The sequence below is a fragment of the Lacerta agilis genome, chromosome 3 (genome assembly GCF_009819535.1).
Source record: "Lacerta agilis isolate rLacAgi1 chromosome 3, rLacAgi1.pri, whole genome shotgun sequence".
Classification (NCBI taxonomy): Eukaryota; Metazoa; Chordata; class Lepidosauria; order Squamata; family Lacertidae; genus Lacerta; species Lacerta agilis.
Window position 1 is genome coordinate 103,045,189 of NC_046314.1, and position 216,053 is coordinate 103,261,241.

At 41.9% G+C, this 216,053-nt stretch overlaps 5 protein-coding genes across 24 annotated transcripts in view; 4 read left to right on the top strand and 1 right to left on the bottom strand.

Annotated features, from left to right (window-relative positions):
• The window catches only part of SLC8A1 (solute carrier family 8 member A1), a 304,578-nt gene extending 287,886 nt beyond the window's left edge, over nt 1–16,692 (top strand). For all 10 annotated transcript variants that reach the window (XM_033144997.1, XM_033144999.1, XM_033145005.1 and 7 more), the window contains 2 exons: nt 1–139; nt 16,266–16,692. The exon at nt 1–139 is cut by the window's left edge and continues 137 nt beyond it. In XM_033144997.1, coding sequence (XP_033000888.1) covers nt 1–139; nt 16,266–16,642 — 516 coding nt within the window. In that variant the 3' untranslated portion in view covers nt 16,643–16,692. The remainder of the gene's footprint in view (nt 140–16,265) is intronic.
• Nucleotides 16,693–65,331: 48,639 nt separating this feature from the next.
• THUMPD2 (THUMP domain containing 2) lies at nt 65,332–76,916 on the top strand. The gene is made up of 10 exons (XM_033145008.1): nt 65,332–65,505; nt 66,866–66,998; nt 68,084–68,493; nt 69,980–70,057; nt 71,655–71,707; nt 72,639–72,726; nt 73,669–73,740; nt 74,048–74,162; nt 74,382–74,499; nt 74,839–76,916. The coding sequence occupies exons 1-10, from the start codon at nt 65,365–65,367 to the stop codon at nt 75,185–75,187; spliced, it is 1,557 nt and encodes a 518-aa protein (XP_033000899.1). The 5' UTR covers nt 65,332–65,364; the 3' UTR covers nt 75,188–76,916.
• Nucleotides 76,844–100,295, bottom strand: TMEM178A (transmembrane protein 178A). Of its 3 annotated transcripts, none has more exons than XM_033145012.1 (4): nt 100,258–100,295; nt 80,046–80,159; nt 79,102–79,239; nt 76,844–77,468 (listed from the first exon to the last, which is right to left on the bottom strand). In XM_033145012.1, the coding sequence occupies exons 3-4, from the start codon at nt 79,205–79,207 to the stop codon at nt 77,227–77,229; spliced, it is 348 nt and encodes a 115-aa protein (XP_033000903.1). In that variant the 5' UTR covers nt 79,208–79,239; nt 80,046–80,159; nt 100,258–100,295; the 3' UTR covers nt 76,844–77,226. The 3 variants fall into 3 exon arrangements, with proteins under 3 accessions (XP_033000903.1, XP_033000900.1, XP_033000902.1); XM_033145009.1 differs by lacking the exon at nt 100,258–100,295 and adding an exon at nt 95,883–96,644; XM_033145011.1 differs by lacking the exon at nt 100,258–100,295 and adding an exon at nt 84,729–84,816.
• Nucleotides 100,296–100,615: 320 nt separating this feature from the next.
• MAP4K3 (mitogen-activated protein kinase kinase kinase kinase 3) lies at nt 100,616–166,229 on the top strand. Of its 8 annotated transcripts, XM_033145015.1 has the most exons (35): nt 100,616–100,838; nt 110,566–110,623; nt 113,039–113,129; nt 116,129–116,193; nt 120,184–120,239; nt 121,084–121,131; nt 122,595–122,637; nt 123,291–123,363; nt 124,001–124,132; nt 125,417–125,479; nt 125,566–125,647; nt 126,340–126,450; nt 128,557–128,632; nt 129,074–129,132; nt 133,436–133,498; nt 141,798–141,856; nt 143,210–143,248; nt 143,496–143,552; nt 144,943–145,041; nt 146,443–146,485; nt 147,904–148,066; nt 149,512–149,624; nt 150,741–150,782; nt 152,890–152,974; nt 154,763–154,842; nt 155,487–155,547; nt 155,626–155,743; nt 157,061–157,119; nt 158,498–158,601; nt 159,571–159,742; nt 160,307–160,375; nt 160,464–160,556; nt 162,082–162,152; nt 163,016–163,071; nt 164,113–166,229. In XM_033145015.1, the coding sequence occupies exons 1-35, from the start codon at nt 100,731–100,733 to the stop codon at nt 164,198–164,200; spliced, it is 2,799 nt and encodes a 932-aa protein (XP_033000906.1). In that variant the 5' UTR covers nt 100,616–100,730; the 3' UTR covers nt 164,201–166,229. The 8 variants fall into 8 exon arrangements, with proteins under 8 accessions (XP_033000906.1, XP_033000909.1, XP_033000907.1 ...); XM_033145018.1 differs by lacking the exon at nt 144,943–145,041; XM_033145016.1 differs by lacking the exon at nt 143,210–143,248.
• On the top strand, nt 164,592–210,103 carry SOS1 (SOS Ras/Rac guanine nucleotide exchange factor 1). Of its 2 annotated transcripts, XM_033145014.1 has the most exons (23): nt 164,592–164,724; nt 170,782–170,787; nt 179,982–180,101; nt 180,545–180,676; nt 182,107–182,271; nt 184,236–184,445; nt 185,507–185,650; nt 186,629–186,739; nt 186,823–186,921; nt 187,903–188,030; nt 188,714–189,369; nt 194,401–194,482; nt 195,789–195,911; nt 196,802–196,905; nt 198,081–198,303; nt 199,037–199,156; nt 200,372–200,534; nt 201,154–201,271; nt 203,572–203,744; nt 204,031–204,147; nt 204,308–204,563; nt 205,120–205,238; nt 208,399–209,998. In XM_033145014.1, exons 3-23 carry the CDS (start codon nt 179,982–179,984, stop codon nt 208,891–208,893), a joined length of 3,858 nt encoding a protein of 1,285 aa, XP_033000905.1. In that variant the 5' UTR covers nt 164,592–164,724; nt 170,782–170,787; the 3' UTR covers nt 208,894–209,998. The 2 variants fall into 2 exon arrangements, with proteins under 2 accessions (XP_033000905.1, XP_033000904.1); XM_033145013.1 differs by lacking the exons at nt 164,592–164,724; nt 170,782–170,787 and adding an exon at nt 169,530–169,717 and having other exon boundaries at nt 179,976–180,101; nt 208,399–210,103.
• Nucleotides 210,104–216,053: the final 5,950 nt, after the last annotated feature.

Consider the following 216,053-nt stretch of genomic DNA (forward strand, 5'->3'; position numbering starts at 1 on the left):
TGTTTTGTTGTGTCCATCTTAATGATCGGCCTTCTGACTGCGTTCATCGGGGACTTGGCGTCCCATTTTGGCTGCACCATTGGGCTGAAGGATTCTGTGACTGCAGTTGTGTTCGTTGCATTGGGGACTTCAGTGCCAGGTAAAGAGAAAAAAAGAAACAACACCAAAAAACATAAATGTAAATATAGTCACAATAATTTTGTGCCTTGACAATGTTTTTCATGTCATCGTACTCTGTTGTGCGGGGGGGGGGGGATCCCAAGAGATCTGGCAGCAGTCCAGGATTTTCCATCTGGACTGTGCGTCTATGCAATTTGTAACACAGATTGTAGGAGGAAGATTTAGTTAACAATTATCAACCCATTTATTTCCAAAACAATTATTTTAGAACCAAGCGGGTTATTCCAGAATATGTAATGGGCTGCTTGCAACCTTAGTCCATTTACTTCTAAGCAGTTAAATTGTAGTTAAATTGTAAGGAGCATGTTACTTGTTCTATGAGTCATTTTGTAAAAATGCACATAGCAGTAGGTTCTGGGGAGCCAAATCGGAAGGATAGTAAGGAGAGAATTAACCTTCCTGCCCCCTGGTACCAATAAGAGCTTCCCTCTGTGCACAGAGCAGCTTGGGGCAGCTTGGTTTTTGTCAGGATTGGGTGGAAGCTTAAACTGCTATTCCCTGCTCCCCACAGACCCAGTTCTGATAAGGGTGCCCAAATGCTGCCATTTGTATTTTTAAAGCCATTCATTAAACTACACATTTAGTGTCATGAGTCGTTTGGCCCATATACATACAAGAGACTCCTGGTGATTCAGATGAAGCTCAGTTAATCAATTGCAGAGGAGACCACTGAATGAACCTTATATATTGTTTGCACCCGCTTGTACCCCGGATTGGAGCACATTCGTCAAATTTTAGGCTGCGTATTAAAACCTTATACATGTAACCAGGGGGAATAATCGGGTCAGAGAACAATTAAAGGCATTAAACAAAAACAAAAAAAAATGTTCTTGAGCAAGAGACGTAAATATTTTCTGCCAACAAGATATTTACATATTAACCAAAGAATCTAATGGAAGAGTCCGCATAAGAGTTTGAAATAATTGCTGTGTTTTGTGTTGCTTTTCTCCAAATATATATTCGATGAGTGCATAACCAAAGACAGAGATGATGAGTCTGCGGCCCTCTAGTTGTTGCTGGACTCCAACTCCCATCAGCCATAGCCAGCATGGCCAATGGTCAGGGATGGAGGGAGCTGAAGATACGTTTATTGCCTTTTTGAAAACTTGCTCTTCAGGGTCAAATCAAATTCAAACTTTATTTGCGTAGCCGACTGGCCATAGCATCTAAAAGACAAACACCAACAAAAATACAACAAATATGGCTACCAATAAAACCTTATAACCTATTAAAACTCAGGATGATAGCTCCTTGGACCTTAACATAAATAGTAAAATGATAATAATAATGATAATAATAAAATCCTATGCTGGGAATCCGGATGTCTACACTGTTGTCGTTCAGATAGCAGCTCTCAATCTCATTGCTCTCTCGATAAATCTGGCAACCTTCTCTGTTATCGAGCTGTTCTGGTCGGCTAGAAGTGAAAACAATTTGGCTTCACAAGAGCGGCCCGGGATGGCAGATAGGAGCGGCGTGATGGTCTCATCCCTCAGGTCTTTATATAGGGGGCAGGACAAGAGTACGTGCGACACAGTCTCTACATAGCCGGATCCACAGGGGCATAGCCGGATCTCGATTGGAATTTTTTGGTATCTACCTTCAAGAACAGCTGAGGGTAACATATTTAGCCTGGCCAGTGTAAAGGCCCGCCTAAATTTTGGGATGGTTAGGTTGGACAAGTATGGTGCCCGAGATTCGAGGTGGGAGGGGGGCAGATAAGCGTACCAAGCACTAAATTTCTTGATAGAGGCCAGATTATTCTGCAGTTCAATATCCTTCAGGCGCTGGTCAATAAGGATTTTTGCCTTGGGAAGACCCATTTTAAGTAGGTGTTGTGCTTGGAGGCCACATGTGAGTAGTTTTTGATGCACTGCTTTGGACCACAGACTTCTGTGTGCATCTCGTGTGACTAGGGGCAATAGGCCGGATGGATTTAAATTTAAGCGAATCCAATAGTTGAATGTTCTTAACCAGGTCCTGGTTTCGACAGAGGGGGAGGCCGGTCTCCAATCGTAGGGCCGCGTTTGGTGCACATGGTGGGACGCCTAGGATCTGTCTTAAGAATCTAGACTGGACCGTTTCAAGTATGTTACAATGGTTTCCCGTCCAGATTTGGGCCCCATAGAGTAACTGCGCCAAGGGTTTTGCTTGAAAAACCTCCAGAGCTGCTGGAATATGCCTGCCTCCCTTTGTAAAGTAAAAGCCGAGACAATATTTTGGCGCTTTGGGATGCTTTTTCCCTGGCATATTATGATGGGCCTCCCAGGACCCTGTTGACTGGAAACTATTCCGAGATATTTAAAAATTTTGACCTGTTCTATTGGTTGATTGTCCATCTCCCATCTATATTGTCTGTGTCTCCTGGCAAAGACCATGACTTTGGTTTTTTTGGTGATTTACCACCAGTTGATCTCTCCTGCAGTAGGCTGAGAATTCTCTTAAAAGCCTTTTGAGGCCTACTTGGTTCGTGACAGAAGAACCGCGTCATCCGCGTAGAGGAGCGCTGAAATTGATTTTTCGGCCAGTTTGGGGGCATGAAACTCCGGGGATGTTAAATATTTGACCATGTCGTTTATGTATAGATTGAATAAGGCCGGGGCTAAATGCAGCCCTGTTTGACTCCTTGTTGGTTGGTACAGGGCCAATCAGCTGCCCATTAACTGAGGTTCTTACATATATTTTGGAGTCTTTGTATAGGCTTTTTATCAAGAATAGTAGTCTTTTATCAATGCTGGAGGTGTTTAATTTAGCCCAGAGTTTGACTCGTGAAATCGAGTCAAAGGCCGCCTTCAGGTCAATAAAGGCTGCGTATAGAATCCCACGTGTTTTATTGACATATTTATCTATGAGATGTGATAGTACAAAGCAGTGGTCTATTGTTGTTCTGCCCTGTCTGAAACCGGCTTGCTCCTCTGCCAGAACTGCCTCAGTTTCCATCCAGTCAATTAGTTTCGTGTGGAGGTGTTTGGCGTACAATTTGCTGGGAATAGGGAGGAGACTAATGGGTCTGTAGCTCGCTGGATCAGCCATTGGACCCTTTTTGTAGATTGGAATGATTACTGCCTCTGTCCAGCAACCAGGGATTTTGCCTGTTGAATCGATGTATGTAAATATTGACGCCATTATAGGGGCCCACCAACTAATATTGATCTTCATGAGCTCTGCGGGAATGTGGTCAATGCCTGGGGCTTTGTTGTTTTTCAGTTGGGCAATTAATTTCCCAACCTCCTCTATGGAAACAGGAGGCCAATATGGTAAGTTCTCGGAGTGAGCACTTAGATCATTGTGCTGGGCTTCGTCATCGTAGAACAGGGTTTGAAAATGTTTCGTCCACTTCTGGGGTTCTACAATACAAGTGGGACCAGTCCACTCCTGGCCCAGGAGGCCTGTGATGATACGCCAGAAGGAGGTTATGTCTTTCTCATTTGAGGCCCTCACTAGATTACACCAGGCCGATCTCTCAGCTTTTGTTTTTTTTACCTTTAATAGCTGTTTATAGTTTCGTCTTAAGTAGACGTAAGCCGGTATAGAGCGAGGGTGCTCGGTGTTCTGTAATTCCGATAGATTGATCTCAGATGTTCCTTGCTTGTCTGCATTCCAAGATCAAACCATCTCTCTTGGTCCTTTGCCCGCTTTGCCGCAGAGTTAAGTGTCTTAGTGTTAAGAAGGTCTTTAGTCTTGCTAATAACTCGTGAACGGAATCCATGGCCTTTTCTCCGATGTTAGCTGATACAATGGTTGAGTAGATGGTCTTCACGTCTTGCGAGTGGAGGAGATGAGTTAGCTCTATATTGAGCGTGGGAGTCCATTAATTCTTCTAGGGGCCGGTAATCCCGGGTTAACAGTGGGGGTGTAGTAAAGGTTAGCCGTGGGTTTGTTAAACGATGGACCATCGAGCTCTAAAATTAGTGGGAGGTGGTCACTTTCAGTGTTATGTCCCACTTGAAACTTTGACACGGAGTTGTAGGCGAATTTTGATATCAAAATATAGTCTATCACGCTTCCTCCCGCCTTTGAAAAATGGGTATACTCCCCAGGGCGATCCTCTTCCTTACTACCGTTTAATATCATCAGCTCCCTTCTTTTTGCGACCTGGGCTAGGCATAGCCCCGAGAAATTACATTTACTATCTTTAGAGAGTCTTGAGACACCTGCCTCAGTTGCACTTTCAAGGTCCTGAATCTGGTTATATTGGGTGTAAAGATTGTTATCATCAGTTCCCATACGTGCATTAAAATCCCCCCCGATTATAATCGGTGTGTAGAAGGATGGGAGGATTCTATGGACTCTAGGAATGTCTCTAACTCTGCCCCAGTTAGCTTTAACTCTAGATTTTTTTGACAGGGGGGCAGATAGACATTGACCAATACTAGTGCATCTCTCTTAAATTTAAGTAGGACGGCCGTGGCAAGGGAATTGCAGTTTGGGAGGGCTTTTAATGAATGTTCAAGCTCTGTGGAGATAAAACTGGCTAAACCTCCACTAGGCCTGCCTCCCCTTACCGATGGAGTAGCATATAGGGAGTGGCAAGTGTAGCCATTAAGCAGAGTGGGGTCACTATGCCAGGTCTCCTGCAGGAGGATGATGTTGAAGCGCTTGAAGAACGTTGCAAGTTGTTGATTGTTTTTCTTAGCGCGCCACCCTGCAATATTCCAGGACAGCAACTTTAAGTCTCTATCCCTCCATGATGTGAATTTGTTGACTCCACGATGTCCAGTAACCCCTTTACATCTAAAAAAAAACACTCCCATTAATTTTGTCAATAGGCATCTGCTGCATAAGGGGATGATTGTCCTTAGCTCTTGGAGACTTAAAGGGAGGGTTTGAACTTGGGGGAGTAGCTGTTTCATTTGGAGAAAGTTTTTGATAACTGAGCCAAGTCCTCGGGGATGTCACATTCTGGTTTAATTCTGCCTTACCATACACCAGCGGGGGCTGCAATTGGTGTTCCGAATCTACACATTTAAAGGAGCCTCCTGCCGTCCTCTTACCCACTAGGCACTTGGGAGATATAGGCCGTGTGTGTGGGCCTTCCGTGGTCTCAACATGGGCCTTCTTTTTGACCAGTCTGCTTCTCAGAGTGTCCAGTCTGTCCAGGATTTCCTTTTGGGCTGGCATCTGCAGTGACCAAAACCGATTTATTAGAGCAAGTTCTTCTACAGAGAAAGAGTCCTCTCTGTCGTTCGGATGTAGTTGTGTCTCAGGAGGGGCTAAGTCTTCCTGCTGGTACATTGATCTCTGGTTTTGTTGGTTTTGTTGCATGTGTACTCTGGCATTTTGTTCCTCTGTTCCTGATCTTGTTTCCCCCTTGGCCGCCAGTAGGGAGGTTGGCGTGGCTCTGTTTTCAAAGATTCTTAATAAATCTATTCCTTTCTTTGAAAATAGATTTCTTGTTCTAAAGATGAAATTGACCAGGTTATGATCTGTGAAAGTAATTAGTGCACGAACTGAATGTCCATCTTGATATAGATAGTCTATACTGACTATGTCGGTTGCTTTAACCGCCCCAGGTAAAATGCTGTTTATAATGGCCAGCAAATGCCTCACGCGGTCGATCCCTTTGCGTGGGCCCAATGGTTTTGGATAGTTTGTGAGTACAATCTTTTCCTGGCTTAGAACCAGGATCCATTTTTTCTTTGAGCAGGGGGCTTGAGATTCCCGCGAGTTCCCGTCTATGTTGGAAATCCCCAACTTACTTCTGTTTACAATCGCTACAGGGGCCCTAGGTGGGTTCAAGACAGAGGCATCCAAATGTGGTTTGGTTGCTTTCGTCAGTCTGGGCGAACACAAGGGAAGAACAGCTGTAGAGTGGTTTATTTCTTTGAATGTACTTGGGGAATCATTTTCACATATGGTGATGGGCTTGGTCTTTGGCGAGTCTTCCTTGTTGGTCTCTTTAGTGCCTTGGACTTTGATTTTTTTTGTGGTTATAAGAGGTGATGGTAATAAGTTGAAGAGTTTCTGCCACTGTTTTTTACTGATATGTTGGGTTCTTCTAGACGGCCTAAAGTTCTTGATGTTTTTGGTTTTCTTCGTCTTGGGTTCCAGTTTTCTTTTACGTGGCTTCTTTTTACATGGTATGTGGATTCTAGCATCTGAGTCCGGAGCCTGGTCTGTGACTCTTTTTGCCAGTTTGAAATTCTCCACAAGCGTCAGGAGTAGGCCATTTGTTACTGCTAGAAAGTTTGTTACATTATGGAGGTCTGTGCGTATCTGATCTATCTGGGCATGTAGCTGATCATCCCGCTCTTCCATGCTGTTGGCATTCGCTGTAGGCTGGGGGTCTTGCTGGTTTTTCCTGAGATTCTGAGATAATTTTTGAAGATCGAGGTCATTGGGGTTGGGGGAATTCCTCGTCAAGACGTTCTCAGCTAGGAACAGTTCCTGCGCCCGCTCTTCTATGCTGTTGGCATTCGCTGTAGGCTGGGGGTCTTGCTGGTTTTCCCTGAGATTCTGAGATAATTTTTGAAGATCGAGGTCATTGGGGTTAGGGGAATTACTCGTCAAGACGTTCTCAGCTAGAACAGTTCCTGCGCCCAGGTCCTGGATAATTTGGGCCTTCATGATCCGTTTGTAACTCTTTGCGTTGTATGGACCAATCCAGCACAGTAGGGGTGACTTCATTTAGGGTGCTCTCGCACTGTGGATTCTTATTCCCTTCTTTGTGGGGGAAATAATTGGTGATTTTACTTTGTTTCCTTCGAGGCTCCCCCTCCCCCTGGGGTGATATTGGCACAATTCCTAGGTCCATATAGTTCTTTCTTGTAAAGACCATCTTGAGTGTGGGAAAAGGTAACTGGGAGCAGTTTTACTAGAGTCTCTTGGTCCCAAGAGTTTTAATTTCACTTTACTCAATCACGGGCAGACGAGACGGATTATGTTTGTCTTCCAATTTCCCACCATCAAAAGGTGTGGAGGCTAGCAAGGTTTCATGCTTGTCCCTTAGCTTGGTAGGATATTGCTCCCAACTTCCCGTCTCGTCTCTTCTCTAGTTCTCAGCTTTAAGAGGGAGCTGTAGTCCGACAACAACTGGAGAGCCAAAGGTACTGAATCCTTGACTCTAAGGCAGAGCAGTCCAACAGTTCATTCCAAGTAGGCCACAATGCTACTTCGAAATGGAACCCACGGGCCGCACACAGCCTTGTCACACAGGGGAGAAGGAGCGAGGACAAAATTTGATGCCCCCAAAGCCAGATAAACAAGGCACCAGAGATTCTCCTATTAAAGCCCCATTTAAATGAGTAAAAGCAGTGCAATAGTGCTGCTGTCAGAACAGCTCTTATCCATCAGCCACGTGTGTTGAAATCCATCACATTCAAGGGAGCTATATGCAAAATACGTTAGCTACATGCTGGGGAAAAAAATCCCCAGGGGCCTAAGTCTTTTACGCTGGGCACCATTCATAGTGGCAGTGGTTCTTAAGCTGTCGCCCCATATGCTAAAGAGGTAACCCACTTCCCACTTTAAATCTAGGCTGAAGAGCAGTGTGCGTCTTTCAGTATGAGCTGAAGCTTGTCTCATTCCAGGTCCAAATACTTTGTTCATCTAACTAGAATTATCTGCATTGGCTGCTTGTTCTTTCGGACGCTCCAGGGTCTCAAGCAGAGAAAGGTCTTTCCCATTCACTGTTACCTGACCCTGTCAAGGGGAGGCCCTGTGTTTTGACCCTGGGACCACCTACCTTTGAAGCATGTGCTCTGCCGCTGAGCTATACTCCCTTTCTCAAGTGTTGCTTCCACCACCAGCAGCAAGTGCAGTAGGCACTTCAAACAAAACAACCTTCTTCCACCCTGTATGCGGTTCTCCATGCACTCATGCCACATATACCAGTGTGTCCTAGCAGTAAAGGGCAAATTCAGAGGCTGAGTTTTAATGCAAAAACTTTTGAAAGTCTTTTCCCATGTGGTGTCCATGAAGTCATGCAGTGATCTGCAAAGAGCAAGTAAACTAGAATAGTCGTTCTCAGTGCGGTAGAGATCAGTGCTGTCAAGTATCCCGTTTTCCCCGGGATTCTCCCTTATTTTAAGCAGTTTCCCGCTGCTCTCCCTTATTTTTTATTTCCCTTAAATTTCCCGTTTTTAATGGAAGCAGCTCCTCCCCTGCTGGCCAGGGACTGGGTGGGAAGACCTCGCCTACTTGGAGAGAAAAGCCTCAGCCCTCAAAGCAAGTGGGAGCCATTTCCTGTGCTTACAAGGGGGGTGTATTCCTCCCCCTGCATCAGCCCCTATCTGTTGCCGCCAAGCCCCTCAGCCGGCCAATAGGGTTAGCTGGCGGGCAGAGCCTGGGTGCCTTTGAGCAGCTGCTGCTTCCTGTCCTGTTTTGATGGGATCAGACAAGACGACGATGGGACTCCATTGCGCGGAGCACATGGCTGCCCTCCTCTTTGCTCCGCTACGAGCCAGAGCCCGCTTGGAGTTTACATTGCTGCTCCGCCCACCACTGACATGTGACTGTCCCCAGGATAGGTGAGACTGCTGATCCCTTATTTTCAAATCCGAAACTTGACAGCTATGGTAGAGATTTTAAGAAACATCTGCCCATTACTGGTTCCATCTGATATGAATTACCTCTGCCCACTGAGCTGCCAGCACTGCACCGATCTGTAACATCGTATGTCAAGGAAGGAGTCCAGCATGTAGTTAATTCCCAAGCCAGCTCTGTCCCTGTTCCAGTTAGCATGGCAATGGCTCCTCCCATGTAGTTTTGGGTTTAGTATTTTTTCAAGCAGTGTTGAAGGACACACACTGCAGCCCTTCGCTTGCCACTAAGGCATGCACCTCCAGGGGCTGATGGACTCCAATTCCCATCAGCCCCAGCCAGCTCAGGAACAATGTGAGTTGCAATTTCTGGAGGCTTTCAGGTAAAAGGGGGAAATACTGTGTGCTAAGCTACACACACTTTTGCGCTGTGAATGGCATAACAATACTGACCTCCATTGCAAGGACATTGTGAGGAGCACCAGGCTAATGCATGTGACCTGCTTTGAACACTTGGAAAGTGTTGTCGTAAGAGGAATGGACCTGCTCTGCAAAATCTGTGGGTTCTGGGGCTGTGCTAGGACAAAGAGGAGGTGGTGACTTTGTTAGCATTTCTCTAACCCTCCAATCCATCCTAGCTCTGACCTGTGGATCTATTATATAAAACTGTATTTGCATGAGAACTGAGAGGTCATTCAGTCTGAGGGAAAGGTTTCATGGCTGGGTTGTTTTCAGGAACAGTTCTTCCAAAAATATCTCATGCCATCTATCATGTATCTCTCAGATGCTGGAAGCAAGTGTGTGTGTGTGTGTGTGTGTGTGTGTGTGTGTGTGTTCCCCTAGCATCCCCAAACATGCAAAGCTTTTTTCCCCCACTTCAAAGCAGCTTCAGCCAACCTTTCATTTCTGAATATAACAGCCACTTTCTAGCATGTTCATACACAATTCCTGAAAACAGAGTGGCATTTAGCATCGGGGGCTGTCTTTTGCTGCAGAAACAGCTAATGAAACTCTGTTTTAATGACTATCGAAATAGAAAGCTCCCTTTTCTGTTGGTGCAACGTCGGTTCACGTTACTTTGAAAGAGCAAACTCGTTATGAAACTTGTCGCAGTCTCTAAAAATTACTTACACTTCTGTAAGCCTGTTAAGGGCTGAGGCGCTTACAGAAGGGAAGAGGGCCACTCTGCAGCGGGATGGTGACATTTAACTGCATTGCAAATGCGCAGCAGATCATCAAAATCAAGTAACTTGCAATAAAAAAGCTAAGCCAAGGGGATTTCCAGCCACCCCCCCGCCGTCAAGCAGTCATCACTTATCCTGAGAAAGTATGCAGATTATAAATGATCAGCCTGACAATAATCTTTTCTACAATGAAAATGACAGCTTAATCCTTGAACAGGCATCTATAACCATCCCCATTCTCTGTGAAGGCATACCATTAATAAATGACACTTTACTTATACTAAATTTGCAATGTAGCCTCATTTATTAATTGCTGCTTATTTCTGTAGCGTAAATTCGCACAGGAATAATGCCTGCATATTGATATAGCAATTTAAAATGTTCCAAGTGATTCAGTAAATATTATCTCTTTAATCCTTACAACAACAACCCTGGGTAACCTCACTGGGATAGGGAACCTGTGGCCCTCCAGATGCTGTTGGCTACAGTTCACATCCTATTTGGCCCCATGCAATGCTGGTTGGGGCTGATGGGAGATGGAATTCAACAGCTTCTGCGACATCACAGGCTCCCCATCCTTGATATACCACCACAGCTGCCTAAGTCCCATCTTCTCCAGATTTTCCCCCAAGCAACCGGAGACTGCGCCTGTGTGTCACCAATCTCTCCTCCACAATCTTCATACCTCTTCTGGTTCCGGGAAACAAGAGGGTAGGGGAACTTGTTGCAGCAGGAGGGGGAGACACTTGTGGCTCTTCAGCAGCTCGAATCATGTCTGCCTCTTGGCCTCCATCCTCTCCCTCACCTGATTCAGCTTCTGCATCTGATTCTCCTCCTCTTCCCAGTCTTCTTCCTCTTCATTGTCCCACCACCAATCCCCAGGCTCGTAGTCTTCTTCCCCTGGGGGGTTCCTCAGCTGGTTTCTCCCACCGTTCCTCCGCATCCAACTAGTTCATGACCCAAGGCGGTTTACAATATAAATATCCACTCCTTCTTCCTCTGTCTGCACCAGTTTGTAATTATACCATTACTTTTGTTTTACTGTCAGTAGAAAGGGACATTTAAAATCAACCAGAAACCATAAATGTTGCCATGTATAATCACCCCATAGCAAGAGAGCACCTGTTCAGGGTTCTAGCTAGGGAACCAGTCATCTGCTCCTCCAGGGCACTCTAGAAGGAGTGGAGTTCTGCTGTAAGTTGCAAGCACAGCACCAGTTGCATTGATGGCACCTAGTTTTTGGCAAACGAACTTATAGGCATCTCATCACATTGAAACAGCCATGCTGATCTTGGAGTGGAACACATTAATAAGCCAAGTAATTGAACTATCCCTATGAGTCATTCAAGTGCAACTGCAAAGTGAATATAATATATTATCAAGTTCCCGTTTGAGAGACTGGATTCCTTAGCAGATGGCAATAACACTTTATGACATAATTTAATTCCACTGACCTCAATGAATAATGAGGTGGTGCTTAAATCATGTGTAAATAATGTTTATTACCATTTTTTTAAAACAAAAAAACCCACTACTTTTAAAATATATTGAATATCCCATTAAAAGAAGAGCGCAGCAGCAGCAACTGACTACATAAAGTACATTACCCCATACTTGGGACTGGAGCGTTTGAGAGAATAAGGCCTGGATTTGGGGATATATGCTTCAGCGTATCTCCTTACTCACTGGGGTGAGGTGCCAACAGAGTGGCTAAATTCTACAGCAGATTTCTCTGGCAGATGCTTTGTCCTTTAAATTTTAAATGAATTTTCTTTTTCATCAGCTTTGCAACTCTACAATCTTGCATAAATGTTTATTACAGTTGAATCCATCCATGACACACAACTCAACTCCCCCATCCCATCACTTTTGTTACCTGTCCCGTTATGTCACTCTGAATGTGCAGAGATCTTTTTGTACCTGTGCGCATGCAGCTTAAAAAAAATAAATCACAAGAAATAGGCAAAAGAGCCAATTACTGGGCTCTAGCCAGCAAGCTTCAGTATGGGCGAAATAGTGGTTTGTGCTTACAACATCCATATCCATTTTGATTTGGGTTTGTTTTTGTTTTTTTAAAATTTAATACAGAAGTCCTGCACAAGACTTGATATGTAGCTATACTGACATTCTCTATTTATGTACTGCAGTGACAATCTCCAAGGTAATCCCCAACACATGTTGAGATCCTGAAAGAACTTGGTTGTTGACATTCTAACAGCATGCAGCAATTGGTGGAAATAGGTGTACAACATTTGGGTTGCCAGAAACAAAGGGTAGCCCTAGCATAATGTTAGACCTACTCGAGAGCTGACCCACTGAAATTGATGGTCATGGCTAACATGGGTGCATTAATTTCAAGGGGTCTGCTTTGAGTAGAACCTAAGATACAACCCAAAATGGCTAGGTTGCACTCAGGCGAGGAGCAAATAAAAGTAGGAATGTGGTGATGGAGACCCAAATATCACCACGCACATAACAACCCGCTCACCACAAAAAGAAATGTGCTAATGAACCTTCACACTAGCTGTGCTTATATATGGGTTGTTGTTTCTTAACGAAGGGGGCTTCCAAATCTGCCCTTTACTGTGTAATCACCTTATTCTTTTCAATTTTTTCAAGGCCTCAGTTGGTTAGAGCGTAGCGCTTATAACTCCAAGACTGCAGGTTCGATCCCTGTATGGGACAGCTGCATTGCAGGGGGTTGGACTAAATGATCCTCAGGGTCCCTTCCAAATCTACAATTCTATTATTCTAATTCTATGATGCCATTCAGCATTTGCTGGTATCTCAGGATCCCCCCCCCCACGTTTCGTGGTAAAGAGTAAAACTACATTGAACCACTTTATCATACCCTACCACCAAAAAAAAAAAAAAACTTGTGAGGGAGAGGCTGGAAAAAGACTGAGAGACCTTCAGTTGTCTGGAGAATAAGACCAACTGCTACTACTACAATAATAATTTATGACTTATACCCTGCCCATCTGATTGACTTACCGCAGCCACTCTGAGCGGCTTCCAACATAATATAAAAACACATGGAGACATCAAAATTCTGCTATCCCAATTTCATGGCAATCTGCCTAGGTACTGACCAGCATCTGCTTTGAGGCTCCCATTAGAAGTACACTAACCGATTTTCCACGTTAAAAAGAAATCTGGATTAAATAATTTTTTTAAAGGTACAGGGTGGCATTTTGATGACATCATATGGATTCTGATGACATCATATGGTGTTTTGATGGCATCGTATGGATAATGCAAGGGGGGGAGGTGCATGCCTAGAAGCACCCTAAGTGAGCCACAGCTGCACAACATCAGTTTTCAATGACTATCAGAAAGCAACTCTTTTGTAGCATTTTTCAAGTTGAAATGGCAAGGGCTGTTCTTGCCACCTACACCCTTTTTTTTACTAGAGGTCAAACGAAGCCCAACAGTGGGTGTCTTTCGTGAGCAATGCAAGAGGCGATTGCTCAGTTCAATGTGTTGTAAGTCCCAGGTGTATAGGAATGCAGGCTCAATCTTGTGTTTTTTGCAGGTGCATGAATGAGCCATAAAATCACCCTCTCCTGTGTCTGAAAAATAGCCCATGAGCAGTGGCCCTGACTCTGTGATGGAGTGTCTGTCAGAAACTCCTGTGGCTGCCACATCAATATCCACAGAGGAGCCGAGTAATTCTGACATCAATTATGAAGCATAATTATTAAGTTGTTGGGGTGCTGCTGAGACAAAAGTTTGGCGAGATTGCCTTTTTTTCTTTCCTACAGCAATTATAGAAATTTCCAGTGTGCTATTTTTATGGGTAAATGCAGCTTTTGAATTTCACTGTAAATTAACGTTCTTGCTATATTTATTTGGCCTTTTCTTTCCCTGGGAAAGAAGAGCTTAGCTGCCAGCTGGGATTTCATAATTCTGCATTCAAAACTCCATGGGAAGAACATGTTTCTAAAACTCCTTGTGCTGGCGGGGAGCAGTTTGAGGGCAGGGGGAGAAGGAACGAAATTTTAAACCATCACTATTTTTTTCATGAGCTATTCTTTATCTCCCTTTTACCCAGGTTGACCTGGGAGTGCTTAAGCGCATTAAGTAATCACTTCGTTGAACAGTTTGCTGCATCGTCTTTGATCACCCCAAAACCTTCCTAAAAATATTGACTTATGCATTTTGGGTGGGTTTTAAATGACACTTTTCCTCCTCCAATGAGAAGGATATTTATTTATTTGTTGTTGGAGTACCACAAAGTCAACAGATGACTCGGAAGCATAAAATAGTGAGATAGGTGGAAAATAACCAAGTGCAGAGAAGGAGTCTCAGTGCAGACTTAGTAGTAGTGGTAGTGGTAGTGGTGGTGGTGGTGGTGGTGGTGGTGGTAGCAGCAGTAGTAGTAACTAAAGGCAACTCAAAGCAATGTAATTCTGTGCCCCTGTAAACTATGGTTTGCAAAGTAGCAACCAGCCTCAGGAAAAAGTGCTTCCTTTGGCCAGCCCTTCTTCCCCCATTTGTAGAGTAACATCCCTCCTCTCTTCCTTTGCAGGTGTTAAATGTGGCTTCAGGTTACATGTGAGCTGGTGTGATGTAGCATCTAAGGACAGAGCTATGAATAAGAAAGTACCTAGTTGATTTAAATCTCTTCTCTGCCATGAGAGCTCAGGCTTTCTCTCAGGGTCAACCTATTCATCTGCAATAGAGAGGATAATGAGACTGACTTACAAGGCTGTTGGTAAAGACTGCAACCCAAGAATGAATGTAAAATGCTATGCAGGGGGTTATATTCCAGGGGCCCACACGTATAAGTAAAATCACATAAAGTAGGGAGCACTCTTTAAGCACCTCTTTTTACCTGGTCTCCATGCTCTTTTTCTTTTGTACAATACATTTGCTTCCAGATTTCCAGAAAGGACAGGGAACAGTGCGTCCAAACCCTCTGCAATACAGCTTCCTCCTGCCCAACAGCTATTGAGCGGGGTAGCGCAGCAGCAGTGAGAGCTCCCACATGCCATTTTGGAACCCATAAGGTTTTTTTTTAGAAAAAAAGCTTTAAAAACCTTTATTTGTGGACTTCTGGCTTACTAACATCCTCCTCCGGCTCTGGGGTTTGAATTGAATTATTTATTTTTTATATGGTGCCATGCGCATGAGTCGATCATGGGCAAGTGTGAGTTGCTTCTACAAATGTTAATGGTTATTATTACTGACAAAACTCACGTTAACCATGGGTCACTTGTGCTAGAAACCATGGCTTGGAGTTAATTTTGGAATCATGGCCCCATGGGAATTTCGTTGTGTTAACCATGGTTATCAGTATGTTTCCCAAGGCTAGCAACTGGTTTGTAAGGCATCATTTGCAGGGTACAATCCTTAACAGGCGCAGAGTAGAATCGATTGTTAGAAAAAGTGGGTGCCTACACCATGGGTCACACCTCGTAACCTATGAGGGGAAAACTTGCATGGAATAAATCTGTAAACCGAAGGTGCCATTTATCTTTTTCATATCCTTTCCTCTGGCTCTCCATCTCCTTTCCTCTGGCTATTATAAGAGAAGTGAGAAGCAAGAGTGCAGGTCACTTAAATATCTGTATATTGGTGCTTGCTTAAAACCAAACCCTCTCATAGACTCCTGTGGCTTTTGAAAGGCAAATCATCTTTGGATAGGATCTAGGAGGTGAGAGAGAACATGCAAATAAGAATGTATTCAAACTTTAAAGCAGCTTTCGGTGACTTATTCTCATGGGAAGCTACCACAGAATAGGGCTGTGCATATTCCATTTTCAGATAAGACCCCCTTATGCCTGAGCCTGGCTACTTTAGGCTTGCAGTCTGAGGTTCTTGCTCTGAGAGGATCTCAGTTTTTCAACTGAGACTGATTGCTTAGCAACTAAGCTTTCCTGCAGGTTGACTTTGGTTTCATGTTTAAATTGATCGCTGAGTTAAGCTGGTATGTGAATTAACCATGGGCATGCTGGAGGGCACTGGAGATATGCATGCAGTAAGACTGCTAGCACATTTGCAAAGCTAAGCAGGGTACAGGTGGTTTCAAATTGGATGGGGGACGGCGTGTTGAGATTCCTGCATTGCAGGGTGTTGGACTAGATGGGCCTCCAACTCTACAGTTCTATCATTCTATGTATATATGTTGTTAGTGAATTAACACTGTACTTGGTTGGGCGGTTGGGAAATTAAACAGCAAAGTAGAGGAGGCTGTATTCTGTGAAAATGAGGAGGAACAAATCTCAGAGTCTATTCTGGAAGCCTATCGGCGTATTCTTATGTGACAAGGCAAGTTGCAAAGACTGGTTCACACTGCAAATGACGTTGCATTGCTAAGCAAGATGCCTCCCACCTTGCCCTAAGATGCTGCCACCAAGCCCCTTGGAGTGGCAAACAGGTGCAAGATTTAACAACGGTGTTTCTTTTCACTCCGCAGACACGTTTGCCAGCAAGGTGGCAGCCACGCAGGATCAATACGCAGACGCTTCCATAGGCAACGTCACCGGGAGCAACGCAGTGAATGTTTTCCTGGGGATTGGCGTCGCCTGGTCCATCGCTGCCATCTACCACGCAGCCAACGGCAGGCCATTTGAAGTCCAACCAGGCACCCTGGCTTTCTCCGTCACCCTCTTCACTATATTTGCTTTTATCAGTGTTGGCGTGCTCCTCTACCGGCGGAGACCGGAGATTGGAGGTGAGCTGGGTGGGCCACGGACTGCCAAGATTCTGACCTCAAGCCTCTTTGTGCTCCTCTGGCTCTTGTACATATTATTCTCATCTCTGGAAGCCTACTGCCACATACAGGGCTTCTAAAAGAACTATTGGAGAGAGCATCTATATGTATCTATATATACAGAGAGAGAGAGAAAGAGAGAGATAGGTATATAGATATAGATCTAATATTATTGAACTGAGGAAGAAAAGACATTTTGCCATGTTCACTTATCTACTGATGGAATGTAGCTTTGCGGTAGGAGTTTGGAACCTGTTGGACTCTCCACCAGGGGCAGCGTCACAGAAACGGAGGCACAGATGCAGGGTCATCTTTGCAACTCAACCTACGAGATCACGATGGAGTTACTTTCTATTTCCCCCTTCTCCTCCCCTAGATGAGGATTGATCTGATTGCAGTTGGGGGGGGAGGGCCTTGATTGGAATGGCAAAAGGCCAGGTTCAGCTATATCGTATTGAGCAGATGACTTTCCAAGGGGAGTTCTTGACTTTCTTACTGATATCTTTGTTGCCTTCTTCATAACTCAAGAATGAGCCGAATCATCGCCCTCAAAGAAAACATGTGAGTGTGGAGTGACATACACGGTCCGGGGGGCTTTCTAGCCTCCATGCTGTTTTGGGGTGTGGTTGTTGCTGTTTCTTTTGTATTCTCTCCCCCCCCCTTTACTGTCCAGCTATTAAGAGTACCTTACGTTGAAAACAACCACACAAATCCCTTTTCCCGTTTCTTTTCTTTTGGAACTGTATTTATGATTGGGTGCATCCAGTCCCCCTTTAAAAGAAAAACGCTCTTCTTAGACAGCCTTTGACCAGCACTCCATTTGCTCCGAAACTGTGGAATTTACAGACACATGCCCAAAGCCCTAGTGTCCAACTCCTGCTTCGCTTTTTTGTTCTCGCTCTGACGTACCTTGTCAGATTTGTCTCACTTACCTCCTGTGCCCTTGCCCACCCTGCTGCCACTCTTTGCTGCTCTGCTCCTTCTCATGCTCCTCTTTGGGAATGCTTTCATGGTACTTGCTGTAACACTTTGCATGAAAGAAGCAAACCATAATCTGTAATATAGCGTTGAATAGCGGTGATAGTCTGCTCAGCGATGCCGATTGAACACTGAAGATGCAAGTATGTGGTGTTTGCTCTCTCTCTCTCTCTTTCTTTCCACACTTTTCCTTTCCTTTTTAACAAACAGGACGAGAGGCAGGAAATAGCTGGCAGTCCTTTGCTCTGCATAAGTGTCCTAAGAAGCAATAACCAAGAGATGTGTGGAAATGCGTGTGTTTTAAAAGGGGAAATTTGCGCAGAGTCTTAGGCCATTATAGAAAGGGATCTTACCTGCCAGCCAAGCTTAGGATGAACTTGAACATAGGAACCTGCTTATACAGAGTCAGGCCAATGGCCCATCTAGCACAGTACTGTCTACTCTGACTGGCAGTGACTCCCCAAGGTCTCTGGCAGAGGCATCTTCCAGCTACCTACCATTTTTAACTCAAGAGTTCATGGATTGAACCTGGGACTTTCGGCATACAAAGCATAGGCTCTACCACTGAGTTACAGGGGTGTAGAACCTGCTTTGCATCTAGTCTGTATGAACTAAGTGGGTCTTAGCATTGCTCACACAAAGTATGAGTAGCCATATCGAGCCCTAAATAAGCAGAATACCCTTGAGCTTTTTTCTTCAAGTGTCAGTTTTCCCACCCCCAATATATTTATGCTGTGTTTGTTTCTGTCTTTAAGTACCTGATGTGCCAACCCTTTGGCACCTTTGGCTTCAGCACTTTGAAAACCTGTACCCTGGTCCAGTCTTCATGAAGGGCACCTTGCAGACACAGTCAAATTTAGTCCCCTCCAATGGATGTTAAACATTCCACTACCCACCAATCTTCATTGTCCTAGCTAGGAAAAGTGGCAGATTTGCATTGTCCATCAGCTTTTTGTCCCTGGGAATTAGAAGTTGGACTCCTGCTATTTATTAGTTGTTCATTGTGAGCTATATACTCCGTCCTTGTACAATTGCACAGAGAGGTACTGAAACAGCTTTTGCTTTGGAAATGCCATCATCCAGCGCTCAGGTACAGAGGATGCTTGCTATGTTGCTGGGTTGTTGTTGTTGTTTTCCATCTCTCCCCGTCCACCTTTCTTCCCCCACACCTTTCTTCCCCCACACCTTTCTCATTTATCAGATCCCCACCCTGTCTCCAAGCTCTGGTGCTCATGGAAGGAACAAGCCATTAGAAAAGGATCAGAACAAGGGAAGTCAGCCAGTCTTAAGATACCACCAGGGTAGCATGGAAGGACCTTCAAGGCATGGCTAGAGGGAACCAAAACCCTGCAGTGATTGTAGGGAAGGATCAGATCTACAAATCAGGAGATCCAAAAATAGTCGTGGGCCACTGTTGCTTGCTCTGTAGATGAAGAAAATGCAGGAGTGGTGGAGATAGAGAATTCTGACCGTAGCAGCTTGGAACTACTTGAGTGGAGACGAAAATGGGTACCCAGGGCTGAGCGAGGAAGCAACTGAATTGACACAGCAGAAAAGGGGAGATTAGGGAGACAGGCTCTGCTGAAATAAGTCAGCTTTCCCACCCTAATAAAACAACAAGGTCCACTTGGTGGAGATGTGCAGGAGCTCATCACCAATGCTGCCCTCCTCTTAAGCAAAGTCTGTTTACAGGGAAACAGAAAAACAGTCAATCTTTTTGGCAGATAGTGAACACAGTGTGTGTACCTTCCCATGCCACATTAAAGCTAGTGGGTGTGCACTTCTGGAATTAAAAAAAAGACCCATGCAAACACTTCCTTAAGTGCAGTCCTGCATCTCAGTTGGGTGAGCATGCAGTCAGTGTGCCTTCCAGAGAGAGCTAGGAGGATGGTTTTCAGGGTGGCGAGCAGCTGCCAACTGGAGGGAAGGCAAATCCATTCACACTTTTTATCTCCTAAAACAGTGATTCATGCTTAGGAGTGAGGTTGTTAGTCCATCTAGCTCAGTTCTGTCTACTCCCAGTGGCAGTGTTTCTCTGATGTCTTGCATCAGACATGCCAGAGGCTGCAACCAGGACCTTATGTGCAAAGCATAACAGCTGTAGCTCTGGAGTGTGTGCATGGCCTTATGATTTGAATGATGTTGCTTGGGGACAAAAGGAAGGTGGTGGAATTTCCAAGCAATGCCCCAAAACTCAAGCCCTAGTATTTCTTCCGTTAGTACATCTAACGGCAGTAGCAGGGAGCGTCCTTAGAGCCACAGTATTTCCTCTATAGATTGACCTAAACAATTGCTCTTCTCTCACACCGTGACACATGGAGTGATTTCCCCCTAATACTAATAATAATAATAATCACATGCTGGGAGCAATATGGTTGTGTGTATCCATTCTAAGTAGCAGGGGGAGGCAGATAGCAATAGACCACCTCCATCTTGTAAAACAACAGGAAACTGTGTCCATGCACCTTAGCTGGACCAGATCGTCAGCTGCTATAGGATCATTTGTTAAACGGCAGAGGAAAATCTAATTGTATCATTAACCCTCTAATGTCTGAATAGATGTTGTAAGGAAAACGTTGCAGGGGGAGGTGGGTTCTCTCTTTGTATTAGCAGATTTCTTACTAGACTGTAGCCTCCAGATTCATTCAAATCCATGGTATTTTTGCCAATGTAATGAATGAGAGGTGTGGAACGGCCCAGAGCCATGCTCAAGAGTTTCCTTTTCATTTTAAGTGGGGGGGGGGGGGGAGAGAGAGAGAAAGGCAAGCTTTACATGCACATTTTGTTGTCTGTTGAAATGAAGGAGAAGCCCTGTGCACACAAAACACTTCCCTGCTCCTATCCTTCATTATTTGTGACTGCGGAAATAAACCACTGCTGGTCAAATCCTTAGTAGCTTCTTCTGGGCCAGTTGAAGTCTTGTGAATGAACTTTCCATCAGCATCACATGGTAAAAGGGACAGAGGTTAGCCTAGGCTTTTGCCCAGTCTGTTGAATGCTTGAGTTGTCCTGTTGTGAGTTTTTCTTTTTAAAATGGAGTGAATAATATTTCCCTCCCCAACCCCATAAAAAAAATTCCTTCACTTTTTGGGGATTTCTTTTTCCTGTTTGGTTTCATTTGATTTGTTTGTTGGGGTGGGTGGGGGAGGGGAGAAAATTAAGCAACGATTGGGGTTGTTCAGGGATTATAATAATAATAATTAATATTATTATGGCTGTGTTTGTGTAAAATTATTTCATTTCATCTTGTTTGTTTGTTTTCCTTCATTTTTATTTGCGTGTATTGTGCACAGTAACGGAGAGGCAGTGAGTACACTGATTGTGATCAATGGTACACTGAGGCACAGAAAAAAATAAAATTTATAATTGGTTCTGATTTGAACATTAGTACTGCTGCATTTTCCCTGTGCGTCTCATTTCTTCTTCCATTGACACCTCTCATTCACGTGTGTGTGTTTTTATTTGATATGTTCCTTCCATGGTCTTAAGTCCTTAGTGGGCTCCCGCAAAGCCTGGGTTTCAGATGCAAGATTCAGAAAGACAGTATCCATGTTTTTTTCCCCAGGCAGGTACAAAACATGATCAGAGAAATAGTCATATTGTTCTCCATTACACCACAATTCACACACTCTATTCAGTACCCACTAACACACACACACACACACACACACACACACACACACTACAACTGTTAAGGCCACAAGCAGAGCTGAAGTCAGAAGATACAAGGCAAAACCAGGAGCTGATGCTGAGGCAACATCCTCACACATTCCAAAGACAAGTTGCTCATGCAGAGTCACACCCCAAAGCTGGAGCTTTCTAGCACCTGGTGAGGAAGGACTGGCTCTTGGTATCAGCTGGCAATTATCAGGCAGGCTGGTGATTGAGCCTCAGTGGTGCCTTTGAGCCACAGAGCTCCATCTGCTGAAATTGCAGTGGAACCCAAATGCTGGGGGCAGAGGGGCTAAGGCTCCAGCGCCTGACTGCTGGAAGTCCTGCCTCTAGACCAACATCACTCTGGCACCTTATAGGATATGCATCTCCATCCTCCTTATGATTGAAGCCTGATATTCCATTACACTGGATTTGATGCCAATGGGGGTTCCCATTCCCATCTGGGGCCACTTATTGCTGCACCCAGCTGGGACAGGATCAGGGCAATATATATCTATATTGGACAAACAGGCCAAACCCTACGCCAAAGGATAAATGGACATAAATCTGATATCAGGAATCACAAGACAGAGAAACCAGTAGGAGAACACTTCAATCTCCCAGGACATTCTATAAAAGATCTCAAAGTAGCTGTCTTAATACAAAGAAATTTCAGAAATAGACTGGAAAGAGAAGTGGCTGAATTACAACTAATCACCAAACTTAAAACCACGGAGAAACCTGGTCTGAACAAAGACATTGGATTCTTATCTCATTATACATAACAAAGCTATCTTTAGCCATCTCACTACTTGCCTTTCCCTGCAAGACTAATTACAGCCGTTAAGAGTCGTCAACAGGTTTTCCACACCTATCAGCTGATCACCCATTCCCACCACCCTTCTGAGCAATACCCCTCCGCACTCCCTCACTATATTTAAGGATCTGGTGACTTCTGTTTCAGTGTATCTGAAGAAGTGTGCATGCACACGAAAGCTCATACCAGGAACAAACTCAGTTGGTCTCTAAGGTGCTACTAGAAAGAATTTTCGATTTTGTTTTGACTATGGCAGACCAACACGGCTACCCACCTGTAACTCAAACTCTAGATGTTGTGGAGGCAAACCTGCAGCACCAGTGCTGCCAGTAGAAAAAGCACTGAGTTCCGTGACAGCGGAGCAAGTTCCCTCAGAAGACTCTCCTTCCCCTTCCTTGGATGTTTTTAAGCAGAGATTGGATGGCCATTTGTCGCGGATGCTTTAGTTGAGATTCCTGCATTGCAAGGGGGTTGGACTAAATGACCCTCGGTGGGTCCCTTCCAACTCTAGGATTCCTGGACTGGGAAATGGGGGTGCCACCGACTATGAGATAGTCAGGTCTGCATTCCTGCGTGCTTCTCCCGAACCTTCACACCTGCTGCCCAACTGAGAATTCATAGGGCAGAATACAGCGTTGCACAAGCGGAAGTCCACTTGCAGAATTGAACTTCCTCTCCTCCCTCTTGCAGGCACCCCAAAGATCTCCAGAGGTTTCCCCCAGCCCTCTGGAGCAGATTTTTAAAGGTGCCCAAGGGACCATGGAGGAAGGGGAGGAAAGGAAGGTATTCACGTCTTCACCGTCTGTTCCACTTGCACACACACAGCATTGGATACAACTCATAATACTTAATTCCATCTCAGCAAGAAAAATAGCAATGATTTATCTGTTTATCATTTGCGCATCTTTGTTTTAAAACATCAGTGGTGCTTTGCAACCATGTAATGCATCTCATGCTGGGCCAACACACAACATTTGATGCCTCTGGAGAGGGAGGAGAGAAAGAGAGAGAGAGGGAGAGAGAGAGAGAGAATCCACCTGACAGTAAAAATATAATGCTGTAATAGTTTGCTGTGCTGTAATGATACTCCAAAATCTGCTGCCTAGATCATACCAAATCTCCTCATCTAACAGTACATCTAGCCTTGACTTTGTGCAGACTTTGTGAAGTCACTGGTATTCCCATTTTACAGATGGGAAACTGAGATTGGCAAAGGCCTGGTTGAGCTGTTAGTGTTAGTTATTTCACCCTAGCCAGATCCCACATCTCATCTGCAATATTTGATTTTAAGGATGCAGATGGAGCGTGCAGATCATGTGGGAAAGTAACCACACCAGTAAACTTTCCCCACACAATTCCATCCATGAAATACCTGCTTCAAAGTGTCTCAAGGTGACAGTCTTACAAATTAGGCAGTAATCTTTCATACAAACACCTGTTATCCTGCTCCCTCCCCCTCCTGTCAGGATTTAAAATAGATGCAATTTACTTTAAAAATTATCACAAACCTAAGAAGTTCTTTGTTCCACCAGCTAACTGAGCTTAGTGATGCAAAATAACTGCTGCCCACGGGCGTCATCTGAAAGGGCAGGGCATGTTAGCAAAGAGGGACTGCTGCTGCTGCTGTTTTTATTATCAGGGTTAAAAGACTTTGCAGTTTGATTATGTAATGTGCACGGCAGTCAGCCAAAATGTAATTTTAAAAGGGAATTGGAGATGGACAACATGAAATACACTGCATGCCAAAACCAGAGAGCTTTAGAGGGAAATGCAATTTTCTTGGGATTTTTTTTTGGGGGGGGTACCCATGGTCTCTATGCTAGTAGCTGCCAATGTGCTGCCCTCCAGATGTTGCTGGACTCCCATCAGCTGCTGCAACCAGGGACAATGGGCGTTGTAGTCCAACACTTATCTAGACTGTACCACATTGACTGTCCCTGCTCTGTAGTTTTGCACCCAGTACAAAAGTCCTCCTGTCCACTGAAGGAAGCTTCAATGTGGCTCCTAAATGAATGAAATGTGGTTCCTAAGCACTGGCAGCACACAAGATGGCATAAGCATGAAATGTGGCCACAAAACTGAAGCAAGAGCTACCATTAGCTCTAAACCCATTGTGTGGTGTTCAGCACAAGCAGCCAAGATGAGCTGAAAATACTAAAAGATTCCCAACCCTGATCAGCATTTCTTCATACTGATTCATACGAGCCCTGTAGTGAAAGGTGGGCTTCTCTTCCCTCACAAAAGGGTGTAACACTAAACCATGGTTTCTTGAGGACAGAAGGATCGATGTCATGGTGAACCTTAGGACTACATAGTATGTACAATGGCAGGAGATCTGAGAATTCCATTCCTGGTTTAGAAGAAGCTGTGGTTTGTTGTTCAGTCCGAACAATGGTTTGCTCAAACCCAAGCCAGTATTTCATACCAGAATTTGGTTTGGTGTAACCTGGTTTGTTAGCAAACAGTGGTTTGAACAAAACCACCATGTACTGAGTTCTGCCGAAACAACAAACTGTGAGTTCTTCTAAACCAGGAGTGGGTACTCTGAATCTCCCCCCCCCCTTGTGTAAAAGGGAGGGGGCAGCATATAGTTCCAAGGTTCATGGCAGCACATTCTCAAAACCAGAAACCATTGTTTTGTTGCATCTGCAATGGTCCTAAAACAGGCAGCAAGAATGTGAGAGAGCTTTCCCCCAACATCTCTGTCCATTGCCCAAGCTGGCTGAAACTGAGGAAGGATGGATTGAGCTGAGAAAAATAAAAGCAAGTAGACTGGGGAAAAGAGAAGCAGGGATGCATGGAAGCCGAGGAGGGGGGAGGAGAAAGAAGGAACTTTCACCAGGTCCAGAAAGTCACTTAAAACCAGCTCCAGGTCCCCCACTATTCAGATAGTAAAAGTCTGTCTGGAAAGGTTCCTGCATAATCCCGTTGAAATACATGAATCTGTTCATTTCATTGGATCCTGTTCAGCTCTTCCCAATATATCATGCCCAAGGCTTTTACAGATGGAAGAGAGGTGTAATATTTTAAAGAGAAATCAGTGTTTGTTTGAAACCCAGCTTTGCAGTTCACATGTCAGACAGATATACAAGCTTAATGCTGTCTGAGTCGTTAGTTTCCTCCACTTTAGACTGCTGCTTATGTGTCACATGTGCATTTCTCCATTTTATATGTTCATCCTTTGCCTTACTTAAAATAGAAATGAAATAGTTTTTAAAAGAGCGGCAAAACTACCTTGGAGTTTTGGGGGGTGTCTCAGAAGTCAGCTTTGGAGGCAAAGAGGCAGTTAACAGCAATGGGCATTTGCAAACAAAACAAAAGTTATGGAAACCTTCACTGTTGGCCATAATTCCCTAACATTTCCAAGATTCATTTATTTAGCTTGTTTGAGCTGTTTCCCCCCGCTTAAGTAGTCCAGGAGGCTGTGCAGATTAATTCACATGTATATATTTGAAAAGCAGCATTATTCTCCCTTTTAAAATGAATTGTTCTTTCTCTGAAGCCATTAATAAATCAGCTGAAACCCTGCTACCCTCTCAGCCAAACAAGCTGCAATTTTTTATTTTTTTTTTGCTTTATTTGAAGATCATCCTAGAGTGAATTACCATTTGCAAAGATATTGCAAACCTCTAAAATATGCATCTCTGACGCACAGCAAATAGGATTCTCTTCGCTGGGTTTTCCCCTTAACAACCCTTGAATTAGCACTAGCTCTTTTTGAAATAAACAATGATATTTTTGAGCATGAGAAGAGGCCAAGACAGTGTGGTTGTTTTCAGTAGTCTCAGCACCTCTGTAGATTTCCCTGTTTTGCCTTGAGTGGATAAAAACTACCGTTTACCATTCTGACTACATTGAACAAAATGAACTAAGATCAGCCGCACTCTTCCTTCCACGCTGCTCCAATAATGCCAAACAGAAAAGATATATAGGGCATGAATACACCACAAATTTGTACTGGTTTATGGACCAGTCCCTTTAGGGAGGTTTCCCCTTGACCAGCTGCAAAAAAATCCACCACCTGTGCAAATGGGGAGATGATCCAGGGGCTGCCATACAAATTGTCTCCTAGCAACTCTCGGCACCCTTAACAAACCACAGTTCCCATGGTTCTTTGGGGGGAAACCATGACCATTAAAGTGGCATAGGAGTGCTTCAAATATATCGTGTGAATGTGACCCAGAAATTTGTTTCGAGTGCCAGAGCTGAACAGATGTTCACAGGCTTTCTACACAAAAATCTACCCATAGCCAGTGCTTTTTGGGGGGAGAGGGGATGACGACACATGGGTACTCATACCCATAAACATTTTGTGAATCTTTGTACTTTTGTCCATTTGCTGTATTTATTTTTCCTGATTTGAACTATAAAATGGTGATTTTCTTGAGTCAAAATGAGAGTACCCCTAAACTTTTTTTTTTTTAGAAAAAAAGCACTGCCTTAAGCTTTATTCATTTCTGCAGCATAATTTAGGAAGGAGGGGACTGACTTCGTTGTTACTCTTGCTAAACAATTGGGAATCAGAAACCTTGGCCAATCTATTGAAAGTCACCTAGATTTCTACTAGTAGATCTCAAATGCCTGCCCCTGTGTACATGACTTTCTTCACCCTTCTCCCGGTTCTGGTCTGTAAATTTAGTGATGCCACAGCAGCTTCCAGGGAGTGGAAGATTCTTCCTTTGCTCCCTTTCTGTACTTATTTCTTCAGTGATCCTATTAGGTACACATCTTCAATGTGTCTTGGCTATGGGTGCTTTCTATAAATTAATCTGCCTCTTTCGGCTGCAGTCAAGGCTGGAAGAAAATGAGAGAGAGAGAGAGAGAGAGAGAGAGAGAGAGAGAGAGAGAGAGAGAGAGAATGCCTTCAAGTGTTATTGTTATTTCTATTTTTAAATACTGAGGCGCCGACGTGTGCAGCAAGGAATGCCATGGATGGGCTTAAATGAAGAGACAAACAAACCTCGCAGATTGTCAGAAGTGGCAAGCCTTGGCTGTAACTATGATCAGCTCATCTCTAAGCCTGAGTCTAGAGACCAAAGCTACCTTCTTGGAGCAGCTTGTTCCAAATAGAGAACTCCCAATGTAAGAATGCAAGAGCTGCTTTTCCGGGGCAGATGTAGGGTCTTGTCTAGCCCTGCCTGGTGCCTTTGTGAAACTTGCAACCAGGAGAGCCATCACCTCTCTCTGTTACTTGTCCTCAGCCTTTGATGTTGTTGTTCAGTCGTTCAGTCGTGTCCGACTCTTCGTGACCCCATGGACCAGAGCACGCCAGGCACGCCTATCCTTCACTGCCTCCAGCAGTTTGGCCAAACTCATGCTAGTCGCTTCGAGAACACTGTCCAACCATCTCATCCTCTGTCGTCCCCTTCTCTTTGTGCCCTCCATCTTTCCCAACATCAGGGTCTTTTCTAGGGAGTCTTCTCTTCTCATGAGGTGGCCAAAGGGGCAGCCTTTGATACTGCCCCTCTAATGAAAAAAAATACTGAAAAATTGCCCAACTCTTCTCTCTCTCTCTCTCTCTCTCTCTCTTTAAAGGGCCATCTAAGTTATCAGCTTCCAAATCCCATTTTGTGGCAGTGATTCCATAAGCACTGTGAAGGAATATGTTCCGTCCTGAACAGAAGATCTCCTCTTGAGTGTCCAAATCAGCTTCACTGGGTGACCCCAGATTCTAAAGAGTGAGATACCAATTCGTATCCACATCAGTTCCATGCCTTTCAGAAGTTTTATACACCTCTATCGTGTTCCCACCCACTTTGAATTATATTCCCCATAAGGGAAAAGCCCCCCCCCCAAGCCCAAATGTTTTAGACTTCCTTTGTATGGAAGGTGTCCCAAATTTCATCACCCAAAACCTCAGAGAGAATAAAAGGAACTGCATTGTATTGCATCAGACCATTTGGCACAAAGCCAGAGGGGTGCAGGTGGGCAACTCTGGCAAGAAAGAGAAAATGTGGGTAACAGGCTGACTGGTAAAAACAGAAGGAGTGTTAGAGAGACAGAGACAAGAGAAGGGAGTGGCAAAAATAAAAGGTACTGTGCCCCACCCACTTTTTGCTCCAGCCCTACACATCACCAACAGACTGTCCAACAGACTGTTGTTGTTGTTTATTCAATTTATATACCACCCTTTATCAAAAGATTCCAGGGTGATGTACAAAATTAGAAACACATTTAAAGACATCAAAATAATTATAATAATAAAAACGTAATAATAAGCATACTGACAGACAGCCTAAAAGTAAAATAATCACCATAATAGCAGTCCTCTCCCCCAAAGTTATACAGGCCACAGATTATTTAATACCCATAGGCCTGGGTAAAGGGGAATGTTTTTGCCTGCCGCCTAAGGACATGTAATGACGGTGCCAGGCGAGCCTCTCTGGGGAGAGCGTTCCACAATCGGGGAGCCCCATGGAAGCTTTTCCTTGTCAGAAAAATGGTTGCCCCTCCCCGCTCTGGGGTCTCCTGCGGAGAGACCTTCTCTTCCTGAGATCTACAGGAGCCTGGGGTTGAACTCAAAACCTATCACTGAGCTATGGTCCTTTGCAAGCCCCTTCTTTCTTTCCAGGCAAGACCCTGCGGCCAAGGTGACTTTTATCAACGTTGCATCGCTGGCACATGTGGGTTCGCCTTGGACGCGGCACTGCCCTGGATAGCGATGGCCCTAGTACAGTCCACATTGGCACTGTTTTGGCCTACACTTAACCCAGCCTTCTCACGGCCCAGGGTTTCCCAAAGGGCACATTCCCCTGGTGGGTGCAGGCGCCTTTGGAGAAATTAAAACAACCCCAAGCACTTTGTTTCAAGCTCTTGGTCTTCAGCAATCTCCCTAATGGAGATCTGCCACCACAAAAGCTTTTATCATCCGTCACTGTTGGCTGAAAACACAGGGGGGAGCTTGTGCATTGGATCCCCACCACACACACACACAGAGAGAGAGAGAGAGAGAGAGAGAGAGAGAGAGAGAGAGAGAGAGAGAGCGCTTCTCTTTTCCCAAGGAATGCCAGCCAAAGCTAATGCTGCTATTACTCAAAGTTGCCATTTGTAATTAAAAAGATAATTTAGTTCAATGTTCCATGGCAGTGCAAAACTCTGACTGTTAAAAATAAGAGAGGGGCATGTATCTGCTAAGAAGGCTGTAGTGTGCCCTAACAATAATTTACTTGGTGTATTATTATGCTCTCTGCTCAGCAAAAAAAGAAGGGGCAAGATAGCATCCCTTCAAAAAGGGATTAGAGCTTAATACTCTGATATTGCTAAAACAATGCCCCTGTTTGAATACAAATCCTGCTGTAGAAAGAAAGGCAGTCAGGGTGATCAGAAATCTTTTGGCATTGCCTTTAATAGATTTGAAAAATAACACAGGAAACGAAAGCTTAATTCCTTTGGTTTGGGGCAAGCATTAATTACAGGGGTGAAAGACTCCATTAATCTAAATGTTGGCTGCTAAGTAAGATCCTTCATACCTAAATAATTAGTCTGTATATATAACACAAGAGATGAGGGTCCTCAGTTTAGTCAGTGTTAACTAGACAGCCCTAAATAAAGATTAACGCTGTCATTTTCCTCCTGTTTTTAATCTAGAAAAAGTAGTTCCATTTAGATCCCACTGAAATCAAGGGGGCAAATTAGTCATTGTGGCAAACTTAAACTTAATCGATTTAATTTTAATGGGATTTAAGCTCAATGTAGATGGGGAGGGGGAGCTTCTATAAATTAGCACCCTCTAAACTGAAATAAGGTTCTCCATAATGCATATATGGATTTGCTTCCTACATTGAAATGAATGGAGAACAGACTTCCCATACTCACACCCAGAATAAATGAGTGGCCCGGAATACAAAATGGACCAGACTGGTCAGTACACATTGCCACTTTAACTTTTTTATATATATATTTGTTAAGCTATGCAATCATATGCTCTTTTCTCTGTTTTGGAACTTCAGTGCTATTTATTTGCTTCCACAAGGCATATTTATTTAATATATTATTTACTGCATTTTCCTCCAAGGGGCTCAAGATGGTGTACATGTTTCTTCCTTTCTTCATTTAATCCCACAACATTGCTGTGAGATAGGTTAGGCTGAGATGCACTGACTGGTCCATGATCACCCAGAGTTTCATGGCTGTGAGTGGGGATTTCATAGCATCATAGCAACATAGAGTTGGAAGGGACCACAAGGACCATCTAGTCCAACCCCCAGCAATGCAGGAAACGTTTGTCCAACATGGGGCTTGAACACACAACCCTGAGATTAAGAGGCTCATGCTCTACCGCCTGAGCTATATGAGCAGATGCTATTCTGGTCTCCCAGATCCTAGTCCGACACTCTAGCCACTAACCCTACAATGGCTCACATGGAGCTTCCACAGAGTTTTGATTATATATCCAGTCTTTATTGAGCATCCATTCTGATTTCTTTACATGGAGGTTATATGAAAATGAGCATTCATCCTGCATTGAACTCGGTTGGCTTACAGGGTTTTTATACATCTTCTCATTAATGATGGGTTCATTCCATGCTTTTCAATGCATTTCCCCATCACTTTCCAACCTGCAAAAAATCTTCTTCTTTTTTAAAATGCATTTGGTCCACTAGGGCAACAGAGTGCTTTAATCCACTTTAATTGCACAAACCTGCATTTCCTGGTATGTGTCTGAATCCCTCCCACAGAATACTGTGAGAATAGAAGCATACTTAGCTGCCCTGCCTTCTTTTTGGGTGGAAGAGACCCCTCTAAGAATACTCTAAGCTGGTATTCCTGCTTCTCCAGTCTTCTTGATAGTAGAGAGTTCATTGTGATAAAGCTGCTGCATGCTGTTTCTCAGTGCCTCAGCCACTTAGGAAAGACAGACCTAAGTGTTGCTTGGTGATCAGCAGCATGTGATATTGTTTATAACAATGTTCCATTGTGTCATTGAGGTGGATTCCATGCCCTCCTTTCCACTGATGTCATAAGACTCTTTTGGCTTGGAACAAACCCTGCAAAATGGACGGTAGCCACCATTTCCTATCTCCTTAGATTTGATTCATAAACTTTGAAAGCCACTTAGGTTTCGGAGAATGCCTGCCAAGCATATAACTCAGGAAGCCTCAGCAGCTATAACACATTTTCATTTTCATTTATTTGGCAACGTTTACATTTCTAACATACCTCTTCCACCAAAAAATCAAGGCAAGTAAGAATATGCTTTCATACTGTTCCATAAAAAAGCAATGAAACAGCAGTGCAAAGAAGTAGGATCCAAATCCCAAAACAACTTATAATATATGTAGGGCCTAAACACATAATATATGTAAAGAACTGAACAGTTAAACACAAATTTAGTTAAAATGGTTTGGCTTCTATCTTCCTCTAGTCTTTTGGAGAAAGAGGTTATCCTTTCCTGTAAGAAGTGCTGTGGTTGTAGTGTTACTATTTACACATGGTTTCTGACACTACATTATGTATAAACAAAATAAAATAAAAAATTCCTTCCAGTAGCACCTTAGAGACCAACTAAGTTTGTTCTTGGTATGAGCTTTTGTGTGCATGCACACTTCTTCAGATACATATAGATACGTTCTTCATTATGTATAGTTATTTTTGTAGGGATGTGTATAGATGCTAGGAGAGGATATATTTATTAGATATTATCTTTCCTTCCTCAAAGCAGAGTGCCATCCCTTTGCAACTTAAAAAGGAAGCTTAGATGGGCTAGTTTTAGCCTTTTAGTTTAAGTAATCCAGGATGCTTTAAGGAAGGCTGAATTCTCCCTTGTATTTCCCTCCCATTGTTTCCAACAGAAGGGGGAATCAGACTGGAAAAAAGACACAGAAGTGCAACCTCTTTTCCTTCTGCCCTGCTGCTGAGAGGCCAGATTAACTATTTTTGGATTCCCCTTTACATGCTGACACACACACCCCTTGCATTCACATTAACACACCTGGCTGGAACTGTGTAACTGTATGGGGCTGAACCACCTGTTCCAAAATACCATGTGGTCCCTTCTAGCCTGTACCACTTCACAGTGCAGGTTTCAGAATCACATTGATGAATGCTCCTCAAATTATGCGGAGGGAGGGGGACACCTCCCTCCCCAAGGACAACTACTAGCAAACAAAGCAGAAAAGCCCTAACCGAGCCTTCTCTGTTTCCGTGCTAGTTTTCTAGGTGCAGGGAGTTGGGTCTGTTTCGCAACACGGGAATCATTCGGATACCTGCTCCCTTACTTGCCGTGCGAGCAGGACAGGCCCCAGAAAGAGCTGTACCGCATTATGTTCCTCATCTTGCCATTCTGATCGTGCTGCTCCAGTCATGGATTCTTAACTCAGTGCCAGGAAACCTTAGCAGAGGTGGGAAAAGGGGACAACCACTCTCCTTGTTTTGGTTGGTTGAACCACGGTAGAATAATACCAGCTCCCCTTTAAATGGCACCACATCTCTGCTCTCTTAGAAGCATGGTGAGTGAAATTATGACCGGAGGATCTTTATCGTGGGAACAGAGGTATTTTGCTCTCCTTTGCCCTTTCTTCTTAAACTGTGTCTGATTTGCTGACTGGGCTAGCCTGCCAGTCAAAGGAACAGGGATCTGTGATTAAATGCCACGATAATCCTGTCAGCTTTATCCCCTGTGAGGGAAGGAGGCGGGTACAGGGAGAAGATGAAAACTGAAACAAGCACCAACATCGTTGCTGCTTCCATCCATTTGCTTCTGCTTGATTCTGCACATTTAATATCTTCCCAGCTCAAGTAATTCAAAGGACCAGATTGGGGAAGTCTAATACAGAGGGGTGGCTTGTCTTATGCTTAACTGGGACCCCTGTACTAGTTTTATCAGCCCAAGTCGACAACAAAAAGTTTGGTTTTAACCAGTGAGAGCGTTCAGTATGTCTTCCCCCTCCCCATCCTTGACTGCAGCTAAATTTCAGGCAACACTTGAGATTGTTTGGGGGCTATTTTTAACAGTACACAATGGACAGCATTAACAATAAGCAGTAGCCACCCTGGAAGATAAGCAAGAAGGAAAGAGAATCCTTTATAGCTGTGACAGACAGCAGGCTGTCTCAAGCTACTTTATATTTTTTCACAATTTCCGCATCTCCTTTCTTGTCCCCCCCCCCAAAGTGGCTGCATTGATGCGCAAACCATCAAACAAGCACAATAATAATAACAAGAAGAAACACTCCACGCAAATCTTAACAAAAGCTCTTCCAACACATCCAAGAATGGAAAGCAAAGTAGGACGGAAGCCAAAATAAATTACATTTAAGCTCCTGTCGCTTCTAAGTTCCATTTTAAAAATTAGGACCATCACAAAGTCTGAGTCATCCTTCCATTTGCGAATCCCATTAGTTTCAAATGGGGTTTACACAGGAGGCAGATCAGGCCCACTGACTTCAATAGGTTGCAGATTTTACTGTAATTGATTAATTGGTTCAATTGACTCATTCATTAGGCACAAATTGAAAATGCAAATAATTAATCAGAGCTTAACCCGATCCTCCATTAATGCTGATGGAGCTGTTTTCTACCATTTAGCATGCCTCTTGATTCGGGCCTTTTAAAAGGTTGTTTCTAAATAAACATTTTGCATCATTTGGTGGAAAGAACCTCAAAATATCACTGGTAGTTTGATGGCAATGTTTAGCTACACCCTGATAGTTTTGTAGCAGTAGCCAGATCATGTCAGGGGAGGAGAGGGAGGACAAAGGATTTGAAACTACAGGACAGAAACAAATGGTTAAACCACGAAACCTGGAGGGTCTATGACCAAATCTCCCAACAGTTTAATTTCAGATGAAAGAAGCTTTGGAGAGGGAAAACTTGGATTGGGGAAACTGCGTAGAGGGGAAAGGGATAAGTCCCAGCAACACTATTCAGATCTCATTTAGAAGGTCTCACAGCTTAAGTAAAAACAGAAACATCATTATTTGCTGTCAGGGTTCTCTCTGATATCTTACTGGTTTTGGCTCAAAACCAGTGACTCAAAGCTCTAGAGTTGTCATCCTGAGCTTGTCGAGTTCCCTAGAGCAAAAGAGCATTGTGGACAGTACAAGACTGGGAGAAAATAAATGACTTGAGATTCATCCAAGCATGAGTTAGGCAAGTTTGGGTTACTTGTACTTGGAATAGGGTGTCTAAAGTTGAGCTTCACTGTAATGCCTCATCACAATCCTGGATTTGCATGAAGTGAAGGCAGGTTGCAAAGCAGTAGCGGCCATAATGTGGGAGTGAGAAAGGAAGAACATTGAGAGGGAGAAAGTGGTTGTTTTAAACAAAGGCAGGTTTCAGTAAAGCAGGGAGAGAGTAACTTGAGAGGGAAATGGTGGTTTTAAGCAACAGCAGAGCTTTGAATAAAGCAGGGATGGAACTGAGAGAGGGAAAGTGGTGATTTTAAACAATGGCAAAGGTTTGAGTAGAGTGAGCAGGGGGTGACTTTGAGAGGGAGCGGCAACTTGAAACAGTGAAAAGGGAATTTGGAAAAGCTCTGTTGTGCTCCCTTTTTGATATTAGTTTCTGTGTTGTACTCACATGTTTCTTCTTGATAAAGGTGATTTGTTCCAGGGGGTTTGATTTTTTTAAAAAAAAACTTCAGTGCCCCTCCACCCCCAATTTACTCAGATTTCTACCACTGTTTGAGGACAGCAAGAATGGAAGAACACTGAAAAGAACAGGGAAATGGCTGTTTTACATGTCTGCCTCTTCCATTCCACAGCAGCCTCATGATAGCTCAAACAGCAGAGCATGAGATTCTTAATCTCAGGGTTGTAGGTTCGAGCCCCATGTTGCGCAGAAATTTCCTGCATTGCAGGGGGTTGGACTAAATGACCCTCATGGTCCCTTCCAAGTCTATGATTCTATGATGTGGAAGCCTCAAATATCACATAGTCCTTTCACACAATGTACTATGTATTTTGCTTGACATGAAATTCCAGATTCAATGCAGTAATTTATATATACAATATATACAACAGGCATCAACTGAACTTTACCTTCGCTATCTGAGAGGCTTGCTCTTAAGGTTCTATTCATCTTAAACATAGAGCAACATGTATCAGCATGAGATATGTGCACAGAGGGGGGCGCAGACTGCAAGACAGGAGGAGGCATGGAAATTGGAAAGGTCTGCATGCAAAGGAGAGTTGAGAAAATTAAGGAGAAAGTGGAGGGGGAAGGGAGTGAAGGTGCAAAGAGGGGCTGCAATAAGGAGAAAGTAGGAGGCACAGAAATGGTGGTGAATGTAACAGTAGAGACATGAAAGGGTATGAAGAACTAGAGAAGAAGGTGGCTTTTAATTTGGTAGAAGGTGAAAGGGGTGCTTAGTAGCTGCAGTATGTGGGAGGAGGAAGATCCAAGCAGTTTCCATGGGTGCTTTATGTGCAGTGGGGTTTAAACAAAAGGAGGGGGGAGGCATGAACATGAGGGTGATGGTGGAAACAGGGTTGCTGTTGAATAGTGACTTCAGAAATGGGGTTGAGGTCCAAAATAATTATTATTATTACTATTACTATTACTACTACTACTACTAATACTATTATTATTATTATTAAAAACATTACCAGTTTGGGTCCCACCAGCTCATATGTCCAAAATGGCAAAGGAAACTTAACAAATTTATATTCCAAACAGAAAGACCACACATTAAAACATCTTTCCTGTAACATAAGCCAACGGTTGGATTGTGGGGCCTCCCAAGCCTAAAGAGCTATTACAACGCATGTCAGCTCAGTAACATGACAGACCTAAAGTCTGTTCATAAGGGAGCTCCATGGAGTGCATAAGAGAACCTGAAAACAGATGGTGTCCTTGTAAAAGTCATACCTTCTTTTTTTAAAAAAATAATAATAATAGTTTACTCTCTTGACACTGGCTTACAAATCCATTCACACTTACAGCTTTCAAGATTTGGACAAAATGGGCAAAGGTTCTGGTCCCAGGCTTCTTGCCCATTATTCCATTACAGTTCTGCCCGGTTTTCAGAAATGAGATTGGGAAGGTGAAAAGCAAGCGTAGCAGAGTAGTTGCTGGGATTGGAAGGGGAATCTCTAGGGCAGAGTGGTCCAATGTGGGGCCTGAGGACTGCATGCAGCCCTCAAGGCCTGTTTTTGGTGGTCCTCAGCAATGTTATATGACCCCCCCCAGCCCCTTCCCAACTCCTTCCCAAAGCCGAGTTAGTGCTTTCCAGCTTGACTTCCGCTGTTGGAGTTGTGCAGGGGGATAGAGAAGAACAACAGACTAGGGGCGGTCAGGAGGTCAGTAGCCATTCCCGTCCATCACCTGTTCCATCTAGTGATAAAAGTGGACAGCCCCATGCATCCACTGCACAGCCAAATCAGACAGCATCTATTTAGTAAACATGGGCATATGCCTAGTTTGTTTCTAAGAGTGTCTGAGGAAACCTTATCTATACCATGCAGGTGCCTACTTCTTTGACCTTTGAGAAGACAAGGCAAGGAACTCTCTGGGAGGCTTAAGTGGTCATTAATCAACTACAGACCAAGACGATGCGCTCATAGCAAACCTGCCATTCTCCTTGAAATAACTCGTGACAACCTTATTTTCCAGGGCCCTTACATTTTACACAAGGGGATACTGTCCCAATATAGATCCAAGCCTGAGAGCAGCGGACACTATTAGAGAGGCTGAACAGGTCGGTGGAGAAGCCTATGAATGGAAAACACAGCGTCAGGCACACACTTGAACCTGAATCTCCATTGCTCTGATGAATGGAGCCAATGAATGTGCCTCCCTGCCAATGTGGCCAGCTGCTCTTGAAGGCTCATTTGAAACAACGACAAACCTTTCATTAGCCGGGGAGTGATTGCCAAATCATGACACAGCCTTTTCCCTGCTTTCCAACTGTGCCTGCCCATTGCAGCTGTTGGGTCTGCTTTTGCTTTGGACAGTGAGAACCGCAAGGCATTTTCTTGCCTTTTCTAAAAGCAGTCAGTAGGGACCATTACTAGCATCTGAGGGGTGGTCTCCCTCTTAACTCAGCTGCTGGGGCAAGACTCCAGAGCTGGCCCAAGGCACTTTGCCTGATGGCATCCCCCCAATTCTACATGCAGACGCCAGCCAAACAGGCACTTAGCTCTTTCTTCAACACTGGCAACAGGACAGCACCCTCCACTTCTCCAGGAGTTCCCCCAAACTGTGGTCCATGAGCTTCAGTCAGGTGGTGCGCAGCATGTCTGTAAAAATAGAATTAAAAACCATGCAGTATCTAGCATATTGCAATTGCTGCAACAGGCAGAAAAACCATTAAGTGGTCCACCAAGACACTCAGCAATTTCCAAGTGCTTCATTGGCAGAGATGTGAAAGCCTGGGAAAACTGGAATGGGAAATGGGGCCCTCCACAGTTTGCTGTGGGGGCGAGGTTATTCACAGGTCTTCATATTGATATTGGGGGGAAGCAGTTAGGAACCACTGCCCTCTGCTAAGGGCAGCAGGCTAGCTTAGGGGATGCAGATATCTTTCCCCTGTAAGATACTCTTAATTGTTTAAGGCAGTTCCTACCCCATTGTATCCCTCCACTAGAACGACTTCCAATGTGTCTGAGAACAGTCAATCATCAGTCTCATATCCTCCCACGTGCATCCTTTTTAAAACATCCATCCATCCATCATCTAATCATGAATATTTTTATGTTGCATATATGAATGCTCTCTGTTCTTGCCAGCTAATTATGAGACAACAAGAATAGTGTTCTGGTTTCTATAGGAATGAAATTGAAGATGCACACACACACACACGTACATAATTATTATTATTTATTGAATTTATATACCGCCCTATAATGGAAGTCTCAGGGCGGTTCACAGAACAAAATCAAAATATAAAACCACAAAATATATAATCAAAATAACAATAACCCCTTCCCCTCCCACAAAACCCCCACATTTTAAAAGGGCATAGGATGTCAATCAAATCAACCAAAGGCCTGGTTAAAGAGGAGCGTTTTTGCCTGGCGCCTAAAGGTGTATAATGAAGGCGCCAGGCAAACTTCCCTGGGGAGAGCATTCCACAGATGGGGAGCCACTGCAGAAAAGGCCCGTTCTCGTGTTGCCACCCTCCAAACCTCTTGAAGAGGAGGCATATGTAGAAGGGCCTCAGAAGATGATTTTGGGGTCCAGGTAGGTTCCTATAATCATGTTCCTATATAGAAGCAAAAGTACTGCTTCTGTTACCTCATAATTAACTGGCATCAGCACAGGAAGTTCAGCTCATTTCTTCTTCCAATCAGGACAGCTGCTGCCACTGAAAACCAAGATTACAGAAGTGTTTGAAGACTAGGAATCTCAAATGATTGAATAAGCACTTTAAAAAAAATGTAGATTTATTTAGAACTTTTGTATTCCGCTCTTCAGCCTGAAAAGGCTCCCAGAGCAGCTTACAAACAATCAGTTGAAACAAGACAGTCCCTCCTGCAGGCTTGCAACTGAAAAGACACAACACACAAAGGAACAGGAACAGGGAGGAGGGGGAACTCAGGTGCCAATTGTTGAAGTTCTTACAATGAGCAGCTGGAACCAGTTGAGGGACAGGAGGTGATTGATGGAGTTGACCTTTCAGATCAGTTGTCCCTACAGCTAACTTACAAGGCAAGATGTGTCTGGAGAGCAGACTGCTTCATATGGGCTAACCTGTGTGCTACTGTTGATGCCTTTCCCTTCCCAGCTGCTCAGTCTTTCTAATGTCTTTTATTCTCCTAAGTTCAGTGGTGCAATGCAATTACACTATTGAGAAAGCCATATTTGTTGGTAGAATGATTATTAGAAGGAAAGTGGGGAAACTCCCACATGTTGATTATAAATATTTGTTGATAAAAAGGAAGTCATAAGTGAGAAATATTTATTGGGAAATAACTGTGTAATACTGTATATTCTGTACAACCATGTATAAAGAGCTTCACATTTGATGTAATCAGTGATGTATGCTAAAAACAGAAGAAGATCATGGGTTAGATCTGTTATGGACAAAGCTCCTGCTTCCCCGACACCTTAGAATTGCACCTTTACAATAGTAATGGAAAATTATTTTGTGAGTAACACATTTCCCTAGAAAATCACTGTGAAAATGCATACAGTTTGTCAATTTCATCACCTGAGAGCCAAGTCACAAATTATGTGGCAGCCAGTTTGCACTAGCACCCTCCATTGTTTCCCCGAGCAAGCATCAAATGTTTCATGTGATTGGAGCTTTTTTAAAACAGAGGTTGGATGGCCATCTGTCAGGGATTCTTTAGCTGAGATTCCTGCATTGCAGAGGGTTGGACTAGATGACCCTTGGGGTCCCTTCCAACTCTACAATTGCCTGATTCTAGGAGCATCACCAGAGAATCAGAACTGGCTGCAGCCCCCTGTCACATGCCCATGGAGTGTTCAGGAATATGCATTTGCCCCTTGTACTTTGTGCATTTATTACTCCAGCGTAACCTGGCTGACACATAAGGCGTGAAACATCCTTACATTCTAGTGGTGATGCATAGAAGTGATTGGGAGAAGAACGGACTTGCTGAAAACCAATCAGAAGAAATCTGACCAGAGACGATTGTCTTGACAAAGAACCCAGAGCCTGCAAAGCATACCAAACAGTTTATCTATTTAATGTTTCAGTGAGCCCTAGAAGCTTTGGGCTTCTGCTTGTTCCCTCTGAGAAAAATCCACTATCTTGAAAGCACTGGAGATTCAAAGGAAAGGCTGGTTTTGTTAAAAACAGAATGTGCAGCAAAAGGTAGATTCCAAATATTTTGCTCGCTCTGCATATTTCAGTGCTTGCTCCACAGCTAAGGGTGCATTTACACCTACCTTCTCAAGCGGCAGAAATTAACCCGAGAGGCAACTTCAGCAGCAAAGTACAGCATTTCTGTGCTGTCCACACTGCCAACTCAGTGGTGAGTAAACTGCTACTTATTTTGGTGCATTCACACCTACTGGGATTAAGTACTTTCATGCTGAAGTGACTGGTGCTGTTTCAGAGGGTAAATGTTAATGGCCTTAGGAGGTGGAGGTCTTTCTGAATACACTGTTTTGTTTTTCCAAGAACAACTCTATGATCTTCTCAAGTGGCACCCACTGTGTGCATGGTGGTTTTTTTTTAAAAAAAAAAAAATCAACACAACAACCAGTTAATATTGTACATGGTATTAATCTGCAAATTTTTAAATCCCTGAGCAGAGTTGTGTTATCAAATGAAACTGTGCTAAACTCATATATTTTTTATATCTGTGCTGTTTTCCTATTAGTACAGAGTGGTGGACGAGTATCCTTGTAGCTGACTTGCAAGAGTGAAATATTCAGAGTAAATATGAACATGCAGAAAATATTTGTAATGTTAACCGTTCTGACAATTTATTGAAAATAGTCTGCCAAAGATCATTCTCTAAATATCTGTAATCTGTATTTTCTCTCTTTCATTATGGATCTCATTGTGGCTATGGCTACCTGATTACCTGCACACTTCCTTGAGATTCACTCCTTTGTATGATGAAGTGAAAATAGGGTCAGACATTTTTTTTTTTATGGCAGAGGGTAGCTTTTCATTGGCTAAGAGCCATTGAAAAGAAATGCATTATAATATGTGAACAGCATCTCAAAAAAGTAGGCTGGAAGGAATCTCAATGATTATTTAGTGGGAGGGTGCTCAGCACTGAGGCAGGATCAAGTAAACAAATGTTGCACAACTGCAGGCTCTGGCCCTAATACAGCAAAGGGTGACCCATGCACAAAGGGTTGTTTAAGGAGCACAACATCCTTCCCATTCAACAATCCAGTCTGCACATGCTAAGGAGATCCAGATCAAGAGGCCAACAAGCACAAGAGCAGGTGGCATGCCACTAATGTGCTCATTGACACCTAGCCTGGCCTTTTTCCTTACTGTGGAAGGAAAGCAGTTGGGTCACTCCCATCTATTAATCATTGGCTCCAGGAAGACAGGGAGCAGGGTCTGTGTGAGGGCTATTATGCTCATAAATCTATGGATCAGGGCATTTGGCTGCAACCTAGAATTTCAAGAGCCATGCCTATATCTGAGCTTTCATTGTCATTTCTGCTGCAGTGGTTCATACTGCTGAAGAGGATAGCAGCTGCTCAGTTTGAAAAGTGGCTTGTGTCTTCAGTTGTCACAACGTCTGGCTATGTGCACAGTTCTCTGCTGTGCAGGCAAATCACTTCTTTGCACTGTGGCCAGCTAATTTCGCTAATATATTTAACTGAGGCACCTCCCCACAAACACCTGTAATCCTGAAGGATCTGAAGACACCAGTTGTGACTTTGATCATAGAAACACTTGCATAGCTAGTTTATTTATTTTACATCCATAGCCTGGTTTTAGTGAAATAACAATGTATTTAAAGGGATACAATATCATCATTCTAATATTAAATTTAGAATCAATTTTTGATTGAAACCGAAAAATATGGCGTTGGCCCAGCCACCAAATCTAATAGAAAGATCTTGCAATGGTTGCATTTCCACATTATTAGTTAAATTAGATTCAAACCTAATTGTCATGGCTAAGAACCCCAGGAATTATAGCTCTCTGCAGGAGGTGGCAATCTCTAAGATTTTTCAGAAGCTTCAGAGAACTACAGTTCTTGGGATTCTGCAGGGGAGGAAAGCCATGGCAATTAATTCATATTGAAACCAGTTAGAATTCAGTCTTAGGCTTCAGTGGGATGTACCAGTAATTCCATAATTGTGGGACAGCCACCAAGAATGCCTGTCTATGCATCCTCCCTGTCTAAACATAATATATGGATGGGATAAATAGCTTTAAATCATTAGCTTGCTCCTTAAAGGTTTACAGCATTGCTGTCCTGGGCTGAGAAAACACCACAGTGCAGATCTGACACATTTTTAAAGTTGAATTACGACTTATATAGGTCAAGTTGGCAGGTTTGTCTAGGATAAGCTGTGCTGTCTATAGCAAGCACATTAAGGTGAACCCCTAGGGTCTGTATCTCCCAAGTGTTGCTCCTTTCCCCCAAATAGATGAGAATCCCCCAGAACCAAGAATTATATGTACACATAAGAATAAATGCAGAACTCTGGATTGGAGGAGAAGATGGAGATAATTCTCTCACCATGATATGTGCTTAAAAATACTGATGCAGATGTTGGGATGGAACCAGGTAGATCCCCTGAAATCAGTGGGACTTGAGTTAGTCATGACTACTCTAAGCATGGACTAGGGCTACAGTCCTATGCACAACTACCAGGAAGTTAAGTCCCAATGAACTCAATAGGACTGTAAATCAATATGCACTGTAAATCTGTGCATAGGATTGCACTACAAATGATATATTTGAAACATAAGGCTTATATTATATTATAGTACATTGTTTTAATAAAAGCTTATTACGGTTATAGTACAGAGAAAACCTGCCAGAACAAACATGCCAAATTAAACTCACACAACCCTGTGGTTCTGCAAGACAGAAAAGGAGGGAGAATTAATTCACAAAATTAATTTTCACTTAAGATAGCATCCATTGAAAGAAATGGACTTTTCTTATCCATTGTGATTGTTTTTAGGTTTATTTCTTCTTCAAGTAAGATAAACTCTGGTGTAATCTTTTCAAAAAGGGAACGTGTAAACATTTTGGGCTCAGGTATTTTATTTCTGAGCAGAGCCATAATTTCTTATTTAAAAATAATAAAGGAACTTTATAAGAATTCATTGGTTTAAGGGTACCGAATCCAACAAAGCACTTAAGGCGGTGCTTTAAGATGGACCAGGAGCCTACTAAATACCATAATGTATAAAGTGTATTTTCTAAGTTTTAATGTTTGTGTTTTGTGACTCGAGATGCCCAATCTGGTCAGTCTTTAAAAAAATAAATAAATAAAGAGTAAACCTAACATCGTGACTATATATGTCGAGAAGCTGGACATTAAATGAACTTGATGTTCGCATAGCATTGTTGTTATATCCATGTGATTTTAAAATGGTTAGCAATTTTTGTAACCATGGGAACTACATGAAGATGAATACCTAGTACTATGTACGATCATCTCTCTGTGTCCACCAGAACCCAACTGCGGTGTGGCGGGTCATTGAAAAAGATTCATGCAAGTTGGCTTGAAGAAGAAGAAGAAGAAAACGACAACCTGGGTTTATGATCACTGTGCATTTTGTTAACAAGTGAATTCAAATAGTTTTATTTTTACCAAAACTGATAATCTTTATTCCAGTGTAAATGAAATTGCTGATTTAAAAAGAAAAAAAGAAACAAACAAAATATATGTATATTATTTGGATGGTTTATATCATCTTTGTCTAAATACATTATAATGGAAATATGTTAAAAGGTGTGTCATACCACAGTACAAAAATAAATGACTTTTTTCCTGCATGCTTGCCTGAGGTATGTTGTGATTTGAATTGCCTTATAAGCCAAAAGAAACAAAAGACGGGGGGAAGGTTGTATGTTACTACATAACTCAGAAATGCTTGGACATTGTTTCATCACATTACATGTGTATTTGATGCTGTGTTATGTCAAAATTCAGACAAGTTGTCTGTCATTCTATGTATGTTGTGGGAGACCTTTTATCTTGTTAAGCTGTATTCTGTAAACCTCTCATTGCCTGAAATAGTCAGAGTTGTATAACTCAATGTCTCCAACTAACTGTTTCCTAAACTTAACACATTTCCTAACACTAAAATATAGATGTTTGTAAATTCTTCATTCATTTTGTCTCCTCTTATGTATTTCAAATCAGGCTTTTATCTCATGAGGGAAGCAACAACCTTCCATTGCATTTAACAAGTCTCCAGAACATTGTTGTCTCTTCACAATATATGTCAACTAAGTTTCATTCAGCAAACTCACCTAGAATTATGAAAATGTTTAGCTTGCTTCTGTGGTCCGATCTAACATGTTCTTGTACACTGTTTGTATTCCACTCCACTCCCTCCCTCCCCCTCATGCTTTCTGCGACATTTCCTTATTTAGGGCATGAAAACAATAGTTGTCATATAAGATAGTCTTTGCCAAGCCCTCCAGATGTTTTGGGCTACAACTCCCAGCAACCTTGGCGCTGGGGGGTCCAAAACATCTGGCGGGCACTCAGCTTGACAAAGACTGCTATAAAATAACACACTTCTTCCGCTGTGGGATTTATTTCATTTAAAAATTATATGTTGCTCGGTTGTATAAAACCTGAAAGCAGTTTACAAAAGCGATTAATTGGAGAAGCTTGCAAGGACTCCAGTGTCACAGGTAAGTGCTCAGTTTTAGATTTTGCAAGAACCACCAAAAACTGGCTTTCCAAACTTCACCTGAGAACAATACGGACCTCTGGCCTGGCTACCACCAAAACTCCGAGAGAGTAGGGTACAGAGAACATTTTGTCTGTTACACACATTCATGTAAATTGCATGCACAGGAACAATAGGGTCCCATGGGGTGCACGCGCCTCTTGCTGCACAAGAGGGTGAGGTTTGTTCTGAACTGTTGATGATGTATCCTAGGACTGTTATCTTTTCCTACTATGTCTTTAACCCAGAGAACAAGCATCCTTCGATACTTTTATGTGAAAGCAGGCTCCAACAGACTCATTAAAACAACGTAAGGAATATGGCCCTTAGCAAAGTGAATATGTAGGGAGTGGAGAGGCTGGTCAATGATATTTAGTATGAGAATGGCAGAAGAGACTCACCAGGTGCTGCTTCCCAGCAGAGGGAAGGGCTACACAGAAGAGAGGTCAGCGTGGTGCAAATTAACCAGCAAGACCAATCCAGTATGTTTGCACCACTGTAGCCTAAACCACTGAGCCTCTCGGGCTTGCCGATCAGAAGGTCGGCAGTTCGAATCCCCGCAACGGGGTGAACTGCCATTGCTCGGTCGCAGCTCCTGCCAACCTAGCAGTTCAAAAGCATGCAAAAGTGCAAGTAGATAAATAGGTACCGCTCCAGCGGGAAGGTAAACGGCGTTTCCGTGCGCTGCTCTGGTTTCGGTGTTCCGTTGTGCCAGAAGCGGCATAGTCATGCTGGCCACGTGACCCGGGAAAACTGCAGACAAACACCGGCTCCCTCGGCCTGTAAAGCGAGATGAGCACCGAAACCAGAGTCGTCCATGACTGGAGTTAACTGTCAGGGGTCCTTTACCTTTACCTTTAACCTCCCCACCACCTCACCCTTGCTTTCTCCCTCCCAGTAAGCAACAGTGAAACAGCTGCCAGAAAGGTAGGGTAGCAGCTGTGTCCCACTCAGCAAGTCACTTCCCAAATTCTTTGATAGCAAACACATCATATAGAGGAAATTTGTTTCTTTCTATTGTTTGGAAAGTTCTATTTGGGCAAGTAGTGTGTATTTAAAATAATAATTCACAAAGCATTTGTCATCTTCCTATATGCACCATAGCATTTCTATAAACAAAATACAAACACTGACATCACCACTGCTTTTTTAAGGATTTGGTGCCATTAGCATGCATTATCTGTAAATATGAACAATTCCACACACAGAACGTGGAACAAGGTTGTATGAGGGATGTGTACAAATCAATAGGATTATATTTTTAGTATGCCACATTTGTGGCACAACTAGAGTTTAAAAAAAATCCTAAGGAAAACATCACTAATCATATCCTATATAAATAATATAGAATGTATTTGTCATGGTAGGAAAACACACACGCATAGTCTCACAAATTTTATTAGTCCATTTCTGTGTTGATATATTTATTTACTTATTTACTTTTACATCTACCTGAGGATCTCGGGGTGGTATACATGATTTTCACCACCACAACTTTTGTCATCATCAACAACACTCTGTAAGCCAGAGCTTCCCAAACTTTTCATGTTGGTGACACACTTTTTAGACAAGCATCATTTTGCGACACAGTAATTCAGTTTTACTAGCAAACCGGAGGTTAAACTAAGCCCTTCTTTCCAGCCCCGGGAGGAGCATGGAGAGCGTTTGTGTGACACACCTGCACACTGCAGCTGACGCACAAACATGTCGTGACACACTGTTTGGAAAACTCTGCTCTAAGCTGCACAACACAGTAGTTCAAAACAGACACCATTTTGTAAACACTGACAGGCCCCTTTTGACATTAGCCCAATGGTATATGAGGTGCTGTCGCAGCACTGCACCAACAACACTGAGATAGCGTCGAAAAGCCTGAGCTCTTGTGAGTTTATTATCTATGGTTCTCAAGCTGTGAGGCATGCCCACACCAGGTGAGGAACAAAATACCTGGAAAGGTGCGTGCAAAGCTCCAGGGGTGGAGAGGCCTACAAGAAGCAAGGTGCGCAACACTTACCTGTCAGCAGGAGACGTTTCATACTGTAGCCGCCCAAATTGCTGTGGTAACTGCTGAGTGAAGTCTTGAAGGCTGCAGAGGCAGGCAGCATGTGACCACTTCCGACTACCTCAGCTCTACTCCTGCTTCCTTCCCTAATTCACTGATCTTATGAAAAAGTCTAAGGCACCCCTTTTCTAATGCCACTTCCAGACCCAGAAGTGTGCCATATTGGTTCATCCCCATCAACTTTGCGGCTGACAGTCTGTCTGTCATGTATAATATCAGTTACGTGGAGTTGGACACACACAGGCACCGTCAGACTGATATTTTGCCGCCTGCCAGGCAAAGGACAATATGGCCTCCACACCATGCCCTCCATTTTACATGCAGAAGCTGACTGGACTGAATCTCATTTTGGAACTGGCAATGGGGACAGCATCCTCCTGAGGACAGTAGAACAGCTTCAGGGGCACAGGGCAAGCTATCCTCAAAAATTTGCCACCACACCATAGCATCTAATGTCTGAGGCAGCTGCCTCACGCTGCCCAATGGTGGGGCTGGCTCTGCCTGCCAGCAGCCATCCCCTAGCACAGGTTATTATTTTTATAATGGTTTTTTTATTATGATATTTATTAGTTGCATTGCCTAACAAGTAACTCAAAGTGACTTACAGTAAACCAATAAAAACCTAAAAACACAGCAGCATAGGGTTGCCATGTGTTCCCCTTTTCCAGGACACATCCTCTTTTTCAAGGATAAAAATTCTGTCCAGGTGGATTTTTTTAATTTGCCAAAATGTCTCTGGATGAGACATAGACATAACCTGGTGGCTGAAGGCTTGCTTTCCTCTTCTCTTCTCCTGCCCCGATCGGCAATTTATCACAGCTTCTGTAGCCTACACATAGTAGGGGTATTTAAAATGAGAGTCATCATAGCGTCCTCTTTTTTTTGCTCTTCAAAATATGGCAACCCTGGTAACACAGCTAAACAAAAAGGCAGGACTAAAGGCCCCACCCCACTAAAAGAGGCCACCATTGAGGGCCAAAAGCCAAGGGGGGAAAGAAATGTGTCTGCCTGATGCCTAAAAGTGGATAAAGATGGTGCCAGGTGTCTCCTCACTAATTGTAAGTCTGGGAGGGGGAAAGGGGGGGGGTCTCCTAGCAACTCTCACTGTCCTAAACAAATAACGGTTTATTGTGTTTATACCTCCACCTTACCTCCAAGGAGCTCGAGATGGCATACATGATTCTTCCTCTCCCCATTTTATCTTTACAACACCCTTGTGAGGTAGCTGGCCTTTGGATGAAAACAACCAGCCTACTGTAACCAATGTAGGCCTATTCACTGTCCCATTTTCCACCCCACTGTACAATAAGCCCTGCATAAGTGTTTTTAGCAACTTAAAACGATATCAGATATTTACACAGCACAGTACTGTACATGCTTGCTGGGCCTGACTGCTAAAAGTCACTGCTGCTCCATGGGCTGTGGAGGAAAACATGGTGACATTTTGCTGTAACCATGGAAACCACCACAGTGGAAAGCAAATTCCCTGAGAAAGGATATGTATAGCTAAGTGCAATACAGCCCCCTCCTCTATGGCTCCATTCTGAATGCTGGAAATTCTTATTTCCAATAAAGAATGCTCCTGGCTTGAGGGTTTTAGTGAGGCAATTATAGAATCCCCACATCTCCCCAGATAAAACCCGGCCAATTTTGCCTGCCATGTCCTGTCGTCGTTCAGGCTGGAACACGAGGACAAGGGCCTCCCTTGACCCATCGTTTGCCTACCAGAATCACAAATGGAGCTTTCCCCTCCACACTATAAGTTCACAGAGTTCATTTCTTCCCCATCCCTGACTATATATACGAGTCCATACAAGTTTCAGGTTTTTAAATTTATGCATTTATTTATCTTAATTTTACACTTATATTCTGCCTTTCCCCTAAGGAGCTCCAGGTAACATGCATGGTTCTCTTCCTCCCTATTTTTTTTCCGTACAACAACCCTTGAGGTAGATTAGGCTGAGAGACAGCAACAGGCCTAAGGTCACCCAGCGTGCTTCATGACTGTATGGGGATTTGAACCCTGGCCTCCCAGGTCCTGGTCTGACACTCTAACCCAGGGGTTGTCAACCTAATGCCCATGGGCCACAAGCAGCCCATGGGGGTCGTTTAACTGGCCCATGGACCCCTGCCACCTGCTCGGGGACCCCCGCCACCCATTCAGTCGGCTCCCGTGCACCGCGCTAAACCAGCGCAGACCAGAGCAGGTACCGCCTTCCACGAGGCTGGCCGGCTTCCCATTGGCTGCATGAAGCTCCTGCAGCCAATGGGAAGCTGCACACACCTCCTCCACGCCGGAAGGAGCGCCAAAAATAGTGTTTGTGCATGTGTGCATGCACGCACGCACTCACTCTGGTCCACCGCGGCGTCTGCGGGACCGTGAACCGGCCCAAGCCACAAACACTTTGCCGACCCCGCTCTAACCACTACCCCACACTGGGGGTGCTTTTAATTTTGGGGTTAAGTCTTTCCCAGTGTGAATGCATCTCATCCTCTTCATGGCACGGCATAAAGATAAAGCTGTCATGCCTCCTGCCAAAGATATTATGGAAGGCTGAGTTTGCAGAAAGCAGAGTGACTTTAGCTGCACTCTGGGGAAAATATCCTGCCAAAAGCCAAGGAGCGGGAGGGAAGTAAATCTGGAAGCAGCAACCAAGAACCCCTCTCCTCACTGAATGATTTAGAGCTTTTCTTCAACATGCTTTGATGTACAATCTGCAGAGCAGTAATTGAAGAAAAGCTTGTAGGATATAAATCATAATTAAAGTGAAATGTCCCTGCCTTCCATCTTGGAGAGGAGGGACTTGGATGGGGCTTTCTTTAGAAGCCTAAATTGGAATCGCTGAAATATGTAGGGAGGTGGACTAATGATTATGGAAAGTAATCACAGCTTTGGAGGATTGGAGGAAGGAGTCATAGAATTAGCTAGCAGGACCAGTGGTCAGGGCTGATGGGAATTGTAGTCCAAAAACAGCTGGTGACCCAAGTTTGAGGAAACCCTGCTTTAAAGCATGGACCTGTACCTAGAAACATGGCATGAAAATAATCTGGATCAAGTCCATACTGTTTGTGGTAAACAAAAAAGGGGGGCAGGAGGCGGAGTGGAATGCATAGCTGTCAACTTTCGGATTTCAAAATAAGGGATCAGCAGCCTCACCTATGATAGTCACGTGGCAGTGGTGGGCGGAGCCAGAAGCAAAAGTGGGTGGAGCCAATGGGAAAATATGCCGAGGCTCCACTCTGGGCGCAGCAGACCACGGCCACCAGGACCGGAGCGGAGAAGACGCCGAAGATCCTGCCTCGTCCCAAGCCCCACATCCCTCCACTCCGGGCTCGCTTCCTGCCGCAGTAGCAGCAGCTGCCGCCGCAGCCACATGCAGTTCCGGCTGCCCGAGAGCCGCCGAGGAAGAGGCGGAACCGGCGACAGTCCCCTCGCCTGCCTCTCTCTCTCTCTCCTCCGACACTCCCCCCGCCCACCCCTCCCGCCCAGCACAGGAGGCTGAGGCGAAGCTCCTGAGGAGAGCGAGCGAGCGAGAGGCAGCTGAGGAGAACTGCTCCCCCAGCACCCACAGGAGGAGGAGGAAGAAGAAGAAAATACCGGCAGCGGCAGTGCCGCTCCCGCCTCAGCCAAGTCCCATGGAGCGCGTGGAGCCTGTGCGCAAAGAAAGAAGCAGGACGGAGTGAGGCTGCGAGTCCCTCCCCTCGGCGCTTACAAATCCTCCTCCTCCTCCTTTCCCCTCCTCCTCCTCCTCTCCCCCCCTCTGGCTGCTGCCTTTCTGCAGATAGTCTGGCTCTTAGTGACAGCAGGCAAAGAACGGGGGAGACGGGGAAGGAAGGGAATATACGGGAATATATGGGTTTTTGATTAACCCGGGATTGCAGCGGGAAACATGTTTAAAAACGGGGGAATCCCGGCAAATACGTGATACTTGACAGCTATGGTGGAATGGGGCATGGCTGATCGATCACCCTACACTGCAACCTTTTGTTATGGGTCCCACTTGCTACAAATATCACCAAAATAACGTCTACAGGAATGCAAAGCCATCAACCCAAGATTCCCCCCCAACAATAAATAATTATTAGAACTAATGCAAGCAATAATCTATTAACAAGCGTATATACAAAAACTATGCACCTTTCATTTCCGATGGCGATGTCTCTGGTCTCCATTTGGGTTGAAATTTGCTGGTGACATTATTTCAGGGATTTAATAAGGGAGAGAAGATGACTCCTGGAAATACACGTGGATAAATAACATGTCGCAGTTAATGTACCTGTGACCATCCCGAAAGAAGGCAATGGAAACGTTGCCTGAGAAAAGGGAGTAAAGGGATCAGACAGCTCCTTTACTGCAATCAGGAGAAAGGTCGCAAGCTTTAACTGTTAATCATCTCAAAATCCCAGCATGGTATTAATGCAGCTGCTTTCTATAGCTCCAGTATATTAACAGAGTCAAGTCAAGTTATATTAAACCAGGAACACAGACACAGGAAAGCTGGATCTGAAATCAGAATGATGCTTTCATGCAATTGTGAAATGGTGTGGAATATTGGTTGTGGTCCTTTTTGTTGTTGTTGTTGTTGTTGTTGTTGTTGTTGTCAACTGTAGTGGGTGAGATCCACTTCCATGCCTGCAAAATGGACCTTAAGTTGCCTGTTCATGTTATGGAAGTTCTCCCATATGAAATTATTCACTGCTATTGAGTTCAAAGAGATTGTTTTCATGGCTGCCAGCTCTTGACTGCATGGGACTATTTGCCTGAGGTAAAGTGAACTGAATCGGAATGCGAGTTTGTCTAGAACTCTTGAAATTCCACCAAACTATTACATAGTTAAAGAGGGTCTTCTTTTTTTCTACAGAAATATAGAGTTGGATCCAGCCTAAGTAGTGCTAAGTAGTCCATTGAAACCAATATGAAAAGTGAATCATGATCAAAGCAGATCTCATTGATTTCAATAGTACCTAAGGACTATAACTGAAGGACTGTACCCACTTATCTGGTGAGCCCCATTGAACACAATGAGATGTGCTTCTGGTGCAATTTTGCAATTTTGAAGTGGTGGAGCTCATCATGGCATCCTCAATAGCCACATGCACACACCGGGAGAATCTCAAAACTCATGGGCCAATGAGCACTTACTGTTCTCAACCCTAACCCTGCGGAAAGCCATCTAATTAGACTTTAATTTGATTTTGACCTGTTTTTAGAAGGTAATTTAATTGTTTGATTTTATACTAATGTTATATATCTGATGTTAGCTGCCCTGAGTCCGACTTCGGCCGGGGAGGGTGGGATATAAATAAAAAAAATTATTTATTTATTTATTTATTTATTTATTTATTTATTATCCAGTAATATACATGCAAACTTCCACACCAGAGAATGGCAACACAGAGCATACAGTAGTACCCTACAGTATTTATCAGACTCATTATGGCCACAGTCCTATGCAGTTTCCTGGAAGTAAGCTCTACTGGACTCAGTGGTGCTCACTTCTGCTTGCATAGTAGACTAAACTTGTGGAACACACTGAGAGCTTTAACAAAATATCTTCTGCCAGCTGAAATACAAATATTAGCTTTTAATCAGAAATGCAAACAATCTGGCAAAGTAGTGTTACCATTTAAACTACTTGTATGACGTAGGGACAGCATCAAAGAAAAGGAAAGAGGCCAGCCTCTGCTTATTTTCCTCATTTGCTGGCTTCCTTTAGCTAATGTTAAAAAACAAACTTGAAAGACTCATTATCACCTCATTCACTTGCCAGAGCACAGCGGATCTCTCAAATCTCCCAGGTACTCCAGCAGACCGGTCCTGCTGTGAAGAAAGTCCTGGAGCTCTACAGCTTTGCATCTCCCCACTACACCACTGGAGAGATATAGGATTGTGCTGCAACTTAGGCTGGATGTAAACCATAATCCAAATGTCCTGAATTGTTTTTTGCTTTGTTTTTTTTAGGAAGGTATGAAGGTTCACCATCCATTATACTTTCACAATGGATTAGAAAATCTGTGTGCATTCTGAGCACTGAAAATGCAATCTAAACTGGGGGAAGATATATAAAAAGGTGTGCAACCTTTGTTTAACAAAATGAAAAATATTATTGCACCGAATTTGGGTTTTATTAAGAAGAAGAAGAAGAAGAACTGGAGTTCCATATTTTCATTTTTATTTTAAATGATTTTTGTGTGGTGAGTGAAAGAGAAAGAAAGGGGAGGAAATGTAGCTTCTTATCCGATCTTGATTCTTTGTAAGCAACCTGATCATTATGCTGCATATTATCTTGGTTTGTTGTTGCTTAGCTCAGAGGCAAAAATGTAGCTTTTCGCATAAGTAACCCCTTACATCTTTTTATTTAGGTTATTACAAAAGAATCTCCAATTAAATAAATCAAATGGGTCTTTTTAGGTCTGTATCAGCCCTGTTTATGCAGACTGTCGGTGCGCATGTAATTACTGCAAACGGTGGACCTAGAGAGCAGATCAGGTTATATATTATACAGTACCTTCAAATACTCAGTGCAGTGCTGATCATGATTGCACTTATGATATTGCATACTGTGATATGCCTCTGAATTCAGTCCCTGCCAGTTTGCCTTTCCAAATATATTTGGCTACTTACTTGCACGCAATGGAAGTAGTAATCCATAATTGTCTCTTGTTAGGATTCACATTGATTTGAACCCTCCAAGATCTGTGTGTGCAGAAATACTCCCTTATCGAGGTTTGTCTACTTTCCACCTTTAAAAAAAATAGTGCATATGTACTGTCATTTCTCTTGTAAGATTTTTCTAAGCTGTGGTGAAATGTTTGCCCATCGTTTATAGCTCAGTTGTCAGAAAACGCAAGTAAAAAATGCAGGAAATGTGTAGCTATTTGTGAGATGGAATTTCAAATAGTATTGACAAATTCCCTCGCTCCTAACCACACCAGGCAGCTGAGCAGAAATTGATAAAAGTACCGTAATATGTTCTACAAGTCTTCATAGCTTGAGGAAAATACCAGTAAATGCATATGGCACAAGCATTTTCCAAACCAATATTACCTAGAAATAAGCTGCAAGTAGTCACAAATGCTTGATTTATGCCAATCAGCCTTTTTATTATTATTATTATTATTACAAGTGGTTAAACTCCAAGAGGAGGCATTCCATGGTGCTCGGTGAAGCCCAGTGGATGGTGAAGTGGAGATGGGAAGGAAAACAGGTTGCATAGTCTGGAAGCTTCAATTTGCAAATAAACCCAAATTATTAGACAAATATAAAAGGATGCAATGCATCATTTAGGTTTTTTCTCAGTCTTTCGAACCTTATTTCCCTGTCTATGAACCTAACAAAATGTGTATATCATGTGGGGGAAAACCTTCAAACCATTGCTCAGTATAGCATTAAGGAATGATTTCCATAATGTAATGTACACATTACATTTTGCTTGTAATGTTAATAATAATACTAATAATAATAATTTTATTTGTATCCCGCCCTCCCCGGCCAAAGCCAGGCTCAGAGCGGCTAACGTCATATAAATAAGATAATATGCATAATACAATATACAATATGCAAATAAAATAACATTCAACATTCATTGAAATAATATAGAATACAGTTAATATTAAATATCAGCATTTCAAAATGAAACAGAAATCCACTCTTAACAGTTACAATAAGTAATTTCTAAACTCCAATCAATAAAACACAGCAAACCACAGTGCACAACATAATACAATACAAAATGAGAAGCCGAGACTTGAGTGGGGAGCAAGGCAGGTGGAAGAAGGCCTTGCGGGATGGAGTCTCTCCCCTATAATGTATTATTACATGAAAATTTCAGGAGATTATAGAATTTAGAATTTGATTGAGAAATTTTTTAGATATAAATGACTTTAGATTTTAAATGTTTTAATTTCGAAGATTGAATGGTATTTATAAAAGATGTGATAAGGGTTAAATTCGGAAGTTACGTGAAATATTCTCGAGGGACGTAAATTAGGGGAAACAGGAGGAAGTCAGAAAAAGATGATAAGAAAATGGAATTTTTTTTAGTATAATGACACATTGTTTTTTGTTGTTATTTTTGGATGTTTTTTCTTTTAACTGTTTTGTATTTGGTTTTTCTTTTTTAGTTTGTTGTTGTTGTTTTTTGTTTAATTTGTTGTTGTTTTTGGAAAATACAATAAATATTATTTGAAATAATAATAATGTATTATTACAATGCGACACCATAGGGTGGTGCAGAGCAACCAAGACCTGGCAATAGGGAAGCTGCCTTTTTACCGGCAAAACAAGCTTGGAACATTTTTAATTTACCAATATGCCCAGTGACGTTTTAGAACGATACATCTAATATTGTTCTAATAACGTTTAGAATGTCAGTGTAGATTCAGCCTAGGAATCCAAATGGCCAGGTTCAAACCAGTCAGGCTAGGCATCAGCTTGGGGCATTTGCTTGGGCCCACAGACAGTACCAAGGCCTACCCAAATGTATCAGGCACCCACCTGCCAATCATCTGATGGCAATAATGGTATCAGGTAATTTGCAGGTGGTCAATCCTACCCGCCACTCAAAGTTCAAAGGAGCTCAAACTCTTTTTTTTTTTAAATATTTCATTATTTTCACATTAAACAACAGAAACACACACAAATACATATAAAGAAAACATAATAAACACATTAAACAGCAATAACAAAATATAAAAGAAAACTTATACATACCTACAAACACAGGAACAATAAACTATCATTATTTAATTCTAGTTTCTATCTTCTTTGAGGGGGGACTTCCCCCGTTCCCTCAACTGCGTTCAATATCAATATACTTTAGTAACTTTGTATCTATTTTTTAACATCCACCACTCTTCTTAATAGTCTTCAAGATATTAATTAATCAACTATAATTCCTTACTTAAACTGCATATCCTTAAACATCCCTAAACATTTAAATCGTTCATAACAATACTTCTTATATACTATTTTTGTCTAACATCAACTAGCTAAAGCCAATTCAACAAGCTAATTCTGCTCAGATATCCAATTTTTCACGATTTTTTAAATAGTCCTTAAATTTCTTCCAATCCTGTTGCACCTTCTCCTCCCTCTGGTCTCGGAGTCTCGCGGTCAGTTCAGCGAGTTCCATAAAGTCCATTAGTTTCATCTGCCATTATTCCACTGTCGGAATCTCTTCGCCTTTCCAGTTTCTTGCAAGTAAAATTCTAGCAGCTGTTGTGGCATACATAAAAAACACTCTATCCTGACTGGGTATCTCATGATTGGTCATGCTCAAAAGGCAGGCCTCTGGTTTCTTACTAAAAGTAATTTTCATTACCTTCTTGAGTTTGTTATAAATCTTCTCCCAGAAAGCCTTAACCCTTGGGCATGTCCACCACATATGATAAAAGGTACCTTCCGCAGTTTTACATTTCCAACACACATTACTTGTAACATGATATATCTTAGCTATCTTCACTGGTGTCAAATACCACCTATATATCATTTTCATAATATTTTCTCTTAATACATTACAAGCAGTAAATTTGATACCTTCCTTCCACAACCTCTCCCAGTCATCCATCATAATATTATGTCCCACATCTTTCGCCCAATCTATCATTGCAGATTTAACCAGTTCATCTTTCGTATGCCACTCTAGCAACAAATTATACATCCTGGAAAGGTTTTTAGAGTTCGGGTCGATTAACTCTGTTTCCAGCTTTGATTTTTCTATTTGAAAACCAATCTTTTTATCTAATCTAAAAATTTCAAAAATTTGATGATACTGCAGCCAGTCAGTGACTTCTTCTTTCATTTGATCATAACTTTTCAATTTAAACGTCTCACCTTCTTGCTGCAGTATATCTACATATCTTGGCCATTTTGCAGACATATTAGATCTTTTATAAGCCTTGGCCTCTACAGGTGAAATCCATCTGGGAGTCTTTCTCTCCAATAAATCTTTGTTTCTCATCCAAACCTGAAAAAGGGCTTTTCTAACTATATGATTCTTAAAGGCTTTGTGGGCCTTTACCTTGTCGTACCAAAGATATGCATGCCATCCAAACACATTATCAAAACCTTCCAAGTCTAACACATCAGTATTATCTAATTTAAACCAGTCCTTCAACCAGCAAAAGGCTGCTGCCTCAAAATAAATCCGTCAATCTGGCAGGGCAAAGCCTCCTCTTTCCTTTGAGGCCGTTAATATCTTAAATTTAATTCTTGGCTTCTTCCCCTGCCAGATAAACTTCGTCAAATCCTTTTGCCATATCTTAAAACAGTCTAGTTTATCTAAGATTGGAATCACTTGGAATAAAAACAGCATCCTTGGTAGATCAAACTCATCTAATTAGCAGTTACAGAAAGCCCCTTTGAAGTCCCTTTGCAGCTGTGATTTGGTTTGTAACCACAGCAAACAGGCAAAGTAGGGCTCACTGACAGCACCAATCAGCACTAACGGGGAGCCCTTTCCATGCTGTCAGCGAGCCCTGCTTGAAAGGAACTCATCAGGAGCTCAATATTAACTACTTATTTGTAGCAACATCCTTACCTGCCGCACAGCTGATGTCACACCAGGCGTTGGGCGCATGATATTTGACCTCACAGGCCAAATTTGGGACCCATGCGGGCCACAGGTTCCCCATCCCTGTCCTAGCCCGTTCATGCTTCACCACTGCAAGCAAGATGATGATGCTGGTGACTGCAGTGGTGCCACGGCCACCATGGGCTGCCCAAATGGCAGTAGGTGCAGGGAGGCCCACCTCTTCCCCTCAAAAGTCTGGAGTCAGGCCAAATCCTTGGCATCTCCAGTTAAATGGATCAGCCAAGATAGGGATGAGGAACTTGTGGACGTCCAAATGTTGTTGAACTCCACTCCTGCCAAGGCCAGTTATTAACTAACTAACTAACTAACTAACTAATAATACCCTGCCCACCTGGCTGTGTTTTCTCAAAAGACAGGGATGATAGTAGTTGTAGTCCAGCAACATCTGGAGTCCTATTCCTAAACTAACAGATGATGAGAACAATCTGTCTGAGACCCTGGAGAACTGCTGCTGCCAGTCAGTGAGATAATACTGGACTAGATGGACCAATGGTCTGACCTGATATAAAGGCTACTTCCTGCTCATAGCTGTCAACTTTTCACTTTTTTAAAGGGGAATTCCCTTATTCCGAATAGGATTCCTCGCAAGAAAAGAGAAAAGTTGACAGTTCCTGCTCTGTCCTAAGACTCGCTCAGCTCCAATTCCTTCACATTCCTCTGGTCCTGCAATGCAGCACGAGAGAGCCTAACAGAACGTGTTTCTATTATCCTTGGCAAATTCATCTCATCATACCTAGGAATTCATTTTCTCGCCCTTTCACCAAAAAAATATAAATAAATAAATAAAAGGTGAATTGCAATGAAATATGAAGGTCCCCAGTGCTTATGAAGCTGCATGAATTGCCTGAAGAAGAGACTGCCACTTAAAACTCTGAGATCCATCGGGGGACTTTGAAAGCTATATACTGCTGCTTTAATTAATCTAGTCAAGATAATATTGGGAGAGCCCCAGCTCCCAATTGTTTTGCACATCTCACAAGGGCTTAGGGAGGCATCTCTCACCTTGCCTGGGAAGAATGAAGCAGCTTGCATCATCTCTCCTGCTGTTCCTTGGCTTCTCAAAAATTAAAAGGAAATTTTAACCCCTTTCTCCTACTTCCTCTTCATACAACAGAAAGATTGAGGGGGAAAGTGTAATCTCTCCACTTTCAGACAAGACAGATCTTTCCTATTCTATGTATATAACATTAGAAGAGCCAACGGTTAAATGAAATTTTCAAGTCAGACAAAAAAAAATGGATTTGACACAAAGATACCATATTTAGAAAAAAGAACTTTTATTAAATAATAAAAAGATATTATCAAAAACATATAAATTACTATTGGATTGGAACCTTAAGGACGAGGAGGTGAAGGAAGTGATGGTGAAATGGTCACACAATTTTGGTTATCCATTTGAGATGGAAAAATGGGGAAAACTCTGGAAAACAGATTAAAAATTCACCACGTGCTATCTGATAAAAGAAAACTTTATGAAAATGATCCACAGATGGTACCTGACCCCAAGCAAATTAGCCAAAATAAATTAAAAATAACAGTAATAAGTGTTGGAGATGTAAAAAAAATGAAGGCACTCTATTCCACATGTGGTGGACATGTCCCCAAATAAAAATAAACTAAAATAAAAATGGGACATGGTTTATGAAGAACTAAAGAAAATGCTAAAACATACATTTTTAAAGAAACATGAAGCTTTCCTATTGGGCATTTTAACGATGAGCATCCCAAATGAATATAAAAGTGTTTCTTTTCTTTTTAATAACTTTTTATTAATTTTATCATTATTGAAACATATAAAACATAACTTCCATGACATAAAGAAATATATCTCATCACATATTACATATACAAAACATTCTTATATCTTCTTATTCTGTTTCATGACTTCCTCAGATCCCTCTTTGCTGATTTCATTGTATTACATGTTTAGCGATCTTCCAATACATTTTAAAAACCACTAGTTCTATTCCTCAATTATATATCTCATATCATTATCTGTCTTTTTCTAACTATTTTCTATTTATTTACCATTCTAAAACTAACCTAAGCCTCAATTTCTTCCAAAAGCTTTCCTCTTTAAGAAATATTACAATTTTTTTTTAATACACCTTAAAATTGCTCCAATCTTGATCTATCATCTCCTCCTCCTGGTCGTGGATTCGTTCAGTCATTTCGGCCAGTTCCATATATTCCATCATCTTCATTTGCCATTCTTCTATTTTAGGTAAGTCCTGTGTTTTCCAGTTTTTGGCGAGCAATATTCTAGCTGCTGTTGTGGCATACAGAAAGAATCTTCTATCTTTTTTGGGCAGTTCATCTCCTACTATTCCAAGTAAAAGGGCTTCTGGTTTTTTAATAAAGGTATTTTTAAATACCTTTTTCAACTCATTGTAAATCATATCCCAGAAGTCTTTCACCCTTGGGCAAGTCCACCACATATGATAAAACGTTCTTTCTACCTCTTTACATTTCCATCATTTGTTATCATGTGCATGATACATTTTTGCCAATTTCACAGGTGTCAAATACCATCTATACATCATTTTCATCATTAAAAGAGTGTTTCTTTATTTGACAACAGTGGCTAGAATATTAATAGCAAAATACTGGAAAAGTGAGCTAATACCAACAAAAGGCGAGTGTGAGTACCTCAAACTAGCCAAAATGACAGAACTAATAAGAAACCACACAGGCGACAAGGTAAAAAAAGGAATGGGTTTGCTTCAAAAACTATCTGACTAAATATCGTTCCAAAAATAATACTTGGTTGTGCTTAGATTAATTTCACAGATATAATGGAAAAAATGATTTGAATAAAGGAATACAGATTATTGGTAACTAATGAGAAGTGTTGAAGCTGCAAAGAGATAGAGGGAAGTCAATTAACATATCAGGGATTCAAAAAAGTCTGGTGGAACAGGAAGAAAATGATTGTAAGGAAAGAAAGAAAAGAAGAAATATTAATATAATTTCTTTCTTAGAGCCTTTTGTATAGAATATTCAAATTATGGTTTGTATCCTTTGAACAATTGTGTGTATCTTTTTAATTCTTTTTTTTCCTTTTTGTATTTTTCCTTTTATTCTTTTTCTCTCCTTTCCCCCCCCCCTTTTTTTCTTTTTTCTTTTTCTGTATTTGGGTGTAATTTTTAATTTACTTCTTTTCCTCTCTGTAATATTCAAAAATGCAATAAAAAAGAAGAAGAGCCAACGGCCTACCAGAAAACACTGGGAAACCCAAAAGCAGTACCTGAGCACAACGGCCCTCCTCACTTGTTATTCCCAGCAACTGGTTTTCAGAAACATACTGCCTCTGACAGCAAAGGTGGAACATAGCCATTGTGGCTAGAAGCTGACCAGACAGAAATCTTATGTCAGCACTGGCAAACAGCACAGCATCTTCCTCAGCACCTGAAGACAGCAGGGTGGCTTTGGGGGCACAGAGAAGGCCACACAGTGCACCTCGCTCTGTCCCCCAACATTTTGTTGCTTTTCGCTGTCCTTTAGTATCTGCCACCTGAAGCAACCGCCTCACTCTGGCTAAGGGTAGGGCTGGCTCTGCTTCCTTTGCAGCAGGCTCCCTGGAAACATCAAAAATAGTCCCTTTCTTGCCACTTCCAAGCTTCTTGAGAACTCAGCACAAAATAACGGCAGCTTAGTGAGCCTCAACTGTTCTAGCTGGGTCCCAGCTCAGTGGAAGTACATATATTTTGCCTACAAGAGGTTCCAGTCTCTGCCACTCTAGGGTCAATGGATGCACTATAAAGGTAAAGGTAAAGGTACCTCTGACCGTTAGGTCCAGTCGCAGACGACTCTGGGGATGCGGCACTCATCTTGCTCTATAGGCCAAGGGAGCTTCCAGGTCTATGTACAGCTTCCAGGTCATGTGGCCAGCATAACTAAGCCGCTTCTGGTGAACCAGAGCAGTGCACAGAAATGCCGTTTATCTTCCCGCCGGAGCAGTACCTATTTATCTACTTGCACTTTGACGTGCTTTCGAAATGCTAGGTTGGCAGGAGCAGGGACCGAGCAACGGGAGCTCACCCCATCGTGGGGATTCGAACTGCCGACCTTCTGATCGGCAAGCCCTAGGCTCAGTGGTTTAGACCAGCCTTTCTCAACCTTGGGTCCCCAGATGTTTTTGGCCTACAACTCCCACCACCCCTGGGTAGCAGGACCAGTGGTCAGGGATGGTGGGAGTTGTAGGCCAAAAACATCTGGGGACCCAAGGTTGAGAAAGGCTGGTTTACACCACAGCGCCACCCGCGTCCCCCACAGACAGTACCAAATTAGGTTAAGGGTATGTATTTGTATAAGACAACTTCCTGTGTCCCTAAATTTATTCAGCATGCCTAGTCTCTGCCAGCACACTAGGCTATGCAGAGTCATTTAAAGCCACTGCTGTGAGAACCTCTTAAAGAGTCAGATAAAGATCATGGGTTAAATTGATAAATAAAAACTCCCTTGTTTCTGTTGCAGAGTGCAGGCAACTCCTAACTCTCATCAAGGGCAGGCAACCTTTTTTTTTAATGTTTACTAACTGCTACCTGTCATGAGCTTTTGTTGTAAAGCAGATTACAAATTCAGAACAGGGATGTTTAGAAAGTAGTTTGAGATCTATTCCAACATCTCTGGCTGATTTACAGCAAATAAGGATTTCTGACTTTTTGTCGTTGAACAAAATCTACCCCACCCCAAATTAGGCTGCTGAAACAAAAAAAAAAGTGTATAGGGAAACTGGGACTGGATTTTTGTGTGTAAGAGGACTGTGAGCTCAGTTCTAGTACTGAAGACACTTACCTGGCTGAAGAGGTGTCCTGTTCTTTCATTTTATCTTCCACTTGGCTGCTATTAGAACCTTGGGGTTCTAGACAAAAGAAAAGCAGATCCCACAACCTTGAAGGCTACCCACCTCTGATCTAGAGTTTTTAAAATGTTCTAATTTCTAATTTCAGCAAGAAAGCAAGATCGCTTAAACTCCCTTGATAGAATTCGTATTTTTTTAGTTGCAGGCAATCCATACTGGTTCATAAACACAAGAGGCATTGGACTTTCGTTGCCATCTTTCTGAAAGGAAAGGAAATGAATTAGCAGTTAAAACAAAATCGAAAGGTCGGAGAGAATGAAAGTGCATTCTGGTAGTCAACCCAATCTAGGCCAGGAATCAGGACCTGAAGTGTTAAACAGAATATAAGCCTCATTCATCTGCTGATTTTATACAGATTTCATCCAGCTCTGTGAAAATCAGAAGATTGCTGTGGTGCCAAATTATTCAAACAGATAAGAAATCCTGATAGGGAATTATTGGGCATTTTTGCTCAAGTTCTGTCAACCAGCAGAGATAAATCCACCATTCAAATGCCAACACTGCCCTCTAGTGATTAGATGAAATGAAAATACATTGCTTATTCGTTTTCAATACCGACTCCTCAGTCCAGTGGTCTTGTGTTCCTATGTACTCAAAGTCCTCCAGCCTGGAGTGCCTTCCTCATTCTTCCAAGCAAAGGGAATGTAAGAACACAAGAAGAGCCTGCTGGATCAGGCCAATGGTCCATCTAGCCCAGCATCCTGTTCTCGCAGCAACCAGCCAGATTCCTGCTGGAAGCACACAAGCAGGAACTGAGAACGAGATCACTCTCCCCTCCTGCAGTTTCCAGAGCATTGCTATCATGGCTAGTAGCCACAGATAGCCTTATCTTCCATTAATTTATCTCAGGCATAGGCAAACTCAGCCCTCCAGATGTTTTGGGACTACAACTCCCATCATCCCTGACCACTGGTCCTGTTAGCTAGGGATGATGGGAGTTGTAGTCCCAAAACATCTGGAGGGCCGAGTTTGCCTATGCCTGATTTATCTCATTGTCTTTAAAACCATCCCATTTGGCGACCTATCATTGCTTCCTGTGGTGGTGAGTTCCACAGTTACACTATGCATTGAGTGAAGAAGCACTTTCTTTTCTGAATCTTCCAACATTCTGCCTCAAAGGGAGACTATACATTTCCACACTCCTGTGCTTGAATGGCTTTGATTTAATGGAGGTTCCCATGCACATGCATACTAGAACATTCACAGATATTTTCATAGCAGTTGCAAAAAGCTTTTGATTTGTGACACTTAGATGGGCAAGGTACTGATTAACCTGGAGTGGTTTGTAGGTTAATAGACACCCCCTCCCCACAAATAAATTCATCACCTGTTACAAGTATCCATCTTGCCAGAGGTCAATTTAGGTCTGTTTGTTAACTCTCTGTTGTCAACTGCCAAGAATTTTGAGCTTATGCTGTCTGTGACATCATTCATGACAGCAGAATGTTATGTTTGCCTTCAGCTCCGGTTGTCTCCATGCCAACAGCAAGGGGTCAGGAGTAAATCCCTCCAACTACAGAGCTATCAATGCAGGAATCTCCAGCAAATTTTATTTTTGCTCTCCTGCCCTATGCCTAATTAATAGCTGTGCGTAGCTGGAAGCCTGCTTGCAGAAGTTAGTTCTAATAGATCTCAATGAACAATTCCAATGAATGATCCAATGTTATTCAACAAATTCACCTCCAACCCCCCCAACTCCTTTCATCAGTTTATAGCATTTTTATAATTCAAACCCCTTTTGAAATGTTCAGTATCTCTGGATTATTCTTCAAGTTTCTTTGGCCTTTCCTATATAGAGGTTGTTGGTTCATCAATTAATTTTACTGGGCAGGGGACACTTCCCCCATGATAAAAGTCAATATAGCCCCAATATTTATTTATTACCTGCCATGTTGATCCACCTTGCCAGAGTTCAGTCATGGGCTGACTGTTAACTTAAGGTTACCAGACGTCCCAGTTTCCCGGGATTTACAAATCAGTCCCCATACAAAATCCATTGAAGTTGAAAAGTGTCCCCGGATTCATTGGAAAAAATCTGGTAACCTTATGCTAACTGCTTCTAACTCTACCAAGACTTTTGAGCATAACCTATTATGACATCATGTGTGACATCAGAATGTCCATGTTTGAATTCTGCCCAGGCTGTTGCCATGCCAACAGGGCCAGTAAACCTCTGCAACTAGAGAATCAATCAGCCTGACTATCCAATACCTGTGGGTTATTGTTTATGCTTCGTTGACCCTTCCTTTTTATTATTCAGGTAAAACTAGTCCTCCAAATAATTTTAATCAGTATGAATATTCAGATCTACAATTTCCAGAATTCCCTGGGAAGGGGGATTGACTGTTAAACCCCTCTTAAGAATTGTACTGGTAGCTCTGTGAGGGGAACAAAGTCTCGTAACAACTCTTGGCTCCCTTAATAAACTACATCTCCCAAGATCCTTTGGGGGAAGGCATTAATTTTAAGTGCAGCACAAAGCCTTTCTGAACCAGTACAGAGGCTAACCACCCCACCCCACCCCACCAGCTGGCAGTGTCTTTCAGTTCTGCATTAAACTCTATTGAATTCAGCGGGACTTCTGCATAGGCATGCATAGGATGGCAGCATGGCACAGTGGTTAGAGTGGACTATGACTAGGGTTCAAATCCTAACTGGGCTACAAAGCTCACTGGGTGACCTTGGGGGCCAGCTGCTGCCTCTCAGCCTAACCTACCTCACAGGTTTGGTGGGGGAGGATTAAATGAGGAAGGGGTTAAGAAAATGCTGCTTGGAGAAAAATGGTGGGATATACGGTAAATATAGCAAACACTTTCTAAAGCTCTTTTTAAAAAAATTAGCCCTACAGAAGCGAATAGTGGTGGGTATATAGATCAAGGGAAGTCATAGTCCCAATCTATTCTGCCTTGGTTAGACCACATCTGGAATATTGTGTCCTGTTCTGGGTAGCCCAAAATTAATAAGGCTATTGAAAAGCTGGAACATGTGCAGAGGAGGGCAACTGAGATGATCAAGGGTCTGGAAACCCAGCCTTATGAAAGAGCTTTCAAAAGAGGAGACTGCGATAAGATAGCTGTCTTCCAATACAGTATCTGAAGGGCTGTCCCCTGGAAGAGGGAACAAGCTTCTTTTCTCCTGCTCTGGAGGGTAGAACTCGAACTCATGGCTTCAAGTTACAAGAAAGGAGGTTCCGACTCAACATCTGGAAGGACTTTCTGACGGTAAGAGCTGTTCGATAGCGGAGCGGACTCCCTAGGGAGCTTGCGGACTCTCCTTCCTGGGGGGGGGGGTTTAAGGGACCCCTCTACAATTCAAAGTGAAGGGCGGCCAAGGCTCCTTACACCCCAGAGGGAAAAACATGCCGGAGCCACCGCCTCCTCTGGGAAGGAATGCGAAGGTCGACGCCTGAAGCCAAACAAGGCGGGGAGACTTACAGGTATACCCCCGCCCCCAAGGAAGCGAAGCGAAGCTGCGCGGCAAAGGAGAGCCCTGGCGGCCTTCCTCGCCTTTGGCCTGTAGGAGGCAAACGGCTCCCGAGTCCCGCCTCGGCGGAAGAAGGCGGGCTCTCGACGGGGCCGCGATGGCTGACGAGGGAGGGCAGCCTCCGCCGAAAGGGCCCTCCTGCCGTGCCGGCCTCCCCGCGCGATATTTCTGCACGGCGGGGCGCGGGATGGAGCCTTTCCTGCTGAGGGAGGTGCGGACTCGGCTGGACGCCGCGCAGGTGAGGCCCTCCGGCCGGGCTGCAAGGAAGGGAGGTCCGGCGAATCCCTTTGGACTTGAGAGCCTCGCTCGGCCTCCTTGCCGGCGGAGAGGAGGATGGGTGGCTAAACACTCTCCCTTTGTCACTTCGGAAAGGCGGTGCAGGCGAGCGATCTGTCCCGGGGTTAGGTTGCTTCGCCTGCACAGCCAGTGCCGGATTTACCTATAAGCTAAACAAGCTATAGCTTATGGCCCCACTCTCTTGGCCCCCCCCCCAAAAAAATGTAAAGGTAAAAAAAACTGGATGTACATTTCCAAAATATAAGATAAAAAACAAATAAAATAAAACCTACATCATTTTAAGTTAGAGCTTAATAATTATTTCACTATTAATATACTTCTTAATTGTATTTCAGTTCAACAATTACTTTTATCAAATAAATATTTTATTGTGTGCAAATGGCTTTAGATACCTATTAGGTCCATAAATTACCATATAGCATATTCAACACAAAAAAGCAACAATTTGTTGTTGACAAAGGACAGCTGGACATATAAAGGGACCCATTACCTTCAGTAGCTTAGGGCCTCATCAAATCCCACAAAACAGAGTTGAGGACGTTTAAACATCCTTCCTACACGCATTGAAAGCACATGGCTAGTTCTCCCCGCACCCCAAACCACAGAAGAATCCTGGGAACTGTAGTTTAAGGGTGCTGGGGATTCTAGCTCTGTGAGGGGCAACTGTGGATCCTGCTGTGATCCTTTGGGGACAGTTGTGTGCATTCTGGGTGTGCGTTAAGTGCTATTATTATTATTATTAATTATTATTTTATATACTGCCCTATACTTGGGGATCTCAGGACGGTTCACAGAATAAAATCAATATATAAACCCACAAAATACATATTAAAAATAAAAACAACAACCCAATAGCCCCCGCCCCCATTAAAAAACACATTTTAAAAGGCATAGGATGTCAATCAGATCAACCAAAGGCCTGGTTAAAAAGGACTGTTTTAGCCTGGCGCCTAAAGGTGTATAATGAAGGCACCAGGCAAACTTCCCTGGGAAAGTGTAAAGGTGCCAGTCCGCCCAATGTCTGCATCCTGGTCATAACTGGGACTGTGGCTTCATCCTAGCAGTGTAACAATAAAACGGCTGGCACATTTGCAAGGCTAAGCAAAGGTCCACGGTGGTTTCAAATCCCATTTTCAAATCTCGTGTGGTTTCAGCCCATTTTATTAGTGTTGTGAGCTGCTTTGAGGACTAAAGTAGAAGAGCAGGGTGTAAATCAACTAGCTAAATCATAATAAACAAATCATTTATGGGCAATGCCATTTTCAGACTTACTATATCATCAGTGTACATTCTCTGTCAAGGTGGAATATGTATCGGGAAAAGTCTTCTTCACCACCAGTGCAGAGCTAAGGATGCTGAAGGAGCTGAAGTCTGCGGAGCGGTTGTTTTTGCTGCTGAATAAATATCCTCCACTTTCCATCTCTAGAAATAAAGGTAATTTTTTTTTTTTTTACTGTAGTCTTGTGGGTTGCCTTGTGCGCAGGTCTTTCCCCTGTAACCTTCCACGGTGAGAAAGACTACCCTATAGCCTTCCTTCCTCTTGGTTAAAAGGAGTCAGTGCTGAGCAGCTTTGGGGTTCAGTGTGGTAAGCGGTCATTCAAATTCCTGCTCAGCTATTTATTTTTTATAGCTTGCATCTTGCCCTTCCCTTTATCTGTAGACCTTGGGGCAGGTTATAACCGAGAAAGTAAACACAACAAACAATACTAAAAACTGCTAAATCTGTCCATTCAGTGAATTTTGTGGACCAGGACTGTTTTTCATCTAAGGCCTGTCCAAAATAACGTTTTGGGTTATTCTGCTCTTCCATAATGCTGCTGCAGCTCTGCTTTCCCCTCTTCTTTAAACATACTTTCTACCACTGAATTGGACCACATGGCAAACCTGATTCAGTGGTAACCATGTGTCACACAGCTAAGGTTTTAGGGATTTGTTATGAAAACAGTGATTTGATGGCTTTCGATACTATTTGCTAAATTAAGAAGTAAGAAAGCCCTTATTATTTTAGTCAAAAGCAGGAATGAAAACATTCATTTCTTCTCTGAATAGCTAAAACGTAACCATAGGCTTCATACAAGTTTAACACCTACTTAAAAATAATAGCACAATCCTAGCTATATTTACCCCAAAGTAAGTCACACAGAATTTCAGTGGGACTTATTCCCGTGTATTTGGGTGTAGAATTGCAATCTAAGCTGGCTTGAATGTTTCTCTTGAACACAAGCTCTCCAGCTGATTAAGGCAGCTTAGTGGCTTTCTGGTTCTTAGGTTAGTTCCCAGCCATGCTAGCAAGTATGCCAGGCCCAGGAAGGAGGAAAGTGGCTTGCTAGGCAAAGTCTGGGGGATTAGATAAGATGGGGAGGAAGCATGGGTCTTGGGAGAGAAAAGTACTGCATTCCCTCACCCCCTAAGGAAACAGTCCTTGAAATATATTATAATACTTCAAAATATACAGTTTATTGTTATGTGGTATTTATGTGTTAAAGGTTACATGAGTTTAGATTCTTCTTTTCTTTTAGGAAGAGTAATTCATGACATTCAAAAACTTGTAAATGAGACTCCCAAGCATTGGCTGGATATGGTTACTCTTTGGAGAAGTCTTCATTGCCAGGAGGTGAAAGAAGAAAACAGGTGTGAGGAATGTCCAGACTCCCAGAAACGGAAACTGGAAGAGGAGGGCGGCATCCAAAACAAAAAACAGAAGAGAGAACTAATACCGGAGACAGTTTCTGATGAAACTCAAATAGAAAACCAACAGAGCTGTAACACCTCCGAGGTTCGTAACTGCAACGGCTTGTCTTCGGGCAGATCATTTCTGGAAAAGACTCCTGAACTTATTCAAGAGAAATCTGGCGAGAGCAGCAGTTGCTTCAACTTCAGAGTGTCTTGCCGCTGTAGTGGAACCCTTGCAAAAATATTTACTGCTCAGGTATGTGGGCATTTGTTTGGCCACTGTGAGAACAGGATGTGGAACTAGATGGGCCACTGGTCGGATCCAGCAGAGCTATTCTTATGTTCTTATCTACAAAAAAGATGCATGCAGCTGCTTTTAACACAATCCCAATATACAGCTACAGTTAGGTAGCCGTGTTGGTCTGCCATAGTCAAAACAATAAAATAAAATAAAATATATATAAAAAAAAATCCTTCCAGTAGCACCTTAGAGACCAACTAAGTTTGTTCTTGGTATGAGATAAGAATCCATTGTCTTTGTTCATACCAGGTCTCTCCTTGGTTTTAAGTTTTAAGTAATTGCCAAACTTAAAACCATGGAGAGACCTGGTCTGAACAAAGACATTGGATTCTTATCTCATTATACACGACAAAGCTATCTTTAGCCATCTCACCCCTTGCCTTTTCCTGTAAGACCAATTGCAGTTGTTAACAGTCGCCAACAGGTTTTCCACACCTATCAGCCAATCGCCCATTCCCACCACCCTTCTGAGTAATACCCCTCCCCACCCTCTCACTATATATAAGGGTCTGGTGATTTCTGTTTCAGTGTATCTGAAGAAGTGTGCATGCACACGAAAGCTCATACCAAGAACAAACATAGTTGGTCTCTAAGGTGCTACTGGAAGGAATTTTTTTATTTTTTATTTTGTTTTTCCAATATACAGCATCAGGCTGCTAATGAAATAGTTAAATGTTCTTGATTGTGTGCTGCCATCCCAGATTATTATGCAGGCGGCTGAGAAAGGGAGTTTATTTCTTCGTTATGCATAATCAGTAGTCATTAAATTTTCTGAATGGCAGATGCATAAGGAAAAAATAGCACTGCTTGAGTGGGCTGTATAGGAATCATTAGCATTCTGCATCCTAAATAATATTTTTAAAAGCAAGCTGAGCTTTACAGACTGTCTTCTGTACCATCTTTTGGAATTCCTATTAATTGGCAAAGGGGTGTGTGTGGAGTGCTGAATTAAGCTTGATTATCCATACTCGAGATAAATTTCAAGACTGCTATTCTGAAGGTTTGGTTTTCAAGCAAAAAATAGCGTCTTGTCTTGTAAAGCAGAACACTCTTAGTAGATGTTGATGAGAGCGTGGAAGAAGCAATTAATTCCGTTCTTTGAACTCTTTTTTCAAAAATGTCTTCCGTTTGGAAGAATATTCCATGAAATAATTGCTTCCTCCAAGTAATTCTGGATTGTGTCATTTCAAGATTTCAGTCCTTAATGTGGACTACACTACATAGAACTTATCAGGAGTTGCTTCAAAGAAAGCATGCGTAGGTTGAGACTGCAAGATCTTTTGGCCCCAGCCACCATGGTCAAGGGTGATGGGAACTGTTTCTAACATAACAAGATATGGAAGACACCAGGTTAGCTTCCACTGATCTAGGCCTAGCCCATCTTAGTTGATTTGTCGTGCCACGTGCTCAGGTATCTCTCACTGCTGATTTGTCTTTTCAGGAGATGGGGAGGATAATTGGAACAGCTCTTATGAAGAATTTTGGGTGGAAAGCAGATTTGAGAAATCCTGACATAGAGGTAACAAAATTAATACATTGAAATGTTGGGAGAAGGATAATCTCTGTGGATTCTTGCTCCTCAGATAAAGGATAATGGTCTTGATGTGACTGAGTTGAACTTCTTTGTACATTGAAGTTCCTCTCAAAATCCCTTTTGAGATTAGGCTTTGGGAATCAAACCAATGTGTTATTCTAACCCAGTATGCCGTCTCCAACAATGGAAAGATCCAGGTACCTTTTAAGAGGTTTTTAACACAGCAAGGTACTAATAGAGCACAGTGATACTGCAATAACCAGTCTCTGGATACTTAGTGTCTGAAGACCTCCAACCAGTTAGCAGTTATGAGATTCTCTGATTATGAACGGCAGCCCTGTCCAAATTTTATATTTTATAAATTCACTTAAAATATACTAGAGTTAATGCATAGATCTGTACCTGCAGCACCGCACTCTAAAAGGGGAAACTTTTACCACCTGGATGAGATTAACCCCTTTGATTCCTTTTAAAAGCAGAGATGTTACTGGACTATCATTGCCATCATCCCTAATAAATGTTTATGGTCAGCAACATCCAGAGTTGTTTTAAAATTAGTCTTATTCTGTAATTCACCTAACAATAAGCAAAGAGAAAAGAGCAAAGATAATGAATTTTTAAATAACTTCAAAGCAGGATAAAGAGCATGCTAGCTGGATATCTAAAAGGGGAGTTACATGGATAAAGGTCTGCAAAGGAGTAGTGAAATCTCATAGGCAAGTAGCACAAGGGAGTGGTGATTTAATCAGAATTTTAGTACTAAGGAGCCAAGAAGGAGAACTGAAAGAAAGCACAGAAATTAGATATGGAAGAGGGCAAATCTGTGAAGATGCTTTAATCTCAGAAGTTTAAACGAAATGCAACAATAAAGGAAGAGAATCAAGATTAAAGCAAAAAGAAAGAAAAATTAAATGAACAAAAAAAATTTAAAAAGAGAGAGAAGAGGCTTAAACCAGAAGAAACAGGATAAGCAGACATTTCAATTATCAACAAAGGACAGAATGAAAAACTGAATATGAACTGTAGTAGAATTGATAGATAAGGAAAGACAAATTTTAAACTATAAAACTGATACCTTGATAGTTCATGCTTGTGGCAGTGCTTTTTTTAATACATTTTTCATATATATTTTCCTTATAGAATTTATAGCCTAGCCCTACAGACTTCCTGTCAAAACCATGTGCTAAACTTCCATGGATGGTGTAGTGCTGTCAGACAGAAACAAATGAGGAGTTCAGCACTGCCTTGGGTTCTTCTCCACAATTCTTCCTCTTTTCTTCAATCCTCAGCACCAGTATAAATGCATGCAATAGCAGAGATGCACCATGGTGCAACCTCAGATCTACACAACTGCAACATCTGTGCAAATCTGAGGATTCCAGGGATTGCCTTTGTCCACGAGGTGTATATATTTGATACAGATAGTCCTCAGTATAACTTTTGTATGAGAATCGGATTGCTTTCTAGTTTAAATAAAATAAAAAATATCATTGAAAATATCATTATATATATATTTCAGTTCAAATCAGCTAAAGCTAAAAATGCAAGTAACTCTTCATTGTAAGATTCCATTGCCTTTCAGATCTTTGTACATCTAAATGACATTTACTCTGTGATTGGGATTCCTGTTTTCAGGTAAATACTGCATTAAAAACTACAGTTCATAGTCCAAAAGGACACTTTTAATTGAAGTAAATTTCTGAGGGCTTACTATGTTTCTCTGTTGTATATAATCAACAAAGACTCCCACGGCACCTTAAAAACTTGACATTTTAATTGTGGCATTAGGCTTTATGAATTACTGCCCCCTTAAATCAAATCTGTGGACTGTTATTCTCAGTTGTCTGATGGATTAAAATAATATACATACACATTGGGGCAGAGTGCGAAAATTCTAAGCAGTAGGACCAAACTGCCGTGAAAAGCAAGGAGTAACAGTGAGTTTGTTGCATTTCTCTGCAGAGCCCAGATTAGATGTATACAAGATAAGAACAGGCTGGTACAGCAGCAGTCACTGTGATGGAACTGTTGTGCTTGCTGACAATAAGAAGGGAGACAATTACTTTAGTGGAAAAGATCTTTCCAATTTCAATTCAAGACTTCAGAGGAGGCTTCTGAATTAAAGTGTGGTGACTTGTGAGGTCTGCTCCAGAATGTTCTGGGATGTTTAAATGTGACCAGTGACTGCTGTCTTTTGCATTTCATCATGGACTTTTGGTCCCGCTGTTTGCAAAGCTATTTTCCTTCCTCTGTACCCATGTGTGTGTATATCTGTTTATCTAGACAATTTTCCACTGGTTCTTCTGGGCTATCTCCCCATCTGTTCTAGGCCCAAGTACTTAACAACAATATATCTCATTGTCATTTGTCTCTGTATCTTAAACAAGATTTGCCACCAGCTTATTAACAAATTTGAAGATTCGGGGATAAAAACTTCTTATCTATTTGGAATAACAATAGCACATAGTTTTAGAGTTTCTTTGAGTATATTAGAATTCAGTGTGTGTGTGAGAGAGAGAGAGAGAGAGAGAGAGAGATACATTTTAATATGGTGTTTTGTTTGCAGACTTCCCTTGGCAAGCAGATCATATATCAGAACTGCTGGGTTGCGATCTACCGTTGCTTGGGCAATGGCATCCCTTGCTGAAATCAAGGTAATCAGCAAAGTAGAGTTTTAGTTGCTCTGTGGTTACCGAGCTATTCTCAGTAACCAGAATTTTGCCACTGGAAGTATTTTAAATGCGAGAGCTTGTGTAGTATCATGGAGTGGCTAAGGTGGCAGTCAGAGTCCTGTTTACTCGGGAGTAAGCCCCAATGAACTCAAGCAGACTTAATTTCTGACTGAACGCGCAAAAAATGGTGCTGTGTTTGGAGCCCCCAGGTGCATCATGGTAATCATAATGAATACCCTAAACCAGCAGCGGGGAACCCATGAGCCTCCAGATGTTTCTGGGCTCCCAACACCACCTTCCATCTCTGTTGGCCATGCTGATGGGAGTTGGGAACTGCAGTTTGCCAGCCCTGCCCTAAGCCGTTGTAAGGATTGCTGAAAAGGAACTATTAATGAACGAATGGAAAATAATTCATCAGTGCCCCACAGGCAATGAGATATAAGTATTATTGCGTCAGATATTTTTAGGCATGTTTGTACATGAGTTTACAGCATGCCTTTCAACTGCAATAGCTCCATTTTTAATAATTTCACACAGTGCCCCAACTATGCAAAATGCTTTGCCATTCCCTTGCTATTGGTCCTAGCAATATATGAGAATTGTAGAGCAATTTCACAGACGGGGCATGGGGGTTCAGATATAGTTAGTTGCCCAAGGTTACCCACTGATCCTGCAACTAAGGCAGGACTTCAATCCATGCTTCCTACATCTTTGTTTACACAACAGCATTCCATGTCTGTTCTTGTGGTTTATTCTAAACGACCACAGCCTTGACCAGAGCAGCCTAACCATGTAAAGCTCAGTCTTTGTTTCTTGCTTCCTTTAATTTGGTAGATAGGATCTTTGTACCAGAAGACAGATTTCCTAATGTCTTGACAGATGGAATAGTGTTGTGTTTGCTTTTCTTTCTTTTTTTCTCCACAGGCAGGTGCATTTGTACTGGATCCTACATGTGGGCTAGGAACAATACTCCTAGAAGCAGCAACCGAATGGCCTGTAAGCTCCGTCGTAACACCAAGTGGGATGACTGGCCACAGATGGCATTGCAGTCTCTTGTGGCCAAATGTGTAAATAATGAACCTCTAATATGCAGCAGCGGGGCTGAAAATTAGGTTCCAAAATTTCTCTCTAGAAAATATGTTGACTTTTAGCTTAGGCGTTCATGCTAATACAAACTACTGATTCCTTCTAGCTTGTGATTCTGCAGTTGGTGGTGTTCGTATGCCTAATTCTCACTGATTATTTTGATAATTTATGGGGATTTTAAACAAAAACTAATGTAAATGTTTGTTTTTCTCTTCAGAATGTGCATTATTTAGGGACTGACATAAGTGATTCACAGTTAGGAGGAGCCTACTCTAATATTAAAGCTGCAGGCCTAGTGGATAAAATCGGGTTACTGAAAGCTTCTGTGACAGGTAAGAGCTGGCAAGGGTATCTGCAGTACTATACAAATAAGATTTATTACTTTATATTTCCTGTATTGTAATTGAAGCATTGATGATTTGTGACTGCATCAAATACTTTGTGATGCCTTGTAGTCAGCTTTTAGTCCCTAATTAGAGTTGTTATTATTATATACAAAGGAGAATAATGGCTGTGCATTTCACATGCTTAAATGTCTAAATATCTCGTAGCGTTGCCATTTCAGTCGGAAAGCATTGATGTTGTTCTTGCGGACATCCCCTTTGGAAAGAAGTTCAAAATAACAAAAGACATGACCTTACTGCAAGACGTTTTTCAAGAAATCGAAAGGTATGTGCGTTCTGATATCTAAGGCACAAGAACTGCTACTGCAGATTTGGATCTGGCTAATGGTATTGCAGGCTAAACAAAGGAAAGGCACATTTCAACGTGGCCATGTTACCTACTAGATGAAGTTGATAATTTAAAGCAGAGAGATAAAAATCATGTTGCCAGTAGTCCTCGGTTAGTTTTAAAAGGCCATGAGTGATTTTACAATAAACATCTCTTAAGATTTGTCATGACTGCAGTACTGTTAGCCTCTATACACTGGAAAGTCTTCTGCTGAATTAATAAATATTGTAGCTGTACAAGGATATTAATAACTTTCCTCTGGTTGTTCCCTTTCAGGGTGCTTTGTGATGGAGGGATTGTTGTGCTGCTACTTAGTCAAGAGCTCTACAAGCGCCTCTCTGGTGACATTGCCAGCAGCCTAGGTACTGAGAACTGCAACCTTGCTGAGTCTATGAGTCCTTGCAAACAAAGGGCCATGATGCCAGTCAACAACACCAAAGGAAGAAGCATTGGCCCCACGACTGTTCCCCTATCAACTCAAGAGGCAGAGAGAGAAGACACCAGCGATAAAAGGACGACTTTTGGCTCACTGGTGCTGGTGGAATCCTTGGAAGTTAGCCTTGGCAAAACAGATGCATTCATATGCAAGTATAAGAAGGTAACAGGAGGTTTTGCAAGAAGTTAGCAGCATTCAGCAAGTGTGCATGAAGCAGTTTGGAGCTTCTGCTTCAAACCATATGGATCTGGAGCAGCTGAGCTTTGGTGAGCCCAGAGCTCAGGCATCAGAATTGCCTTAGCGTCTGTACCTCCAGTGGGCCCCAAAGGTATGTAGCAAGGGTCTCCAAATGTGAAGGCCCAAATGTGAAGGGATGTTTAATTCCTTTTCCAATCTAGATGGAAAAGAGAAGGTGTGGTTAGTGTAAACGGCTTGCTGGCAGGCAGCTTTATTAGGGATGTGGTGCGGTTCACCCCTAACCCTCTCAAAGCAGCCTTCTAGGAAAGCAAGTTGCCGACCAGGAGCCAATATAGCATGCCAGACAAAGGAGTTGGTGGCAGTCCTTGGTGCTTACATGGGACCATTTTGCCACAGTAGGGTGGGGATCAAGACAGGCTGTGGCATTGTGTGCTGCAGTGCTGATGTGGTAAATCACAGGGGTGCAAAAATGTCTGCCTTTTTTGAGAGCAGACGTGTGGCTTATATACCTGGCTGTGTCTCCTGTGTCTTTAACAAAATCTGGACATGGCTGTAGTCTGGCCGCATTTGACCACGAAACGGTAACTTCCATGCTTGATAGTGCATTATACATATCGCAAGCCAAGTGAGGGAGGAATTTAAGGTGACTGTTCCATCTCTCCCCCCCCCCGCCCCCCGCTCCTGATCACCCCTTGGAAGTGCACTGAGAAGGAGAGGGTGAAGCTCCGTTGCACAGGGCTTCTGCTGATTGGGCTCTTTGGGCTCCTACCCTTTATGCTTGCACTAATTTTAATTGCTTTGGAAGAAATGGCTTTCTTTTCTTTCTCTTGTTTCATAAGTAAACCAAAATAAACATGATTGGAAAATTCCAGTATGCTTTTCAGAATGGTGTAAAATTATAGTGATGTTATTCAGAAAGGTACAAAGTAGTACAGCCACATAACTGGAGACAGAGTTTTTAACTCATGGTTGTATTTTTGTCTTAAACTTACATGACGGTTTAAGAAGGACCCATTTCCAAGTCACTCACTCGGAAATTTTTACAAACACTTTCAACGGAAGTTCTACCACAAAACTTTTTTTAGACAAAGAGGCTGAGGTTGTACAACAGATGTTACTTCCAACAATATTAAATGTCATATAGTCGTTTTTGTACAATTAAACTCGTTTATACATGGCATTTGGCTTCGTATGAAATACAAAATGTATTTCAGAGAGATACATTAAAAGCAGGAATCTAGCTACCGCAGAATAGTCAAGTGAGTAGTTTAAAACTTTTTCTACTATAGGGACTGCTAGTGGCATTTTGGTTTACTGAAGAGGTCCCCCTCCCGCACTCTGCAAGTCATTCCCCTTCAGCTGCTTCCCTACATTACTGCTAAAACAAATTGCCCACCCACTTACAACATCAGAACTCTTCACAGTCTCTCACACAATACCATTCGGTAACCACTAAAGATACCTAAAGGAGAAGGTTTATTTCACTTAAAGTCTAAAGTATTTTACAGTGCAATCTTATACGTGTCAACTCAGAAGTAAGTCCTACTGAGTTCAATTGGGCTTACCCCCAAGCAAGTGGGTATAGGATTACAACCTAAGACTAGCCGAGGGTAATAGGGGAATAGAGTTGAGATTTGGGAAGTTCTGGTTTTTGTTGTTGTTGGTTGTTAATTACCTTATGTACAAACCTCTGCTAAATAAAACAGCCCTACATTGTCAACGCAGGTTTCTTATCAGAGTGAGAACAGCCCTGTCTCGCTTGCGATGTGTGCATATACACTGTGCTAAATTGCAGTCATCAGTTCCACAAGAACTCAGTCAGACGTCTGAATGTTTAATTTCAGCCACCCTGAAGGTAGAGAAGAAATCCTCTGTATTTCCTGGCTAGTAAGACACAATGTTTGGTATTTAAGGGACAGGGTTTTGTTTTCGTTTGTGCTTGGAATTATGAATTTAGCTCCCTTATAAATCCTTGAAGACTACTCTTCACCTGTTGCCTTTCAAGGGGAGGGATTATCCCCCATAAGCAGTCATACAGAAGAGTCTCTGGTAGACTTTAGATGGCTAATCTTTGTCCTGCTAATGAGTGGATAAGCGGTGCAAAGACATCCTGCTGCTACGATGAGTCCTAAGCTGCACCAAGCACAGAATATAGACCAGCTGTATCCATGTTCCACGTCATCAGGAAGACCATAGATAAATTTGGGTAAGCGGTTTAGGTCATAGGAGACACTTGCTGCATAAGTGCAGAGAGAAATAGTGCAAAAGATGCCTGCAAAGGAGACAAAATCACAATGTCATGGTTACCAAATGTGCACAATCGGCAATTACTAACACTTCAAAATAGCCCAAAATCAAGAGACACGCAAGGCAAATGAATGATAGACAATTTTGAAACCAGAAGTCAACAGGCATTGTGTTGTTACAAGAGTGAAGGTGAGCATGTTCCATGCACTCAGCCTGTCATCAGAATTTGAATAATTATTAAGCGCAATTATTAGGGTGACCAGATGACCTGCGGGGGTGGAGGGGTATAAATAATAAATTATTATATCAGGTCCAGCAGCTTAAAAAGGTTCCACAGCCCTGCTCTGTAAAGAGACATGGGCATAGTAGACAAAACAAACCTTTCTATGGTCTTTCCATTCTTTTGGCTTTCAGTAATTTGCAACGCTAAGAAGCTTCCACCCCCTCAAAATGTCATTTTAGATTCTGCCTGAATAAGATTTTTTTTTAAGTGGGAGGAGTGTGGGCAATGGATGAGAAATATTATGACTGTTTTTCAAGAAGGAAATGCTGGGAGATTTTGCTTTTTCCAGGCATCACAAGGTAAGCACAGCTTCCCATGTTGTTTAGAAGCACCAGCAATGTGTAAAAGAGGGTCCTACATTCCACCCCACAACTTCCAGAGGTGTAGAGGCATTAGTGTCTAGCAGCATGAAAACAAATGGCTTAGAGTACCTTCAAGGCTTCACAGATTTACCATAAGCAAAAGCTTGCAGCATAATCTGTGAATTCTTTAAAGGCAAATTCATGGCTGTGTTCTATCTCCACTGTCAGAAACAGTATGCTTTTGAGTACCAGTGTTTGGGAATCACAAGTCCTGCTGCACTCAGATCCTGATTGTGGGCTTTCCATGGGCACCTGGGCACCCACTGTGAGAACAAGATGCTGAACAAGATGGGCCCTTGGTCTGATCCAGCAGGGCTCTTCCTATGTTTTTAAGGCACCACAACCCTCTTTATTTTAGCTCTTCCACAGGAATTGTGCTTCCTGTTTAGATCTGTTTACAGAATAAGCCACACTGGTGTGTTCCTTTGGTCTTAGGTAACGTGTGGAGGGTCAGTCCCCACCACCACCACCTTGAATTAGGGAAGCTTCCTGAATACAGGTAAATAGTGGCGTGCACACAAACACACACACACACACAGCAACACCAAGGAGAGGAATGTGAAACTTCAAAATGTTGCAGGGAATTTACTGGAAAATACAACTGCTCAACACACACATGTGGGTATATGATTGCTAAAGTGTGTTTGTGTAGAAAAATACACTTCTTTTTTTACATTTAGTATTTTTAAAGGCAGTCTTTTATCTTTTCCAGTGCCCTGACCATTGTACCTTTTGGTTAATTTCTCTACTTCCAGCATCTTTCTGTGGTTTCACCTCTCCCCCAGTGCTACAAATTTGTATGGAAACCACAAATTCTATTAAAGATCCCTAGTTTCCCCAGTAGAATTAAGATTATCAGATAAGGAAGAGGGAAGCAATCAAACAAACCCATTTACATTTGCAGTGCTGACCTGCCCAAAATGTGAAAACTCATTGGCCAAATTATGTGGTACAACTCTTCAACAGATGGGAGTAAAACCTGACACACATAGCAGGCAGAGCTGAAATAGTACCTGACATAAGGAAAAGGAGGCCAGCAACGTGCTGTGTGAGGCTTTCCTCCCAAAAGAAACTGACTGTAGTTACGATGCACCCACAGAGAAGAACAGCTGCTGCCATCCCAAGAAATCCTGCTGTGATTCTTCTTAGATCTGTTTCCAGAAGTGAGAGAGGGCGAGGTTAAATATGCATCAGTAACACAATTTAAAATTCAGCCTTGACAAACCTGGTTTCCTCCATATTTAGACTACAACTCTTCATCAGTCTCAGCCAGCGACACTGATGGGAGCTGTAGCCCAAAAGCTCTGGAGGGCGTCGAGTAGGGAAACGCTGGTCTAATCATATGCGCGTTTCTGAGAACAAGCCCCTTGAACTCTGTTGGAATGGCTTCTGAATACAAAGAATTGCACTTTAAGATATCTGTACATACCCACCATCAACAAAAAGTGAGACACGTTTTTCTGCAGCATACCAAAGTGGTTTCCGTTAAGCATTAAAAAAAAATTGCCCTTGCATTGGGAACAATATTAATCTGGTCTTTTCTCCCCTTTGATCTACAGATCGCCATTTGTGACGTACAAGTAGTTATCATTGATCTCTCTTTACCACTGTTGCCCTAAAAAGTGTTAGTCCATCCTGCCTGTCCCTTGTCTTCTCCCACCCACTTTAAAAAAATAATACAATCAAAGTCAACACAATTCTGCAGTGATGCAGCAGTTCTAGAAGTAAAGAGGTTCTTTTCTTTGTGTAGGCTATTGGGTATGGGTCAGAGGAGAAATTTCCTGAGTCCTTTTCTATATCTGCTGGGCTTGATAACAAAAGCTGACTGGTTTTGCAAGATGATGTGCAGTTTCCTGACCTGGACTGCCATTTTTGCGGATGTTGTAATGAGTAAATCGCAATGTTTAGCATCATGTTAGGAAGCGAATTTGCACAACCTGAATACCTAACTACTTACGTAACAGGTGCCATTCGTCTTGTTGGATGGTCTTGGTTAAATTGAACGGGATGTTGCGTAAGCGTATTGGTGGAGCGAAGTGGTACTTGATTGCTGTACATCTCTGAGCGATACCTTTACGAAAGGGAAGGGCAGAAATGCTTAACAAATTCCATTTAACGAGGATGAATGAGTGAAGCTCTTCAGCAGGGAGGAATCTGCTGTTAATAATATGCAAGCAAAGGGCAAGCCACTTGGAAGAACTGGGTTCAAAGGAGGCCAATTCCTCACCTCGCCTCACAAAAATCCTTTTCCTTTTATTGGTGGAAGGGGAGGGTCTTGTGCAACAAAGAGGATCCTTTGTGGGAGGACTCAAGTCTTCAGAAGAGGCCAGTTAACACCTTTAATAAAAACAACTCTCTATAGAAAAGGACAGTTCTCTGTCTCTCTCATACTAGCACACTGATCCTTTCTGCAGTGAAGCAGTACATTATATTTCCCTTGGGTGCAAGATTTTTCTTTCACAGTGTAGGGGGGGTCCCAGTCCAAATCAGATTTCTGGAACGGATGGTCATTACTTTTTGCTGACAGGATACCCCTGCAGCCCTGGAAGCAGCTTACAAGATACCCCTTGCTGTGGCCCATGTCAATTTTGACTTGGGGCCAATGGTGTACCAAGCCGCTTGGGTGCCCAGGGTGGCGCCCGCACTCTGCATCCAGGGCGAGCCACACACAGTGGGGGAGCCGGGGCAGGACGCACTGCGTGGAGCCTCCAAGGGGCAGCTGAGGGAGAGGTGGCAGGCAGACACAAGCCCCACGTTGCCATTTCGGGCAGCACAAAGCTTGTATGTAGTCCACCTGCCACCTCCCCCTCTGTGCTGGGCCCGAGGGTGATCTGAGAAGCGAGGTCCAGGTCCGGTCTGGAGTTTGCAGAGTCAGTGCAAAAGAGTCAAGGCAGGAAACGGGGCAGGAAACCAGGCAAGGTCAGGTACAGGAACACAGGCTGGATCTGGCAAAGAGCAATGTTGCTCCCGCAACCTGGGGCGGGGTACGAGAGTCTTTTATCTCTGACGAGCCCGAGTCCCAGGCCATCACACCCTCAGCTGTAGGGCGGCTGAGGGGAAGGCGGTGGGCAGACACGAGCCCCACACTGCCGTTTCGGGCAGGAGAGATGCATGGCTAGGACGTACTGCAGGCCCCACAGTAAGTGCCTCCCCCCACGGTGTGGCACCCAGTGTGCCCGACACCCCTAGCTACTCCTCTGCTTAGGGCAGAGAGAAGTGGGATCATTCTGGCCCCCTGATCATCTAGACTCCCAGATACCCCTTACAGCACCCCACTTTACAGACTGAGGAAATCACAGTGAAATAGAACAGCGGTTCCCAGCCTCTTTGGTATGGTGGCCCACATGTCCAAATTCACTTGGTATGATTAATTTTATTGCCACTCGAATTTTGGATGTTAGATCTTCAGCAGCTGCCGGTTTCATGCATTTTAACTGCAAGTTTGCCTATTTTACTGGAGGCGCCCAGGCAAACATTTACTTAATGCCCATATTAAAATGGAATTTGCTTAAATATTTATAGTACTTACTAAGTTATTCACAGTTTTGTTTATGGGCATGCAAGAACACCATCTGATTGCAGGATATTGCTTCATAAGCTACAAAGATTTATTCTAAGAACATACGGTTTACACATGCAATGTTAGATAAAATGAACTATGAATATTTTAAATAGTTTTATTCATGATAGGTCGGTCCATTTTGGCAAGTATCAGTGTTAACTGAAGCACCATTTTGGCAAGTGATAACAGGAGATAAACTTGCATTTTGCCAACCAGTAGGTCAGTGAAGGATTTGATGGTTGGCAGACATAATTTCAGATCTTTATTGAGACATAGGGTAAAAATATTATTTCTTATTTTGACTGAGCGAACTTCAAATCATCCTTGACTGTTAACTAGCCCTAGAAGAAAATTTGGTAATACTTCACCACAGGGTGCTCATACAGGGAGTTTGGAGGCTGCTGCACATCAGACACAAGCTGCAATAGTCACTCAAAACAACTTTATAAGTACTTTGTGGCCAACTCTTACCAGATCCACTAACTAATTAATCCAGAGCCTCATGCTAGGGTGTTCTTGCAAACATGGGATTTGTTTGTTTGTTAAATTTATATATCCAAGGATAACAGTGCAGTTTACTGTATATAAACACAAAAATATATAACATAATGAATTAAACAAAAACAAAAACCCACACACATGCACAGTTTAAAAGGCTATAGATTGTTTAATTAGCCAAAGGCTTGGAAGGAGAGGAATGTTTTTGCCTTGAGTCTTCATTGCAAATATTTAGGTGCCAGGCAAGCCTCCCTCAGAGAGCATACCACCACAAATGGGGAGCCACCACAGAAAAGGCCCATTCTTGTGTTGCCGCCCTTCAGACCCCTTGTGGAAGCACACAAAGTAGGGCCTCAGATTATTATTGCAAGGTCCAGATTTGTGACATGTATATTGTGCAACACAAGTCATATAAGCTGCTTGCTACTTGCCGCATTGTTTCCAGCCCTATGCCCTTAAATTTTCAACCAGAGCTCTGCAACCATGAAAACTAAAAAGACCTATTGGCCCTGATTCAACTTACATTGCAGGCAACTATTGGCACTTCAGAATTTTAAAATATGAAATATGAGATTGTCAGGATTGTAGGGGTGAGGACAGACCCCACAGCTAATGCAGGAAAACCACCTACAAGTCTCTCCTTGACTTGTAAGCATTCAGCCAAACCTGAATGGGAAGACTATAGTGAAAAGGAGGAGACTGGAAGTATGACAATAAAATGGAGATGGGAGGAAGAACGGCCTAAATCAATAGCGTCAATTTTGTCCCTCAATAAAGTTCGGCAGGTTTTGTCACAACAACTCTAGGAAGGAGAGGGAAGAAAAAGACCAGCCCATTCAGGACTTTTTGGGTGCTTCCAGGCAGTCACTATTTTGGGGTGGGATTCAGTTACATACCAGAAAATGTGGGTTGTGCAATTGTAGTTATTTGGGATGCCCTGGGCAACAAACCCACTTCCCCCAAAAGGGGGAACTTTCTGTGATAAGGGAGGTGATGGGGAGATGGACAGGAAAGTGTGGGATAACATCATCTAACCTCATAAACAAATCAGAATGCATGCTTATTAAATAGCAAACATCATCTAATCTCCCTGCAAACAAATCAAGATGAATGCTCAATAAACAGGTCATCTGGAAACCCCCTTTTTTCCAAGTTTACTAGATCACATAATTTCATTACCTATTTATTCTACTTTTAAATGTTAATTCTGACAATGCCCAAAATATAGAGCTGGGCCTTGGGGGAGTTAGCTATTGTTCACCAAGAACAGGCTTTATACAGTATGCTGAAAGCACCATGATTAATTCCCGTTTTTTCCAGTGAAAAGGAATTCAGGTAGACAGCTGTGGAAAGATCCTTGCCTGAAGCCTTGGGAGAGCTGCTACCAGTCAGATGAGATGACAATATTCCATAAACAAGAAATAAAGAGTCAAGGACTGAGAAAATGTCAACACTATGCATTGAAAGCATTATTGTAACACTTTAATGCCATAGCTTCCCCCAAAGAACTGTAGTTTGATCATGGTGCTGAGATGAGACCCCTAGTCCTCTCACAGGGCTAATATATTCTGAGTGGCCAATCAGTCCCTCTTCCCAGGGAACTCTGGGAAAGATAGCTCTGTGAGGGGAATAGGGGTCTCCTAACAACTGTTAGCACCCTTTAAAAAACTACAGTTCCCAGGCTTATTTGGGGGAAGTCGCAATTGTTTAAAAGTGATATGGCTTTAAATGTAAGGTTCTAGATGTGGGAGCTGTAACACAGCAACATCTGGGAGGGTCATGGGTTCTCCACCTCTAATTTATGCCTTCAACAAGAATCAACATAAATAGGCAGTTGTAAGGTAGATATTTAGATAGGCAAGGTGTTGTGTATTGATTGGCCTAAACTTGTTGGTAGGTTAAGAACCAACAACCCAATCTACAAAACATTCCCAGACTCTTCCCCAATTAAAATTAATGAACAATTCTCCCTCCAATAAATTTATCACATGTTACAAAGATCCAGAATCTTGCCAGAGTTCAGATTTGGACTGTTAATTCACTCTCAACTGCCAAGAATTTTGAGCTAAACTGTTTGTGACATCATTCATGACAGCAGAATGTTATGTTTGCATTCAGCTCAAGCTATCTCCATGCCAACAGCGTTGGACAGTAATAAATCCCTGTTACTAGAGAACCATCAATGCAAAACTCTCAAAATTTATTTTTGCTTTCATGCCCTATGCCTGATTTAAGAGCTGTGTGTAGCTGGCCTGAAAACCTGTTTCCAGAAGTTTATAATCTAATTGATACAATATATCTAAAGTTATTTGATAACCTCTCTTATGAATAAACTCACCTCCAATCCCCACTTCCTTTCATCCATTTATAGCATTTTTATAATTCAGAATACCTTAAAATCCTTTTGAAGTGTCCAGTATGTCTAGACTGTGTTCCAGGCTTCTTTGCCATTTGCATGTAGAAGTTGTTGGCTCAGCAAATAATGTTACTTGGCAGGGGGGGGGGTGTCAAAAGGCCTCTTCATTCCCAAACACTTCCCCTATAATAAAAGTGAATATAGCCCTGATATATATTTATCACCTGCCATGATGATCCATCTTGCCAGAGTTCAGATGTGGGTTGACTGTTAACTGCCTCTCACTCTGCCAAGACTTTGGAGCATAACTTGTTTATGACATCATGTGTGACATCAGAATGTCCATATTTGCATTCTGCTCAGGCTCTCTCCATGCCAACAGGGGTTGCCAGTAAACCTCTGCAACTAGAGACCCATCAGCCTGACTATCAAATATCTGTGGGTTATTGTTTATACCTCCTTGTTGGCATTTGTCTGCCTCAGGAGACAATTGAAGAGTGCACCTTCCTTTTTATTAAACAGGAATAACTGGTCCCCCAAATCATTTTATTCAGTATGGGAGTTTGTTCAAGCAATCTCTTCAGTCTTGCTTGAAAAACATTCCAGGAAGAGTCTCAAAAAATGAGACTGAGTTTGGCAGTCACTGTCGGGGGTGGATCATTGGTCAGCCAGCTAGAATGAGCCCCAAATCTGTGGCAGCACTGAGCCATGGGGGTAGCCAAGTACATGAGACCTAAAGCACAAGTCGCACTGAGATCCTAATTGGAGACTGGATTGCCAGCTGGGTTTGAACTCTGAACTGGGGCGGGAGCAAGGAACAAGAGTTCATTGGGAAGAGGCATTGCCTGTTAAACCACTCTGGGAATTGTGGCTCTGTGAGAGGAGTATGGGGGGTCTCCTAACAACTCTCAGCACCGTTAATGAACAACAGTTCCCAGGCTGCTTTGTAGGAAGCCATAACTATTTAAAGTGGTATGATACTTACCTTTGGTAAAGTGAAGATGTGGACATAATGGGGGGGCGGGGGGAGAGAAATTGACAGGAAGCTATTTGGGTATGTTTTTACGCAAAGTTGTTACTTTTTATCATTCCAATTCTTTAAAAGGCTGTGCTTAATATTAGCCATATTCTACTATAGAAATCTGAAGGGGGGAGTAATATTTAAAATCTCTTTAAACTTACTTTGGGCTTGAAACTATTCAATTATCAATATTTTTCTTTGGAGCAGGGGGCTGTGCAGAAAAAATGTAGAAGCTGGAGAACAGTTTTCTTCAACCCTTCTATTTTCCCAGCTTTTCTTCTGGACTGGCAGATTTCTAACCCTGCCTGACAGTGCTTTCATCTGTGGACACACAACCTCCTGAAGGAACATGTTATGTACCTTGCTGCAGTGCATGGCACTTACAGTTCCTCTGGGCTCTCCCAGAGGCCTTGTGGTGGCAGCACATATGCCTTCTAGAGTTGCTCCTGGTATATGATATACCAATGCCTCACCATATCTGGATGGTGTTCTAAACACACACACTCCCCTGCAACGATTACACCGCTCTCTCCACTTTGCAAGATGATGAGGATCTGGTTCATTTGCACGATGTGTACTTTCCGTTCCACTATCGCACAGAAGCGTGTCCTTCAGACCAATTTTTGCATAAATGCTGAAAGCTCTCTGCGAAGTCTGCTGGAGCAAAGTGCTCAGTAACTAACTGGCACAACTGGGCCGTTACCAAGTAAGAAACTGGAACAAGCAGATTTGCATCCAAGGGATAAAACCTTGCAATTCTTTGTTACGTGCCAACTGTGGCATAACTCTCTTGGATGGAAAGAAAGAGCCCACTGAGTCAGAGAGGTGAAAGGTTAAATAATGCTGGAACATCTCAAAAAAAGACAAGCAAGCAAACCTGAGGTTCTGGACATCAATACAGAGCAAAAAGAGCTGTAGAGACTAGGGGTGAGGTGAAGAAGCTGAAGATGTTTCGGCTGTGCTTGTAAAACTAAGTAAGAGCAAGGGAAGAAATGTTCCAGTTACAGGTGGGTAGCCGTGTTGGTCTGCCATAGTCGAAACAAAATAGAAAATTCTTTCCAGTAGCACCTTAGAGACCAACTGAGTTTGTTCTTGGTATGAGCTTTCGTGTGCATGCACACTTCTTCAGATACCTGAAGAAGTGTATCTGAAGGTATCTGAAGAAGTGTGCATGCACACGAAAGCTCATACCAAGAACAAACTCAGTTGGTCTCTAAGGTGCTACTGGGAATAAATGTTGTTTGCAGAATTAAAAGAAAGGCATCACAAACACTTTTGATAGCTTCAGATCTTATGTTTAATTCGTGGTACCTAAATTTAGTGTTTTTTATGCATTTTACTGGACACTTTATTAGAAGCTTTTTGATACAACTTTGTTTTTGGAGAACTGCATCACAAAATTTTTGGTAGTACAGATTTTGAAGGATAGCTGTGTTTCCCTGATCCCTAGCTATAAGTCAAAGGGGAATCGTTCACTTTCCATCTGAGTTCATTGCTACAAGTATGAACATCAACAACAAAAAAATCCTTTGAATACATTAGTAGCAGTCCATTGAACCTATAAGTGGCAATGCACTAATTTATCTTCATTAGAACCAGCCAAGGGCCTGTCATGACTGACGATTAGTTACCAAATATAGCAACACATGTTGGCTACTAGTACCTGGGATGCATATCCCCATTGTCCAATAGAAAAACTAAGCCTGAAGAAATGCTGATTTGCATCAAGTAACATTCTGGGCATTCTTTGCTGTGAAGAGTAATTGCTACAACATGTGCGATATTTGGGGTATTATCAGAGACATGGAAGGATCATTAGTAGAAGCCCGAGAAACCCTAGCATCTATTGCAAAGAAGGTATTTTCTTTTGCTGTACGGTGTAGCTGGATATAAATATTAAATGTTCTCCCTAGAGAAACAAGCAATGAAATGTCATAATGATTCTGCCGATTATGATCATGAAAGCACTTAAAGCAACATCTATTTTTACACTTTGCTACTAATAGGGAAGTACATCCCTTGACTGAGGCTGACAAAAATTCCACCATTTCTGTTTGCACAGCACAATTAACACATTTTATAACCCAATTCTCAAGACAATCTAGTGAATGCATGTTTGCATTTTCAGAGCAACTGCACTGAAACATTTCATTAAGAAGATTGTTGTCTTGTGCCTCAGCTGCTATAACATGCCACATGTCATAGTAAAAGAAAGCATGCAACCATAATGATTTTATTTTGAAACCCAGCAACAAATCTCAGTGATACCTACAAGCTCATTTCTTAATTTTAGTACTGAATTTTTATTTAAAAATTCAGTATAAAAATTCATTTTTATTTTTTTAAAATGAGCATTATGGTTGCCGGCTGTTCCTCAGCATGATGTGAGAAGAACACTGGAAGAGGAAAAGTTGAACCCAAATGGAACCACCAAAGATCAGTCTCAAACTCTGATCTGGCCTTTGTGCTCCTAGGCTACATTGCCATCTATAATACCCTTGAGTTGAACTATCAACGGGGATCCCAGGAGAGCTCACTCCCATACCATTTAGGAATTACACAGTGTGTAGTTAAAACTATGGAATTCACTCCCACTATGGCCACCAACTTGGATGGCTCTAAGCAGAGGTTGGATGGCCATCTGTTGGAGATGCTCTAGCTGCGATTCCAGCATTGCAGGAGCTTGGACTAGATGGCCCTTGGTTTCCCTTCCAACTCAATTAATAATAATAATAATAATAATAATAATAATAATAATAATAATAATACATATGTACGTACATACATACATACATAATTTATTATTTATACCCTGCCCATCTGGCAGTTTCCCCAGCCACTCTGGGCGGCTTCCAGCAGGATATTAAAAACACAGTAAAAAATCAAACATTAAAAACTTCCCTAAACAAGGCTGCCTTCCATGAGTCTATGAGGAATAGATGAATTCATGGAGGTAAAAGCTATCACGGGCTACTAGCCACAATGGCTATGCTCTGACTCCACAGTCAGAGGCTTTATGTGTCTGAACTGCAGTTGCTGGAAATCACAGGAGAGAGTGCTCTTGCGCTTGGGGTCCTGCTTGCAAATTTCCCACAGGCATCTGGTTGGCCACTGTGAGAACAGGATGCTGGAGTAAATGGGTCTTTGTCCTGATCCAGCAGGATCTTCTTGTGTTCTTTCTGTAAGACTGTGTTGCACGTTGCTTAGCAGGGTATTTTACATTCTTTATGTATTTATACACCAGCCTCCCCCAAAGTAGAGCTCTCCAGAGGTTTTGGACTTAGTCACCTCAAGAGATTTTCCCACCCCACCCCACACTTCCCTCCTGGCACCCACTCTCCCAATTATTCTTCTCCACTCCTCCCTTCTTGTCGTCCCCCCTCATTTGCTGGCAGTTTTCTTTGCTGTCCCCTCCAATTCCTTCCTGCCTTGCTCTGAGGATTGGATGGACAGTGTCCTTCCTCAGAGTGAGCTATTCCAGGCAAAGAGTGCCAGCATTGCCACCACTACAGCTAAGACGTTCATTTAAACTTGGGAGAGGGGAGCTATTTTAAAGTTTTGTTGTTGTTTTTCAAAGTTTAAACAGGCTTTCTAGCTGCCCCAGCAAATCACAGGGACAGTAACCATTCTGCACATTTTTTTTAAATTTGGCTTGGCAGTTGTAGGGGAAGGGGAGAAGGAGGCAACACAAACACGTGAATTGGAGACCCTAGGGCAGGCATAGGCAACCTTCGGCTCTCCAGATGTTTTGGCCTACAACTCCCATGATCCCTAGCTAACAGGACCAGTGGTCAGGGATGATGGGAATTGTAGTCCGAAACATCTGGAGAGCCGAAGGTTGCTGACCCCTGCCCTAGGGTCTCCAATTGCTGATGCCTAGGCTAAAGCATTGAGCTGGATGCAGGGAATACTGATTTCAAGCCGTAGTCAGCTGTGAAGTTTAATGGGTAGCTATGAGTAAGCTCCTTAAATGAAACTGCATCAAACATGCCCCCACCTTTTTCACTTTTTTCAAAAAGTAATTGTGCTGTTCATAGAATTATCTTGCCCTTTTCTCACTCGCCTAGTGAGCTAGCAGTGCAGCCCACAACCTTAACTACTTAACCACCTTGTAAACCTCCATTTCCCAAACTTGACTGTCTTAGAGGGGCCTCATTTGCACTTGTAAGCAAAATGTCACACTCCAGAGTGGACAACCAGACGATGACATTAACGCCTACTGACTAGGCTTTCTATTTGTTCCCAGAGGGAGAAAGAGAGCACTATTAATGGGGGTACATGCATCTCTTTTAATATTGAAAACAGGAGTAGTAAAGGTAAAGAGACCCCTGACCACCAGGTCCAGTCGTGTCCGACTCTGGGGTTGCGGCGCTCATCTCGCTCTATAGGCCGAGGGAGCCGGCGTTTGTCCGCAGACAGCTTCCGGGTCATGTGGCCAGCATGACAAAGCTGCTTCTGGCGAACCAGAGCAGCGTATGGAAACGCCGTTTACCTTCCCACCAGAGCGGTCCCTATTTATCTACTTGCACTTTGACGTGCTTTCGAACTGCTAGGTGGGCAGGAGCTGGGACCGAGCAACGGGAGCTCACCCCGTGGCAGGGATTCGAACCGCCGACCTTCTGATCAGCAAGCCCTAAACTCTGTGGTTTAACCCACAGCGCCACCTGGAGTAATAGTGTTTATATTTGGCGATCACTCGTAGCAGAGTAAGATTGTCTTCCATGAAGAATAGTGGTTATACTAGACAACAAAGTATATATGAAGTAGCAAAAAAAGGGAAGCCTTAGAGCCTCAATATAGGATATCAGAACAGTTGTCCAGCTAGTGCAATGAAACTTTCTTTTCTTTTAGTTTTGTTACTTAATTCAAAAATAAGAGTACAACAACAGAACATTGGAGTCAGAAGATACAGCAACCCAGGAGAGATTGAAACTTCCTTCCAGTAGCACCTTAAGAGACCAACTAAGTTTGTTATTGGTATGAGCTTTCGTGTGCATACACACTTGTTCAGAAGAAGTGTATCTGAAGTGTGCATGCACACGAAAGCTCATACCAATAACAAACTTAGTTGGTCTCTTAAGGTGCCACTGGAAGGAATTTTTTTATTTTGTTTCGACTACAGCAGACCAACACAGCTACCTACTTGTAACTAGAACCAGGAGAGATTGTCTTTTTAGTGACATATGCTCTCAAGGTTTGTCTTAGTTATCTAGGACTAAGTGTGGTGTCACCTGTCCTTTAGAGTTTGGAGTGTGCCTCAATAAACATCAGGCAGGCATCTACAGTACTAAAACTCATTTTGAAACTCCCATCTTTTCACCCATGCTTCCCTGAGAGGTGATCCAGCTATGCTGATGTATTAATTTGATCTTCTGATTTGTGATGTATTTTGTACTTGTTTTATGAATGGAATTCTAATGTTCATTTTATGCTGTTAATTGTCATGATGTTTTCTTAAATCGTTAGTACGTTTTTGTTTTTTGCAAATAAATAAGTAAAAATACGCAACCCCCATAATCAGAATTTACTATCATTTAATTGTTTAGCTAATAAGATATCCAAGTGCTGTAAGATTTCTCATCTCACACCAGTAGGTTACTGCCAGGATTGTTTTTGCCAGGCTCTGGAAGGCTGAAAACTATACCATCAATGACAGAATATCACACAAAAGCTTTGGAGCGTGTGGAAATAGACAAACCGACTGATATTTCAAGGAGAAAAATGATGCTGATGGTACTTTATATCAGTATCATTGATGGATCTGTGGGCACCATTTTATTATTTACTAGAATAAACACTGTAACTATGTATATCAAAAGAAACTTGATTTTCCAAGAGGCTCAGTACAAAAATACAAATTATTTTGTCAAAAATAAATAAAAGAAAAATATACTCTTTTTTCAGATGGCCTTTCTTTATGTTGCTGACTCTGCTCCAGGAGTATTAATTTCCTGGGTCAACTTGACCCTTGTATCTCAATTGTATGCTTGATGTTTTCCTGACAGCAAGTCATTTTTGCTTTATTTTAGCATTTGAGCCAGCTTTTAGGCACCGCTGGGCTAGCAACAATGTCTCAGCCAATTCAAGGAATTGTGCTATGAAGTATCAGCCCCGGAGTTTGGATCCATTCTGCTTTCCTTCCCTGTATGCAGAAGCTTTGGAGGAGGCTATGCCATTTTCCTGGCAGATCTACTGCACGTAGGTGATTCTCCACAGCTGCAGGCATAATACCACTTTGTGGCTAGCTCCTGATCCCAAATGCTGCTGCACACTAGTGGAGCATTCTGGAAGGAAGGACTTCTTTACACAATACACACAGTTAAATCGTGGGGTTTTCTACCACGAGACACTGTGATTGCCACCCAGGGCCGTCTCGTCATAGATGCTGGGTGGTGCGGCGCGGCAGGGCACCTGGCCCCCCAGGGGCGCCCCCGCAAGCCCGCCGGCATACCAGGTGCCCCCTCCCCAACCTGCCCCCGCCCCCATGGGTGGGCGGGCAGGCACTCGTATACCGGTGGGCGAGCTGCAAGCCGGCCGCCCTCCGGAGCCCCAGCTGGAGCGCTGGGAAGGGCGCGCAAAGCCCCGCGCCGCTCCAGCGCCACGCTCCTCATCCCCCGCTCTCCCACCCCCCTCCCGAGGGGCGGCCAGTGCGGGAGGGAGGCGGGCGGAGAGGCGGCACGCCGGGGGCGCCGAGGGATCGTTGCACCACGGCGGCCGATCCCTTTAAGATGGCCCTGTTGCCACCAACCTAGGCCACGCTCACACCATACATTTAAAGTGCTATTACAGTATATCACTTTAAGCAGTCATGGCTTCCCTTGAAGAATTCAGGAAACTGTAGCCAGTAAAGAGTGCTGAGAGTTGTTAGGAGACCCCTATTCCCCGTACAGAGCTCCTATTCCAGAGTTCCCTGTGAAGAGGGATTGACTGTTAAACTACTATGATAATTGTATCTCTATAGGAAGCTGCCCTATATCAAGTCAGACCATTGACCCATCTAGCTAAGTATTATCTACACTAACTGCCAAGGGTTCTCCAGAGTTTCAGGCATGTGGGGAGGGGGAAAATCTTTTTCCTATCCCTACTTTGAGATGCCAGAGACTGAATCTGGGAATTTGTGCATGCAAAGCAGATGCTCTACCACTGACCTAAAGGTCTTACTCTTGCTACTACTCCTACCAAATTCACTCTGATTCTTTGTCCTTTTTCAAAAGAATGTTGCAGCCCCTGTCACATAAAGTATACTGTGGCAAGAATCATAGAATTGTAGAGTTGGAAAGGACCATGAGGGTCATCTAGTCCAACCCCCAAAAGGAATCTTTTGCCCAAGGTGGGGCTCAAACCCACAACCCTGAGGTCAACAGTCATGTGTTCTGAGCTATCCCAGAACATGACATCTTTTGTGCCTTTACGTTTCTTTCTCTCTTTAGAGTATGGGGGGGGGGGGTTTGACCCTCCAGAAGTTGTCATACTCCATCTAGCTCCCATCAGTTCTAGTCAGCATGGCCAATTTTTGGTTGTTATGGAAGTTGTAGTCTAGCAACATGCTGGGTTTCTCCAGCCTTAAAACACTTAGACACATGCAGAAAAAAAGCACAACAGGAAGTGGGTATGGAAAGAATAAGCCAGAGGAGGGTGTGCTTGACCCCTTCACTGTCCACCTCTTACCTACCTTTAACTAGCACAGCCCTCCCCGCACAAGCTTACTTTGCTCCCCAAGTGGTTCCAAACATGGGTTTGCATGAAACAGGTCATTCCTAAGAGGGAGTGTGCTGCAAGATATACTAATTAGAAACACTACTACTACATATCCATTAAGTACAGTCTGAAACTGGCAGTTTTGCAAAATTCAAACTTAATAAATGCAGAGCAGAGCATGCCACATACTAAATCAACATTTGCCAACCTGATGCCTCCCCCACCAAACATTTTGGACTACAACTCCCTTCAGACCAAATCAGCAGGCATTGTTGCCCAAAACAAGTGGTCACCAGGTTGGTAAAGGCTCTGCTAACAAATAAATGCAGCATGAAAACAGCACTTTCAAACAAATAAATATAGCAGGGGTGGTGAACTTCAGCCCCAGGGGCAAAAGCAGTCCTCTTGTCATTTCCATGTGACCCTTAGTACTCTCTCCAGACCACAGCCCCTTCTCAGCCATGCCCCCTCACCAGACCACACTCCTCACCAGTCCTACTGTGCATATTCATTGAGCATTTTTGCCTGTCTGGAATGTTTCCTTGAGCTCTGATAATGCCTCTTGCTTGCCTGTGTGAATACGTGTAAAACTAGCCAGTTGTATAAAGTCATTGCTCCACCCACTTTTGCTTATGGCCCCACCCACCACCAATATCATGTGGCACCCAGAAGGTTCCCATAAAGGAGATATGTTCCTTGGTCTGAAAAAGGTTCCCCTTCCCTGCAGTGTAGTGACAGAAAGATGTAAGATGATTCTCAAACTAACGTGACACTGGAACTTTTCACTTTTGGAACGCTAACTCACCAATATTTAAGATTTACACAGATCAGAACATCCCTCTCTTGCTCACATGGGCTTGTCATTTGGGGAGGAGGACAAAAGGCGGCTGGGATCAGCAAAACCTACACAGCAGCAGAGAAGAGGATAAGGAGGGATTATATTTCGGGTTTTAGCATAATTTGAAGGTGGGCAGTGAAGACAGTGAAGAAATCTCAGTGATTGTGCTGGTAGAACTAACATTTTGGCCGCATTTAAATACTCTTTTCTCTCCCCCACTCTCTTTTTTTACTGTTGTTAACAATAATTTACACCCAAAAATCAAAGCTCATAAAACTGAGGGGGGGGGGTTGGGGCAGCCTTTTGCAACCCAACACTATTAGGTGTCCAGTATCTGGGTGAATATCACACAATGAGTCTGCTAACACCTAACAGAAAGCAGATTTAAATTTTGCCTTCCGGAGGAAATAAGTAGGAGTACAAAAAGGTCAAAATGCTAGTTTCTTGGGCTAAGAGGCCTATCTAATACCTTGATAGAAAGGTGGTCTGTGGTTTGTGTGTGCTTGGTGGGGAAGTGAATGCTGCTTCTGCATGCCAGGACATTGAACAGTATCCATTTATTGTGAAGGGAAGGTCACAGTGCCTTTGTATTAAAGAGGAGAGTGCAGTGGCTGCAGAGCCTTTTCAGGAAGAAAAGGAGATTCACAGGGAGTGAGAAAGAACCTGCACGATGTGTAGAGATGCAATAAGATGAATGGTACCAATGGATGGCTGCTTGCATTTTGTGGGGAAAAGACACATGCTGCTACCATACATGCACTCAAGGTTTGATCTGTTGTTCTTTTGAACATAACGACAGAGAATGGGGCATGGAGACATAATAACTACGAGTCATGATATGGCAAATGGGGGCTTTGTAAGGGATTATCAATGGTTCTGTGCTAAGGAACACATGAAGCACTGGTGGAGGGCAAGAGAGAGCAATGTGTGAATGATAAGGAGGAACAGGGTCTGGAGTGCTACAGTGCATAGTGCCACTATCCTGGCACACAGGGAGATTGATGGAGAAGCACATTACAGATTAACCATGTGCTGTGGTTGTGTGGTTCATGCATTCCATTAACTGAGAAATGATGGAAGGATCAGGGCTACTTAAGGAAATGTACTCTCCAAGTCCACAGTCACTTGGCCATGCATTCCATCACCGATGCACACCACTGGTTCCCAATGAATCGAGCGGTTCTCCTGATGTCCTACTTGCTATGTACTCCACGAGAGAAAGAGGAGAAAGGGTAGGAAGCAGGAATATGCAAGAGAGTTACAGGACAGTATCGTGTGAGGAAGGTGCAGCGGAGAGAATAAAGCCAATAACCAGAAGTGAGGAGCACAAGGAATGACAGAAGACAATGCTAGAATGGGAGAGGAAGACTGGGGCTGGGCAATAACAAAGAGGCAATGCAGTATTAAGCGATGTTGCGCACCCAATAAGTGACTTTGCCTTGAGATGTTACTAGGGCTGTGTGCAAAACCAAGTGTTGGTGCATATCCTCAGGAACACGCTTGGTTCCTCCAAACTGGGGGAGCGAAGGGGTGCTCAAAATCAACGGCAAGGAGAGGATATTGGTGTATTAACTCTGCACGGAGGTCTTATAAAGGGGCACAGATGAAGTTTTGGGGGTGACAGGGCTAAAGGACGGCTTTGACTTGGGGGACAAAGAAGGTGTGTGCCAGAGGCAAGGGAACCCAGTAAAGAAACGATAAGGGGGTCGTGCATGGTGATACTGTGATGGGGGAAGGAGGATCGAGGAGGAAGCAGGTGCATTCAGTGTCGGGGAAAGTGGGGAGGGCGCGAGCTAGGGGCGACCCGCCTCTCCGCCTTACCTCTCTCCACCAAGCTGTCGAGGTCCCTGTCGACGCCCAGGAAGTAGCATCTCCTCCAAAGGCCGGCGTAAGTGGCGAAGAGCGGGCGGCCGCACGGCGACTGCAGCACCCCGAGCCCCACGAGGGCCCTCCAGTTCTCCAGCGGCGGGAGGTCGCCGGTGGGCGCGGGAGCCGGAGCTGCGCCGCCTCCTCCTCCTCCTCCGCCTCGAGGGAGCCGCCGCTTGGCGCCTCGCAAGGGCAAGTGCGGCAGCGGCAGGAGGCGGCGTCGCTGCTCGGGCGAGTGGGCGCTGCCGGCGCGGCTCTCGCAGCTCTCCCGGTGGCGACGGGGGTCGGTCTCGTACCAGTGGTCGGTGAAGATGGCCGTGACGAGCAGCGCCAAGGAGCACAGGCTGAGGCACAGGCTGAGAGCGCCCACCAGCCCTCGCCCCCTGCCGCCGCCGCCGCCGCCCATGGCTCGCTCCGGGGACGCCCCGCGCCCCACGCGCGGGCCCCCTTCAGAGGACGCCCCGCCTGGCGTCAGAGCTCCCGCACATCGCGGTGCCGGCAGCGGCAGCGCGGCCACCGGCGTGCGGACGGGAGCATCCCCGGAGCGCGCTCGCACAGCCCCGGCACGCGGCGGACTGGGCGGGTGGCGTCCGTCCCGCGCGTCTCGTCCACTCCCCGCGGGCGGGCGGGCCGAGCTGCACAAAGGACAGCGCGGGCACTTGCAGCTGCAGCCGGCGGGCGCCAGGGGGAGCAGCAGCAGCGCCGCCGCCGGAGCTTGGACTGGACGGCGACGAAGTGTGAGGAGACGCGCGAACGGGACGGCGGCGCTGCCGCCAACGGAGCCTGGAAAGGGCGCACCTCTCTCCACAGGGCAGGGGACTGGCCTCGTAGATTTAAATGCCCCATGGAGTGCGCATTTCCCAACTTCTTTCCAACTGCTTTCTGCCCGGCCTGCTGGTCTTCTAGATGGGCCATTGGCTTCATCCAGCTGGCTCTTCTTGTGTTCTTTTTTTAAAAAAAATAATTTTTATTGTTTTTATCTATAACAACTACAAAGAATAAGAAATAAATTCACATACATTCATCCATTTTGGCTATCATAGCCGTGACTTCCCTCAGACCTTCCAAGTGGCTTTCAGATTTCTATCTTAAATCTATACATCTTAAATCTATCATTGCTTAAAATATCATATGCATATTAATCACTGTAAAATTCATAATTACAATAATATTTCTACGTTTGTCTACAAAGCTTCCTGAAGTCCTATAAACGTATTCAATTGAGAATCATTTATCTCTCAAATAGTTCGTAAATTTACACCAGTCTTTGACGAATTTCTGGTCCCGCTGTTTTCGGATTCTTCCCGTCATTTTGTCCAGTTCTGCATATTCCATTAATTTCACTGTCCAAAAGCCAAAAGAAAAGCCAAAAGCCATAAAAGAGTTATAAGGAGCAACTAAAACAACAAGGAAACCTTAGAGCTGTGTACAGTACCTCAACATGGACCATGGTGGCTGGTGCAAATTGGGACTGTTATGGCAGAAGGCAGGGAGGCCAGCAGCAGGTGGCGCCAGAGCCAATGACAGACAGAGCCAACTAATCCTAGTTTTGTCCCCATTCTTCTCCTCCCTGCTGAGTTCTACAAGGGTAACAGTGGAGGAAGAAGCTGCCAGGCAAGGTCACCCTCTGGACTGGTAGGAGGCAGGCAGCTGGGTACTGACGAAAATTGTTTGAGCGGTGCCCCATTTGCCCTATTGGATAAACTTCCACTTTCACATTGTGAGAACTCCTGCCTAATAATAATAATAATTTATTATTTATACCCTGCCCATCTGGATGGGTTTCCCCAGCCACTCTGGGCAGCTCCCAACAGAATATTAAAAGCACAATAAAACACTGAACATTAAAAACCTCCCTATAATAATAGTTAATGTTAAAATGATAAACTATTATAAGCAACAGATTGTGAAGTAGATAAAAGCATGTGCTATAATGCAGCAATGTGGAGGACGGGTGGGAAGTCAACTTTTTTAATTGTATTAAATTTGAAGTAATTTGAATGAATCTGTTAAAAATTTTTGAAAATCAATAAAAATTAACTGGCCAAATCAAAAACAAAAAACAGCTCACCCAAGTCACCAAGGCAATAAGTGACATGCAGCAAATGCACAAATTACATCAAAAGACTATATTAAGCAGAGTAAAGTACATTCAGTAATATAGGCGGGACCAAATTATTGGATAGATACATAAAGAAGCATAGAAGCTTAAGTGCAGCAATGCAGCATTAATGGAGCAAAAATGCAGCTCCAGTATTTTTATTTTTTTCCATAGCAGGCGTGATGATGTTATCTACTGGAACAGTACTTGCCAGTGACAGTAAGATTGGGAAATTGGAGGACAGGTCTGATTTGGCACATGCTCCTCCTGCTGCATAGTTTAGGCTCAAACAGTGACTGGCCCAAAGTCACACAGTGAACTTCATGGCTGATTAGGTATATTAACCCAGGTCTCTCCAGGCAAAGCTCATAACGATAACCACTACATCAGCCTTCGCCAAAACATGATTGTATTATTATCAGCTGACTTGCTGCTCTTCAGGGATATATAATGAATCAACACAGCTTCCTTCATTTTTGAACTTTCCTTGGGAGTGTGTACATGGAAGCTATAATAATACTATAAATGCCTGCACTTCCAACATTTACCACTGCACCAACCTGGGAGCTGCAGTTTGAGATATATGGAGAACACCAGGTTAGTGCAGTGTTGCTTTGAGTTACAAAAAGTAACACAAACACACACACATACAAGGCCAGCTCAATACATTTTGGCACTTAAGGCAGACCCCAAGATGGTGTCCCCTCTCCGCTAAGGAAGAAGGGGGTGCCAGGTGAGGGAGGATCTGCATCAGGAACAAAGGTAAACAGCTAAAGGAAAAAAGCCAAATGACTGTCACATGTAGGATGGAGCAAACTTGTTTCCCCCCCTCCTGCTCCAAAGGGTAGGACCCAAACCAATGGCTTCAAGTAACAAGAAAGGAGATTCTGACTAAACACCAGAAATAATTTCCTGACAGTAAGAGTTATTTGACGGTGGAACAGTCAGACTCCCATTAGAGGTGGTGGACTCCCCTCCCTTGTTGGTTTTTAAGCAGAGGTTGAATGGCCATTTGTCATGTGTGAGGTGGCTGAGATTTCTACATTGCAGTGGGTTGGGCTAGATGGCCCTCAGGGTTCCTTCCAGCTTTATGATTCTATAAAAGATTGGCATCAGGATCTGCTGCACCCATGGATCTGGCTGCCTGAGACAGTTGCCTCACCTGCCTCATGAGTGGTCCGGCTCTGCATACACATACAGGGGGGCATTGGTTTGGTTCGGTTCTTGTTTTTATTATGTATTTTTATTCTCTATAAGAACTTACCTGGACCCTGAGATCATCCTCTGAGGCCCTTCTTCCTGTGCCTTCTCCAGGAGAAGTTCAGAGAGTGGCAACACGTGAACAGGCCTTTTCTTCATTGGCTCCCCATTTGTGGAATGCTCTCCTCAGGGAGGCTCGCCCAGTGCCTTCATTACTGGTACACACCTTTATCTGCCAGGCGAAAACGTCTTCAACCAGGCCTTGGGCTGATTTGACATCTGATGCCCTTTTAAATGTGCTGTGGGAGGGGGGAATTTATTGGTTTGCCGTTGTCTTATATTTCTTATGTAGGCCTATTTTGTCCATGGAGTTTTCTTGGCAGGGATACTGGAGTGGCTTGCCAGTTCCTACTCCAGGTGGATCACGTTTGGTCCAAACTCTCCACTATGACCTGTCCATCTTGACCTGTCCATAGTTTCCCTGAGTAATTCAAGCCCCTTCGCCACGACAAGGCAGTGATCCATGAAGGGGTGCTCTGGTCTTTGTGCTCTGGTCCATGGGGTCACGAAGAGTCGGACACGACTGAACGACTGAACAACAACAACAACAAGGCCTATTTTGTGTTTTTTTATCTTGTGATTTTATGTTGCAAACTGCCCCAAGGTCTATGGATGAAGGATATGACTAAACACCAGAAATAATTTCCTGACAGTAAGAGTTATTTGACAGTGGAACAGTCAGACTCCCATTAGAGGTGGTGGACTCCCCTCCTTTGGAGGTTTTAAAGCAGAGGTTGGATATGCATACAATGGTTAGGATATGCATGGTTAGGATATGCATACAAATTTAATAAATGATAATAATAAATGATAATAATGATATTCTGTATCGTTATTCTGTGGACCATTCTGAGAGCATCGCATGAAGGGCGGCATACAGATTTAATTAATAATAATAATACTGTAATAATATCACATTGAAGCCAGAGTCAAGCTAAAACAGCGCAAAACCTGCAAATCAATAAATACCTGCTGAAACTCCCACTGCCTAAACAACTGCGTCCTCTGTGGCCCGCAGCCGTTAACAACTGCCGTTAGCTAAGCTCCGCCCCTCCGAGCGTGCTGGGAGGGCCGCGAGCCTTTCTGGCTCCTCCTCCTTCTCCTGGGCTCCTCCCTCTCGCAACCAATACTGCCGGGCTGCTGAGGGGACCTGCGCGCGTGCGCAGACAGCGGCTCCGGGCGCCATGTTGGCTGAGCAGGCAGGGGGGAGGCGTCGTTGTTGGCGGCGGTGATCGCTCCGGGTCTTCTTCTCTCCCTCTTCCTCCTCCTCCTCCTCCTCCCCCTTTCTCCCCCGCCCCCCCGACGTCGCCCACCTGCTCGCCCTCCTCACTCCTGCCCCCTCCACTCCGTCGCCGCGCACCTCGCCCTCCCCCCCGGTGGCTGCCGCTGCTGCGTCGGAGCGGGGCGAGGGGGCCGCTCCCTGCTCCCGGTGGCGGCGCACCATGAGCGCCGGCGGGGGGCGGGTGTGCGACCTGTCCCGCAGGAACCCCCAGGAGGACTTCGAGCTCATCCAGCGCATCGGCAGCGGCACCTACGGCGACGTCTACAAGGTACCAGCCTCGCCTTCTCCGGGGCATCCCGCAGAGCCCCTTTCTCCGCTCCCCCTCACAAAAGCTAACCCTTCCCCCCGCCCCTCTCCACTTTTTTTTGGGGGGGGGTCTTTTAGCAAGACTCTCTTCCTCTCTTTGATGGTTGCTTGGCCTGTCCGGCCCCATACCTGTGTCTCAGCAGCCCCTCTCCCAAATCCACACATATCCTAGTGTCAACCTCACCCCCGTTATTCTTCTTCTTTGATGTACATCCCATTATTCCCGGATCTTGGTCTCTCCCTCCCTTGTGGGTGGAATTGGGGACGCCACTTTCCCAGACTTGCTCCCTCCTGGCTCTTTTGGGGGGTGCCTTGGAGGTTTGGGAGGGGGGTGTCACCTGCAACCACAGATTTCCTTCTCTCTCTCTGGCTTGTCATTGTGACACCAGCATACCTCTCCTGGTGCAGTCCCAGTGCACCATCTATTTTTATTTATTTATTGCATTCTGAAAGATCATACCTTAAGAGTGTTTCCTATACAGTCGCTTGGCATCCTGAGTAAATAATACAGACCCCCCTCCCTTCCTCCTCCTCCCCCCACATGGGAGGGTCAAGGTGGCTGCGAGGCGATAATCGAAGTTGGTTTGTTATGTGGGGTGGTAGGAAGTGGTGGGTCACCCTATGTCAACACAGGCCTTGTCTGTATGCCATGTTGTCCCAGCCCACTACCCTATTCCTAAGATGCTCAACTCTTGTCAATAGAGGCCAGTTTTCACCCACAGCCTGAAAGTTGGGTTTCCCTTTCCTGGAGGCCATTCTCAGTCTTACTAGCCAGGTTTGTCAGTACAAACCTGGCTCTGAATGACCCACTCCAGCTAATTCAATCCTCAGGGCTTCTGGCCAAGAAATCCCTCCTAAGACCTGTGATCTTTTGATCTATTGATCTCTTCTCCCTGTTCTCTCAACTACTTGGCATGTTTCTTTTTTTGCTTCAGGCCCACAATCCTGACTTTAGGGGCTTGTCCCCCAAGTCTTCCAGCTGCCCCTGAGGCTAAGAGACAGGAGTTTAAAGTGTTTTCTTTCTTGCTAGGAGCTGTCAGTTTGTTATCAGAAGCAGAGTTTCCGGAGAGCAAGCTCTCTCACTCCCAGGAATGAAGTCTAGGCTGTTGACGCTTGCATTTGGGAGGTGATGGACTCTTGATAGTGGGAGCTTTAGTCCAAGATTCCTGCCAGGCTCTCTCTTTTGGAGAGAGGCCTGGTCCCAACCAGAAGGTGCTCTTCAGCATTCCTGTTGAACAAGGCACAGCTTCAGACACAGCCATGTTCTGAGAAAGAAGGAACTTCACAGAGTCATGCTTAACTCCATGTAAAACAAACTGCTTGCCCTGCCTTTCATCAACACCTCACTTTGACAGAGTCCCTAGGGCTTGTTCATAGCAATGTTCTAACATGCCTTTTAATCCAAGTTGTAGTGATACTCTGCTAGAATGCATGATTTACTGAGAACAACTTGTTTTACAATCCAGTGTTGCCTGTCTTTCAGTTTTCTTGCTTCTCCAAGTGCAGTGGTACCCCATGTTACGCACGCGATCCATTCCAGATTGTGCTATGTAACACTGGCGTGCTTAACCCAAACACCCCCCCCCAAAAAACCCGGAAGTTTGCGCGTTTTTGTGCTTCTGTGCATGTGCGAAGTGCGCAGAACGTTTCTGTGCACCTGTGTGCACCCGTGCGTTGCGCGCGCTCCAGGGAGGACTTCCGGGTCGCGGAGGTCCGTAAGTTGAACGTACGCAACACAGAGCGTACGCAACTCGAGGTATGAATGTAACGGAAAATAATGGAAGGTGTGTGATAAAGAGAGCCAGGATCATTTTGGATTCTTAGTAAAACAAAAGAAACCACCACTATAGTCCCAATCTAGAGATGCATGTAGACACCCTTGACTTTTAAAATGCTGCTTGGAGTGTGGCATGAGGAGAAGTGGGTTTAGAGCACTCAGGAGAGCTTTGAAAAAGCCCATGAATGTTATTTTGAATTTGGAATGCCCCGAGGAGTGAGTGTACCGGGCTACATGGTCTAGAGGTGGGCCAGATGAATGGAGTCAGGTCTCTACCAAAAATCTGGTTGTGGAGACTGCATCTAGAAATTAAGGGGTGAATTTAACTAACTAGTCATCTCCCTAGGTGCCTCTCAACCCCCCCCCCCCTTGGCTCAAGGGTGTGTCAGGAGGACCATAACTCCAAGAACAGCAAATAGGGGAGGTGGGGAAAGATCATCCATTGGAGCAAGCAGAAATACTTGTGTTGAATTCCTCTATGTAAATCAGAGCACTGTGGAATGTACTTGTGAGGAAATGTCACACAATTGGGCTGTTACTCTCAATGTCTTGTTGCACTTAATATTTAAAATAATAACTTGAATATTTTAATGTCTTTTTTATAAGAGACGGTTCTAAGAAAAGACCAATCACTCTGAAGGTAATAGGTCAGATTAGCGGTCACATGGGCCTCTGTTTGCCACATAGTAAGATTTGGTAGGATGTAGGTTCAACGCGGGTGGCACTGTAGGTTCAACGCGGGTGGTCTAAACCACAGAGCCTAGGGCTTGCAGATCAGAAGGTCGGCGGTTCGAATCCCCGCAATGGGGTGAGCTCCCATTGCTTGGTCCCAGTTCCTGCCAACCTAGCAGTTTGAAAGCACATCAAAGTGCAAATAGATAAATAGGTACTGCTCCGGCAGGAAGGTAAACAGCGTTTCCATGTGCTGCTCTGGTTTCACCAGAAGCAGCTTAGTCATGCTGGCGACATGACCTGGAAAAACTGTCTGCGGACCAATGTCGGCTCCCTTGGCCAGTAAAGCAAGATGAGCGCCGCAACCTCAGAGTTGTTCGTGGTTGGACTTAACTGTCAGGGGTCCTTTACCTTTACCTTTTTAGGTTCAACTCACATTGCAGTTATACCTTCTTTGTGTGCCCTGGGAGGTTTGTTATCTTTAAGGATGCTACTGCTACCTTTCAGCGTTGTAGTTAATGCAGTGGTGTGGGTTTGAGGCTGAACTAAGGACATAGTGTAAAGCACTTAGGGGACAGTAAAAAGTAAATAACAAACAGATGGAGGGAGCTGGTCAATTTAAATTAAACATTGAGGAAACTTATATGATAAGAACTTCAGAGTAGCAGAAATATTTCTAACTCTGCCAGTCATACAAATGGAAGAAACACCTTGCATCCCCCTGTACATAAATTACATTATGTATATGAAAATAATTACAATTTTTAAAAATCTGAGCTATTGCTATCCTATTGTTATCCTATTGCTATCCTGAATCCCAAAGTCCTCCTTGCTTAGCTGACACCAAGATCTTATTTAGTTGACACTTTGATTTCTGTAACTATTAAGTTAAGCACTTGTGAATAATCAAGTATTTGCATATTCTGTTAAAATGGAAATAATATTGCACTATAAATATACATATGCTGATACAGAAAATACTTAAATGCTGAAAAGCCACAAACTGCTTGGTTACAATATAACAACATATGTCTTACAAAGAATGTTGGCATAATATGTTGGTGCAAGAAAACCAGGAAGTGCATGTTTAGGTTAATAATATTCAGATGCCTTTTATCTTTGATTTCCTTATACATGCCATGAGGATGTCAAACAAGATTGTGCAATTTGGAGTAGTTAAAGAGCCACTTTATAAACTTTCCTTAATTAAAGCATTCTGTAGTTAATAGAACATTTGCTATTGGCAGGGGTTCACATCTCAGGTTGTCAGTGGCAAAAAAAAAAAATGTAATTCTGGCAACCAGCAGGAAATACTTCCAATACACTCCAGTGTGGGAGTCACAGATTTCTTTAAAGCTGCTGGCAGCACAGGAAGGCAGAGAATGCATTTTTCAAATGTTGCCAGGATGCATCCTGTGCTGAGATGGGGTCTTAAGTTCAAAGGAAAGAGTTGTGCCCACATACACATGTATGCATACACACACAAGCACAGTTTCTGTCATTTTCTTTTTAAAAAAACAAAAACATCTTGATAGGTAGTGATAATTTATGCATCGGATTTTTGACAAATATTTTTTCCCCAAATCTGTGAAAATCTTGGCTTATTTGGGCCATTTCCCACATGATGCAGATGCAAACTCAGGTTTGTTGTATACACCCAAAATGCAGCTGTAGCTCCCTGGCAAATGCATCAGTATGACATGTGTGATGAATTTGCAAAATATTTTGCTGATCACATCCACTCAACTTCGGCTTTATGCTGAGAGCTTGTTCTTCGGTGGTAACTGAGACAGTCAGTTATTCAATTTTGATGGGTGAATTGCATTGTGTTGAGTCTAGAGGTGAACAAGTTGCTTTGCGGAATGAGACCAACCACTTGCTTGTTACATTATTGTCCATCCTAGTTAGTTTGCCAACAAGGCCTGCCTGCCCATTTAGGTGGTGGAGGTTGTATGTACCCCATTTTTTTAAGGAAGTTGTCCTGACCACAGGCTAAAGAAAAACATACCGGTAATTGAATCTCATCATCCTCAATAATTATTCATTCTCCAGAATTGCTTTCTTGAGGAAGGACCTAGCCAAAGTGATAGAAACTCAATTATAGGCTTTCTTGGTTGAAGTTTATTATTTGGATCCTTTCTAACCTGAGTTCAGAAACTGTCTTTTTGGATAGCAAACACCAGGAGCTAGACAGGAGTAGTGTGTCCCTGGTGATTCTGCTGGTTGATTCAATCAATCTTGGTATCTTCCCAGAGCTTTAGCAGCACTGTTTTACAGTATGTAGTTCAAACCTAAGTGTTTGATCCCTCTCAGAAGGTGGTGCTGGGAAACTCCTGCTCAGCCCATTCAGCATTTGTCTGTGGGGTTCCTCAGGGCTGTATTTTGTCCTCTTTGCTTTTTGATATTTGCTGTATGTGAATCCACTTAGGGGAGGTCATATGGAGTCTGGGGTTGGGTCTTCTCATGATACTCAGCTCTGTCTCTCTTTTTCAACTGATGCCAAAGAGTTGAAACTGGACCCAGCAGTGGATTGGAAGTGGGCTAACAAGAAGAGATTCAATCTAGATAAGTTGGAAGTACTGTTAGTACACAAGCTAAACCTGGTTGGGGAATACAGCCTGTTTTGCAAAGAGTTGCACTCTCTCTGAAGGATTAAGTTTGCAGTTTGGGAGTACTTCTGAACCCAGAACTGCTCCTGGAAGATTAGGTTGGGTAAGGGCTGTCAATCAGTAGTAAGAGTACAGTATCTACTTTGCATGCAGAAGGTTCCAGGTTCATTCACCAGCATCTTCAAGTAAGACTGGGAAAGACTCACACCTGAAACCCTGGGGAGCAACTTCTAGTTGGTATAGACCAGGCATCCCCAAACATGGCCCTCCAGATGTTTTGGGACTACAATTCCCATCATCCCTGACCACTGGTCCTGTTAGCTAGGTATGATGGGAGTTGTAGTCCCAAAACATCTGGAGGGCCGAGTTTGGGGGTGCCTGGTATAGACTATGAATGGGGAATATCAGGCCTGTGGACCAAATATGATCCTCATCGTATTCTGTCTGGCCCTTGGAGCTATCCCCAGGCCATCCCTCTCACCAGCCATGTTTCATAACTGAGGCATTTTTGCCTGGCTGCAATGTGTCATTGAACTCTGATAATGTCTCTTGCTTATTTGGATGAAGAGGAGTGTATGAGTGTGTGTACAAACTAGCAGACTGTACTAAGGCAAAATTTACATTAGTTGATTTGCACACTTCTGCCTCTGATCCTGCCCACCACTGGCAGGCAGCCCTCAGAAGGTTACCCAGGAGGGAATGTGGCTGAAAAGGGTTCCCTGCTCCTATTATGCAGGTTGTCCATTGGGTTCCAGTTTGTTGCTGGGCACAATTTAATATACTGATTATTTTATATAAAGCAAGAGTGGGGAACTTGTGACCTTCCAGATCAGGGGTAGGCAACCTAAGGCCCATGGGCCGGATGCGGCCCAATTGCCTTCTCAGTCTGGCCCGCAAACGGTCCGGGAATCAGCATGTTTTTACATGTGTAGAATGTGTCCTTTTATTTAAAATGCATCTCTGGGTTATTTGTGGGGCCTGTCTGGTGTTTTTACATGAGTAGAATGTGTGGTTTTATTTAAAATGCATCTCTGGGTTATTTGTGGAGCATAGGAATCCGTTCATTTTTTTCTTCAAAATATAGTCCAGCCCACCACATGGTCTGAGGGATGGTGGACCGGCCAACGGCAGAAAAGGGTTGCTGACCCCTGTTCCAGATGATGATGGGCTGCAACTCCCATCATCACTATCCATGCTGGCTGGGCCTATTGGCAGTTGGTGTCCAAGAACCTCTGGAGGGCCACAAGTTCCTCATTATTGCTATAAAGTCCTAAACAGTTTGGGGCTAGGATTCCTGAAAAACAGCTTGCCCCAATATGAGTTTGCCAAGAGTTTTAAGATCTGCTTCGGCGACCCTGCTGTATTTCCCATCAGTGAGAGACGTTAGGTTGGTGGAAACATAAGGCATGGTGGAAACATAGGTCATTCAGCAGCACTCCAGCAGCAGAACTGTTCAGTCTAAGGCAGCTGTTTCAAATATTTTGCTTTTTGTGCCACTGTTTTGGTATATTTTGAATAAATTTAATTCAGCTCTATTTTCAAAAAGATTTTTTTTGTCTTGGAATCTGTAGATACAGATACATACACACACACACACACACAGACAGAGTTTTTACATTGCAAGTTGCATTTGATGTCCTGTTTGGGATAAAATTAATTTATGAAATGGCCCTCATTTTAAGGAGTTTCATCCTGGAATTTCGTGGAAATTAATGATAAACACATTTATGCATAGCTTAATCATAGAAAATGAAAACAATATAAAATCCAGCTTTTATATAAAAACTGTTCAGAACATCAAAACATTCAGATACCTGACATTCAAATACACTGCAGTGATAGAATTGAAAAAAACAAAATATTATTACATCTGACATAGATCCTATGTCTTTGGAAGGGGTTCTCTCTCTGAGACAAGGCTTTTGAAATGGACTTGCCATTGATGGACACATTGTGGGTTTAATTGCAATGGGAGCCCAGAATCTTCATTTTTACTATCCTTCTAAAAGACTTCAAATAGTGTATTAAAATAGACAGTGTTAGTTCAGATTACAAGATCAAATACAGGTGTTTTCCCCTACTGCAAGCTGATTTATGGCAGTCATCTCAGAATATAGATGCATTTGGTGCTGGAACATAAGAAATGTCAGCACAATTTGGCAGACGTGATTTTTGAGATTAGTAACACTTACGTTGGCTCATCATCCCTGTGTATGTTGGATCCTTTCCATAATGGTTTTTCATATGAATCCGCACTGTGAAACAAGTGCAAGTATCTTAGTACATAATGGAGAAAATTCCTGGATATCCATATTTCTTCTTTGCTTTCTTAACAGGAAGTTGCCATTCTTTGTCTCATGGACAGAAGTATTCTAGGAATAGATTCTGAGGGGTCCTACATTTTTTTTTTAATAGTAGTATCCAAAATTCAGGATCTCACTTCATTATTATTTTTTTACTCCTCACATAAGAGAACAGAAATTAGTATTTTGGTAGACCATATTGTTTGTTAGTTTCTATTTTTTTATTTCATAAAATTTATACACTGCCTTAGGGATGTTGGTTTTGTACTGCTGAGCCTTGGGACTCAGCTAGACTATTAAAGAAAAAGTGATTTATATGCATTGTATGTGCGATATAACATTGAGCCAACAGATGGCGACATGGAGTCCTGTTTTTCTCTACCTATTTTCCCTGTTTAAACTGACAACGCTTTAAACCGAAATGCTTCTTTGATGTGTCTAGATCCAGCCTTGGATTTTCTTCATTAGCCTATTTGAGCATTGTGGCATTATGTGATCATATTGATTAATGGACCTAACCAATTTTCAAGAGACCATAGAGTAGAGATTATTGGTTATTCAGCTTTTCACTTGTTGGCACTTAATATAAAGTGATGACTACTTATTGGCTTAGTCTGTTGGGACCAGCTATGGTAAATGGTTAGAAAATCTGGTAAAGACAACCACTCACTACCTACAGAATGAACCACTATGCAAGGATTGTATGCAGTATCTTGGTTCATGGTGCAGCGGGGGATTGCTGCTTGATATTTTATTAAAACTTCATTGTCCATTGGCATGCTTAAGGCATCTAACAAGATTGCAATTCCACAAAACAACTACAATGCAGAATTCTAAGGCTTCAGTGGAAAATTATTCTTGATGGAAACTTGTAGAGCTGGATTTAGACCTTCCTTTAGCTTCTGGCAGTTGAAGGACTTTCAGTGCTAGAGCAAATATGATCCATGAGGGCCGGCTTTGGCCTCTAAATCTGCTGCTGGCAGTTGATGGCTTTCTAAGGTAGCAGCAGTGATTGTTAAAGCAAGTGAAGCAATGAGTTTGACTCATCCGCTGCCTTTACTCTTTCTCTTTGTTCACTAGTTCAGTTTACAGTGAAACTCTGCAACATGCCATCTCCATGCAGCTCTCTTAAACGAAGAAGAGACATCCTACATCAGTTCACTAAAACAAAAGTCACTCTAGAAACGTGACAACCCATCAAATAGTTTCCTGGAATTACTGCTAATATAATATATAGCAGTTCATAAGAAGAACTTATAAACAGTAGTCAGGGCAGAATTTACAAGGCTACTGTGTTTTGGTAGAAGCAGGACCCTAACTTCCATCTGGGTCCCTTCTCATTCCCCCTTCAATAATACACTGTATTGAAAGTGCAACATGACTGATAATGTGGGAAAATAATTATTGGCAACATCTAATGATGCCCACCCACTTGCGTGATGGGACACCCCCAATCTGTTCTCCCCTGATGCCCCAGAAATCTGCTCTAGAGTCTCCTAACCCAGAGCAAATTCCTAAGCATATTTACTCGGAAGTAAGGCCCAGTGAATTCGAAGTGATTTATTCTCAGTAAGTACAGGCAACCGCCCATTTACGCACATTCAATATGCATGTGGCTACACACGCTGAACCATGAAGTGACCTAAAATGTCACAAAAGGGTTGGAACAGGACGGGGGGGGGAGGCAATTTCACTTATGTGCACTGTGCCTCGGAACATAACCCCCGCGTAAACAGGTTGCCTGTATGTTTGGAATTGCAGACTTTTCGTAGAATAATAGAATTTCCATCCCCTCCTGCCCGACTCACCTACTGCAGCCTTCTGTATAATATCCAGTTATGTTCTGGAGTGTCCCAGACTCTCAAGAGCAACTAGCTTTTCAATTCGTACGAGGAGCTGGATGGGATGCCCTTCCTAGTATGAGCAGTAGTGCTTTACTGCTAGCGCAGAGCCTCCACCGGATACAACCGGGTGACTTTATCACAAACTTGAGTAGCATTAGATTGTTTTATAATGCAAATTGGACTGCTAGTGTGGTATGAATAATTAAGGCACACTGATATTTATAGACAGTCTTTTCCCCACCCTCAAAGGTCGAGATAGCTTATTGAATGCTTTTAATAACAACAAAATGTCTCATATATATATGGGAGTGGAGATTCCCTCATGACTGTTTAACTATGATTTTAAATTTGCCCTTCCACCCACCAGAACTTTGAAGGTGGCTCCGTTAAAAGTTGAATGTCCAGATTCCAGCATTTTAACTGCTTTAGTAGCACTGTTTGTTTTCTTAGTTCTAATATCCTTTGGTTGTATTTTTTTTAATAGGCTCGGAATGTTAACACAAGTGAACTGGCAGCGATTAAAGTAATAAAATTAGAACCAGGTAAGTTTTTCATTTTTTTCTACCTTGTAGTTTTATTTCCAGTTATCCTTTTTGTGTTTCCCCCATCATCATCTTCTTTCGCTGTGTGTGTTGTTGTTTTTAAAAAAGGTGTCTGAATGAACCATGGCACCTGGATAACTATTGTTAGCAACTAATCTCCCCAAAGAATAACTGTAATCTTATCAGAGCGCTTTTTAACAGTCTTTGGTTAAGGTAATATCCAGTTGGGGCAACCCACTTGTACAAGGGACTTCCACTCAGTCAGGATTTGCCTTTGCTCACTTCTCCTGTGTGCCCCCCAAACCTGCTGTGGATGGTTGGGGAGTCTGCAGCCACACCAAAATGTGTTAGGTTGGTGCCACAGTTCCTAAGGCTCTGCTGTGCACACTCTTTGGTCTAAACGAGTAAAGAGTTGAAAGGCTGGCAGAAAAAAATGAACGAATTCCCGCCCCCCACAAATACAAGTGAATAAAATACGTTACTGTTTATCAGTTCCTGACCTTTCCTATCTTAACCTCATATAGTATAGAATTATTTGTTCCAAGTTTAGGGGGGAAGAAATACTAGAAAAACCAAAGCAATATAACAGCTTTCTGCTAGCAAGACTGACAAAAATGGCAAAAAAGAGCAACATTCACTAGCATATATTTTTTTGGCCTTGTATGCTGATAAGGCTTACTGTACAGTCACACCACCCTGAAATTCTGTGTTCTTATTTAAAGAAGATGAGCTAAGCAGGGAAGTGGCTGTAGGTAACACTTTGGCCGTATTTCAAGGACCTTTGTAAGTTACAGAACACCTAGAAACCAACACAGCCGGGTGCAAAGGAAAGAGTAAAGGGATAAACTTCCCTCTATAGAGAAGTCTGTGCCAAGTCAAACATACAAGGAGGTTGCAGACTTTGTGAACATAAGTAGCAGTGGGTATTCCTGTGTGTATCTTCGCCTCCTGGAATCAAAGCAGTGTATATTCCTGTAGAATATCACTTTTTGATTTTAAAACCCAGATATTCCTAGTGCTTAATGGCTTGGAGAAAAGTTTGAGAAACATGTGAATGGTGCCTGGTTAAAACATGAGAACTGTGAGTGCATTTCCACAAGGCTTCTAACGATCACAAATGTGACACTTCAGTGATCAGAACAGCTGCTATTCACTGGGCTCTGTTCTTTTGTCATTCCCAATATGCCCACACATATATATTCCACGTTTATCCTTGCCAAAAACTCCATACCCTTTGAAAAGCTGACACTTGAAAGCAAAATGAGCTGTGCCCTGTAGCTGTGCACATGCAAATTAGCCTGACTTGCTAATAAGACACTTGCCCTAGTCATGCTTGCAGGTGTGCATGCAATTTTTCCTGCATATAGGTAAATAATATCCATGCAGGAAACTGTTGCATGTATAGCAGGCCTGAAGAAGGCACCAACACTTTGAATTGTGCTCGGAAATGTACTGGGAGCCAATGTAGATCTCTCAGGACCGGTGTTATGTGGTCCCGGCGGCCACTCCCAGTCACCAGTCGAGCTGCCGCATTCTGGATTAATTGCAGTTTCCGGGTCACCTTCAAAGGTAGCCCCACGTAGAGCGCATTGCAGTAGTCCAAGTGGGAGATAACTAGAGCATGTACCACTCTGGCGAGACAGTATGCGGGCAGGTAGGGTCTCAGCCTGCGTACCAGATGGAGCTGGTAGATAGCTGCCCTGGACACAGAATTAACCTGTGCCTCCATGGACAGCTGTGAGTCCAAAATGATAATATTTATTGATGTTACAGTGTTACCCCAGGTCGCGGTACGTAACGCGGGCGTACGTATCACGAACACACAAAAAAAACCCAGAAGTAGCCCGATTCGAGCGCTTCTGCGCATGCGCGAAGTGCACAGAATGCTTCTGCACGCGCTCTGGAAACACTTCCGGGTTGCGGGCATTTGCAACTCGAACGTCCGCAACACAGGGTGTGCGTAAGCCAGGGTACTACTGTATATCTTTTCCTCCAAGGAGCACAAGGCGGCACCACAAGTCTGCTCCCATTTTTATCCTTGCAGCAACATTGCAAATTAGGTTAGGCCATGAGAAAGTGACTGACCCAAGGTCATCCTGTGAGCTTCATGGTTGATGGGATTTGAACCCTGGCTTCCCATGTCATAGTCTGACACTCTTAACTACTCCAACACAAGAACTCTTGAAAACAATTGCTTGGATTGTTTCAGTGTTTTTTCGGAAAATCTGAATAAATGGGTTATTGATAACAGGGAGGGGGAAAAGAATAATGCTCTTTATATAGTGTATTTTAAGAACCGAAGGTTATTACACATGCATTGTCTAGGTAAACCTTACCACAGCCTTTTAAGGTAAGCCAGTATTTATTGTTATCATCCCTTACTGAGTTACTAAAAAAATGTGCTCTCTTTTGTAGGCGAAGATTTTGCTGTTGTGCAGCAGGAAATCATTATGATGAAAGACTGTAAGCATGCAAACATTGTTGCTTATTTTGGCAGCTATCTCAGGTATATTTTTATGGTGTATTTTATTCTTCTAAGCATTCTTCACTGCTTGCAAAAATTAAAGACCTATTATGACCCTGAATTTGGATGGTTGGGGTTGGGGGGCATAGGGAGGGGATTTACCAGTACCAAGTTTTAATTAACTGTGGCATGCTGCACTCCCTAGGGAGTTTGTTTTGTCTGTTTTCTCATAACCATAGCAAATCACTTCAAACTCCTTGGTGGCTCCTGCCTTAGAGTATACTCAGGGCATGATAATCCTTTTTCTGGAAAACGATTATGTAGGCTCTCTTCTCCCCATCACGACACAAGTTCTTGCTTCATTGCTCTACACCATTTCCCCGGGCTTCATGGGTACTTCCCCTCCAGCATGAAGAAGGATGAAGATGGAACCTAGTCAGAGTGGAGGAGCCAGATGGAGTCTTTTGCTTTGAGAGTACAGTTGATCCTTTTAATCTGTAATCAAAGAATTAATCAGTCACGGCTGGCTAATCAATTAATGCTATCATCCCTCAGTTGAACAAATCCTTATTATACTTCTGCAGAGTACTTTTCCTGCATTGGCGAGCACTTTCTCGGTATTGCGTTAATGACCAAGACATTCCTCTCCAGCTGTTTCTCTTGTTAATCAGGTTGTCAGCTTTTCCTTAGGCATGGCTTCTTGGCCAGGCAAGCAGAAATGTATCAAGTGAAGCTCTTCTTGGTATTCAGTTATCATTGTTGTGGTGGGTGGGGGAACCCCTCTTTCCAAATTTCTCTAGCAGTAGGTACAAGAGACTTGTCGGGGTGGGGCAGAGTTGATCGTCCTAATTAACTGTCACAGTTATCCCTGTTTTATTACAGTTTAGAAATGTATTGTTACTTAATTATGAATTACTTCATTGTTGAGATTCTTTATTGTGACCAATGACCTATAGATATGCAGTTGACAGTGTTGCTTTGATGTATTAAGGCTGAGGTTTTGCTAAAGGGTTGTATTAAATGGTGCGCTTCTGTGAACAGGTGGAGTCATCCTATTCATGGAAGAGTCTTCGTATTTTTATTAGATTTCTTATCCACCCTTCACCATATAAAGGTCCCCAGACGAGTTACAATAATTTAAAAATACAATATTAAAATCTGTTAAACCAAATTACAGCCTAGTTAATTGGGTAGCTCCTAATGATATATATCTCAGTGTCAAACGTCAGATTATCCATTCAAAGTCCAGCCACATGTGTTTGACCAACAGTGTATTGAGACAGCCCCACAATATTCCAGATGTGGCCTCACCACGGCAGAATAGAGTGGTGCTGTTACTTCCATTGAACTGGATACTATACTTCTGTCGATGCAGCGTAGAAGAGCATTCGCTTTTTCTTTCTTTCTTTCTTTTTGCTGCTGGTGCTTCACACTGTTGACTCATGTTAAGCTGATGGTCTACTAAGACCCCTAGATCATTTTCATATGTACTACTGGCAATCCAGGTGTCCCCCATCTTAAATTTGTGCAGCTGGGTCTTCCTGCCTAATTGTAGAACCCTACATTTGTCCCTATTGAAATCCATTTGGTTAGCTTTGGCCCAGTTCTCCAATCTGTTACGGTCATATTGAATCTTGATTCTATCTTCTGCGGCAATAGCTACCCCTCCCAGTTTGATGTCATCTGCAAATTGGCTAAGCATCCCCTCAATTCCTTCATCCAAGTTGTTTATAAAGATGTTCCCTGAGTAGTTCTTTCTAAACTCTCATTGGAACTACTCAGAGCACATCAAGCCTAAATATACTGCTTTGAATGTTTTTGGGACCATTTATGATTGAATTTAACCACATTTTTGACGTGTGCTGTTGAACCTTAGCCGAAGATATTTTTGTCTTCAGCAGTTTATTTAAAGCTGTTTCATACTCCTTTTCTTAATACTCATTGAGTTTAATCAGGCTGGCTTTTTAGTGAAGGCTCATTGAGTTACTTCAAGTGGCATGAATTACATTGAATTCCGACACCTTAAATTTCTTATTCATGAAAAACATGCAATTCATAGACTCATATAATAGTACAGTTGGTAAGGGACCATGAGGATCATCTAGTCCAACCCCCTGCAATGCAGAAATATTTTGCTCCAGGTGGGGTTCAAACCCACAACCCCGAGATTAAGTGTCTCATGTTCTACCAAGTGAGCTATCTCTTTTCTCTTTGTGTAATGTTAGGCATCAAATTCCATGTTTCACTTAGAACCTACTAATGAACATCCCTGCTTAACAGTGAGGTAGAAAAGGCCCAAAGACTTCCCTTGCTAAGGCTCTTCATGATCTGGAAGGAACTGCAGTTTCCTAAAATAGCAAGGCAAATCTTGTGTGGCTAGTTTGCAGTTTTATCAGAATGAAAGAATATGTGCTGTTACATTTGTGGCAAATATAGTAAACCAGTCAGGAAGCTGAGATGCAGCATAATTATTTAGATGTGTCCTGCATCTTTTTTACATTGTGCGGCATGTTTAATTGTTACCGTGTCTCAACTTCTGCATTTGGACAGCATTTTGAACCATGTCGGCGTGTTATGTGCTGCCTCATGTGGTTTTGTATTTATTTTACTTCCCCCCCCCCACTGCTTACTCTGAAGGCCGTAGATTGGTTACTTCATTTTAAAACCAGAAGTATAAGCATTGACAGTAGAAAACTGAGAAAAATCCTAACAGAATGCAATCCTCCAAAGACTGGCCAATTGAAATGCCACCCCCAAATGGTATTGCATCATTTCCTTCAGCACCTCTTCCAAGAAGAAAATCCCATAGTTATATATCAGTGATAGAGAAGACTTCTGAATATGGCTGTGGTGCCCAATTCAAATAGGAGAGCACTCTTTGTCAATTTTGGAGTTAGCTGCAGGAGAAGGGAGAGGTGTGCAGGGCAAAAGGTGCAGGCTTTAGTGCTTATCGAAAAAGTAGGGCAAAGTTGCCATTGCTAACCATTAAGATTGCATTTATTGTTTATAAATATGAAAAACTAATAAAATTTGATTTTTAGACGTGATAAACTGTGGATTTGCATGGAGTTCTGTGGAGGCGGTTCACTGCAGGACATTTACCATGGTAAGTTAAAGAGAGGTGTAATTCTTCTTGGAAACTGCAGATAGAAGGTGGAAAATTAAGAGGGCTCTATTGACTGCTTTATTAATTCCATATTGGACCTAGAAAAGTTTGTTTTAAAGCCAATAGAGTCTACACAATGTATGAAGTATATCGCCTACCTACAGGCACCACAAAATAGCATGCCAAGCCTCTTGACTATAATATGAATATTCACTGACTGTATTAACTGCTCAATATAAGAGCCCTTCTGCCTAAATTCTTTTTCTGAACATTACCTTGTTTTGCTTTCAGCACTGGCAGTTGTGAAATCTTGTAGTTGGTTACAATGTAAGAAGGCAGTTATGTAAGACACTCATGGTAAAAGGAGATTAGAGGATGGATAAGCCACTTCTAAACTTTCATTTTACCTTCATATATTCAACAGACACCCATGTTTTAATAATAGTAAAATCTCTTTGCACACCACCATTCCTTAAATAAAAACTGTGAAACGAGTAAATTGACCTGAAATTCTGCACATCATGTAACAATCCTTGTTGGTTTCTGGATATGTGATAGTGAAATATTTGCAACCTGATCCTAGGCACAATTAAGTCCTATTGCTCTCAGTGGAATTTAATATGTTTGTTTGTTTTTACATTACGTATCCTGCCTTTCTGTTATAATATCAAACCCAAGGCAGCTTACAGATGGCTCTCTCTAATCACAAAACTCAGTTGGCAAGTGCCAACAGAAGTGGAGCCTATAATGGGGCCTCTGAGAAACAATGGGGAAGAATTGTTATACATTGGTAGATCGGTTTAAGAACAGTCCTGTTTACGAACGATTCGGTTTGCGAACTATGCAAAACCGGAAATAGTGTCTTTCTTTGAGAACTTTACCTTGGGACCCAGGTGGCGCTGTGGGTTAAACCACAGAGTCTAGGGCTTGCTGATCAGAAGGTCGGCGGTTCGAATCCCTGCCACGGGGTGAGCTCCCGTTGCTCGGTCCCAGCTCCTGCCCACCTAGCAGTTCGAAAGCACGTCAAAGTGCAAGTAGATAAATAGGGACCGCTCTGGTGGGAAGGTAAACGGCGTTTCCATACGCTGCTCTGGTTCGCCAGAAGCAGCTTTGTCATGCTGGCCACATGACCCGGAAGCTGTCTGCGGACAAACGCCGGCTCCCTCGGCCTATAGAGCGAGATGAGCGCCGCAACCCCAGAGTCGGACACGACTGGACCTGGTGGTCAGGGGTCTCTTTACCTTTACTACTCCTGTTTTCAATATTAAAAGAGATGCATGTACCCCCATTAATAGTGCTCTCTTTCTCCCTCTGGGAACAAATAGAAAGCCTAGTCAGTAGGCGTTAATGTCATCGTCTGGTTGTCCACTCTGGAGTGTGACATTTTGCTTACAAGTGCAAATGAGGCCCCTCTAAGACAGTCAAGTTTGGGAAATGGAGGTTTACAAGGTGGTTAAGTAGTTAAGGTTGTGGGCTGCACTGCTAGCTCACTAGGCGAGTGAGAAAAGGGCAAGATAATTCTATGAACAGCACAATTACTTTTTGAAAAAAGTGAAAAAGGTGGGGGCATGTTTGATGCAGTTTCATTTAAGGAGCTTACTCATAGCTACCCATTAAACTTCACAGCTGACTACGGCTTGAAATCAGTATTCCCTGCATCCAGCTCAATGCTTTAGCCTAGGCATCAGCAATTGGAGACCCTAGGGCAGGGGTCAGCAACCTTCGGCTCTCCAGATGCTGGCCACATGACCCGGAAGCTGTCTGCGGACAAACGCCGGCTCCCTCGGCCTATAGAGCGAGATGAGCACCACAACCCCAGAGTCGAACACGACTGGACCTGATGGTCAGGGGTCCCTTTACCTTTAAGAACAGAATCCGAATGATGGAAGGGCACTGGCAGTGGGAGGCCTCATTAGGGAAAGCACGCCTCGGTTTAAGAATGGTTTCGGTTTAAGAACGGACTTCCAGAACGGATTAAGTTCGTAAACGGAAGTACCACTGTACTTCAGGGAACATCTCAGTGAGGACTGATCATGTTTAGTAACCACCTAATTCCAAGTGTCTGTTGGAAAAGAGAAAGTAGAATGCCCTGCTTGAATGGACTAGCTGTCTGTAACCCCAAACAGAAAGGAGGATATGGTGCAACATTTTGTTGCAGGTTCCTCTTGTAAATAGATAAATTGCAACAAAATTTGAAAACAGTTCTAACAGGTAAACAAGTCAATTAGTGGTAAAAACAGCAACATGAAAGTATGCTTAGGATCCCAGCATTGTTATATATTGCTCAGCAAAGTTTATAAGAGACATTTAATCTTGTTAGTTTGAATGTTGAATAATTAAATGTTTTGATTTTCTCTGCTAGTCAAGTATACAGCAGGGTTTGGAAAATGCCAACCAAATCTCCTTATTGAGTATAATATGCCACGTGTGTGGACTTACTAATATAACATGTACCATGGTAACAAGCTCTTGTTTGGCCCATCTAGTGTGGTGCAGTTTTCAGTATGCTGCCCCAAACTATGCCCAGTGTCACAGAGTGCGGCCCCACTCAAAAGTCTTATTTGCACAGCATGGAAGGGATTTAACCCAGTGATGCTGTTTGGTCATATTTCAGCAGAAACCTGGACTCATTGCAGCATATTATTATTTGCTGGGGTTCTGCTGGGCTGCAAAGCAGTTTCCTTCGTATTCTTGCTAATCTCCTCCCTTATTTCTCTAGACTGCATATTCTCCACTTGCAGTAGTTGAACAAAATTCACAGGGAGGGAAAGTGGAGGGTTTCCCTTCCCGTTGAATGATAGTGTGACCTTTCTGTTACTCAAGCTGTCCCTCTTTTATGATTGACAAAGAAGAGAGTTCTTCTCTCCTACAGGCATATTGTGTTATTTCGTTATGCCTCGTCATTCCTGTGTTTCTCTGTTACACAGTGATTGATGGTGTCCTTGCGATGGTGCCACCTGTGTGTTAGGAAATGAGCTTATTTTACGTGTGTGGCTGAACAGATGTCAGGAGCTAATGCTTTCCTGTTACTACTGATTTTGGCTGCAAACCTGCTTTTTAAAAGAGTGAAATATTCTGCCTCTTAATTAATTTCCAAGCTGTTTCTCACACCCAGGCCAGTGTCAACCGTTAGATACGCAAGTCATAAAATCCAACAGATTTTAAGCGCAATCTTCTATGTATTTCCATGAGATTCTTAGATAGAATAATTCCTACAACTTGTTGCATGTTACCTACGTCTAGAATTCAGTTTAGATCATCTGATTATAATCTTCCACAACCCACCCACCCCCCAGAAACTGAGCTCATGGTACTCTGATCATAGTTTCCAAAGTATGTAGAACCTGAGAGTTTGGGCTGTTTACACACATACAAACAAACAAACAAACAAACAAACAAACAAACACCCCACCAGATCACTCTTGGGGGCCTGTGAAAGAATAGACAAGGATTTACAGAAATAATAAAATATCCTAAAATACCAAGCAAGTTCTTTAAAAGGGAGAAACGTAGCAAGAGAAAGATATGAAAAGGAAAACAAAGGCAACTCTTGAAAGCCAAGTATAAAACAAAAAGGGGGTTGTTCGCAGCTGCATTGTAAGGGTGAGTAGGGAGAAACAAAGGCCAATATATGGAGGTAGGGAGTTTCACGCTTTGGGACCCAGTATGTGAAAAACATTGTTATTATGTTTTTCTAATCTGGGTGAAAGGGGTAAGACATCCTCTGAACAGAATTGTGCCTTGGTCCTTTGGAGCATCACTATGAATTCTAGCCAGAATCCTTATATGTGAACCTACCTTGGCCTTCTGGCAAAATGTGAAGTGGTGGTATTTCTTCTGTTTCAGGGCTAGGAATATTAACTGTCGGTGCGCATGCGCACGCATGTGAGAAACGATAAGGGAACGAAATTGCAGTGAGGTGTTGAAGAGTAACAGTGAAATTGCAGAGAACATTCTAATTTTTTTGTTGGGGGGTCTCTTTTCTTCTAGTAACTGGACCTCTTTCAGAGCAGCAAATTGCTTATGTTAGCAGAGAAACACTACAGGTGAATATTATTCTTATATTGTTAGCCTTTGGCATAGAAATAATCTGGAGGAAAAAGATTAGACCCCAGATGCTTTTGCTGAATGCCGATGGGTGTGGAATTGCCTATTAATTCTAGGTATTGCTCTGCTGATAATGATGATGATGATGATGATGATGATGATGATGATGATGATGATTTATTTATACCCTGCCCATCTGGCTGCCCATCCCAGCCAGATTTGCTACATATTTTTCTTGTCCAGTTCTTAGTTGCCTCCCCCACAAAGGAGTCAGTGCCGCAGCTTATGTGTTTGCCTATGTATTACATATGTGTGTGTTGGCTTAGGGTGCTGCAGAGAGACATACCTATTTTATGGCTTAGAATCTTAGGCATCAGATGTACTGCTCTGCGGCTCACAAAAGATTCTTGTGTACTTCTGATTATTTGTATTTGTTGTTGAACCACCAGTACAAGCAGCACCCAAATTCCAAACACATTCATGGAAGTTACTTAAGTGCACTACCTACGATTGCAGGCTTCACTATAGCTATGGGCTTCTGTCATGGTTTTTGCTGTTGCCTAACTTTGAGTCATCTGAAATGCTTTTCTGAAGATGTTCACTGCCGACTTTTTGCCTTGAAAGGAGAGAGTGAACCTGTCTTTTTTCCGCTTCCTTCCTTATTCCTTCCGTCAGCCTTTCAAATGTAAGTTGGTCCTGCAGTGATGTGAATGAAAATACAATCAAGACACATAGCAGAGACACCATTTAGCTTTTTTTCATCTAGTTGGTTTTTTCCTGTATAGAATAAAACATGAATTTACACATGCAACTTTTTCCAATGGCTTTTTTTTTTAACTATAGGGATTATATTACCTTCACAGTAGAGGAAAAATGCACAGAGACATAAAGGTAGGTGATTCTTTAAATTGTTTCATGTGGCGTATACAGTTCTCAGTTAAAATGTTAACCGTGAAATATGATTTTATGTCCCATCAGTTTTAAAATGGGATCATATAATTGTATTGTATGAAGGAGGCAGAAATGTCCTTTTAAAAGGTCTAGTGAAGTGCTTTGGCAGAGGTTTTGTTTCAGTTATGTTATAATGGCTTTTCTGTTCCTTTGGGATTATATCTGTGTTGCATGTTAATGATGCAAAATACAGTTTAAATTGACGAAGACTTAAAGTGGAATCTAGAGTTCCCCTTGCACAAGCAGAAGACACTTGCCTATTTAAGGGGTGTGTGTTGCAGTCCTATGATATTCCAGAAGGCCCTCCTACCTCAGGAATAACTCTGGGGAGTGGGGGCATGTTGCAGAAAGGAAAGAGATCAAGAAAGCTCCATTGTGCTCATGCTTTTCTGGATCTTTACCACGGTTTGACAGTTTGAAGAAAACACCATCCTTCATCTCCCTGGGTTTGGAACACTGGGAGTTGAAGGTCTCTGTGAACTGATGCTGGAGGTTGCAGGGGCAGGAGGAATCACTGATTTACATTCGTGACTGAAATCACCTTGGGTGAAATCAGTCTGCCATTCTCAGCAGGCTCTGTCAAACCTCAGGGGTGACCTGTGAAGGGGGTTTACGAACTGAAGTCGGCTTGAGCCAACGAGGATTCAAGCTGATGATTTTAGGGAAGCACCATATGCTATTTCTGTTTGAAGAATGTCTTGTAAAGGATATCTGTGGTTTGTTGTACCCAAAATTCTATTTTACTGGCCAAGAAGAGCCAAAGTGTATCTTTGCAGAAGTATACTTAGTTCCAGTTTAACTTAAAGCAATGTTGCTGTGCCATACAGTGGTACCCCATGTTACTCACGCGGTCTGTTCCGGATCGATCGCACTACATAACACGGGCGTGCTTAACTCAAAACGCCCCCCCAAAACCCAGAAAACCTGGAAGTAGCGCAATTTGAGCACTTCTGTGCATGCGTGAAGTGCGCAGAAGCATTTTGCGCATCTGGGGGTTGCGCGCGGGTCGCACACGCTCCGGAAACGCTTCCGGCTTGCGGGCGTTCTTAACTCGGAACGTCCGCAACCCGGGGTGTGCACAACCCGGGGTATGACTGTATTTCATTATGACATATATTCTAATTAGGATATCCTATTTAAGGCATTTGTTCCAATTTGTTTTTGATATGTGAGTGGACAGCTCTGTAATCATCACCCTGAGGGTGGGTATTGCTTGCCACCCCTCTTTACGTTGGCAAATATGGTTCTATAGTTGCCATCCTTGTTTTTTAATATATGCAAGTATGGCACTATAGTTTTGTTCCATTCCTAGCATTTATATTCTGAATATTAAGTACATGAAATCTAAAAAAATTAAGTACATGAAATCTAAAAAGCTGTCTGTTGCCATTTCCCCTCTCCAGGGAGCAAATATTCTTTTAACTGATAACGGCTATGTGAAATTAGGTAGGTACGTTCACTTCTATATACACTTTGCTATATGTTGTAGTAAGATCATCCAGATGGTTGAGCAACTCAGTATCATACCATTATTTGTAGCTTTGCTTGGGAACGCAGAAAGCATACAGTCACAATCCAAAGAAGTTGTATGTGTGCCTGGCAAGTTTTTGCTTTGAAGTTTTTACCCGAATGATCGAAGAGATAAGCTGCTGTTCATCTTTTTCTTTTTTCAAAGAAGGCTTTCCTCTTCAGCAGTAAGAACTGCTTGGCTGGAAACTAGAAAGCTTTGTTTGTACGCGAATTTTCACCTACATACACTTAGAGGCTCTTTTGGATGGTGACCAGTAAATATTGTACAGTTTAGATGAAGACAATAGAAGGAAGAAATAGAAGGGTGCAGGAGCAGGCTGTAAGGTAGCCCATTCAAAATGAAAAGACTAATTGTCTTAGAAATGGGGAGGAATTGCTTGACGTGGCCTTTCTTGCACTTTGAGGATAATTGCATAGTTAGAGGGAAATATGAAACAAAGATTACAAAGGCTTTCAAAAGTTGTTCCAACCAGTTTGTAAATATCTGGACTGCATAAAACTCTGACTGTTCTGTTTGTTACAATAAGTATGTTCATTATTACATCACATTGCCTGCAAATCTTTTACAGCTGATTTTGGAGTAGCAGCACAAATAACAGCTACAATTGCTAAAAGGAAATCTTTCATTGGAACACCATATTGGTAATTGTCCTTTCTTAAGTAATACTTGTTGCATGGATAAAAATATAACCTGAGCTGCATTTTATCTTGGAAGTGAATGGGGAAACCTTTATGCATTGCACAACATTTGATTTGAGATGACAGAATTGGGATTTGTGAGTTGTCGCCCGACCCCTTTCTTCCCACTCCTTTTCCTTTTTCAGCATTTGGGTAGTAGGGGATTCAGCATGGATCGTGGCTTCGTTTTTGAAGGACTTGCAGTGAGGCATGTCTTTCTCAATCTCTGCACACAGTACTTGGGCAAAGTTATGGTTGCCAATTACCCAAAAGAAAAAGAGCCCTCAAAAGCAATTGGGTGTGTGTGGGTGTATTTATAGATCTTGTAGCAGGGAGATAAATGTTGTAAAATGTTAATGATACAATTAGAATAGCTGGTTGAAATGTTGGCAGGCAAAGTGGAAAAACAACAACCTTGACCTGGCATTGGGACTTGTGAAGGCAGGAGGGCATTTGCTGTGTTTGGCTTAATTAAAAGTGTAATGAACAACAGGGAGATTAACATGAAATGTATTGAAAATTGCTTGGACTGCATTGTGTTTCCAAAATTTAAGAATTAGAACTTGCTGCATATTCCAATCTAGTATTCTCTAATTTTTAGGATGGCCCCTGAAGTTGCTGCAGTTGAAAGGAAGGGTGGCTATAATCAGCTCTGTGACCTATGGGCTGTTGGAATAACTGCTATAGAACTAGCAGAACTCCAGCCCCCTATGTTTGACTTGCATCCAATGAGGTTAGTAAATGTATGTAAAGCTGGAATGCTCAGGTGGCATTTAGAACCCATAGGAACATAAGTACCACGGGATAAATGTGATTTTCTTAAAAAAGAACGTAGTAACCACAGAGTGCAGAACCTGCCTGCATATTTGCATTTTTCTGTCCATTGACAGATGGCCTGCACAGTCAGCTTCGGCAACTGTTTGATAGAGGAAGGAAAAAGAAGGAAAGGTGTGATTCTTTCCTTTTATTTCTTCCTTATGTCTCTAGGAAAGCACTCTGGAACAATTTCAAATATGAAAAATGTGGGCAGGGGATAGTTCTCTTACTTTAAGGCTTTATGATACAGGGTTTATGTGGTTGCCATTTCTAAACTTTCCTTCCAAAATAGATATTCAGTTATCATAAAAGCCTGCTTAGCTAGAGACAATAGAGGGGTGGAAAAATGAACCTTCAGACATGGGCAGCAGTGGGGACTTCGGGTCTCTCAAGGGTTATTGGTTTACATTCCTTTCCCCTGCACACACATGCTGTCTTCTGAGTGTGCTTCAACCCACTTCAGCTGTTCAGTAGTAGATGTCCTGCAAATTACCAGTAGCATCTTTTTGACAGTTCTTCCTGAGCTATCACATAAAGATGTAGCCCAGGCATAGGTAAACTCAGCCCTCCAGATGTTTTGGGACTACAAGTCCCATCATCCCTGACCACTGGTCCTGTTAGCTAGGGATGGTGGGGGTTGTAGTCCCAAAACATCTGGAGGGCCGAGTTTGCCTATGCCTGATGTAGCCTGTGTGCTAGAGGCCTGAAGAAAGGCCATCAAGAGTGCTGCTTGTAACAGCTGAAGAGCTTTGGCTATTGCACTGCTCTCAGAAGATCACATGCCAAGGCTGATGAGGGAAATGAGAGTCGTGTTTGCAAGAGCCCTACAGAAGCCACTGTATACACACTGTGTTCCAGGAGTACAGGGTCTTTACAGAACCAAACAGTAAGGCCTCAAATAAGTATAGCTACCCCTGTCATCAAAGACTCTCAACATTAAAAAAACAAACCCAAGATAGATTGCTGTTGCATTTAATTTATGATGTAAATCAGATAGATGCCAGTCTTGCCTTGTGCATTCTACCTGAATGTTATGGGCCCATTGATAGAGTGGGGTGGTTTTTTTTTTCTCCTTAAAAAACAAAAAACAACAACAACCTTTCCCCTACTGAAGGCGTCTCAAAGTTTTTGCTCCTGGATATAAAATAATATCGATTTTGTAGTTCTTAAATAGCAAGTAACAACTGTTCTTGCTTTTCAGAGCACTCTTTCTAATGACAAAAAGCAACTTTCAGTCTCCCAAGCTAAAGGACAAAATGAAATGGTAAATACCTTTGTTATATAGCTATACTGTATTGATTATTGTATTCACCAAATAACTTTCTAAAGCTTGCAATTACATTTTTAAAGGTCAAATAGCTTCCACCATTTTGTGAAAATGGCACTTACAAAGAATCCTAAGAAAAGACCCACAGCTGAAAAACTATTACAGGTATAACTTACGTTTTACTGTTTTCCACTGCGTTAAAATGCTGTCTGTAGTATTGTCCTTATGTGAAGAAACCTTCCATAAGCAGGTGGTGCCTAGGCAAATCATTCCTGGTGGGGAAACCAGTTGGTTAGGGTGGCATATTATGTTATACAGTATCCTGTTGGTTCAACGTTTGGTGTGCTGAGGCCCTAGGTAAAGGGACCCCTGACCATTAGGTCCAGTTGCGGACGACTCTGGGGTTGCGGTGCTCATCTCGCTTTACTGGCCAAGGGAGCCAGCGTACAGCTTCCGGGTCATGTGGCTAGCATGACTAAGCCGCTTCTGATGAACCAGAGTAGCACACAGAAACACTATTTACCTTCCCGCCAGAGCGGTACCTATTTATCTACTTGCACTTTGAACTGCTAGGTTGAGGCCCTATGGAACACCTATTTTTGTTTATCTGATTTCCTCCCCTATACATAGAATCATATGAGCTGCTGCTGTTTTCTTTAGTCATTCTGTTCCCATGTGGGAGTAGGTAGGAAAAGTGAGCACTTGACTGAACTTTGCCTTGATAACCTTGGGGAGACTTAAACATTGTTTTTACTGTTGGTTTTAGGGAGCTCCTCCCGCTTCTATCTATGTTAAAATTTTCAAATTCTAATGCAAATTCCATTTGCTTTCTCTCCTGCTTCATTGTGTGTCTTTAGCACCCTTTTGTTACCCAGCCCTTGACCCGAACGCTTGCTATTGAACTGTTGGATAAAATGAATAATCCTGATCATTCCACCTATCATGATTTTGATGATGATGATCCTGAGGTGAGAATACGTCTTTGTTATAGAAGTCATTGCATTTGCAGTTTTAAAATAAAACATCTGAGTTATATATGAGACACCTTCCTTGCGAATATCTGTATTTCTAGAACTTGTCTCATGAATGAGTGAAACTGGTGAGAAAGGAGTCTTGGATTGAGAGAGAGAGACTTACCCAAAGAGACCGGTCTCGTGCTATGCTGCACTGTTTTTGCTTACTAGTTGAACTCAACAATAAATGCCAGACATTGGGCACAATTTCTCTTGCCCTCATCCTCAGGGCCCCAGACTTAGCTGGCCTGTGAGACACCACGGAGCCCAGAGACCATGCAACAGACACTAGCGCTGCTCAGAATAGTGTGCTACAGGCTTTTTTGTAGCTCCAAGCAGTTTGTTACTGTTGTATCGCCCATCATTGCATGGGGTGTGTGCTGTGGGTTATCTCACATGTCAAGGTTTGCATAAGTATATATTGACAATGCACATTTTAGTTGTCTAAAAAAATATTGAAAGAGTCAGAGATTCTGTGATCCTTGTCCACTCTTTAGACTCAAAGTAGCCAAAATCCTTTTACTGTACTGTAGGAAAACAATCTTGCAGTCTCCTAATTTGCTATGAATTCACCGATCTGGAGCTCTTTGCAGCCTAAGTATTTCTGAAGATGCTCACACTTAAATTATTACTTGTTACTACGTCATTGCTTGCGGAGCTTAGGGCACTTCCTCATCTGTTTCCACAAACTAGTTACCTGAAACAATAAGGCCGTTTCCAGGCCTTGTATTGAACTAAGCCCTGCTGGTCTGTTTTTGATGGACTGATAAGGATGCCACTTTAGCAGCATTAGAGGAAAATCTTTAGTGACTAATTACAATGTGAAGCTGGGATACATTCTTAGCTAGCTTAGGCTGCTTTACCCTTCAGGATGCATCCTGAAGCTTACTTGGATTTAATCCCTATAACACTGAGATAAATACATTAGGTTGCTAGAGAGGGCTGTAGTTCAGTGTCTCGTCTAAACTCTATACTGTATAGCAAAATCTTTATTTCAGGTTTTATAACTTCAGTTTTGCTGAAAGCATAACTTCTGGAATGGTTTATATCTGTAATTTTCCACTAGCACCCCCAACTAGTTTGCAATGGACCCATATTGGGGGAGCTAAGTAGAGAAACCTGGGCAAGTTGCCTCCAGATCAGGCTTATGCTACCCTGGTGCCAACCCCCCCCCCCCAAAAAAAAATCAGTTTACTAGATTGAAGGTAAGGGTCCCTTTTTCAGCCGGTGTTGCTACGATTCATAGCATGCTTGCTGCCCTGATGCACAGGTGAAAAGGAGAGAGGGAGAGCATATTAGTGACCACCATTGGCCTTGGTGGTCCCTCCTGAGACCCATTTGCCAAACGATCCTGGTTGCTGATGAACACACACTTACAAAACTAAATAGAATGTCACTATCACCTTGTCTGTCTGCATCTATTCATGCAGTTCACTTAAAACCTACCTCGCCGTAAGAGTTTCCAGCAAACAATATGTTTGCAGTAGCAATACTTTACTAGTAAAGGTGACTTTGATGACAAAAGAGGATTCTTCCAAAAAAGAAAGATAACGGCTCTCAATTGAAAAAAGACTTGCCCAAGGCTTTCTTCAAAATTAATAGTATACCATTAGTAGCTGTGACAGGTCTAGACTCATAAATAGAGGCAATGGAGTAGACATCAGTCTGCCAAGAACTTATGTCCCCGTGGATGACTTTTATATAAAGCGATAGAAACTTGCTTTCTATCCGAATGTAGTTTTCCACTGGGAGCCAATGCTATTTTCGGAATGTGTAATCTTAATCTGAAACTCACAAGGGTCTCCTTTTCCGTTGAATTTTAAATTATGCCTTAAAATTGCTTAAACTCACAGGAAGCTTTTACACTGCTGCTTCTACAGGAAGGCATTCTGTTGTACTTCCACTTCATTTCATACTAGAGGTTTCAGTCATGATAAATATCTGTGTATATGTAGTAATTTTCAACATACAGAATTTTGTATAAAGGTGTTTTTAAAGAATAAAGAGGCATGTGTAACACGTGACATTTCATTTGTTAAACTATGTATATATTTTCCCTAGCCTCTTCTTGTGCCTCATAGAATTCATTCGACAAGCAGAAATGTGAGAGAAGAAAAAACACGCTCTGAAATAAACTGTAAGTACATACGCAAGTTTCAAACTTAACTGTGAATTTGTCTTCGATATCCACACATGTAGTGATTTGTATTAGCTCATTACAACCAAGTCTATGTTAGATGATCATAGATTTAAAATTTCAGTCTTGCTAGAAGTATATAGTTTTTTTTACTTCCATAGCTCTTGGTTGGCTTAACTTTACTGCCCATAGCTGAGCTAGCTTCTTCCATGTGGCTCTGTTTCCACAGTGCTTCATTGTATTCCCAAGGATATGAAGCATTTGAAAAACCTATTGGAAACCAAGTGCCAAGAACTGCAAAACACACACACATGTTAGAAAGATACAGTACTGTATGTGATGCTTGCTTTCTGACTAGTTTTCCAAAGACTTTTACCATCATTTTATATATCTACATGCTTTGACCTCACCTCTGAATATTTCATTTCTTCTCATCGATAGTTGGCCAAGTAAAATTCGATCCACCTTTAAGAAAGGAGACAGAGCCTCATCATGAGTTTGTGAGTAACACAGTTGTATGTGTTTTGCTGCATGAAATCATGCCATATTTAAAAAAAGGTGATTCGGAGCATAAGACTTGTAGACTTCTGTGGCTATGTATGGTGTGTATATATATACCTGTGCAAGACCTCAAAATTATGATTTGCATAATATATTTTTTTCTGAATAATTGGGATCCTTCAAAACATAATCAGATCTGCCTTCTGTTTCTTAAGCAAATATCCCACAAGTAGATATAGCTGTCTTCCTTCCTGTTTTAAGGCTATTTTGAGTACCCCTGTTTAAATATATTTCTCTAAAGCTGTTGAGCAGCTTCCTCATAAGGTGGGACCACTGAATTTGGCAATTTGGTAGAAATCTCGCCCACTTTGCTTGCTGCAGCAAAGGGGGACTTGTGAGTCACTACGGCCACGTAACTACGAAACACAGCAGGCCAAAACTTACACGAGTACAACTCATGTGTCTTTGGCTCAGAGTCTGAAGGTCACAAGTTTTATGTGGGGCAGGCTGTTATGCAGCCTCAGCTTCCTGATACATCACACGAATGAATCAATTTAAGCTTGTTGCATGTAACTTGTGTTCTTCCTTATGTCTTCCTTGTGGGTCCCCACCACCCCGCATGCTGTGCATCACTTTGCTCTTGCACCCGCTACAGTATTGCCTCCCCTTACAGCAGTGGTGATGAGACCATGGGCCAGACCCAGCCTGCAAAGGTGATTTTAATGGCCCACTAACCCCTGGAAAATTTTAGCCATTTTATTGGGGTGACTTGCATGGTGACACTGAGAGCTGGTCAAAGTGCTCTGGGAACAAGAAGGGGCACTCATCTGTTTCCTGAATGCTGACCAAACATTGGAGCTGGTTTTTTGTTTTGTTTTTTAATAATAGTGGAGCTGGTTTCCTTCATGTTTCCAGAGCACTCTGGCCAGTGCTCAGTGGCGGTCAGCTGCTCATTGCTGCTGCCAAAAACTGCTGCAGTCACAATGGTGGCAGCTTGCTCTGCACCTCTGCAGAAGCTATTGCTGAATCAGCCACAAGCACCCAGTGCCACTGAGAGTGAAAGTCTGTGAGGTGGCCACACGCACTACTGGCATACCTTCCTCGACCCCCCCAAAAAGTTAGCTACCCTCGTTCTGCAGTTTGCTTACTTAAAAAACATGGCTATTATATGCTTGATCACTGTGTGTACATCTAAGGTCCGATATCTCATTAGTATGTAAAGATGGATATTTTCAGAGGGCAGATGGTTGAAAGCAGTTGTGAGTGCAGAGAACCCAATGGGGGAAACACAGAAGAGCCTTACGCAATGAGATGGCATTAGACAGGACCTTAATTGTAGTCAGCAAATAGAAGGCTGCACACCAGATTGCCATATGACAGAAACCCTGAGGTGTGGATACATTCCAGTGGCCAGGAGACTAGTATATACTTCAAGGCAAAGATTAAAGTACTGAGAAAGCAGGGAATTGCATCCAGGTGGGTCCCATGCAAACCTGCTCTTGGGCATCTGAAGTCTATGCTGTCTACCCTTGAGTCTTGTGGTTGTCCCACTTCATTCCATCCAATTGTGCCCAGATATTTGCCTGCTCATTGTTGATTTAATTGCCATTTTTGTGTTATAGCAGAGAGTCCCAACAATAGGTAGTAAATGTGGCAAGTCATCTTAGCTCTGAACTCCCCACAAACAAGCCCCTGCTTTAGCACAGGAAGCGTGGAGGCAGAAATCTACTTCCTGCTGCCCTTTGCAAATGTTGCTTCCTAATGTCTTCAGTGGGTAGCACCCAACAAGAGTTGCTAGGGCACAGCAATTCTGCCTGTTGCTTTCTAAACATTGGGGTAACAGAGAGGAATTGACTATTTCGTTCTCCTTTCCTGTTCTTCCCTTCCTTCCCTGCCTGGTGTGGGTTGAAGCTGAAGCTTTGTTTTGTACAGCAGGCAAGGGAGCAGTGTGGTTTTTTTAGAAGAATGGCACTTGATGCGTGGCAGCTGCATCCTCTTCCACTGCCTCCTAACTTTTAAAGGTACCAGCAGGCATCATGTTTTAAGCTGGCAACTCTACAGATCTCTCACTCAGGATATGAGCAACAAGGCAGCGTTGGATTAGCTGCTGCATTCTCTTAAATCATGAACTCATTCTGTTGATGGTCCTTAGTCACCCACCTTGTGTTTAATTATCTCTCAGGATCGAAACATGTGAAGACTTTTATGCAGCAAAATGATAAAGACATTTCTTATTTTACTTCATCTCCACGTAATTTCACTTTTCCTTGGAGAAAATATAACTTTTGTATACTCTTTAAACCAGCCATGCTGATGCATATTGGAAAGTATATTAATTGCTAAATTTTCCTTCAGGAAATTAATCTAGTCCTTCAGCTTTCTCAATTTCAGCCACTGTTATACCATATATATATATATAACCTTTATTTAGATGTCTACCAGGTTTTTCATGGTAGATTTGCATTTCTCTAATTATGTAACTTTCTGAGCAAAGGCTGGAAATTTGCTCTCAAACACAGTTTATAAGATTTGTACTTCTAGAAAATAATTGACACAATTTAGTGTTGTTTTTCTTTTCATATTGGCTTCTAATTCACATTCCTTGCACCTATTTTAAGGACTGACTCTAAATGTGTGGACTTGTTTTGTTTTTGCATCCCATTCCCTCTTTCTCAAGTGCTTGATCCTATCTTGTATGTTGTTTGCAAGGCCTCCTGTGTTTTTTTCTTAGCCTCTTTGATAGTTCTACTCAACAATAACCATATGTAGTCCATGTATTCAACATTCTGACTTCCATATTGCATGCTCTCTTATTAAAGATAGGAGCATACAAAACTGCTGTATTTCAAATGAGCCAGACCATTCCCCCATCTAGTTCCTTGTGGTCTATACTGACCTGCAGTTGATGTTGAGGGTTTATTTCTCAACCCTACCTGGAATTCCCTGGGATTTATCCTAGGACCTTCTGCAAACAAAACATGCGCTCTATTCCTGAGCTATGGACAGATTAGAGAGACCAAAAATAGGTGGGGAAATTACTTGTGTATGACAATATACCTGTCAGTAATTGTATGCAGTTATAAAATCTGAACCCAGAACACTGGCATGGAAGAGAAGTTCACAGGTTTAAGTGCTGATACTGGTTGACTTTGTAAGCAGAAAGTTAAGCATGGGGACCACCCATTTCATCTGCATGTTCTCTTCTGCATTGTTCTTTACCAACATTAGTCTTGTTTATGCCTTTTTTCAGAGCAGCTTGCTTTCCAATCAGTTAATTGGTTTTTTAATCCAGTCTTGGAGAAGTATCTTTTAAACACTTTGTTCTGTTGGAGATATACTTATTCATATCTCATCTTGTTGTACCAGTGGAAGATGGAAACAGATTACTGATTAAAACTCCTATGCACACACACCCACCCTTTTTTTTTAAAATGGAAGCTGCAAGGTCTATAATGTTTGTTGGTTGGATGCAAGTGAGGCTGCTGGGATCTAAAGAGCTACCTAGGCTCAAAGAAGTGGCATGTACTAGTGGAAACTATTTTCCTTTCTACTGCAGACTCAAAAATAGTATGAGGCATGAGGGTCTGCCATTTAAGGAGGAGTGAGTCAACCCCCCTAGTTAAGCTCACAAAACTAGTTTTACAGGCCTTTGATTCTGGGTCACAGTGTCCTATAAAGTCACAGTTTGGGTTTAAGCATTTTTATAACACACAGTTGTCAGCAACATGGGAGAACTCAATCATAGAGTTGTAGAGTTGGAAGGGACTCCCGAGGGTCATCTAGTCCAACCCCATGCAATGTACATTGAGATGCCCCATTGTGAAACACACTTGGAACCAACTTGCATTGAAGTAAATATGCTTACAACTATGAAGTTGGTCTGGTTCCATATTTTGAACCACAAACCACCTGGCACATGGAACTGCCTGTGGGTATGCAGCTGACTGGACAGAAGACTTTGTTAATCTTTGTAAGAAATAATAGTACAGGAATGGTGGGAAATCTGTGGCTTGCAAATTTCAGGGAAGAACAACAAAACGTGTGTGTTTTTTAAAAAATATTGGCGTGTAGGGTAAGAAGTATAAACAAATGTACACCTATTACCAGTCTTTGCATTTCTTAAGTCACCATTGAACATCTAAAGGCTATACTAATCCACCTGCTATATTGTATAAAGTTTTAGACACTTTAATAAATGGTAATGGCAGAGTCAGCTATCGTGCAACAATGTCCCTTTGTACTTAGATGTTTTTCAGTCTAAAAGTAATTAACCTGAGTTTCTGGTCTTTGTCTGATGAACAGCCCGTCAATAACGATTTTTCGGACAGTTCAGAAGAAATATACTACACTGCAAGATCTAATCTGGTATTTTCATCTATTGCTTTTTCTTTGTCAGTGTGTGTTCGTCTTTTTTGTTTTTCAAAGTTAAATGTTTTGTTCAGTTGTCATGCTGCTTTTGCCATCTGTAGAATAGTCAAAAGGTCTACTAATCAAATACTTGCGTAATAATAAAGCTACCGATTTTAATTACCCATGTCAGTGTTGCATTCTTATATACTAACATTTCTCACAATGATTTTTGTAATTTCACTAATACTATATTAAAACAAATTGCTAAGACAATTGCTAAGCTGCTGACTAGGTTAGTTTTTTTCATAATGAGAGAAACTTGAGCACATCAATAACAAAAGGTAACAAATTTCATTGGGAAGGAAAGGATTGAAAGCAGCTTGGAGAAAATGGAGTGCAGGTATTGCTTCTATACCTTATTTGCCACCCACATGCATTTGTTTATTTAATACTTAAAACATGAGTACAACAGTAAGCACTGAGATTTAATAATATTTGCAGATAATTGTTTTGCGTAAAGCAACTTCGTTTTCAAAACATTTTAGCCAAGAATTATTTTGTTCAGAAATCTCTTCTCCTTTGATCTTTAGCTGTAGAAACAAATTTTAGTCGTTAATATCCTTTGCCTAATACTTAAAATGTTGCTTTTCTGCATTTATTTCATAAAGAAATAAACTTTTGGCATTAACGAGGTAACATAGTGAGACTTCAGTTATTTACTGTGGACGCCAGCTTCCATTTAGATGGAGGTTGTCTGCTTCTTCCCCCATGGTACACAAACCTCCCTTCAAGAATTTGTATTTGTAGCTCCAGTAATTCTTTCCCTAGTTTAATGGTGGCTTCCAGCTGGTTCTGTAAGAACAACTCTAAGCTATTGTTCTATAGCATCTCCCGAGACTCCTGCAACATTGAACTTTAACATAATTTCTTTTATGAATATATTTATTTTTGTCCTGTCCCTGCCTGTAAATTTTTGGCAAAACTTGTACTAATTGTGATCTCTCTTCAAGGGGAAACAATTTCCTTTTAATAGCAGCAAACCACATAGCATGTTGGTACATACTTTACGGTCATCTGGACTAAACATAACATGTGCTGTGCGTCATCTGTTTTCACAAACGCTATCTTTCTTATTAGGAAGTTCATTCTTGATTTTCCGCCAAAGATATTTCAGAATTGTGTGTACAGTTAAAAGAGAGATGTCAGAAGTGTGAGAACAAGCTTGTCTTTTAGATAGATAGTTGGCATATTCTGTGCCTGTGCCGGTTTTAGGAAGCTTGTAGTGATTTCTACATTGGGAAGGATGGTGTCAGTGGCCTTAGTCAAACACTGTTTTACTCCCAGGATTCTGCCTACTCTGAGATTGTGAGCAGATTTGGGGCATGTGTGCTCCTTCCTCTGTTGCCATGAATGTGAGCAGAAGGTAGCAAATGAACTTGGGAAATGCCATGTTTGTCTGAACATAGATTTTCCCTGACTCTTGTGAGAATTAACCTTCTAGAAACTGGGTTCTATTTCTCACAGTTGGAGAGGTCTCATGTTTGGCCACAAATTACTCTTCGCCTTCTTTACACTGTGATGATAGTGCAAGTGGTAGTATGTGAGCCTAATCCTCATTCCCAGTTGTATCCAAAGGGCAAAATAGTGGCCTGGTTTGCAAAGCATGCTAAGTCAAACCCTGTCTTAGCAAGACTGCCCACAGCTGCTTTGCGCCTCCTTTGGTCCTTTTTGCTGCCGTGTTTTAGGGAGGTAAGCCAAGGTTTACCTACAAACCAAGACTCACTCTCTCCTAGCTAATTGCAAGCTGTAACGAAAACATGTATTGAAAGCGATTGTGTTTCGATTGTGTATTTTTATGCTGTGACCTGCCCTGAGATCTACAGATAAAGGGCAATTTACAAATTTAATTTATTATTATTTTATTTGCTGCATATCTGCTTGAAAGTAGTCTTTACAGAATAGAGTGTGATTTGGGTCATCCAATGTCTATGGCCTTTCTGAGATAACTTAAGACAGGGAGTGATTAACTGAGACCCCTGGGAAGAGCAATCTGAACCTCTCCCCCCCCCCCCCGAGGGGGCAGAGAAAGTGGGAGAGAGAAAAGAGTTTGCGCACTACTGCCTTGTGGCTTCTTGCAAATTGTTTTTGGAGGAATGTGGCCCTTGACAGAAAAAAGAATGATCATTCCGTACAATTGATACGTCTTGCATCACCTGAAAATTGAAACCATTTAATCCAAAATGTATAGAGTCACTTCAGAGATCATTTCTAAAATATCATGCTTGATACTAACAAATGCACTAAAGTTCCACACTGGTTGAGTGGCTCAACCAGTGCAAAGATATTAAAATTTGAATACAATAACTTTAAGGACAAAATTGTCTGGTATAGCTATTTGCCCAAATTTGCAATATTTAGCCACTTCTTATTACCTTGGCTTGTCCAAAATTTTGTTGCCAATACTGTAATTGACCGTAAATAAAGTTGGAGTTCTTATTACAAAATACACTGAAATAAATATAATTAAGAACTCTGGCTGGAAGTTTCAACCAAAAAGATGTGTTTACCCGTGAGTAAATACAAATGTAATACAGTATCATGTAGTATGCTGAATGATGACCTTTAGTAAATCTTATTTAGTGAATGATACTTTAAAACCTTGATTTAAAACCTTGATATAATTCGTTTGATGCTGTCTAATAATGATCTTTGTAAAATCTTAATTACTGAAACTTGATGTACTCCATACTATCTAATATTATTTGATATTGCCAGCTGAGGAAGGCATCTACGCCGAAACGGGGCCCTGTCCTGGTCTCTAGTTGTCTCGTTATACATCTGACACGCATCGTAGAAGCCCTTACATCAACTTCTAAAAGACTTTCAAGGGCTTTTTCAATGTGAAACTTTGTATATTCTGGCGTATAAGACTACTTTTTAATCCAGGAAAATCTTCTCAAAAGTCGGGGGTCGTCTTATACGCCGGGTGGAGAATCTGCGGTCGAATATATCTCAAACTCTATATATTTTAACTGGAAAAGTTGGGGGTCATTTTATATGCCCAGTCGTCTTATACGCCGGAAAATACGGTATTTCTTCATTTAATACTGTAATTCTTAACAGGATTGATACTACATTTGTATTTACTCATGAGTAAATGCATCTTTTTGGTTGAAACTTCCGGCCAGAGTTCTTAATTATATTTATTTCAATACTGTAATTAACGGCACTACTATCCAAAGAGTATCAGTGGAATTATCAGAATCCAGTGCAATTTGATTCACTGTTCACTTGGATATGGTTAAATATCCCACAGTTTTGTTTAGAGTGGAACTTAGTTATTCTGTTTACGTTGGATAGCTGCTTCTGTTTGATGGACCTTCTTGCACAGTATCTACATGAAAACTGCTAAATTTCCATGTGTGTGCACATGTGTCTTTCGTCTCCAGAGATATATGGCTTGAGCATTCAAAATCTTGTGTTAGGAACACTTTGTGCAAACTAAGATGGTGGTGTTTTATTTTTGTCTCTATCACCTTCATTTTGCAAGCTTTGCTTTCCCACAGAAATACGCTAGGACAGTACACAAATGAATTTCTTTCCCAGTGTTTTGCTGTAACTGTATCCAGGATGAAATGCAGGTTATTTTTAAAAGCATCCAGTAATAGTAGATTAGAAAGAGACATGATCATATTTTAGCCTATTGATGCCAACAGACAGTAGAGTAGTAACCAGGTTTAGACCATTAAATAACACAAACATAAACCACACTGACAGGTGTCACTTTTCATAAAAATGTTCCTGTGAGATTTCTAACGTACGGTGGCAGATGAAGGATCTTTTTACTTTTTTGTAGCGGTTTGCTTATTTTCTCTTATTAATTTTTCTGTCACTGCAGTAGAATACATATTGTCGTGGATTTGTGCTTTGCAAATTGAGAGTGGCATCTTGCCTCTGCCCAGCCATAAGAGCTCTAGTTTCTATGTTTATGCAACTGCTACAGCTTCCCTCTTTCCCACAAAAAACAACCAAATCCTATATAAGGGCCCTCAAGTATTTCACTAGTGTTTCTCTGATTTGTGGCTACCATTTGCCATTTCAAGGAAGCATCTGATGCATGGTGTCTTCGTTGGAAACCCCTGGTGACACAAACTCAAGCATTTACTCCTGCTAAAGTTCCAGTCCCGTAAAAATTTATAGATGCTTAGCTTAATGCTATTTAAGTGGTTGTATAGAAACTGCTGAGATTGCATAGATTATTTTGCTTGGTCACCCTGGAGGTAATTGAAATTTATTTATTTATTTAGAGTATTTATGGATCATCCTGCCTTCAAAGAGCTCAAGGAGATACACAAGAACCACAGCAACAAAATACGTCAATAAAAGCGTATACAAGCTAAATAGTTAAATAACATAGGAGACAGGTATAGCTCTAGGGGACTTGGGGCCCTGCCACAGAGAAGGCCCTTCATGAATCCTTTTGGGCACGATGAGCAGAACCCCCTCCCCAGCTGATATTAAGGATCAAGTGGGCTGGTTTCTGCATATATTTGGGCCATTTGGTTTTGCAAGCCATCACTTAGCACACTGAAACAAGCCCAGTAGAGCACAGGCAGCCAGTACAGAGATTTTAGGACAGGCACTTTGTGAGCCCATCTCATTGCTCTTGTTCATAACTTGACAGCCACATTCTGCACAAGTTGCAGCTTCCAGACCATTTTCAAGGACAACCCTAAATCCCGTTGCCGTAATCAAAACACGAGGTCACTGAAGCATGAATTACTGATAGCAGGCTGGCTTGGTCCATGAATGTCTGTAGCTTGTAAACCAGCTGTAACTGGCAGTAGGCTCTCCTAGCCACTGATACCACCTGAGCTTCTAAGGACAATAATGGATCAGAAAGGACCACCAAGCTACATAGCTGTTCCACAGGGCAACTGCTGCCCTTATCCTAGGTCAATTCCTAGATCAGAGACTTGAATAGCCACAGTACTTTCCAGGATTCTATTGTATTTTATTAGCCAACATCTGGTCTGTCACTGCCTCTAAGCATCTATCCACTTATCTACCACCTCTCCCAATTCTGATGGAGTGGAAAGATAGAACTGGGTGTCGTCATACTGATGACAATTTGCTGCAAATCCCTGGATGATGCCCCCCAAAAGTTTTATTACAGATATTAAATTATTGCCAAGAGGCCAAACAGACATCTCCCAACATGACCCTGAAGGTAGGAGTTGAACCCACTGTAGCACAGTAGTACATCCAACCCATAGAACCAGTTCAGGAAGATACTGTGATCTATAGTATTAAAAGCTGCCAAGATGTTGAGAAAAATCAATAGGATGGTGTTCCCCCTTTCCATAATCAGTTGGTAGCAAAGACAGATTTGTTGAAAAAACAGATTGAAATAGATCCAGAACTCAGCTATATCCAGATTCATCTGCAGCCATCCCCTTCTTGAACACCTTACTCAAAAAGGGGATATTTGCAACCATGCAACAGTTATTTAATATTTCTGGGTCCAGAGTGGTCTCCTTCAGGAGGAGGCAATCTATTGCTTCTTCTGAAGTGGCAATAGTGAAGTATTTACCACTCCGTAACCCACCCAGTCAATCCCTCTCAGATACACAAGGGGGTCGAAAGGGACTTCGTCCAACCAAAGTGCCATGTCCACATCCTCAGACCATGCCCACTCATACTAATCCCACAAGATGTACCTAGACAGTACTCTGTCTAGGAATCTCACCAGGATTCGCCTTAACTGCGGCTTCAAGTTCAGAGTGAATGTGAGCGATTTCTACCCTCAAACAATTTTTGATTCAATTTTCCCTTCTTACCCACATGCCTCAGACCCAAAAACATTTCTGAAATTGCCAGGTTCTGCATCACTCTAGAAGGAGTCCTTTTGGAGTCACTCTCACTTCCTCCATAGTTTAAGCCAGCATCCTCATTAACATTCTTGTCCTTTATCCATCTCACCCCTTGCCTCCAAGTAAACAGTCATTTATCACCAAGCTTTGTTTTCCAAACAGGATCTTAATTTTGTCTTTGCTTATAAAAAGAAAGCAGATCATATTTATAAATGTTCCTTGATAAAATGCTTTACTGGCCACTAAAAACATTGGCGCATGTTGCTTTGGCATGATGCATGGCTATGCTGGCTAGTAGTGGTAGTCCAAGTCGTCTGGAAGACATAAGGTTTTCTATACAAAATAATAATAAAAAATCCTTCCAGTAGCACCTTAGAGCCCAACTAAGTTTGTTCTTGGTATGAGCTTTCGTGTGCATGCACACTTCTTCAGGTTTTCTATAGTTGGTAATATATGGGTGGGTGGGTGGATTTGAAACTATACTATATAAGAAGTAGGTGGTGGGATTCATAAAGGTAAGGGAATTATGGTAATTGAAAGGAGCAGGATCACATACATCTAACATTGGCTGAGGTTACTCAGATAGTTGTTTATTTTCTTGACATCTGATGGGATAGTGTTCCACAGGGCGGGCGCAATAACCGAGAAGGCCCTCTGCCTGGTTCCCTGCAACTTCACTTCTTTCACTGAGGGAATCAGCAGAAGACCCTCGGGGCTGGATCTCAGTGTCTGGGCTGAATGATGGGGGTAGCAATGCTCCTTCAGGTACACAGGGCCAAAGTTGCTTAGGCTGAATGTGTTCAAGTTAAATGTGCTTACTGTATACTACAAAAAAGGAATGTTGGACTAAAGCAGATATCATAGCTTCAATAACAAGCCAGTTTTTCTCTCACCCCATGCCTCCTGGTTTGAATCATCCAGAAAGAATTCTAGCTGACTTTCTTGCTGTTTTATGACCATTTTCAAAGCAGTGTTGGAATTTTCCAAAAATAGAAGTGGCATGCTGCTGTAGCCTGCCTCTTTCTTTGTGTAGTTTATATGGTGGGTTTCTTTCTGAGAAAAGTTTATTTGACATGTAGAGGTTTGGCAGGTAGAGCTCCAGCAGAGGATGACATTGTCCCTGCTGTGAAATAAGTGGTAGCACATTGACCTTGGTCTACTAAACCACTTGTTAAAATCATTAGGACTCCTAAGCTTTTTTCCCCCACATGAAAGTTGTGGCTTCCAGGATTCTGAAGATAAATTTCTGTACTGCAAAGCCAGGATCCCTAGTTGATATTCATTTGCATCCATGGAGATTTCAGAACCCTTGCACTTTATGGTTGTTGGATAGACGCACAAGGTGATCTCTTTACATTAAAATATATTGGGTTGTGTACAGTAATAGCCTTTCAGAGACTTTAAGGTTATGTGATCAAGCCAGATTTTGTGCATTTTGGGAGTAGCAATTCAAAGTAGGAGGAGATGAGCTGTGGACCCTGGTGACTCTCATAAATCTAAAGAGCTGTTTGATTGGATCCTAATTTCATTGAGCAGAGTTTGTCTCATAGAACTGGAATCTGTTTCTGGGGGGTTTCTGTACTACCAGGAACAGCCTTCTGGGAATTTCAAGTGAGATATCTGTGCAGTGGAAGTTGCTTCCAGTACCAGTCACCACACAGAAGCTGCCTAAGGTCCAAATAGTTTACTATTGCAGAACATAAGGCTCAGTAAAACAGTTCTGGACTTAGATATATACAGCTTGTAGGCTTTTGCAGATACAGATATATGCAGATGCATACATTTACAAAGTAGCTCTGTTGCTCCAAATAAATTCCACCCACTGGGCAAATAACACCAGCAGACTGACGACTCACAGACTAACTGAGCTGACGTACCTTAATCACAGATATAGCTGGGGAACAGGGCTGTTACCATAGCTGCTGGCTTGGCTGACCTTGCACTTGCAGTTAGCTCATCCATGGGGTGATTTACGCTTATGAAGGAAATTAGCACCTTCTCATGTCCAGTTACTCCAACACTGTGTGGGATGTAGCATTGGGGGCTGCAGCAGGAAGGAGGAATTAGCAGAAATCAGGGGTGCTGCCTACACCTTACACTAGGGAAGGTGCTTTTCTGCTTGCCCAGGAAACCTATGGATATTGTCTGTATGCAACTGTGCAACAGAGCATCTCAAGCAGAATATTTACAAATCTTGTATCTTTTCCTCTCCTTAAATGCACAGAAGTGTCATGTTAGAAGTATAGTATTCCGTTAGTGAAATTTGAGGGAATCTGCTGTACAACATGCATTATTTGTATCACAGTATATGCTGTAAAGCTATTTGTGGGATTCAAGTTTGTGTAAGAACAGCCGGAGCTAGTTAGATAATTAATATTTTTAAAGGAGGAATTCAATAAGATGAGACAGACAGAGTTTGATGCTTTCTTTTCTCTCAATAGGATTTGCAACTAGAATATGGTCAAGGTCCCCAAGGCAGTTACTTCTTAGGTGGAAATAAGTGAGTATTTTTAGTAACACCATTCTTTTTCTACCCCCACCCCCAAATAATCTGGCAGTGGTTTTTAATGTAGTTATCAATTTGATCAGGAAATTGATGTTTATGCAGTGAAACCGGTTGTACATTTACAGTAAAAAAATGATTATTTAATCCGTATTTTGAGATACTCAAGTTGATCGAGACTAAGATCTTCCAGAGACTCCCTTTGGAAGAAGTGGGCAGGTGGTTTTTCAATTTCTCCTGAGGTTCCAGAGCCACCTCCCATATCCTGGAGTCTAAAGCAGGAATTGGACCTCCCCTTCCTCTCCAGTGGAGCATCCTGTAGACACAGTTCTCTAGTCCTGTAGTCTGGATTCAACCCAATGTAGCCTCATATATGGATGATGAATTTTTTGGTGTTGGCAGGTGTATAGCAAGGCAGCTTTCTCGTCTGCATCTGTATCCACAAATGTGCCTATATGTGTGTATATGTAATAAATATGTATTATTATTTTATTTATTTCATGTATATAGGCCACCCAATAACATATATTCTCTGAGTGGCCTCCAAGAAACAAAATACAGGAACAAAAGTAAAAGCAGTGTGAGAACTCTTAAGCCTGCAGATGTCACATAGCCTGGTTTTGATATCATGGATTATCTGAAGGCCCTGGGAAATAAAAAGGTCTTCATCTGGCATGCAAAGGGCCATAAAGATGGCAGCCAAATGAGCCTCTCTGTGGAAGCTGTTCCACAGCTAGGATGTCACCAGTGAGCAGGTCCTAGAAGCCATGCTTTGTGGAGGCACTTAGTCAGAGGTACTTGGAGCAGGTCTGCTAAAGAGGATCTTAAGGTTCAGATACGACTAGTTTTAGTGCTATGGGCTTCATAAAATACCTGTAACAGTTCAAAGAGAGTTCAATGATCCATGTTAAATTATTTTATAAAAATAGGCTTTAATGGTGCAACCCAACAAGTTAAGTCAATAGTTTAGAATTAGTGTAAATATGATAAAAGGAGGAGAGAGGTACTTCTTTCTTATTCTAGGTTTTGCCAATCTTTTCTTGTGGCATTGCATTATTTTAGTGTATGTTCTTCTCCCCTCCCCACCACCACACATTTTTTTCACAGCAGTAACTATCATTAAGATGAGCTGTGTCCACCCAGGTGCATTAATTAGCAGGCTGATGTACAGCTGAACACACTTTAATACACTTTAGGCTGAATAATTATTTACTTCAGACTGAAAATTCAAACAATTGATGTAATTTATTGCACAACTTACATTTGTCAGATCATATAAAAAGTGTGTCTGATTTTGTGTGCTTTTTGCTAAATGTGTCCAGTCGTTGAATTTTACTTCTATTTTTAAAGGAGCCTTCTAAAATCAGTTGAAGAAGAACTGCATCAGCGGTAATTCTTGACTTTCTTTCTCTCTTGATTGCGAAGTCCCTTTCCTTGTGCGCAGACTGTATGTTTCTTGTATCTCTCACGGTCTAATGGTGCTTGTTTGGCTTACAGAGGACCCCTTGCTTGTCTGTCTTGCAACTGTGATTTGCTAAAAGAGAAGCTTTTTAGGATTGCAGATAACAAATCTTTTGATGGCTGAAGACAAGTTGACAATTGACATTTAGAAGTGATATCCTGTTTGATTCCTCAGGGGGCATGTCGCACATCTGGAAGATGAGGAAGAAGGGGACAGTGATGATGCTAAACAGTAAGTTCTGCTAATCTTCAAAGTAGATCTGGTTCGTAGACAATCGAGAAAAGCTTGTTCAGTCTGTGTGCGGTTTATGATCACCCCACCAACACTTCTTTGCTCCACAGTTTGGTCATCTTCAGACGTAACCCCAAACCATTGTTTAGTGTTACAGGAAGTAGCCACAGTGAGCCTTGGGCTCGTGCATTCTTCTTCTCCATCCTCCTTTTGGCATGGCTGTAAGAAGAAGTTTGAAAGCTTTTGCTTCAAGTTTAGATTAACTGCAGTTTGTTGTGTTGCCTGCACTGACCAAATGTGTTTGATCATATCTATGGGTTGCTTGAAACAAACCAACTTCATGCCATGGGCTATGAAGCGGGCTTGTTTAAACAAACCATAGTTAACTCGTGGAATTGATTTGCTTAAATTGCCCCAGTGAGAGAGAGAGAGAGAGAGAGAGAGAGAGAGAGAGAGAGAGCGATGACTAGATAGGACTCATGAAGCTAAAATTTTGTTTGGAACATTTACTTTAAATATATCACTAGAAGGCCAGTGAATAGGGAAGGGAGAAATAAAGAACAATATATGTAAATAATGATTATGGGGGGGGGATTTGAAGCTGTAACTTAACCTGTAAACTTAACTCTACTAAGAATAACAATACGAAATATTAAAATTAACTGCAGTGTAACCATTGCTGTTAATTTTTCATTGCCCCATCTGAACTCCACCAGCCCTCTGTTTAAAACTTACTACTGAAGCTTACATAATCCCAATGCAATTTCACAGCTACCGACACCAGAAGCTCCTCTCCTGCTGCCTTAGATGAAAACATTCTACAACAGGAGCTGGTGTTACCAGCACCATACAGTGCTACCACACAGAAATAGCATCCCTGATAATTTCATTTGTGCTTATAGCCTACATCTGAATGTATCAGGATGCTATTTCCATGTGGTAGTACTGTATCTGAAGGGACATGTTTGGGAGCCCTATCCTGCTTGGACTTGCATGATGAGTTTCAAAGACCTTGTAGATTATATAGTAGCTGAAAACATTTTTAGGATTGAAACAGCTCATCTGAAAGACCTGTCCACTAGAAGAGTTCTGCCATTAGTTGAGGCAATATGTGATACAGATTTTTACAATATAATCCTGTATATATCCTATTCAAGAGTAACGACTTTTACAGTATAACCTTATATGAAACCTATTCCATGGTAAATGCCATTGAGTTCAGTACGGCTTGCTTCCATTAAGAGGCAGTAGAATTGCTGTGCTAATTTGCCGTCTGGTTGCTTTGAGCATTGTAGTTTAACACAAGAAAATCAAGCCTGTATTTTCAAAACCTGTGTATAGTAGCAATTTTATAAATGCAAAATATCATAAACGTGCTGTTATTTAACAGGACAATACTGGAGTTTGGAAACAGACAATCAAGGAGAAAAAATGTGATTCCCCAGCAATATGTAGGGAGTCCAATCAATACCATAAACCCAAACTCTGGGTAAATAAAATACTTCATCGAGAATTTCCATTTCTGCTGGTATCTCATTTTTCTAAAGCTGGACTTTTGAGCAGGCTTTTCTTTGATACATAAGCCCATTTGGGGATAAATGGAGAGATATAGGGAGTTGGGGCAAGAATGAGACAGAATGCCTTCCTATATATTTTAATAAGTTAACCTTGGCTGTGGCCAAACTGAAATACAAAATATATATATTTTTTAATCAGGGGAGGAAATAATTGCATCTAGTAGCCTCTTAGAGAATATGTGCAAAGTTCTTCATAGCACATCATTTTTAAAAGCCTGTCTCTTGTTCAGCATTCTGTTATACACATTTAAGTCTCACTGTTTTTAGTCGGAATTATAAATGGTATTGAATGTGGGATTGCCACCTTTAGAATTTCTCTGGCTAAACACAATCTATATAGGCTAATCTACCTTGGATCTCAATTTTTCATTCTGCCATAATCTACCTCTTTGAAATCAACCCCCTCATACCATCACCCCTCCCCCCAATGATTGGTATTTAATTGTGATACAATGGGTTTTCTCAATAAGTGCTGTATTCCTAATTTCATTGTTTTAAGGGTTGATAGAAAAATGTTTACTGAAAAATCCAATGTTATGAATTTAAATCTGGTATGGGCAACTGGTTCACTACTGAGGGCTACATTTGAAATATACCATAATCTGGCATGGTACAGAAAATTTGCATATTTTAGTTATATGTAATTGAATTCATGCATCATTTTCAGTAATAAAGTAGATTCCGAACTGCAGTAGAGGAAGCGTATCACCTTCAAATGTGCAAAATGTGACCTTGGTAAATTCAATCCATTGTTCTGCAAGGTTAGTTCCACTGGCACAACAAGACTTCAGTTTCCTCTCCTCCCTCCCACCCTGCCATGTTTCACCAAAATTTGCTCCAGAGGGTCCCCCAACCCTCTAAAGCTGATTTTTGAGAGTGTGCGGGAGACTGGCAGCGAGAGGAAAAGGAGCTTCCATTGCACAAACAGACATTCATTGCTCCAGCAGAGCTGCAGTGTTGGATGCTGCCCCTTGATGCATGGATTTAATAATCACGTGAAAAACAATGAATTTGACTCGCTGTAATTGGCTCACCTTGTTTCTGAACCCTGGTTGCTTTTGCCATTCTTTTCACATTTGCCTGCAAGCATGATGGTGAAAATTACATCCACACACACTTTTTTTAAAAAAAAAATTAAACTGGAGTTCTGAGGAATCTTGTCAAGAACCCATGGGCTACCTTAAAAATACAAAGTTTTTATATTGCCCACCCCAGTTTAGATCATTTCATTGGTGCCCTCTCTCTCTATCTTTATATATGTAATGAATATCTAACTTTTAAAATGCCGTTCATCCTTGTTTTCCCTCTTGTAGCTCAACTATGAAGGCTAAAGTGCCACCACCTTTACCGCCAAAGGTAAGAGGGGCTGTCACTACTTGCAGGAAATATGCTTACTGGCCTAGATCGTATGTAACACCTCTGATATAATAAACTTCGGTTCAAGAAAATATATGCCTGCACATTCTCTCCTTGCCCCTGCCCTTTCAGCCCCTCTGCAGGTGCCTGGCTTCGGCAACAATTTCTGGTTTCTTAAATCATATTTTCATTCTTTCCAAACTAAGAAAGTGGTTTGGGCAACCAAGATAGCTTCACTTGAAAAGAGAGAGAGAGAGTACTATAATAAACGATGGTTTGTTAGCATCTGACTGCAGCTGAACCATACTCTTATGTCAGATGACTACAAACCATGGTCAGTTTTTAAAATGGAAATGGAAGTCAGTGGGTTGAATTCAGCTAATACAGATATTTCATCTGTGCTAGTATATTAGCTTGCCAGTTGGAATGATCCCTCCTTACCACATAATGCTGTTCTGGGGGTTCTCCCAACCTCCCCAGAGCCTATCGTACGGGGGAGGCACAGGGCAAGGGGGAGGCCAGATACATATCAATGTATTTTTTTATTTCATAAAATTGATATGCTGCTTGACTGTTAAAACACACAAACCTCAATGCAGTTTACAGAAAGAGGAAAACAGTAACGTTATCAGTAAAAACAAATGAGCACAGTGATAGTTTTAGTTGCCTTCTCTTTTAGCAGTCTGCTTTGCCAAACTGTTTTCCCCAGTATACATGCTGTTTTTTAGCCTACTGAATGGCAGTCATCATGGATTGCATCCAGTTCTCTATTCATGGAAGGCGTCTGTCAGGATCATGAGGAGGGGAGCAGTTTTCAGCTGCTACTCCACTCTGCAGCTCCTGAAATCTGCTCCAGAGGTTTCCCCAGCTCTTCATAGCAGATCTACAGAAGCAGGGAGAAAATCACCAAAAATTACTTTCTTCTCCGTCTGTTGACAGATAGCTTCTGTCAGTGGAGGGAACATAATACATTATTAAGTCCCTCTTTTAAGTTAATTCTATTTGGCTAATATGCAGGTGATATATGTGATTTTAGAAAACCATAATCTGATTTGCACCTTGTCCAAAAACAGACTGAAAGCTGTTTTACTGATGTTTTCAATTATGCTTTACAGATTTTTTTAGTTAGATTTTATTGTATTTTATATGTTATGAGCCACATTATATTTTATGAAACAGCAGGTTATAAATTTTCAAACAAATAAATAAAATAGGGATGTTTTCTGTAGACTTTTAGAAAGCCTTTCATTTCCAGCCATGAAATTTCAGCTGAAGAATTCATGATGCGTGGCTCCTGTTGCTTCTTCATTTCTACTGTATTCCCTGAACACATTTTAATGACTTGGTATGAAAGTTTTAATATGAAGGTGATGTGATATGAATTCAAAAACATGTACTAATAAATTTTATAATTTCAGCCTAAATCCATCTACGTACCACAGGAGATGCATTCTTCTGAGGATGATAATCAAGGAACCATCAAAAGATGTCCTGTTTCAGAGAGTCCTGCAAAATCAAACACTCAAGTACCACCCAGACCACCACCACCTCGGTTACCTCCACAGAAATCTAATGCTTTAGGTAATGTTGATGAATTACAGATAATTCACAAATTCTTTAATAACAGCAGTTTAATTTTGCCTTCTTCAATACTGTGGGGCTTTTGGTTTTAACTGGAAAAGCCTTAAAACCAGTTTAGCACTTGGAGTGGTGTCCAGCACGCTTCCTTCTGCGTTCTCCTGCTTCTCCAGTGCTTTAGCAGAGTTTGTTCAAACTTCTTACTTCTTCTTGTGCAACGGTGTGTGTACCTTTCGTGCCAGCAATTAAACTCCCACAACATCTGGGTTGTTTCAAAGCAAGTACGCTTTATTACAAGCATATAAATCATAGCCACTTTCCTGGAGAATGGGAGGACATCATCACTCCGGTCTCTCCGGTTCAGAACCGAAAGGAAGACTGACCAGAAGATAAATCACAAAGACATCGCATACAGCAGATAACTCCGGATGTTGTGACACATCCTCCCTGTGGGAGGAGCGAACTGTTGAGCTTCTTTAACTCTGAAAGCTCCAAACAACCTCACAAATACATATTTAATTATTCTTAAATAAGCATGTTTTGCTCTGGTCAAGCAACAGAAAATGCACACTTAAAAAAACATAAAACCCTGTTTAGATTTTAGTGGTCCCCCCTCCCCCAACCTTCTTTAAGCCGCTGAACATGGAAATAAATTATAAAATAAATTCTAAAATGTTTATCAAAACTATGTTTATGTCTGTGATACGTTGTACTGATGTGTGTCCAAACTACAATCATTGAGGACTACGGAATTCTGCCACTGAAGACTTAGGACACAAGGCTTAGGAGGACACAAGGCTTAGGCTCACAAGGCTTAGGACAAAGAACAGCACTTCCACCAGAACAGAATAAACTTTATTTCCTTCACTGGTATCTCCTCATGCTTTCCAAACTTGTCCCTCAGCCCCAAAGTTCAGCATGAACAGATAGGCATGAACAGATAGGCCTTGTAATATTTCTGAACATGTTCCAGCTTGGACTTTAGTAAAATGGAGTCCCAATTGCTCTTCATGCATTTAGTACCTGAAGCTGAGGCATAGATGACTTCATTAAACACATTAAGACCCATGGGCCTATTTAGGCCTGGTCATTTCCCCCAAACTGTGTCCACTTGCCATCATATGTGACACCAGTCTTAGTTGAATCGGCTGTCTTAGTAAAGTTGAATCAGTTGTGTTACGTGACACCAGTAAAGTTGAATCGGCTGTCTTAGGGAGTTCCCAACTGAGAACTTCCCAATATAGCAAGTGGGTTTGCTCTCAGTACCGATCAGCTTATAGGCGGTGTGATTGACAGATGAGCAGCCCCACCTACCTATGAAGGTTGGCCCAAGGGATGGGGGAGGTAAGGGTTTGGCCACCCTGGATTAAGCAAATACCCTTCAGGAATCTTGCTAATTGTAATGGTGGTTTATGCTCTGTAATGGTCTCTGAATTTTTCTTGTGAAGGTAATGGATTGAATTCTGTCCAGACAAATGGCGACAGAGAAGGATCTCCCCATCAAGAGCCAAATGAGAATAGACACACAAATCTCTCTAGAAAAGAAAAGAAGGAAGTTCTGGTAGGTAATGCTACATTTGCCTGTTTCTGTAAAGCACACGGGAAAGCTTAAAAATGAGCATATTGCTTCCTGGTTTACGTGTGCTATATATTGGGCATCTTCATTGGCAGTATTTTATAATATGTGCATTGGAGCACCTGGGTATGCTAGAAGCGTTTGGATGGAGGTGTCTGTGTGTAAAATTAAGCAGTGTATTGCCACATAGGCCCAAGCCATGAATCTGTATGTGTCTGAAACCTACTTTTTCCTCTTCAGGGACTAAGCCCTTCATGAACTCAAAGGACAGAAGGGAATTACCTGTTCCTTCTGTGACCCTGGCTGCTGTCAGTCTGAAGGAGGTGGCCCAGAAACTAGCATGTTTTACCACATACACAGGAGCCCAGTATTAGCACCTCATGACCTGTGCAAAAAAAATAAAAAATAAAAATCTTAAGATATTCAGAAATGAATAACAGACAAGGCTAGATCTTTTCCAAAAACATGAAGTTTGCAAGGCAAAATAATGAAGCCAGTCCCAGAAAATGAAGGTCGGGGGAGATAGGGAGTGAAAGAGCTGAGGTGGCAGTGAGCCCAAGGCAGCTGCATGGAAATGCTTCAGTGCCTGGGGAGGAAAGGAGGGGAACACTGGAAGCTGGAGAGCTGCGGGAAAAAATTGAAAGCGAGGAAGTGGGAGTGTATACTGTTACTGTGAAGCACGTCTCCAAATTTGGATCTGGAACAGGGAGATCATTCCTGAGGTTGCACTGAGCTTCGAAAGTTCTGTAGAACTGCATCAATAATCTCCAACCACCTTTCCATATCCAGACTTGGAGTGGAGAGGAGCAGCGGTGCATTGCTTTTGGCACTGGATTGCATAAGCTCCAAGCTTGCTCTCCAGGTTACAGCAGGAAGCAGGGGTGATCTTCCCCATGGTTAATGCTGTGGAGACAATCTGCAGTCCCTACACAGATCCAGCCTGGAGAGCAGGGCTGGGATTCCTCTCATCACGTTCACCATGGCAAACGAAACTGTAGACTCGTGAATGCATGTGTTCCAACCCTGCTCCTTCAGTGTTTGTGTCACAAATATAGCTCATCTTTAAAAGTCACAATTCAAATGTGCATTTTTGTTTTCCAGAAACCAATTAGTAACGGTCTTCCTCCTACACCAAAAGTGCATGTAAGTATTAAGTTTGGCATAGGATGATTTATTCAGAGTATCTTAAATTCTGTCTCAGGGCATTGTTGACTACAATTTATGTTAAAGATTTAACCCTCATAGTGTTATATATGTTGAACTGCTAGAATGTAACTGAACTAGTTTTGGAGTGACAGCTTCCCCATATGTGTAAGATGCACCTCTCCCTAATAATAATAATAATAATAATAATAATTATTATTATTATTATTATTATTATTATTATTATACTACACTTACTAGGCCTTCTGCCAAGTCCAATTCATGCTCTTCTGTTCAAATATAATTTAGAACTTCTTTTATTTATTCATCGTCTTGTAGATCAGGTATCAGTAATTTAGTTGTCTGTAGATGGGGTAGATTGTATGAGGCAATATTTTTTTACAAAAATGACTTGAATTTATATTTCAGCTATAGTTATATTCTTAACTAAATACAGTTACTGAATCTTGAAATACAGTGTTGCACTTTTATCACAGAATTGGGAAGAATGATGGAATCCCATTAGATGACTTCAAAATTAAATACCCCTTACTAAGTCTGTTTGAGCCATGGTATATCCTTTTATGCTAAAATTCCTTCCTAGAAGAAAATTGGGCCTCCAGTTTGAAGAGTCCACCTAATTTAGCATATTTTGATTAGTAGAAATGTCGGAGAGTAGGCTAGAAAACTCAACACGCTGTCAAATGCAGTTTTGGTTTTCATTCCTTTAGGGACAACTTGCCCCACTTTCTTCTGCTTATAATACTAGGCTGAATGTTTTGAGACTGCAGGAGTGGATTTTGTCCCTGACAAAATGTGATCGTTCTTACAACTTTCAATTTCCTTCTTTATGCCTTCTAAGTTTGTGGAGGTATTAACACAAGCAAATTCTAGTTCTTACACTTAAAATAAAATAAAATTCAGGTCAAATGCTAGCTTTTCCTCAGTATTGTACTAGAAGAAAAATTGAGAGCTCTTCAAGCTTTTCGTCCTTCCATAGCTATGCACAACATGCTCTTCACAGCAAAGTAAAGTGAATGGTTGGATCAGGAGATCCTGCACTTACTTGAACCGAGGATCCTCCTGGGTTCTTTGAGGCCAGGTCCCCATTAAAAATAATACCTTAAGTGGGTTTTGTTTTTTCCTTTCGGCTGTTCCTTTTTCTATTACAGAGGAGCAGTGGGAACTTGTGCTTAATGGTTTTTTCCAGAACTCATGTTACGTACAAATAAAATATATATCTAAGATGCTTTCTTTAAAAACAGGATTTTGAATTTGCCAACTTGTAATATTTGATTTTAACTTGCTCCTTGGAATTGTCCACAGAATAAGTCAATTAAACAGTGTGACAGATTAGAAATTAGGGGGGACGCTGAAACTGAGTACCCCATTCATTTTTTAACACAAGTAGTATTCCTGAGCATTTCAAGAGCAGGTTAGTTGGCAAGTAAGTGGAGTTTCCCTGTATTTAATTAGTTATGTACTTCAGTCCTTTCTCTTGACAACATTGCTGAAGAAAAAAGGAGCTTCTTCTCAGGTGGTATAGCATCCTCTACTTCAGCATTTAGAATAGTGCACTTAAGGTTACTACTGAGCCAAAACATTGTCCTGCACTCATGTATCAAAAAGTGCCTCCCATTTTCAACATCATTGCAAATATATTTGCATTGTTTCACTGTTGTTCTTGCCACCATTTGCCTTCTCCATCTTTACCCTTACTCTTCCTCGTTTTCCCATCTTATCTGATCGGCTGTGGCAACAAACATAATTCTGTACCAATGTTTTAATGCTAAATCTCACGTTATGATGAAATGTGCCCATTAACCACATAGTGTTGGTTGCCGTAGTTAATCAGATTGAATGGTACTGTGGGCAAATAATGTAAAGGACAGTCAGTGAAGGAAGAGGAAGAAAATGGCACCAAGAAGCAACAGCAGAAAAACTGCACCTCACAGAATTGAAATACCATAGATTTTGGTGGCATTTCTTCAGTAATATCAGTGCACTGGTTGTGCTAATTTTGTGATTGAAGTTAAGCAGTATTCAGTGAAGACACATGTGAGAGGAATTCTCTGTTGTAAAAATTGTGTCCTTTTATTTTTCACAGATGGGAGCTTGCTTTTCAAAGGTTTTCAATGGATGCCCCTTAAAAATTCATTGTGCAACTTCATGGATAAATCCTGATACAAGAGGTAATATTCAATTTCAGCCAGGATGAGAAAGAAACACTTAAGAACAATTTTGTAAGGATTTGAGAGTTCTGTCCTTCCCTGGGAATTCACAAACTTTCTCTCTCCCATGCAGTATTCTTTGCCCTCATAACACGATAGATGCTTTCCAGGTTATCTCTTTGGAATCCGTTTGCAAGATACATTTCAAAGCTTTTACCCTGTCAGAAGCCCAAATTGCTTTTCTAGTTGTTCCAGGGCACAATACTGGACAAGTCAACACATCTCCATTTGGGCAGATTTATTAAGCCGGTATGGCATCCTAGGACATATATAATTGCCAGACTTACCCAGATTTTCTTGTACACTTTGCACTTAGGCTTAATATTTCACTTTCCATTTAAGATAGATCCTTTTGAGCTTCTTTGTACTGTTCGGGGTTCTACTACCTTGAGTTTGAAGATGTATTTTAATATCTGTTTAATTTTCCATGAACCTGCTGCTGAAGATGTATTTTAATATCTGTTTAATTTTCCATGAACCTGCTGCATTACTATTCAGTCCTGACTCCAGATAATTTAATGAATAAGACTCGGTCCCAGGGGCAGGAGACCAGGATCTATTGGAGGGGATATGCAGGGGATTCTGACACTTAATGGTTTCACAGCAAGTAAAGACATTCGCTGCCATAACTAGCCTTGTGCTAATCACTTTTGCCTTAGCCTCTGAGTTCCTCATTTGTAAGATATGCTCCCTGTTCGTAAGACACGAGTCTCAAATGGTTGCCTTTGGTCAGAATTCTGTAAAGCTCTGCTAATCAGTTGGAGACTGGTTCTTTGTGTTAGAACTAGCATAACCTGCTAAGCCACGAGTTTACACCTTGGAATTCTAACACAACCAGAAACCCATGCAGATTTATGAGCCTGAAATTTTCCCACTCTTGGCCTGGTCTACACACCCAATAGAACAAAATGGCAGAATCTTAAAAGTATGAGAGTGAACTATACCACAAATGAGAAATAACAACTTGTTCTCGTCATGTAAAACATCGTAGCAAGGTGGGAAACAAGATTGTAGCTCTGTCTCCTGTCCAGTTTTCAGCTTGCAGCTAGCTTTATATTTTATGTAGGAAAGCATTCAGAAATGTGATACTCCCATCTGCTGGTCTGAAAGTAGTGCAGTCAGTTCTACCACATAACCGTCTCATTCTTCTTTATAAGTAGACCCAGTGAAAGTTAAATAGCACTAGTTCCAGAACAGGATAAACCTTACACTGTTGATAAGAAGCTCATTCATTGTTGCAGTCTCACACTACTTCACAGGGGACAATAGTAAATGTTTCTTCTTTTAGAACAAACCAAAGTTCAGTGTTACATATGAACTTGGGGAATTGTAATTCGTTTTCACCCAAGTTACTTAAAACAAGCCAGAATTAACCTCAAGTTTCAGATCAAGAACAAGAGACAGTTCCCCAAATGAATATATAACAAAGAACTGTGGCTTGCTTTGAAGTGAAAATGGAAAATGTCACGCTCTTCTCTCATGTGCTGTCTGCTACCTACTAGGCCAAGTGTTTTGTTTTGTTTTGTTTTGTTTTGTTTTGTTTTTAATGTGAACCACCATGAGACCTCTGGGTATAGGGCGGTATATAAATTCAATAAATAATATTATTATTATTAACCTGGCTGATACACCTGCTCTGTATTATGTATATTTATGCACTTTTTTACTTTTAAAATCTGTTAGTTACTTTAAGGGGCTTTTGCCTGGTAAAGTGGGGCATTTATAGTAAGTATGTTTGTATCTTTGTAGACCAGTACTTGATATTTGGTGCCGAGGAAGGGATTTACACCTTAAACCTTAATGAGCTCCATGAAACATCAATGGAACAGGTTTGTTTTCAGATTTTGCTTTTCCTGTGTAGTGGTGTGATATTTTAAAATTTAGTATTTCCCAGTGGAATTCAGTGTAGCACTAGGGAGATTGTTCCATTAGCACAAGCATTTCCATTTGCTTGCTTATTTATTTATTTATTTATTTATTCCATTTTTATACTGCCCTTCATCTGAAGATAATCTAAATGCAAAAATGCAAGTATGTGTAAATGTAGCGCCACAAGATTAAGGTATTTACAGAGCTCAGCTTGAATAAGGCCTCCGAGAGTTTGCTTTCCCTAAGAAGGACAGCTCTCACCAGAGAACTCCTCAACTCTCATCCTGGCTGTATACCAAGCTCAGCCTCTCCTATAAGAGAGAGTACAGATAATACCATCATTATTATTGGAAACAAGGAGTTGTGCTCTCTCTCGTTCCTTCCTGAAGCAATAAAAAAAGCAGCAAGTCCCTTTGGTTTTGCCACTTCAGCAGCAGCCCTGCAAATAATGTCCACTCTGCCTCACAGAAGCTCAAGAAAATATACTGCTCTCACCATATATATATATAGTAATTTTATAGCAATTTCTTACCCATCATGATGTCTCTTTCAAAATTACTTTATTCTTTTATTATTACTTTACATTATGTTTCCTTCTTATCAGCTGTTTCCCCGGCGGTGCACGTGGCTGTACGTTATGAACAATTGTTTGCTATCGATATCTGGTAAGACCTCTTTTTGAATAATTTGGGCTCTGTTGCTCTGTTCAACTTTTTGTACTACATTGGCTGTTTTATTTGCAGGTAAAGCTTCTCAGCTTTATTCCCATAATTTGCCGGGCTTATTTGATTATGCAAGGCAAATGCAAAAGTTACCTGTGGCTATCCCGGCGCACAAACTTCCTGACAGAATACTCCCCAGGTAAATAAGTTTGTGCTATATTTGTTTCTTTTTTGAGTGGGGTTCCAAATGTGTAATGTTCAGTTTGCGGGGGGGGGGGGGTCATGCTGCAGCATCTTGGAGGGCAGATTAAACCCACACTCAGCAACAGTGGTCTGCCCCACACCCTCCCACACTGATGGATTTGGAGCAGAAACAGCAGTAGCACTAAACTCACAGAGATAGCATAGGGTGAGGTGGCAGCATGGTCAGGGGAGCTTTGGGTTGGCGGTAAAGGTAAAGGGACCCCTGACCATTAGGTCCAGTCGTGTCCGACTCTGGGGTTGCGGCGCTCATCTTGCGTTACTGGCCGAGGGAGCCGGCGTACAGCTTCCAGGTCATGTGGCCGGCATGACTAAGCTGCTTCTGGTGAACCAGAGCAGCGCACGGAAACGCCGTTTACCTTCCCGCTGGAGTGGTACCTATTTATCTACTTGCACTTTGACGTGCTTTCGAACTGCTAGTTGGGCTAGTTGGGCAGGAGCTGGGACCGAGCAACAGGAGCTCACCCCGTCTCAGGGATTCGAACCGCCGACCTTCTGATCAGCAAGCCCTAGGCTCTGTGGTTTAACCCACAGCGCCACCCGCGTCCCTGGGTTGGCTGTAGTGTCCTGCAATTGCACATGCATCTGCAGGGCCGCCAGCGACAACCTGGAGGTCCCCAAGACCTTGCTACTGCCTTGCTCTGCCCTGCCCCAATGAGCATATCTCCTGCAGTGCCAGGAGGGAGCTGCCACTGCTCAGCCCCCTTACATATAGTGCTGCTGCTGAGCAGAAGAGAAAGTATGATTGGTGCTCAGCGTCGTAGCTAGCCGCTTGGGTGCCTGATGTGGGGGCATTTCCTGCAGCCAGCAGCAGGCTGATCTGCTCATGGGGTCAGGGCAAGCCTCTCCGCTGCTTGGAGCCTCTCCGCTGCCTCCCCCTCAGCTATAGGGTATTTGAGGGAGAGGTAGTATGCAGACGCAAGTCCCACACTGCCATTTCAGGCAGCGCGGAACCCACAGGCGCCTGAGCCACCATGTCACTCCTAAAAAGTTTCATGAGCCCAGTTTAAAAAACAACAACAAAAAACTCATTTTATCACCCCACCTCAGTGATGACACCTGGGGTGGACCGCACCCACCGCACCCCCCTTCCTCCGCCACTGTTGGTGCTTACCTGAAGCATAGATTTGCAAGGGTGTCATGCAGGCACTGGGTTGTGACAAGGTATGTTCATGGAACTTCAGCTGGATTATGATAAAAAGGACAATTAGGAGGTTAACTTGAATTTTTAAATATAGATATATATATTTTCCAGGAAGTTTGCAGTGTCAACCAAAATTCCAGACACAAAGATGTGTCAGAAGTGTTGTGTGGGTAAGTAGAGATACCATCTAATATCAATGCATACGTACAAATTAGACATTTAATGTAATTTGTACTTGGATTACTTTGGCAATAAAATGGTTTGCTTGGAATTTAACGTCGGAAAGCTTTTGGACCTATCCAAACGCCTCTGTAGTATCTGGGTGTTTCATCATTCTGTGAAATGTCACACAACAGTGGGGAATCGGCTTAGGGAGAGAAACATAGGAAGGTAGAAAAAAAGGGGGAAGGCAGCAGTCAAGGGGGGGTGGGGAATGCAGTTTCCTCTGTATTCCTCAAGTGTTAATGTGTGCAGGTGGCAACCACAGGTCACAAAGGGAAGGGTGGAAAGAACAGCAAAATGTGGGGAAATTAGGCTCTTTACTACAGTTCAGCAGAGGCTGTTCATGTGACAGGTTGTGACTATTGTATAATTCTTGCATTTAGTGAAAAACATGGAAAAATAGTGTCTTTAAGTAAATTGCAGTATATCTTTTGTATTTGCTAGCAGGACCATCTCATGTGAGCACTTTCAACTTTCAAGACAGAACTTACTCTGGACTTGAGCCAATGGTTCTCATACTCTGAAGCTTGAAATCCCTCACATGAAGAGAGAAAATGAGTCTCAGGCAGTGGCGTAGCAAGGTGGGGGCATTGAGAGCGGCACGCCCCCTGTTCCAGCCTAGAAGGGGGGCGCCACTCGGTGCCACCCCCCACGACTCCCAAGCCGCTACCTGGCACCACTTGTGTGGCGGCTGCTCACGTGGCAACTCTCTGCTCACGCGCTGCAGCCTTATGAGTTGCTGCGCGAGCAGCCGTCGCACGGACGGGGTGCCACTCGCACCCGGCATCCAGGATGGACTTCACATGTGCACACTTGCACAGTCCGTCCTGGATGCTGGGCACGAGCAGCCGCCATTCGAACGGGCTGAGGCAGCCTGTCCGTGCGGCTGCTTGCGCCCGGCAGCCCAGACGGACTGTGCTCCGTAGCGTGCATGCGTTGTGATGTCACGATGCACGCGTGCTACAGAGCGGCACCCCGCCCCTGGGGGGTGCCCCCACATTTGCCGCTCCAGGCGCCAAAGCAGCTCCGTACGCCACTGGTTTCAGGCAGTCAAGCCCTACCAGATGCCTCATCTTAGCCAGGAGCTTTTTCAGTAGTAGGACTATATGTGCCAGAAATGGGGAAATATTTGTAATAGTTCCATGGCTATCTGTATCTCACTGCCAGGCTTACTAAGGCTTGAGATTCTCCCCGTTGGTGTACCAGGAAAGAACTCCATCAGAGCAGCATTGGTCTTTTGCAGATCACATCTCTAGCATTACATAGGACTCATCTACACTTTGCTTTACTGTTAAGGGTTTTTAAAAAATCTTTTTTCTTTCTTAGTGAGGAATCCTTACTCAGGACACAAATATCTTTGTGGGGCCCTGCAGTCTAGTATCATTCTATTAGAGTGGGTTGAGCCAATGCAGAAATTCATGTTGATCAAGGTAGGTTGCATTTGAAAAGTTATCCTGCTGTAAATATTACTCTCACAGCAGAAAATATTTTGTTGTGTTCTGTTAGCCTGAAGAGTGAAAATGATTCTTTGTTGTTGTTGTTGTTGTTGTTGATTTGTCCACTTATGTTCCAACTCTCAAAAACAACACAAAAACCAGGGGAGCCAATTAAGACCATAAACACCACCTTAAAAACAAAACACAATGATGAGATAAAATTAAAGCAGCTGTCTTTCTAAAAAGCAACCAGGGGATTCTTTGGAGCATCTTTTTGGGTAACTCATGCCAGACCCCAGGGCTCCAGCCGAAAAGACCCTGCAACTAATCACCGTTGAGATAATTTGAAGATCTGGCACACTGATTTAAAGAGGTGGGGGGACTCTTGCACATTACATTTGGGAGAGGGAACATAATGCATTTCCTGGTATAAGATGAAGTGGCTTGTGGCTATTGTAATGTTTAAAGGCTTCTCAGTATCCTTTGACTAAGATCAAAACAGGCTTTGATCTTAGTCAAAGGATATTGGCGCAGTGCTTCAGATAACTACAAGAAACACTTTTAGTAAGAATGGCAAAATCTACATAAACCTTGTTTTAGTGATACCTGTTTCACCTTTCTTAAAAGAGGCTTGAAGTCGCCATTCAATTGATAAGCACATTATTTTATCCTGTTATGATGTTGAAATAATAGTAGTGCTAAGTGTGACAGTCCATCAGCACAATAATTTTTCCCTGTGCAACAGAACATCCCTCCCATCTCCCTTCATAACCCCCCACCCAATCTGTTATGGGGGTTTCCTCAGTCCTCAGGAGCATATTGGGGGGTGGGGGTGGAGAGAAGGGAGGACATCCACTTGTTTGTTACACTTGTGCGTAGTTGAAGACCACCCAGTACTTCAATGGTATTATACAAATACCTCCATATCTATTTTGTGGCTAACCAGTTTGCTTCTTAATGTAGCACATAGACTTTCCTGTACCTTGTCCACTGAGATTGTTTGAGATGCTGGTAGTACCTGAGCAGGAATTCCCTCTAGTTTGTGTCGGTGTGAGTAAAGGGAAAGACTTCAACCAGGTGGTGAAGTTTGAAACAGTCAACCCAAATTCTACCTCTTCGTGGTTTACAGAAACAGGTTTGTGTATCTTTCGATCACCTTTTCAAATAGTTAGCTGTCTTAACAGAACCATTGCCGTTAACAGAACCATTACCAATTGCTACAGAGATTTTCTGTGAGGCCATGATGCAAAAGGTTAGCCATCACTGCTATAGAGGGGTGATTCTGACTGAGTTACTGGGGGAGAAATTGTTTAACTATTTTGTTTTAAACAGATTTTATATAGTTCTAATTCCATCAATGGTTGCTTTTCAATTATTGTTTTTTCTTCTTTTATCTGTAAGCCATCTTGAGTTTCGTCAGGCAGGGTATAAATAAATAAATTTCATTCATTCATTCATTCCCCCAAACGAGTCCCTGCCCCAGCACCACCCTTTGTTGTCTAGGGAAGACTTATGGGGAGCCTTAAAGGCTCATTCACATAGTACCAAACCAACCAGGATCATGGATTCCAAAAAGAAAATAAAAATGCCCTGTATGGTGGCTTTCTTAAACAAATAGAACAATTGAACTGGAAAGTGTTTGCCTTTAACTAATATTTGCACATGAATGTCAACTAATCTTGTTTTGGTATTTTGGCAGATACTACACAGACGAACGTTGCGCATGTAACGCAATTGGAGAGAGATACCATTTTAGTCTGTTTGGATTGTAAGTTATGGCTTTGACCTAGGCATACATATTCTAGTAACATTCATGATGTAAGGAAAGCTGCTGAATTATGGTGTCTGTTTTTCAGGCTGTATAAAAATTGTAAATTTGCAAGGCAGATTGAAATCTAGTCGGAAACTGTCCTCGGAACTCACATTCGATTTCCAGATCGAAACAATAGGTATGTAAAGTTTAGTCTTAAAACTTTATCAGCTAGTTCCTTGAGTATTTCACAACGTGATGAAAACCTCATCATCATCATCATCATCATTAGGTTTGGAGGAGGCACAGTACCACAGACTATTCATTTTACGTATTTCTGAACAGTTGGGACAGATAATAAATTATCATTTTAAAAAGTTGTTTAAACTATTATTTTAAAACAAGGGAAGATCAAGGACAAAGGCAAATATGTGACTGCAGCACTGTTTGCAAAAGTAGCTATTGGATAAAATCCCAATGCTTTTCAGCATTCTAACATTTAAATATCTCTAGAAACAAGTAAATGTTTTACAGTAGTATCATGTACATGAAATGATATCTGGAGTTTGCATTGATTTCCATTATTAATTGCTATGGGTTCTGATACCTTCCTTAGGCGATTTCCTTCCTAACTCTTAGAGTTAGGAATATTTAAAAAAAAAATGTTGAATGCCTTAATTTCTGTGTTAACATTAAATAGCTATTGGAGTGTTAAATGTGAGGTTTTTTACTGTGTTATGGTCCCTTAGATTCCCCCAGTCCCCTGGTGGTTGTGGTTCTCTTCCCCCCCCCCCAACCCCATTTCATTTTAAGAGGAATCTATTTTGTCACCTTGTGAGAGGACACCCAAGTCCTATTGAGATCAGTGAAATGTAAGCATGCAGGCACATTCTTAAACACAGTGGCCCAGTTCAGATCATGATCTAACCTTTCTAAGCCATGATTTAGATGAGAGGTGGAAGCAGGATCCAGCTGGTGGGCCAGATCCTTGGTTCCATTATTCCTAGTGTACTGCTTTGACAGGTAGATGGGCCTTTAGACACGCTCAGCAGTCATACTGACTTCCTCATGGTGATGTCCTAGGGATGTTGACGGTGACTAATATGTGGAACCTGTGCCAATCCTAATTAACTCAATAACAACAACAACAACAACAACAACAACAACAACAACAACAACAACAACATTAATTTATACCCCACCCATCCGCCTGGGTTTCCCGGCTCCCAACAGATTAAAAACAGAATAAAACATCAAACATTAGAAACTTCCCTAAACAGGGCTGCCTTCAGATGTCTTCTAAAAGTCAGATAGTTGTTTATTTCCTTGACATCTGATGGGTGAGCATTTCACAGGGCAGGCGCCACCACCGAGAAGGCCCTCTGCTTGGTTCCCTGTAACTTCACTTCTCGCAGTGAAGGGAACCGCCAGAAGGCCCTCGGAGCTGGACTTCAGGTCCTGAGCCATGGAGAGATTCAGGCCCACATGCAAAAGGAGAGTGAAACCTTTTTGCTTTCAGATAAAAACAACATTGTCCTGATACAACTTGGGGAGTTATCTGAACCAAGCCTTCAATTTTAGTTGGGCTTAGGCATGTTGAACTCTTTTTGGACTGCACCTATTCAGATATGCATAGATTCAATGCAGTTTAGGTGTAAATAAGCATGTGCACTTGGCTGCAGTCTGTAAAAAAAAAGCTAATTCAAATGGTCTTTTTCCTCCAGTTTGCCTACAAGATAGTGTTCTGGCTTTCTGGAAACATGGAATGCAAGGCAGGAGTTTTCGATCAAACGAGGTAAATATTGCAGGGTGGAATAAAAAAAAAAGTTCTGTTCCTTTAAATTGCCTTGAAAAATAAAGGCAAGATTGCTGTTTGTTTCCATAATTAATATTTCATTTTTTCACATAATTTCATAAAATACAATGGTTTGTCTGTAAGTACTTGGGTTGCCCTGAAAGAAATGGTTAATGTATGGCACAGTAATCAGAAGAATAGCTGGAAATTCCTGGTACCTTGCTCAGCTTATCTGTAAATTCCTTGCCTAAGACAAGCCACTCTCTCTCATATGCCCTCTGCCATCTGAAATGTATAGGGATGATAATAGAGAGGTATAATAGAGGGCATGTTGTAAGAATTGCTTCAAGCTGTGTAAAACACTTGGAGCATGTAGATTTCTACATAGCACTTTCCCTTTAGTAGTTCTACTAAAGAGGGGCACTCCTTAGCCAGCTCTGATTTTTAAATTTGTCAGTGTCTTCAAACACTAGTTTCTAGTTAGAGTAACTTTATGTAAAGCTGCCAAAAGGAAGGATTGCAAATATATTCAAAACTCAATAAAATAAGACAGTGAAACCATCATAACTACACCAGGGCAAAGGTGTATATCAGTCTTCTCCCCTTGTTCTCGAATGTGCCAGAAAATGCAATTCTGCTGCCAAATCTCCTGACTGTTGAATCAGCTGTTGGTCCCACACAGGCCAGGACGTCCTTCCTGGTTGGTAGCTGCTTCTATGTCTCTCACAGCCCCAGCCATGGTGGCAGATGCAGGAGGTGCTGGGGGCAGGGCAGGGCAGGGAGCAAAGATGTTAACATGCTTAAGCATTGATTATATCAGACACTTAAAACTCCACTAAGTATTTGTTTGGTTTTTCAAACAGATCACACAGGAAATTTCTGACAATACAAGAATATTCAGACTCCTTGGCTCTGACAGGTATGATAACATATTGAAACAAGAGTGGAAACTGTTCAAGTGGGGAGGGAGTAGGGCCTGGTTTTGTTTTAAATTTCTTGTTTGCTTTTAAGTTTCTGTGATTTTATTCTTCAGTTTTATGTTTTCATATTGTTAACTGCTGTGATATATATTTTATGATACAGGTGTGTGTATGTGTGTGTGTGTGTGTGTGTGTGTTCATAGGACGTGGGTGTGGCGCTGTGGTCTAAACCACTGAGCCTCTTGGACTTACCGATCGGAAGGCCAGCGGTTCAAAAGCCTGTGACGGAGTGAGCTACCATTGCTCTGTCCCAGCTCCTGCCAACCTAGCAGTTTGAAAGCACACCAGTGCAGGTAGATAAATAGGTACCACTGCAGCAGGAAGGTAAACGGCATTTCCGTGCGCTCTGGTTTCCGTCACGGTGTTCCATTGCGCCAGAAGTGGTTTAGTCATGCTGGCCACATGACCCGGAAAGCCGTCTGTGGACAAACGCTGGCTCCTTCAGCTTGAAAGCTTGATGAGCACTGCAACTCCATAGTCACCTTTGACTGGACTTAACCGTCCAGGGGTCCTTTACATTGACCATGCAGCTCAGGGCGAGCCCCAAGGGTTAGCCTATTAGGACAACTGTTGAGGCGGCACTGTCCCAGAAAAGTAGTAAGAGCCACCAGCTACTCACTTTCTTGCCCTTTCCATCTGGGCTATGAAGGTTGGACCAGAGGTAACCAACTCCCACCACCATCCAGAGGAAGAGGGTAAGGAGCGGCTGTGACCACAGAGCTTTGCTTCCATTGTCATTTACACACTTGTGTGGCCCATTGAGTAATCAGCAACGGCTGCATCTGCTCTCTCATTCCTGGTTGTGGATTGGAGGTGGTGGAGCAGGTGCTGAGGAGAAGCCCTCCATCAGAAGGTATCTTGATGATGTGCTCTGCTCACCTCCCTCCGGCCAGGAGCCTGTCCCCAATTCAATTTGTAAGTAGTGAATTAACGTATTACTTTTCTTTTCTTTTCTTTTTTTGCTTATTCTACTCCTTCAGAGTTGTGGTACTGGAAAGCAGGCCAACAGACAACCCGACAGCCAACAGCAATCTATACATCTTAGCAGGCCATGAAAATAGTTACTGAGAAGCAATATGCATGGAAATTGAATCATGAACAGAGAAACACTACTGCTTCAACACTTTTGGATGGCTGAAATTGCACAAAAGCTGCAGGACCCCCCACTTCAGTTACTTTGTAATTTATTGTGGTGTATGAGAGAGTGAGTGAGAGCAAGAACTCTTGCCTGAATGATACGGACACGGTTAGCACATTAATACCACAAAAGTGCTTGATTCACCATTATGTAATCTTTGTACATATGCAGAATTTCCCCCCGCCCCCAGTGAAACGTATTGCTGAAAGCCTCTCTTGAGTTTATGTAGATAGTGGTCAAATGTCTTATCTGTATAAATGTATAAAGGTTGCTGAGGACATAAAATTGCATTTGGGGTACTATTTTAAGGACTCTTCAAGAATTGGATGCTAGCGATAAACACAGCACATTTAATAACACTATTGTATTTTATTATGTAATTTACTAATACAAATAAACCTTACCTTTTTAGACATTGTAACCAAGGCTGCAATCCTATTACGATCTTGTTTTTGGTTGCACAAAGTATTAATATGTGATGTATTTAGTCACAAACGTAAGCTGTGACATTGTGAATATGATTTGGGCGTTATAATTTTAGGAGTTTGGGGTAGTTTTCTTTGTGAAACCAGCCAGTTGAACACCTGTATTTTTATATTTAAGGAAAATTCTTTAATTATTTTCTGTGCTTGGGGGCAGGGGAGTAAATATTTTGGAATGGGAATAAATCCTGAATAGTGGTACCTTGCCGTAATTCTAAATGTCTGCAATGGTAAAATTAGCATTATTATGAGTCTTTGTTAACCAGTGCTGCTCATATCATGCAAAAAATATATATCACAGCATTCTACATCATGGAAGTGGTTGAAATACTTTGGGGTGGATCCAAATAGCCACCTGCAAAAGTTCAGTACTTGCAAAATATTCCTTAGCACTTGCATTAAGATGAAGGTGTGCATTTTCCTCATTAAGATGTTGATAACTGACTTGGAGGGACAGAACAAGTTAACATCCACACTGAATTGCCAATGTACCCATTTGGAGCTGCAGAGCTGTTTTGCGGTTCTTATAGGATAACTTTGTACCATAGGATCCCATACCGGTTCCTAATTTCCTTACATGGTGGGATCTTGTAGGTTTTTCAGGCTCTGTTCCAGGGAACCCCAGAATTCCTTGGATGCTCCGCAGGGGGCTTCTCCCCGAGATGATCAGTAATAGTGGAAAGCATTCCTCAAGGACAGCATGCTTACCCCTACTGATTTCCCCCTTGCCATGAGCAGTTGCAGAGATTGTAAGATGGGCAGCACTAAGGCCCAGTCAGTATGCCTAGCTAGCAGCCGTGTGTTCACTGAGTGTGCAACACATACAGTGCCCAAAAATCCTTTGCAAACATGCAGAGCTTCATCAGCAGACAGGCTGATTTCTCTCAAGGCAGGAAGCTTGAAATCTGCTGCCATAAGAGGTTGCACATACAGAATTGCTATTCTGAATAGAAAAGAGAGTTGTTGAATGGAATAATTGTCTTAATTTGGCCTGTTTGGGGCTTTTTTTGCTTTTATTTTTTTTAATGGCCTTATTTTCACTTTTTTTAATGTCTTAACACCTGGCCAAATGATTTAGTTACTACCTCACGCAAATGATTTAAATGGTTTTTATTACACATCACAGGAATTTTAGTTTTGAGGAAACCTATTTTAGTTTTCCCCCCCAGTGCAGTATGTAAATGCCAAGTTTGAGAAAAATGCACATACTGGCGCTTTTTTTGGGGGGGGGGGTATAAGTTCTTTATACTGTGATATAGACTAAGAACAAAACTACATTAAAAGTGATTTATGGTCTGTATTGATGTTGTTAATGCTTTTGAATATTTCATAATGTATATAATGTAAAATAAACTTTTTTTAACATGTTTGTTGTACAAGTGGATTATCATCTGCACTAATTTTCTGATTGGGGAAAAGTTTTCTTAACTGAAATCAGTTTTGATTCCAATAAAAATGTAGAAAGAATAAAAATTAAGATGACTTTAGTTACTTTGACTTTTGCAATAATAATCAATTTGAGCAAATGTCCACCATTAACTAGTACAGGGGGTGCGTTAACGATACTTGGATATTTCTGTGGTACATACACAATGCACAAATGTAATTTCCCCCTGTGCCTGTCATATTTTTTTAGCATCTCATCCCCAAAATTTTAAACCAGGGTCTCAGAGGTGGTTCCAGTCAGATTTTCAGTAAGCTTTGATTTCTCTTTCCAAACTGAACATAAAGCAGAGTTTGCGTAAGATGCACAAGTAATTGTGACTTGTATCCAGAAGTGCACCTATTTCACGGAGCTAATTAAAGTTGCTTCACAATCAAAATGAAGCATAAACAACTGCTATGCAACCAAGCCACAGCAATTGCTGGTATTGCAGGCAACATATGCTAAACTCAAAGCTAAGGATTGGATATTTTGTGCAGGATCCACTGGAATAAACAGAACTTTCACCCAAGACTTCAAAGGCCCCAAACCAGAAATGACAGTGCCACACACACGTGTCATATTTCTGTAAAGTAGAAAGGGAAAGCCCATCCCTTTTCCAATGCCTTTCTCCTTGAAATTGTTTCTCCTTAGGAGAAACACACACACGGAGTTCCCAGTTACCTTGCTAGCCAGTACACACTTCCTGAATCTGAGCAGATCCCAGAGGAGGAGAGTGGAAAGATGACTGGCTTGCACCCCAGCCTACAAACTAGATAGGGACACTGCAGTGCATTGGGGTGACACCAAAGGGGGGGCCCTTGGGGTCACCATGAGGGCAAGGGTCCTGCATGCACAACATTGGACACAGGGTCAGGAGGGTTAGATTGGCTCTGACACAGTGCCCCTTCCCCACTGCCTTGCCCTAGGGTGTTTGGAAGGCAAGAGGGCATCACAGTCTCACTGACTGCTACTGACTGTGTGTGCTAATGCCCAGAGTGAGAGTAATGTTTGCGTTCAATGTAAAAGTTACCAAATACTTCTCGGCATAGTTGGATAAGCTATAACCAGCTATAAGTGCGGCAGAACCTATCTAAGCAGCTACTGCTAAACATTCCTGCAGCATAGTGGCAGCACGAGGCCTCAAACTTTGACAGCTGCACCCTGACATCAATGGAGGTGGAGGAAATAGTTTTCAGAGCACAAAACATAATCGGACAGACACATACGCAGCGTTTTCCCACAGGCTTCCTGCCCCTCTCTGTACTTATGACAAGAACATACAGTCAGACAAGGGCACCACCATGAGGCTGCTCTTGACAAGGCCACAGAGATTGTGATGGGAGATGTGAAATACATCTGCAAAACACAGTGAAATCTCCAAGCTAAAGCCTAAATGTAATTTGTGCCATTTTGCTAGATGCCTTCCTCAACTGATCAAGGAGGAGACAAAGCAAATTGGGTGAAAGGCAAAAAAGTTTCTCCTTGGTGGGTAAAAGTTCTTGACACAGCGAGTTCACACAAGTGAAAAATGTATCGCCTGCCTGTCCCCTTGCTTTGCCCTCACCAAACACTGACAGCACTGTATTAAAATACTATTGATATTTAGAAAGTAACATTTTATATTAATACATTATAAGTATTAGGAGTTTATGACAACACCCCAAGCCACTTTCTACTGAGATGTAATGCAGTTTCAGCGTTTGATGGATTATGATGATTATGCTGTCTATTGAAGGCATGTTTTTGTTGCTGAAGTTTTTGCTCGTTTCATTGGGTTCATTTTATGTTGCTATATGGATTGTTTGTTGTTGGTGCTGGTATACCCTAGAGTTCAGGGGTTCTCATTTGTGGAACTACTCCAAGGGAGGCTTGCCTTGTGCCTTCATTGCATATCTTTAGGCAATGGGCAAGCCTTTGGCTTATTAAATCTATGGTCTTTTAAACTGGGTGTGTGGGTGTTACTATTTTGTTTGTAATTCTGTTAAGATTTTTTTTTCTTTTACACACACACACACACACACACACACACACACTATAAACTGCCCTATGATCCTCAGATGAGGGGTGGAATATAAATTTCATAAATAAGAATATCGTAATGCATTTCCCATTTTTAAATTTTTCCAAGTTGCTAGAAGGCCACATGTGTCAAGCAACTAATAAACTGAAATAACAATACCCCAAACAACAATATAACATCCTCTCAGCGACATAGGGGGGAGAAGAAGAAACACACCCCAGCTTTCTCCATCTCCCACAAACTCTGCAAAGTTCGCCCTCTCAGTAGCGAGTCCAGTTCTGGCTCGGCTCTGTGGGGTTTTTTAAAGTAACTTTTTACTGGATTTTATAAACAAAGATCATAGGGATAATAAAGTGTATAAATAAAAAGACTTGGTCTTCTAATGTCATTTGTACATCCCAAGAATAGCATAATAAATTTGCAATAATATCTACAACATATGATTCGTTATTAGTGGTCAATGTACAAACCATTGGTTTAAATAAGCGGAGTGGGTTAAATAAAAACAGCAAGTGGAAACAGGATAGAACTGCTCGGCTCTGTTTTGTTTATAAAGCTTCCTATCTAAGGAACCGCGGGCTTCTCGCAGGCGAGCGCAGCTCATCTGTCCTCCTCTCCGCAGGGGGCGCTGTGGAAATGAGTCGTCTCTTTCACTCTCTTTCTTTCCCCCACAATTGAAAACACCTCCTCCCCAAGCGGATTGAGAAAGACTTGTTGCGCTGCGTCGCGCGAGGTGTTCCGACTCTCACTTCCGCCCTGAAGAGGAAGGGGCGGGGGGAGGGGGGAAAGGCAGAGCCGAGCCGGATCGACTTCCAGAGAAAAAGGTTGCGGGAAGCAAAGAAAAGGGGAGGAGAGCTTGGAGGCGACCCGATCTGCGCACGCCCCGTCTGTCTTTGCGCTGACTGCGCACGCGCCGGCGGTTGTAACCGTCAGGGCAAGGGAAGAACAACTCCCACCCCCACCCCGCTCGCACCGCCCGAGAATTCAAAGCCGCGCTCGGGACCCTGCCCCTCCCTCCCCTCAGCAACCGTCACTTTCCTGCCGTTGCCGGGCAGGGCTTTCCCTCGTCGCCGTTTCGGCCGCCCTCTGCCCCACTCGCCGCGTCCTGTCAGGGCGAGGGAAAGGATGCCCGGCAGTGCCTTGTCCCAGGCCAGCCCCGGCGCTGAGTGAGGGAAGGCCGGGCCGGGCGGCGAGCGAGCGGGCAAGGGATGTCGCCGCCGCCCCCCGGCGCTGGGTCCCTCCGCCGCCGCCATCGCCGCCGCTGCAGCAGCAGCCACCACCCCCGGGGGCTCCCGCTGCTGCCTCTTCCCTCCTCCGGTTCCGGGTGTCGCCCTCGGCTGCCGCTCCGGGCCGCGGAGCAACGCCGAGCTGCTCGGCCCCAGCAGTGACTGCCGCCGCTTCCCCTCACAGGGCGCGGGACGGCGCGGGCAGGATGCAGGCGCCGCCGCTGCAGTACGAGTTCTTCAGCGAGGAGAACGCGCCCAAGTGGCGGGGGCTGCTCGTGCCAGCCCTGAAGAAGGTGAGGAAGGGGCGCTGGGGGGGGGGAGGGATCCAGAAGGGGAGGAAAGGCTGCGCGTTTTATAGGAGGTAAATTCGCGTACCATAGCAAATGCCCAAGGTTTGCTGCATGTTGACATCCACGTGTCATTGGTGACAGCCCCAGGTGAAGACAAATCCGTGTGTATGTGTGTGTGTGTCCCGAATTTGGACGTAACGCAAGGGAATACCGACAGGCATGTGTGATAACTGGCAGTGCCCCAGTACTCCGGCTTTCACATAATCGGTTTTGGGATAGTCAGCGTTTTCATGTGTTGACATCCTGCGAACCTGTCTGCTGTGCTCATGGGTGTCTGTATACATGGATACAGAGCCAGCGTGGTGTAGTGGTTAGAGTGCTGGACTAGGACTGGGTTCAGATTCCCACTTGGCCATTCTTCTTCTTATCATTATTCTTCATTAGATTTATATACCGCCCTTCATCATAAAATCTCAGGGCAGTTTACAGAATAAAATACAAGGTAATGTAATGTAATGAAGATTGCAGGGTCACCTTGGGCCTGTCGCTGTCTCTCAGCCTAACTTACCTCACAGGGTTGTTGTGAAGATAAATTGGAGGTGGGTGAGAGCCATGTATGCCACTGTGTGTTGGAAGGAAGGTGAGATATAAATATAAATATAATCAGTAAATGTCTGCCGGTAGAACACTTGGGGTAGACAGCTAGTTTTCCACTTCCCAGCATGGTCCTATAGGAAAGCTACTAAATGATCTGACCTTTAAGTACCAGATACATGTGCACATGGCTTTAAGCAACAAAATGTTAAATTAAAGTTAAATACAAGAGGAATGAAGAATATGGTATGTTAAATAGGGGGACCTGCTATATAGCAGTGATATTCTTTAGGAGAGCTGTAGGTGTGATTATCTCTTTGCTCCCAAATGGAAGATGGGCAGATTTTTAAATAGTTCAGATGATACTGCATATTAGACAAATATACTAATGTGGCATGGCAGGTTTTTGAGTTGGTCTTTAATTTAGACTGGAATGTTATGAGTCCTTCAGATATACCTGCCTCACTGAAAAAAATTATGTCATTTGCTGTTGTATTATATTCCAGTATAGTTGCTACTGGATGCGGGTGGTGCTGCTGTGGGTTAAACCACAGAGCCTAGGGCTTGCCAATCAGAAGGTCGGCGGTTCGAATCCCCGTGACGGGGTGAGCTCCCATTGCTTGGTCCCTGCTCCTGCCAACCTTGCATGTCAAAGTGCAAGTAGATAAATAGGTACCACTCCGGCGGGAAGGTAAAAACGGCGTGTCCGTGTGCTGCTCTGGTTGGCCAGAAGTGGCTTAATCATGCTGGCCACATGACCCGGAAGTTGTACGCTGGCTCCCTTGGCCAATAAAGCGAGATGAGCGCCGCAACCCCAGAGTCGTCTGCGACTGGACCTAATGGTCAGGGGTCCCTTTACCTTTTTATAGTTGCTACCAATATGTGTTTCTTGGATGTTCGAGTTAAGTGATGAAAGTTCTGCTCCATCAGAATCTGTATTGAGCTTGATTAGTTTTTAAACATTATTGACTAATGGCTAGTACATAGAATTAAATAGGATAAAGGTGGAATTTTTTTTGCTAGATCAGTGTTGCAATTTGTTGTTTAATTTCTTCCCTGGGTGCTTGTGCAGGGCAAGCTTTTTAAAACACAAGCTAGGTTTACTTTTTTTACCTGAACATGGTTCATTTTATCTTGTGAGGTTGGTAACATTTTAACCCATACATAATATCTAGATGCACTGAACAACTATTACTCACAACTTTGAGAAGCCTGCTTTCTTTATCCTAGGGCAGTATTTTAATGATTGGTCTACCAGCCCTAAAATACATGGGCTGTGCTTTATACACATCATGCACCAGTACTTTGAAGCCACAATAAGAATAATGCTAGTCTCATTATGCAAAAGTGTGTTTGTGTAACTTGAAAACTTGCTTTCCTGATTTTCTCAAAAATATTCATTAGCCTCATTTAAAGCAGGGGCATATTGAAGTTATTCTGAAGCTGTTGTCAAACAAATATTAGCTAGAGTTTAAAAATGAGGATGTGTCTAACAGCTATCGTGAAAAATAGACACTGGTGAATTTGTTCTCTTAAAACGGGTGGCCAACTCCCAAGAGACTGCGATCTACTCACAGAGTTAAAAACTGGCAGTGATCTACCCCCTTTTGGGGGGCTTCAGGTCAAAGTTATTGAGCTTTTTATGGGCTGCAGGGCTAAAAAGTTTAGGGTTTTTTTAGGGGAGCCAAAGTTCTTGGGCTTCTTTGGGGGGAGCCAGTGATCTACCAGTGATATACCACAGACGTCCTATGATCTACCGGTAGATCACGATCTACCTGTTGGACGTGCCTGTCTTAAAAGAACAGCTACATTAGAGATCACAGGAACTTGGTGAGGAAAAGTGGACTGAGGAGTGTAAAGTAGGGTTGCTGTACAGTATTTCAAAAAATAAGTTGTTGAGCTTACTTAGACAAACCCCAATGTGTTGAGATTTTTTTTACCAAAACGCCAAAAAAAAGTGATTTCTCAGTTTACTTGCCAAAGATCTAGGACAAAACGCCGCCTTCCAGAAATTCCCTCCAGACGTCACTTCCGCCTTTGAAATCCCAGTAATGTTCTGGACGTATGGCAGCCCTAAGTAAAGTGACTAGAGATTCTTGCAGTGCAATTCTTTACATGCCTTTACGTATTTGCTGGTAATTTGGTGCATGGGACAGTATTAATTAGCTGCAGCTGATGCTGCATTGAAGCAGGCAAGCTGGACTCTGTGTATCTTGAAGATGTGATTCAGGATGGGGAGAGAGAGTTAGCCAGATATGCTGCAGGCAGAGGACTTTCCAGTGATGGGCCAATGCTAGTATGAGTCACCTCAGAGAATTACCCCTTTGGTGTCCTCCCTTTGAGACACCATTGAGGGCTAAGGATCTCACCCACATGAAAGTGACAGATAGATGATGGAAGGACCCTGAGGGAAAAGCAAGTGAGATTACGGGTCAGTAAACGAAAGCTCTCAGATGAGAGGTGGTAGCAGCGTTCAAAATTCGCCAGGTGCATTTTGCACCTGGCTATTGGCCAGTTGTGAGCGCCACCAGGATTGTGCCTGATGTTTCCACTATCTGGAGGTGCATGCCTGCGGATCCTTGGATCTTGACTGTTTTCACACACTAGCAACACATCCAGTAGAAGTCTATCTGTTATTTTATCTGCGCCATCAGAATGAATTTAAGGAACCAAAACATTGCATTGAAAAATACAACTTTCAAGCCATCTGGCCCCTGAAAGACAACTAGACATTCTGTTTTGGCAACTGTGACCCTGGCTTGGTTTAAGGAGCCATTTGGCACCTAGCTTATATATCTGAGTTTCTGGGAGGATCTGTTATTTTCCGTACACTGCTTTTGTACTAGTTACAGGTAGGTAGCTGTGTTGGTCTGCCGTAGTCGAAACAAAATAAAAATGAGCTTTCATGTGCATGCAGATACCTTTCTGTTGCAGGGAGGGGTTTTATTTAAACTCTGTTAGCTTTAAACTAAAGTTAGTGTTAACATCAGTTTGGAGATAACTGGGTAATTAGGTATTGAAGAAATTTCACTAGCCTGTTCCATACTCCCAATCCCTTGGCCATGGATAGGAGATCAGAGGTGTTACATTTGCAGTGGCTTTAGTGAGAACTTTATAGAACTACTTTAAGGTAAAAAGAAGTTTATTTTTAAAATGTTCACACTTATTGACCATACTTGGTTTAAATTTTCTATTACTGCAGTCACAGTAAAAAATTAATGTGGTTACAGTTTTGATAACAATAAATACTCTTAAGTTTTAAGGCCTTAATAGATACCCTTAATAGATACCTTAAAGGGTATCTGAAGAAGTGTGCATGCACACGAAAGCTCATACCAAGAACAAACTCAGTTGGTCTCTAAGGTGCTACTGGAAAGAATTTTTTTTTTCAACTATGGCAGACCAGCACGGCTACCCACCTGTAACTGGCCTTAATAGATGTTTGATTATTGTGGCCTGACACTATAGTTTCACTGAGAACTGAAACAAAAAGTTTACAGATTTATGTGTTATAAACAAAAATCTGCTCTTATTCCCTTATGGGGTACACAAGAGCCCTTGTAGAGTTCTCAATCGGTAGGAGAATATAACAGAGGCCAACCAGAGAATATTTAGAAACAAAGCAGCTAGTAAGCTTGATCTTTATTGTTCTGTTGCAACAGGGTTGACCTCCCCACACACAGGAGAGCAGGGGAGGGACCCAGAACAAAGGAGCGCCTGGCCTTATATAGAAATTTGAAATTGCCCACACTGGAGTAGAGGCCACCCCCAGAAGCATCACACCTACATCACACAAAAAGGCGGTCTCCAACAGATTTCAAGACAAATCTGAGTGCCCTTGTTTACCTTCTGTCTGCCAGTTTGTGACAATGCCTTATCTGATTGCCTTTTCTCAGTAGCCTGGCCATTCCTTTGAGATGGTAATCTCTTAATTCCTGGGCAATTGGGAAGTTCCCTCACCCCCTCCCTCCTTGCAGAGAAACATTTGGTCAGTTTTGAGAGCCAAAATGGTGTCAGGACTGTCTGCCTCAGACATTGTTTGCTTGGCACACTTATGAACATTTATTATATACTAGTTAGTACATTAACCCCGTTAAATTAACGGGCGCTAGGACATATGTGGTCAAACTGTTGCCCTAGCAACGTCGGGGACATGCGCAGAGCTGACTGAGCGGCTCTCGCTTATCTCGTTTTTTTTCTAACAACCGAGCAGCTCTCGCTTGACATCGCTCGCCCACCGCCACTTGTAACGGCCACTGCCGCTTAGAAGTAAGTCCATGCAAGCGTGCACCCGCCGCGTTCCCGCGCACACCCGCCGCTTCAACAGTTTTGCCCGGCCGCCCGAAGTCTCTGCGCTCCAAGTCCCAACGGCTGTCCGTGGGGCACATGCGCAGTAGCGCAATCCCACAGACACAGGGACTGGACGCAGAGACACTTGCACTTTATTATAGGTGATGTGATGTGATGTGATATGTGTGTGTGTGTAAAAGACCTTGATATTCTTACAACATAAGCTTTGTTGTGTTTTGTGTGCCTGAAAGATTAATTGTTTTATTGTATTTATCGCACTTTCTTCATTGAAGTACATACCTGGGTTAAGCACTTAAGAACCAGTGATTTCAGTGTGATTTAAACATGGTTTGGGTTATATCAATGCCTTTTTAGTGCTTAACCCTGGGTCAGTAACCCGGGGAGTATAAAATAAAGTTTTCAAGTGCACGGTGCATTTTACTTGTTAAGTTGTACAGTGGTGCCCCGCTAGACGAAAATAATTCGTCCTGCGAAAATTTTCCTCTAGCGGGTTTTTCGTCTAGCGAAGCGGCAATGACAGCCGCGCTCCGCTAAACGAAAAAAAAAAGACGAAAATTATTCTACTCTGAAATGTTGGCTAACTTCATTTTACTTGGGACATACATACTTCATATTTCAGTGGACATCTAGCTTAGTTATGCATATTTTCAGTGGACATCTAGTTTAGTTATGCAGTGGGACTGATTACTTATTAGTTGTCTGGGGAAAATTGTTTTACAATATTCTTATATGTGGAGGCATTTAGAACAAAGTTCAGACCAACATTTTTTGTTAGTCCTTTTACAGTATTTGTGTACACAATAATGTGTTTTATCCTGTAAAAAGAATGGACAGTATATCCAATGTTAGTCATACTTAGAATATATTCATTGAAATAATTGGACTTAAGTTCTGAAATCAATTGACTTTGATGGGTCTTCTCTGAGTATAGCATAGTTGGATACCACCCAATATAAGTTTTAATTTCACTATTTTAGAGGTAAAATGACAGCTGTTAAATATATGCCCTCAAAATCCTTTAATAAAAGCTGAAATATGGAGTGCTAGACAGCATTGTTCTATCTACAAAATTTTAAAATAGAAAACAGTGCCATGTTTCAGGTGGCTTAAGATGATAAAATACCCTTCTCCAACTTGGCACACTCTAAATGTTTTGGACTGCAACCCACATCATCTCCAGTGGAGCTGATGGGAGCTGTATCTAAAACATTCGGAAGACACCAAGTTGAGGGGTGCTGTAAGACTTGCACGAGCACAGCTTAGACTTCATGTATAAATGTCACCTTTGCATTTTATTAGTTTGACTGTATGCCTAGCAAATGTGTAATTCTAATTTTATCTGTAATGCAGTGGTCTTGATGACTAACATGTAGTGCTGCATTTAACTTTGCTGTTGAAATTGTTTTATAGAGTAACCTTGGTTCTGGTTGGAAATTGTGAATTAAAAATGGCCCCCTCTACATTTAGAAATCTAAAATAAACTTGTTGGAGAGGCTAATACTTTCAGAAAGCAGCCTATGCTGATATCTGTATTCACATCTGTATCTGTTTCATATATGTATTTAGGCTCCTAACTGCTCTTCTGGCATGATTGCTTTTAACTCTCATACCATATTGCAATCACAAACATATCCACGCAGTTGTCTCCTTTTATTACCAGAATGGTGCCATTCTGGCTAGAAACAGCAACAACAGTGTGATCCTACTCATATTTACTCAAGCATAAAATCTCACAGAGATCAAACTTACTGCCTAGTAAGTATGTTTAGGATTACAGCCTAATTCAGTGGCACTGAATTAAAGATATTCTAAGTGGCAGGCAAAAAAAAAATTTTTTTAAAGCAGAAAAATCAAGTCTTCATGTTTGGGCAAAGGGCCCAAATAAAGAAAAAACTCAGGAAGGGAGCAAGAAGTGAAACTTAAAACTGGTGTGAGCCTGTTTTAAGTGTAAGTGGATTCCTATTGGAATAATCTTAGTGTAGATCTCTTAGTAGCGCACTACTTTGATTTTTTATTTGGCAGGCACTAAATGTTGCTTGCCTTGCCAGGTATAAGGCTAAATCTAAACATATACTAAAATAAGATCTTAATGGGGGTGAGAGGAGATTTTGGCTTGCAGTGAAGTTTTCAGAGACAGTTTCTTGAAACATATATTCACACAAAACATACAAATTCCTTACCAACAGTTGGATACCATTTTTGTATTAACTTTTGTTCTGCTGAAATTAATACTTCTTTGCCATGGGGTGCATTCATGCATGCCTTTTTCTTTGTACTATTTATGTTTGTAAAACAACATCAAGTCAATTTCAGCTCCATGTGAGAATTACAGCAGTATTACAAATAGATGTTTTCTGTAACAATGAAATTATTGGATGTAATACATAAAGGTACGTGCTCCTGGGAAGGTTTATTGGGCCAGGTGTCACCAGATACTGTGTTTCTCCTAAAATAAGACATAGCCATAAAATAAGCCATAGCAGGATTTCTATGCATTTGCGAAATATAAGCCGTTCCCCGAAAATAATCCATACCCCGAAAATAAGCCATAGTGATGCGGCACCTCCCATTAAAACAGCCTGGAGAGGCGTGGCTATGCAGCGTACCGATGCGACGCGGTTAAAATAAGACATCCCTAAAAAGAAGCCATACTGTGTTTTGTTGAGGGGGGAAAAAATATAAGACGGTGTCTTATTTTAGGAGAAACACAGTATGTATGCACATGTATTATTACTTCCACACTTTATACATTTGCTGTAGGCAGCACTTTTGTAAGACCAGTGTTTTCTGTAGCACTGCTTTTAGATAACAGGATTTCTATTACCTGGAAAGGAAATATTGTGCTTGAATTTAAGAAATATTTGCTTCTTAAGCCAAAGCTAATTTCACCATTTCTAGAGGTCATAATGGCAACTGTGACAAAGTGCATCATGGACATTGTCCTCCTGGTTCTCTTGTTTGGGGAACATTACATGTTAGATAATAAAGGATAACCAATTATGAGTGCAAAAGAGTCTGCTTCAGTGCAGTGAGATTGCATTAAACACAAAGTACATAATGTGCTTTTATCTTCCACATGGCAATCAGTAGAGATTCCCCCTCCTTTTGTGTGGGTTTCACCCTTAGGAAAAGGGTTTCCTTTAGTGTTTGGAATTAGAGGCTCTTTTCCTCAGGCTTCTAGCCATTCAGAGAGGCAACCTCTTTTTTTGATTGCAGTGGAGAAGAAAGACACCTCTTCACTTTGTGCATTGTCTTCCTTGTAATACAGTACAGTAATGGGTTTAAACTTTGCCATTAGTAATTGGGAAAAGAGCAACATCTTGATGGAGTTTAGGGGTCTAGACATTTTGGCTGGGCTTGGTAGCCACTCATTCACTTGGATCCCAATTAAGTCAGTTGCACTTAGTTAAGTCATGACTAATGTGCCCTACTGGTTTTAGTTAATTTAGTTTGGATCCAGCGCATTGTTTGTAGTACCTAGTGATTTTTCACTTCCTCGCTCCTAAGAGCAAAAGTCAAAGCGGTGTTTTTATACCAACTATCCAGTCAGTTGGTTTTGCGGATCACTTATTGTAGGTGTTGTTTATAGCAAGCAGTCCCTCTCTTACACGCCATGACACTGTTGGATCCTAACACAATATGCAGTGTTGCTTCACTCAACACTTACTTAACTTACGGAATCAGCCATCATTCAAAATTAAACTGTCATCAGTCTTTTTTTGTGACTCAAGAGCGCCATCTAGTGACCAAGTTCAGCCTGGCACGTGGAGGGAGGAATGAGCCACATTGGGTCCAACTGATGCCGCTTGTTCCTCCCACCAGGCGCTGGCGGCAGAGGGAGTCCCTCCGCCACCAGCACCCAGCTCACAGAGGGAGTCAGGTGCAGGCAAGTTCTACCCACGATACACTGCCAGGTGAAGGCGCCATTGCGCTCTGGCTCCCAATCTGTTCCTGGGCAATGTATCAATACATCTCCCGGGCCTAGTTGTCATCTGCAAATTTGATGAGCATCCCCTCAATTCCTTCATCTAAGTCACTTATAAAGACATTGAACAACAACAGGCCTAGGGCAAAACTGTGCAGCACTACCACTTGTCACTTTTTTCCCAGGATGACAAGGAACCATTAAGTACTCTTTGGGTTCAGTCAGTCAACCAGCTACAAATCCACCTAACAGTTGCGTCTTTCAACTCACATTTTACCAGCTTCCTCAGAAGAATATCATTCCACAGGGAGGATGCCACTACTGAGAAGGCCTTCTGTGTGGTTTCCTGTAACTTCTCACAGTGAGGGAACCATCGGAAGGCCTTCGGAGCTGGACTTTCATGTCTGGGTTGAATGATGGGGATGGAGATGCTCCTTCAGGTATACAGGGCCAAATCTGTTTAGGGCTTTCCCCTCAATTAAGAGAAAACAGGAGTAGATGGTTACAAACAGCAAACAGAAGCATCTTATCTATTCCCCTTTGCATGTCTAGAGGAGGGTGGGAATGCACAAGCTCAGTTTGCACCTGCTCATTCAGTCAGATGGTTTGTCATTAGGTCTAAATCAGGCCATTCTGTGACTCCTCTTCTCGCTTGTCTCTCTCTTCTGCATAAAGTGAATGCACACAAAGTAAAAGATCAGCTAACATGTAGAAAGAGTTAGGCTTTTTTCAGTTTGCACAGACCTTCAGTTTTGACATCCATGAGACTCAAAATGAAACTTGATAATTGAAGCTAAGTATCTTTTAGACAAAGGCCTTGTTAGCATGTAATGATAAGTCAAACTTCTGGCGTATATTGGTTTATTGTGTAAACAAACAGCATGCTGGTGTACAATACTCCTCCCTGGTGCAAGTAGAGTAAACAAACAGAGAAGCTTGTGCTTCCTGTTATGTTTGAATCAGAGTTTGTGGTTTATTTTTTCCAAACAAGTACAGTGACTAGCCAACCTTGCTGATCATGGCTTCTCCAGATGATGATCCTTCATTCAAATATAGTTTGAAGCCAAGGCTTCCTGGTTTGTTTATCTGGTTTGCACCAAGAGAGGAGCAATCGGGCTCTATGGAGCAGCACAGTGGATTCCCAATTTCGTACCGCAACCCCCCACCCACACTCATGAACTTAATGATTTGTAGCAATTGTAGCATGCTGTGCCAGATGCTATATAATTTGCATAGAATTCAAATTGCAATGTAATAAAATACAATAAAAGGAGAAACAGGATAATTTTGGTTGCTGCCACTGGCACAGTTGGATCTCACCCAGTTTCATATTTTAAAAGCAAAGTGTATAATTGTTGTTCAGAGTCTTGTAAGATACTCTTGAGAACTTTAGTATGATATGCACATTTGTTTATTTTATGTTGAATGTAGGTTCAGATGCAAGTACACCCTAAGCTGTCATCTACTGAAGATGCTTTGCAGTATGTTGAGGAGTTAATACTGCAGTTGCTGAACATGTTATGCCAAGCTCAGCCAAGAAGCTTCCTGGATGTAGAGGTACAAGAAGAGTTTGTAGCTATTTATGCACTACTGTTATTTGCTGCTGCTCATATATTTTTAATTCAGTCATTCATCATAGGATTATTAACAGTTTGTTTTGTTTACAATATTGTATTAAATGATTTGATTCTTATATGTGTTTTATTATTACCTTATTCTGATACCTTGTGAGCTGTTTTGGGTACAAATATGCTGTGGGAAAGCAGCATATAAATTAATTAATAATGAGGATTCTGATTTTGACCTTTTATTGGGGGGTGTTAAGTTTGGAAAATTATTAGCAAATATATAGATTTGTTATTAATGTCTCTGTTCTTACACAAATTAATACAGCAATGTTTCCTTAACCAAACTAGATATCTTTCAGTGACTTAAGATATTGTAAAAAAAAAGTTATGTGCTGATTATATATTTAGCTGCAATTCCTATTTTTTTAAAAGGATCGTGTACAAAAAAGCTTTCCCCATCCTATTGATAAGTGGGCAATAGCTGATGCACAGTCTGCAATTGAAAAGAGGAAGCGAAGAAATCCATTATTTCTCCCAGTAGAAAAAATTCACCCATTGTTAAAAGTAAGTATTCTAAATTTAGTGTATAAAATGTTGCAAAATTAACAGAATTTACCCATTTGTTCTTCAAAGCTCAATTACTTCCTATAAAGAGAACAGATTTTTAAAAACCACCATACCTAGCTTTTACTCAAATCTATAAATCTTATTAAAGTAATCTCTGAACCTAGCTAGTAACGGACCTAACTAGAATTCAATAAATCGTAGCTGGTGTAATTAGTCAGAATTTGACTGCCACTATCTTACACTTCCCTTGACTTGGAAGCAATACCAGCTTGATCAAGCCATGGGCATCCAGTCTAGCACTTTGTTCTTATAGTGACCAACCAGCTGTCTGTAGGAAGCGTGCAAGCAGAACCTGAGCACAACAGCATTCTCACTACTTGCAGATCCCAGCAACTGGTATTCAGAGGCATAAACGTTAATATTGGTCTCATATTTTAAAGCTGTCCATGTTGATGGTGATCACTACTACTTGTTGGAGTGAATTCCTTAGTTTATATAGACTTTCTTTTGTCTCTCCTGAATCTTCCAACATTCAGCTTGATTGGGTATCCCCAACTTCTAGCATTTTGAGAAGCAAAAGATATAGAAAATTGTTTCATTATCTCCATACCACGGACAATTTTGTACGCCTCTATCCTGTCTCCTCTTACTCATCTTTTAACTAAAAGCCTCAAATGTTGCAATCTTTCCTCATAGCAAATTTGCTCCACCCCCTTGATCATTTTTGTTGCCTTTTCTGAACCTTTTCCAGCTCTACAATATCATTTTTGATGTGAGGCAACCTTTTTGAGGTGAGGCAACACAGTATTCCAAGTTATACAAACATAGATTTGTATATAACAGTATTGTGATATATTTTATGTTCATTATCTTTCCTAATAATCCCCAGCATTAAATTTTCACGTTTTACAACTGCAGCACACAGGGCTGAATACAAGTCTATAATAATTGTTGTGCAATTTGACTAACAAGAAATATATTTAAGTTACTTTGTGTGGTGTTAACAATTATGATGTTCCTGTCACCAGTAACTCAACATTTCAGCAAAAACATTATTGTTAGAACTACATTGTTGTTAGGGAAAGGTAAAGGGACCCCAACCATTAGGTCCAGTCGTGGACGACTCTGGGGTTGCGATGCCCATCTCGCTCTATAGGCCAAGGGAGCAGGCGTTTGTCCGCAGACAGCTTCCGAATCATGTGGCCAGCATGACTAAGCCGCTTCTGGCGAAGCAGAGCAGCACATGGAAACGCCGTTTACCTTCCCGCTGGAGCAGTACCTATTTATCTACTTGCACTTTGTTAGCTGTCTAAAAATGACCTCGCTTATATGACACAGGAGCAAATTGGTGTAGATATTTAAAAGCATGTATTTATTAGGTGCATTTGTGTAACCCAACATACTAGAATAAGTTATCTCTCTTTCAGGAAGTTCTGGGCTATAAAGTTGACCACCAAGTATCTGTTTACATAGTGGCAGTATTAGAATACATTTCTGCAGATATCTTAAAGTTGGTTGGGAACTATGTACGAAATATTAGACATGATGAAATTACAAAACAAGACATCAAGGTGGCAATGTGTGCTGATAAGGTAGGTAGAATTTATATTTGTAATTACTAAATGTTTTAGATCCAGAAAAGTCCTTCCACAAACAACATAGGTCAATAAACAGAAGGGGCTTTGATCTTGCATGAGTGGAAGGGGGGAAATTATATACAGCCGTACCTTGGATCTCAAACGACTTGCAAGACGAACGTTTTGGGTCCCAAACGCCGCAAATATGGAAGTGTTTGTTCTGGTTTTCAAACTTTCTTTGGAACCCGAACATCCGTAGCAACTTCTATGGCTTCTGATTGGCTGCAGGAACTTCCTGCTGCCAATTGGAAGCCGCTCCTTGGTTTCCAAACCATTTTGGAAGTCAAACGGATTTCTGGAACGGATTCCATTCAACTTCCAAGATACCACTGTACAGGTAACTCACATCTTACTTTTATTTTACTTAAGCAATTGCATAACTGAGGCAGAATATATAGAGAATGGAGGAAACCCATTCCCCATTTATTCCTCCCTCACACACACCTGCACACAGCTGTAATTGTGGGCTTACCCAACTTCAGGAAAGCAGCAGGAGGGCTTTGGGACACTGCCAGAGCCTTTGCACATTTCCCCCAAATCCAGGTAAGCAGCCCTCCACCTTGTGGGGTGGGGCAGTTCCCAGAGTTCCTGGCTTTATGCATTTATGCGTGGATCCCTGGAACCGAACCTTTGTGTAAGATGCAAGTTACCTGTACTCTGTATCTGCCATCTCTCATGCTGTTCTGCAGGATCCTCCAGCTGTTTGAAGCAGATTTTCAAGAGGTTGCAAGAGAATGGGTAATCAGGCAGAAGTTGCCTCCTTTTCCCCTTTATTGTTTCAGACAGTGATTAATGGTATTAGCATACTGATTAATGGTTATGAATGGAGCTCAATAATAGATACAATAATAGATATTAAACCAGCCCATATCTGGTCAAGAAGAGAATCTGTTCCATTTTCTATATTAAATTTCTCCAGTTTCACAGCTCACAAGTAAGATTTATTGACATCAAATTTTAACCCTTCTCCAGTGGAAGGCACTTTCACTTGTGTAGTGGAGCTTTCCCTGCCTCTGTGCCTCCCCCCACCCCAAATCTCTGCAGCCCCAAACCCACAAGAGCAGAGTTGAGCAATGCTGCGGGGAAAGGGGAAGTCCTGTTGCACATAAAAAGTTGACTAGTGTGATGTTGGATTTTACCCGTTTTTTGTTTTTGTTCTTCTAATGGAGTCTAGTGAATTTCTTTTGCTTCAGTCAACATTGAACTTCTGTATCCTAATTATTCACACTCTAACAGTTTAATATTCATAGTGAACCCCTCAGCTAAATTATATCTGGATTTCCATTTATTAATTTTAAATATATACTTTTTACTATATGCCTCAAAGGTTACAAAAAGAATAAGCATACAATATACAAAAGCTAAAACATAATCATAATAATAAGCTAAAACATCAGAAAGTAAAAAACAAACAAACCACAAAACAGCATTCATAGTGCAAAACCCTTCTGTAGTAAAACTGTGTTAACCTGGCATCTGGAACTTAGCAGGGGTGGTGCCTGCTCAGCTGCTTGTTGTGCCGCAGGTGGTGTTTCTTGTTCATGCAGGATTACGAATAATTCTCCGATCTTCCTGGGCCCAAGTTGTTCAGGGTTTTGTACACAGATAGTAAAAACCTTGAATTAAGCTCAGTAGCAAGTGTATCTTCGAAGACTGAAGTCTGGGGAATATAGAATTTAGATTTTTCTCTTCCCTTTATGGTCATGACACTAGGTACTTTTAATGACTTTAGGTGAAGCAACCTAAACTTAGTTGTATGACTGCCAGTCTCCTAGAGACTGGGATCATACACAGCACAGCTTGCCTTCTATATTTGATTTCAGCTTGGTTAGTAACAGTTTTATTCCCCAGGGCTCGCTTTAACTTCGATTACATCTTTTCTCAAAAGTTATTACTTTCCCCCACCTTTATTTAAATAGGTGTTGATGGATATGTTCCATCAGGATGTAGAGGATATTAGTACGCTGAATTTATCTGATGAAGAACCCTCTACTTCTGGAGAGCAAAACTACTATGATCTTGTAAAGTCATTCATGGCAGAGGTTCGACAATATATAAGAGAACTAAATCTTGTAATAAAAGTTTTTAGAGAACCTTTTATCACCAACCCTAAGCTGTTTTCAGGTCATGTAAGTACTCCTATTTAATTTTATTTTGATAGGCTTGTTTTGGAAAAGCCTATTCTGTTAGAGTGGTGTACAACCTTAGCACAAAAACTTAGTGAGCATAAGCATTTGAAAACAAAAAGATACTGTAGCCTTGTTTACAAGCTTAAATTCATGTGTCCTCTACTGTGTGAGGGGTTGGTTGGATGTGTGGAAGCAGGAATGTGCTCATTGCTGCCCTGGACTTTAGACAGAAGGGTAGCATATACATTTAATAAATGAATTAGCTAAGCCACTCCATCATATTCTCAACAGCCTGTCTCTGCACTCACCCACAAGTTAGTGCTGAACTTCTGTAGCTTGCCATCCATGTGTAAGGGTCTTTGTATGATTTGGAATCCTGCAGAATCAAGGTTGTGAATAACGCAGAGAGCATACACAAATAAAGCAGGCTCCTCGCTGCAGACATTCACTTTGCCTGTATGACAGGATGTAAGGCTAGTGAGTGCATCCTTCCTCACCTTCAAATTTAAACCCTGAAAAGATTTGTATAAATGCTATTTGAGGTGCTGGTTTAGTTACAGGTGCCGTAGATAGATAGATAGATAGATAGATAGATAGATAGATGTATTTCACTTAAAAGCTTTATCAGGCAACCAATTGACTAGCAGGACAAATTCCTGAAGACTGATTTACATCTTAATTCATTGTTATATATGAACCAGCTTGCTTCTGCCTCTTTGGAGACCTGAAATGGGATATTACTCCCCTCAAACCTGCCCTCATTACAGGTATCCTGGATTTTCTAATGTGGCATTATCAATCCAATTAAGGGTTGGGATCTAAAGAGCCCTGGTTCCAAGTGAAAGACACATCTGTGCATAACTTGGGGAGAGGGCAGGAGAGATTTTTCTTTAATCAAACAGTGAATGCTTGTTAGGAAAGCCAATACTTGTACATTTTTTCTTATGTCTTAAATAGTCTCCATGAAATCTGTATTATTCAGGTTCTGCAGTATTTATTCTTGCTTTGATTAACTAACTCCCACCTCCAATTACTATTTATCAATCCATTCATTTTTGCAGGATGTAGAAAATATATTCAGTCGAATATCAGATATTCATGAACTTAGTGTGAAGTTGTTGGGCCATATTGAAGACACAGTAGAAATGACAGATGAGGGCAGTCCCCATCCCTTAGTTGGAAGCTGTTTTGAAGATTTAGCTGAGGTAGGTAATAGTATTTATAGATTTGTTGCTCATATTCTACGTATTGCTAATAAATTCTAGATGTATCCTGTAAACGGCAATAAAATATATCCTACTTTAAGCAAAACAAAATAAAATAAAAAAATCCTTCCAGTAGCACCTTAGAGACCAACTAAGTTTGTTCTTGGTATGAGCTTTGCACACGAAAGCTCATACCAAGAACAAACTTAGTTGGTCCCTAAGGTGCTACTGGAATGAATTTTTTATTTTATTTTGTTTTGACTATGGCAGACCAACACGGCTACCTACCTGTAACTGGAACTACTTTAAGCAGTTTATGTTGGCTAAAAATTTCAACTGCTTGACTTATAGGGATAGATTACTTGTTAGAAACAAGTTACCGTGTATACAGCTAGCTGTGCATGTTCTTCTACTTCTAATGTGTTTCGGTATATAATCTTTAATAAAAAAATATCTCCTCTCATCTCCAAATATTTATTGATTAGACAATGCTACTTATTAGTTCATATGTGAATTGTATCCAGTTGCTTTAAATTCTGTCATACGTAGGTTGCTTTATTTTCAAACATTTTGTCTTACCTTGTATTAATTTCTAACTTCTATATCATTTATAATCTATTTAATATTATCTATATATAATATAATTTAATTATACTTTTAAGCACTGTATATTAATAAACTGAGTGATTAATTTCAGTTACAATCAGAAGTCTCTGTGTTGTTTTGTTTTGTTTTTGTTTTGTTCTACTATGTAAGCTTTACTCCCTTATTCCACTGAGTTCTAATGACCAAAACAAATTGGAATTCATTGAATGTTGGTGCATTGGCCAGTTTCTGGTGTGGTATGCACTAATATTGATTAGGTTACCAAATTAACATAAGGCAGTAAACATATTCCTATCTATCTATCTATCTATCGCATGATAGCATTGAAACAGTGTTTGAGTAAACTGAAATATTCTAAAATCCTTTATTTAGGAGCTAGCATTTGATCCTTATGAATCGTACACTCAAGATATTTTGCGGACTGGTTTTCATGACCATTTTCTTAGTCAACTGTCAAAGCCTGGTGCAGCATTCTATTTACAGGTATGTTAAGTACTAAAGTTTACAATGCAAATGATGTAATAATTAGACTTGTTTGTGAAACTGAAATATCTTTTCATTTCTAGTCAATAGGAGATGGTTTTAAAGACGCTGTTCAGTATGTTTTACCCAGACTACTTCTAGTTCCTGTTTACCATTGCCTTCACTATTTTGAACTTTTAAAGGTAAGAGAGTGGTAGACATGATTGCGTCTAATATTTTAAAGATTTTACATTAAATTTTAAATAGCATCTGCAACCCACTTATATTGTCATGTGACCTTGCTTTTGGCACCTGGGTTTTTCTGAAGAACAGTGCACAACTAACAAGTAGAGTGCTGATGTAGGTAAATACATATTTACAGTGTTCATATGCCACACTTTATAAAATCTTGCCCCAAGGAGGTTGATATAATTAAAAGCATAACAAGATACAAAAAAAATCAAATAAAACAGTTAAACTTCAAAGTGGATTTTTTTCTACAAAACCAGTGTTTGTTTAAAATAGGAGACCTAAAAATGGCTTAAAGGGATTAAAACATTTTGATCTGACACCTACATGATAGTAAAGGGCACAAGGCAAATGTATCTGGGATTTTAAAAAGTTAAATTACAGTCAAGAGAATAGGGTGAGTTTTATATCTGGGATGTTAAAGGAGTATGAATGTGCACCTTAAACATACAAAGAAAAAAAAATGAAGATGCCCGACACACCTCTGTGGGGAGGGGATTTCACAACTTAGACACTGGGTTGTAGAATTACATACTTAGTTATAGACTGGAAACAGCCTGTTATTGGAAACTGAGTACCTAGATTTTAATTAAAGCTAGATGTTGGACTCCTCAGTTTGGCTTCTTCCTACTACGTACTATAGTTAACGAGATCACAATCTTTACTCGCTACCATTTATGTTTCTTAGTCTCCTTTCTCCAAGTTAACACTCTGAACTTAAACTGATAGCAGTTGACAGCCTCTATCTCAGTACTCTGATTCCTTCCATGGAATGTGAACATTTGAGCAGGCTTCACGAGCCCTTCTCATAGATTGCTAACATATTATTTGATATCTTAAGCTATTGAAACTGTGACAACTTTTTTGCTGCTGAAGGATGAAATCTGATTTGTAAACTTATGTAGAAGTATTAACTATTATTTTTACTTTCATAGCAATTAGAAGAGAAAAGCGAAGATCAAGAGGACAAAGAGTGTTTGAAGCAAGCAATTACAGCCCTACTTAATCTTCAGAGTAGTATGGAAAGGATATGCTCAAAAAGTCTTGCAAAGAGAAGACTTAGGTAAATGCATTTCCACCCACCACCGCACCCCTCGCTTTTAGCCTGGTTTGTTGTTCTATAAAGCCAGGCTTTCCAGTTTCCTCTTTCAGTAAACAATGAACAAAGCAGTTTGTGGCAAGCCTACTTTTTCAAAGGAAGTGACATCAAAGTCCAGATAGCTATTGTTTTCAGAGTCTCTGATATGTGTGTGTCCTTGTACACTTCTAGTGAATGCATCTTGAGTGTCTTGCATCTTGAGTGTCCTCTGGTAAGCAGCAAGAAAAAAAGTTTTTCATTAGCTGTTAAGATCTAAAAATACCATGCAGAACCATTTGAAATGCCTAACAATTTTTTTGTTAACTCTTGATGCAGTTATTGTAGCATATGCTGTATTTAAAGTAAACAACAGTGTGGTGTCAGATTTTCTTTCAGATGCTTACAGTCTTTATCAGGAAAGATTAGTTGCCACTTTGCTGTTTAATCAAAATTGATTGGTTAACTGGAATTCTGTATTAGGCATATAATTTGAATATTAACAGTGACCACAGCACTTTCAAGTCTGGAATGTTTGAAGTTGGCTTATGGAACATACTTTGAATACTTCTTCAGGCTAATTGTTTTCAAAGTAAGCCTGCATTAGTTATTTTTCAGCTAGTATGTGCAGCTGCTGTTTGAATTAATGTCATTTTGTTTCTCTTTCAAAGTGAATCTGCATGCCGGTTCTATAGTCAACAAATGAAGGGAAAGCAGCTAGCAATCAAGAAAATGAACGAGATCCAGAAGAACATTGATGGTTGGGAGGGTAAAGATATAGGACAGTGCTGCAATGAATTTATAATGGAGGGGACTCTCACACGTGTGGGTGCCAAGCATGAAAGACATATATTTCTTTTTGATGGTCTAATGATTTGTTGTAAATCAAATCATGGCCAGCCAAGATTGCCTGGTGCTAGCAATGCAGAATATCGTCTGAAAGAAAAGTTTCTCATGCGGAAGGTACAAATCAATGATAAAGATGACACTAATGAGTATAAACATGCCTTTGAAATAATTTTGAAAGATGAGAACAGTGTTATATTTGCTGCAAAATCGGCAGAAGAGAAAAACAACTGGATGGCAGCCTTGATCTCTCTACAGTATAGAAGCACCCTGGAGCGAATGTTAGATGTAACAATGCTACAAGAAGAGAAGGAGGAGCAGATGAGATTTCCAAGTCCTGAGCTTTATAGGTTTGCAGAACCTGATTCTGAAGAGAATATTGTTTTTGAAGAAAACATGCAGCCCAAATCTGGAATTCCTATTATCAAGGCAGGAACTGTTGTCAAACTCATTGAGAGACTTACATACCATATGTATGCTGGTAAGGAATTTTTCCAGGTCTTTAAAATATCTGAATTTATGTTTGAATGAATTTTAGTTTATTAGTATCTTTTATCTTCCATACACCCAGAGAATCAAGGTGGTATATGTTTCTGATAAAAGTAGCAGCTTGTTAAAAAAAACTTTTAGTATGCTTGAGTTGAGTGACTATGCCTCTAGTTACACCTGTCCAGTAGCTCAGATGCTGGATCATTTATCTCTGAGATAAAGAACAAAAAGACTTTAGCATACATCCAGTTGATAAGCATTAATATTCTGTTATTGACAAACCTACAGAGAAATTGAGCCGTTCTTTAGGAAACAGGCTCAATTGAAATGTCATATCAGTTGTACTAGTATACATGCAGAAGCATAAACAGATAGTATGGACTAATTTATTACATCTATTAACTTCAGCAGCTGCCTACCAGAAGAGAGGGTATTTATGTGTAACAATGTGGTTTTGTAACATTGTTTTATAATAAGTGCTAATATGAATATATAAGACCATATCAATTTATATTTTTAAAAAATACAAGAATATGCTTATCTTAAATCACTTGAATCAGGTGGTCTCAAATAAATTGAAAACATTACCTACAATTTGTTCAAGTTGTAATATAGCAGTTAAGTATTGAATCAAATACTTTGGAATGCAAATGTCTAGACTTATTTAAGGTTCCCTCATATGCAGTTGGTTCACCTCCTATTTTATGTGCTTTGCTTACAGTATATTAATGGGGGTGGGGGAAATCTTAATTATTTAAACTTCACATATCCTAAAGGCCATTCTACTTTACAAAATAGTTGAGAAACACCTTTGACCCTAAATGTTGTGTTAAAGCATGATGCATTTGATAGTGGTGGGATATGCTCATCTGAAATAGGATGTTTTCCCCCAGCTAGCTTTTAATATTTCATTTCAGAGAGGAAGGTTAAATCCATGGAAATTGTATTCAGGAGGACTTTTATGTAGAATTCTCTCCTCTCCTTTTTCTGGCTAATGGGTGCAGAATATAGTTACAAGAATAGCGCTTACTATGCAGTATTCGTAATATGCCACAGTTGTATACAGGGCTGTGTGTATTTCATGCTAAAAGGAATTCAGAACCCCAATCCAAATTGTGCTTTAATTAAAGAATGGTTTTAGGTCATGTATAAATTGTGCAAAATCTGTATTTTAGCATAGATATGCATATTTTTGTGATTTTGCTAGTTATAGGACTGGTAAACACGCTTAAGCTATTCCTTGTGCACCTACTGAAAAACGTATTCATCCACTACTCTGGCTTCTGAAGCTTTTGCAAGGTTTACCAAGTACTAAAAGGGCCAGATATTAGCTTTTAAAAATGAAAAAGCAGGATGCTGAATTCTGCATCCATTGCTACAGAAATGCAGCATGCACACAGCCCCATTGAGTTCCTAGAAAAATGTACATACAGTGGTGCCTCGCTAGACGAAAAACCCCGCTAGGCGAAAGGCATTTGTCTAGCGGAAGCCGCCCCGCAAGACGAAAAAGTCAATGGGGCTGCTTTCGGGTTTTTTTTCTTTTCGTTTAGCGGAGCGCGGCTGTCATTGCCGCTTCGCTAGACGAAAAACCCGCTAGACGAAAATTTTCGCAGGACGAATTATTTTCGTCTAGCGGGGCACCACTGTACCTTTTGCAGTTCTTTTTCATGAGAACAGTAAACAGAAACTGCTGTGCATGAACATGCTGATATATTTGGATAGTTTCCCTTGCTTATTTTTTGAGTTGCAGAGTTCTAAATATTGAATCAATACCTCTTTTCACCTCTTCTAACTGAACAAACACATTCTCTTCAAATTGCTTGAATTAGTCATTAAAAGATCTTAATTCCATCACTAATTATTCCTTAAAATCATCAATTAGTAGTGTATGTGCTTCCATATCAACTGTTTCTTTTCTCTGGCTGTTTCTATTGGCTATTCTAACAGATAAAGCCACTACTTTTGAGAAAAATAATATCCTTATACATAGGTTGGGGGACCTCAGCATTAAATGCCGAAATTCATTCTTACCAAATCAGCACGATAAATAGAATAAATTCATTATCATTTCAACAGATCATAGTAAAGCTTTTCAGTGGTGTCCTCCCATTTGTAGAATGCTCTCACTAGTAGAATCAGCTGGTGCTGACATTGATATCTTTCCAGCACCAGGCAAAGGCATTGCTCTTCTAGGCATTTGAATGCTAATTCCTTGCTCTGTTTGTACTTTAACTGGGTAAGTCTTTGATCGAGCTTTTGTTGAGGGGAGGAGCCGTTTGTTTTATGTTTTTATGTTTTCACCACTTTTAGTGGTCTTCTGGTTTTAAAATAAACATGTATTTTGTATTATTGGAATTCTATTTTTGTGAATCGCTTTGAGATTCCTTGTAGAAAGCAACTAATAGATTGAATAAAAAATAAACAGTTGCATCCAATGCTGTCCATGGGCAAGCAGAATGGAGTTCAGCTCCTGCAACAAGACTTTCTCTCTTCCCCATTTCAGCTTCTGTGTATCCTCAAAACCTGCTCTGGAGGGTTGGAGGACACCCCATTGCAGATTTTAGAGACACACAGGGAACTCCAGGTTGGAGAAGAAGTCCTGTTGTGTCAGCTGAAGTTCTTTTGCACAAGGTTGGGTTCTGCAAAATCATAATGGGAGAAGGTGGGTGGGTTTGCCTTGGCTCACCTGGTAGAGAAGCTCTGGCCCTCTCCATTCTACCCCATATACTGGGATGTTTTTTGTTGGTAACTAGTTTGTGTAAATGAATGGGAAGTTGGAATCAGGACCATTAGCTCCTTGTTGTGCAAAAGTGGCCAGGTTGAGCAAATGGCATTTAAATTCAGTATGGGTTATTTGACAGAATTTTTACATCTTCCCAAAGCCTTTGGGTTTTTTGGCCTCTGTTCACAGTTCTGTGTGTGGTAAAAGTTCATTTCCATTTCCTGATTTGGCCCTTCCAGTTTTGAAAGAGCTTGCAACTTTTTTCTCTTGGAGGGTTGTGCTGTTCTATTTATAGAGCTTTGATACGTTGAATGCTTGTGCGTCAGCATAGTGTCCATTTCCTTTCTTAACGCATTCAGGAATGGTTATTTATGATTTTTTTAGATGTTGTTGTTCTTTTAGCTTTTTAAAATGCCTGTTTGAGGAGAGATTTATCACATAGACAGACATCCTGACTTAACTGTGTGTGTATTTTTAACCAACTACTTGGCTCTATGAAGTCATTGCAGGAAAAGAATTTAGTAGGAAAATTGAACTTGCTATATAGTAACATCAAACAAAGTGATAGAAAGATATGAGTTTTATAACTAAATGTGCATACTGAATAGTGTATGTAAATACATTGTTCTAATGTTGGGATAGAAGTTACATTAGCTGTCCTTAGCCCTGATCAAGAATGGGCCTTGGGTTGATAACCTCCTTCCATTAAATTCTACTTCTATGCTCCAGAACATCCCAGGTCAAATTAACCCCAAGTGATTCTGGTGCATGCACAGTGAACCCCATGATTAAGGGTGAGAGGAATTCATGTCTGAGAGGTTGAGGGCTATGGGAAAGGAGTGCATGAGGCTTATTCTCTCCTTGTGGGTAGGAGGAAATTCAGTACGAGGAAGGTCCCATCTCTGGGATTGGGTAGACAGGACCTCTCCCCAAATCCCAAACTGTTTTCCATTCTTGATCAGGGAAGGCTTTTTACAAAGCTCACCCAAAGAGCTGGAGGTCACCTTCCACCCTGCACCTCATTCTTTCTCACCAAGTGCATCAAGGAAGATGTGAGGACACATCAATTAGGGTAACTGCATTCAAGTCGTTTCATGTACTGTGCGGTAGGCCTTGACTTTCTCTTGCTGCAGTCTGAAGGAACCATGATGGTTAAATTCAACCCTTCAAGAGTCTCGAACCACTATAGACGTGGTAGCAGTAGACACTTTAAAATATTCAACTTTGATCCTTGTCTTCTAATTTGAAAACAACAGAGCTAAAAACAGTGTAAGCTTGCCAGGGAGAAAGAGATGATTTCTGGTTCAGGAGAGTTGTCTCTTGGTATAATTGTAAAGAAGCCGGAGCCCTTTTTTGTAGTTATTAGTACTGTATTTTTGTTGTTGTAAAAGGTACTGGATATTTCAGTGGGTTATACTATGGGTTTAAATCATACTTTTAGTTATACTGCTATAGGATTACATTTGGCCTTTCACAAAACAATAAAGATTTGTGTTTGTCCCTAGCTAAATCTTCAGCCAGAGCAGCTTTAACCAAATGTATTTGCTCAGAGCCTTTTAGGTGCGCTTATCCTGGGATTTACTGCTGCTTGACATCCTTAAGTTAAACGCCCTCCTGTGTACAAGAAAGAAGGGGAAAACTCTTTCCTGATAAACTTCTGTTCTTCTGGTAGATAGCACATTTTGACCACCCATCAGATGATGTGTTTTCATGTTTGAGTTTGGTTTGCATTATTTGATTCTCTCACGTGTAGTTTCCTAGCTTGGAGCTTCCTTCACAATCTAGGGACATATTTCACCTCTCAAGCAGTAGCAGCTAGCAGGGTGGCCCAGGCGGGGGGGGGGGGGGTGTGGCCATTCACCTAGCTTCCCAATGCCACACTCACTGCTTGACTACCAAGAGGGGGAGGGACAAGGCAGCAGGGAGCTTGGTGTGGTGTGGGCACAGTGGCAAAACCAGTCCAGTACCCCCATCAACCTCCTTACTGTCTTGTTCCTCTCTCAGTAACTGACAATGACATGCAGTGTTATTAGGCCAGATACGCAACACCACCCTGCTTCCCCACTGGCTACTACTCCCTTGAGTAAAATACAGTTGGCTCCGCAGTCCCAGAAGCAAGATGTTGCTTTACCTAAGTACCTTTTCGCCTACAGAGAGAGCAGTAATCCATATAGAATGAATGCCCTTTCCCCATTCCCTCAGCCATGATTAGGTGACATCTCTTACATCTGCATCAGACTCCAGGGTTTGAGGCTTCTGAAGTTAACACTTAGAGTGAAATATTTATTTTGTCTGTCCTAGATCCCAACTTTGTTCGAACATTTCTTACAACATATAGATCTTTTTGCAAGCCTCAGGAATTACTGAGTCTCCTGATAGAACGGTAAGAGGACTTTTCTGAAATACTGTACTGTGTTGTAATTTTTGTTCCCTTCTTCTGAGATGAGTTTTTAAATAACACTTTTATCCTATGGAAAGGGGTGTGGGTGGGTGTGGGTGCGCTTATGCCTATTCCCTCTTCCCCCTAAGCACACCGTGGCTATTGTCCACTACCTCCACAATAGAAGTTAAGGGAGACTAAAATTTGCCGCCTCTCCCTTCCTGTAATAGAGCAGTCCCATCAGTGGAACTCTGTCCGTGGGAAACCTGGAACCAACCCATATTTCTTTACAGATCTGCATTTAAGAAAAACCCAAATGCAAATTTCATGGGAAACAATTTCTTCCCAATTTAGTGTGAATCTTCAATTCCACATCCTGTGCTTTTACATGCATACTTAAATAAATGAAGTTACAGCACTTGACTGCTTTAATGTGTGTGAAATTAAACACATATTTAATTTGAGGTACAGGCAACTTCCCATTCACATGTGCTCTATTTGCATGTAACTATGTGCACATGGGGTGCCAGGAACCCAGAAGTGGAATCCAGAAATGGGAATCACCCTGGAGAGTCCTCCTAGCTCATGGGGAGACTCTCCCTAGAACCTCCCCACCTAACATCACATCAGCTGAGCAAACCCTGCAGCCCCCTAACTCACGTGAGCTGGAAGGGCAGCGGGTCTTGTTGACTGCCTCAGCTGATGTGCAAGGAATAAGCTTCCCAGTGCATCAGCTGTGCAAGCCCCGCTGCCCCCTCCGGCTTATGCCCAAGCAACAGTGGGGCTTGTTGAGTGACTCACTTCTCCAGGGTACTTCGGATATTCACAATTTCAGTTATACACAGGGAGGTCCGGACTGTAACCCACATGTAAATTGAGGGTTGCCTGTATTTAATGTGTGAAATACAAGTGCTGTTCAGTTATGTCATTCTAAGTAGTCAGATGCCTGTGTTGGCATCCATCGTGTCTTGAGATAATGGAGTGCACTTCCAGGGGTGAAGTCAAACCACAGGTGCCTGCATCTTTGCAAATTGATTTCCATTTTATTCCAAACTATATTGAATTTATTTAATCTCAGATTGATACCACTGTAGTATATTCTCTATTCAATCACACTTAAGGGTATTATACCTGTGACAGTTGGAAAGCTTGAAATTTTATAGGGGTTGTGGCCCTTTCCTTTCCTGCCAGAATGGAACTTTCCTAAATAAAATTTAAGAACTTTAGTCCTATTCCTTATTGTTCATTGCAAATGTTAAATACAGTACCTGTTTAGTAACCTACTTTTTACATTACCATCCCACATTAGATTTGAAATTCCAGAACCTGAACCAACGGAAGCAGACCGCATAGCTATGGAGAATGGAGATCAACCTCTTAGTGCAGAGCTAAAAAGATTTAGGAAGGAATATATACAACCTGTACAGCTGCGGTAAGTAATCTTAAGTGTGTAAACTGCGTCTTATTTAGATATAGATCCCAGTTTTTAAAATCAGTGGGTGGGATCCAAAGGACTATACAATGTTCTATGCATACACCAGAGCTTTTCAACCTTCCCACCACTGCACTTTCAAAAAGCCACTTCTGATCCAGAGTTCCACATGACTGATCTTTATTTGAAATGTATGCCTCAAAATTTGTGTAATTTCTTAATGAACTGTGCTACCTTTATTAATGTAGTTATGATATTCCTTATCTGAAAATATTTCAGAAATGGCACTTCATCTACCTTGTGTTTCACTTGATAGTACTGTTACTTATATATTTTCTTCATTACAGATCTTAATTCAGTGATACTTTTAACCTTTTCCAGAACATTATATCACCTAACTAATATTGTGTCTCACATTCTGTACTGTTTATTCACCATTTTAATTCCACTAGATGATGCATGAGCCATTACAATCTAGAGGGAGATAGAATTCATCCTTGAGAGACATACTTTTTAACATTTTTAAGTGCACAGTAAATGTTAATTGGTAATAGAACTTGAGAATTACCATAGACATAAATTGTGAATGAACCTGACCTTTTGCTCTGGCTACGTATGCTACCACTGCACACATTCACTTATTACCCAGCTACCAGAGCTTGGACTGGAGACTGGGGGAACTCGGTGTTCTAGTCCTCCTTTTTGAGGCCCAGCAAGTCAGACAGGAGTTTTGGCATGGATCCTGACAGCTGTATGACACTTCTTCAGGGAGTCAGGACAGTATATATGCTGTAAAATGAAACCAGCCCTACAGCTCTAATAGACTTTGTCAAAAATATATCGTATAAACCTTGTCCTCAAATATTGTATAATCTCTGTTAATGTTGTAGAGTTCTAAATGTATGCCGGCACTGGGTGGAGCATCACTTCTATGATTTTGAGAGAGATGTAGATCTACTGCAACGGTTGGAAGAATTCATTGGCACTGTCAGAGGTATTTGATTTGATTATTGCAAAGATCCATCACAATCTGCTTCTTTTTCTTTTGTACCTATTTTATTAAAGTGTGATGTTTCAGTTTGCCAGTTGGGCTTTACAGGGCAAAGGTCACTAATGAGATACACAGATGGGCACCCTGAGCCAGGAGATCCAAGAGTCATTCATGCTGAGCATGTGCCAGCAAGACTGATTTCAAAGTCACACTGATTTTAGGACTCAATAAATAATTTCCCTCCAGTTTCTGTTCAAGACTATGGTAGCAACTGGAAGGAAGATTTCCAGGTACAGAAAAGGGTAGGATGGTTGTCTGGGCTATTCTGGACAGTTAGATGCTTGGCTGTAGGTGGGTGTCTTGGTACAGAGGGCCAGGACACTCGCTTTCCCTGTCAATAGAATTGTAGTTGAAAGGGACCCTGGGGTTATCTAATCCAATCCCCTGCAATGTAGGAATCTCAACTAAAGTATCCATGACAGATGGCCATCCCATCCAACATCTGCTTAGAAACCTCCAATGAAGGAGAGTCCACTACCTTCTGAGGGAGTCCATTCCACTGTCCAACAGCTTTTACTGTCAGAAAGTTTTCTGATGTTTACTAAGAATTTCCTTTCTTGTAACTGGAAACCATTACAGTAGTTTGTGTCCTACCCTCCATAGCAGGAGAAAACAAGCTTGCTCCATCTTCCTTGGAACAGCCCTTCAGATATTTGAAGATAGCTATCTTGTCTTCTCTCAGTCTCTTCTAGCTAGAGCCAAGGTGATAGTGTGTGGTTGGGGGGCGGGGATTGGGGACAAGCTGGTAATCTCTGGTAGCGACATACGACACATTACCACAAGACATGATGATCGCTAGTTTAGCTAGGTTTAAGCAAAAGAATTAGGCATTTTAAAATGTAGGTCTGCGTCTGGGGCCTCCTCACTAAATGTTGGGAACAAAGAGGATGACTGTCTCCATCATGCCTTATTTGTGAGTTCCCTGGTTGCATCTGGCTGTTGGTGCTAGACCAGATGGCTCTGGTTTCGTTTTCTGAATTTCTCACATTGTCTTCCACTGTTCTCCCATTAGGTAAACTGAGCATTTTCATTATTGGAACGTTTCTAGCTACTAGGTAACTTTGTTATTATTCAAATGCTAGAATGTATTTTTTTTCTTTTTTCTTTTTACTTCTCAGGTAAAGCTATGAAGAAATGGGTTGAGTCAATTACAAAGATAATCCATAGGAAAAAGCAAGCACAAGCAATTGGGCCAAGTCACAATATTACTTTTGAAAGCTCACCACCTCCAATTGAGTGGCATATTAGCAAACCAGGACACATTGAAACATTTGACCTGCTCACATTGCATCCAATAGAAATTGCTCGACAGCTCACATTACTTGAATCTGAACTTTACAGGTAGCTCTGAAAACAATATTGTTCTCTTCTACATCATAATATGCAAGCAATGTAGTGTTCAGTCCTGGTCATTTCTGCATTCAGTTCTTACTAGCAAAGCTATTCATATTGCATTTGGGGAACAATGTTCCAAATTGTGATTCTAGTATATATTAAAGTGAATTTGATATTGGTAGTAAAGTGATAATTTATTTTCATATGTTGGCATTTTGGAGCTCATTGTTAAAAAATGTGTTATGAAAGCAAGGTTTGTAAGCTATAAGTTTCCAGAACCTCATCCTCAGATATAGTATTTAACTGGAGATGGAGAGAATTGCTTGTTAAAAGTACCAGTTATAGGTAGGTAGCCGTGTTGGTCTGCCATAGTCAAAACAAAATATAAAATCAAAAAATCCTTCCAGTAGTACCTTAGAGTTTGTTCTTGGTATGAGCTTTCGTGTGCATGCATGTATCTGAAGAAGTGTGCATGCACACGAAAGCTCATATCAAGAACAAACTTAGTTGGTCTCTAAGGTGCTACTGGAATGATTTTTTGATTTTATATTTTGTTTTGTTAAAAGTAGATGGTAGAACAGTGGCATTCTGCAAAGCAAACAAAAAAAATGCAGTCAATGTGTTTTTTCTGATTTCAGAATTATTGGTTATTTGTAATAATCTAGATGTAAGTAGTAGCTTAATTGACCATAAAATGATAGCCTTTTCTCTGTAATTTATATTTATTGTCAATTTGTAGAGCTGTGCAGCCATCAGAGCTGGTTGGAAGTGTATGGACAAAAGAAGATAAGGAAATCAATTCTCCTAACCTGCTCAAGATGATACGACATACCACAAATCTTACTTTGTGGTTTGAAAAGTAAGTTGTTTGAGTGTTTTGACTAAGATCTTCTAAATATTGATATTAACATCCAGGTCCATACAGAACTAGTCTGAGACCCGAGGTCAGAGTCTTGTTAGAATGACAAAAAAGCCCAGCCAAAGGCATTGGGTAAACCTTTGTTTGGATGGAGGGGTGTTTGTAGCTTCTGTCTGCCCCTCCTTATTAAGGGTATCTTGTTAAAGGGATCTGGGGGTGTGGATTCTGTCTGATGCCCAGATGTGGGCTTGGACCATGCCATAACCCCAACAGGGATCCCTCAGGGTGCCCCTATTTGATGTAAGTCATAGGGCTCCCCATATTGGCGGTTTACCCTTTGTTTGACTGCCTGCAGATGGGCGGGAGTCGAGATACAGTCTGGCTTCACCCAATGCCTAAGCCAAACCGCACACATTTGTAACCAATAAAGTTGTGGCCTATTCAAACCCCTAAACCAAATCCACTTGTCCATGTGTTTATTATCCACTAGTGAACTCTGGGTCATGGGACCTTGGCATGCAACATCATTCCTGAGCTGCAACTTGGCAAAATATTGGAGCTTCATAGAAGGAAATAATTGTAGCAAGAACAATAATTCCTGAACTCAGTTGTTTGAAGTCTAAGAATTGAAAGACAATATATTCTTTCAACTATGCACTGGTTTTAGGCTGAGTTAGTAATCCTCAAATTGTGTTTTGAGAAATTAAATAATTAAAGGCTCGTCTGAGTTTAGTGGAGCTGTGGATGGAGGAACCTGTCTATTGCATGTCTCATGATTCACTTCTCTAGTCTTGCTGCCTCAGCTCCCTCTCAGGCCAATAATTTGGCTGCATCTCTCCATCAAGCATGATAAGATCATTTAGTCATTCCTGTTTATCATGTAGTAGAATTCCCTCCGTAGGAGCGGATGGCCCGTTGCAGCTCTGTATGAGTTTTACTTCTCCAGACTGTTTCATTCCTATCAAGAGGTGTGTGCCCTGATCATGCAGAAACAAGAGGTGGGCTCTTCTGAAGGCAGACTTTTACTTTCCTACTGGTGTGCAAGTTTAACGTCTAATGTTCTACCATTTGGATTCAGAAAAGAAGTTGGCTCCAGTAATTATATCAGCTGTTTGGAAACCCCTGTATTAAGTCACACTTGTCAAAATAAAATTATATTAAATTGGTGCTTTTTAACATTCTTGTACTGATAAGTACATCTTTTTGTACATTTAGATGCATCATAGAAACAGAAAACCTAGAGGAAAGAGTAATTGTAGTATGCCGGATAATTGAGATCTTGCAAGTTTTCCAAGAGCTAAACAATTTTAATGGTGTTCTTGAAGTTGTCAGTGCTATGAACTCTGCACCTATTTACAGACTAGATCATACCTTTGAGGTAAGTCACATGTAGATTTAGAAACTGTAATCATTTTAACTGTTGCTCAATAAAGTATCATTGAAAAAAATCAAAAACATTTAAACCAAAACCACTTTTTTCTTTTTCTTCAGTCTTCAGCATGAGCACTGGGAAGGTTGTTGGGCACATTTTTCTTTACAGAGAGATAATCCCAGGGTTACATTAAACACTTACAAAATGCAGTGCAAATGTTTATTTTGTCCCATATACAAGGGTAAGAAGCCACTGTGGCATGTTCTTTATTTTGCCAAAAGTTCCTCTGCATCATGTCCCCATTTGCAGACTGCATATATTCCCTACACTGAGATTATCTCTATGGTGGAAAAGCATTTTGTTAAGAAGTAGTGCCTCTTCTCTCCACAAGAAAGTGGAGCTGAAGCTGAGCAATTAAAAACTAGAGCAAAAAATCAAGGGGCATTTCCCAGTGCCACACATAATACCGTATAACCCATTTTTTGATATGGAAAGCACTTCAGTATGTAAGGGGTGAGTGAACCCTGCAAGTGAATCTACATATTTTGACTGGCCGCTTAATTTGAGATCACTGATAACGTGGTTTATAGTTGTCCATGTCTCAGCTTTCTTTATGCATCTTCAGCAAATCCCAAGCCGCCAGAAAAAGATTTTTGAAGAAGCTCATGAACTGAGTGAAGACCATCATAAGAAATACTTGGCAAAACTCAGGTCTATTAATCCTCCATGTGTGCCTTTCTTTGGTAAGTAAGATTTATTCTTGAAGAATATAAAATCACAAATATTGATAAGCCACAGAACTATTAAGAAGCCATTTCTTAAATAGATTAGTGGAGCTTGCTATATTGTTTGGAATAGCCAGACATTTCAAAGAATCAGTATTTCAGCTTCAAAAGCTTTCCCCCCTGTTCAATATCAAATCCACAATTTCACTACATTTTAGTTAGAACCCTTGACCTGATTTTTCAGCTATCTTCATGTATTGGGTACTAATACAAATTAGTTTTTAACTCATTTAGAAACACTAAGTGTTTGTGAAGTGTACTTTGTGGTTCAGGCTTAACCAGGGCATAGCTGTCAACATTTCCCTTTTTTAAGGGAAATTCCCTTATTTCAAATAGGATTCCTCACAAGAAAAGGGAAAAGTTGACAGCTATGAACCAGGGAAATATCAAAGGATGGAGATCAGATAAAGTGCTCCAATTTACTCTGTGCTTTTTTTTTATAGCTCTGTGCTATACTCTACTTGATAAAGATACTTTCTGACTGCTTTGACATTAGGCTGATTCAGATATAATGATCTCTGTCTAATAAACCATGGTGTTTTAAACAGAACAGACATTGTGCCTGTGTGCCTTCTCCTTTCCTTTTCCCTTCTCCAGTAGTGGTGAGGAAATACTAAATATAGAACCCTTGAATATAGAATACTAGATCTGCTATGTTAATAAGCCAGGGAGGCTCGCCTGATGCATTTGTTACATATTTTTAGGTGCCAGACAAGCCTTATTCCAAATCTTTGGCTAATTAAACAATCTATGGCCTTTTAAATGGGCAGGGGGTATAATTGTTTTGGTTTGTTATTATGGTATGTGTTTTTTGTTTTTATATTGTAAACTACCCCTGTGATCTTTGGGTGAAGGTCAGTATAGAAATTTTAATATTAATGATAATAATCTATAAAGTTTCTCACTCACATTTTTTACCAACCTATCTTGTGAGCATTCCTATTTTTAAGATTAAAAGGATCAGGTTTTTAGAAAATAGCTGCCTAGTTGCATGTAGGTAATGTATATACTCTGCAGGCAGACAGGAAAGTGGTTGTTTACAAACCTGTACTGTATTATTTATTTACATAATGGCATTAGTACACATTATGCTTTGGATTGCAAGAACACCCCAAGGAGTTGGATTGCCCTGCCCCAAGGAGTTTATAATCTGAAATTTGACACACCAAAGGGGTGCAATGGAAGGTAGTAAAAAAGAATATAGTACTGTTTCAGTTGCGTACACTTAGCCTTGGTGATAGGGCATGGGGATTATGGGGTGGTACCAAAGCCTTCATGGAAATTGTGGGTTTTGAAGAAGAAGGAAAGCAGGTAACATCACAAATGGTCTAGAAGTCAGTGAAGGGTGATGGAGCTGGAGGAGTGAAAGTCATGGATAGATACAAAAAAGGATATAAGAATGGAGAGAGAAGGAACTTAGAGGCCTTTGAAGGTAAGGGGAAAGAAGGGAAGTAGGGTTACTCCATTGGCTCTACTGAGAGACCTCCAGTCTTTCAGCCTTTCTCTCCTTCAGCACTTACCTAGCAGCAGCCATTTTATCAGGCTGCAGAGCAGAGAGAGAGAAGGGAAGCAGGGCCATTTCATCCTCCTTTCCCTGAACAGTTTAAGCCCCAGCTAGTTGTTATAAGAACACTGTAACCTGTCCTGGTACCTGCTTCACCCGCTCCATCCCCTCCTCCTTTTTCATTCTGTGTTAGGTCTGTTGCATATTAAGCCTGGGATAGGCTGTCTTTTAAAAATTATTATTGAGTGAGAGCCTTTCAGATGAAGAGCTAGTAGAACGGCAGGCAAAAAACAAGGATGAGATTCAAAGAGGCTGGGTGGGTGCATGCCATGAGTCTGGAACTAGTAACAAAAAACTGAGGAAAGGGTTAGGGGGCACTGTGGAGTTTTGAAGGGGGATGTGGAGGTGGGTAGAGAGGCAGGTGACAAAAGGTGTAGCTTGCCATTAGAATGGCTTGGTCACAAACAGGCATTAAGTGGGCAGTGCCCTTTGGCCACCATCCAAAGTTAGTTAACCATGTGTTGAGACGAAGCCCAAACTTTGTTTCACCCCAGATAAGTAGCAGCAGCAAGGTCAGCAGGCACATATGCTTGGAGGAGAGGAGATCAGGAATCCCTTTGTTGGATCTTCAGAAATTTTTTAAGTGCATAATTCAACCTTCCCAAAGTCTTTGTAGCTCTAACCTTAATTCTAGTTTTCCATTGAAAGACCATAACCTTTTTATAGCTGCAATTTTTTTGGACGTTAATTGTAGGAATTTATTTAACAAACATCTTGAAAACGGAAGAAGGCAATCCTGAATTTCTCAAACGACATGGGAAAGAACTTATCAATTTCAGTAAGCGGAGGAAGGTGGCTGAGATAACAGGGGAGATCCAACAGTACCAAAACCAGCCATACTGCCTAAGAGGAGAAGCTGATATCAGAGTAAGTAGGATTTTTTGCTCTTCCAGGTTCAGCTTCCTTTTAGTGGCCATGAGGAAATGCTTATACTGTAGGTTGAAGTTCCTTTGCTGACCAGGGTATTGTGCTGATTTTATTACGCCTGAATTTATTTTCAGCCCTTAGACTGGCTCCCAACTCTACAGTCCTTTTATTTCTCAATTATCAATTTCTAGAGCACGTCCTCTTCAAATAATAGTTGGTTTTAATCTGGTTTTGCTGTTCAACAGATCTGTCAATTCTGTGTTAATCCTTCTATTTTGGGTTTCAGAAATTTTTTGAAAATCTGAATCCAATGGGAAATAGCATGGAAAAAGAGTTTGCAGATTATCTGTTCAACAAGTCTCTAGAAATAGAGCCACGTAACGTCAAGCCACCCCCAAGATTTGTGAGTATTTAGATTTTATTCTCAGTTAATGTGTGCTATAAAATACAGTTGGAGCTGCACAAACTTTTTAAAAGAAAAAAAAGTAAGTAATTTTACAGTAAAAACTATCACATTAACTCAGTGTTTTTCATATAAACAGTGTTTTTTGTTTTCTACACAGCCCAAAAAGTACACCTATCCTCTCAAATCTCCGGGTGTTCGTCCATCAAACCCAAGACCAGGCACCATGAGACACCCTACACCTCTGCAACAGGAGCCAAGAAAAATCAGTTACAGTCGTGTACCTGAGAGTGAAACAGAAAGTGCTGCTTCTGCACCAAACTCTCCAAGAACACCGCTCACCCCACCTCCACCATCAGCGACTTCCAGCACCACAGATGTCTTTGACTCTGATCCCTCCACCCCTTTTCATTCAAGTAGGTGCTCTAGCTAGGATTAGGCTATTCTTTTTAAGTAGTTTGGCTTGTGTCGCATGTGGGCATGTTTTCTGATACTGCTGTTATGTGCCAAACCACAGGAAATAGGAGTTGATGCTTGTATTTTGAAAACGGTTTTCTTAAATTTGATTGAATTCAAACCATGATAGAAAAGGGAAGACTGAGATGTACCATTTTAAGTGAATGTTTGCTGTTTGTACATGATTAGGGCTTGGCAAGATGCTAGTAACAGGGACAATTATTTTTGTTTCTTTCCTGGCCTTTATCAATCCATGGTCCAAGGGCATATTAAAACATAAGATACAATACTAAGAATACCACAACTATTGGCAGCTCTTTGGCTTAAGCTGCTTTGTTTTGTTTGTGAAAAGAAATCCTGATTCCTCAAGAACTTAGCAGGAGAAGGCTTATAGATAAGAGGTATACATTTTATATGCTGTATTGTACTTTGTGTGTTTAGAATTTACTGTTAAAGTACTAGAAAAGTAGAAAAATTCAAATGAGATGGATAATAGAATTTTTCATACGCTTTCAGGGTCAGCTTCTGTGTCTTCCATAAGTTTTCCAAAAAGCTCAGATGAAATTACCATTCCCCCTCCTATTCCTCCCCGGAGACGTCCAGAATCTGCTCCTGCTGAATCTTCTCCTTCAAAGGTAATTTCACCGCATTTTTCTCTGCAGAAACAGTGAGATGAAAATACAGTAGAGAGGGAGAGCCTGCTGTCACTGCCACCCCCACAGCCTTTAAAGACAAAAGACCACTAGTGTGTGTGTCTCCCTACAGAGGAAACGGTTCATTCCCCCTTTTAAAATAAATGCATGGAGCTTCAAATTCACAACCTAGTTTCATTTAATTCTTATGCAAGGTGACAGCAAAAATTAACATTCACTGTGGGGAAAACATTCTGGGGTTTTATGCTCCACCTATGATCTATAATGATAAAAGTTTGGCTTATTTTAATTTTAATGTAAAGGCACAGCATGAATGGGCTATTTAAAGCTGTTTCAGTGTTTCCATACCCACTCCCACCTCCCGGAGCTCCTGGGGCTCTGGTTCCTACAGTTTCAGTTTTAAGTGGCTGCTTGAAAAAGGTAGGGATCCTGCTGCTGTACTCACAACTAGCAGCTTTAAGAAAGTTTAAACAATGGGAAACTCAGCAGTGGCCAGAGGATTGGAGAAGATCAGTTTACATCCCAATCCCAAAGAAGGGCAGTGCCAAAGAATGCTCTAACTACCGCACAATTGCACTCATTTCACACTCTAGCAAGGTTATGCTTAAAATTCTACAAGGCAGGCTTAAGCAGTACGTGGACCGAGAACTCCCAGAAGTGCAAGCTGGATTTCGAAGGGGCAGAGGAACCAGAGACCAAATTGCAAACATGCGCTGGATTATGGAGAAAGCTAGAGAGTTCCAGAAAAACATCTACTTCTGCTTCATTGACTACGCAAAAGCATTTGACTGTGTCGACCACAGCAAACTATGGAAAGTTCTTAAAGAAATGGGAGTGCCGGATCACCTCATCTGTCTCCTGAGAAATCTCTATTTGGGACAAGAAGCTACAGTTAGAACTGGATATGGAATAACTGATTGGTTCAAAATTGGGAAAGGAGTACGACAAGGCTGTATATTGTCTCCCTGCTTATTTAACTTATATGCAGAATTCATCATGCGAAAGGCTGGGCTGGATGAATCCCAAATCGGAATTAAGATTGCCGGAAAAAATATCAACAACCTCAGATATGCTGATGACACAACCTTGATGGCAGAAAGTGAGGAGGAATTGAAGAACCTTTTAATGAGGGTGAAAGAGGAAAGCGCAAAATATGGTCTGAAGCTCAACATCAAAAAAACTAAGATCATGGCCACTGGTCCCATCACCTCCTGGCAAATAGAAGGGGAAGAAATGGAGGCAGTGAGAGATTTCACTTTCTTGGGTTCCATGATCACTGCAGATGGTGACAGCAGTCACGAAATTAGAAGACGCCTGCTTCTTGGGAGAAAAGCAATGACAAACCTAGACAGCATCTTAAAAAGCAAAGACATCACCTTGCCAACAAAGGTCCGTATAGTTAAAGCTATGGTTTTCCCAGTAGTAATGTACGGAAGTGAGAGCTGGACCATCAAGAAGGCTGATCGCCGAAGAATTGATGCTTTTGAATTATGGTGCTGGAGGAGACTCTTGAGAGTCCCATGGACTGCAAGAAGATCAAACCTATCCATTCTCAAGGAAATCGGCCCTGAGTGCTCACTAGAAGGACAGATCCTGAAGTTGAGGCTCCAGTACTTTGGCCACCTCATGAGAAGAGAAGACTCCCTGGAAAAGACCCTGATGTTGGGAAAGATGGAGGGCACAAGGAGAAGGGGACGACAAAGGATGAGATGGTTGGACAGTATTCTCGAAGCTACTAACATGAGTTTGGCCAAACTGCGGGAGGCAGTGAATGATAGGCGTGCCTGGCGTGCTCTGGTCCATGGGGTCACGAAGAGTCGGACACGACTGAACGACTGAACAACAACAACAACAAACAATGGGAGAACTAGTCTGGGTCCCATCCAAACTCATAACCATTTTTTTAAGAGGAAGGGAGGGGGAACAATTAATGACTGTAGTAAAAATAAAGACTTTCACTGCTGTTCATCTGGAATTAAATACCTGGTTGCCACTGGTGACCCTATTTGTTCCTGTGCTTATAAGTTTTTGCACCTGGGAACACCTTTAGTGCAACTCTTTGTCTTGATCCATTAAAGGGCTCCCATCTCCTGTGCTGGATCTCCAACCTATCCAGCCTGATTCCGTTTCCTCTTCCCATCATTTGCTTCTGGAAGAGTTGTGGGCAATAGAGAAGAGTCTGACAACCCTCTCCTATTTCCCCCTCCCCCCTCACACACACACCTTCTGCTTTATATGGGCATCCAGCTTTTGTCTTCTATTGGATTCTTGTTGTAGGAGCACTCCTAGAAGTAAGATGAAATGAAAGCCTTTAGAGCAGGGGTAGCTAAACCCTGTGGAACACCCTCCCACCAGATGTCAAAGATAAAAACAACTACCAGACTTTTAGAAGACATCTGAAAGCAGCCCTGTTTAGGGACGCTTTTAACGTTTAATAGATTATTGTATTTTAACATTCTGTTGGAAGCCGCCCAGATTGGCTGGGGAAACCCAGCCAGATGGGCAGGGTATAAATAAATTATTATTATTATTATTATTATTATTATTATTATTATTATTATTATTATTATTATTATTATATTTGGGCCAGAAGGCCACATTCATCCTCTAGGGGCCACATGCCAGCAGTGTATGTGGCCATCCCACACTCTCTTGTGCATACTCTCACAGGCAAGTAGGCAGGCACCTAGCTACTTCTCTTCCATGCCAATCAGCTGAGGACTAGGTGTCATTGTCCCCGTTGCTCAAATGATCATTCCAGAGACAAATTTGAAGGGGTGAGCAGTTGTCTCCTCCATCAGAGCACTGCGCTTTGCACACCCAACTTTTACTTTTTGCTGCTGCTACCAAAATTGGTGGGATCTTTTGGGTAGTAGATTATGTTCACAACCCAAGGATTGGCCATTCCTGTTTTGGGCTTTCTCTAATTCTTTGAAGATAATTCATATTAGACTTGCTGTGTGGGTTCTTTCTACTCTGAAAGAGAACAACCTGTATTGGGTAACTCTCCCACTCACCTCTGCAGGTGGAATTAGTCGAAAATGTCTTCACCCTCTTTTGCGAGGTACCGTCTTGGCATATTTGTTCCCCAGTGCAACACTGAGGTCCTTGAATTATGTACTAACAAATCTTTATATTTCAGATTTCTTCTGCACATCTGGACAGCCCACCAGCAATCCCTCCTCGGCAGCCGACATCAAAAATCTACTCACCGAGATACTCAGTGCCAGACAGGACCTCCATCTCTGACCCCCCAGAAAGCCCACCTGTATTGCCACCTCGAGAACCTGTACGAACTCCTGATGTTTTCTCTAGTTCACCTCTCCATCTCCAACCACCACCCTTAGGCAGAAAAAGTGAACTTGGCAACACTTTCTTTCCCAACAGTCCGTCTCCATTTACTCCGCCTCCCCCTCAGACACCTTCTCCTCACGTTGTCCGGAGGCATTTGCCATCACCTCCTTTGATACCCCAAGATACGGACCTCCATTCTGTTGCTGGGCCACCTGTTCCTCCTCGGCAAAGCACTTCTCAACATATCCCAAAGCTTCCTCCAAAAACTTACAAAAGGGAGCCCACGCATCCATTGATGCATCGTGATGGACCCCCTTTGCTGGAGAATGCCCACTCCACCTGAATTCTCCCTTGTGCTCGAGAGAGAATGCTTTCCCTGGTGCCATGTCTGTTGCTGGCAATAGATGCACTGTACCTTGTGGGCACCAAGGAGTTGAGCTGTGTTGCTCCTAACACTAAAGACTCTACGTTTGATATTTGGTGTACAAAAAGAAGAAGAAAGAATCTTAATAACGGGCCCCTTACCATGAATAAACTGTTGCTGTTTGTTAGTATAGTATGCAGGGTCCTGTTCTAAAGTCAGTGGACACCTGAATGTACCAGAAATCAGATTTGCAGATCTCTTTGGGCCAATAAGCAGACATCGTGTTTTGTGTAACGTCCTGTGAGGGATAAAATGCATAGTCCTGTATTCATCTGTCCACCATGATGCAAGTTCTTGGAGTAAAAATATTATGCACTTTTTAAAAAAAGAATCTCAAACAGGGAACTTGATAGTCTTCTTAATTTTCTTTTGTTTTATTCCCTGCTTTCAAATCATGAACTGGACTGTGAGGAAGATCTGTGGTACTGAACTGAACCAACATAGAGCTAAGACATAGCACCGTACTGCAGTCCTGTTTACAAACTGTTACTAGTAATAACATGGGTACCTAGGCTTCACCAAAGAGGTACTTTCCTCCTCCTTTATGAATATTATGGTGCCAGTTCAAAAAGATTTTTTTGCCAGTAAACAGAATGCCTAACTTTTAACCGCCTTTAAACAAACGAGATTTAAGTCTTATATTAATGACACCAATGATGCAAACTGCAAAACAATGCTATTGTCAGAGTTGAATCTGTTTCTCCGTTTAGAAGACTGTTAAATCTAGACTAGGTTAGGTCTTCATTTTAAGGTTTACTGATAACCCACTTAATGGCTGGTAGTGCAACATCTTTGAGACTATGCCATGAAAATGCAAAAGGTAATCCACTGGCCATATTCCCTAGTTATCACCATGTTTTAACTAGCAGTAGGTAGATGAATAATCAGCACCCTTAGAATTGCCTTGTAGTTGCATAAATAAATCATATGTATATAGTGAATGTTGCATAAATATACTTGCAAATTGTTTTTAATTTAATTGAAATAAAGATACAGATATTTTGTCTGGCTGACATATATTAAATTATTGCATTTCTAAATGTACATTTCAGTTTAAAGCACTGAGGAGGAGACACATGCTGCGGCACACACCTCTCTTTCTTGCTCATTGTTTTAGCCTATAAAGAAATTTTTTAGAAGAAATCCAAGGTTTGGCATGTGAAATAAAAGTGTGTTAGGGGTGACTTGGAAGTGAACATCTGTGTGCTTAATATGGATCTCAAGCATATAATACAGTTCAGAATTCCAAACTCTGTTTAACTTCTTAAACCTTGAAACTGATCTTGACAGTGTCAGAAATGTTTGAAAGAAACTAATCTACATGAATATTTTGCCTTGGATTATCCATAGACCTGTGAATTGCGCTTCTGATTCTAGTACTGTGATAGTAATGCATGCCACTTATTTAAGATATTTTAATAATTTCTACTACACTAGGACTTGTGAATGGTGCAGTATTGTATGCTTAGTTGCTAAGACTCTTATAGGATGTTTTCTCCTTGGCAAAACCAAAATACATTTCGGTAATCTAGAAAGCCATGTCACTGGGACAGTGATGGTAGAGGACTGTATCACCATGAAAGCCTACTGTTCTAAGACACTTCTACAGCATTATGTAGTGTGGTCTTTGCATTTCAGGAAAACATTCATTTAACCTGCATTAAATGGATCCTTCTTAACATGTACGATATGCAGAAACAAAAGGGCATTCTGAGATAAAGATTTGTATAATGCTAGCCTGTGACAAGTGTTAAGTTGAGCCCAGCTGAGGGTTAGAGATACTTTAAAATGACTGAACTTGCTAAGGGAAAGTTGAGAAACTGCTCCCTACTTAAATACTTTTTTTTTTCTTGTAACACTAAAGGTAGTGGTAATGCTCCTGTCCATGAGAACTTTAAAATACAGCAGATGATATTACGCCCACTTGAGCCAACTAAGAAAAACACTCTAATGTCATTTCTCCAGGCTCTGCCTACAGAGTGAAAGTTCCCTAATCAATCCACTCCAGAAAAAAAGTGGGTGGGATTATAGTTTGATAAATCCATTTAGCATTTGCAAGCAGCAATGTTTTGTACAGATCTGTCTTATTCTTGTTTTGAGTGGAAAAATGATGTTCACTTAATATTTCCAGCAGCCCCGTAGTTGCTAAGATTATCATGCTTGATACAACCCAGATACTTTGATAATTAAGCAGTTTACAAACAGTTTAAATAAATAAAATACTTAATCCAAGATGACAAAAGAATCGGCTTAAGCAACTGAGAAACTAAGCCATTTTTCCCATTGATGCTGTCTGTCAGCTTCATGGTCTCTTATGGTAGCTGAAGTAAAATATTTCGGTCAGCAGAACTTATAAAAAGTGCACATATTAAATCTGTGTGTGCAAAATTTTCCCAAATCCCCTGAAGCGGATGTTGTGCATGTGCAAAGGGTGTGTAGTTATTTGGGCCTCTTGTTTAATACAATCAACTTTCATTGTGTTAAATATGCTTTGTTTTTAAGCACTGAAAATGTTGTTTTGATTAAAATTACTTTGTGCTCACCCAAAACATCCATTATGTAGATCATAGAATTTTAGAGTTGGAAGGGACCATGAGGGTGATCTGGGCGAACCCCCTGCAATGCCCAATGTGGGGCTCAAACCCACAAACCCTGAGATTAAGAGTCTCATTCTTTTACCAACTGAACTATCCCACTTTTTGATGTTCTACAAGAAGTGGCGAGCTTTTTCAGAAGTAAACTTCACTGCATAATTCAAAATCCATCCACATGAGTTGCTAGAATATTCCCCATAAAAAAGCTACTTTGTATAATTTTAGTACCTCAATCAAGAGTTTGGAAAGTCACAAAGTAGGAAAGGAAATAAACTTTTTTGGGTCAAATATTTGTGTATGCAGAGTTCTGACTTACTAGAATGCTTCACCAGACAATCTAAAACACTATTTTTCATAGGATCAATATCTGTTTGTATAGGAGTATAAACCTCATAAAAAAGGTACATAACTGAACATCAGGAAGAATGGAGAGGTATCCAAGTGGTTATATAGAACCAAGTGGTTGACATACAGGTCATCCAGACTTGGAAATAAAAACTTGTTTCTCTAGCAAATTTGCTATTAGAGGTTGATAGTAAACTGCCTTTTCACTCTCTGTTAATAAAGTGGGAGGGAAATCTTGAGAGCCTGTAAGCAGGCAGTTGATGCCCATGTTTTGACCTTGCCATGCTGCAGTGGGATTTTTTCATTTTGCCGTGTCTTGCTGCTGCTTGCTGTCATACACACATGCCCCTGTAAGTCAGGCCATTGTTGCTCAAATTTAACTCATGGGTTTGTTTTTCCATTTTAAACTCTACCTTAGAATTGAGTAGGTTTGCAAATTAGTCTTCTGTGTTACATTTAAAATTGACTGAGATCCAAATCTGTATGCAAATCTGGGGTTTTTAACCATCACCTCTCATACTACTGCAGGCGCTCCCTCCATTCCCTGAAAAGCCACTCTGTAGGGCGAGATGCAGAATTTATCACCTGTGCAGGGACGCATGGAGAATTTTTGGGTGTCTGTTTTTAATAATAATAATAAGAAGAGGGAAGTAGTCTCCTAAGAAATTCAAGAAAGCATTCTTTTGTTCCACCATGACTCCAAATAAAAATTGGCCTCAGTGCTATGAAAGTGGTAGGTGGCACTTCGAGACTAGCAACATCTATTGAAGGTTACCAGTGTTCAGTGTAGATGGAGCTGTTTGGGGTGGTTTTGATTGGAGCCGGATAAGTTCCTGAATGGTTTTTGTTGGAACGTGTCAGCTTGTCTGAATGTTTTCTTGTCATTGTGTCTTGCCTGCTTGCTATTCAGTGTACAAAAAAATTGCACAAATTAAATCCATGCTATTCCCTACATTTTGGGTGGTTGAAAGGGAGGAGCTTGCTGTAATATAAAACCGGTTTTTAAATAACAAGGGGGGGGGGAATAAACAAGGCAACCTCTTTGGATGTTGCCCAATCCAGCACTGGTGCAAGAGGTAACTCACATACAGCTGCTGTAAATTGTGCTCTTAAACTGATCAGTGATCACTACCATACTTACCGAAGAGCTAAATAATTTTTCTCTGCTAATGAAAAGTAAATGCAGGCCTATTGCTGATGAAAGGTATTAAGCCAAAAGCACTTGGGTTTTTTGGGGATGAATTTTCATGCCTTATTTGCCATTCATTTTGTTACTTTAAAACAAAAAACCTTAAAGTGCATTTTTTTTTCTGTCAACTGTGAGCAAATTCCCCTTTTGCCTTTAACAGCAAAACAGTGCATTAAGCAGTGAGACCTTTGTAAAACAGTAATGTACCCAGGCGAAAGGGGGGGGGGACTTGTGCCAGATGTGTATGCAACTTTCAGTAGCTGCCAAATGTGCCTTTAAAAAAAGGGTTCTTTTTTTCTGAAACATGGTAGATTCTCTTGTTGGTCATATTTCTTATTTGGCCAATTTAGAAACCAAACTTTCTGTTTTTCTATGTACAGGTTTGCGTTTTTGATGGAATTCTAATAATTTGTATATTTAAAACGTATTGCCTTTTGTTTAATGGCATGGATAATTTGCTAAAATGGTTGAGAAGCTATGGCAGTCCAATCCAGCTGCGTTAAGGTTGAAGTGGTGGTATCCTAAACTGGCAAATCTTATGGGCCTATGTGTGTACCTAATCATGTCTGTAGGTCAGCTTTGTATGCTATGTCTGCAATGGTATTCAGATTGCATTTAAAGTGAAAATTAATAGTGGCTGTTACTTTTTGGCATTCAAGAGATCTGTTCATAAAAAATAAATAAAAATGCCTTACATATCCTATAAGTGTTTATCCTTGTATATGTAAAAACTTAGGTCTGTGAGCCTGCTGCATTTTAATTTTGCTCCGTGTAGTGTTGTCCTATAAAGATCAACCACAGTTAAGAGTATCTGAGTACCACGCAAAGGTGCAGATAGCACTCCTAACACAGGAAGCAAATAAATTTACCACTGCAGAATAATCAAGTGCGTAGGATTAGCTAAAGTTATACCATCCTATGCAAGTCTTGACAATGTGGTTGCATTCTTCAGTAGTCTCGCTCCATCTGACCTCCAACTTGTTGCTAAACTGAGTATTTTGCTACGTTGCTGTTGCAGTACCTTTTAATACTTAAAACAGCTGAGGTTAGATAGGTCTGCAGGAAGAATGGATTTTCCCGGACATTTAAGCAATTTCCGCCTGGACACTGTTTCGAACTGCCAAATCCCGGCAATGTCCAGGAAATTCCGGATCTATGGCAACTCTGGTATTTATCTGAAATACTTGAATACTTAACAGTGTTTACATATGGAGATTCCTCCCACCACCACCCCAGTTATGATTTAGTCTCTTGTAGGCAACACAGCAGAGAAAATTACTTTCAGTTGGTTTTAATAATAGTGGAAGGATAATCCTTTGTACATCCAGTCTCCTGAAATGGCCTGTTTGGTGTTGGACATGTAAGAAAATACACCTTAGGAATAGCCATTTTCAAATGTCTAAAGGGTTGTCACATGGATGATGGAGCAAGCTTGTTTTCTCCTGCTCCAAAGGGTGGGACCTGAACTAATGGGTTCAAGCTGCAAGAAAGGAAATTCTGGCTAAACATCAGGAGGATGGTAAGAGCTGTTCAACAGTGGGCAGGCCCCCTCAAAAGGTGGTGAATCCTCTTCATTGGATGTTTTTAAGCAGAGATTAGATGGCCCTCTGTCATGGATGCCTTAGTAGTGTTCCTGCATTGCAGGAACTAGATGACCCGTGAGTCCCTTCCAACTGTACAATTCAATGAGAAAGCGTGATTACCAGTTTGTTTATTAATCTGGTACTTGTTACTGCTTTCCTTGGTCAGTTGCACACACTTATCTTCCTAAACATCTGCATGGAATAGGAAACCTTTGGACTGTTTCCAGTAGATACGGTACATATATTCCTGTAACATAGGAAATTGACAGAAGCTTTTCTTCTTCCCAACTACTCTTAGATCTGGCTGTAAATCAGGAGTATAACCAAGAATAAATAAATTGTAGCATGAGAAGCAGCTTTTAGGCTCACGTTGGGATGCTCAGCAGTGCTTGTTCAAGGTACAGTATTTGTATTCTCAAGCAATACTCATTGTTTGAATAATACAGCAAAGTTTATTTGAAACAAAATAAATACAAGCCTAGATTATTAAGAAACCAGTCAACTTCTCCTGGAGTTCCTCTCCCTCTTCTGAATATTCCCTACCGCTTTTAAAATAAAATTGATTCTTCTGTGACATCTGTTTAGAAATTCAGATTCCACTGTAGCACCACTTTATATTTTTGGAAAAAGAACAGTGGAAGATCTGTTCTTTCAGCATCAATCTAACTGTATTTTAAAACAACAACAATGTTGCATCATTAAGACTAAGTTGTAAATCAGTTATTGCATGAACTATACAAACACCTACTTCCTGGCTACTCTTAAATCTGAGCCATCCTAGAGATGGCAGCCAGATCCATCTAGGACCATGCAAAGGTGTTTCCACATTTTGCTAGCTAATTAAAATGATTGAGGTGGGTGGGTTGTAAAATGATGATCTACGAGTTGTTTATACGTCCCTGTGTCCCACTTCTGGACTAGATGGTTCGTGCTCACCTCCATGATGTCTACTAGGGATGGTCACCTGACATCCCAATACACATCAGTATACAGTATACAGTGGTTGGTACCTTGGTTCTCAAACACCAAAAATCTGGAAGTTTTCTAACGTTTTTTGGAAACCGAACATCCAATGCAATTGTTTTTGTGACTGTGTGGAACCCAGTTCAGCTACTGATGGATTGATTGTGCGACTGCAGAAATGGATAAAAGCAATACAAACAATGACTATCATCAGTGCAGTTAAGAAATTTTAATTTTTTGTTTTTATCATCTACAATACTGTTTTATTTATTTTATATGATAATCAATATTTAATATGATTATTGCTTTCATTTTCTGGATCAATGGTCTTGTTAGATGGTAAAATTCAGGTTAAATTGCTGTTTTAGGGTTTGTTTTTAAAAGTCTGGAACGGATTAATCCATT

Coding starts and splice junctions, on each gene's coding strand:
- THUMPD2 (XM_033145008.1), top strand. CDS start 65,365: ATGGCTGACGAGGGAGGGCAGCCTCCGCCGAAAGGGCCCTCCTGCCGT. Junction 70,058..71,654: donor TGAGAAATCCTGACATAGAG/GTAACAAAATTA, acceptor ATTGCCTTTCAG/ATCTTTGTACATCTAAATGA. Junction 74,163..74,381: donor ACTGAAAGCTTCTGTGACAG/GTAAGAGCTGGC, acceptor AATATCTCGTAG/CGTTGCCATTTCAGTCGGAA.
- TMEM178A (XM_033145009.1), bottom strand. CDS start 96,333: ATGGGCGGCGGCGGCGGCGGCAGGGGGCGAGGGCTGGTGGGCGCTCTC. Junction 80,160..95,882: donor CGACAGCTTGGTGGAGAGAG/GTAAGGCGGAGA, acceptor CCTTTCGTAAAG/GTATCGCTCAGAGATGTACA. Junction 79,240..80,045: donor AGACGAATGGCACCTGTTAC/GTAAGTAGTTAG, acceptor TTCTGGAAACAG/ATCTAAGAAGAATCACAGCA.
- MAP4K3 (XM_033145015.1), top strand. CDS start 100,731: ATGAGCGCCGGCGGGGGGCGGGTGTGCGACCTGTCCCGCAGGAACCCC. Junction 120,240..121,083: donor TTAGCAGAGAAACACTACAG/GTGAATATTATT, acceptor TTTTAACTATAG/GGATTATATTACCTTCACAG. Junction 143,553..144,942: donor GACAGTGATGATGCTAAACA/GTAAGTTCTGCT, acceptor GTTATTTAACAG/GACAATACTGGAGTTTGGAA.
- SOS1 (XM_033145013.1), top strand. CDS start 169,631: ATGCAGGCGCCGCCGCTGCAGTACGAGTTCTTCAGCGAGGAGAACGCG. Junction 182,272..184,235: donor TGGCAATGTGTGCTGATAAG/GTAGGTAGAATT, acceptor TTATTTAAATAG/GTGTTGATGGATATGTTCCA. Junction 198,304..199,036: donor CTTGAATCTGAACTTTACAG/GTAGCTCTGAAA, acceptor GTCAATTTGTAG/AGCTGTGCAGCCATCAGAGC.